The 288,358-nt window shown below is 38.0% G+C and overlaps 2 protein-coding genes and 1 pseudogene across 2 annotated transcripts; 1 reads left to right on the top strand and 2 right to left on the bottom strand.

The window, feature by feature from the left end:
* Positions 1 to 62,947: 62,947 nt before the first annotated feature.
* On the bottom strand, positions 62,948 to 63,502 carry LOC103219583 (small ribosomal subunit protein uS10-like). The gene has a single exon (XM_073022169.1). It carries the CDS (start codon positions 63,500 to 63,502, stop codon positions 63,149 to 63,151), a length of 354 nt encoding a protein of 117 aa, XP_072878270.1. The 3' UTR covers positions 62,948 to 63,148.
* On the top strand, positions 63,501 to 247,652 carry TMC1 (transmembrane channel like 1). The gene is made up of 22 exons (XM_073022220.1): positions 63,501 to 63,554; positions 69,627 to 69,736; positions 98,688 to 98,752; positions 99,778 to 99,825; positions 105,633 to 105,804; positions 111,608 to 111,736; positions 148,179 to 148,269; positions 150,479 to 150,560; positions 159,614 to 159,720; positions 162,547 to 162,645; positions 180,817 to 180,959; positions 196,818 to 196,962; positions 197,713 to 197,907; positions 200,464 to 200,643; positions 200,768 to 200,929; positions 217,258 to 217,386; positions 226,276 to 226,343; positions 230,960 to 231,199; positions 236,894 to 237,019; positions 240,494 to 240,572; positions 240,675 to 240,726; positions 247,530 to 247,652. Exons 1-22 carry the CDS (start codon positions 63,501 to 63,503, stop codon positions 247,550 to 247,552), a joined length of 2,499 nt encoding a protein of 832 aa, XP_072878321.1. The 3' UTR covers positions 247,553 to 247,652.
* LOC119624345 (ubiquitin-ribosomal protein eS31 fusion protein-like) lies at positions 149,222 to 149,806 on the bottom strand (annotated as a pseudogene).
* Positions 247,653 to 288,358: the final 40,706 nt, after the last annotated feature.

Raw genomic sequence — 288,358 nt, 5'->3', positions numbered from 1 at the left:
GGGAAGATCATTACAGATATAAACTTGGGGATATTAAAGCCAGGGACTTATCAATGGCATCAATCAATTCTCTTTTCTTTTACTCTTATCTTTGGTGTCAAAGCTCTGGCCTCTTTTTCTTGGTCCTACTCAGGTGCTGTGATCCTCCAGCCTCAGCACCTTGCTGCCAGCTCTCCTTGGGAGGCTGCCTCTCCCTCCTCCTTCAGAATTTACCTACTACTTCTCCTTTGGGTCCCACCTCTCAGGCTTGGTCACGTGCGGCATTAGCAAGCAGGTGCGTGTGTTTCCTTCTGAAGCACAAATCAAAGCTGTGGTTTTGTATCTGTGGGATTATTTGCTAAATGGCCATCTCTTCTACTAGATTCTAAGTTGCCTGCAGTGACTGGAGAACATCCCCAGGGATCAGATGCTCAGTGTCTTACACTTACGGAACCGTCAAAAACAGTTGTTAAATGTCCAGTGGGTCAGTTAGGGAGATGGTGGTTGTTAAAACTGTGATGAGTTCTCAGGAAGAGGGAGAAGCAGTTACCTTTGTGAAGCAGTTGTTGGTATTTATTTAGTCATGAGATTAAATTTCCTAGGACAGTGGGTGTGTGAACCAGCAATAGCGCCATCTGGTGGAAATAAGTGATACAACAACTATTATCTTGAGGACTAGGCTCAGGGCTGTTAAAACAGTATTGCTCTGGGAGAAAAGATTCATTTTTTTTTAAGGTTAAAAATATGAGTAAAATTCTTTGAAGGGAAGATAGAATTTCTTTTGAAACACTTGGTTGGAAAAATTGGATAATTATTGAAAATAGTGTTCAGTTTTCAAAGAGGAGAGAAACCTTCAAGTCACTGTAATTAAGAGGAGTTTATTCAAAGAACACATGGAATAAGGAAGTTAGAGATCTCCATCCAAAACCAGCATCTCAGAAAACAGAAACAGGCAAAAATCTGGCGGAGTGTGGTGGTTCATGCCTGCAGTCCCAGCACTTTGGGAGGCCACGGTGGAAGGATCGCTTGAAGCCAGGAGTTTAAGAATAGCCTGGGCAACATAGTAAGATCCCCATTTCTTTTTTCTTTTCTTTTCTTTTTCCTTTCCTTTCCTTTCCTTTCCTCTCCTCTCCTCTCCTCTGCTCTCCTTTCCTTTCCTTTCCTTTCCTTTCCTTTCCTTTCCTTTCCTTTCCTTTCCTTTCCTTTCCTTTCCTTTCCCTTTCCCTTTCCCTTTCCCTTTCCTTCCCTTTCCTTTCCTTTTTCCTTTTCTTTTCTTTCTTTCTTTTTTTTTGACGGTTTCACTCCTGTTGCCCATACTGGAGTGCAATGGCGTGATCTCAGCTCACCGCAACCTCCCAGGTTCAAGCGATTCTCCTGCCTCGGCCTCCCAAGTAGCTGGGATTAAAGGCATGCACCACCACACCTGGCTAGTTTTGTATTTTTAGTAGAGACGGGGTTTCTCCATGTTGGTCAGGCTGATCTTGAACTCCTGACTTCAGGTGATCCGCCTGCCTCGGCCTCCCAAAGTGCTGGGATTACAGGTGTGAGCCACTGCGCCCGGCCCCAAGACCCCCATTCGTATTTTTTTTTTTTTTAAAAAAGGAGAAGAAAAGAAAAATGGAAACAGGCAAAAACCTAGGATTCTCAGAGACTGAAGGGTATTTTGGAACTGACTGAATATTGCTCATCTCTGGCTGGTTGTGTTACAGCCTCGTTGGTGGCAACTGCAGACCGTCAGTCAGCCACTTTCTCCTTTGTTGTTGCTGTTCCATCAAAGGGCCCACTTCTCCTGCCCAGGTGTGTTGTTACTAAGACGGTGATGGTAGGGGCAAGGGCTGCATCTATGATGGGTGGAGGTATGAGAGTATACACATCATTCTGTTGTTGTCTTTATTAGTTTGTTTCTAATTTCTATTGTTGGGGAGAAAGAGAAATTCTTCCCTACCCTCTTGGGATAGTCACCTGGGTCTAAGAATTAAATCACTATAAGACAGGTTAACAGGAGAAAAATATATGAGTTTTATTGATTTTTACATACATGTGGAGACCCTCATGAGACAGCAGAAGACCTGAAGAAATGGACAAAGCAGAAAGCTTTAATACCTTTTAGACAAAGAAACCATAAATTCATGAAGAGCTGACAAGACAAAGGGGTTCAGGCCAGTGGCAGTAAATTGTGGAAATTCACTAGGGAAGTGTAAAGATAGAGGAAGATAAGGGATAGTTTGGAAAGTTTATTTGTACAGCTCCACTGCAGCATCAATTTCCAGTCAATGGTGATAAGAGTTATTTTCTTATACTGGTACAGGGAGGGCACCTTTCTCAAAGAAATCTTTATGGCTTACGACAGGTGGAAGAGGGCGGATCACACAGCCCTTTCCTGCATCTGCTGTTTCTCAGGCGACTGTAGCTCAAAATAATCGACATGCCACATCAGCAAATTTTGGGGTGACATGGCCTGTTTCTCTATAATGGGAAAGAAATTGGACTTTTTAACTCTGAATTAGAAAACACAAACTTTGACTATGTCCCACAATTTATGTGACTGATTTCATATTCTATCACATCTATTTTATATTCTCTCATATTTTCCTCATGAATTTTCCCCTGGAATGTTGGAATTTTGAAATGACTTGGGGGACATGCTACAATCGGAAAAGGAGACAGACATACTCTCCAATTCTCTCCCCACCTACCTCACAATGTGCAGCTCTCCTCTGCTGCTGCTGCTTTTTTTTTTTTTTTTTTTTTGAGACAGAGTCTCACCCTGTCACCCAGACTTGAGCGCAGTGGCACAATCTTGGCTCACTGCAACCTCCGTCTCCCGGGTTCAAGTGATTCTCCTGCCTCAGCCTCCCGAGTAGCTGGGACTGGAGGTGTGTGCCACCACGCCCAGCTAATTTTTGTATTTTTAGTAGAGTCGGGGTTTCTTTATGTTGACCAGGCTAGTCTCAAACTCCTGACCTCAGGTGATCTGCCCACTTCGGGCTCCCAAAGTGCTGCGATTACAGGTGTGAGCCACTGCGCCCGGCCTCCTCTGCCTCTGATTCAACTGCTGCTACTGATAGACTTACTGAAGGATTTGAAGCCAAATGGTATTAATTTTGGTCAGTTACTTCCCTGTATCTAGTGTCCCCACTAGACAAAACTTCTGTGTCTGGCTACTTCATAGACCCTGACCAGCCTAAGTATTGTTTGTCTAAGATCTAGTGCCCTCTATTATTTCATTCAGATATAGCCATTGTTGGTGGGGAAGTCACATAATACAGAACATAATCACTGCACCAGTTCAGGTACTCTTGATTCAAATGGATTTAATTATGAGGAAATTTATTCCTTACATAATTACTAAGTCTAGCATTAGAATGGCCTGCAGTTGAGGGTTAATCCAGTGATGGTGGCCAGAACACTGTTTATTTTTTCCCTTCTGCTATCTATGGGGTGGGCTTCATCCTGAGGTTGTCTTCCTTTCTGTCATAGGTTTTATATCAATGGGGTAAACTAGTTTACATTATGGTAACAAGCAACTCTCAACTCTTTTTTTTTCTTTTTTTTTTTTTTTGAGACTGAATCTTGCTCTGTTGCCCAGGCTGGAGTGCAGTGGTGCAATCTCAGCTCACTGCAACTTCCGCCTCTGGGCTCAAGTGATTCTCTCGTTTGAGCTTCCTGAGTAGCTGGGATTACAGGCATGCACCACCACGCTGGCTAATTTTTGTATTTTTAGTAGAGATGGGGTTTTTTTCTTTCTTTGTTTTTTGAGACAGAATCTCGCTCTGTCACCCAGGCTGCAGTGCAGTGGTGTGATCTCGGCTCACTGCAACCTCTGCCTCCTGGGTTCAAGCTATTCTTCTGCCTCAGTCTCCCGAATAGCTGGGACTACAGGCACATGCTTCCATGCCTGGCTAATTTTTATATTTTTAATAGAGACAGGATTTCACCATATTGGTCAGGCTGGTCTTGAACTCCTGACCTCGTGACCCGCCCACCTCGGCCTCCCGAAGTGCTGGGATTACAGGCGTGAGCCACTGCGCCCGGCCAACTCTCAACTCTTAGTAGCTTAAGACAACAAAGATTTATTTCTTGCTCTTACTATCTGCCCATCTGTATCACCTCCTCTGCAGGACCCAGTTTAATGGAGCATACACAGAAAAAGGTGCTTGTTACTAGGGCCAAGGGAACAATGGCTCTGGAAGGTTTTTCTTGAACAATTCAGTGTTCCAGTCTTGGAGCAATACATCTTATTTCTACTGTTAAATCCATGGCCAGAACTAATCATGTTGTCCCACTCACCACAAAGCCATATGCAACCCCAACATGTACTCAGGAAAGAGGAATGGGAAGCATTTGGTGAACAGAAATAATGACTTCAACAATTGGGACTACCAGATCACTGTTTCAATTGTTAAACAAAAAAAAAAAAAAAAAAAGAGAGAGAGAGAGAGAAATAGAAAAAGAACAATTGAAAGTACTTGCTTTCTCATCCAAGAAAACAGTTGGCCAAAGCCTCTTAGTGTAAGTCTACAAAAAAGTCTACAGCAAAGAATGCCTGATAAGGAATTGTACATACTGTTCTTCGTGAAAACCAAGAGTACTGTGTATTTAACATGGTTGCTTTGGGCTTCTTATAGCAGTTAAGAGTGTATCAGCAGGCTTCCATGGTATTTGAATGTTAACAGCTTTCATTCCCCCTGGAAGAAAACACATAGCTAACTAAAGAAATAAAAAAGAAGAGGAAAAGAACAAAGAAAAATAACCACTAGAGTGTCTGAAAAGAGGTTGTGAGATACTTGGCTGTCTGCGCCTTCTAAGTATGTACCATGAACCCTCAGATTCCTACCTCATTTTGTGATGGTGGGGAAGGCACACTGGCCACCAGCAACCCTTGTAAATATTTGCAGATTTGAATTTCACAAATAGGAACCCAGACTGCTGAGGGCTTTGCTGCTAACGTCAAAGAGCTGGGGCAGCTACCACAAAACCACACTTGGGAGACTTTTTAGATGAGAAGATAGGAAATTCCTAATAAGAAAAGTTTTTTTGTAAAAGATTTTCTAATGCTGGCTCTTTAGAGAAGCACATTTTATACGGCAGTGGTGCAAAGTCCTCGCCACTAAGATTTCTTCACTCACAGAAACAAGGAATGATGCAGGTGCTGTTCACATGCGGTGGGAACCAGGCCCTTGCCAAGTGGCCCGGCGGGGCACAGGGGCTGCGCTCCTCATGATAGTGCAGATTGGCTCCGAGGAACTCAATTCTGTGAAGTCACAGCGCCCTCCGACAGATTTCAGTTTCTGGAAAAGGAAGGGCTCCCTTCAGGGTACCTGCTGTTCACCTTCCACTAGATTAAGGTTGAAGAGCCAGTGGCCATTTGTAGGTACTGGTATGAGGTGTTCCTAGCTACCAGTATGTCAGCCCCAGGAAACGGCAGCAGTTCCCACGCTTCTTACCCTGGGTCCTGAGTAGGAATAAAAGTTAGTGATCTTAGGAGTGCTGGCAATGATACCTCTCACAAATCCCTCCCCCAGAGATAAGGGGTCCCCCATGTCTTTGATGTATTTGGGAGCTGTGCTGTGTGTGTTCTCTTTGGCTCCCCAGTGGAGAGTAATAACAACGACAACAGCATACTAATACAACCCAGATGTCAGCGCAGACCCTCTGTTCTCTGTCTTCCCTGAGATATCTGCATCTTCTCGGGGATTACTGTCGGTTCAGGCCTGGCTGCTGCTTTCAGCTTGTGGGAAAACTCACTCCATCTTCATTCCATAATCTCACATCTCCTATGCCAGTTCCTTCTCTGTGCGCCATGCTGAACCAAATGCCACACTCATCCCCTTTGCTTTGAATTATATTGGGGGGAAAAAAAAAACCTTCAAGGGGCCTTTCTGTGTAACAGTCTTCACTGCACATTTGAGAACACAGATGGGGGTTTATATCCTAGCAGAGCAGATATTGTCAATGGAAAATGGAAACAAAACAAAACACAAAAGACAATCTTCAGTATCACTGTGTAGCTTGGCTATCATCTTTTGCTGTCTCCTTTACTTCTGGAGTCCCCTCATGTACCCCCAGGAATGGAAATAGACTCTACATCAATCTCTGCTCTGGGAAATCTGCTCACAAATCTAAAGGCAAACTAACAAGTTCTTGCTCTGACAACCCATCGACTTCGGGTCTCATCCCTCCCTACCTACCAGCCTCTGTGACTGAAAGGGGCCCATACAGAGACTTATTTTCCCAGGGATGTGAATGATGTCCTTCTCCTGTTCCTTGACCTTGGGAGGCAGACTTGATTATGGTCAGCTTTGATTCAAAGTAAGTTTTTTTTTTTTTTTTTTCCCCTCCCTTAGGAGAATGTTGTGAGGTGCTGATTGTTCTCTGCTTCATAATCATATCACTTATTACTGATATCTTTTTCTGCCCCCAGAGGTTGCTGAAGAATGTAGCATATACTGTGGACACAGATCCCTGATAATATAATTACTAAATTCTCCAAGGTTGAGGGCCTGGTCTTAGGTCATGAGATTCCTGATCCTTGCCTTCTGCCTGCTAGGAAGGCCCAACTAATTTCACAATCTGTATCAGTGAACCATAGTAAAGGGGGGCCAGAAGAGAAGAAGATGATGTCTTTTGGGAAAATACCAAAATCATATTGTGAAAATCCTTCCTACTATTCTTCTCATGGGAGGGGAAGGACTTTGGACTTCTTTCTCTCCATTTTCTGTATGCTTGGGGATGTCAGAACCGTCTGTTCCCTCATCTTCACGTGGTTAGATGCTGACAATGATCTCGTCTCTTAAAATTGCTTACTATTAGACCAGCAGAGTGTTTGGTATTAATTGATCAAGGAGGAATTCGTAGGAAAGGCTTGGCTTAACTAGGAGAGGGAATGCCAGGGAGAAATCTGCATTTCCCACTGTTTTTTTTTTTCTTTTTTTGAGACACAGTTTCACTCTGTCACCCAGGCTGCAGTACGATGGCGCAATCTCAGCTCACTGCAACTTCTGCCTCCTGGGTTCAAGCGATTCTCATGCCTCAGCCTCCCGAGTAGCTGGTATTATAGGCGCATGCCACCATGCCCAGCCAATTTTTGTATTATTAGTAGAGATGGGGTTTTATCATGTTGGCCAGGCCGGTCTCAAACTCCTGGCCTCAGATGATCTGCCCACCTTGGCCTCCCAAAATGCTGGGGTTATAGGCATGAGCCACCACACCTGGCCATTTCCTACTATTTTGTTGATAAAGACGTTTGGATTTCCTTGCATTAGGCAGATGTAGAAGAAGATGGAAGGAGTGAAAGCCTTCTTGCCAAAATCTCCCAAAAGACCTTGCCAGTGGGTGAGCGGATCTCAGTTACAAAAAGCCTATAGGTTGAATTTTCTAAGAAAAGGCCTGGGGAGGAGGTACCAGGAAGCCAGTTGAAGTTGGATTCTCATATCACAGATTTTCATATCTTCCTCTCTCTCCCTTTTTTTTTTTTTTTTTTGGTGAGACAGAGTTCAAGACCAGCCTGATCAACATGGTGAAACCACGTCTCTACTAAAAATACAAAAAGTTAGCCGGGTGTGGAGGCAGGTGCCTGTCATCCCAGCTACTTGGGATGCTGAGGCAGGAGAATCACTTGAACCCAGGAGATGGAGGTTGCAGTGAGCCGAGATCTCGCCATTGCACTCCAGCCTGGGCGACAAGAGCCAAACTCTATTTCAAGAAAAAAAAAAGGAGAAAGAAAAAGAAGAAAGAAAAAAGAAAATGAAGAAAATGCACTTTTTGCTGTCAGTAAAAGTTAAGCAAAAGTCTTGTTGAGAGACTGATATTTAAATAACTATTATAATGCAAAGTAAAAAATACTACAAGAGGTATGAACACAGTGCTTAGGAAGCTTAGAGGAAGGAGAAACCAACTCCTTAGTGATGGGAGGGGGACTGTCAAGGAAGGCTTCGTGGAGGTCGTGTAATTGTAGGATGAGGGCCATGTAGTAGGTCGACGGGGCCCTCATATGCCAGATGGAAGGAAGCCATTTAAGTCTTTTAAGCTGTGTGGTGGCATGATTACAAGTGCACTTTAGAAAAATCTCTATGGCAGCAATGTGGAGGATGAAGTAACAAAAATACACACTTTGGTTCATTTTGATCTAAATGGCAACTTTACCTTTAACTGTATACACAGCTTAGTGACTATAGTCAAGCAACAAAATGTACACTGGGAAATTCTGTGTCACGTGCCTATACTAGCTTTGTCTCTGATTCACCGTATACCCTTCCTCCTGGGTGATAGGATTGTGTATGGAAACAGGTAAGACTGATGAATACTAGGCTATGTTCAAGTGTACGGTCTCATGATTACCACCAATACTGTGGGCTTTCCCTCTTTAAGATGAGTTTTTCTACCATATCTTTGGCTTTACAAAATATATTAACACAATTTCATAATAGACCTCTTGGAATATGATTGTTTGGTGTTAAGCATTCTATCTGGCAAAACGAAAAGTAAGATGGTAAGAGTTATCCTGATGTTCTCAAGCTACTGCTGAGATTCTTTTTCTAGTAACTTAGAAAAAAAGTCCCCATTTTCTTGCAGAAATAAGTCAATTAAAAAAATTAAAATAAAAAAAGTTCTTAATGCTCAATTATATTAAAATTTATTTCCTGTTTTACCCTATATCCTATGACCGTCGTTCTCAAACCTCATTCAGTGTGTACCAGAATCACCGTGTGCACTTGTTAAACAGAGGCCAGGGTTCCATCCCCAGAATTTCTGATTCAGTTCATGCAATCTGAGAATTGGCATTTCTGACAAGTTCCCAGGAGATGCTGAGGCTGCTAGTCCAGGGACCACACACTGAGAATTATTGTTCTGAAATAGTAACAGCTAATTTTTGTTGGGCAGTTTCTGTGTTCCAAATATAGGTTGAGTATCCCTTATCCAAAATGCTTGGGGCAAGCTGGGTGCAGTGGCTTATTTCTGTAATCTCAGCACTCTGGGAGGCTGAGGCAGGAGGATTGCTTGAGACCAGGAGATTGGGACCAGCCTAGGTAACATAGCAAGACCCTGTTTCTACACACACACACACACAAATTGCCAGGCATGGCAGCATAGCCCTATAGTCCCAGCTACCTGGGAGGCTGAGGGAGGAAGATCAGTTGAAACCAGGAGTTTGAGACTATCCTGGGCAACATAGTGAGACCCTGTCTCTACAAAAAGTTTTGAAAAATTGGCCAGGCATGGTAGCTTATGCCTGTAGTCCCAGCACTTTGGGAGGCTGAGGCAGGTGGATCATTTGGAGTCAGGAGTTCAAGACCAGCCTGGCCAACATGGTGAAACCCCATCTCTACTAAAAATACAAAAATTAGCTGGGCAGTAGTGGTGGGCGCTTGTAATCCCAGCTACTCGGGAGGCTGAGGCCAGAGAATCGCTTGAATCCAGGAGGTGGAGGCTGTAGTGAGCTGAGATTGTGCTCCTGCACTCCAGTCTGGGTGACAGTGAGACACTGTCTCAAAAAAACAAAACAAAACAAAAACAAAAAACAGAAAAAAAAAAACTGAAAAAAAAATAGCTTGGCATGGTGGTGCATTCCTGTAGTTTAATATAGTTGGGAGGCGGAGGCAGAAGAATTGCTCCAGCCTGGGCCTTCAAGGTTAGAATGAAGTATGATCTCACTACTGCACTCCAGTGTGGGCCACAGAGCAGGATTCTTAAATGCAAACAAAACCAAAACCAAAATTCTTGGGACCAGAAGTATTTCAGATTTCAGATTATTTTGGATTTCGAAATATTGGCATGTATATAATGAGACATCTCAGGGATAGTACCCAAGCCTAAAAACAAAATTATTTTGTGTTTCATATACACCTTGTATGCATAGCCTGAAGGTAATTTTATATAATATTTTAAATAATTTTGTCCACCTGTCACATGAGGTCACGTGTGGAATTTTCTATTGTGGTATCAGGTCAATGCTCAAAAATTGTAGATTTTGGAGAATTTCAGATTTCAGATGTTTGATTAAAGGTGCTCAGCTTGGACCTTACTTGTAGTAGCTTGTTTAATCCTCACGGCAATGCTAGGACACAGGTGTTTTCAGTATCATTTTATTACAAATGAAGAGTCTGAGACTTGAGAAAGTAAGACAACACACTCCAGGTTACTCAGCCAATTAGTGGTGAGCAAGAATTGAACCCAGATTTGATACGCAAATGGCTTGCTGTGATTCTCCTATTGGTGAATTTTTTTTTTTTTTTTTTTTGAGACAGGATCTTGCTCTGTTACCCAGGCTGGAGTGCAGTGGCACGATCTCAGCTCACTGCAGCCTCTGCCTTCCAGGTTCAAGCGATTCTCCTGCCTCAGCCTCCTGAGTAGCTGGGGCTACAGGTGTGTGCCATCATGCTCAGCTAATTTTTGTATTGTTAGTAGAGGTGGGGTTTCACCATGTTGGCCAGATTGGTCTCGAACTCCTGACGTCAGGTGATCCACTCGCCTAGGCCTCCCAAAGTGTTGGGATTACTGGTGTGAAACACTGCACCTGGCCCCTTATAGGTGAATTTTTATTTCCGAAGTATGACACCTATTCATAACCTGTTTGGAACCCTGAGAACATTTTGTTGGTGTGTTTTGTGACTAATATTGCCTTTTTCTGAGATGAATGTTGTTCTTTGAAAAAACATTTGTATTTTTAGATAGAAATGTACTTCATTCCCAGTGAATATTTCTGACTTTACAGAAATTGCCAAACCTGCTGACTCATAACAAAAATAAAGAGCATCTACTATTCAGTTTATGGCTTTTAGTTTTGGGAGGTGGTAGGAGGAAGGATAGATTACTACCCACTATAGATCATTTTCTTTTCACTTTATTTTAATGCCATTTACCAGTACTGTGTATGGAGGTGGTCTTGAGAGCTTTGTGGAGATTATTTTTTCAATAGTACAGATGGCTCTGATAAATATTTAAGGCATCTTGAGAAACAAGAATACAATCCTGACTCAGGGGAAATTGGTCATGTAAATCACTTTGTTTCAATTGCTTTGGCCTCTGAGCATCTCAAATGGACACATACTTTATTGGCTTATTAACTCATTGCTGGAGTCACTGAAGGCCTAAACTACAACTTCATGCCCGACCACACACCAAGGCTTTTTTTATTGCTTAGTTGTCTGGCTCTTTGCCTATTCTGCTCTCCCTACCCATAACCATGTGAGTATCATGTCCAGCAAACTAACTTACTCCTTCTCTCTCCCCACTACACACACACACACACACACACACTCCACACTCACACATACACAGAGCATTTTGCATGGGTATGTTAAGTCAGACAGATTTCTCTGTTCTGAAGGCTCATCTCCTTAGAGAACCTTACCATGTCAATGTTGTATTTAGTTTAGTTTAGTGTGTGTGTTTTTGTTGTTGTTGTTGTTGTTCTTGAATCTTGCTCTGTTGCCCACAGTGGCACCATTTCGGCTCACTGCAACCTCTGCCTCTCGGGTTCAAGCAATTCTCCTGCCTCAGCCTCCTGAGTAGCTAGGATTACAGGCGCCCGCCACCATGCCCAGCTAGTTTTTGTATTTTTAGTAGAGAGGGGGTTTCACCATGTTGCTCAGGCAGGTCTTGACTTCCTGATCTCGTGATCCACCCGGCTTGGCTTCCCAAAGTGTTGGGATTACAGGTGTGAGCCGCTATGACCAGCTGTTTTATTGTTTTGTTTTGTTTTTGAGATGGAATTTTGCTCTTGTTGCCCAGGCTGGAGTGCAATGGCACGATCTTGGCTCATTGCAACTTCTGCCTCCTGGGTTCAAGCGATTCTCTTGCCTCAGTGTCCCAGGTAGCTGAGATTACAGGTGCCCACCACCATGCCCGGCTAATTCTTGTGTTTTAGTAGAGATGGGGTTTCACCATGTTGTTGTTGTATTTAGTTTTAACGCTGTTATCTTCTCAGATTATAATGAGAGAACGGGCTATCATCATTTGGTGATAAAATTTCCTGTAATTATAATCTCATTATCAAAGATAAAACATTGATACCTAATATGCTTTTAACTTTAATGCCAGTTTATCACAATGGAAGACATTTCAAATAAATACTGTTTTTCTGTTCATAAGCTCTTAAAAATCTTGAACATAACTGCAAAAAAGAATTACATGTTAAAACAAATCATAAAATTAGTTACGAAATGAGCCAAACTGAAAGAAGATTATATTCCTATGCCCTTGAATCTTTATAAAATTTAGTAAAAACTATTAATATAGAATTATTTACAAGAGACTTCTCTATTTACCAGCCCAATATCTTCATATTTCTACAATCTAAGGGGAGTTGATTGTGACCAGAAAAGTTTCTGGGCTCTGGCATTGCAGTTTTCCTGCACTTACCACCATCCGGCATGTTATATATTTTACTTATTTTTCTTGTTTATTGCTGTCTCTTTCCAGAAGTTCCATAAACAGAAACAGTTTTTCTGTGTTGTTTACGGCTATAGTCTCAATGTCTGTAAGAGTGTTTAACACAGTGTAGTCATTAAAGAAACGCTGGTTGGGTGAATTCAGAAATAAATTAGTAAATAGATGAAGCATGTTAGTTTAATATTCATCATCAGAACTTAAAAAGAGTTTAGAGAACCTCGACTGAGTTTTATACAAAAAGTAGTGATAAGATGGGACAGAGGTAATTTCTTCGTATCTCTGAGGCTTTCCATCTCATGAGGAACATAGAATAATATGTGTTTGAAAATGCTGTGTTCAATATCTGAAGAGTATATATCATCAGTATAGAAAATAGGCAACACATGTTAAAGGGAAATGTTGTAAAAATTCTAGATAATTTTTAAGGTATGTGTGGTTTAATAGATTGTTTATATGCTATTTTCTTCTCTTAAAATGAAATAGTGAGAATGAAAAAATAAACTTTATGGGTAGTTTCTGGGAAATTCGGACAACAAAATTGTCTATAACATATGCCAAAAACAATATAGCATTGAATCATGACGTGGATTCTGAAAGTCAAATCACTGTTCATTATATCACAAGGAATCCAAACAACTGAGGGGTTATCATTTATCTATAGCTGCATAACAAATTACCCTAAAATTTAGCAGCTTAAAATAATAATGATTTATTATTTCATTACATTTCTGGGGATGAGGAATCCATAAGCAGATTCACTGGGTGGTTCTGACTCAGAGTGTGTGTATTTGTTTGCTAGGGCTGCTGTCACAGAATACAACAGTGCAGGTGCCTTAAATAACAGAAGCATGCGTTCTGGAGGCCAGAAGTCCAAGACTAAGGTGTTCTCTGAGGTCTCTGTCCTTGGATTGCAGTTGCTTGTCCTCTTGCTCCCTCTTCACATGGTTGTCCCTCTGTGCACATGCACTCCTGTGTCTCTTTTTGAGTGAAAATTTATAAGCATTCCAGTCCGGTTAATTTTTTTTTTCCTTTTTCTGAGATAGAGTCTCACTCTGTCACCCAGGCTGGAGTGCAGTGGTGCAATCTTGGCTCACTGCAGCCTCCACCTCCCTGGCTCAAGTTATTCTCCTGCCTCAGCCTCCCAAGTAGCTAGGATTACGCGTGTACACCACTATGCCTGGCTAATTTTTGTACTTTTAGTAGAGACAGGGTTTTGTCATGTTGCCCAGGCTGGTCTTGAACTCCTGGCCTCAAGTGATCCAGCTGCCTTGTCCTCCCAAAATGTTGGGATTACAGGTGTGAGCCATTGCACTCGGCCCCAGTCAGATAAAATTTTCATCTCACTTTAACTTAATCACCTCTTTGAAGGCCCTATCTCCAAATATAGTCACATGAATTAGGGCCAAGCTGTATGGCTTCATTTAACCTTAATTACTTCTTTAGAGGCTCTATCTGCAAATGCCTCCACATTCTGAGGTGGTGGTGGGGGGTTAGGATGTCAACATATGAATTTGAAGGGGCACAATTTAGCTCGTAGCAGCCTGTCATGAGGTTGTAGTCAGCTGTCAGTTGGGGCTGCAATCTCATCTGATGGATTAACTGGGGAAGGATGGGCTTCCCAGCTCACTCATATAGTTTTTGGCAGGCCTCAGTTTCTTCTCACTGGAGACTTCAGTTCCTGCCATGGGCTTCTCCACGGGTTGTCCAGATTACCTCATGACAGCAGTTGGCTTCCCCAAAAGCATGGGATGGGAGTTGGGAATGGGATAAGAGAGAGAGAACCCAAGACAGAATGCACAGTCTTCTTATAACTTAGGTTTAGAAATAAAATATCAGTACCTCTGCCACCTTCTGATGGTCACACACACTAACCCTGGTAAAACGTGGGAGTGAACCATACAGGGGGAACTGGGGTCATTGGTGGTCATCTGTGAGGCTGGCCATGGTAATTAGGCAAAAATAAAAATTCAGGCTGCAGAAACTTATGTAATTATGTTACTTAAAATATTTTAACCAATTAGCAAAAAATGACTTTGAAGTATTTTTATAATGCTGTATTATACTGTACTGTATTGTATTACTGTATTGTAATAATTGAGTAGGAATTATTTTTTCTTGGATTGAGTTATATTTACTATAAAGATACTTAATTTTTTTTGTCAAACACATTCATAAATGCTGCAAATATTAGTGACCGATGGTCTATTCCTCTAAATAAATAGCACCAGGAGTTAGTATAGTAGTTGACTGGTGCTAGACTGCCTGGGTTTGAATATTTACTTTTGCATTTACAAGTTATAACAACTTGAACAATTTGTTCAGTCTCTCTGTTCCCTAGTTTTCTCATATGTCAAATGGGAGAAACAAATAACATCTGCTTCATATGGCTGTTATGAAGGCTAAGTAGGTTTATATATATGTATGTATGTGTATGTGTGTGTGTGTGTGTGTGTGTGTGTGTGTATATATATATATATATAGAGAGAGAGAGAGAGAGAGAGAGAGCTTAGAATAGGACCTGGCACAGAGGATATGATAAAAGAATATTGTTTGTTTCCTCTTCTCATCATCCAGAACATGGCACAATGCCCAATACATTGTAGGTACTCAATAAAGTTTTTGTATGATCCCTAAATATTGTCCATAAGGAATTTACAATGGGGTTTATAATAAAAGGTGGTAGATGGTAGGTACCATGGAAGCATTACAAACAAATGACCATGTGAATTTGAAAGAAGCGCAGATTGATTTCTTCATCATAAAACGTGGTTGTATTTGAGCTAAAGCTTAGAACTAATGAAGAGTATCAATATATCAAAATCATTATTTTAGGCCAGGCATGGTGGTTCACATGTGTAATCCCAGCACTTTGGGAGGCTGAGATGAGAGATCACTTGAGCGCAAGAGTTCAAGACCAGCCTGGGCAAGATGGTGAGACCCTGTCTCTACAAAGAAAAAAAAAAAAAAAAAAGATTGTTATCCCAAAAATAGGAAATAACATAAGCAACAGTCCCCTATTTCCCCCACAATGGAGCTGGATCATGGTGTATGAGAAGGAGAGCCAGAGGGAGCAAGAATGAAGGGGTTGGGTTGCTACCAGGTAATGAAATCATTTTAACATAAGACTACATGGCTTGGACTTCATTGTGTAGTCATTGCAGAGCATTTTAACAACAAAATAATGTTTTAGGAAGATTAACTTGGTCCAATTGTAAAGTAAATTGCGATTCAGGCTTCAGACTTGGCTTGATTCAGGTTTCAAATAAAATCACCAAGAATCCATATTTCAGATCTGCTTTCTTTGTGTGGCTCTGCCTGTGGCTCCATAAGAAGCACAGAAAAAAGAGAAATGGTCTATTAAACAGAAAAAGCGGAAAAGATTCATTCCCAGAAAATATCTTCTTGCATCTCATTGGCCTGAGTTCAGTCATGTTCCTATTCTTCAACAAATTGTCATGTCCAGGATATGAAATGGCTGCTTGGATTCAGGCACACTGATAGCGCTGATACCACACCTAGAAAAAGAAACAAATGAATTTCATTCAAATTCTATTCTAATACTTTAGGGTTTCATGTCTAGATGGCTGGAGAGTAAGTGTTGCAGGCCAGGCATGGTGTCTCACACCTGTAATCCCAGCACTTTGGGAGGCCGAGGCAGACAGCTCACTTGAGGACAGGAGTTTGAGACCAGCCTGGCCAACATGATGAGAAACCCCATCTCTACTAAAAATACAAAAAATAGGCAGGTTTGGTGGTGCGTGCCTGTAATCCCAGCTACTCGGGAGGCTGAGGCAGGAGAATCACTTGAATCCGGGAAGTGGAGGTTGCAGTGAGCCGAGATGGCACCACTGCAGTCCAGTCTGGGTGACAGAGACTTCATCTCAAAAAAAAAAAAAGTTTTGCAATTAGAAGACCATAATGTTTATTTAGTGCCTACAATATTTGTTTAGTGGTGATACGTATGGTTTAGTCCTTTAATTATACTGTGGTTTAAATGCAAATTTAAAGTAACTCAAATACAGCTATTTTTTTCTCACCTCGTAGGGAGAATATAAAGTCCCTCAGTAATCATTCTTTAAATAGATATTTTTCTTCTTCTTTCATCTACTGCCTTCACCACTTCTGTAGTGCTTTCTCTAACAGTTTTTTCTCCAAATGAAACCAAAACCACCACTACCACCACCACCACCACCACCAAAAATCTCAAGTACCTGCTAGCTCTGATCTTTCTCGTCTGCTAATATTCTCTTCCTCCCTTACTCCCCTCCTCTTTTCTTCCTTTCCTCCTTCCCTGTCTCTCTATCTCACACGTCCCTCTCTTCCTACCTCCCTTTCTTTCTACCTTTTCCCCTTCCTTCCTTCCTTCCTTCCTTCCTTCCTTCCTTCCTTCCTTCCTTCCTTCCTTCCTTCCTTCTTTCCTTCCCTCCTTCTTTCCTTCCTTTTTTTTTTTTTTGGCTATTAAAAATTCCTCAAACTGGCTGGACATGGTGGCTTATGCCTGTAATCTCAGCACTTTGGGAGGCCGAGGTGGGTGGATCACTTGAGGTCAGGAGTTCGAGACCAGCCTGGCCAACATGGTGAAAATCCATCTCTACTAAAAATACAAAAATTAGCCGTGCATGGTGGCACCACACCTGTGGTCCCAGCTACTCGGAAGACTGAGGTGGGCGAATCACTTGAACCTGGGAGGCAGAGGTTGCAGTGAGCCAAGATCGTTCCACTGCATTCCAACCTGGGTGACAGAGTGAGACTCTGTCTCAAAACAATGACAACGACAACAAAAACAAACTGGCAATGTAGGACTTCCTTGAAAGACAGAGGAAAGGAAAAGACTAAGAGCAGTTATACCAAAACTCTTTTTAATAGGTAGGCAGGGGAAAAATTGGGAACCTTTATACATCAATAATTTTATTCTCATAGTACTTGGAAATCATGACCAGCTCTTGCTCTTCTTCAACATCTATTATCATTTCCACATCTGATTCAAGTGCTTCCTTTGTACATGTCTTTTTTTCTTTGCCTGAAATATTACTTCCTTCCATCAAATTAACTTTTCTGCCCACCTGGTGACCTTCTCTTCTTCAAGCCTTACTCATCAAGAAGCCTTCCCTAGCAACAGGGAAGACTCTGCTACCAACCCCACCTTTATGCTCTCTGGACCACCACTTTGTCTTGTACATTTCTATTAAATTGTAACTTTTCATTTTTGTTATGTGTCTATTGACTCTACTGCTCAGTGAACTATTTGAGACCAGGATGCCATTTTGCATACCTAGCAGAACACCTACCACATAGTAGACATTTCATAAATTCTTATTGATTGAATAAGTCAATGGTGAATAAAATTTTTATAAATTTCTTTTTGTATTTGAGTTGAAGCTCCAAGGAGTACACCCTGTTGGAGATTTTAAACTTGATTTTGAAAATATTGGACTAGAGCTTAAAAGAAGACTATATCAGTCAGGGTTCTCAAGAGAAACAGACTCAATAAAGATATATACATTGACTATATAATTCATTATAATAAATTGGTTCACATGATTGTGGAGACTGACAAGTCTCAAGACCTACAGTCAGCAAGCTAGAGACCCAGGAGAGCCAATGGTGTAGTCCAGGCTCAGTCCAAAGGCCTCAGAACCAGGTGAGTCAATGGTGTAGTTCTAGTGTGAAAACCTGCAGGCTCTAGACACAGGAAGAAGCCAATGTTTCAGTTGAAGTCCGAGGGCAGGAAACACCAAGGTCCCAGCTCAAACATAGTCAGACAGAAGGAATTATCTCTCACACAGCCTTTTGTTCTATTCAGGCTTTCAACAGCTTGGATAAGGCCCACCCACAATCTGCTTTACCCAGTCTACTGATTTAGATGTTAATCTCTTCCAGAAACACCCTCACAGACACACCTAGAATAATGTTTGACCAAATGTCTGGGCACCCTGTTACCCAGTCAAGTGGATGCATAAAATTAAACACCTAAAGCCAGACTAAAGCCTGTAGATGAGTATCTGGTAGCACCTCACAGAGGAGAGAGCTAAAGCTGTAATAATGTCTCTGAAGCCAAGAGAGAAAGGCTAGAAAAAGCAAGATCTGGGATATTTCCTTAGAATCCTTGCCTGAAGGCCAAGAAGATGAGGAAGTTAATTTTCTCATCCAGTGGTGGCATTGAGCTAGATAATTTTGAAGATCTTTCTAGTTCTAAAACATCTGTTACCTCCTTACCTTGGGGTTTCAAGACCGGGTAAATGGAAATACTAAGAGAAGTGGATGATGTAAGAAGACTTTGTACGGAACAATGTCTTGTTATGTACCAGTTGTATGGAAACTACTTATTTATAAGATTTAAAATTCCACGTACATTCCTTCAGAAAATGTTATCGGCTTTCTACAAGATGCAGCTTTAATTGTATTATTGGGAACCGTCATTTATTATGAGGTTCTTTGGAGAAATTTCTTTCCTTCAATTAGAAGCGCCCATGAAGGATATGAAGAAGAGTGGGTCAAAGAACTGTAAGAAGATCATAAAATGTACTACACTATAGAAGCCAAAAGAAGAGGTAAATCAAGAGGCAAGAAATGATGGAAAAGTATTTTGCTACAGAGAGGTAAAGGTTGATAAGACTTGGGAAAAAGGACATCGGATTTGGTGATTAGGATATTAAGGACAAGTTTCAGCCAAGTCATGAGAAACTGAGCATCAGTTAGGTCCCTGTTGTTTGATATGAGCACAATGTGGTGGACTTAGTAATTAGAGTCTTTTAAAATTGTCTGTTAGTGCTTTGCAGCTTGGGGACATGAGCAGAGAAGGTAAGGGGTAGGAGGAATGAGGAGCATGTCTGTGGCTGAGAGTTGAAGGCTTGAATGGTAAAAATAGGCTTGAGGATTGTGGCTTGTTAGAAAAGACAGCATTAAAATATCTGAACATGGGATTTTGTTTTAGAAAGGATACAAATGAAGTTAAAAGCCAGAAGAGGGTCTAGGGTGGGATTTTCAAGCTGCATTCGTTGGAGTCTTGAATCATGGATTAGAGTAGAGACCACCCAATGCTGATCTCAGTATCTTCTCCTGTTAAACATCACAGCACATATGCTTTGACCAGTTTTGTATATTAAGGCTTTATGTGGCTATCTTCTGTCCTGCTCTGTCTCCCAATGCCACTCTCCTTCCTTCTCGATGCTGCTCTATGACCGGGGAAGTTGACCTATACGGACCGTATCAGTGGGCTGCTTTGCCCTCCTGCTTCTGTTTGGATTTTGCCCTTGGGGAGCACTAGCATGAGATTGCAGGGAGGGAGACTGGGAGGGAAGGTATAATCTGTGACCTACAGGGTCATCACGGTCCTTTCCCCTTCAGGCCTAGAGTTGGTAATAATGCCCAGCTTTTTTAGGCCCTTGAAATTTCTCTATACCCTGCTATACCTGTGCAGTTGCCGACATAACTTAACCAGCGTATGCTTTCTTGCCTCAAATGACCCAAGTTGAATATTCCACCTGCACCCTGTCTCACACAAGTTTTATGTAATCTTTTATTATAAAGAATTGTCAACACCAAAAAAAAAAAAAAAAGTAAATAAATATTTGAAACCAGTGAACTGGGACAGAGGTTGTCAAACTTTTTTTTCTTTTTTTTTTGACAGAGTCTCACTCTGTCATCCTGGCTGGAGTACAGTGGCCTGATTACCTGATTACTACTCACTGCAGCCTTGATCTCCCTGGCTTAGGTGATCCTCCCACCTCAGCCTCTTGAGTAGCTGGGACTACAGGTGTGCATCACCGTGCCTGGTTAATTTTTTCTATTTTTTTTTTATAGAGACAGGGTCTCACCATTTTGCCCAGGCTGGTCTTGAACTCCTGGGCTCAAGCAGTCCTCCCACCTTGGCCCCCCAAAATGCTGAGATTATAGACATAGACATGAGCCACCGCTCCTGGCCCAAACTTTTTTTTTTTTTTTTTTAAAGCCAGGCAGTAAATATTTTTGATTTGTGAGTTATACAGTCTGTGTTACCACCATTCAACTCTGCTATCTCAGTGAGAAAACAGCCATAGATGTTAAGTAAATGAATGAATGTAGCTGTGTTTCAATAAAACTTTATTTACAAAAACAGGCAGTGAGCTTTGCTTTTGGCCCATGGGCTGTAATTGAAAGACCCATGATCTAGGACGAGAAGTTTTCCCTTTACTCTATGATAGTGGTTCTCAGCCTGGGATAATTTAGGTCCCTAAGGGACATTTGGTAATGTAAGACATTTTCGGTTGTTACAACTGGAGGAGGAGTGCTACCGGCATCTAGTGGATAAAATCCAGGGATACTGCTAAACATACCGCAATGCACAAGACAGCCCCCACAACAAAGATTACCCTGCCCAAAATATCAATAGTGCTGAGGCTGAGAAATGCTGGTCTTGAAGATGTTAAAAAGATTGTCAGTTTGTTGATCATATCGCTGTGGCTTGGCAAAAAGAATCACAGAGTTAATTTTATAACTATGAAGGATTGTTAGGAGCTGAGTTTTTTCTAGTTCTTATTTTTAAATTATTTTATGATACTTTTTATAAAAAGTGTTATAAGTTGTGTTTATTCAGAAATGTGATTTTTTTTTTTTTTTTTTTTTTTTTTTTTTGACAGAGTTTTGCTGTTTCCTAGGCTGGAGTGCCATGGCGCAATCTTGGCTCACTGCAACCTCCACCTCCTGGGTTCAAGCGATTCTCCTGCCTCAGCCTCCTGAGTAGTTGGGACTACAGGTCACCATTCCTGGCTAATTTCTGTATTTTTAGTAGAGACAGGGTTTCATCATGTTGGCCAAGCTGGTCTTGAAATCCTGAACTCAGATGATCCACCTGCCTTGGCCTTCCAAAGTACTGGGATTACAGGCATGAGCCACTGCTCCTGGCCCAGAAATGTGATGGTTTCTTCAGCAATTTTGTCACCCCTCAAGTCATATTAATCCTCCATAACTTAGTCTTTTTGCCCCCTGATTATCTTTTGGGTGGGCAGTGAAAGTATTCATACCTCTTGTAGCAAAAAACTGTCTCTTCTTGGATTTCCTTTGCTTGCTGATTAAGAGGAAGGACTATCTGTGAAAGAGTCAGATGTGGCTCATGTGAGTCTTTCACGTGAATGTGAGAATGGTATGAGTGTAGGTGGTGGGTGCTGTGGGGGTCAGGGATGAGTGGCTGAACTGCCCAAAAATAAGAGTACTGAAAAGTATGTTTTCTTGTGTGTGTGTGTGTGTGCGTGTGTGTGTGTGTGTGTGTTGGGGGAGGAGTGGAACTGATGTGGCTAGACAGGATTAACGAAAGTCTCAGGAGTTGAGAGAGACTGGGGACATTTTACCAATGGCGAGAAGGAGGAAGGATGACAGCTGGGAAAATTAGTGATTGGAAAACGTAGGCTGGGCAGTGTGCCCATGAGCAAGTCCTTTTCATTATACTCTTCTGGGGCTCTATGTTTAAAACTGGATACTTTCATATTTCAGAATGAGAAAGAGAGGAATGGATGGTAACTGATAGGGGCCATTGTACTATGAGTTTTAAAAGAGCCTGTATATTATCCTAAAACTACTGAACCTGGCAGAACTGCAACGTTAGTATTCTTGAACTGAACTGATATTTCCTTTGACTAATGTCCTTGTTCGATGATCAGAGACCATGACACTCCCCACCTCCACCCCCACACATTGTTCATTTGTGTCCAGTATGAAGAACAATGACACATGGAGGTCTGTGTTTGGATGATGTCATAATTTCGATCAGCTAGAAAGCCTGGCAGTGGCCTTGAAGAGATGCTTAACTTTTGGAAATCACTTCTTTATTGCAACCAAAGCTCTTAAGTTTAAAGGTCCATAAAGATGAGGTAAACAGTCATAACAGCCTTTTGAAATTCATACACAGTGTGTTAAATGGATTTAATTGCTGTTAGTTAAATGTGGTGATGTTAAAACAATGTCTGGCAAAACAATACACTGGCGAAAATCACATTATCAACTGCTTAATGAGGGACAAAATTCTTGAGAAAGACAGTGGAAGAAATGCTGCTTATATGTAATTTGTGATTAATTTTTGCAAGGTTTTCAAGGGAATAACTTGGCTTTAAAATATTACAGTGAAAAACAGCTTTATACTTGGGTCCAATCTTCTTAAAAATACAGTTCATTTTTGCTATTAGACACCTTTTATTACAGGATAACTTCTTTTTTCCCCCCATTGGAGACAGAGTCTTGTTCTGTTGCCCAGGCTAGAATGCAGTGGCATGATTTCGGTTCACTGCCACCAATGCCTCCCAGGTTCAAGCAATTCTTGTGTCTCAGCCTCCCGAGTAGCTGGGATTACAGTGCCTGCCACCACGCCTAGCTAATTTTTTGTATTTTAGTAGAGACAGGGTTTCATCATGTTACCCAGGCTGGTCTCAAACTCCTGAGCTCAGGCAATCCACCTGCCTTGGCCTCCCAATGTGCTAGGATTACAGATATGAGCCACTGCGCCCAGCCAATTATCAGATAACTTCTAAACTTACAATCCTTGAAAGATCATTTTAGAATAATTCTGATCCTGCATACCAGTGAAATAAGTATAATTGAAACATTAAACCAAATTTGGTTTTAATATTAAACCAAAATTAAACCAAATTAAGCCAGTATGTTAAATTGGGGTGTTAAATTAGAATTAAGATTAAATAGCTTAATCTTAATTCTAGTTAATCTTAATTCTAGTTAATATTTTTCATTTCCTATGTGTCAGGCAATATACTAAACAACTTACATGAATTACTGTTTTAATTTTCCTGGTAAACTGGAGGGGTGTGCAATTATTGTCATCTCCATTTTACAGAGGAAGAAAACTGAGTCATAAAGAGGTTATGTACTTGGCTCAAAGTCACACAGTCAGTGATACTGTTGGAATTTGCACCCAGACAATTTAATTTTGGAGCCTATTTTCAACCACTCTCTGAGACTGCTTTCCTTTTCTGTACTTTTGATGATAAATATAAGAAGATAATTTTGAGGGTATTATGGTATGTTGGATCTTAAAAACCCAGGTAATAAGTCCCATCTATAGTACAAATAAGCTGTGTGATCTTAGAGAAATCACATAACTGCTTCTGTAAAATGAGAGATTATATGAAGTGATTTCCAAAATGTCTTTTCTACTTCAATGTGGTGATTCCATAGTAATGTATAGGTTTTTAAAAAAACATACCCTTCAACCGAATGATCATCTTTTAGCATTAAATTGTTTGGAATAGATACTTCCCAAATTCACAGAATAATTTTCCAGCCTCTCTTTTTGCTTTGACACCTTTCTTTTTTTTTTTTTCTTTGAGATAGGGTCTCACTTAGTCACTCAGACTGGAGTTCAATGGTGCAATCTTGGCTCACTGCAACCTCTGCCTCCCGGGTTTAAGCAATTCTTGTGCCTCAGCCTCCTGAGTCGCTGGGATTACAGGCACCCGTCACTACACTCAGCTAATTTTTAAAATAGAGACAGGGTTTCACCATGTTGGCCAGGCTGGTCTTGAACTCTTGACCTCAGGTGATTCCTCTGCCTCAGTCTCCCAAAGTTCTGGGATTACAGGCATGAGCCACCGTGCCCGGCTATTGACCCCATTTGTTGATGCTTAGGGGTGAAACTGGAAACTCCACTACTAAAAGGGAGAATATTACTTGAGTCATTCCTCCATCATATATGGGATGTTTGCCAGTATAGAACATTCACAGAAATTATAACTGCCAAGGCCCTAAGCAATGTTTTAACGTGATCTCTTCATATTACAGTTGAGGAAGCTCAAACTGTGACAGGGTCAGGGACAGGTAAAACTTACAAAGTTGGTTTACAGCAGAACTGTACTACAGTTATCTGGATTCAGATCCAAGGCCCCTCCACATGAATCACAACCGCTTCTACCTTTATAATTCCAGGCCATGAAAGATCATTGTTTTAGTCTGGGTGGTGTAGTGGAACAGAAGGACCTCGGTTTGAATCTCAGCTCTACTGTTTACTAGACGTGAAATGAGGAACTCTAAAATGAATATGTATACACAGAAACACACATTACATACATATATGTAATGTTCAGGATCATTAGACTGAATTTTAGAGCTTAGTACTAATGTACAATCGAGGTTGTGTTAGTACTGAGCAGTATATCTTTTATTGTTGAAGTCCAATAAGAACAGAGCAGATATCAACCTAATTTGTAAGTGATGCATTTTCCTAAACTAAATGCCCAATAATGGAATGGGCTAGAATATTGCAGAACAGGGCTGTGAATGGAAGAAAGTAGTTGGAAAATCAATCCTTATAAGGGCACAAAAGGATGAATGAACCACATTCCCAAGAACCTGCTCCCACCCACTGCTGTTGCCACCCCCGCTGTAGTTGGTAGCATGTTCACAAGGAAGGAGTTGGCTAGCTTTCATGGGAGCCACATCGTCCATCAAATCACATGAGTGTTGATTTGAATGTTGTTTCCTTTGTAGGTCTGTTTGCTTTGACTTTGTAAAATTGTTTAGTCTTGCTATTATTATATAAGGACTACAATCATAAGGCATTTATATCTTATTGTGTATTATGTATTTAAGCAAAATTAAGTTAAACATCAGAGAGAGATATAGAGAATGATTTTTCCTTCAAGAGTTATTCATTTATTTCCTTTTGGATATGAAAAACGCTTATGCAGTCCTGTATGTGGTCTCTCTCTCTCTCTCTTTTTTTTTTTTTTTGAGACAGAGTCTCACTCTGTTGCCCAAGCTGGAGTGCAGGGGCGCAATCTCAGCTCACTGAAACCTCTGCCTCCTGGGTTTAAGTGATTATCCTGCTTCGACCTCCCGAGTAGCTTGGATTACAGGTGCCCACCACCATGTCTGGCTAATTTTTTTGTATTTTTAGTAGAGATGGGGTTTCACCATGTTGGCCAGGCTGGTCTTGAGCTTCTGATCTCAAGTGATCCGCTTGCTTCGGCCTCCCAAAGTGCTGGGATTACAGGCGTGAACCATTGCACCTGGCCTGTGGTCTCTTTTTAAATGTTTGAGGTTTTCTCTGACCATCACATGATGGCAGCTGCAAGCTGTAAATATATTAAATGAGATAATACCAAATGGCCTAAGACCACTGTGAATTTAGTGATGTTCCAAAATAACTTGTATTTTATTCATCACACAGGCATTTATGTAAATTAAAAAGCAATAGCACCTGAAAACATGAAAATAATTGTACTCAAAGCTATTTACTGATTTTTAAGAGAAAAGACTGGAAACAACCCAAATGTCCACTAATCGAGACTGCTTGAACCCAAGACGTTATAGCTACATCACACAGCTGAGAGAAGGAATAAGGTCTATTTCTGCTCACTGCCAGTGGTAATCTCCAGGAAGCATTGTTAAGTGAAAGAGCAAAATAGAGAAAATGTGAATAGTGTTACCATTTACCCAAGAAGTGTGTGTGTGTGTGTGTATGTGTGTGTTTGTGTGTGTGATCTCCAGAGGGACAGAGCAAAAAGGATGGTGAAGACAAGGAGAGAAGCGAGACTTCTCTGGGTGTATCTTTTTTTTTTTTTTTTTTTTTTTGAGACAAAGTCTCATTTTGTCTCCCAGGCTGGAGTGCAGTGGCTTGATCTCAGCTTACTGCAACCTCTGCCTCCCGGGTTCAAGTGACTCTCTTGCCTCAGCCTCCCGAGTTGCTGGGATTACAGGTGCCCGCCACCACACCCAGCTAATTTTTGTATTTTTCGTAGTGTCTGGGTTTCACCACTTTGGCCAGGCTGATCTCCTGACCTTAAGTGATCCACGCACCTCAGCCTCCCAAAGTGCTTGGATTACAGGTGTGAGTCACCGCACCCAGCCTCCTGGATCTCTTTTTAGTACATTTGACTTTGAAACCAAGTTAGTATTTTCCATAATTAAGAAAAAAATAGAACAAAAAACCAACAATTTCTAAAAACGAAGTCAAAAGAAACACATTAACCTGTGAGTTGAGTTGGTAGCGTAATCACACAGACAGAAATTATTTCAAGTGACTTTAACACATACTGATGTGACAGTGCATCCCAAGGGAGATGGAAATAAAGGCAAATGTAAATAAAGGTAAAAATAAGCAAGATATACATAAAGGTAAAAAGAAGTGCAACCATCTTGAATAGTTTTCAATAATTATATCATAAGTAGTAATTTTGGTATTGTTACTTTAAAACTATCATATTTACAGTACATATGTTAACATAATCATGTTTATGCTTATCATAACATATGGATGTATAGCTATTAGGATAATGTATAGACATGATTGTGTTAATGCCATCAGGGACCAAGATTTCAGAGAAAAAGAAAGAAAAATATAAAATTAAAGAAGCTAGTAAAAATGTTATCTTAAATTTAAACTGGAAACCTCAGTGTAAACTCATAATGTGTTTTCTTTTAAAACAATTATTTTCAAATTCAGTCTCCTGAATAGAACTCACAACAATTACCAAGCCAGTAGCAATGGCAATAAACAGCCCTAGTGCCCAGATGGTGCTCTCTAAATACCATTTTCCACTAAAAGGAATGAGGGCTCCTTGGAGAACTGGATGTTTTCAGATACAGAGCAGAACACATACAGAAAAGTGCCTGGAACATTTGTCATACTGAAAAGCAAATACACTATGAAAGACTATAGTAATTTTATCAAAAGAACTCAGGAGCCACCATGAAGAGGCCCCCAGTGTCCAGAAATGGAATAATGTGAGCATTAAGAATAATGAATCTTAATTTGTCATGATATAAATTTAATCGTATCATAAATATTCAAGGCAGCATTATTGAAAATAATGAAATATTAGAAGCAACTTAAATATTCAAAACTAGCAGTATGCCCTCATATATAGAAATGTCATTTAAACCTTGTAGAAAAGAAGTTTGTGATTCAGGAAGATGTTTACAATATGCTGTAAAATACACACAACAAGTCATAAAATATTATGCATGCAGTATGTTCCAGTTTGTTTAAAATGATCTAGGTATAAATATCCATAACAAGAAAACTGAATGAATAAATGGTGCAATGTGAATAGTTGCTAGATCTGTGTGGCAGGATTACAGGTGGTTGTACTCTAGTTTCTCTTTATGTTCCAATCTTCTACAGTTAGCATGTATAATTTTATATTTTTAATACAAAATATGGTATTTAACTAGTATTTATTAAACAAAACATTAAAAATTCAAATGTTTTGTAAAAACAAAAGCATATGAATAGAAAAGTACATTATTTTTTAGGTTATAGACAATGCTTGTACCTGTGTTTAGGGATTTGATCCTCCAGGTAGGGAACTACAGATCTAATTTAATTAATTAATTAATTAATTTATTTATTTATTTTGAGACAGAGTCTTGCTCTGTCAACAGGCTGGAGTGCAGTGGTGCAATCTCAGCTCACAGCAACCTCCACCTCCTAGGTTCAAGTGATTCTCCTGCCTCAGCCTCCTGAGTAGCTGGGACTACAGGCACATGCCACCATGCCCAGCTAATGTTTGTATTTTTAGTAGAGATGGGGTTTTACCATGTTGACCAGGATGGTCTCGATCTCTTGATCTTGGAATCTACCCACCTCACCCTCCCATTGTGCTGGGATTACAGGCGGGAGCCACTGTGCCTGGCCTAACTTTAAAATTTTTTAAGTCACCAAAAAGCAAAGTGACATGCTCAAGGCCATTATTGCCAAGCAAAGAAAAAAATGTCAAAAGTACAAAATGTGGTTATATTTAAAAAATTAGATTATTATTATTAAGATAGGATCTGGCTGTGTTGCCCAGACTGGAGTGCAGTGGTGCACTCATGGCTCACTGAAGCCTCCACTTCTTGAGCTCAAATGATCCTTTCACCTTAGCCTCCCAAGTAGCTGGGACTATAGGCAGGCACCACCATGCCTGGCTAATTAAAAAGAGAATTTTTTTTTGTAGCAATGAAGTCTCACTATGTTGTCCAGGCTAATCTTGAACTCCCGGACTCAAGTGATCCTCCCACCTCAGCCTCTCAAAGTGCTGGCATTACAGTCATGAGCCAACATGCCCAGCCATATTTCTATTATTTTGACAAGGTCCTGGATACTTCATCTATGTGTGCAAAATTTTGTACTTATCTCTTAAATCTGGAGAAAAATGGCCAAATTTGGTACAGATGAATTTATCATGGGGTGATTAATAAGTGATTAAAGATTGACCCTCAAGGATCTGAAGATCTGACCAGTGTAGATTTATAGTATTATAGTAATTACATTGAACCTCCAGGTATTTTCTATACATTGCTATAGTTAGCTATGAAAGGATGTAAAGAATTAGGGCAATTGGCTATTTTAAAGAAATTAACCTCAGAAAGAGATTCTTCACCTAAATGCCCCTGCAAATACTATTGCTTTGTGCTTTGAGTTACTTGAAAATGAGTTTACCATGCCTGGTGTAAACTCTTGCACTACCCCCCTGTGCCAAAGAACTTTTCACTAACTGCATCGGGACTGATTGACGTCAGTCAAGTGACTTGATTGACTTGGCAACCAAGTGAGCCACTTAGAAGAAGGATCCCCTTATGAGGTTAACTTCTTTAAAATAGTGAATTACCTTTATTCCTTATGTCCTTTCATAACTGTGATTACACAAATGTATAGAAAATACCTCTTGAGGTACAAGACGATCTGTAACTACTTATCAGGGAAAAACACTTTATTGTAACACACATTTAGCTTGGCCATAAAGGGCATATTTACATCCACATTGAAAACAACTTTAATAAAATGAAAAACATATATCCTTGGATTCTTAGCAATTTAACAGCAGTGCTCTCAGGGGATCAAGCTACTATTTATTGACTCCCCCCGTGTGCCTTACACATTATTACTGATCCTCACAACATTCCTGGGAGTTAGTGTCTTACAGGAGACCTTTGACTTTTGTGATCGGACATTGTGAGTATTTTCCAAGTCCTCAATCCAGAAGTGTGGACATAGCTGTTGGTTTTCCTGAATTGTATTTCTTTCAAGAATCAAATGTTGCTTGTGAATATTCTCATGTCAGATTTAAAAAACATAACTTTTCCTGACTCTTAGAACTTTAGTTTTATCTCTGCTTTGAGAGCCACTTTAATAAGCAAACTAACTAAAATCACTCTACAGAAAGACTGTACAGGAAATGAGTAGAGAACAGAAGTTGGTTAAACTGGGCAGTCAGCTAAGATCACTCAGTGTCTGAGAATTTGTTCCAGCAAATCACCCTCCGAGAATCATGCAGATTGTGCTTAGGCTTCCTTCATATATTCATACTCTCCTGGGGTGAATACAAGTCGGCACATTTATAAAGAAATTTTATTATTATATTCCGGAATATTTTAAAATATATATATAGTTTGTCTTTTTAAGTCTACCTCTTGGAATCTAGCCTAAGGAAAATAATCATAAGGTATCTGCAAAAAATTATGTGAATGTTGATAATAATTTTATTTATAACAGTAAAAATTTGCAAAGTGGCAGATATCAGTTTACGTCTCCGAGCTCCAAATCCACCCTTGTTTGTCTTGCTTTGTGTGACTGGAGCTGGACCCTGTGGACCTTTCTCTTTTGCAAATTTGGGGGATATTCAACTTTGTCAGTTGAGGGCACTGGAGAGACCCTGCAGTGGAATAGAGGCTCCAGGTGCACCCACAGGCCATCTTTCCCTACCAGCAGCGATTTCAGAGCAACTTCAGCCTGTCCATACCCTCCAGCAATGGTGGGTTGCTTCTATAGATGAACTCTGGCCCGCCCACAGCACCAAGCAAAGGAAGGTCATTCCTGAAGACCAGCTTCCAACCACCCTCATCCACCAGTGATGATAGATTGCTTTTATGGATCAGTGCCAGCCTTTGCACTCAGTCATTTCTTTCTTCCTGCAGGCTGCCTGTGGTAGTTATTATCTCTCCGAAGAGGTCTGACTCTCAGCCTTGGAGCAAGGATGGCTTCTCCTAGTCCTTAGTGCCTTTACTGTTCTTCTTCCTCAGCCTAGAAATAATAGCTGCTTTTAAAATTTTTGATGCCTGGACCCCTTAGAGTCCTCCTTTATATATCTTTTAGTAGTTAATTTTTAGAACATTAAATTTTCCCTGTTCAAATAATTGTCGTAGTTTTTGTCTTCCACTTGGGCCTTGAATGATACAGAATTTAAAGACTCAACAATAATGGACTTGATAAATAAATAGGGAGGTATCCACACAGTGGCATAAAATTGTTTGGATTATCTATTGTTCTCTTGGTGTGGTGACCCAGACCCTTATTTGAAAGGGTTTTATTGGCTGGGCATGGTGGTTCATGCCTGTAATCCCAGCACTTTGGGAGGCCAAGGTGGGCAGATCACCTGAGGTCAGGAGTTGAAGACCAGCCTGGCCAATGTGGTGAAACCCCATCTCTACTAAAAGTACAAAAATTAGCTGGGCGTGGTGGTGGGCACCTCTAATCCCAGCTACTTGGGAGACTGAAGCAGGAGAATCACTTGAACCCGGGCATTGGAGGTTGCAGTGAGCCGAGATTGCACCACTGCATTCCAGCCTGGGTGACAGAGCAAGAATCCATCTCAAACAAACAAACAAACAAACAAAAGAAAAACAACAACAAAAAAGAAAACAAAAATGAAAGAAAAGGTTTTATTTGTCTTCTCTCTCTCTCTCTCTTTTTTTTTTTTTTTGGCTCATATTTGCTGTAATTGCTCATTTGCTAGGGTCATTGGACACAGAGATACTAAGATGCCTCCAGAAATCATGAATATTCCCCAAGTCCTCTATCAAAAAGTGTGGACAGAGCTGTCGGTTTTCCTGGCGTTTAGACATGTTCTTTCTTGCTTCTGTTGTGTAGTAACCCTAGCTCCTCAAAGGAATCGTGGTCTATGGATTCTACCAAACAGTAATTCCTTTCTTTGCTTGCTGGCTCGTTGACTTGAGGAACTCAAAGTAATCCTTTGGTAATTTCAGCTTCTAGGTCAGTGGGGACATTAATATGTTTCTTGGTAGAAATGTCACTCTACTCCAAGAAATAAGATCTTTAATCCAGAAAACCTGAGTTTTCAGGGACAGAATGCACAAACTTTTGTGGTCATTCACTGGGAGTTCTAATGAGCGGATTCAATCATATTTCTATTCTTTAGTTCCTCAACCCATGCAGTTTAGCTACTGGGCAGAGAACCACATATCAGCAGTAAGTGTTATGTGTATTCCACATCATGAAGTTAATTTCCCAGGCCCACAAGGTTTTCTTCCCATGCTGGTGCCGTAACTGAGCCTTTATCAGGCTAGTCCATCATTTTAAGTGTTTCTGGGGTAAAGAGTAAATGGTAAGACCAGTGACTCCCATGATAAATGTGCACCATGGTGCACTTCCTTTGCTGTAAGATGTCATCTTGGTCCTAGTCTATATTGTAAGGGGTACCATACTGATATATCAGGTACTGTTGAGCCCTTGGATGGTGGTACTGGTAGAGGAACTGCAGGAAGAAAAGGTAAATCCATACTCAGAATATGTGTTGATTCTGGTAAGGACAAATTGCTTTTCCCTCCAAGACAGATGGTTCTGATAGATGGTTGTGTAGCCACCCTCCCTGGGGAACGGTACTATGTCAAGGTCTTGGCATCAGATTCCGTGGCTTACAGGTTGGAAATTTAGCATTGGCAGTAGCTGAATTATCTTTTGTAAGTGGGAGCTCAAATATGACAATGCATAGCACCATAGTGACTGCAGCACTAGAGACACTATTTATGGGCTTTCCTGCACAAGAACTGGGGTGGCTAGAGACAGCCTGGCTAAAAGGCAGGATGGATCATCCTGAGCACATGGCTGTTGAGAGTCTCCTTTGCAGTGGGGCAGTAGTGTGAGATCTGCTTTGTTTATTCCTGTAGGGTTGTCCACATACTTTTTTCCCACACCTTTTCTCTGAGCTTCAAATCTTTTTTTCCTGTCCTGTCCAAATGGCCAAGTCATTCACTACTGCTTAGAAGCCAGTGCATACTTAAGGATCTAGTCTTTTCTTCCATATGAAGTGAATAACCAAGTGAGGTGCTCATAGTTTTCCCCACTGGGAGGATTTCCCTTTACCTCTCTTCTTTGGGGCCACCTCAAGTGAGGATGAAATGCAACAGCAGACTATCTTTGGCTAGAGGCAATAATCATGCTAGCCCAATTATGCACCAGACCTGAGCTGTTTCCTCTACCACTGATTGTTTGTAGGTAGCAGTTGTGGGAGCTTCCTGTGGACCACATGAACAGATTCAGGTGGTGCAGCTGCTCAAACTCAGAACTCACCTGCAGAGTGTTCTGAAAATATGTGGCTTAAGTGCCTCTACCCTAAAAGACCAACTTGGTGAGTGATGCAATGAGTGGGAAGTAGTGAGGATGGTCTGGATTTTCCATTGAGGAAGTGGCCAAGTCCTGGGGACAAATTGTACCTACGAAAAGGTACAAAAACAGGAGAATGGATCATGCATTCAGTATTGGAACTGATGACTATTAAGTGGCTGTAGGCATCTGATTATAGATGTCATGATGGTTTTAAAACATGTCTGAAAATTCTTTGACACTGTTTCCATCAAGAAATGATGTCTTTGTCTCCTCCTCTTGAATCTAAGTGGGCCTTTGTGACAGATCTGATGAATAGAAGGTAGCAGTGTGATGTCCAAGGCTAGTTTAGAAAAGACCATGTTGATTTCTCTGGTGACACTTGCTCTGGGAGCTATCAGTGTCCTTCAACCAAAGCCCCCCAGGAACATACCTGCAGCTAAACAAATTGGATTTATTGCTCATTGTAGCAAGGGAAACATACACCAAGGAGAACCATAGATATCTCAGTAAGAGGGTGTTAGAAAGAACCTATTATAAGATTTAGGCTTTGGTTGGGTGATTTGGGGGAAGGTTTAAGGAATCAGGGGTTTGGTCTAGATTGAATGCTCTCAAAAATGGGAGCAATTCTAGGGTTGGATATTTTGTAGGTGGCATAGTGACCTTCTTTTGTCTGTCCTTACACAAACGATGAAGTAGGCTTGTTTTGTTTCATTTTATCTTGGTCGCAGAGTAACTTTGTCTGAGGTTGGTATTCTATAAGATTGTTTATGTCCAACAAGAGAATGACATGGCTTAGCTGTGAATATCAGATCATTTCTGGACATGAGGGGCTGATATTTTCCTTTTGAGCTTTCAGTTGTCATGTAAGAAGTGTGGCTACTATGAGGCCACTGCAGAAAGTGATTGTATACCTATATATAAGAGAGATGGTTTGGAGTTCAAGCCCCCAGCTAGTCAAGTCTTCCCAGCCCAAGAGACAGACGTTCAAATGAAGGAGACAGGTAATTTCAGCCCCAGTCACTGTCTGACCACAACTGCATTAGAGACCCTGAGGGAGAACTGCTTTGCTAAACCCAGTCAACTTCCAGATTTGTTAAGTAAAATAAATAATTATCATTGATTGAAGTCACTGTTCTAGGGGTAGTTTTTCCTACAGTAATAAGTCATTGATACAGGTGTCTGGCAGGCAGTTGGCTCTAGAGGTCTGGAGCTAAGGAGAAAGATCTGGCTTGGAGATATGGATCAGGAAGTCCTTTTACAAGAAGAAAAGCACTTGAAGTCATTTGAATGGTTGACATCACTTGAAAGATAATATACATTGAGAAAGAAAAAAATAGAGACCCGACAATAGCACCCTTAGTAACAACACCGAAGAGACCAGGAAGAAATAAGCATTTGCAAAGAGACAAAGGAGTGAATAAGGTGATCAAATGGCATCCATCCAAGAGATGATGTCCAGGAAGCCAAGAATGAGAGTATTTCAGAAAGAAGAGTGTTGTCCACAGAGTTAAATGCTGTGGAGAGAGATGGAGTAAGATAAGATTGATTTAGCACTAATGAGCTTTCATTGTTGACAAATGCAGTTTGAGGGAAATTGGGGGCTAGGTAGTGATGGGGCAGGAACCGGAATTCAGTGGGGTAAGGAGGGGTAAGAAGAAGAGAAGAATGCCAAATCCATGCTGTTTGACACATCATGGGCCCTCTCTCCATACTGTTTATGTTTGTATAATTTTTTCCTACAATTTAATAATGCATAAAACCATCTCATCACATCACATTACATCACAAACCCTACAATTCCACAATAGCATGGGTAGATCACACCCTGGTATATTTTTAATGTTATACTTTAACCTGTAGTTTTGAGTCATAAATGTACTACTGTGTTGTTGGTTTTATTTTATTTTATTTTGGTCTGTCATTATAGTAATCACTTTAAATCTCTTATTGTTTATTTCTCTTGCAGTTAAAATAGTTCATCATTTAAAATAATACCTAGTGTTCCGTGTCCATTGGTGCCTTGTAATTACTTCAGAAAAACAGTCTCAGTTTAAAAGTTATAAACTCTTAATGCCTCTCTGCAGGAGGAATAGCTTCCTTTTGCCAGAGCCATCTGGGGAGCGTTATTCTAGTCATACCCTGCTAATTCATTGGCTTGATTGTCAGGGCTCCTGGTCTAGTTCACCCTCCTGGGAGGCTGGTGTGGGACCCTGCTTATCCCAGTGGGGGTCAAGGCCTCCTTGACGACAGTGAATGAGTTGCTAGGAGGCTGCGGAAAGAAATTCCTCTAGTTCCATCCACAAGTAGATCCCACTGCAGTGGCCTCATTTGGCTCCTCTAATCCTCTCTTTCCCACTTTTCTTCAGGGCAAGTCTTACCCTATTTTCTTCATTACTTGCTTGTGGTTTCCTTGCCGGAGATGCCTGGAGGCAAGCATTATGACAAGGATGGGAGCAGGTGGGAGTAAGGCCTTTAAATGAAGAGTTTACATCTCAAAGAACTTGAAATGTATATTTCAAATGTCACTTCCAAATGAGGTTGTACACACAGACAGAAATGCAATTTACAGATTTGGAAGAGGCCACGTAGCATGCAGTTGAAAGTCCTGTTGCATTCCTTGGTTACTCTTGTCTGTGGCATCTTTTTAACAAATCCTGTAGTTACGTTGTAAATACCATCATAGAATATATTGTATTTAAAACATATTCTTTACTTAGATGTAAAAGTTGAAAAGGTACTATTATTTTTAAAAATCTGTGTTGGATTTTTTTTTTCTTCATATTTTAGGATGCTAGAAGCCTCTAAAATGGAAAACCCCCCAGTGCTTCTCCGCATCTGAGAATCTGCTTGGGGCAGCAACTTTGAGCCTGTGGGGAAGGAACTGTCCATGTGGAGTGGTCTGGTGAACGCTCAAGGAGCGGGGGAAGGGAAGGTAATAAGGAGACAGTTACATATTGAGCATGGTTTGGTGCTTAGCACTGTACTGGCCTTTCACATGCTACGTTTAATCACACAGGATTGTCTGGAATGAGGCCTGGGTTTGCGAAATCCTGGGGGAGATTGTCTGAGCTGTCATTTGAAGGGAAAACTGTAGCGTGTGGGACTTGCAAACAGCTTGGGATGGAGTTTGAGGTATGGGAAGAGGGTAAAAGATCTTGGCAGATACATTCTGAACAAATACTTGTGTCATCCTCAATTGTGTAGTCTTTATGACGTTTCCTGTGTTCATCTGGTTGGCAGATGGATGCAAAATGCCTCTTAGCTTCATAGAAGGCACACATGAATCATGGCTATGTGATAAGTAGAAGAAGCCATGTTTCAGAGGGTTTCGGGGTGTGTGTGTGTGCACTTGCCTGTGTGTGGGTACACCCTTGTGCCAAATGGACCACCAGTTTAAATCACTTTTCAACAGGGCAGATTTCACATGCTTCTTTAGTGTAGCCCAAGTCAATCTATTTTTAGAAGGGAAAAGTAGAGCGTGTTCCAAAAGTTCTTTTCTTCTGCCATCAGGGATTGTGGTACTTTTTATTTATAGTAATTTCAAGGTCCCTAAATACTTCCAGCAAAATTAAAGAGGCAAACAAAAAAAATTAGGTACCAGATAATTGGATCATGTGTTATTTTACAGAGAACTTTATTTCTCTTGCCTTTGGAAAATATAATTTGTATTTTTCAAAATTGTGATTAGATCTAATTCTTTTCCAAGATTTACTTAAAAGAAATATTTCTGCCTAGGAACAAGAATGTGTATAGTACAACTGGCTTTTTCTTAATGACTTGATGATGCAAAGAAAAATATATAAGAATCAGTTTTTTAAAAATGTGTTAATGTTTGTTATAATGGAAATAGTCTTACTAATTAGCAATAACTAGAAAAATGTCTACTATTTATTGAACCACTGCTATGTGCTATATTCTTTACCTGTGTTCATTTTCTCTTCTATATTGAAAATAATCCTATAGGGTATGCTTTATGATCACCATTTGTTCCAATAGGGTCTCAAAGATATTAGGTAATTATTCCTATAACATTGAGCCTGTGAATGGCAGAGCTGGGAGTTTGAACCTAAGTCTGATGACTCTGAAGCTTATAGTCTTTCCACTCAAACAAGCTGTCCCCAAAGTCACGGCAATAACTGAGAATAGCACTCAGTTTTACAGCTAGGAAGGTAGTTGTAGTTGTGTTTATTGTTCAGTACTGTCCATATTCAAAGAACTATTCAATGAGTTTCTATTTCACTCCAGTCACGGTGATAAATAATGCAGAATCTAGAGATCAAAGATAAAATGGCCTTGCCCTCAAGGAACCCATGGTCTAGTAGGGAAGACTAATAGGAATATTAATGACTATAATGCAGAATGTTAGGTGCAATGAGAGAGGTAACAAGGTACTACTGGGGCCTGACAAAGGATACAGGTTCTCTGTGTGTGTGTGTGTGTCTGTGTGTGTGTGTCTCTGTGTGTGTGTGTGTGTGTGTTTGAGAGATGGTAAAAGACACTTGAGATAAAGGGAACAACATGGACAAAGTCAAGGGCTTGAGAGCATATAACTTATATGAGACAGAGCAAATTGTTTGCTTTAACTAGAAAATAGTGGTTACATGCAGCAGACTATGAGAAATGAGAATGCAAGTCCTTGAGAATGGTAACATCAGAAATTCTACTTTTTGGAATGATCTCAACCTTTTAAAATTGTCTCAATATGGTAGATATTTTCCTTCTGTTGGGGGGCATCTGTCTTTTATTTTTATTTTTTATTTTATTTTATTTTATCTGATGTGGAGTCTCACTCTGTCACCCAGGCTGGAGTGGGATCTTGGCTCACTGAAACCTTCACCTCCTGGGTTCAAGCGATTCTCCTGCCTCAGCCTCCTGAGTAGCTGGGATTACAGGCGCCTGCCACCATGCCTGGCTATTTTTTGTATTTTTAGTAGAGATGGGGTTTCTCCATGTTGGTCAGGCTGGTGTCAAACTCCTGACCTCAGGTTATCCACCCACCTCAGCCTCCCGAAGTGCTGGGATTACAGGCATGAGCCACTGTACCTGGCCTGGGGTGTCCATCTTTTAAAGACACACTGTAAGAGTCATAATATTTTCCCAAATAAGAAATGTAATTAGTACACAAATGTATGTTAAAGCTGGGTGTTATTGGTAATCAAAATTTAAAAAAAATTAACCCTACTAAAGAATAGAACTAATGAAAATATTTAATATTGATAAGAACAAGATGTGATATGTATATTTGTGTTTTGCTGATTGGTCTATAAAGTGGTTCAAAACTTTTGTAAACTATACATGAGCTATTTTAAATGTTTATGCCCTTTGATTCAATAGCACTAGGTTTGGTACTTTACAATAGGAAAGTTATTAGAAATATTTATTGCAGGGTTTCTTTAATGATGAGTCATAAGAATCAGCCTCAGTAACTATGGTACATCACTTTGATGCAACTTAATGTGTCATTAAAAGTCATGTTTATGAATAACATTTCAGATGCATTTAATACAATTCTAGCTGAAAAAAGATACTGAAACTTTTTTTTATATATGTCTGTGTATATATCCATATATATCCCTCTCCCTGTCGATCTATAAATTAAAAACTATACATTATAAACTGCAAATTAACACTATATACTAAAGAAAGAAACTGGAAAGAAATCCACAGAATGTTAATAATCATGGTCACTGTGTTTGAGTGGCAGGACTATGGATAATTTTTTCTTTCTATTTATACATTTTTCTTTTTTTCTTTTTTTAAAATTTGAGACAGAGTCTCACTCTGTCACTCAGGCTGGAGTGCAGTGGCATGATCTTGGCTTACTGCAGCCTCTGCCTCCCGGGTTCAATCAATTATTCTACCTTGACCTCCAGAGTAGCTGGAATCACCTGTGCACACCATCACCCCTGGCTAATTTTTGTATTTTTGGTAGAGACAGGGTTTCACTATGTTGGTCAGGCTAGTCTCAAAGTCCTCCCAAAGTGCTGGGTCTCCCAAAATACTGGGATTTGGCCTCCCAAAGTGCTGGGATTACAGGTGTGAGCCATCACACCCAGCCCATTTTTCACATTTTTAATGACGTTTTTAACTTTAAAAGTAAAAATTTGTAATTTAAATTTTTTTAAACTTTTACAAATAAAAATTACAAATGAAAATTAAAATTACTATATATTTTTGTTACTGAACAAGAAAAGATGCATTATAGAGTCCAGTTTTATTTTGTTTTCTGATAAATCTATGGCTGGGCAGCAGATTGGTAATTCTTTTTTAAAAATCTGTGTTAACTAGATTTCTCTTGGGATAGCTCTGCTGAACTGGAATGAGATCTTCTCCCCCAGAGCCACTTGGTGTTTTGATTTTCTGGAAAGAGAGGAATTATAGAAAGCTACAATCTACAAATTGCTGTGTTCTACAGTCTAATAAATAGTATAATATTTATTTTGCAAACGATATCTCTCAGAGTACAAGGCTCCACAGCTAGTCTTGCACCAAATATACGATGTTCTTGAATAGACATTTTCTCAAAGTTCCTGTCTCTTTACAAAGCAAGTTCATGGGGGAAGCAGAGAGAGCACTCTGGTGCTTCCAAAAGCATCAGCCATCCACACTCTGCCTATTGAAAACACCAAATCTGTTATTGTCCAGGGATAAACAATCACAAAAAGACATCAATGAAGCCTATAAAAATAAGAGTTCATGCAAGAAGATGTGATTTTTATTAAACAGGAGCACAAAGCTACTAAGAGAGAGCAAGCCTAAAGGAAAAGTCACCAGGGTGAGATGGAAATAGATATAGGAGGAACAGTGAACAGTGGCAAGGAAGTAAAGGAATACAAAAGTAATAAAATATCCATTGCATTAGTCTGTCCTTGCATTGCTATAAAGAAATAACTGAGACTGGATAATTTATAAAGAAAAGAGGTTTATTTGGTTTTTGGTTCTGCAAGCTGTATGAGAAGCATGGTGCCAGCATCTGCTCCTGGTGAGGCCTTGGGCAGCTTCTGTTCATGGAGGAAAGTGAAGGGGGAGCTAGCATATCACATGGTGAGAGATGGAGTGAGAGAGAGAGAGAAAGAGAGAGAGGAGATGCCATTCTTTTAAATAACCAGATCTTATGTGAACTCAGAGAGAGAACTCACTTATTATGAGGACAGCATCAAGATATTCGTGAGGAATCTGCCCCCACGACCTAAACACCTCCCACTAGGCCCACCTCCAACATGGGCAGTCACATTTCAACAAGACTTGGAGGTGACAAAACATCCAAACCATATTGAGGGAGCAAGGAGCAGACTCCATACTGTAGAACACATGTGGGGAACAAACTTGATAAGTTTCCCCAGGGAATAGGGTAAGAGGAGAAGGGGTTGGAAAAAGAAAGGTAATGGTTATAGAGGACACAGAATGGAGTTAGAAGCTACATCTAAGAACTTTACATATTCCTAAGAAACCAACAAAGATAAAACAGAACAAGTATGAAAGATGTAATAGAAAAAAATGACCCTGCATTGAAAATGATCAAAGTATACAGATTGGAAAGGCTCACAAATTCCAATAAAAAGAATTGAAAACAAAAAATGCTGCAATAACATTCTTTAAACTATATTAATTACAAGATTTTAACAAAAATAAATACCCAGGCAGTAGTAAAAAGTTTGCCAATGAAGAAACCAAATTAAACTGTAACTTTTCTTATGTAATACCAAATTCCAGAAGAACTTGGAAACATATCTGCATGCTTTACCAGGGACCAGATTATGAGGCAGGTATTTATGATTAGAAAAGTTCTCTTTCATTGGTAAAGGCAACAGAAAGATGTATTTTAGAAGCAGAAGCTCTCTAACATAGGCACTATTCTGCAAAAAAAAAAAAAAAAAAATAATAATAATAATAATAATAATAAGATAAATGTAACAAAATAAAATGAGCTTCAAAGTGTATTTTGGTCACTGAGAGATGATTCAAAAGAAGACTTTTAATAATGAGAATGTTAACATTTAAAAGATAGGTGGAGTTTTTCCTTACTCAGTTTGTTCAATAAAATCTTGGGTCTACTATAACCTGATATGTCTTGTTAGTTAAAGGGAAAGCTTGGCCCTTTAAGTAACCCTTAAAGCCCTTTTCTGCTTTCTTCTCTTTTCATGGTATAAAAAATATATATTTGTTAACCAATTATTTACTTCTCACTTGAGGTACACTTTGTTGCCATGTTGGATGGCTGTTTTGTTAGGTCAAACAGTTTTTTTGCCACATGCCTAGGTGATTTTAAATAATGTAGCCTTCACCCTCAGCTTCTGCCATAGGGACCACAAGCTTTGTGGTAACCAGGTGCTGCCAAAATTGGATGACAGCAGGCTCCTGACCCATGCCTGTCAAGTCATAAGTGGTTAAGGGCATGGGAGTTGGAGTCAGACTGTCTGGTTCCAAATCCAAGGTCTGCCAGTTGACTTTGACCTTAATTTTCTTACTCTGTAAAATGAGTTTATTGATTGTTCCTACTCAATTTGCTTGAGATGAAGATAAAATGAGTTAATACATATAACTTTTTGACTGGCACAAGACACAATCCTATTACATGTTCTGAAAAAAAAAATTACACCAACTAAGGAAACGAATTCTATTTCCTCCACTACTACTACAACTCAATCCTTCTAGTCACCAAATGTGTGGGGGTTTCTACATCAGTTTGTAAGACACCTACTAGGTGTCCTATAATTCAGTTTAGTTCTGACACCATCTACATGGAATCAGCATCCAATTCCATGGACTAACAGCTCAGTCTCATAAGACTGTCTGTAATGATCCAAGTGGGTTCTTCTTGCCTGCTGCACAGAAAAACCAATACATGGAGACAGTGGTGTTGCAGTAGAGAAAGCATTTGATAATCACAAGGCCAGCCAAGTGGGAGGATGGGAGATAATTCTTAAATCCGCCTCCCCAAGAGCTCAGGGGTTAGGGTTTTTAAGGATAATTTGGCAGACAGGGGGCTAGGGACTGAGTGCTGCTGATGAGTTGTGGATGAAATCATAGGAGTATCCAAACTGTCTTCGCACGCTGAGTCAGTTTCTGGGTGGAAGTTTCTGTGTGAGAGTCAATTCCTTGGCATGAGTCACAGGTCCGGGTAGAGTCAGTTAGTTGCCAGAATGCAAAAGTTTAAAAATATCTCAGAGACCAATCTTAGATTTTGACAATGGTGATGTTATCTATAGGAGCAAGTGGGGAAGTTAAAAATCTTGTGACCTCTAGTTACAGGATTCTTGAGCAGGAAGCTATTATAGAAAGGCAAGCTAGGGAACAATGGTTGGTTATCGTTTACACCTACATCTTAGCAGAATTCAGGTTATTCTCATAATCCCAAACTTGTGGACTTTCATTAGTTTTACAAAGGCAGTTTCAGTCCCCCACCAAGAAGGGGATTAGTTTCAGGAAGGGACTGTTATCATCTTTGTTTTAAAGTTAACAAAGGCACTTAGCTTGTGATGTTAGAAGAAAGAGGAGTCAGCTATATCAGATTTCTCTCACTATCATCATTTTTGCAAAGGCGGTTTCATGACCCCACTTGAAATGAGAATGGGAAGTCCTTTCGCCTGGGCTTTGGACTGGGTGGAGATAAATTAGAGGTTCACAGGACCTCCTCCTCAGTTTTGACCATTTGCTAGAATGGTTCACAGAACTCAGAAAAACAGTTTACTTATTTGACTACCAGTTTACTTCAAAAGGAAATTACAACTCAGGAAGAGCCAGATGGAAGAGATGCATAGGGCAAAGTATGTGGGAAGGGGCATGAAGCTTCCATGCATTCTTAGGCACATCACCCTCTATGTGTTCAGCAACCTGGACACTCTTTGAAAAATTTTCTTAAGCCAGGTGTGGTGTCTCATGCCTACAATCCCAGCAAGTTGGGAAGCCAAGGTGGGTGGATCACCTGAGGTCAGCAGTTCAAGACCAGCCTGGCCAACATGGCAAAACTGCGTCTTTACTTAAAAAAAAAAAAAAAAAAAAAAAAAAAAAAAATATATATATATATATATATATATATATATATATGTATTAGCCAGGTGTGGCAGTGCATGCCTATAATCCTAGTTACTTGGGAGACTGAGGTAGGAGAATTGCTTGAACTTGGGAGGCAGAGGTTGCAGTAAGCCAAGATTGTGTCACTCTACTCTGGCCTGGATGATAGAGCAGGACTCCATCTCAAAAAAAAAAAGGAAAAGAAAAGTGTTCCTTCAGATTTTTATGAGGGCTTCATTGCATATACATGCCCCTCCCTGGAGGTGGGTCTGGAGGTTGGGCTGGAGGTTGGTCTGGAGGTTGGTCTGGAGTTTGGTCTGGAGGTTGGGCTGGAGGTTAGTCTGGAGGTTGGGCTGAAAGTTCCAAGTCTAACCACATGGTTTATTTCCCTGGCAACAGCCCCTCTTATCATTAGGGACTTTCCAAAAGTCACCTCATTAACAAAAACTCTGGTGTGACTGAAAAACAAAAGATGCTCCTGTTACCTTTATTACTCTTAGAAAATTCCAAGGGTTTTAGGGGCTTTGTGGCAAAAACAAACACTATATATATATATATATCTTATTATAAATCACACTATCACACATTATTATTATTTAAAATGATAAGTTGGTCAAGCTCTCTTGAGAATTTGATTTGGAAAACTTCAAGAATGAGGCAAGGAGCAGTGGAAATAGGAGTTTAAAGTAAGCATAGAAAGAAGCTAGGGAATACATTAGGGTTGCAAAAAGGGATGACAAATTGAGATTAGGAAATAGTGGAGGCTGTGATTAAGCAGAGCCTGTCACTAGGCATTTCTGATATAAACCCAGATGCTGTCATATCACCGCCATGAATGCTTGCCCTGAAACACTTGTTTTAGCACAGATAAATTCACCACCTAAGGATGGCTTATCCTTTCTATGGCCATTGAACCTATGAGCTCCACTAAATAGGATAACTCCCTTTATGTCAGGAAATCTACCAAAATTACCTGTGTCAGAAGGTTAAGAAAAGAGAATCCAGGATCCAGAATGGGATTGAAGTGATCTCCCATTCTTTTTGTGATATTTAGACTGCCTTCTGCCTCTCCAATTGACAGAATAAAGACCAAACTTCTACCCGGGGTGGGTAAGGCCTATCCTGAGGATGGAGACTTTCTAAGTATAGATGGTCAAGAAACTGGTGCACATTTCAGTTAGATGCATCTCTAAATTGTCTGGGCTTGGACTATTCTAAGAATGAATAATTATGAAAATTGAGGCAGCTCAGAGACTCATTTTCTAAGATTTCAATATATGATTAGCAAAGTGCTATAGAAAAAATAAAATGGCACAGTTTGGGAGTTGGCGTCTTGTATCTTTTTGTCCCAGGTCTTTCTTGTGCTTGTAATTCTTTCATTGATAAAGAACTCAGCTATCTGTCCAGGCATGATGGCTCATGACTGTAATCCCAGCACTTTGGGAGGCTGAGGCGGGAGGATCACTTGAGGTCAGGAGTTCGAGACCAGTCTGGCCAACATGGTGAAACCCACAGGGTGAAACATCTCTACTAAAAATACAAAAGTTAGCTAGGTGTGGTGGTGGGCACCTGTAGTCCCAGCTACTGAAGAGGCTGAGACAGGAGAATTGTTTGAACCTGGGAGTTGGAGGTTGCAGTGAGCTGAAATCGTGCCATAGCACTCTAGCCTGGGTGACAGAACAAGACTCCATCTCAAAAAAAAAAAGAAAAAAAAAGGAAAAAAAAAAAGAGAATTCAGCAATGTGTGGTTCTTTTGAATCTATGGTATGTAGTAGCACATCACGCCAGAGCAGAGGTTCTCAACAATGGATTTTATTCCCCAGGGGACATTTGGCAATGTCTGGAGACAATTCTGGAACTTAGAGGCTGACGCTATTGGTATTGTGGGCAGATGCCAAGAGAGACTGCAAATGTTCTCCAATTCAGAAGACAGCCTTCACAAAAAGAATTATTCAGTCCGAAGTGTTAATAGTGCTGTTACTGAGAAACCCTGCCCTAGAGAAGCAGCCTAGAACTTTGATTTTTTCCTTTTTTTTTTTTTTAATCAACTAATGAGAATGAATGTGGGGGAGACAGGCAAAAATGTCAGCAGCCCCCGACGGGTTTCAAAATCATTTCAGATATTTGCTATTTACCAGTGTCAGCCAATGTGTATATTTTTGAAAGGTCGGGAATTTCATAGGGCCAGATTACTAAAATTCTTATTATTATTTTTTGTTTTCAAGAGTTTATGTTAGTTATCTAGTATAGAGAAGCCTACCATAGAGATCCCTTTGTTCTGAGTACTGGACCTTTTTCACTTACCCAAAACTCTCCTACTCTATACGTTCTTCACCCTGATAATCCAAAAAGTCTGAATCCTCCCCATGGCTCTGCCCTGTTTCCATCCCAGTCAGTGGGTTTCCCCCAGGTCTCCAGTGTGCTTTGGAAGTAGGACCTCCTAACAGATTCGCAGTTTGAACATGGTAGTCCTCTGAGCTGTTCAGGATTTTAAATCTCTCTGCAGTTAGTTATAATCCTTCAACTCTTTTAGTCATTCTTCTAATATCAGTGTAGATAACTAAATTATTAGAGTATTAGAAGACCTATTTCCCAGAGACCACTAAGACAATCTCGTGGATATCCCACTGTAGTAAATAGAGTCTGTTTTCTATCCAGCATCTGGTAGAGTAATTCAGACATGTGTTTTGACAGTTTGCCTGAAAGTAACTTGACGGATAATTTTACTAAAAAATCCTAGAAAGTCAATGGCAACATTTTGGTCATTCTAAGTTGTTCAAGCCACATCCTTATATGTGGTTGCTTCAAATTTCTTCAGAACTGGAAAAGTACAAGAGAATTAGTATTCCAGTAATAAGGAATCTTGGATTGTGTTGGTCCTTTTAAAACATAAACTAGTTTAGCACACAAGTGGAAGCCTAGTACATTTTAAAGGGGAGTCCGAGGGAAATTTCTTGAATTGCTGTAGTTCTCATGGTGTTCTCCTGAAGCCTTGTAGGTATTGATCATGCTGCCTCCCACCACTATCCCCTTCATTCCAGATCAGCTCAAAGACAGCTTAGAAGGTCCTATACTGGTCTCCTGTCTGAAACATACTTTCTCTCCTCCCGCCCCCAGCCTGCTGCCCATACTATCCCAATCCTTCTCTACCCTATTACTCCTCTGTTTTATTTTCTATATAAAAATTTTATCTATTTCTTTATACGTTAATCATCTATCACTCCCCACACACTACAACGTCTGCATTCATTCCCTGAGTAACTGAAACCTAGAGGCCCTTGAGTTATTTTTGAAACTTCCTTTCCTTGGCTTTCTCCTCCAACTGCTCTTCCAATTCATCTGCTGGGCTTGACTATTCAAATTCCAAATCTGTCTGGAACTTGTCTACCTCTCACAGTGTCCACTGCTGCTGTTCTGGTCTGGGGCACGATCGATCGACACTCATGCTTACCGAATTGCAGCAGCCCCCTGCCTGCTGCTTATTTTAACCACACCTTTTTGTGAACCTATTCTGTACAGACGAGCTCGAAAGAGTCAATAAAAATACAGAGCATAGCGTTCATTGCCTTGCTTGGACAGGACCTGTCATGTGTGTCTTCTCTATAGTATTGGCTGAATGCATAAACAGCGAGAAATAAATGTGTAGAGAGTAAATCGACAGAAAGCTGCCCTCAGTCATCTCCCATGGAGAGGGCTAGTGGTGATTGGCAAAGGTCACAGAGCTACTATGTGTTAGAGTTTGAACTAAAGTCCAATTTTTCTGAGAACGGTCAAGAGTTTATTTATAGAAAACATGCGGCTCTATCTTTTTATTCCTTCTCACTCCCTGCAAATTAGTGGCATTTTAGTTTATTTTAATGCACAATTATTTTTAATTTTGATTGAAAAGTTAACACTCATTTACTTCTGAAAACTATTGCTTTACTGAGGAGCATAGAGAAATAGGGACTAATTTATCAACCTACCATAGGTGGAATGTTTACTTTCATCTTTATACTTTCTTCCTCATTATTACTTTTTTAAAAACATAAGTATGCATTTATTTTTATAATCAAGAAATATGTGAAGTTACATAAATGTGTAATGAATTTCATTACTGGGAACTAACTGCTGGTGATATTTTATACTTGGTCTTAGCCAAAAGGCCGAGAAGCGATGCTGGTGATATTTTAATGCACTATAACTTATTCTAATATTTCATGGGATTTATTTGCAATTTGTGTGATACAAATTTCCATAATGTATGGGAAAGATATATTAGAAGATGCTAACCATGGGCTTAAGAAAGTAGATTTCATAATTTGAAACACGGCCCACACAATTAATAAATATAAGACATTTGGCACTCTACTTCTAATCTCTCGATTTTTTAGAGGAACTGTCTTTAAAAACTGCAACATATTCATGGATTTTTTAGAAACTTAATTATTTCTTGGAAAAATCCTTTGAAATAGGAAAATTATATTTGACAGTTTTCTAAAGATTTTCTCTGCAGAAGTTTTATCTGGATATACGTATAAAGCCCTATATATTTTGTCACTGGTCTTCAGATACATTGGCAGAGTCACTTGTGAAATATATGGTTGAAATTAATGTAATTACTCTGACCTTTGTTATTTTAATAAGCCTTCTTAGCTAATACATAAAGGAACAAATGAAAGAAACTCTAACACAAAAATTATCCTTTCTTAATTAAATAAGAAGGACTGCAATTATTTAAAAAGTGTATGTCAAATCCAAGTTCCCTTCAAATGTAATTTAATTTTCTGTTATTTACATTTTAAAATGGGCATAGTTTTTTCATTGTTCGTCTTTCTTAATTCTTTAGGCACCACTTACGCCCCAACTCCAACAACCAAAATTAATCCTAATTTGCATCACAGTAATTTAAGATAGATCAAAGAACCAATTTCATAGCCTGATTCAAAAGCATCGTGCTACCAATATATAGTATTAATAAAGCATATTTCTGGTTTTGCAGATCCAATTTTTTTTTTTTTTTAAATTAAGTGCTTAACAGAGTGCTCGGCACAGAAAAAGCACTTAATACATGTTTGGTAAAGTCTTTGTGACTGTCGTTTTTACTGATGTTGGATATTGGTACTACTAAAGGCTAATGGGATGACTGCATTATGGTTTGGTAATACAGTTAGGATGACCACTCGTCATAGCTGGCCTGTGAGAATCCTGTTTAATATCTATTGTTCCAGTTTTCTCCAACTTAACATTTTAGCACTCAAAAGTATGTGATGTGGAGGATACATTTTAGGGTCACCAATCCTTTATTATAAAGAATCGTGATGGAAAGGCTCCAGTGTAGTCATCACTCATCTTTTGATTTAGGCATCTAAGCCATTCAGGCATCATCATGGGGGTGAGCAGCCTGAATGACAGTAAGCTTTTCAAGTATGGGGACATGCACTTAAGATAGGTATAGTTAGTCCAATGCCAATCTCCTTTTACCTGCTGTAGGTCAAGAATCAGGCAATATTTAGGAAATGGAACCACAAGTCTTGATCTCTTTCTTTACCCTTTATCTCAAAATGGTTTTTACTTGGGATTTTTTTTTTTTTTTTAAATTTTGAGACAGAGTCTTGCTGTGTCACCCAGGCTGGAGTGCAGTGGCGCCATCTCAGCCTCCCGGGTTCACACTATTCTTCTGCCTCAGCCTCTCGAGTAGCTGGGACTACAGGTGCCTGCCACCATGCCCGGCTAATTTTTGGTATTTTTGGTACAGACGGGGGTTTCACCATGTTAGCCAGGATGGTCTCAATCTCCTGACCTCGTGATCCGCCTGCCTTGGCCTTCCAAGGCGCTGGGATTACAGGCGTGAGCCACCGCGCCCGGCCCCAGATCTTAGATTTTGTTAAGGCCCTCACGAGGTAGATGAAATAGCACCCAGAATTTGGCTAGATTATTTTCTCCTTAAGATGCTCAATTGTGATTTTCTGTGTATCAGTCTCAAGCTGCAAATTCTCTATTCCAGGTTCTTATGATCTGTGTCCTAACTAGGACCCCAGTGGTCCCTATGCCTCTGGTTCTATTGTCATCATACACTTTTCCTGTTTCATTCCTATAGACAAATTTATTCATGGCTAGGGAACAGATTATGTTAGTAAAGGTGTTAGCTAACATGAGTTTAAGGCAAGAGCTTAAACATAAATATCCCTAGGGATTGGGCAAGCAATATGCCTTAAATAGTAAAGCCATCAGGTATGGCTTGACTGCATGCCTGCAGAGGAAACAGCTGCCTATTTAAAATAGCCACAGAAGATTATTGCCATCTAAAAATGTGGGTATGCTTTGTCAAATATTTTTAAAGAAAAGTCAGAAATCCAAAAATTTGTATGAAATTTTTAAATTTTTTATGTTGTCAATTAATTCAATTTTTGAAAAGACTAATCATAGGCAGAGAAAAATAACTACAGCCCAAGGTTAAGCCAAGAAGTATCGGTTTTCTACTTTTCCTTTGTAGTCAGATTTGTTCAGATATAATTCAGATGTAATAAATTCACCCTTTAAGTGTACAGTTCTGAGTTTTGACAAACACCTGTACATTAGTGTGACAATCACTGTAGACAAGATATAGAATAATTCTCGTATCTCCCCTCTTCCAAAATTCTCTAAAGCCTCTTTGTGGTTAATTCTTCTAGCTCCTGACAATCACTAAAAAATTTTCTGTCTACAGCTTTGCCTTTTCAAAAATGTCAAATAAATGAAACACTACTCTATGTAGTCTTTTGAGACAGGCTTCTTTCACTGAACACAAATAATTTGACTTATTCGTGTTGTTATATGTATTTAGGTTGTTCCTACCTAATTTTCAAAGGTTTTTTTCCTTACTTCTCCTTTCCTCCTTCCTTCCTTCCTTTCTCTTTTCCTTCCTTATTACACTCCTTCCTCCTTTTATTCTGCCTTTTTTCTCTCCTTCCTATTTTCCCACTTTTTTAGATATGAGGTGTACAGAAGTAGATTAATCTTGATATTTATTTCATAACATACTCTCATTTGGGCCCATGCATGGCTTGTATTTCAGTATTCTATTGAGATAAAACTCATATACATTCACATGGAGAAACAGCCCTGTGGAGGGAAAGAAATTGATATGCAGTAAACTACACATACTCATTTACAACTTGAAAAGTTTGCCATATGTATACACAATGAAACCATCAACACATTCAAGGTAATAACATATCTCAGTTTCCTTGTGTCTTTATGTTATTCTTCCTTCCTTCCATCTGATCTGCTTTCTGTCACTGCATTTTCTAGAATTTTATGGAAATTAAATCATATAGCATGTGCTCTTTTTTTGTTTGGCTTCTTTCATGCAGCATAATTATTTTGCCATTCATATCAGTTTTTGTGTGTATCAATAGTTCATTCTGTATTATTACAAATTAGCATTCAATTACACGAATACATTGCAATTTATTCATTTGTGAATGGACATTGCATTATTTCCAGTTTTGGCTATGACAAAGATTCATGTGGAAGTCTGTATAGGGACATATGCTTTCATTTCTCTTGGGTAAATGTCTTAGAGTAGAATGGCTAAGTCATATGGTAGATGTATGTTTAACTTTTAAAGACATTGCCAAATTGTTGTCCAAAGTGTGTACCATTTTACATTCCTGGCAGCAGTGTCTGAGAGTTTTAGTTCTTCACCATCCCCCTTCCAACACTTGGTATAGTCAGTCTTGCAATTTTAGCCATTTTAATAAATGTGTAGTGGTATCTCACTGTGGTTTTAATTTGCATTTCCCTAGTGCCTAGTTATGTTGTGTCTTTACTTTTGTTTATTTACCATCATTATCTTCCTTGATCAAATATCTGTTTAATAATTCATACTTTTTTTTTATTGGACTGTTTGTTTTCTTATTAGTAACTTTGGAGAGTGCTATATATATTCTGGATACAAATCCTTTAACAAATGTATGATTTGCAAATATTTTCTCCCAGTCTGTGATTGTCTTTTCATTCTCCTAGTTGTCGTTTGAAGAGCAGATGCTCTTAATTTTATAAAGTTCACTTTATGGTTTTTTTTCTTTTATGGATTGGACATTTGGTGTTATAGCTAAAAAAAATCTGCCTAACCCATAGCCTTATGTGTTTTCTTCTAGAAGTTTTATAGTTTTAGGTTTTACATTTGGGTCTATGGTCCATTTTGAGTTAATTTTTGTATATGGTATAAGATGCAGATTGAAGATTTTTTTTAATATGTGGAAAACTGATTGTTCAGCACTATTTATTGAAAAGACTAATTTCTCTACTAAATTGTCTTTCTACCTTTGTTGTGAATCATTTGACTATGTATGTGTGAGTCTATTTCTGAATTCTCTTTTCTGTTCCAGTGATTCATCTATGTTGATGCCAATGCTACACTGTCCTGATAACTGTTTTCTACTTTTTCTTTGTAGTCAGATTTGTTCAGATATAATTCAGATGTAATAAATTCGCCCTTTAAGTGTACAGTTCTATGAGTTTTGACAGACACCTGTGCATTAGTGTGACAATCACTGTAGACAAGATATAGAATAATTCTATATCGTGGTAACTGATAGTTATCCTGATAACTGTAGTTAATAAAGTCTTAAAGTTAGGTAATAAAAGTCTGCTATCTTTTTCCTTTTCAAGGTTGCATTTTCCTATTCCAAGTAATTTGCATTAATCAAAAACTACATGGAAAATGTGTATTATGAAAAAAAGGTATGGAATTTAAAAATTTTCAAAATTCTTTTGCATCAAAGTAAATGTGTACTAACTTGTTATAATATGTGTGAACAGGAGCTAGTTTGAGGCACTGAAAAGGATAAATCATCAATTTAAAAACAGCCCCCATTAGAAAACACGAATTCTGATAAAATTGAAGGAAGAACAAATATCAAATTTATTGTGAAGCGTGAGTGAAAAAAGGGTAAAATCACAGATGCTTTATGAAAAATTTATAAGGAAAATGTCACATTATCAAATGGATAACTTATTTTAAGAACAGATGATTTGATGTTGAAGTCGAAGCCCACAGCAGCAGGCCATTCACATTAATTGATAGGAAAAAAATTCATCTTGTTTGTGTGTTAATTGAAGAGCACTGATGATTAACAGCACAAATAATAGCCACCACCATATACATCTCAACTGGCTCAGCTTACACAATTCTGACTGAAAAATTAAAATTGACTGAGGTTTCCACTCTATGGGTGCCAAAACCATTGTGCCCAGATCAGCTCCAGACAAGAGTAGAGCTTCTGACGGAAATTTTAAACAAGTGGGATCAAGGCCCAGAAAGATTTCTCAAAAGAACAGTAATAGGAGATGAAACATGGCTTATCAGTATGACCCTGAAGCCAAAGCACAATCAAAACAATGGTACCAAGAGGTGGAAGTGGCCCAGTCAAAGTAAGAGCAGACCAGTCAAGAGCAAAGATCATGGCAACAGGTTTTTGGATGTTCAAGGCACTTTTCTTGACTTTCTGGAGGGTCAAAGAACAATAATATCTTTTATTATAGGAGTGTTTTGAGAAAGTCAAAGCGTTAGCAGAAAAAGGTCTGGAAAAGTCTCACCACAGAGTCCTTCTCCACCGTGACAATGTTCCTGTTCATTGTCACGAAACAAGCTCTCACCAAAGAAGCTCAATTTTGCAAGAGTTTCAATGGGAAATCATTAGACATCCACCTTACAGTCTTGATTTGGTTCCTTCTGACTTTTTGTTTTCTAATCTTAAAATAATCTTTAAAGGGCACCCATTTTTCCTTAGTTAATAATGGAAAAAAGCCTCCATAGTTCAATTCCCAGGATCTTCATTTCTTAAGGAATGTACTATTTGGCTGGTATCATTGCTTACAAAAGTGTCTTAAACTCGATGGAGCTTATATTGAGAAATAAAGTTTATATTTTTCATTTTAATCGTCTAATTATATTTTTCCACAAAATTTTTGAAGTCCTCTCATATATATAGGCTTTGGAATCAGCTTATCAAGTTATTTACATTTACTGCTATATCACACTCTGTTTTATGAATATTCTAAAATTATAGTCTATGATTTATATGTTTGTGACTATTGCATGATTTACATATCTATATACCAATGATCATATTTTGCAAAGTTTTTGTTATTGTTATTCTATTACGAACAGTGCTACTAATATAAATCATATGTGCCACCTCGTACACAGGTGCAAGTTTATTGTAATAATCTTAGTATTAAATATTCTGAGTCATAGTTTAGCAAAAGCTCTACTTTTTACAGGATATTGCTGGATCGTTTTCCAAAGTGGCTAAGTTATACTCCTATTAGCCATATACGAGAGATTCTAATCATCTTCATTCTTCAACATTTGCTATTTTCAGACTTACTAATTTTGCCAGAAAAAAATGCATGAAAATGCATGCCCATACCTGTAGTGGTCTTGATTTCCATTTACTCCGAAGAGATTGGACCTTTTTTCTTATGTTTATGGGCTATATTTTTCCTTCTTTTATGATATTACTGTTCATGTTTTTGATCATCTTTTATTGGGTTACAGGCTTATTTTATTTTATTTTATTTTATTTTATTTTATTTTATTTTATTTTATTGTTTTTGAGGTGGAGTCTCACCCTGTCCTACAGGCTGGAGTGCAGTGGCACCATCTCGGCTCACTGCAACCTCCGATGGGCCATTTTATATCCTAACACATGAAGTGTCTGTTCAAAACTTTTGCCATTTTTTTCCTGTAGGTGTGCTTGTCCTTTCCTTGTTATAATGTAGCAATTCTTTATTTTTGATATTAATCTTTTAGAAAGTGTTCTGTCGGGCTGGGCATGGTGGTTAATGCCTGTAATCCCAGCACTTTGGGAGGCTGAGGCGGGTGAATTACATGAGGTCAGGAGTTCGAGACCAAACTGGCCAACATGGTGAAACTCCGTCTTTACTGAAAATACAAAAATTAGCCAGATATGGTGGCAGGTACCTGTAATTCCAGCTTCTCTGGAGGCTGAGGCAGGAGAATTGCTTGAACCTAGGAGGTGGAGGTTGCAGTGAGCTGAGATCGCGCCACTGCACTCTAGCCTGGGTGACAGAGCGAGACTCTATCTCAAAAAAAAAAAAAAAAAAAAAGGAGAAAAGAAAGTGCTCTGTCAGTGGCAAATATCTCTTACCATGTTTTTTAGTTTTCTTTGAAACCTCTTTTAATGAATAGATTTTTTTATTTTAATGTAATTTAATACATCTATTCCTCTTTTATAATTGTCTTCAGTTTCTTTAGTATTGTTTTCATAATCTTCTGAATATGAGTCTTGCAAAACATCTTTTGTTAATTTTCTCATGGTTTTTGTTATAATAGTATTTAGAGTTATTTTGTATGTTTATAGTTAATATAAATCAAATTACATGTTGTTCTTGCTCTAAATTACAGATTCAATAATTTGCGACAAAACTTTATCTCTTTGTAAGTCCCCAAGTTAATTAAGTACTCTGGATATCTTACATGTAAATACTTGTATCAACTGTCTTCTGTCTTACTATTTCAGTTAAAATCCAGTATCTAGAATAGGGAAAAACCAGGTGAACATCACCCTTACAGAGATTTATTTTGAGACATAATTTAGGGTGTGCTCCATACTGTCTTGGCTATGGGCTAGTCTGTATATTCTAGAAGGGTCAGATATGTGCACACATTGATTTGTGTAGTCAAAAGCTGCTCCAATATAAATGTGCCACCAGGATCCATTTCAAAACATTGCTTCCTCTTGCCTAGGTTAGTGCAGCTATGCTTGCTATCACCCAAGTAACCAGAGAATGCCAGCGTGCTTACTCTCAAAAAGGCAGCCTTTTCTGCACCATTACAATTTGTGCTTTTTGTCCCTTTCTTTTCACTGATGGAAATCTTTTTTTTATCATTCCAAATCAAAGATTACTACCTTCCTATAAGAAGTTTCAATAGAAAGAAAAAAAATGTTATACTTCCTCAGAAAAATAGCACTTTCTTCATATTGCAAGTTTTACTTTCAGAAAAGTGGAAAAAATAAATACCATGTCCCCAAGTTTCCCCTCACTGGAAATTGATTGCTATGTTGAATGTGCTATAGCTTTGCTGCTTAAACCCCAATGCCAAGTGCAGGAGTATCTTCTTTACTAACCCATTTAATTTACCAAGCACACTTAGTGGCTGGTGTTTCTCACCTTTCTAAGAGTGCACTCACTTACAGTGGCCTCAATATATGTAATTAGGATAAAACCATAGAATGGAAGGCATTAAAAAGGAGGCAGGAAAGCACAGGCAGATGGGATGAAGCCAGCTTTGCTCCGAACAGGACTTATATGATCACTTTAGTTTTATTCCAAACATGAGCCCCAAATACAACCCCTTTGACCTGAGTACTCCATCCCTTAAATGGCAAACTAAACATTCGTGAAAATTTAATGGTGAGGAAATTAGTACCTTCTTAAGTTTCAGACGGTGAAATGGCACCAGGGGAGCACTTTCAGTGGCAGGCAGAACTGTGTGGATGTGCTAGATCAAACCTGAAATATTTGTCCCTTCATCCTGCAATCCCTCTCCAAACCAGCCAGCCACTGAGACCTTCTGACAGGACACCCCCAGGATGCCACCCAAAAAAGGTATTTACAAAATCAAGACTGTCTGTAGGACACTATGTCTTTCTGAGAGGTATAAAGGTATTTGAAAACTTTGAGAAGTTTGTTTTACAATTTTTGTTCCCTCTTTTGGGGCTTTCCCTCTTTCATTTTTTCTTTTTTTTTTTCCTGTGGGTAGTTTCCCTTTGTTTTCTGAGAAATTGAGAAGGGTTTACTATCTCTCCACCTTCTTCTCTTTTATGGATGAATGATTTCACCAACTGGTAAGTGCTAAAATTGACCTTGCTTTCATTCAGGAAGACAATGGAGGAAAGGAAAATGCACTGAGATTTCAGCATAGCAACTCAAATGCGGGCTTTATTCCACAGCAGTGACTTATTGTCAGATTGGTATGTGAGACAGCTTTTGAAAGGGGACTTGTTCTACTTCCGTTTATGAATTAAGCAAAGTTCTAAATTAAGTAAAGTTGAGAAGAAGAGGAAGCAGGTAAAGGCAGGGATAGCAGAGAAAGGAGACATCAAGCCCCATTGTTGTAGGATATTTATGTGAAGGAACGAGCAATGTGATAAAACACATTTTTGCTTGCTGTGACTTGCCATAGGGTGCATTTTCAGTACTACATGGATAATGTGTGGCATGTTCATTCATCAGTCATTCTGTGACATTTATGTAGCGTACACTTGGATCTATTTTCAACAACATTTCAGTTTCCTGAAGACAAACTGGCAGAATTTTCAAATAGGAAAAACCTGAACACACACATTTGCTTTTCTGTATAGACTGTCTAGTCCAGATAATCTCACTATCAGTCATTTTGTTAGCTTGCTTATTTAATCTTAGAATGGAAAGTGGAAACAGAGACCTCATTTAGAGATAATCTAGTAAAGCCATCCAGCTTCAGACCCGTATCTTGGGAATCTGAGTAGTATCCTATTTAATATGCTCATTTTATTAACTTTAAACACCTGGAGAACATCATTATTGAGAAAGCCATTGCTTTTGAAAAAACACAAACAAAACAACCACTTCGTATGAGGCTCTACACATCTTTCCAAAGAAGCTATTGGAAATGACCCAAAGTTTCATATTAGCTCTTAATAGGGTGGGGTGGTTTTTCATTAGTAAGAACAGGATTCAAATCTTATGGAAGATGGTAGATTTCAAGACCTTAGCATTTTCCTCAACCCTGGGATCTTCAAGTTCCTCAGGCTATTTTAGGTAGTTATAGTGTTGGCAAACTTTTTAAGTGCCCAATAATTTTTACAAAAACTTGTAATAAATCTGCTCAGGCTATCTTAAATGCCAACCATCTCATTAAGCAAGTCAAATTAGAATGGATTATTCCTGCTGTTTATTAGTGCTGCATATTATTTATCATTTATTAACCTTATTGCACTCACATAGCAGGTATTTTCAAGTTTAATAGTTTGATTTTAATTATGAATGTAATATATCTTGTTGCGGAAAATATGTAAACTTTAGAGAAAATATACGAAATGCTGCACTGATGGAAATACAGAATCCCACCACAAAAATATCATTATCAACATTTGGGTATTCTCTTCCAAACTTTTTATATGAGAGTTATATTTGGTTTCTACATAATAAAATGGATAAAAATCAATAAATACAAAGCAAATGAAGATTTTAAGACAATACTTGGGCTTCATAAGAATGGAAAAAAATGATAGACTTGCCTGGTATGGTTTACATAATGTCACAGTATCATAACAATAGCTCCATTATTGAGTGTCCATTATGTGCCAGGTTCTGTACAATGTTCAGTGATGAGTCACCGTGATGACTAGAGGTAAAGGAAGGACAAGTGATGCCTTACTATGATGGCTTTCGACAAGCTATGAAGGGACAGAATAAGTTATTCAAAAAATAACTTTTTTGAAACTTTTATTTTAGGCTTGGGAGTACATATGAAGGTTTGTTACATAGGTAAACATGTGTCATGGGGGTTTGTTTTGCATATTATTTCATCACCCAGGTATGTATGCCCAGAACCCAATAGTGTAGGTATCTTTTCTCCTCTCCTCCGTCATCCTATCCTCCCCGCTCACATAGACCCCAGTGTCTGTTGTTTCCTTCTTTGTGTTCAAAAGTGCTTATCATTATCGTACTTATAAATGAAAACGTCGTATTTGGTTGTCTGTTTCTGCATTAGTTGGCTAAGGATAATGTCCTCCAGCTCCATCCATGTTCCCACATAAGACGTAATCTCATTCTTTTTTTATGGCTGCATGGTATTTCATGGTATATATGTGTGTGTGTGTGTGTGTGTGTGTGTGTGTATCACATTTTCTTTATCCAGTTGGGACAGAACAAGTCCATTGCTCAGATTGTTGAAATACTCTGCACAGAACACAAGGAAATCTGTGGACTTGGAGGTAGCCCATGAAGAGATGAAGCAAGGCAAATTTATCTGCCTGGATAACCTCCTGTATGCTGTTTTCACTCCATGGAGAGTCAACACAACACACTTTTTAGTTGTGTTATCAAGTTCCTTCAACATGGCATTGCTGTAAGATCCTAGATTCCACACTCCATGGTGCGATGTTTTAGCCAAATCTGGAAGTGGCACAGGCCCTAAAATCTCTGTGATTGCAGGTTGTCCACTCTGCTGCAGGCTTGCCACTTCAAGGGAAAGTGTTTGGTTGGGGCTGGGATTTGGGTGGAGCCATAGAAAGGAAGGGAACATTCAAGGGAATTTGATGATGTACATGGTGTCTCTGTCTGATACAGAAAGAAAAAACTCTAAATAAACATTTGATACGTAGAAATGCTAGTATTTGGTGAGATTGAATGTGAGAAGATGAGGGATAAGAAGGTATTAAGAATGACTCCCAAGTTTCTAACTTGGTCAGTCGAGTAGAAGGGAAATTATTTTTATTTTTATTTTTAAAATTTCAGTAAGTTTTTGGGGAACAGGTGGTGTTTGGTTACATGAATAAGTTCTTTAGTGGTGATTTCGGAGATTTTGGTGCACCCATCACCTGAGCAGTGTACTCTATACCCAATGTTAGTCTCTTATCCCTCACCCCCTTCCCACCCTTTTGCTTGACTCTCCAAAGTCCATTGTACCATTCTTACGCCTTTGGGTCCTCATAATTTAGCTCCCAATTATGAGTGAGAACATATGATGTTTGGTTTTCCATTTCTGAGCTGCATCACTTAGAATAATAGTCTCCAATTCTATTCAGGTTGCTGTGAATGCCATTATTTTATTACTTTTTTATGGCTAAGTACTATTCCATGGTACATATATATGTCCTACATTTTCTTTATCTACTTGTTGATAGATGGGCATTTGGGCTGGTTCCATATTTTTGCAATTGCAAATTGTGCTGCTATAAACATGTGTGTGCAAGTATTTTTTTCACATAATGACTCCTTTTCCTCTGGGTAGCTACCCAGTGGGATTGCTGGATCAAATGGTAGATCTACTTTTAGTTCTTTAAGGAATCTCCACAGTTTTCCATAGTGATTGTACTAGTTTTACATTCCCACCAACAGTGTAAAAGTGTTCTCTTTTCATCATATTCACGACAACATTTTTCTTTTTTTTGATTATGACCATTGTTGCAGGAGTGAGGTGGTATCCCACTGTGGTTTTGATTTGCGTTTCCCTGATAAGTAGTGATGCTGAACATTTTTCCATAGGCTTGTTGGGCCATTTGTATATCTGAGTAGAAGGAAATGATAATAAATAAAACAGGAAGGCAGCAGAAAAGGTGTGTTTGGGATATGGCTTGATTATTTGCAAGATGTTTGCTGTAGCATAGGAGAGAGGTGGATGTTGGTGATACTGATTTTGTCATTATCTGTGAGTTAAAGTTTCTAAAATCATGTGGCTTCCTAGGGAAAGCATATAGAATAACAAGGGAAGATAGCTAGTAATGGCACCCTGAATAACTTCAGCATTTAGAGGTGGGTGGAGGAGGATAAACCCATGGAAGAAACAAAAGGATGGGCCAGTGAGATGAGAGGAGAAGCTAAGGGAGTAGAGAGTTACCAGAGGGAGGGCGGGATCAGTTAAGAACCTTAGTGTGTTGCAAAGAAATAACCTGCAATGCGGACCAACCACGGGAACATTTGTACAAATGATGACAATTCTGAATTGTAATTTAAAATTTAATTGTATTGAGAGCTCTCTCTGTCTTTGTCTCATCATAATTTGAAGCAGGTTAACTACATATTAGCTAGAAAAAGCCCTTTGAAATTTTCCTTCAATGTATCAATAGATTCTGTAATTTTTTTTTTTTTTTTTTTAAGTAGAAACTGCCTATTGGTAAAATAGCACTTAATTGGGATAATGCTTGTGAAAGCCATTTCTAAACTTGGAATTGACATACAAAATAAAGGTGGCAATCATTACCATGTTGCTATACTCTCTTTGGCCATATAAATTTTTTTTTTCAACAATATAAAGATAAGCCTTATACAAATTCTTCAAAGTTATACATTTGTGGTACTTGAATAATGTTTTACTATATATAAAGATTAATAGATAGCATTTCCTACAATAAATAAATAGTTTATATATCAATGTGTTGGGATTACAAATTCTCATAGAAATTCACTTTATTAACTCATTTATTCATCTGATCACAGCTCATTCAGCAAACAATTTGTTTTTTCCTTCCTTTTTTTTTTTTTTGAGATGGAGTTTCACTCTTGTTGCCCAGGCTGGAGTGCAATGGCATAATCTTGGCTCACTGCAACCTCCGCCTCCTGGGTTCAAGCGATTCTCCTGCCTCAGCCTCCTGAGTAGCTGGGATTACAGGCATGTGCCACCACGGCTGGCTAATTTTGTATTTTTAGTAGAGATGGGGTTTCTCCATGTAGGTCAGGCTGGTCTCGAACTCCCGACCTCAGGTGATCTGTGAGTCTCAGCGTCCCAAAGTGCTGGGATTATAGGCATGAGCCACTGCACTCAGCCTTGTTTTGTTCTTTTTAAGTGCTCTGGGAAGAAGGTGATGTGACAGAGTCCCTTCTCTCAAAGCGTTTATAGATTAATGTGTTTGGGGGAAGTACAGAACAATTATTGAAACAAAACCAGAGTCAGGCACATTGCTATGCAAGCTATAGAGAGCCTATGAAAATTAGGAACATTGACACATTTGTTCCTAACCTGGTTTGTGCTTTCAGGATTCCTCTGAAGTGGCAGCACTCCTTGGGTTTGAAATGTTCGTCAGTAATGACTGATGAACATCAACAGGTGAATAGACAGGCACAAAAAACCTGGGAAACTTACATACCATAGGATGCTATTCAACAACAAAAAGAAACAAATTATTGATACATCTAACAATGTGGATGAATCTCAAAAGCATTATGCTATTCCTTTGACTGATAAAATGTTGACACTACTTTATTTCCCTTTCTTTCATCCCACTTTAAAAATCAGCCTTAGTATACTTTAGGCACAATATACTATGTACATTTAAAATGACAATTTGACAAGTTTTGACAAATGTATATGCATTATAAAAATCATGATAAAGATTTCCGCCACCTCAAAATGTTTCCTCACGCCTTCTTGGAATAAATCCACACATTCCCTCCGTCTCTACACCCCACCACCCATATACTCTACCTCTAGATCCAAGCAATTGCTTGTCTGCTTTTTGTCAGTGTAGATTAGTTTGCATATTCTAGAATTTCATTTTAATGGAAACGTACAGTAAGAACTGTTTCGTGCCTGGCTTCTTACATTTAGTATGGTGCTTTTAAGATTCATCCACAAGAAAATGTGGCACATATACACCATGGAATACTATGCAGCCATAAAAAAGGATGAGTTTGTGTCCTTTGTAAGGACATGGATGCAGCTGGAAACCATCATTCTCAGCAAACTATCACAAGAACAGAAAACCAAACACTGCATGTTCTCACTCATAGGTGGGAACTGAACAATGAGATCACTTGGACTCGGGAAGGGGAACATCACACACCAGGGCCTATTATAGGGAGGGGAGGGATTGCACTGGGAGTCATACCTGATGTAAATGATGAATTGATGGGTGCTGACGAGTTGATGGGTGTAGCACACCAACATGGCACAAGTATACATATGTAACAAACCTGTATGTTATGCACATGTACCCTAGAACTTAAAGTATAATAATAAAAAAATAAATAAAATAAAATAAAAAGAATGCTTAACAGGAATGTATGAAATGAGAAAAAAAAGATTCATCCACATTGCTGGGTGTATCAATAATTTGTTTCTTTTTATTGCTGAGTAGTATTCTATTGTATACATGGTTCACAGTTTATCCATTTGTCTGTGAATGGACATTCCAGTTGTTTTATATTTGGGGCTGTTACGAATAAAGCTGCTATGAACATTTGAATAGAATCTGTGTGAATGTTTGGATTGGAATTGCTGGGTTGTATGGTAAGTGTTTGATTAACTTCATAAGAAACTGCCAAATGATTTTCCAAAGTAGCAATATATAATTTTGCATTTTCATCAGCAGCGTATGAGATTTCCAGTTGATCCTCATCCTCATCAAAACCTGGAATTAAGAGTGAATCTTTTAGATTTTAGCCTTTTGAGAAGATGTGTAGTGGTACTTCATTGTGGTTTTAGTTTGCATTTCTCTAATGACTAATGATGTTTAACATGTTTTTATATCTTCTTTTGTCTCCATCTATTCTTCGTTCTTCATTCTCTTTTCTTCCTTTAGATTAAGTATTTTTTATTTTATTCTATCTTCACTACTGGGATATTATCTATAAATTTTTTGTTGTTCCATTTTAGTGGGTTTACAATATAAATCTTTAACTTATCACAGTCTATCATCAAATAATGGTATACCCCTTACATATGTTTTAGAAACCTTACAGTGGTAAAAATATCAGTTCCCCATCCTGTACTTGGTGCTATTGTTTTCATGCATTTTATTCCATATATACTAGAAACTCTACAATCTATCATTATTACTTTTGGTTTAAATATTAAATTATCTTAAAAAGAGATTTTTAAAAATAAGAAAAAAATCTTTCATATTTTTTCATGTATTTGCCATTTTTATTGTTTTTTTCTTCCATATTTCAGTTCCAAATTTCTATCTGGTATAATTTTCCTTCTGCCTGAGTAACTACCTTTAGTATTTTTTTGTAGCACAGATCTGTTGGCAATGGTTCTCTGAACTTTTGTATGTCTGAAAAAGCCTTTAGTTAATTTTTGAAAGAAGTTTTTTGATGGACATATGATATGGTTTGGTTCCGTGTCTCCATCCAAATCTCACTTTGAATTGTAATCCCCATGATCCCCATGTCATGGGGACATGATCCCCCTGTCAAGGTGGGGGACCAAATGGAGGTAATTGGATCATGAGGACTATTCCTCTTGTGCTGTTCTCCTAATAATGAGTGAGTCTCATGAGATCCGATGGTTTTATAAGCATCTGGCATTTCACCTGCTTGCACTTCTCCTTTCTGCCACCTTGTGAAGAAGGTGCCTGTTTCCCCTTCACCTTCTGCCATGATTGTAAGTTTCCTGAGGTCTCCCCAGCCATGCTGAACTGTGAGTCAATTAAACCTCTTTCCTTTATAAATTACCCAGTCTCATGTATTTCTTCATAGCAGCATGAGAATGGACTAATACAGTACGTACAATTACAGGTTGCTAGTCCCTTTTCAGTGCTTTAAGAATTTCTGTCTTCCATAGTTTCTGATGAGTACTTTGTGACCATTCTTATCTTTGTGCCATATTTTCTCATTTTTTTCTGACCCTCCCTTCTGAGACTCCAATTACAAATATCCTAGACTTCTTAATATCATTCAAAAGATTACTGATGCTTGTTTCATTTTTTTTTTAAGTTTCCAACTGGTAATTAATTTATTAAAATAGTTGACTTAAACGTCTACAATGGTGACTTCCATCTCAACTCCTGGCTCAATACTGATGGAAGTAATCTGCTTAACAATCTCAGAAGGGCTGTACAAGTCAATGAGTCTCTTGTGGATTCTCATCTGGAAACGATCCCATAACTTAGAACCTTCACCACATGGGCGTTTTTTTTTTTTGTAGTGATTAGTAAGCATTCGAACTGGTCTTTTCACTTTGAGATTCTTTTCCTTTGCTCCTCTGATCAAGTCAGCACCCACCTTCTCCAGGGATTTTACGTTGCAGCTTGTTAGAGTGATTCGAATTCGGTGAATTGCCAACTCCTGCTCCATGGTTGTTTTTCCGGTATCCTTAAAAGCCATGGCTGTTGCGCGGCTTCCTGACCGACTTCTTCGGCAACGAGCGCTAACAGCGGTGAGTCAGGAGCAGGTGTGGGCGGATCGGAGCTCCGCACCACCTACGACCACGTCTTCCTCAAAGAGGTGTTTCATGTTTTAAAATCTTAATTTCCTTCTGTTTCACTTTGGGTAAAATCTGTCTTCAAGTTTGGTGGTCTTTTTTTGGGCCAATATCTAATCTAAAGTTTATCCTATCCAGTATGTGTCTCATTTCAAATGTTGTATTTTCTAGCTGCAGAGTTTGATTTGTATTTGAAAACGTTTTTTGTTTTTCTCATCGTCTTAAACATTTGGGGTATACTTATAACAATTGTTTTACTGTTGTTATCTGCTAATTCTATCTGTGAAATTACTAGATCTATTTCTATTGATTGATTTGATTACTATTCTGGTTGGAAGGCAATATTTTCCCTACTTTGCTTACTTGGTATTTTTTTTTATCAAAATAAATTTATAAAAGTAAACTTCATTTACAATTGGACATGATGAATTTTACATTTTTGTGTCCTGGATTTTTCTGTATTCCTTTAAATATTGTGGGATTTCTTTTTTTTTCCCCCGTGGGATGCAGATAAGTTTCTTGGAATTAGCTGGATGGCTTTTGAGTTTTGCTTTTAAGATTCGTTAGGGTGAGTTCAGAGCAGGGCTACTTTGATCTAGGAAACAGCCCTCTGAAGGGTCTCATGTTCTGTGAGATAGGAGGTCTTTCTCCTCTGACTGGTTGACAGCCTAAGCTATTCCTGATTCTTGTAAGGTCTGGACACTGTTCTGCGTACTCCTTTCTGATAGTTCTTTCCCTGGCCTTAGTAGTTACCACACATCTATGCATACAGCAGTGTTCAGCCAAAGTTTGAAAGGATTCAAAGATCTCCAGAGCTCTCTGTGTGTCACTCGTTTCTGTTATTCTATCCCACAAATTCTAAGTGTGTGAAACTCCCTGAAATCAGCACTATGTCTCCTCAACTCAGTGAGACCACAAGCCACTGTTTGGGTTTCCCCTGCCTATGTTGCAGCCTAGAAACTCTTCTCAGGCAAAAAGATCAGGCAACATCAGGGGTCATCTCATTTCCTTCCCTTTCAGAGATCACTGTCTCAGGTTGTCTATTGAACAATGTCTGAAGAAAGATGTTTCATATATTTTGTCTGACTTTCTAGTTGCTTAAGGTAAGAAGGTAAATGCATTCCTAGTTACTGGATTGTGGCTGGGAGCAGAATTCCAATACTGTTTTTTAATGAGATGTTTTTACTTAATTATTTGAGGATTCCCTTTAGTTATCATAATTTTACACGATGTAAACAGGTAAATGAGAATATCTTCAAAACATATTTTTCAGTTTTGGGGTGGTTCTCCCAGTTCTGGTTTTTGCCAAAGATAATAGATTTTTAGTATCTGAGTTCCATATGATAATATTTGTAAGTCTTGGGTGTATCCATATGGTATGTTATAATGGGAAAAGAAAGATGAAATTCTGCTTTTGTCTGATGTCTTTATAGGTCTTGGAAAGACTTGAAGAAGGGTTGTAAAGTCCATAACTTTACAATAAGACAAAATTAAAAGAATCCAAACCAAAATTGTCCTAGACAATGAAAAGTAGCACTAGGCAGAAGCTGAATCTCTTAAGCTCCCCTGCCAAGTCGGCCATGACACAGTCCATAGTTTAACAGTTGTTTCAATTTGGAAATTAATTTTTACTACTAATTTAAATATTTCATATTAGTATATGAGAATTCTTCCTCCTGTTCAGGCTGTGGTATGGGGAAAAGTCAGTTCCCATCAATACAGATTCATATCTACAAGCACAGTGATGAAATTATCCTCATAGCCCCTTGTGTTTGAACAAGCTATGTACTTTTAATTTTAATGAGTTTAACACAATATTCAATATATGTTGATTACTGAATACAACAAAAGGTGTAATAGACACTCCTTAAGAAGCTCATAATGTATTTGGGCAGATGGAAAAAATACTTAGAAAAATTAAAAGGTAGTATAGGACCACAGTAAGAAAAATATTTGGGTGCAGGATACAAAGTATCAGTTGAATTGTAGAGGCAATATATACTATGTACTTTTTGCCTGGGTGACAGGGTGAGACTCTGTCTCAATAAAAAACAAAAAACAAAAAACAAAAAAAACTATGGTTGTTCACTATAACTAAATATCTCTTTTTTTTTTTTTTTTTTTGAGACGGAGTCTCGCTCTGTCACCCAGGCTGGAGTGCAGTGGCGAGATCTAGGCTCACTGCAAGCTCCGCCTCCCAGGTTCACGCCATTCTCCTGTCTCAGCCTCCCTAGTTGCTGGGACTACAGGCGCCTGCCACCATGCCCGGGTAGTTTTTCTGTATTTTTAGTAAGGACGGGGTTTCACCATTTTAGCCAGGATGGTCTCGATCTCCTGACCTCGTGATCCATCCGTCTCTGCCTCCCGAAGTGCTGGGATTACAGGCGTGAGCCACCGCGCCCGGCCACGTTTCATCTCTTTTAGTCTAACTTACTCATCTACAAAATGGAGATAATACCTGTTTTGCAGTGCAGGCCCTGACATACAGGTAGAGTGGCATAAATTAGCTTCTATTCCTTAACTCTTTTCTTCCTTCCTTCTTTCTAGCTAATTTTTAACTCTATCCTAGAAAACTTTTACTAAACGTGTATAACATGTAGTACCTATGCATAGAAATATGTTTTTATAGAACAGAATTATTGAAAACAGCTTCTTACATTTTTGTTATTTTCCAAAGGCAAGAATTCATATATTCTTTCTGAGCCAAGGACATGCAATAAAAAGTAAGAGAGATTCAGAAACTCTGATGATTACTCTCCCAAGAAGGGTGCTTGCTAGGGTGAGTGTCTTGCAGACACAGAAGGAGCTGATGGGGTGAACTGTTGGGGTGTTACAAAAGGCCTTCAGGAAAGTACGTAATCTAAGGCAAGAAATCAGAGTGAAGATTCCCTCAGGGAAAAAGGGAGTGGTTCTGAAGAATTTAGAAGTTTTTCCAGGCAATAGCCACAGATGCTAGCACAAGGACATGGTGGCCACATAGTGGCTTAACTTTTTGCTCTTCTTCTAATATTTACTCTACTAACCCAGACAACATGAGTTCCAGAAGCCTCATGGTGAGTGGAGAAAGAAGAAAAAGTGGTCAAAAAGATGCCTATGTTCACTTCCGCCCTTAGGTCTCCAAGCCTCAGTTCCTGGCATGAGGAGGTAGAGGAGAGAAGCTTGGAATAGGATGTGAGATTACAGTTTTAATATAGACTGGACTGGATATTTGAACACCTGAAAATGAATCTAAATTCTCAAAAGGAGGTGGTTCCTACAACTGAAAATAACAAGAAAGCTACAAGATCTCCTGCTATGTTATCCAGGGTTGGAAAAGTGAAATTCAATGGAGCCAGATTAAAAGATGGACTTTGGGACGGGAGCAGTGGTTCATGCCTATAATCCTAGAACTTTGGGAGGCCAAGGTGGGCAGATTATTTGAGGCCAGGAGTTCAAGACCAGCCTGGCCAACATGGTGAAACCCCATCTCTACTAAAAATAAAAAATTAGTCAGATGTGGTGGCATGTGCCTGTAGTCCCAGCTACTGGGGTGGGTGAAGCATGAGAATCACTTGAACCTGGGAGGCGGAGGTTGTGGTGAGTCAAAATTGCGCCCCTGCACTCCAGCCTGGGCAACGGAGCAAGACCCTGTGTGACCCTGTGTCCAAAAACAGACAAAAAACAAACAAAAGCCATGTGGAGTTTGTTTACTCTTTAAACAAATATCCTTCACGTATTGAACTGAACTATAATTAACTCCTCTTTCACTTGCCATTTCCTGTGCTTCCTTTTCCAACCACTATATCTCCTTTGACACATTTTCTTTTTTCTTTCTCTTTTTTTTCTTTTTCTTTTTTTTTTTTTTTTTTTTGAAATATAGTCTCTATAATTAGAGTTAGTAGGGCACATAGCAGGTTTTATTAAGATATCTAGTTCCTCCTCTTAAGGTAACTCATGAGAACCTTTAAGCAAAAGAACTGAAGAATTTCTAATGGGGCAGCTAATCTACTCTTTTGTGCACTCTGTTCTGCTCATGATCTGATGTTAGTTGGGGTTTCTATTTGTGATTCCTGGGCCTTAACTGCTGACGACAGAGTTTGAAATCATTGCTTTCTAACTCTGAGAATGACTGCATAATACGACATCATTTTCTACCACTGACTGAGTGTTAATGGTCTATCTTATTCCTCCTGCCTGTCCTTCTCCTTGAGGAGGAAGATCATCAATGCACTGTGTGGACTGAAGTGGCTTCATACCCCCTTGATGTTAATGTTCTCGTTTGCTTAAAGTCTGAACTGAATATGGATCCTTCATTTATGAAGCACCATGACACTTCCTGGGTAGTGAACAATTAAACAGGCTTCCCAGCAACAGTGGCTATTTTTTTTTTCACTTCATGGACAATATTGTATGCAAGTTAAATTTGCAACTAGCTTGAGGCTTCACACATGGTGATTTTGAGAAGTTGAATTCTGTACCTCAAGTATATTTCCTTTTCCTTGAACTTTACATTCAGGTCAGCTGTCCAGTTCTTAAACAATGGGTTTTTGAGAGGCAATGAGCAATACAATAGTATTTTTTCCTTCAGTTCTATCTGCCTTTGAAAAAAAATAACCTTTTATTTTTGATTCAAGGAAGAGAGGAGTTTTCTTGTCTTTCTACATCTGTTCCAACTCCTCCAAATGCACAAAAATTTTTTCAGAGCATTCCAGAGTTTCTCAGACTGCACATATAAGATTTTGCATAAAGATACATCTTGGCCATAATAACCTTCTACCGAATTAGTAGAAAATAGATGTATTCTAGATTTTCATATCTTTATGGCAATATGAATAGACAAGGTTCTTCTTGCAAAAATCTCTCCTGAACTGTGCAGGAGATGCTTGGAAGACCCAGTCAAAATTATGAAGTATCCCAAGTTCGTATCCTCCTGTGGCTTCCCATATTACAATAATGCCTTTCTTATCCAGGTTCCAGTACTCTCAAGCCCTTGTCCTTCACTTTTCATTTTAGTTTGCATTCATCCAAGTATTTGGATGGAAATTATCAATACCTTATATAAGAATGTATGGGAGGCTGAAGTGGGCGGATCACGAGGTCAGGAGATCGAGACTATCCTGGCTAACACAGTTAAACCCCGTCTCTACTAGAAAAATACAAAAAATTAGCCATGCATGGTGGCAAGTACCTGTAGTCCCATCTACTTGGGAGGCTGAGGCAGGAGAATTGCTTGAACCTGGGAGGCCGAGGTTGCAGTGAGCCAAGTTTGTGCCACTGCACTCCAGCCTGGGCGACAGAGCACGACTCCATCTCAAAAACAAACAAACAAACAAACAAAAAGAATGTCAATGGAGTTAAAAGTATGTTTTTCAGTTTTCAGCCATGGATCATATTTTGTAGCCTTGCCTAATTCCTAGAGTCTCACTCCATGACGTTTCCTCCTTATTATGAAGGTTAGATGGTTTTGCATTGCTGCCATGTGACATTTATACTTCGCAAGCTGCTGTGTCATCTTCTTCTACCATTTAAACTTAGTTTTACTTTAAGTCCACATCTAACCTGTGTGTCTGCATGCCCAGCACATTTTCCACCTTCTACATTTTATTTGACTGGAGAAATCACCTCAGCCTCTCTAGGTCTCTGCTTATCATCACTCTGCTCATTCTTCAAGCCTCACTTGATTACTGCTTCCTCTGTGATGCTTTCCTGGATTTCCTTAGTAAGACATAATTTCTCCTTTTCATACTTCTGTGGTATTAAGTATGCACCAGTTACATGTGACTCATCTCCAAGTGCTTTGGCGTGGAGATGTTATTTATGTTCCTTATATGACTACTGATCACTTTTTTCCAGACTAAATATTGAAACACTTGGCCAGATAATTTTTTCTCAATTTTGAGTTTCCTTTAATAAGTTTTAAAACAAATTTTTGAAATTAAATTACATTTTGTTAGGTTGCAAATCTGACAAAGTCCAACGATGAGGTGAGTTTGTTGTGGTCAGTTGGCTAGTTGCTAAACTCGCAGCTGGTTTGTGTCTGCTGACTAGCAAATTACTGGCCTACAGAAAGTCTACATGGGGGAACCAGATTATGATGCAAATGTTGCTTGGAGAGCCCTTGATCAAGAGCAAAACAGGTTGGCAGACTCGAGGGATAGGTTCGGCTAGGTCTGATAGAACATTCCAGTTTTGCCAATAGAAGCAAAAACATTGGAAGGACATCCCCAGGATCTGGATCTCTTGCCACTGGGTAACATTTAATAAGCACTAACATGGTATCCTCTTTCACTTGCCATTTCCTGTGCTTCCCTTTCCAACCACTACATCTCCTTTGACACATTTTCTTTTTCTTTCTTTCTTTTCTTTCTTTCTTTTCTTTCTTTCTTTCTTTCTTTCTTTCTTTCTTTCTTTCTTTCTTTCTTTCTTTCTTTCTTTCTTTCTTTCTTTCTTTCTCTTTCTCTCTTTCTCTCTCTCTTTCTCTCTTTCTCTCTTTCTTTCTCTTTCTTTCTCTCTTTCTTTCTCTCTCTCTTTCTCCCTTTCTCCCTTCCTTCCTTTCTTTCTTCCTTCCTTCCTTCCTTCCTTCCTTCCTTCCTTCCTTCCTTCCTTCCTTCCTTGTTTTCTTCCTTTCTTTCTTTCTTTCTTTCTTTCTTTCTTTCTTTTTTTGAGATAGAGTCTTGCTCTGTCACCCAGGCTGAAGTACTCACTGCAACTTCCACCTCCCTGGTCCCAGCGATTCTTCTGCCTCAACCTCCTGAGTAGCTAGGATCAGAGATGTGTGCCACCACACTCAGCTATTTATTTATTTATTTATTTATTTTGCATTTTTAGTAGAGACAGGGTTTCACCATGTTGGCCAGGCTGGTCTTGAACTCCTGACCTCAGGTGGTCCACTGGCCTCGGCCTCCCAGAGTACTGGGATTATAGGTGTGAGCCACTGCGCCTGGTCTCTTTTTCCTTAAGTGTATCAATACCATCATTTTGGCTACTTATTCTGTCCTGGGAGCCGTTCTGTCTCTTTAGGAAGTTTTTGCATCTATCAGATCTCATCTTTTATGTTTTGATGTTTAATAGCATTTAAAGCTTTTTGTTTTGTGTTTTTCAAATGATTTGAAAAAAGTGTGCTCATTAATTAATAAGCAATTAATTCAAACTTTTGTTGCTTTTTTAAGAAAAAAATGAAAAATTCTGTAACAATGTATCTTAGCCATAAAACACTTGTAATCAGCACTCCTCCAGAAATTTCAGGATGTAAGTTATCTCAATGATAATACTAGAAAATCTTGGGAAGCAAGGATATGGCTAACTTTTTATATCATAGATCCCTACTGCCACAACAAGAGTTAAGACTTAGTAAATTCAGTCATGCATTGCTTAACAACTGGGATATGTTCTTGTAACCACCCAACGGGTTCATTTTGCCTGCTGCCTGGATAGAGCCAATTTATCAAGAACCAGGAATTGCAGTAGAGAAAGAGTTTAATTCATACAGAGCCAGCTGAATGGGAGACTGGAGTTTTATTACTCAAATCAGTCTCCCTGAAAATTCGGAAGGTAGTGTTTTTCAAGGATAGTTTGAAGGGCCAGGGAATGGTGCTGCTGACTGGTTGGAGATACAATCATAGGGGTGTGGAAAATGGTCCTCGTGCATTTCTCAAGTCCACTCCTTTTCTTACTTCCTGCTTAGTGGAGGTGTTAGAATCTGCTTCCTGGTGGGGCCACAGGACTGGTTGGTGGGTCCAGGTGGGGCCACCAATTATCAGAAATGCAAAAACCTGAAAAGACATCTCAAAAGACCAATCTTAGGTTCTATAATAGTGATGTTATTTGCAGGAGTAATTGGGGAAGTTGCAGATCTCGTGGCTAATTTTTAGTCCTACAAGGTCTAGTCCCCAGGAAAGAAGGGGGTTTATTTAAGGAAAGGGCTGTTATCATCTTTGTTTCAAAGTTAAACTATAAACTAAGTTCCTCCCAAAGTTAGTTGAACCTATCCCCAGGAATGGACAAGGGCAGCTTGGAGGTTAGAATCAAGATGGAATTTGTTAGGTCAGATCTCTTTCACTGTCATAATTTTGTCCCTGTTATAATGTTTGCAAAGGTGGTTTCAGTGTAGACTTTATAAACACCATATACTTAGAGTATACTAAGTTTATTAAAATATTTTTCTCTTTTTGATAACAAATTAACCTTAGCTTACTATAAATTTTTTACTTTTTAAAGTTTGTAATTTTTTTGAACTTTTAACTCTTTTATAACAGCATAAAACATACTTTGTACAACTGTACAAACATATTTTCTTTATATACTTATTCTATAAGTGCTTTCTATTTTTATTTTTTCCCCTTAAACTTTTTAATTTAAATGAAGACACAAACGCATTACCCTAGGCTTACACAGGGTCTGGATCATCAGTATCACTATCTTCCACCTCCACATCTTGTCCCACTGGAAGATCTTCATGGACAACAACATGAAGCTCTCATCTCCTGTGATAACAATGCCTTCTTCTGGAATACCTCCTGAAGGACCTGCCTGAGGCTGTTTTATAGTTAATTTCCTTTTTTACAACTAGAAGGAGTACACTCTAAAATAATGATTAAGATATCGTACAGTAAATACATACACCAGTAACAGAGTCTGTTATTATCATTATCAAGTTTTATGTACTGTACCTAATTGTGCTACATTTTTGTATGCCTGGCAGTGCAGTAGGTGTGTTTCACCAAGACCACCACAAACATGTGAGTAATGTGTTGAGCTATGACGTTACCAGAGCTACCATGCTGGTATAGACAGGAGACAGGGAAATATTGGGTAGAAGAGGGCAGTTCCCTGGTAAAAGCCTTACTCCCAAGCCTGGAAACCTGCAGCCCTAAATGGGAATAGATATTCCTGTTTGTGCACCCAAATGTTACCTTTCGGCCTGCCATGCCACTCTGTGCTGTACCCATATAAACCCCAAGTCCTAGGCTTGATGAGCAGATGAGCAGATAAGCAGAGAAGCAGAAGAGTGGTGCTGCAGAGAAGGAGAGAAGAGAAGGAGCATCTGAATGTCAAGAGGAGTTTGGAGGGAGATGGTCAGAGAGGAGATCAGTTGCAGGACAGCCAAACTCCAGGGGAAGATCATCTTCCACTCCAATCCCTTTCCAGCTCCCCATCCATCCTGCTGAGAGCCACCTCCATCACCCAGTAAAATCCCCACATTCACCATCCTTTAAGTTCATGTGTGACTTGATTCTTCCTGGACACTGGAAAAGAACCCAGGTGCCAAGAGGGCACTGAGCTGGTTAACATTTAAGCCATCTGCCGATGGCGGAGCTAAAAAAGCACTGTAGCACACCCACTGGGACTTTGAGAGTCACAGGCACACACCCCTAGATGCCACCATGGGGCGGGAACCCAAAAGTGCTCGCCCTGGCTCTTGCACCTGTCTGTCTACATGCTCCCTCTCCTATAACAGGCTTGCGCAGCAGTGGCTGCCCAGCAGATGAGCCACGCCCCTTCCACATGTCCTGCAAGGGGGATCAGGGAACGCTCCCCCTTCAGTGTCGGTAGCTGATAGGAATATTTTAACTCCATTATAATCTTATGACACCACCTTTGTGTATGTGATCTGTCATTGACTGAAGTGTCGTTATGTGGTACATTACTGTGTTTATTGAGTGGATGGTCAACTGTATGAGGTGCTTGAATAATGGGTGATGTGAACCTTGGGTTTATGACATCTTCTGAGAGCTGCTTTCAGGTGAGTATAAGAAGAGATATTTCTAGTCTAGGTCCCCACTCCTTTTCTTAGTTCCTGCTTAGTGGAGGTGTTAGAAAAAAAGGTTGGACTCTGGTACTATTTTCCTCCATTGGTTATATGGACTCAAAGCCATAACTTAGGAAGAATGTCTATTTTTAGATTTGGTGACTGATTTAGATAGGTTGCTACAGAAAGTGGTACAAAGATATTTCACACATAGAATATCAAATCCAGGGTGCTTTAGCACTACATTCCAATGGCCTGAGATGGATGGGTGGAAGCCCTGGCAAGCTGAAATAAACCAGGGCAAGCTCCTCTTTGGAATTCACAAGTCTGACAACTGGTGACTCAAGCTCTAGTCAGGAGACCTGAATGTTATGTCTGGCACCACGATACCTTAGTTTACAGAGATTAATCTAACAGGCCTTCAGTTAGTTTGCTTTATTTTAAAATTCTGCTTAGCTTTTTGTTGCCTACCGAATTTCTCCTGATCTATATTTAGATGTAGGTGGAGGCTCTAGATGTGTGCGCTACCAACACCAGCTCCTGGGAGGGAACATTTTCTCACTCACAAGCAAGTGAACTTTGCTTTCTCCATGAAGAAGAATGACCTGCATGATGGCTTTCAGAAGTGGAGAACACGGCTCATGGTTCCCTCCATAGTTCCTCCATGGCCTTTGGTTACATCTTCTCTGAATGGAGGAGCTTGGGTTATGTGAAAAGCAGAGCGACCAGACGACACAAATGCTGTAGTGAGAAGGCAGCAAATTAAAATATCAGAAATTTCAAAAGGAAAGGTTTATAATAGTTAGATTTAAAACATGCTCTGAGGCCAGGCATAGTGGCTCACGCCTGTAATCCCAGCACTTTGGGAGGCCAAGGCAAGAGGATTGCTTGAGGGCAGGAGTTCAAGACTAGCCTGTACTACATAACAAGACCCTGTCCTGTCTCTATATTTAAAAAAAAAAAAAAAAAGAAACAAAGGAAAAGGAAGAAAAGTGCTTTAATATTCAGAGGCATGAGAGATGCAATGAGTAATATAGGACCTTCTCTAGGGACACTGGGGAAGCACTCTACGGAGGTGGTTCTAATCTAGCCTGGAAAATCTCTCTTCCCTTCATGCCTTGTACTTCCTTCTTCTTTGTGACTTTGCTAATGTTTTTCCTTCCTCTTGGAAAAATTTCCTATACTAATCAAAAGGCCCCAAGACACAGGGGGAAATGTGGTAAATCTGAGACTGGAAGGAAATTACCATCTAATATCGCTCTTATACAGTATAACTATGGTTAATATTATTGCTTGGGTCACTCATTTATTCATATCACAAACACTGACTGAGTGCTTATTATTTGCCAAGCATGGGCAATAAAGAGTTGAAGACCAACAAAGCCCCTGCCTTCCCAGAAGCTTATTTGCTTGTGGGGAAAATAAACAGTGGATCAATTAACAAATAAATAGATAACGTAATGGCACAGCCAGGCGTGGTGGCCTCATGCCTGTAATCCCAGCACTTTGGAAGGCTGAGTTGGGAGGATCGCTTAGGCCCAGGAGTTTGAGACCACCAGCCTGGGCAACATAGGGAAATCCCAGCTCTACCAAAACAAAACAAAACAAAACAAACAACAAATGAAACACATGGTGACGTGTGCCTATAGTCCCAGCTACTCAGGAAGCTGAGGTGGGAGGATCACTTGAGCCCAGGAAGCAGAGATTGCAGTGTGCCAAGATCTCCCCACTGCACTCCAACCTGGGTGACAGGGTGAGACCCTGTCTCAAAATAAACAAACAAACAAAACAACCAAAAACCAAAAAAACATAATGTCAGATGGTGACAGTGTTTTGAAGAAAATAAAGCAGGGTAGGGGAACTAGTGATAACTGGTGATTTGGGTTTCTCCATCTCCAGCTGCTTTCGCATCCTCTGTAAGGTGAAAGTGGCAAAGGAAATTCTAGGTTGACTTTTGGGTTCAGTGAGTTTTCTACCCTGTGTCTCTTCACTGCCCTTTCCCTCCCCAGAACCTCTAAGATCTGATCCTTAGATTCTGCAATGTAAGTCAGCTTCCTTCTTCTTGGTTGCCAGCTCACTACATTCTTATTCCTGGATAAACCAAAAATCTCTTCCTTGTTTTCCCATTTTCAAAAAGATGTCGAAATCTCTCACCTGCTCATGTTCCTTCCTTTTTGTCTCATGGGTATATATACCTTTTACAATTTTTTCCCTACCAAATGTAGTTGAATATTGGGATGTAGTCATAACAAACACATAAATACAATCCACCGTATTTAAATGGACTTATTCATTTAGTCTGCTTAAAATCGAGATAGTAACACAGGCACTAGTGGGTTTCTCTGCAAACTCTGGGCATTTTTAATCCTGGCAATTTTTAAATTGCTTAGCAGTAAAATGGTGAGGCAACAGCACCTATTGTTATGAATCCCTGCCCCTTCTTACCTCAATGAGGCTATCATTTCTCTCTATCAATTCTGCTGACAGAATTAAGAAGAGCCATTGACTTCCAGTTTGTTCAGTGTTTTTATTCTTAGGATGGGAGTGATGACTTGTAACCTCTTTCCATCTAGAGACTCAATTTAAGTCTACCTCTTTCATTCAGCCTTCTCTTACCATTTTCAGCTGCCTGGAATGCCTTCTTTCTCTAAGTTCCCATTTATGACATTAAAAATCAGGGTACTTAGTTATATTGTACCTCACACCAATCGTTTTACTTGTTAAATCTTTTTTCCTAGTTAGATTGTGACATTTTGGAATAAAAGAAAAAATATCTTTTTTAACTTTACAGCTTCCCAGATTTCATTAGATTAGTATAGATTTGAGTGCCTTTTATACATCAGGCAATGCCTAGTGTATAATATTTTTACTTATGGGTTTTAGCATTTAACTTATCTAATGATCACAACATTCCTATGATGTCATTTGTTTTCATGATTTGTTGAAAGTTGATGGTCACAAAGGTTAAAAAGTTGTCTGTGGTCATAATTTTTGAGGAGGTGGAGCTAAGTTTTGAACTCAGGCCTGTTTGATTCTGAGAACAATCCTGTGCTCCTTCAGCTGAACCACACAGCCCCTTTTAGAGCTTTGTCTCCATAGACACTAAGTGTATTCTTGTTGATTGAGTGAATTAATGGATGAATTATCTGGAGTTCCTTCTGCTTCTCTTTTCTTCTCTGTAAAACGAGGATCATTGCAGGAACCTGAACTAATAATAGAATAGTCCAACTGAGTTGCCTTAATTTGGTAACCAAGAGAAAGTAGAGTTAATTAACTAGAACCCTTTGCCATGACTGCTGTCTAAACTTTTCATGCTTTTCTCTGAAAGTCCAGTTCTGAGCTCTATTACAAGATAGAACATTTTAGCCACGATTGAAGAGAGCACTATTAACATTTTATGGCATTGGTTCCTTTTTTCCTAATACTGTGGGATTAAAACAATGTTCACCAAATTCTGGATGTTTTATTCCTGTTTTTTTCATGATGTTTTATAATCCAGGCCTTCTTCATAGAGACACAGGGCTATGTTTTATAACTGCCAGGGTCAAGAAAAGAATAGCTTGTGTGAGATCCTTAAAGAAATAGCTAAGCAGTAACTTCAGACCTTCTGTATGTTTTCCTCAACATTTCCTCTCACTTTTTGTCTCCCTACAACTCATTTTTAGAAAACAAAAACACAACACAATTTTGCCTTTTTAAAAGATAGTACGGCTGGGTGCAGTGGTTCACGCTTGTAATCCCAGCACTTTGGGAGGCTGTGGGGGGCAGATCACCTGAGGTCAGGAGTGTAAGACCAGCCTGGCCAATATGGTGAAACACTGTCTCTACTAAAAATACAAAAATTAGCAGGGTGTGGTGGCAGGCCCCTGTAATCCCAGCTACTTGGGAAGCTGAGGCAGGAGAATCACTCAAACCCGGGAGGCGGAGGTTGCAGTGAGCCGAGATCACGCCACTGCACTCCAGCCTGGGTGAAAAAGTAAGACTCTGTCTCAAAAAAAAAAAAAAAAAAAAAGTAATATACGGGTACTATAATACTTTACAAAGTACTGAAAATATCTAAAGAAAAAGAAATAACATCTCACAACCTCATCATCTAGATATGACTTTTAATATTTTGACGTATTTCATTTCAGCTTTTGATTAATTTTTGCAGAAGACATTTATTTCAGATATTGTAACTTTATAATCTATAGAATTTTAATGATATTTTTGTATGACATCTATCATAAACATTTCTGCATGTCATTGAAATATTTATAAATATTATTTTTATTTAAAGGATGCGTAGTTAATTGATATAACCCCTCTTTTAAAATTGGTAATTTTACATACCTGGAGATGAGCAGATGTGAAACAAACAAGAAAGAGTAAGAGATAGCTAGTCTCTTGACTTATATATATATATATTTTCAGTATGACTTGAAAAAAAGAACTTAACTTAGAGACCTCTAGAATAGTTAGCACAAATAGATTTCTCAGTGTGGTTAAGATGAAGTACAGATACTAAATTTACTCTTTTATGTGAAATAAATAAAAACTGGATAAGATATATACAGCAACAGTTTTCAAGACATTATACCTCAGACAACAAAGGATAATGACCTGTGAGAGAGGGAAAACAAATTAGGTGAGCCTATGATTGCCCCAGTTTACTGCCTGGAGAGAGATTCCAGGCCTAGGTGCAGAGAGAAGGGCTGCAAATGGAAACTATTGCTTTTTCTGAGTTGAGGAGAGAGACCTGAGAGTCTGCAGGTACTAAGATAGCTGCAATTCATGAGGAAGAGTTCCAGAGAAAAGAAAACTGAACAGAGAGTGAGCTCTGGATTTCTGTAGTGTTCCTGCTGACTCTTCTGCTGAATCATGATCAGTGCATGTGTGTGGCTGGAGAAAGAGCCTCTGAAAAGGTTTAGAGGGACAAATCCTTGGTATCACATAGGTCTAGGAATAGCTCCTCTTTCCACCAGAAAGAGTATAAAAACCACGTAATTCACGGGATATCAGGTAGCGTACTCAGAAGGGTTTTGCTTCAGCAGTGAGAAAAAATTAGACCTAGACTAAATGTTGCTCTGATCCTAACAAAACTTAAAAAATGAGACCCTAAAGGATAAAACTGTTTCCAGGTAACTTAGATATATACCAGAACAAAGCCGAAGAATATGAGAATATGAAAATATCTAGCAGTCAGTAACGTAAAATTCATAATATCTATCATGCAACCAAATATTACCATGAATATAAAGAAGCATGAAAATAAATACCCATAATTCCAAGAAAAATCAATTACACATAATTGCCCCGTCAATGACACCGATGATGTAATTAGTAAACAAAGAGCTAATTATAACTCTGCCAACTCTAGCCATTACACATGTTCAAGAGGCTAGAGGAAAGATTAAATCAGGACACAGAAGAAATAAAAAGACAAAATAAAATATCTACAGATGAAAATTACAATATCTGAGATGAAGCATAAGCAAGATGGGATTCGCAGCAGATTATGTGTAGAAGAAGGATTAATGAACATCAAAGCATATATGACAACAGTAGCATAAAGTCTGTAAGAAAAGAAATGGAAACATACTGGTATAAGGTTTTACACTATGTATGAAATGGTGTAGTATCACTTGAAGAGAGACTGTGACTAAAGACCACTGTACCCTCTTAGGGGAAGAAAAATATCTTTTTTTCCTACCTATCCTGGGTTCACAGCTGAGGCCACTATAACAAAAAACAGATTAACAACACAGAAGCCTACACATTTACTTGGTGTAAGTGTTACGTGACTCAGGAGCCGTCATAAGGAAAGAAGACTCAAAGAAACAGACCTGAGTATTTTTATAGTAGGTTTGATGAAGAATGGATAGTCATGGAGAAATATAATAGACAATGGGTGTATGATCTAAAGGTAGTAAACTGGGGGAAATTTAGCAGGGTTTGCTTGTTCAGATTTTTCTCCTTGACGTTTTGTCATGAGAGACAAATATGTTTCTTTCCTCTGGGTATAGGGAGGGCATCTCTCACATGAGGGACGTAGGATCTGCTTCAGAGAAGTGCCGGGGAAGAACAGTGACCTTCCTGCTTCTGCAGTTTTCTTAAATTCATATAGCTTAAAATATTTAATATGCTAAGGTGTTACATTTGGGGGTAGTAGATCTTGATACCCATCACCTGAAACCAACCAGTTTATAATAGTAACACAAAGAGTTGTAGATAATATGCCATAAAGGTGGTAAAATGGAATCATTGGAAAAGTCAATTCATCCAAAAGAAGGCTGAAAGAGGAAAACAAAAACAAAGAAGAGATGGGAGAAATAAAAAGCAAATCACAGGGACATGAGCATCCCTTAATTTTGGTGTACAGGAGGGGTTTGAGGGGTGCCATCGGATACCAAAGGATGACTGTATATTTTTTAAATTAAGAGACTTTCATTCTTTAAATATTCTTAGACTTAAAGTTTTTTAAAAAGAAAACAAATCAAAGCATACTATAGTTGCTAAAACAAATCATTTTAGTAGTATATTCAGTGGCTGAAATGATAGGGAGCATCAATCATTATTTCTTGAATATCAAGTTATCCTTACTGAAAAAATAAGATATAATGGAAATACTGGATCCCTTACACATTCACTTAATTTCTTAAAAGAATAAAGATAAAACACATGTAACAACAGAAACAAATAAACCATTTACTGTAACATTCCAGGAATCATAGGCTCCTTTTCTTCGCCAGTTTATTTATTTGCTTATCTTTATCACCTAGTGGTAGTTTGTTTCCTTTGATAGAATATATGGCAGTCCCACATTGGTGACAACTGGTGCTCCCTTTATCCAACTGGATCATTTTGAGATTCAGTTTTACTTCTTTTTAGTATTTTCTTTGTGTTCCTATATCAGTTATGATGAGCCACTGAAAATATTTTGTTCTAAAATAATACATATTACTTAGTACATTTTTTTCAGTGTCTTGCTGACTTTTAAAATTTGAATGATGTACAGACTTTGTTTTTTTAATGAAGTATAAATATTTGCTCATGGTTTCTAAATTCCTTATAAAATAAAATTAATTCAATCTGCAAAAAAATTAAATGGTAAGAGAGTAAACTCATCACTTAGATATTCATATTAAACGTAAATGGCCTAAACACCCCAACTAAAAGTTAAAAATGGTCTAATTGAATAAAATACCAATATCCAACTATATCTTGCCTATAAGAAAATATTGCCACTTTCAGTATAAAAATACAAATAGGTAAAAGATAAAAGGATGGAAAAAGACATACTATTTTAAACTAATCAAAAGAGAGTGGAGTGGCCATATTGAGTAAATTAGACTTCAAAGCAAATAATATTAATACTACCAGGGATGAAGAACATTATTTCATAATAATAGATGTAAATTGATAAAAAGGAAGTAACAAATTTAAACATTTGTTCACTTAATATTAGAACTCCAAAATACATAAAGAAAATGCTGATATAACTTCAAATAGAAATAGATAAATCCACTGTTATAGTCAGATTTCAGGACCTTTTTCTCAACTGACAGAAAAAACAGACAAAAATATCAGTAAGGATATAGAAAAGCTCCAAAATATTATCAATCAACTTGAATTAATTAATATTTATGGGACCAGGCTTGATGCTTATGCCTGTAATTCCAGCACTTTGGCAGGCCTTGAGCTCAGGAATTCGAGACCAGCCTGGGCAACACACACACACATACACACACAAACACACATACACATATATATACGTATATATACACACACACACACACGCAACACAGCTAGCAGCAGAATACACATTTTCTTCAAGAGCACACAGAATAATTAGCATGATATGCTATATTCTAGGCCGTAAATAACTCTCGACAGACTTAAAATAATTCAACCAATACAAAATATATTCTGTAACTACAATGGAATTAAATTTGAAATCAATAGCAAAAGATATCTGGCAAATCCCCAAATATTTGGTAACTAATATCATACTTCTAAATGAACCAGGGTCAAATAAGAAATCAAAATAGAAATTAGAAAGTGTTTGACTAAATTAAATACACATTTCAAAATTTTGAGATGCAACAACAGCAGTATTTAGAGGAAAATTTACAATAGTATAGACCTTTATTAGAAAAGAAGATCTCAAACCAGTGATCTCAGTTCCTACCTGAAGAAACTAGAAAAGGAAGAGCAAATAAATCCAAAATAAGCAGAAGAAAGTAAGTAATAAAGACCAGAGCTGAAATCAATAAAGTAGAAAACAGAAAAACAAAACCAAAAAAATCTAATAACACCCCAAACTTGTTATTATGCAGATCAGTAAGATTGATAAACCACTGGCCAGACTGCTTAGGAATTTATCAAGAAGAAACAAACAATTTTCTTTTTTTGATACCTTATATGTAGCACCCAAAAATACATAACTTTGATATAACATTTATTCATCTAATAACAGAAGACAGAAATGAGAAAGGTGACATCATTATACATTCCACAGATAGTAAAAGGATAATAAGATAATATGATGAAAAACTCAGGCCAATAAATTTGACAACTTAGATAAACAGAACAAATTACTTATATGACACGATCTACCAAAGTTCATTCAGGAAGAAATTGATAATCTTAGTAGCTGTATATCTATTAAAGAAATTAAGTTGACAGTTAAAAGTTATCCTGCAAAATGTATTTCAAGCTCTGATTGCTTCCCTGGAGAATCGTACCCAATATTTAAGGAGAAAGTAATTCTAATTCTGCGTAAACTTTTCCAGGAAATTGAAGAGGAAGAAATATTTTCCAACTCTCCCTGAGACCAATTCTACTCTATCCAAAACCAGACAAAGACATTCCAAGAAAACAAAACTACAGACCACTGTATGCAAGCAGCAATGGGAAATTAAAAGTTATAAAATATCATTTATAATATCAGAAAAAGTAATTATGAAGTACTTAGGAACAAACCTGACAAAAGTGGCTCAAGATTTGAACTCTGAAAACTATAAAACATTGCTGTAAGAAATTAAAGAGGGCAGAAATAGAGGGAAACCTCATTTGTGAATTGGATAAATTTAACATTGTGAAGATATAAATTTTCCTTAAATTGGTCTGTAATTCAACAGAATCTCAATCAATACCTCAATAGGCTTTTAAAAATGCTTGCAAAATTTGACAAACTAATCCTAAAATGTATATGAAAATGCAAAGGACCTACAAGAGGCAAACTATCTTTGAAAAAGAAGGGTAAGTTTGAAAGACATATATTTGCCCTCAGGGCTCATTATAAAGCTACGATAATCAAGACAGTGTGAGACTGGCATAAAGATAGACAAAGAAAGACAATTTCTAGGTCATGAGAGCTATGTTTCCTAAAGGAAGGCAGCAAGTACTTATCAACTTTCCCCGTGTCCTCAGGATGCCTTAAGCAGTGGTTGCCGAACCACTAGCAGCTTCAGCACCAACTGGAAGCTTTTTAGAAAAGCTAATTACCGGGCCCATCCCAGACCTACTGAACCAGAATCTCTGTGGGCAAAGCCCAGGAATCTGTGTTTTGACAAGCTCTCCAGGTGATAATGATGTCTATTAAAGTTTGAGATTCATTGCCTTGGGCTTTCCCTGTTGGAAATCCACCAGGATTTGGGAGACAGGGGAAGAGGTCTGGAGAGAGTGGCAGAATTCAGCACCACAGAATGAAGAGGAAAACTGATGGCCTTTGTCCATGGAATCCATTAAAATATACTCTCATTGCTGCCAGACTGAGTTCATGAATAAAAAAAAAGCTAATCTCATATCAAGCCATCAGGCTATTGATGATAATTGTGTTTCAGGGTGAGCAAACAGCTTTACCAAGCTCACACAGTTGAGACAATTTGTTGTTTGGAACTATCTTACTGTAAGTGGATGCTTAAGAAGAATGCAGAAGTTATGAAAATCAATCCGGGATTCTTGATCTTTAAAATTCTCTCTCTCTCTCATGCACACACACACATGCACACATACACATATAGTAAGATTTCATGACACATGAGACAGGCTGTGAAGCTGAACAGTTCTGATGAATGCCTGAGTGGTAAAATCACCTTGAAGAACCGGAAGTGAAGGTCTATTCTAGCTGGGTATGAGCTACAAACTCGTTTCTTGGGGGAACACATGAATACACTGGGGAGGCTAAGTAGCTTCTGAGGCTACTAACAGAATTTTAGTCATTTCTCCTGTCATCTGAAAAATATATGATATTGAATTTTTAAAAATGGGTTTAGTGTAGTCTAGTCTCACTGTCTGAAACTAGGATGTGGTTTGTTCCAATAACCAAAGTGATTCCATCCCATGTGAGGGAAAAAAGGGATAATGGTGAATTAAAAGCACCTGCATGTATTTGTTGCCCCTTTAGAGGGAGTGTCTCTTCATCAGCATTAACTTTCTTTCCTACTTTTGAGCTGGCTGCTAAAAGTCTAGGTTTAGATCTTAATTCATTGTCCTTCCCTGCCTAATGTAATGCTTACAATTACAGTCTCAACCCTCTGGCATTTAATGAAGATAAAATTGATTACTTTTGACTGAAGACAAAAAAATCACTTACAATCAGGATACTGAATATATTAGTAAGTACAAGGTCCCAGCTTCTAGTGGGCCTGGCAGACTGTCAAGCTCTTACTAAGTGACCCAACCCCATGCCTTTTTGTCCTTTCTGTTGCCACACAATCACGATAATTTGTTCTCTGAATGCCAGAGTACTGCCAAGGAAAGGAATTCTGAAGCTGGCTGAGAGAGATCATGTAAATCTCCCAATGTAGACTCCATTGACTCTTGTCTCTTTTTTTGTATGGAACTGATTTTATAATTTCTGTGGCAATGAAAGATTCATACCCAAAATGACTGCTAGTCCTTTGTTTATTGATCAGTCTGAGCATGGACTAGAATTCATCCTCTAATTGGTAACAAGAAAAACTTGGATGCGGAAGCACATCATTGGTTAAGGCAGCACAGCAAGTTTGAATTTGGCTGCCTCTACTTTCAATATTGGTTGACGTCAAGAGCAGACATTGGCGTTGGAGTTAAGAGTATCAAGAGAGTTAGTAAGTATGAATTTAGGGTCATATTTTATGCCTGGTCCTTATCTTTTGGTGAAATGATTTCTAGTATCATCTCAGACTAAATGATATGGGATATTTCTACCTGCAGATTCTAAGGTATTAAGATAAAGCTCAAAGTAGATGTGTTTTCCTTATCTTCCTAAAATTTTAGATTAAAGATGCCAAAAATTTGTGTGTGTATGTGTCAAAGCATTTGAACAGCCCTTGTACACTATTACAACCTTTGTTCTGTACCAGTCACTGTATTATTATTTTTTTAATTAATTAATTTTTTATTATACTTTAAGTTCTAGGGTACATGTGCACAACGTGCAGGTTTGTTACATATGTATACATGTGCCATGTTGGTGTGCTGCACCCATTAACTCGCCATTGATATTAGGTATATCTCCTAATGCTATCCCTCCCCCGACCCCACAACAGGCCCAGCGTGTGATGTTCCCCTTCCTGTGTCCAAGTGTTCTCCTTGTTCAATTTCCACCTATGAGTGAGAACATGCAGTGTTTGGTTTTCTGTTCTTGCAATAGTTTGCTGAGAATGATGGTTTCTAGCTGCATCCATGTCCCTATAAAGGACACGAACTCATCCTTTTTTTATGGCTGCATAGTACTCCATGGTGTATATGTGCCACATTTTCTTAATCCAGTCTGTCATTGATAGACATTTGGGTTGGTTCCAAGTCTTTGCTATTGTGAATAGTGCCGCAATAAACGTATATGTGCAGGTGTCTTTATAGCAGCATGATTTATAATCCGTTGGGTACATACCCAGTAATGGGATGGCTGGGTCAAATGGTATTTCTAGTTCTAGATCCTTGAGGAATCGCCACACTGTTTTTCACAATGGTTGAACTAATTTGCAGTCCCACCAACAGTGTAAAAGTATTCCTATTTCTCCACATCCTTTCCGGCACCTGTTGTTTCCTGAGTTTTTAATGATCGCCATTCTAACTGGTGTAAGATGGCATCTCATTGTGGTTTTGATTTGCATTTCTCTGATGGCGAGTGATGATGAGCATTTTTTTCATGTGTCTGTTGGCTGCATAAATGTCTTCTTTTGAGAAGTGTCTGTTCATATCCTTTGCCCACTGTTTGATGGGGTTGTTTGTTTTTTTCTTGTAAATTTGTTTGAGTTCTTTGTAGGTTCTGGATATTAGCCCTTTGTCAGATGAGTAGATTGCAAAAATTTTCTCCCATTCTGTAGGTTGCCTGTTCACTCTGATGGTAGTTTCTTTTGCTGTGCAGAAGTTCTTTAGTTTAATTAGATCCCATTTGTCAATTTTGGCTTTTGTTGCCATTGCTTTTGGTGTTTTGGACATGAAGTCCTTGCCCATGCCCATGTCCTGAATGGTATTGCCTAGGTTTTCTTCTAGGGTTTTTATGGTTTTAGGTCTAACCTTTAAGTCTCTAATCCATCTTGAATTAATTTTCGAATAAGGTGTAAGGAAGGAATCCAGTTTCAGCTTTCTACATATGGCTAGCCAGTTTTCCCAGCACCATTTATTAAATAGGGAATCCTTTCTCCATTTCTTGTTTTTGTCAGGTTTGTCAAATATCAGATGGTTGTAGATGTGTGGTAGTATTTCTGAGGGCTCTGTTCTGTTCCATTGGTCTATATCTCTGTTTTGGTACCAGTACCATGCTGTTTTGGTTACTGTAGCCTTGTAGTATAGTTTGAAGTCAGGTAGTGTGATGCCTCCAGCTTTGTTCTTTTTGCTTAGGATTGTCTTGGCAATGTGGGCTCTTTTTTGGTTCCATATGAACTTTAAAGCAGTTTTTTCCAATTCTGTGAAGAAAGTCATTGGTAGCTTGATGGGAATGCCATTGAATCTATAAATTACCTTGGGCAGTATGGCCTTTTTCATGATATTTATTCTTCTTATCTATGAGCATGGAATATTCTTTCATTTGTTTGTGTCCTCTTTTATTTCATTGAGCAGTGGTTTGTAGTTCTCCTTGAAAAGGTCCTTCACATCCCTTGTAAGTTGGATTCCTAGGTATTTTATTCTATTTGAAGCAATTGTGAATGGGAGTTCACTCATGATTTGGCTCTCTGTTTGTTTGTTATTGGTGTATAAGAATGCTTGTCCCCGTCTCTACTAAAAAATACAAAAAACTAGCCAGGCAAGGTGGCGGGCGCCTGTAGTCCCAGCTACTCAGGAGGCTGAGGCAGGAGAATGGCGTAAACCCAGGAGGCGGAGCTTGCAGTGAGCTGAGATCCGGCCACTGCACTCCAGCCTGGGCGACAGAGCAAGACTCTGCCTCAAAAAAAAAAAAAAAAAAAAAGAATGCTTGTGATTTTTGCACATTGATTTTGTATCCTGAGACTTTGCTGAAGTTCCTTATCAGCTTAAGGAGATTTTGGGCTGAGATGATGGGGTTTTCTAAATATACAATCATGTCATCTGCAAACAGGGACAACTTGACTTCCTCTTTTCCTAATTGAATACCCTTTATTTCTTTCTCCTGCCTGATTGCCCTGGCCGGCACTTCCAACACTATGTTGAATAAGTGAGAGAGGGCATCCCTGTCTTGTGCCAGTTTTCAAAGGGAATGCTTCCAGTTTTTGCCCATTTGGTATGATATTGGCTGTGGGTTTGTCATAAATAGCTCTTATTACTTTGAGATACGTTCCATCAATACCAAACTTATTGAGAGTTTTTAGCATGAAGGGCTGTTGAATTTTGTCAAAGCCAGGCACGGTATTATGTATATTGCATGTATTTATTATTTTATTTAGTTCTCACAGCAACCCTATACAATAATTACAATTCCTTCCTTTCACTAAGGCATAGGGAGTTTAAATAAATTAGCCACTGTACAGGATGGCATAAAATTGTAGCAGAGCCAAAACTCAAACATCTCTCTGTCTGACTCAAAAACATAGTCTCATTCTCTAAGAGCCAGGCAACAACCTGAAAGCTGTGAGTTGACTTTTCTTGTTTTGTGGATGAATGCAATCATCTCAGGACCCAGATAAACAGAAGTCCTTCTTTCTTATTCGTATTTCTCAGTACTAGGCCAGTCAGGACAAACTCTGGTCTCCATGGCCACGATCTTGAAGAAATTGAGATTCATCCAAAGGAAATCAGGTATTGAAACATGTGTTTATGTATATTGATTAATCTTCTGCCTGTTCTAGAAACATTTGAAGAAATGTAACAAAAACCAAATATCCTGAAACTCCCTAATGAACCTGATCTCTCTCTCTCTGTCTTTCTTTTTCTCTCTCATAGGTCTTTTGCCCGTATTTCTCTGGTGGAATTTACTAAATAATTATATAATGTGTCTTTTTATTGTACTTGACTGTTTTCATCAAGGTAATCTTGAGGGCAGAGACTTCTTTTGTTAGCCAGGGCACTCTAGTTGAACAGAAATTACACACACACACACACACACACACACACACACAGAGAAACTGGCTCATAGTGGCTAAAAAGTCTCAAAATCTGCAGGCCAAAGGCATGAGAACCAGGAGTCCTGATGGTGTAAGTTCCACTCAGAGTCTGAAGGGAGGAGAAGACAGATGTCCCAGCTCAGAGACCTTTAGGCAGAGAGAAAATTCTGTCTTGCTCAGCCTTCGGTTCTTTTCAGGCCTCCAGTGGATTAGATGAGGCTCACCGACACTGGGGAAGGCATCTGCTTTCCTCAGTCTACCAATGCATAGGTTAATCTCATTCAGCAACATCCTCACAGACACACCCAGAAAAATCTTTCACCAAATATCTAGACACTTTGGCCCAGCCAAATCGACACATAAAATTCACTTCCACACTTTCTTACTAATCCATGCATTCTCTCCAATATGGGGCACTGGGCCTTGCAAGGAGTAAGTGCTCCATACATATTTACTAAATGACAAGCAATGAGATTATCCTTAGCCTATGACTTAGATATAGACCATCAATTATTAATACCCTATCATTTTTCCCCACTCTGAGAATCCAAACTGAAAAATGTTGGGATTACCTCTTTTCACAATATGATATTCTCTGAATGCATACTCAAGTTTTGACCTTCCCTGTCTGTTCCTGTTTAGTATTCATGCTGGCTTAACTCATTGATTGATCAAGTAACCATTGAGCATATGCTGTGTTAACACTCTGAACAAGATCCTGTGAGAGATGCTAATATGAATGGTGCTTAGCCTGATAAATAAAGTGTGGCAAACCTGTGGCTTCTGTGCATTTATTTTTATTGATTTATTTTTTAACCAACCTTTGCTATGTAAAGAATAACATCGATGATCGATGACAGGAACTTGAATTTGGATCTGTGTACATGTTCCATTTCAGACTCACCATGAAATGAAGTGCTTGCATTTGTCATTGTTGATTTTATAATACACTTTTGCACCTTTTGGGTAAAATTTTGCAACCAATGTAACCGAGGTATGAAAGCAACCCTGGTATGAAAGCAAGCCTGGTATGAAAGCAACCCTGGAGGTGGAAATAGAAGACTAGAATTTAAATCTTGGTTATGCCACCTATTGGTTTTATGATTTTTGTCATTTGACCTGTGTCTATTCAGAGTTTCTTTGCTAGAATGAGGGAGTTGACTAGAATTTATTGATCTCAGTAGTCAGTCTCCTCAGGCACAGATAAATTTTGGATATGTATCCTGAGACAGTTTTCCCATTTCCACATTGAAGACAACGTTCTATTTTAGAGCAATAATGAATTATATTATTTAAGGATATGAGTTTCAGAGTTCAGACTCATGCCTATGGGTTTGAATTCTAGTTCTATCACTTTCTTACTGTGCAGACTTTAGCAAGTCAGTTATTGTTTGTGAGCCTCAGTTTTCTCACCGGTAAAGTAGTGTGAGTAATAACTGTCATATTATATCATTACAAGCATAAAATGAAATAAGAGTACTTGGCACAAAGAAGGATCTTAATTTTTAGCTTTTAAAAAACTATATATGTTTATATGCAATATGTACATATATTCTCAATTCTATTATAGACTATATTTATTATGTTTTTCATAGTCATTAGTTTCACTTAGGAATTGGTTGACCCTTGTGAGATACATGGTTTGACCACTTTTGACCTTGATATTCTTCAGAAAATAAGACAATTAGAAATCTCTGATTGTAATTTTGATGTAAAATATTTTATAATCACGGCTAAAATGATCCCAGGAGTGGAATCATACACATAAATTCTTTTCTTTATTCTAATAATATTACTGTTAGTGTCTATGCTGAGCAAGTATGTTATGTGTTGAGACAAAAAATTCTTTGTATGTTTGTTTATAACATTCCCAGCTCTTATTCCACTGAAGTCTATATTTACCTAGTTTCTTTCTTTTGTTTTCCTCTAACATTCATGCTATTTTAATCAATGTTCTTTCATTTGCAAGCCCCCAATCAGTTTGACCCCAAAGACTTTCAGTTTGCCCTTGCTACTCATAAGCATACTTACGACAATGCATGCCTCCCATTCTTTTCTTATATTTACAACAATCTTCTTATTGAGACAAATGCGTTCACTTTTTTCATGCTTGTGTTTAAGATCTCACTGAGTTCAGCAAAAGATATTAAACATAATTATCTGCTTTCTCTTTTTCCCTCAAGACTTTCTTTTTCTCTAGACCTTTATTTCCTAACTCCAGAGTATTTGCCCAGGTATGTAGGCCCCTCTCTCTTTTGCTTTCTTACCACTCCATCCACTTTCTTCTGTTTCCTATTGCCCGACTGGCTTCACTTACACAAAAACATTTGTTATTTGTACAAAGTGCAACATATAATTGTCCTACTGTGTTTGGTTGCTATAACAAAATACCATAGACTAGATTGCTTATAAACAACAGATATTTATTTCTCATAGTTCTGGAGGTGGGAAAGTTCAATATCCAGGCATTACTGGCAGATTTGGCATCTGGTGAGAGCCTACATTCTGGTTCATAGACAGCATTCCATTTGTTGCGTCTCCATATGGCAGAATGAATAAAGTTTCTGGAGTCTTCTTTATAATGGCACTAATCCATTCATGAAAGTTTCATCCCATGACCTAACAATACTCTTGTATTGGGGGTTATCTTGCAACATATGAATTTTGGGGAACATAAACTTGCAACATATGAATTTTGGGGAACATATGAATTTTTGGGGAACATAGGCAGTGAAGCAGGAAATTTTCCCTGACCCCTTCATGGGCAGGAACTGGAGAGTGCCTATTTCACAGAGGTCTTATCAGATAATAAAATTCTCCATTAAATGGCAAGACAAATAACTATTTGGGATTCCTGGGTCTGTGGTGCCTACTCTTCCAAAATGAGATTATTAAGGCTAATATATTCTCTGACTCTGTGTATACAAAGACAGGGGGCAGAAATAATATTGCTAGCCAGTCCACATACCTCAATCACATTTAATTTCACAAAATTTACTTCTAATAAGCATTGTTCCAACTAACAAACCATCTGGTGCTCGTCTAGAGATGGCTGAAGTGTACCTGATTCCAGTATTTTAGGTGTTAAATCTCTGTTCTAACATTGTGAATCCTTAACTGGAGTATTCAAATATTAACTAGCTTCCTCTAGGATATAAATTAATATGTGTGCCACAGTCTATGTGAATTATTTTAATTATATTACAGGCCATACACAAATTATATATAGGTTTAGTCTTTCTGAGTATTGCAAGTTGAATCTGTGAGAGAAAAAGTTACGATGAATTGAGAATAACTAGAATTCAGAATTATTTTTCATTAAGTGATGACTGTTAACTCATATTCCTGGCTAGGTAGCAAGTCCTATGAAGTGTGATTTTCTCCTAACAGCTAAAGAGCAGAAAAAAAAAAAAAGATTTATTCTAGTTAATGACTTGCTTTTACTATTTTTATTAAAAAAATGAAGTAAATTGTTTCATTTTTCTTGGTGCTATTACTATTTTGTCAGGAAGATAGATCTTCCAAATTTTAGGAAACTCTGAATCTAAATCCTATATTGCTCTCACTTCCTTTTTCTCTTTGTCTCTCTTCTGTCGTAGCCCTTCCCTCACGGCTAAGCCTTCATCCTGACTCTACCCTGCCCCCACTGCCTTTTGTTCTTCAGAAGACACTCATTAACATTTGCTAATGTATGCTAATGATCAATAATTAGCATCTCTAATGTGAACAAAAGCAGTGCTACAAAGGAAGGGTAAAGACGTGTACAGAGTTCAGCCAGCCTTTTATGCTTCTTTATGCCTTAGGAACAATCCTATTCTTTCAGTTCTTTCACAATTCTTTAGTGTTTTTTGTTTGTTTCATTTTGTTTGCTTGTCCGTGAACCCTGACAACCATTCTTCTTCTTGAGTTGGAATATTGCAAAAATGCTGTGGAGGACAGAAATATTCCTTTTTGTCTTAAATAATCCAAGGATATAAGCCTAGCTGCTAAGAGGTTATAATGCACATTTGTATCTTCATCTGGTTGTTATTTTGGTATCCTATTACTAGCAAAGATTTTTAACCAGAAAGCCTCACACAAGATAATGTATTTCATTTTACAACACTTATTTACAGTGGTTGCCCTTTACGGTGGTAATTGCAATCTGAAAGCATACACTCTGAATATATATTATGACAGCATGGTTAAATAAGAAATGTTCCCTCCCTCAAACAATCTAAATGCAAAGAAAATGCAAGACTCACCACTTACTTTTTCATAACCACAGAGGGCTCTAAATGTCTTTGTAAATAGCTATTTATTTATTGAATATGTATAGTTTTTTTTTTTTGAAAAGGTCAACCCTCCAAACCACATAGAGTAAGAGCTGTTTTTGTTCTTTCTGTAGACTGATGGTGTCGTGAAATACCTAACTGCAGTTTCTCACAAATACTCCAGCATGTAATTTGCCATTTGCAGAACCAGGCTTCACGTTTCGTATTTGCTCTTCCAGCTCAGGGGTGGTAGAATCTGGAAACATACCAGCAACCCACTTCACTCAGCCTGTGTTTAATTATAATTTCACGTACAATAAAAGCAGAAGGAAAACGTGCAAAAAAATTGGTGTGCATCCCTTTCCCCTCCTTCTTACGTATATAAAAAAGATTTATTTCCATTGTAAAAGGATAGAATGGGGATCTTTATTTTGAGTAGATTTTCTATTTTTATTCTTTCTGTTTGCCTCAGAGTTAGTGTCCTCTCTCTGTGACCTCGGAGTAAAATGTGTTTCTCCGTAGGCTTCATCCTATTCTATTTATCAACTATATTGTATTTATCAACTATTTTATATTGTGTTTTTAATAAAGCAGACATCAGCAGCTATTTATTTTCTGCCTCTGAGGGCCCAAAGAGTCTCAAAAAATGAATGTAATCTAGAAGGAAAAACATTGAAGAGTGACAGCTATTATAACAGTTGCAATTTTTGCCTGCCTCCCTCTTTTGGATTGGTGAGTCCTACCAAAAACCAAAACTATTATTCTCTTTGTAATTTTGAAACCACAGAGATTGAAAATAACTATTTAGTATCTCCAAGATATTATAATGTTTGAAAATATGACCAGTTTTGGGGGCATTTGTTACACAAGTTTCCAGTAGGGTGTTTTTGAATGTCTGTGCCCTCTGGTTTTCACAAAACTGATCTTAAGGAAGATAAGATACTGGTACACACAGAAGAAATATCAGCCTAGGTCTGTTTCATTAAATCTTGTCCCCAGAGACTTTGATGATATTTAAGTGTGATGATCTCATTCTGTGTTTCTCACTCCTGATAAGTTTTTAAATGTCTTATAGCTTACAGGTTTATTAAGGTATTTGATTTATATAGGAACTAAATATTCTGTTCATTCAATGGCTTTTGAGATATGTTTAATTCCATCATTTGAAGGACTTGGGATTGTTATAAACAAACAGCATGAGCTTCTTTTTGTCTTGACCTAGAAGTAGCAAAAATAAAGGGAGCTGCTTTGTTAACCTGAGCGAGATTTAATAATCTTGGGTATATTTTATTCTAGAGTAAGAAGAATTACATCCCTTTATTTTTATTCAGTTTTGTAGACAGTAGCTTCTGTTCCCTACTTCACAACCACCAATAGTGTTGCCATAAATTCAGAGAGTTGGGCAGTATTAGTCCATTTTTGCAGTGCTATAAAGAACTACCTGAGACAGGGTAACCTGTAAAGAAACTAGGTTTAATTGGCTCATGGTTCTGCAGCCTGTACAGAAAGCATGGCTGCTTTCTGCTATCCAGCCCCCTCATGGCGGCCTGGGGAAACTTACAATCATGGCAGAAGGCAAAGTTGAGGAAGGAGGCACCTCCTACATGGCCGGAGCAGGAGGAAGAGAGAAGGGGAAGGTGCTATACACTTAAACAACAAGATCTTGTAAGAACTCACTATTCCAAGCACAGCAAAGGGAAAGTCTGTGCCCATGATCCAGTCATCTCCCATCAGGCACCTCTTCCAACACTGGAGATTACAATTAGACATGAGATTTTGGCAGGGACACAAATTTGAACCATATAATGGGCCATTCTCTTTATGGAGATGATGCCTGAATATGATTCCGTGACCCAATCTGGCATCCAAGTGGCTCATTGTTGGGCAATTCTTTAGTCTTCTTTAGGGCTAACTTTACCCATTCCTTTTAAAATTTGGATTGATTTACTTTTTGTTTGGTTTTAAGAAAAGCAAAATATCTACGTGCTGTTCTTGGCCTACCTTATATACATATACATGTATAATTTTCTTCATATCAAAATATGCATCCCCATCATTCTTATTGCTCTAATCAGAAATTAGTAATTTGAGGGGCAACTGAATGACCTTATACCTAGAATTTTCAGAGTATAATATTACACATTGTGTATTCATAAGAATGCTGCCTTTTAAAGAGATTTTTTAATATCATAGCTTATTTCTTATAGTTTCACTGGTCTCTTTTCCCTCTTCTCTCTTTTTTTTCCCCCTGAGAAGAGAGATTTCATGTTTTTGTTAAGGGGCTCATAATTTCCTTATAGAATATGACAAATTTCAGTTTGGAATACAGTATCTTAAAAAAATTATTTTGTTCACATTTTCTATCTTTTCACCTTCAAATTCTTGTTAAAGCAAAGTATTAATAGTACAGATAGCTGAAGGTGGTCTGACTTTAGTTAACGTGAGGTTACACATAATATGTACATATGTTAAAAATATTTATCATATGTAGCAAGACAAAAATGCAAAATTTTGCTTTATATTTATTCTTTTCCATTATCATTTACTGTAATTCTCACCCCATATTTATTCTTTTACTTCTCTTTCTGTTTCTCTCCTTTCTCCTCTCATTCTTTTTCTTTCTTGTCTTCTGCCTACCCCATCTTTTTTTTTTATTAATAAATGTATATTTTTTATTATACTTTAAGTTCTAGGGTACATATGCACAATGTGCAGGTTTGTTACATATGTATACATGTGCCATGTTGGTGTGTTGCACCCATTAACTCATTATTTACATTAGGAATGTCTCCTAATGCTATTCCTCCCCACTCCCCTGACCCCACAACAGGCCCACATGTGTGATGTTCCTCTTCCTTTGTCCAAGTGTTCTCATTGTTCAATTCCCATCTATGAGTGAGAACATGCGGTGTTTGGTTTTCTGTCCTTGGGATAATTTGCTGAGAATGATGGTTTCCAGCTTCATCCATGTCCCTACAAAGGATATGAACTCATCCTTTTTTATGGCTGCATAGTATTCCATGGTGTATATGTGCCACATTTTCTTTTCTTTTCTTTTTTTTATTATTATACTTTAAGTTCTAGGGTACATGTGCATAACGTGCAGGTTTGTTACATATGTATACTTGTGCCATGTTGGCGTGCTGCACCCATCAACTCGTCAGCACCCATCAACTCGTCATTTACATCAGGTATAACTCCCAATGCAATCCCTCCCCTACCCCATCTTTTAGTTCCATACTTTTGAATTCCTATAGTGGACTCAAATATAAGCAAGAGGTGGTATATTAGTAAGTTGTTCAGTCTTTTAACAATGTATCAGTCAGAGAATCACAGCCCAGGGATAAACCAAAAGCAGAAATAAAACTGAGGAATTAATAATCTAATTCATGTTGTTTGCTTTACATTATAGCTGGTTCATTTCATAGCCTACATCTTCAATTTCTCAATTCTCATTAGGTCTTTCTTATCAGCATATAAGAACATTCTATCCAGCGAAAATAGCTGTATCCTCTTACTCATTGCCCATCAGCTCATAAAGCCACTTGAATTCAGTTTTTTGCCCACACAACTGCAGTAAACCTATGCCTGGAAGATGAAGATCATCAATATCTCTACATTGTCAGATCCAGTGGTCCATTTTCAGTCCTCAATGTACTTAGCAACTTATGATACATCTCTGATGCACATCTTCCGCCATCCGCAATCTCCGACTTTCCTTCTACTTAAGAGCTGATTGTTCATTTTTCGTCTCTTCAGTTTGTTCTTCTCCTATTCCTCACCATTTTGAGTCTCCTTTTTCTGTTTTGTTTACACTCATTTTCTTTGTTATCTCATCTGGTCTTATGGCTTTAAATACAATGTATATGTTGATGATTCCCTGATTCGTATTTCCAGTCCAGACCTTTCTTCTGAACTCCAGGCTCAAATATTCAACTGTCTACTTAATGTCATGCTTGGATGTCTAGATGGCACCTGAAATCCAGTGGGTCTGATTAAACTCCTGAACTTCAACAGCTCCTACCTAAGCTATTCTCCCTACAGTCTTCCATCTTCTTTTCCTGCAGTTCCACTCTTCAGGTGCTCAAGCAAAGTGCCCGTGGTTATCCTTGATTTCTCTATTTCTCTCACATCCCACAGGGATGACATGGGTTCATTTATGCCTGTCACGTCATTGATTAACGTCCCTGTCAAGAAAGTTTAGTCTGAGGTAAAAGACCTGCAATTTTTATGAGAAAGGTCAATGTTGACATTTCTCATACACAAAAAATAATCCTGAGAAGAAACACAAAAAAGCTAAATAATACATTGCTGTTGTAGCTCAAGTAGACTGAATAAGATACCCATACCTAATCTTGAAACTTGTTATAAAGTCTTTTTTTTTTTTTAAGAAGGAGTCTCACTCTGTGGCCCAGGCTGGAGTGCAGTGGCATAATCTCAGCTCACTGCAACCTCTGCCTCCTGGGTTCAAGTGATTCTCCTGACTCAGCCTCCTGAGTAGCTGCTATTGTAGGCACCCACCACCACGCCCAGCTAATTTTTGTATTTGTAGTAGAGGCAGGGTTTCACCTAGTTGTCCAGGCTGGTCTTGAACTCCTGACCTCAAGTGATCTGCCCACTTCGGCCTCCCAAAGTGCTGAGATTACAGGCATGAGCCACTGTGCCTGGCCTATAAAGTCATTCTTTTGCATCAAATAGTAAGACTCATTAAAGGCAGTGGTATTTTCTTTTACTGTCTACAAACCCCTATCCAAGAGCATTTTCTCTGTATTCCTTTGTGATCACACAATAAACGGTAATTCAATAAGTGAATTTTCAGTTTCCAAAATAATAACTTGGAGCTATAAACATTGCTTCAAGAGGTAAATGTGGGTCAGAGAAAAAGGCAATACCATTCAACTTTTCTGGCCACGTGGTCACTGTGTTATCCTGAAGAAACATAGACTACTTTCAGTTTTATAGATTAAAAAAGAAGCCCCAGAACAATATCCACTTTTCTGAACGACTCCTATGCCTCTGAAATGTGACATTTTGCTGTTGTTTCTTTTTACTGTTTTTAATTACTGAGTCTATCTGCATGAAATGAGGATCTGGGTTGCCTAGGAGTTCATCTGCTCCTATTGCATATTCCTCTTTTAACTACACATACTTCAATGCAGTTTTGCTTGCTGCCTCCAACATTTTGACAGACTTCCCCTCCTCTTCCTTCACTATCCTTCCATCACTCTCTAGGAGAGAAGGTTATTTTTAAAGTGCATGATCAATAGGCATTGGGGAACAACTAAGGCATGAAGAGATCACATGATTGGGAATAAGGTACTAGGGACTGCTGGGAGAAGCAATGGCAACAGGCCACCTCAGAGATTGTCTGAGAAAGGAAAGATGGTTTGTAGCTCCCATTCAAGAATTTTGAGTTATCTCTTTGCACAGGTTTTTGTCCTGGAGGGGGTTCTTAACATGGTTCTTTAGCATTGCTTTAGGTTGAAGGAGATATAGGCCAGTGCTGATAGTTACTTTTCAGGCCAAATAATGTTCCATTAAAATCGAGCTTGGTCTCAGGATCTTGATAGTGTCTTAAATCTCCTGGTCATAGTGCTTCTATTTAGTTCTTAATGCTGATGACGCCTTTGCTGAGGGTTTGAATCAAGAACAAAACAAGAATTATCACAATGACTATAAAAAAATGACTGTTCCATAATCAGACAAAGGAATGCTGTTAAGCAAAGAAGGCACCTAAGGAGAACGTGGAGACGATCAGGCACAGACCAGAATCACTATTGGAAAACCAACTCAGGAGGAGGGAATGGGTCATTTCTGCAGCTTTCTTCATTGCATCACTGGGAAATCATAGCTGTGTTTTAGTTCTCTACTTGCCATTACAGGGAATGTCTTCCCTTATGGACTTTTAAGTTTTATTTAATGGTTATTTATAACTATTCTTTCTGTGCCAGAGAAGATGATTCATGATTCTAGTCCTGCTTTTTCTCTCCCTTGGTTATTAGAGGAAATTGAGTTGTTGCTTATCTCTTCAGCTTGGGATACCTTATTCTGCTCTTTTTATTTAATATATAATCCTTCCTAAAGATTTGCTTATATTTTTGTTCATTTAGTAGATTTTTCTATTTTATTTAATTGACTTTATATTATCACATTCTAGTGAAATAATCATTAGAAATCAGCCTAATACATTGTGCAAATGTTTTAAAAATTTGCTTTGGCTATGCATATTGCAAAGTAGGCTGTGGGTCAGCATTTGCTATTTGTCCTCAGCTATTTCTTCTTTATATATAGCTGATAAGACCCTGCTCCAATGCTAATCTTATATCATTAAAATTCTTTCCTACAGAATCCTTCTTTGACTGAAGAAGCTTAATGGTGACATTAATTGCAAATAAAAGACCATGACCTATTGTAGAATGTGGAATATCTCCTTAGAAGTGTCTGCCTTCATTATTGCAAACTCTCAGTAGTGACATAAAGATCTTTGTACTGTGTAGATTCAGTTGCAGCCAGCAACAGAAGGCATATGTTCACTCTGAACAAAAGAACATTTATTTTCACATTCTGTGGCTGATGTTGAGTGATAACATTTTTGCATATCCTAAATTTTTTTACCCAGATGCTGTTTAAAGGCAAAAAGTGCTTTTACAATAATCTTCTTTGTGAATGGAATTTACACTCTTGGTATGTGTTGCCTTTTCAATATGCCTGTCAAGTTCTGAATAATAACCTTTGACAGTGAGTGAACAGAAACAAAACCAGAGGTTGTTTCATCTGTTCACAGCAACATTGTTTGTCATCTTTGCTTTTTTGGACAAATGCCATTCCACCTTAAATAAAAATATGATAAAATTCATGTTTTATAAGCAAATTAATAGACTTTGGTTTTTAACAAATATTCTAATTTTTCTAAGGCAAGAAACCTGTGGTGAATGAACATTAAGTTGACAAGAAAAAAAAAATTGCCAATAAACATATTTTTCATATTACTGTAGCATTAAAAATTTTGTAAAACTTTTATATGTCTTTATAAAAATGAAGCAAAGCTAAAAACAAGATGCTATATGGGGTGAGGAATAAACAGAAAAAGTGTCCTTTGTCTTGGAAAGAACTGTAAAATCACCTATCTCCATATTGCCAAAGGGAATCACATATTGGGAAATTTAGGCTATATTAATATAATACTTATAAAAATAATTGAAACAGAAAAGATCTGGCTTTAAGCATTTTTCTAAAGACTTTTTCATACTTGGTAAAAGTGGTTGAAATAAATTATTCTCTAGTTTTATGTAGTTAATTTGGTTATTAACCTAATTGGTATGGGCATGTGGATATAGCTTTATTAACAATTCAATTTCTTGTGAAATAAAATAACCCAACAAACCCCAACTCTACCTATTACAATACAGAATTCATTTTGGTTGAAGTTATTTTGAATTGAGCTGATAACTTATAACTTTGAATGGAGCTTATAACAGTTATGTTTTGCAAATCCCTGAAGATTATGAAATAGAAAAATCTTTGCATGGCATTGTATAAGATGCTGTAGCTGTATATCTTTAATAAATCGTGCTCATTTTCACAAGTTTATGGAAAAATTGTATTAACTGCACAAAAATGTTATGATAAAAACAATAAAAGTAAAAACTACTTACTAACAATTGTACAGGCATTTAAATAATTGCTGTACTGTTTTCTTTCCTCAACAGTACAAATCAAAGTGGAGGAAAAAGAAGACGAGACAGAGGAAAGCTCAAGTAAGTGGTGATGGGCCCACTTGGGATACGTTTCCTATGGAATACCTGTAAATTCAAGGAATTTATCTTCTTATCTTGTGGACTTGAGCTACCACATATAAGCAGAAGTGTGTGTGGATAACTTTTGATGGTCTCACAGGAGGAATCAAGTTCAGCAAACAGAATCCCCACCCTAGATTCCATCCAGTTGGCATTGTAGGGGCCAAGACTGTGGTCCCTTGAATGTTTGCTGAAAAATCAACAAGCAAAAGGCATATTAATAGGAGAAAAGGCATATAATGTCTTGGAACATGTATTCATTAAAGCCTTAGGATGAAGACCCAAAGATAGAGAAAATTGTTCATTTTAATGCTTAGGTTCAACAAAGTATGGACAGCAGTATAGAAATATGATTGGACAAAAAGGGTATAATCTAATGTTTACACACTGAGTGAGGAAATGCAACAAGGCCTGTCTGCCTAGATTCTTCTTGGCCTCTCTAAGCATGCATTTCTTTCTTCTGGGTGTGGGACAGGACCCTCTTTGGAATGAGGGTCTTATGATCTACACTCAAACAAGGTAGGGCGAATGATTTCTTGATGACCAATTTTTACACAGACAGGGCAGAGGGAATGTTAGAGTAGTATTTTTAGGTTTTATGCATTTGAGGAGAATGTTTATTCTGCTGCTATTTGGTAGAATGTTCTGTGTATGTCTGCTAAGTCTATTTGATCTATCATGTTGTTCATGTCCGCTGTTTCCTTATTGATTTTCTGTCTAGATGTTCTATCCATTATGGAATGTAATGTAGGGTATTGAAGTTTTCTACTACAGTTATATTGCTGTATGTTTTCTCTCCTGAGTTTGGTTAATGTTTGCTTTATATATTTAGGTGCTTTTGATGTTGGATGCATATATATTTATAATTGTGATATCTTCCTGGTAAACTGACCCTTTTATTACTATATAATGCCCTTATTTGTTGCTTATGGCAGATTTATACTAAAAATATATTTTGCCCAGTATAAGTATAGCCACCCCTGTTCTTTTTTAGCTACCATTTTCCATTCCTTCACTTTCACCCTGTGCATGTCCTTAAATCTAAAGTGAGTCTTTTGTAGTTAGCATATAGTTGGACCTTGTTTCTTTTCTTTGGTTTGTTTTTTAATTCATTCAGCCACTTTATGTCTTTTGATTGGGAAGTTCAATCCACTTAAATTTAAAGTTATTACTGACAGAGCAAGACTTACTTTTGCCTTTTTGTTCATTGTTTTCTGTTTTAAAGCTCTTTTGTCCCTTTTTTATCTCGTGCTATTCTCTTTTATATTTTATTGATTTTTATTACAGTGATACACTTTGATTCCTTTCTCTTTTTCTTTTGTGTATCTTCTATAGAAATTTTATTGTGGTTGCCATGGGACTTAAGTTCAATATCTTATAATTATAAAAGTCCTATTTTAGACAGAAAACAATTTAATCTCAATTGCATACTAAAACTCTACACTTTTCTTTCCCTGACAATGTTATTGATGTTTTGATTTATATATTTTTATATTATGCATTCATTAACATCTTTTTATAGCTACTTTTAATACTTTTGAACTTTTATAATAAAATTAAAAGTTATCAATACACTGTCATTAAAGTATTATAGTATCCTGTATTTGTCTATATATTTACCTTTACCGGAGAGTTTTATATTTTCATGTGATTTTGTCTTGCTCTTTAGTGTCCTCTCATTTCAACTTGAAGAACTTCCTTTAGCATTACTTGTAAGAAAATTCTAGGGGTGATTAACTTAGGTTTTGTTTGTTTGAGAGTCTTTATTTATCCTTCATTTATAAAGGACAGACTTGCTGAGCATAGTATTCTTTGTTGGCAGGTTTTTTTCTTGTCAGCACTTTGAAAATATCATCCTACTTTCTTCTGGCCTGCATAGTTTCTGCTAAGAAATCACTGATAGTCTTACGAAGGTTAACTTGTACATGACAAGTTGCTTTTCTGTTTCTTTCAAAATTCTGTCTTTATCTTTGACTTCTTGCAATTTAAGTAGAATATGTCTTGATGTGGATTTATTTGGGTTCATATAATGTAGGATCTGTGGGCTTCCTGAATCTGAAGGTCCATTTCTTTCCCCAGATTTGGGAAGATTTTGTCTATTATTTTCTTTGAATAGTCTTTGTGTCCTTTTCTTTCTTTTATTGTCCTTCAGAACTCCCATAGTGTATATATTATTGGTCTGCTTGTTGAAACCTCATAAAACTTTCTTCACTTTTTTTAATTCTTTTTATGGTTTTGCTCTGCTAACTATTTCAAACATCCTATTTTTCAGTTTGGTAATTCTTTCTTTTGCTTGATTGAGTCTGCTGTTGGACCTCTGTAGTGAATTTTTGTTACTGTATTCTTCAGTTATTGTGTTCAGTTATTGTCTTCTATTCTTCAATATTTATCTCTGGTTATTTTTATATTTTTATTTCTATGTTGAAATTCTCACTTTGTTCGTGCATTTTTCTTCTGAATTTGTTGAGCATCTTTATGAGTTATTTTTAATAGTCTGTTAAGTAATTAATATATCTCCATTATATTAGGGCTTGTTTCTGGAGCTTTATCTTCTTCTCTTGTTTGGGGCATGTTTTCCTGTTTCTTTATTTTTCTTGATTATTTTTGTTTGTTTGTTTTGGCATCCATATATTAGAAAAAACAGATTCCTTTCCCAGCCTTCAGGAGAAGGACCAGCCTTGTACAGGAGAAGACTTTCACCAATGAGGCAGGCCAGAGATTCTTGGGCCTCTCATACATTTCCTGTGTATGCATCCTCTCTGGACTTGTGTGTCCAGAGAGGACACACAAAATCCCTCTTATTGAGTTGACCTTTTTCTTTTTAAGAATTTATAATATCTTGTTCCCTCCAGTGTTCTTCTGTCATAACATGTGTCTTCTGGGGAAGCAGCATGTCCTGAGTTCTTTTATTTGTTTCCGGTGGCCCCCAGGCATCAACAGTATGCTGGGTCCTGTTCATGCTCTGAGACTGGCCATCCCCTTAGGCAGCCTCCTGAAAAGTCTGAACATTGGGTATATATTTCAGTCTTTTCTTTCCCATTTCAGGGGCAAGTCAAGGACTGGAATTCTTGCCAATTATGTTATGCTGAACTGGGTGGGGAAAGGAGCTCTGGTGAATGAGTACAAACTGGTTCAAAACTTCACCTTTGTTCTCCGTGGCCCCGGGCCATCTAGAACATAATGGGTCCTATTAGTGCTCTAGGAGACAAGTGGGACAGAAGCCAGTCCAGTCATCCTTTCCAAAAGTTGGAGGGAGTGTTGGTTACACTACCCAACTGTTTCTCCCCAGAGAGGTGCAGATTTGGTGTTTATCATCTGGTTACTCTGTGCTAAGTTGGGGGAGGGGCTACTGTGAGTGAGGCATACTATTCAAATGGCTATCTTTGCTCTCATTGGTTCCCAACCAGAGGTCTTTTCCTGTCAGTACTCAGATTCTGACAAGACAAAAACCAGTCCTTTGGGAACCCCCAGAAAAATCGGAATGTTGGACACATGGTTCTGTTGTTTTCTCCCCTCCCCAGAGAGAAACTGGGAGATGGTGGGTTCCTCCCGATTGTATGGTGTTGTGTTAGCAGAGAGGGACTGTGGTATGAGGGTGTGTCAGATTTTTCTACCAGCTACTTAGCTGATTTTGTGTTCATCTAGGGTGCAGGTACCTTTCAACTAGTTTCCGAATTTCTCACGAAGGGAGCTTATCTCCACATTGTGGTTGAACTTTTACGTCTGTGGAGGAAAGGAGAGTCCAGGGCTTCCTATTCTCTCATCTTGTTGATGTCATCCCAGTAGTTTAGTTTTAATACAACAAACACTAAAATTCAGAGCACCTAGTAGCTGCTTGGGTTTGTGAGTTGTTTGTGGGTGAATTGTTTCTCACCTCCTGTCAAGTTTTTGTCCTTTCTTTAATTAGTGACCAATGTGGCTAATAAAAGCTGGGTAAATATTCAGAATGCCACGATGGGGTTCAAATAACATACATTTGCCACAAAATTAAACAAACAGAAACTCATTCTTGATTCGGATGACAGAATATATACAGTTTTCCAAGCCCAGTTAGAAAAGTTATTACAGGCCAGGCGTGGTATCTCAAGCCTGTAATCCCAGCACTTCGGGAGGCCAAGGCAAGTGAATGACTTGAGGCAAGGAATTCAAGACCATCCTGGCGAACATGGTGAAACCCCATCTCTACTAAAAATACAAAAAATTAGCTGGGCTTGATGGCTTGCACCTGTAGTCCTAGCTACTCAGGAGGCTGACACAGGATAATTGTTTGAACTCTGGAGCTGGAGGTTGCAGTGAGCTGAGATTGTGCTATTGCACTCCAGCCTGGGTGACAGAGCAAAATTGTGTCTCAAAAAAAAAAAAGAAAAAAAAAAAGAAAAGTTACTCTGTTTCTCTCTCTGCTACCTGACATTTAGTAATATAGGTAATATTTAAGTTTTATACCTGAAATACCAATAAAAGAGTTTTAACAAGTGGTAATTAAAGATAATTTTGGAAAAAAAAGGATGACTCACACGTATGTGAAAAGAACATATTTATCTAATAAAACAACTTGTGAGATGCTATAATCAGTTCAAAGGAAAGTCCAAAGAATAGATACATTTATAGATAATAAATATTGAAATGATTGTACAAATGAAGGCAAAGTTGTTTTTTGAAAGGGGGCTTGTCTCTCCATTGGAAAGAGTTCATTTGTATGTCTACAGATAAAAAGTGTTTTGTATTGCTTTATATGGTTATGTATAATTTTCAAAGTTGTCATATAGTTCTCATAAAATCAGAATCAGACAACACAGAAAGGCATACTGTAGATAATTCATAGTTTTCATTGAAATATAATTTTTTCTCCATGGTAGCCTCTATTTAAGAGAATAATGATAACTGTAATATTTAATTTTTTACAATAGTTTATGCTAAATGTTAGAAGAAGTTAGGAGCAATAGAAATGAAACTGAAGTAGTAATATTATGTTATAAACTTTGTGAAGGAAATTTTATCTTTTATTGTAATTATCTCTCTATTCATTACCTGGAAGCATCCTAAAAAGTTATGAACACATGAGTCTTTCATTGTTAATTGAGGATAAAACAAAATAATGCTGTCATTATTCTCAATTTTACATTAAATTTATAAGTTAGCTATTTCTATTCATAAGAAATAAATGATCAAGCAAATGTGTATACTACTATTTTTTTAAAGAAAAGAACAAAACTATTTACAAAAAAGAAAAATATTTAGAATCAATAATGAAGAAAATTTAAATTGGGAGGAACCTCAAGGGTTGAATGAATTTCTCCAAAATTATTCTAGTTTGTAGCACCTCTTTAACGTTCCTCTTCTTTGTTCTAAGATAGAAATAGTAATAAATATGAACTGGATAATCACTCAACAATTGCATAATGGAATGGTAATCTCTAAACTTGGACTTATTTGAATGGTCTTAGAGGTCATGGTATGATATTAACCACCAAGCTATTTAGTTACTCAAGTAAATGAAGACTAGAACTTCTTCAAAAACTTATTAAAATTTGGGAATCCACATTCACCTATTTGAGTCGATGAACCACAATGGAAATGGAAATCTAGATACATTTATTTAAATGACGAGCTGTGAAGTATGTATGCCACGATGCATCTCTTCATGATGTGGAGAATTGCTAGATTATGGTGTCAGATGTGTAATAATAGTTATTAAAATCTAAGAATAAGCTTGGTAGTGGGAGGAAGCACTTTCTGACATTACTCATTGAATCAACTGCTATGTTTAGGTGAAGAGGAAGAGGAGGAGGAAGGTAAACTACCTCGAAGGGAGAGCTTGAGACCAAAGAGGAAACGGACCAGAGATGTTATCAATGAGGATGACCCAGAACCTGAACCAGAGGATGAAGAAACAAGGAAGGCAAGAGAAAAAGAGAGGAGGAGGAGGCTAAAGAGAGGAGCGTAAGTTAGTTCTGATATCCTTTCAAAAGCTCCAGTGCTAAAGAAGATCGCTCCTTTTAGATACTCTTTGACCTTAAAATTGGTAATTAAAACTACTTTTCGAAAGACAGCCTTAATCTGATGATGCTATTTTATTCAACTCAATTAAATGTATTTTAATAGTTAAAATATAATTTTAGAATGAATGTATATTAAAAATGGACCATAAGAAATTCTCTTATGAAGGATCTGAATTATCATAGGTCATTGACATATTACAGTTAATTTAAAGATTTTAAAATTATCCCACTAATTGTATGCATTGTTATCTAGGTTAAGTAGAAACTCCTAAATAGTGAGCACACATCACTTTATCTTATAGAGCAGGGTTTGGAAAATTATGGCTAAATCCAGCCCAAGAGCTAAGAGTGGTTTTTACAGCTTTAAAGGGTCATTAATAAAAAGCAAAGATGAATATGGGACAGAGTTGTATATCTTACTCAAGGCTTAAAATATTAACTATTTGGCCCTTTACAGAAAGAAAGTGTGCTGGCCCCTATTACAGAGGATTTGGGTTGTCATTTTATTTTTAATACAACTCAGTTATCTTTCAGTTCCACCAGGAAAACATTTTAGTGAATGCCGACTTTGTGTAGAATAATACATTAAATGCTGTTTAGGAAAAATCCAAGAAAATACTTTTCTTGTCTTTGCTTTTTGGAAATTTGCAGATAGCAGGCAGGTAGGAAAAGTGTGCATGTAAAACACCTCTAATAAGAGAAAACCTCGAATGCAAGAGAACAGTCAACCTGTTCCGCAACTCACAGGTAACAGGGCCATGTGAATCACCATCGGGTGGTAGAATCTCCTCCAAACACTCTTAAGACTTTAAAGCAAGAGGAAATTTCTAAGGTGTCCTTCCAAGATGACACACTTTTGTACTCAATAGCTCTAACTATTGTATTATTCTTTATAAATGATCGTCATTAAAAACAACTGTATGAAAAGTTTGTCAAGTAGAGAAACTGAGCATTAACAGACGATGGTTCCTTTTAGAATAAGAATAACCTCATCTACTTCACGTCTTAGTTTTCCTCCTCTTCTTCCCCATCTTCTCCTTTCTCCCTTCTGAATACCAAGACAAAACTTGCTTTTAAATTTTGACTCTAGTATTTTTTATTTATATCTGCTTTTAAAGTTTCTTCACGCTTCATTCCTTTCAAAAATAAAATGCAACACAATTTTAAGTCCCACGTATTACTACGATTGTTAGTTCCAATATTATGTAGTAATAGTTCCTATTTAGCAAAGCTTATGCTTTCCAACAGCGGTATTTCATTGAGAAAACATCACTAATTGATGTATGCGTGATATAGGTTGTGTTCCAAAATTTGCTTTTCTTCTTTGTTTGTGCCTCAAAAAAATCCTTTTAAAAAGATGAGTTGGGCAGGAATTCCTCTGCTGTCTTGGTCTGCTGACAGCCCTCATGGCAACTGCTCAATCTCTAGGAAATGGGGCCATGTGAAGCAACTGGATCCTGTGGCTATGACAGTGTCTCTCCCTAGCTGGTCTCACTTTCATTTTGATCTTGAGAATCAAGATCCCTTACCTCCCACTCTTCCACATAACCAAACTGTTTCCATAGGTTTTGCAAATTGTATTTTTACTGTGACAATTTGCGCATCTATTATAAATAGTATCAGAAATTAGTTGTGATTATTGATAGTTCTGTTCTCTGTTTTAGAGTCTATTTTTTATTGTTCATTTTGAAGATAAACATCTTTTTTTTTAAAAAAGAAAATCTTAGGTAATATTTTTGAGAAAGATTAGTAGGCAAATCAGGGCACATTTATTTGGGTTAATTAATTCAAGGCCTTTTTAATTTAAATATTCAAGTAATGCCTCAGGGAATTTCCCTTGCATTGACACAACATTTGAAACCAACTAAAACCAAGGTTGTAATGCTAACTATCTTTGGAGGCAGTTAAAAAAACACTGCCTTGTTAGACATTTTGGAGTATTTCCAGTAATATTACAGGCTTTTCCTGACCTAGTTTTAAGTGAATAAGTAATATATTCATAGCAGTGAGAAATTCAGCATATTATGCCTTCTTCTTCCTAACAACTGTTGTTTAAATATATCAAACTTAAGATAGAAAACCATTCTTGCACAGATCAGCCTGAAAATTTAGATGAGGCATGCCTATGCCTTTTAATATGATTAGCCCTTTCTTTGAGAGATTCTAGAAAAGTAGGTTTCCTGTAATGCTGGTTAGAAAAGTATTTTAATTACCTTCATATTTGAGGGTATCTTATGTGTCAGCAACTGTACACATAAGCATGATCCTCCTGGTGAAACAAACAATTAACAACAGAGATGTAAAAGATATACCAATCTGGGATCTGTTAGTACCAAAATAACCGTCTTTCTATACCATAATAATCTCAGAGGTCGTTGTTCTATTTTAGTGTACTTTGAGCACTGAGTTTATGATGATAACCCTGAACTATCCAGAAAAGTTTTGTACACATATGTTTATTCAATAAATTATTTACCCAGATCTACTTTTGTGCGGCATAATTTGCTAATATCTTTGGGATAATTGGATATGAGCATGTAATTGCCCGCAATCTTGCAATCTTCAAAAGTCCACAATATAGTAAGGGACAGGCCACTTAGATACAAATTATTATGACATATGACACTATATGTGTCCCGGAGAAATACAAACAAAGTAGCTTGGAGTCTCAGAGAAGCGAAAACTGTTCCCATAGACATAATTAGAAAAGGGATTATTAAAGACATTTCATATGATTTTTAAAGGACTTGAAATTTGGACAAGCTGAACTTATAAACTGATTAGTGTTAGAAGTGTTTCTATTAAAGGGTTTCCGAAAGTTGGCATGCAGATTTAGTTACCTGGCGAATCCACACATCAAATAGATAATTCTTTCATTCTTTGATGATGTTGGATTAGAGATGCTGTTTTACAGGTGATTCCTAATGGAAGTTCAGTAATGTAAAACTTTAAGGTAACTATATGTAAATATGAATTATTTTGAAATGGTTGGCAAGTTAAAGGCTTAACATATCAAGCAATTAAATTATTAATCATAAAGATTTTTTCTAATTGACTTTATTACTGATAATTTCTTGCCATCTATTTTATTTTATTTTTGCTAGTTTCTGAAAATATTTCAGTAAAACTGCTATCTCTGTAATTTAGAGTTATTTCTATGTTTGCATGGAAACAATTATAATCATTTTAATTAAAACACATCTTTACCTCCTAAGACAAACTAACCCACATATCATTCTAACTGACAAATAAAAAAAAAAACTGTGGATATAGATGCAGTAAAAAAAAAATCCTGAAATATTTTATGCCGTGGCTGCACAGCATCATAGGCTTTTATATGATAAACACCAAATAATTAAATAGAAACAACCCAATGCTTATCAGAGATGTATCTTAGAAGAGTGTATTTCCCTGGTTCTCTTGAACCATGATGATTCTTCTAAGTAAAATGTTTGGATTGTCCAAAAGACAAACTGTCTATAGGAAGTGTTATTTTAAAGGGTTAATATGAATTTTTGTTTCAGTACTCATAGCACGATTAAAAACTGTAGATTGGTGGCAAAGAAAGGAGATTGAAAGTCATTTTGTAGGGTAAACTATACAACTGTGGATATGTCCTGTTCCTCAGCTAGAACTTTAAGAAACAGCTTTTGCCTTATTTCTACTGTGTCTAGTCATGAGCTTAGTGAAAAATAAATTGTTTTTCTGAGTAATACTAAACTGGATTATAATTTTTGTTATTGGTCCGTATCTAGTGAGGGGAGAAACTTCAACAGTTAATTGAACAGAGAGAATTTCATAAGTGAATTGTTAGGACGTATAAATAATGTTAATTAGACTACAGAAAAGGTAAAAAGATAAAGTATCATGGTGATGGTAACTACTGGAAGCAGCTACCATCCCAAGGGCTGGAGGAACAATGGAAAGGGTTAAAATGAAAACACTGTAGCCTGGGTGTTTTATTTCACTTGTAGTGGCTGCTATCAGGTGCTAAAACCCAGGAGCTAAAACTCAGCCTCTGCAGAGGGGCTGATGCTCTGTAGTGCTGGTTTCTATGGGAGAGGTGATGAAGCTGGTTCTGCTAGCTTGGTAGCAGATTGGTAATAGGGATTCACTTGCAGTACGGCAAGGATGCTCAGCTCCAGGAGTGAAGAAGTGATGCTAAGGAGGAAGTGTCACCCCTCAAAGCAAATAGGAAGCAGAGAGGAAGCCACAGGAAAGATGGAGATCCTCTTCAGTATCCCCTGTTGTCAGAGTCTATATTGACCCCGCTAACAAAGCAGAAATATGACTCACAAAATACCAGCCCCAGCACCACAACGTTAATGTGTAGGAGGGTGTGTTTGAAGTTGGGACAATAGCTTAACAACTGAAATAATCTATTGCCAAAAAAACTGATCTCTATGATATGGTATTGCATGCCTCGATTTAAAATTATGTTGCTCTTGTTTAGATTTTGTTTTGAGTTCTGGACCCTATAGTGTTTTTGTAATACTAGGAACACAGAAAAGAAAAGCTACGTCTCCTGCTCAGTAGGAACTAAATCACTTCCACCAAATATATTTCAAGGTGAATTTTACCAACTGAAGTTATAAGTTTAATTAACAGATAACAGATTAAGTTACCTTTGAGAAATGGATTTTTATTTTTCCCGATTTCAATTTTTCTTTCTTTCTTTCTCTTGAGACAGGGCTAACAAAATGTTTAAGGGCAAAGACATCTTCACCCTTAATTTATTATCCTTATTGAAAAACAAAATATTTAAATGAAGTGTAGAATTGAGGGAAGGTATACAAGGGAACAAAGAAGAGAGGGAAATATCTTGATATATCTTTCCACAGATTTTCTAGTTCAGAGAGTTTGAGGCTCTAGACATAAAATAATTGCTTAGGCTGGGTGTGGTGGCTCATGCCTGTAATCCCAGCACTTTGGGAGGCCAGGGCGGGTGGATCCCCTGAGGTCAGGAGTTTGAGACCAGCCTGGCCAACATAGTGAAACCCCGTCTCTAATAAAAATACAAAAATATACAAAAATTACCTGGGCAAGATGACAGGTGCTTGTAATCCCAGCTACTGGGAAGGCTGAGGCAGCAGAATTGCTGGAACCTGAGAGGCGGAGGTTGCAGTGAGCCGAGATTGTCCCACTGCACTCCAGCCTGGGCAACAGAAGGAGACTCTGTCTCAACAAACAAACAAACAAACAAACAAACAAACAAAAAACCCAGCTCATGCCTATAATCCCAGTACTTTGGGAGGCCAAGGCAGGCGGATCACCTGAGGTTGGGAGTTCGAGACCAGCCTGGCCAAGATGGTGAAACCGATCTCTATTAAAAATATAAAAATTAGCCGGGTGAGGTGGTGGGTGCCTGTAATCCCAGCTACTTAAGAGGCTGAGGCAGACTGCTTGAACCCAGGAGGCAGAGGTTGCAGTGAGCCAAGATCGCGCCGTTGCACTCCAGCCTTGGTGGCAAGAGCGAAACTCCATCTCAAAAAAAAAAAAAGAAAAAAGAAAAAAAAAAGAACAACTTAGATTCAGGAAGGCAAACACTACTGCTTAAAGTTATAATAGTTCCAGTAATCCTGCATCAGTGTTCAGATTTGAGTTCTCACGCTTATGGGTCCTAATGTTGACTGTATATGGTCACATTTTAAAAAATGGGCTAAATATCTGATACCTGCCTTCCTTAAGTTCCAAAGTCAAGCAAAGCTTAACTTTACTAAGGTGTTTCTTTTTTACTTTTAAAGAGAAGAAGAAGAAGAAATTGATGAAGAGGAATTGGAAAGACTGAAGGCAGAGTTAGATGAGAAAAGACAAATGATTGCTACTGTCAAATGCAAGCCATGGAAAATGGAGAAGAAAATTGAAGTTCTCAAGTATGGTGCCACTTTTTATGAGTAGAAACACTTTCCCCGACATTGATTTTCTAAATCCTCTGAATATTTCCTATATATATATACACGCACACATACACACATACACTGTATATATAGTATATGTAATATTATATATAATGGTCACCGACATAAACATGTATATCATATATCTGCATATATATGCAAATATATGTATATTCACATATATCTGTTTCTTATCACTAGAGAGACTGGGCTAATGATTATAAATTGGAAGCAACTCTGAGAAATTGTTTAGAGTCTTTTAAATTCTCTGGTCATCTTTAATCATTTGTTCCTTAAACTGGAGTTTCATTAGCTTAATACATTTGTTGCCATCTCTTTGAAAGAGACAATATATTTGAATTTTACAAGTTTGTGTGGATTGCACACTCTTGTTTCTCTTCAGGGCCCTGGTCTCAAATGATCTTTTCATGTGACAGCTCACATTAAAGCACAGAGAAGATGCTAGGCCAACAGAACAGTAAATAGGATTCCAATTAAATGTTATGCTAATAGCTATTCCCCGAACATGTCAGTGACCCAATTTCAGTCTTATGTTGATGCTAATGTGGATGCAAACGCAGTCAGAGTACACAGATTTATAAACTCTTCATATGAAAAGTCAAATGATTATCCTATTCTGGGGGATGGGAAGATTCACCTCTGAGGATCACACTATATTTCCCTGCCCTGGTGGTTGGGGCAGGAGGAAAGGGCAGGTAAAAGGGAAACTGTTGTTTGTGATAACAGCCATGTTTGCATCTTCGAGTTTTGTCAAACATTGCATTCTTCCGTAAATCATTTTTATAAGTAGTAGTAAGTTTTAAAAACTATCCCCTCACAAGCCTATTTAACTAGAAATGCTGTAAAAACGATAGTATAGTATTATTGTCTCTCATGATGAAAACAAGAACTGAAATAGCTATCAGGATAATTCACTTCTACTCTTGGTTCTGCAAGAGCTTGTGTGCTATTTAAAGGCATCGCTTAATCTCCTGAAGCCTTAGTTGCCTCATATCCAAAATAAAGAACTATATTCTATATCTTCTCTGTCTGCTTGAAGCATAGCCATCATTTATAGTATTTTTGTTTTGTTTTATAGAGTAAGGTTTTCCAAGTTCCAAACAATGGTTTTCCCAGAAAACTTTTGCAACACCACAAAATTGTAGTCTGGGAACTCCCTTTGCATGCTCATGTGCACATCCATCATAAATGAAAGCAAAGGCAAGCAGCATCCCTCGTTCCACAGAGCTACAAATTTTGTGTGTGCATGCACATGCATCTGCACATTAAAATAATTTTCATTTAGTGAAGTGATAATGATGCTAAATTATAGGTTTTAAAAATATTCTTACCTGGCAAAATAGAAGTTTGGCAACCCTACGTGGGCCCCCTCAAACATATTTGAAATATTAATGGTCCATAAAATCCCCAAACCTGGGAACCACAGTTAACTATATATAGAATGTTTAAAATTGGAGCGATATTGTGAACTTCCAAAATATATGGTTGAATAAAAATTCCAGGGACTACCTTTCCTTTCCAACTGCATGGAGGTGTAGAAATAACCCCTGGTCTTTGCCTGTGTCTCTCGTGCAGGATAATGGAGGAGACAACAGCTTCAGATTTGAGTTAGGATCTTAGATCTCCCATTTAATAGCTGTGTACATTTGATCGAGTTGTGTAGTCTCTCTATACAACTCAGATTCCTTATGAAATTGTACATTATTGACAGAGTTTCTGGAATTATAAAGTGAGATAATTTGTGTAAAACATGGTGCCAGAACATGGCACATAGATGGGAAACCTAAGCTGTAGTTATTACTTCATCTCAGAACAGACTTGAAGCCTCATTCTTGAAGGGTGACAGGAGAGATGGAGAGAATTTGGGACCCAGCAAGTCTAGGCGGGAGCAGACCTAGCCACAATCAGACCCCAGAAGCCTTGTGGGATGGTGACACATTGGTACTAGTTTGGATAAACAGTAAGATTTTGAGGATGCAACAGAAGGAAGTAAGGCGTTTGACAATTTAGCAAAATCCAGGACCAGACCATTCTCAGATCTTCTAAAACATAGCCATAGTCCTGTGGCAGATTTCAAGGTCTCAGGCCTTGGTCTGGAGTCCAAGAGTTAAGCAAATTTTAGCAATGAGGAGGGATAGGCATTAGCATTGGAAAGAAGGACAATACAAGCCCTTAGTACGAAAGTAGACGCTGACAATGAGGAGACAGCACCTGAATCTAATCTAGACTATAGTTTTTTTTATTTGGCCCACATGTTTTTTGTTTCTTTTTCTTTTATTTTTTTAATCGTGGCAACATATACAATACAAAATTCACCATTTTAATCATGAAATGTATTTTCTTTATCACAATTTTTTTTTCAATATTTTTAAAAATTTAGGTTGTTATTATTATTATATTTTTGCCCATGCTGGAGTGCAGTGGTGCAATCTTAGCTCACTGCAGCCTCAAACTCCTGGGCGCAAGGGATCCTTCTGCCTCAGGCTACCAAGTACCTGGGACTATATGTGCACACTACCATGTTTGGCTAATTTTTTCTTTTTGTGTAGAGATGGGGTCTTACTATGTCGCCCAGGTTGATCTTGAACTCCTGGCCTCAAGCCATCTTCCTACCTCAGCCTCCCAAAGTGCTGAGATTATAGGTATGAGCCACTGCACCCAGCCTCAATCTTTTAAAAGTGGCAGTAAAATATTCAGATGTTCAGCTTTTCATGAACAAGTGGAAAATTTGGTCCTACATTCTTCCATCACAGTGACAGCTAGGACTAAGCACCTGGCCTCTATTAATGAGGCATTCCTTTTTCAATTTGCACCATTCTCAAACAATCCATATTACTAGTTTATGCTACTTGGCTGGACCTTGTAGACATTCAGATTTGCTGCCTCCTACCAGTGCAGCTGGGGGACAAGCTAGGCATGTTACCAAGACGGTGATTCAGATCTTCAACGCCAAAGTCAGCTCACAGAATGAAAGCACAAATTTAGGCCCAGAGAAGAAACAACTGTGGCTTCTCACTTGTCAGCAAGACCTACAGTCTGGTGATGATTTTCCATGGCCAGAAGTGGTTTCTGCCTTGTGGTTGCACCTGTGGATTCCAGCTGGTGCCATGACCGGGGCCAGCCTAATTCTTTTGGTTTCAGCCTCTGTGATGAAGTTGTTGGTATTTAAGTGCCTGACTTATCTCTCTTTGAATGCTCTATTGAGCTTTTTTTGAATGCCCTGTTGAGTTTCTCCCTACCAGATGCCAACTACATTATTAGAACAAGTGGTCAGTACTTCACAGAACAGGCAGGTAAATGTTTCTCTACCCCAGTGCTATCAATGCATGGGAGTGGGGCAGCTTTCCCTCCACCCTTTATTCCTTTCAGAGACATCTAACTTTGAGAGTGTGTTTCTAAGGATTATGTTATTAATATTACCCAAATTAGCCTGCATCATCGCTCCTGGCTAAATCTATGAAACCCAAGATACTAGGCTTAGTGTAACTGGAATAGATGTTTTGATCAAAGGTTTGGATCTGTGCCTGGGTTCGAAGCCTTCTTGTTCTGGACTTGGAGAAAGTTTTGAAACTTCTAAAAGATATTTTAGACATGGGCGGGGTTTTAAGATGTATTTTAGAGTGAGCCTCAGGAATGGCGACTTCTGGTTCTGAGGGTGTTATAGGAGACTCAGAGATAGTTCCCACATTTTTAAAGAGCATCTACCGTTAGGAACACGAGCACGCTCAGGGCGTAGGGTCAAAAGATGGTTAATATGAGTGGTTGCTACATAGCCAGACAGCTCTAGGAATTGGTTGTGAATCCGTATTAACCCTCAAACATGGCTCAGGAACTAGAGTTCAGCATCTTCAAGACAGTGGAATTGGCTCTATACAGCTGAAAGGAAGCCATCTCCTTTCCATCATCACTGTGGAAATTGTGATTTTCATTCTATGTTTTATTGTACATTAATACAATTTCACACATTCCTGTAGCCTTAAACCTATTGAATGATAATCTCTTGGTGGAAAGGCAGGTGTATCTGGCCTAGACCAGAAATGTATATTTTTATTTTTTGATCTAAAAATTACTGATATGTAGTCAGAATGGAAGCTGCTGTTCTCAATTCTGACAGAAAGCTCCGCTAAACAGAACATTCAGTTCTACAGATGATTTATACAATGAGGAAGAGTGTGTGTGGGGAGTTGGAGGGGGGAAAGGGAAACCGTGCCATATTTTCCAATTATTTGAAAGTCAATTTCTATATTTTATTAATCACTTCATTTAAAAATATCCATTAATGAGAATACAAAGTATTTTAAACTGTTCATGAGTTTAACTCAGAGGTTGGATGACTAGATCTTTCCTACCTGTAAGAGGTCGCAGCACTTACTTGATAGCAGCCAGCACAAGTGAAATAAAATACCCAGGTAGAAAGTAACAGGTCTACTTATTACTCATCTTGAAACCTAAGACTTTTAACTATATCAGAACATTACATGTGGTAGATTAAAAGTGCTCATGACTAAACCTAAATAAGCAACCACCTTATTTTGTTACAGTAGAATAGGTTTTAGACTGAAAATTGAGACTTGGACTTTGGGCTAAGTGCTTCCTATGACTTCTCCTCTTTGAACCTCAGTTTATTCAATTATAAAACAGATAAATTGGATTGTGGACCATGGTCTTCAAACTGCTGCCCTCCAAAATCACGCAGTTTGGTGAAATCAAATCAGGGCAAAGGAGGCAGAGGTCACAGGGAGAGCTACTGGGCCACAATGCTGGCTTCAAGAACAGACCTATGGTTTCTCTCCTCTACACAGTGTACTTCCATATAAAGCACTGGTTGGAAGAAAGAATGCTTCTGTGGCTATTAAAATAAAAATAAAAAAAACAGTTTTAAAAACCCACTTAGCTGGATATTTAAAGAAACTTATTTTGGAGAGGGGACAGTTCTAACATTTCATGAGTCTACAAATTAGGATACAGAAACACTCCAAGTATACTTCTGCAGGGAATTGGCTCTTGGATAGACACCATTAAAATGATTTATTTTGATAACAAAAATGTTTATTTAGCTATTATACTGACTACTTTAATTTCTGAGCTTCGTAGCACCCTGACCCAATGTTTCTGGGAGTTGTCCATTGGCTGGCTAGGCCTGGTAATTTATTAATGAGACACCCAGTAAAGCCAGGAAAGTTATCCTCAGATTTCATTCACACTTAAACAGGTGCTTCAAGCTGTCAGCTGGCCATTAAGGTAACATTCCTCCTTATTCAATCTCCCTTGATCTTTTCACACTTCTTTTCATTTGTTTGTTTGTTTGTTTTTTTAAATTTGTTTTCTTTTTAGTTGGGAGAATGAATACATTTCTAGGAAAGTGAAAACAGACCGTGGTTGATTTCCTGTAATGGAGCTATTGGGAAAACTTTGGGAAAACTATCTAGCTTCCATCCTCATGCTTTCTCTCCTGTTTTCTCGGAGCTTAAGATTTTCACAGACAAGAATCATAGTGTATACTTTAATTCACAAAGGTTTTTCTCTCATCTGTCATCGTGAAAGAATAAAAGATGCTATACAAGAGGACATTTAAGCATGTGAACACACCCACCAACATACCCTCAAAACATTCTGGATTATTTTCTTTTTAAATTTTTATATTTCCATAAGTTTTGGGGGAACAGGTGGTATTTGGTTACGTGAGTAAGTTCTTCTGTGGTGATTTGTTAGATTTTGGTGCACCCATCACCTGAGCAGTATACACTGAACCCAATCTGTAGTCTTTTATCCCTCATCCCAATCCCACCTTTTCCCCAGAGTTCCCAAAGTTCACTGTATCATTCTTATGCATTTCCATCCTCATAGCTTAGCTCCCACTTACGAATGAGAACATATGATGTTTGGTTTTCCATTCCTGAATTACTTCACTTAGAATAATAGTCTCAGTTTTATCCAGGTTGCTGTGAATGCACAATATTTCTTTCTTTTCTTTTCTTTTCTTTTTTTTTTTTGAGATGGGATCTTGCTCTGTTACCCAGGTTGGAGTGCAGTGGCATGATCTTGGCTCACTGCAACCTTCACTTCCTGGGTTCAAGCGATTCTCCTGCCTCAGTCTCCCAAGTGGCTGGGATTACAGGCATGTGCCACTGCACCCAGCTAATTTTTGTATTTTTAGTAGAGACAGGGTTTTGCCATGTTGGCCAGGCTGGTCTTGAACTCCTGACCTTGGGTGATTATGCCCACCTTGGACTCCCAAAGTACTGGGATTACAGGCGTGAGCCACCATGCCAGGCCTGAATGCCAATATTTCTCTCCTTTTTATGGCTGAGTAGTATTCCATCATGTATGTATACCACAATTTCTTCATCCATTCATTGACTGATGGACATTTGATCTGGATTCATATTTTTGCCATTGTGAATTCTGCTGCTATAAACATGCATGTATAAATATCCTTTTTGTATAATGACTTCTTTTCCTCTGGGTAGATACCCTGTAGCAGGATTGCTGTATCAAATGGTAGTTCTACTTTTAGTTCTTTAAGGAATCTCCACCCTGTTTTCCATATTGGTTGTACTAGTTTACATTCCCACCAGCAGTGTAGAAGTGTTCCCTTTTCACCACATCCATGCCAACATCTATTATTTTTTGATGTTTTGATTATGGCCATTCTTGCAGGTGTAAGGTGGTATTGTATTGTGGTTTTGATTTCCATTTTCCTCATCATTAGTGATGTTGAGCATTTTTTCATATGTTTGTTGGCCATTTGTATATCTTCATTGGAAATATTTGTATATCTTCTTTTGAAAATTGTCTATTCATGACCTCAGCCCGTTTTTTGATAGGATTGTTTGTATTTTTCTTGCTAATTTGTTTGAGTTCCTTGTAGATTCTGGATATTAGTCTTTGTCGGATGTATAGATTGTGAAGATTTTCTCCCTGTCTGTGGGTTGTCTGTTTACTCTGCTGACTATTCCCTTTGCTGTGCAGAAGCTCTTTAGTTTAATTAAGTCCCACTTGTTTATCTTTGTTTTTGTTGCATTTGCTTTGGGGTTCTTCATCAATAAGGTCTTTGCCTAAGCCAATGTCTGGAAGGGGTTTTCCGATGTTGTCTTCTAGAATTTTTATAGTTTCAAGTCTCAGATTTAAGTCCTTGACCCATCTTGAGTTGATTTTTGTATAAGGTGAGAAATGAAAATCCAGTTTTATTCTCCTGCATGTGGCTAGCCAATTATCCCAGCAACATTCGTTGAATGAATAGAGTGTCTTTTCCCCACATTATGTTTTTGTTTGCTTTGCCAAAGATCAGTTAGCTGTAAGTATTTGGATTTATTTCTTGGTTCTCTATTCTATTCCATTGATCTATGTGCCTATTTTTATACCAGTACCATGCTGTTTTGGTGACCATAGGCTTATAGTATAGTTTGAAGGAAGGTAATGGGGTGCTTCCAGATTTGTTCTTTTTGCTTAGTCTTGATTTGGCTATGTGGCCTCTTTTTTGGTTCCATGAATTTTAGAATTTTTTTTTTCTAGTTCTGTGAAGATTGATGGTGGTATTTTGATGAGAATTGCATTGAATTTGCAGATTGCTTTAGGTAGTAAGGTCATTTTCACAATATTGATTCTACCCATCCACAGGAGCATGGGATGTATTTCCATTTGTTTGTGTCATCTGTGATTTAATTCAGCCATGTTTTGTAGGTTTCCTTGTAGAAGTATTTCACCTCCTTGGTTAGGTATAGTCCTAAGTACTTTTTTTTTTTTTTTTCCCCTGTGGCTATTGTAAAAGGGGTTGAATACTTGATTTGATTCTCAGCTTGGTCACTGTTGGTGAACAGCAGAGCTACTGATTTGTGTACATTAATTTTGTATACTGAAACTTTGCTGAATTCATTTATTAGTTCTAGGAGCTTTTTGGAGGAGTCTTTAGGGTTTTCGGGAGTGGGCATCCTCATCTTGTTCCATTTCTCAGAGGGAATGGTTTCAATTTTTCCCTGTTCAGTATTATGTTGGCTGTGGGTTTGTCATAGATGGCTTTTATTACATTGAATTACGCCCCTTGTATGCTGATTTTGCTGAGAGTTTTAATCATAGTGGGATGCTGGGTTTTGTCAAACACTTTTTCTGTGTCTATTTTTTTGGGGGCGCTGTTTAAGAGGAGAAAGTTTAATAGGCAAAAGAAAGAAGAGAAAAGCACCCCCATGCAGAGGTGGGGGTTTCTGAATGGATCCTCTCTTTCGGCATCTATTGAGATGATCATGTCATTTTTGTTTTAATTCTATGTAGTATGTCACATTTATTGGCATGTGTATGTCAAACTATCCCTGCATCCATGGTATGAAATTCACTTCATCCTGGTGGATTATCTTTTTGATATGGTGTTGGATTTGGTTAGCTAGTATTTTGTTAAGGATTTTGACATCTATGTTCATCAGGGATATTGGTCTGTAGTTTTCTTTTTTTGTTTTGTCCTTTCCTGGTTTTGGTATTAGGGTGATACTGGTTTCATAGAATGATTTAGCGAGTATTCCCTCTTTCTCTATCTTGTGGAATAGTGTCAATAGGATTGAATGTCTGGTAGAATTCAGCTGTGAATCTGTCTGGTCCTGGACTTTTTTTGTTGGTAATTTTTAAATTACCATTTCAATTTCATTGCCTGTTATTGATCTGTTCAGGGTTTCTAATTCTTCCTGATTTAAGCTAGGAGGGTTGTATCTTTCCAGGAATTTATTCATCTCTTCTAGGTTTTCTAGTTTATGTGCATAAAGGTGTTCATAGTAGCCTTGAGTGATCTTTTGTATTTCTGTGGTGTTGGCTCTAATATCTCCTATTTCATTTCTAATAGAGCTTATTTGGATCTTCTCTCTTCTTTTCTTGGTTAATCTTGCTAATGGTCTATCAGTTTTATTTATCTTTCCAAAGAACTAGCTTTTCCTTTAATTTATCTTTTGTGTTTTTGTTGTTGTTTCAATTTCATTTAGTTCTGCTCTGATCTTTGTTATTTCTTTTCTTCTGCTGTTTGGGTTTGGTTTGTTCTTGTTTCTCTAGTTCCTTGAGGTGTTACCTTAGGTTGTCTATTTGTGCTCTTTCAGACTTTTTGATGTAGGTATTTAATGCTATGAACTTTTCTCTTAGCACCACCATTGATGTATCCCAGTAGGTTTGATAGGTTGTGTCACTATTATTGTTCAGTTCAAAAAATTTTCTCCTTTCCATCTTGATTTCATTGTTGACCCAACAATCATTCAGTAGCATGTAGTTTAATTTCCATGTATTTGCATGGGTTGGAGGATTTCTTTTGATTTCCAATTTTATTCCACTGTGGTCTGAAAGAGTACTTGATATAATTCCAGTTTTCTTAAATTTATTGAGACTTGTTTTCTGGCCTGTCATATGGTTTACCTTGGAGAAAGTTTGATGCACTGATGAATGGAATGTATATTCTGTGGTTGTTGGGTAGAATATTCTGTAAATATCTGTTGGGTCCATTTGTTCTAGGGTATAGTTTGAATCCATTGTTTCTTTGTTGACTTTCTGTCTTGATGACCTGTCTGGTGCTCTCAGTGGAGTATTGAAGTCCCCCACTCTTATTGTGTTGCTGTCTCTCTCATTTATGACGTCTAGGAATAATTGTTTTATAAATTTGGGAGCTCCAGTGTTAGATGCATATTTATTTAGGATTACGGTGTTTTCCTGTTGGACAAAGCCTTTTATCATTATTTAGTGTCCCTCTTTGTATTTTTTAACTGCTGTTGCTTTAAAGTTTGTTTTGTCTGATATAAGAATAGCTACTCCTGGTCACTTTTGGTGTCCATTTGCATGGAATGTCATTTTCAACCCTTTTACCTTAAGTTTATGTGAGTCCTTATGTGTTAGTTGAGTCTCTTGAAGACAGCAGATACTTAGTTGGTAAATATATATATATTTTTAAATTATACTTTATGTTCTGTGGTACATGTGCAGAATGTGCAGATTTGTTACATAGGTACACACATGCCATGGTGGTTTGTTGCAACCATCAACCCATCATCCACATTAGGTATTTCTCCTAATGCTATCCCTCCCCTAGCCCCCCATCCCCCAGCAGGCCCCAGTGTGTGTATATGTGTTCTCATTGTTCAGCTCCCACTTATGAGTGAGAACATGTGGTGTTTGGTTTTCTGTTCTTGTGTTAGTTTGCTGAGAATGATGGTTTTCAGCTTCATCCACGTCCCTGCAAAAGACATGAACTCACCTTTTTTATGGCTGCGTAGTATTCCATGGTGTATATGTGCCACGTTCTTTATCCAGTTTATCATTAATGGGCATTTGGGTTGGTTCCAAGTCTTTGCTATTGTGAATAGTGCTGCAATAAACATACGTGTGCATGTGTCTTTATAGCAGCATGATTTATAATCCTTTGGATATATACAGTAAGGGGATGGCTGGGTCAAATGGTATTTCTAGTTCTAGATCCTTGAGGAATCACCACAGTCTTCCACAATGGTTGAACTAATTTACACTCCCACCAACAGTGTAAAATCTTTCCTGCTTCTCCACATCCTCTCCAGCATCTGTTGTTTCCTGATTTTTTAATGATTGCCGTTCTAACTGGCGTGAGATGGTATGTCATTTTGGTTTTGATTTGCATTTCTCTAATGACCAGTGATCATAAGCCTTTTTTTCATATGTTGGCTGGCTGCATAAATGTCTTCTTTTGAGAAGTGTCTGTTCATATGCTTTGCCCACTTTTTGATGGGGTTGTTTGATATTTCTTGTAAATTTTTTTAAGTTCTTTGTAGATTCTGGATATTAGCCCTTTGTCAGATGGATAGATTGCAAAATTTCTCTCCCATTCTGTAGGTTGCCTGTTCACTCTGATAGTAGTTTCTTTTGCTGTGCAGAAGCTCTTTAGTTTAATTAGATCCGATTTGTCAATTTTGGCTTTTGTTGCCATTGCTTTCAGTGTTTTAGTCATGAAGTCTTTGGCCGTGGCTATGATCTGAATGGTATTGCCTAGGTTTTCTTCTAGGGTTTTTATGGTTTTAGGTTTAAGTCTTTAATACATCTTGAGTTAACTTTTGTATAAGGTGTAATAAAGGAATCCAATTTTAGCTTTCTGCATATGACTAGCCAGTTTTCCCAACACCATTTATTAAATAGGGAATCCTTTCCCCATTTCTTGTTTTTGTCAGGTTTGTCAAAGACCAGATGGTTGTAGATGTATGGCATTATTTCTGAGGCCTCTGTTCTGGTCCATTGGTCTATATATCTGTTTTGGTACCAGTACCATGCTGTTTTGGTTACTGTAGCCTTGTAGTATAGCTTGAAATCAGGTAGCGTGATGCCTCCAGCTTTGTTCTTTTTGCTTAGGATTGTCTTGGCTATGGGATCTTTTTTGGTTCCATATGAACTTTAAAGTAGTTTTTTCCAATTCTGTGAAGAAAGTCATTGGTAGCTTGATGGGGATAGCATTGAACCTACAAATTACTTTGAGCAGTATAGCCATTTTCATGATATTGATTCTTCCTATCCACGAACATGGAATGTTTTTCCATGTTTGTGTCCTCTCTTATATGGTTTGTAGTTCTCCTTGAAGAGGTCCTTCACATCCCTTGTAAGGTGTATTCCTGGGTATTTTATTCACTTTGTGGCAATTGTGAATGGGAGTTCACTCATGATTTGGCTCTCTGTTTGACTGTTTTTGATGTATAGGAATGCTTGTGATTTTTGCACATTGATTTTGTATCCTGAGACTTTGCTGAAGTTGCTAATCAGCTTAAGGAGATTTTGGGCTGAGACAATGGGGTTTTCTAAATATACAATCAAGTCATCTGCAAAAAGAGACAATTTGACTTCCTCTTTTCCTAACTGAATACCCTTTATTCCTTTCTCTTGCCTGGTTGCCCTGGCCAGAACTTCCAATACTATGTTAAATTGGGGTGATGAGAGAGGGCATCCTTATCTTGTGCTGGTTTTCAAAGGGAATGCTTCCAGTTTTTGCCCATTCAGTATGATATTGGCTGTGGGTTTGTCATAAATAGCTCTTATTATTTTGAGATACATTCCTTCAATACCTAGTTTATTGAGAGTTTTTAGCATGAAGGGCTGTTGAATTTTGTCGAATGCCTTTTCTGCATCTATTGAGATATCATGTGGTTTTGGTGATTGGTTCTGTTTATGTGATGGATTACGTTTATTGATTTGCGTATGTTGAACCAGCCTTGCATCCTCAGGATGAAGCTGACTTGATCATGGTGGATAAGCTTTTTGATATGCTGCTGGATTTGGTTTGCCAGTATTTTATTGAGGATCTTTGCATTAATGTTCATCAGGGATATTGGCCTGAAATTTTCTTTTTTTGTTGTGTCTCTGCCAGGTTTTGCTATTAGGATAATGCTGGCCTCATAAAATGAGTTCGGGAGGATTCCCTCTTTTTCTATTGTTTGGAGTAGTTTCAGAAGGAATGGTACCAGATCCTCTTTGTACCTCTGGTAGAATTCAGCTGTGAATTCGACTGTCCTAGACTTTTTTTGGTTGGTAGGCTATTTATTGCTATCTCAATTTCAGATCTTATTATTGGTCTATTTAGGGATTCAACTTCTTCCTGGTTTAGTCTTAGGAGGGTATATGTGTCCAGGAACTTATCCATTTCTTCTAGATTTTCTAGTTTGTTTGTGTAGAGGTGTTTATAGTATTCTCTGATGGTAGTTGTACTTCTGTGGGATCGGCAGTGATATTCCCTTTATCATTTTTTTATTGCATCTATTTGATTCTTCTATCTTTTCTTCTTTGTTAGTCTGGCTAGTGGTCTATTTTGTTGATCTTTCAAAAAACCCAGCTCCTGGATTCATTGATTTTTTTTTTTTTTTTTTGAAGGGCTTTTCCTATCTTTATCTCCTTCAGTTCTGCTCTGATCTTAGTTATTTCTTGCCTTCTGTTAGCTTTTAAATTTGTTTGCTCTGCTTCTCTAGTTCTTTTAATTGTGATGTTAGGGTGTCAGTTTTAAATCTTTCTTGCTTTCACTTTTGAGCATTATTGCTATAAATTTCTCTCTACACACTGCTTTAAATGTGTCCCAGAGGTTCTGGGTCATTGTTTCTTTGTTCTCATTGACTTCAAAGAACGTCTTTATTTCTGCCTTAATTTCATTATTTACCCAGCAGTCATTCAGGAACACATTGTTCGGTTTCCATGTAGCTGTGCAGTTTTGAGTGAGTTTCTTAATCCTGAGTTCTAATTTGATTGCACTGTGGTCTGAGAGACTGTTATGATTTTCATTCTTTTGCATTTGTTGAGGAGTGTTTTACTTCCAATTATGTGGTCAATTTTAGAATAAGTGTGATGTGGTCCTGAGAAGAATGTATATTCTGTTTATTTGGGGTAGAGAATTGTTTAGATGTCTATTAGGTCTGCTTGGTCCAGAGTTGAGTTTAAGTCCTGGATATTCTTGTTAATTTTCTATCTCATTGATCTGTCTAATATTGATAGTGGGGTGTTAAAGTGTCCTGCTATTATTGTGTGAGGATCTAAGCCTCTTTGTAGGTCTCTAAGAACTTGCTTTATGAATCTGGGTGTTCCTGTATTGGGTGCATATATATTTAGGATAGTTAGCTCTTCTTGTTGCATTGATCCCTTTACCATTATGTAATGCCCTTCTTTGTCTTTTTTTGATCTTTGTTGGTTTAAAGTCTCTTTTTTCAGAGACTAGGATTAGAATCTCTGCCTTTTTTTTTTTTTTTTTTTTTTTTTTTTTTTTTGCTATCCATTTGCTTGGTAAATATTCCTCCATCCCTTTATTTTGAGCCTATGTGTGTCTTTGCACATCAGATGGGTCTCCTGAATACAGCACACCAATGGGTCTTGACTTTTTATCCAATTTGCCGGTCTGTGTCTTTTAATTGGGGCATTTGGCCCATTTGCATTTAAGGTTAATATTGTTATGTGTGAATTTGACCCTGCCATTATGATGCTGGCTGATTATTTTGCTCATTAGTTGATGTGGTTTCTTCATAGCATTGATGATCTTTACAATTTAGTATGTTTTTGCAGTGGCTGGTACCAGTTATTCCTTTCCATGATTAGTGCTTCCTTCATGAGCTCTTGTAAGGCAGGCCTGGTGGTGACGAAATCTCTCAGCATTTCTTTGTAAAGGATTTGATTTCTCCTTCACTTATGAAGCTTAGTTTGGCTGGATATGAAATTCTGGGTTGAAAATTATTTTCTTCAAGAATGTTGAATTTTGGCACTGTCTTCTGGCTTGTTGGGTTTCTGCAGAGAGATCTGCTGTTAGTCTGATGGGCCTCCCCTTGTGGGTAACCCGACCATTCTCTCTGGCTGCCCTTAATATTTTTTCCTTCATTTCAACCTTGGTGAATCCGACGGTTATGTTTATTGGGGTTGTGCTTCTTGAGGAGTATCTTTGTGGTGTTCTCTGTATTTCCTGAATATGAATGTTGTCCTGCCTTGCTAGGTTGGGGAAGTTCTCCTGGATAATATCCTGAAGAGTGTTTCTCAACTTGGTTCCATTCTCCCCATCACCTCCAGGTACACCAATCAAATGTATATTTGGTCTTTTCACATCATCTCATATTTCCTGGAGGCTTTGTTCATTTTTTTTTACTCTTTTTTCTCTAATCTTGTCTTCTTGTTTTATTTCATTGAGTTGATCTTCAATCTCTGATAGCCTTTCTTCTTCTTGATGGATTTGGCTATTGATACTTGTGTATGCTTCACCAAGTTCTCGTGCCATGTTTTTCAGTTCTGTCAGGTCATTTATGTCCTCTAAATTGGTTATTTCAGTTAGCAATTTGTCTAACCTTTTTTCAAGGTTCTTAGCTTCCTTTCATTGGGTTAGAACATGCTCCTTTAGCTCGGAGGAGTTTGTTATTACCCACCTCTAAAGCCTAATTCTGTCATTCATCAAACTCATTCTCCGTCCAGTTTTGTTCCCTTGCTGGTAAGGAGTTGTGATCCTTTGAAGGAGAAGAGACATTCTGGTTTTTGAAATTTTCAGCCTTTTTGTGCTGGTTTCGTCCCATCTTTGTGGATTTATCTACCTTTGGTCTTTGAAGTCAGTGACCTTCAGCTGGGGTCTCTGAGTGGACGTCCTTTTTGCTGATGTTGATACTATTCCTTTCTGTTTGTTAGTTTTCCTTCTAACCATCAGGCCCCTCTGCTGCAGGTCTGCTGGAGTTTGCTGGAGGTCCACTCCAGACCCTGTTCACCTGGGTATCACTGGCAGAGGCTGCAGAACAGCAAAGATTGCTGCCTGTTCCCTCCTCTGAAAGCTTTTTCCCAGAGGGACACTCACCAGATACCAGCCAGAGCTCTCCTGTATGATATGTCTGTCAGCCCCTACTGGGAGGTGTTTCCCAGTCATTATACCTGGGGGTGAGGGACCCACCTGAGGAGTCAGCATGTCCCTTATCGCAGCTGGAACCTGGTGCTGGGAAATCCGCTGTTGTCTTCAGAGCTGCCACACTGGGCCATTTAAGTCTGCTGAGGTTGCACCCACAACCTCCCCTTCCCCCAGGTGCTCTGTCCCAGAGAGGTGGAGGTTTTACCTATGAGTCCCTGACTGGGACTGCTGGCTTTTTTTCAGAGATGTCCTGGCCACAGAAGAGGGAATGTAGTGAGGCAGTTTGGGTGCAGTGACCTTGCTGAGTTGTGGTGAGCTTTGTCCAGTTCGAACTTTCTAGCAGCTTTGTGTACACTGTGAGGGTAAAACCCCCTACTCAAGCCTCAGCAGTGGCAGATGCCCCTCCCCCCACCAAGCTCAAGTGTCCCAGGTTGAGCTCAGATTGCTGTGCTGGCAGCGAGAATTTCAAGCCAGTGGATCTTAGCTTACTGAACTCCATGGGCATGGGACCCACCGAGCCAGACCACTTGCATCCCTGGCTTCAGCCCCCTTTCCAGGAGTGTGAGTGGTTCTATCTCGCTGGCATTCCAGGTACCACTGGGGTATGGAAAAACAACTCCTGCAGCTAGCTCTGCATCTTCCCAAATGGCAGCCCAGTTTTGTGTTGGAAACCCAGCACCAGGGACCTGGTGGCGTGGGTACTGGAGGGAATCTCCTGGTCTGCAGGTTGCGAAGACCATGGGAAAAGTGCAGTATCTGGGCCAGAGTACACGTTACAGTCCATAGTGTCTTCCCTTGGCTAGGAGAGGGAGTTCCCCGATCCCTTGCACTTCCCAGGTGAGGCGAGGCCCCGCCCTGCTTCGGCTCACCCTCCTTGGGCTGCACCCACTGTCCAACCAGTCCCAATGAAATGAACTGGGTACCTCAGTTGGAAACGCAGAAATCACCCGTCTTCTGGGTCGATCTTGCCGAGAGCTGCAGACCAGAGCTGTTCCTGTTTGGCCATCTTTCCAGCAAATTGGTGAATTCTTATGTATTCTGCAATTCTGTATCTTTTAAGTGGAACATTTAGGCCATTTACATTCAACGTTAGTATTGAGATGTGAGGTACTATTCTAGTCATCATACTATTTGTTGCCTGAATACCTTGTTTTTTTTATTTATTCACTTATTTATTGTATTTTTGTTTTAATGGGTCTTGTAAGAGTCAGGCTTTAAAGAGATTCTGTTCTGATGTGTTTCCAGGGTTTGTTTCAAGACTTAGAGTTCATTTCAGCAGTTCTTATAGTGCTCCTTGGTAGAGGCAAATTCTCTCGGCCTTTGTTTGTCTGAAAAAGACTGTATCTTTCCTTCATTTATGAAGCTTAGTTTCTCTGGATACAAAATTGTTGGCTGATAATTGTTTTGTTTAAGGAGGCTAAAAATAGGACTCCAATCCCCTCTAGCTTATAGGATTTCTGCTGAAAAATCTGCTGTTACTCTGATAGATTTTCCTTTATAGGCTACCTGGTGCTTTTACCTGGCAGCTCTTAAGATTCTTTCCTCTGTCTCAACTTCAGATAACCTGATAACTATATGTTTAGGTGATGATCTTTTTGCAATGAATGTCTCAGGTGTTCTTGGAACTTCTTGTATTTAGATGTCTAGATCTCTAGCAAGGCCAATGAAGTTTGCCTCTATTATTCCCCCAAATATGTTTTCCAAACTTAGATTTCTCTTTTTCCTCAGGGACACCACTTATTCTGAGGTTTGGTCATTTAACATAATCCCAAACTTCTTGGAGGCTTTATTCATTTTTTAAAATTCTTTTATTTTCCAGTACATTTTACATTTCTCTAAGTGTGTCTTTTATTTCCTGAAGTGTTGTTTTATATTTATGCTATCTATTTTACTGAAGATTTCTCCCCTCATATCTTGTATCATTTTTTTTTATTTCCTTAAGTTGGACTTCACCTTTTTCTTGTGCCTCCTTGATTAGCTTACTACTCGACCTTCTGATTTTTTTTTTCTGGCACTTCAGGGATTTCATATTGGTTTGGATCCATTGCTGGTGAGCTAGTGTGATTTTTTTAGTGGTGTTAAAGAACATTGTTTTATCAAATTACCAGAATTGTGTTTCTGGCTCCTTCTTATTTGGGTAGGCTGTTTCAGAGGAATGATCTGAAGCTCAAGGCTGCTGTTCAGATTCTTTTGTCCCACAGAGTGTTCCCTTGATGTAGTACTCTCCCCCTTTTCTTAGGGATGTGGCTTCCTGAGAACCAAACTATAGTGATTATTATTTTTCTTTTGGATCTAGCCACCCAGTGGAGCTACTGGTCTCTGGGCTGGCACTGGGGGATGCCTGCACAGAGTCCTGTGATGTGAACCATCTTTAGGTCTCTTAGCTGTGGATACCAGCACCTGGTCCAGTGGAGGTGGCAGGGGAGTAAAATAGACTCTGTGAGGTACCTTAGTTGTAGTTGTTTAATGCACTAGTTTTGTGCTAGTTGGCTTCCTGCCAGGAGGTGGCACTTTCAAGAGTGCATCAGCTGTGGTAGTATAGGGGTGGATCAGGTGGTGGGTGGGGCCCTAGCACTCCCAAGAGAATATGAACTTTTTCTTTAGCTACCAGGGTGGGTAGGGAAGGACCATCAGGTGGGAGAGGGGTTAGGTTCAAATGACCTCAGACTCTCCTTGTGTGGGGCTTGCTGTGGCTGCTGTGGGGATGGGGGTGTGGTTCTCAGGTCAATGGAGTTATGTTGCCGGGAGGATTATGGCTGCCTCTGCTGTGTCATGCAGGTTGTCAGGAAAGTGGACAAAGCTGGTAGCTACAAGTCTCACCTAGCTCCCATGCAACCCAAAAGGCTGGTCTCATTACTGTGCCCCCCAACAACACTGAGTTTTCTGGCCTTTGGAAGCCTACAACTGTTTTCCTCTTTATCGTGTCACTTCTCTGCAATATATTGATCTTGTTGAAAATTTTATATTAGCTGGGATTCTAAGCCACACTGCCTTGAGTTACTTTTCACCTGCATGATGTTCATATATTAATAGACTTGTTTGTTTTTCTCTGGTTAATCTGTCATTTTTTACAGGAGACTGTCTCAATTAAAAACTTATGAGGGTTCAGAAAAATTGTAATTTCTTCCCAATCACGACAATAGCAGAGCATAAAACTAAGCACAGGGCCCATCTGAGTATGGGGCCCTGTGTGACAGTGCAGGTCACAGGCCTATGAAATTGTCCCTACGTATGAATTTCACCTGAATATTCCAAGCCAAGAGCTACTTATTTTCTATGTTGAACATTTCTAATGATTTCCATCTTTTCCAATAGCAGAATTCAGTGGTCTCAAATAATTTAGCCAACTCACATTATAGAACTCAAGTCTATGTAACTCCAAGTCACTGTTCATGCACTATAGCCATGGAGTTCTTTTTAAATACCATTTTGAACATGTCATTCCCATGTTTAAACCCTTCAATGTCTCCCTAGTAATTAACAAAATTTAGTCAATTTTGCTTAAAAAAATCAGTGAGCTCCACAATCTGAATTCCAACTCCCTTTCCAAAGAAACCTCTCATTAATTACTGATGATGACCATGAGGTTTTGGAGAGGGACAAAACCATCTCCAAATGTTTTTGAGTATCTACTATATATCGTGTCCTGTACTAGAAGATGTTTTACACATTAACTCTTTTAATCCTCATGAGAACATTGAAAACAAAGTTATCCCCATTTTACAGATGAGAAAATTGAGATTGACAGAGGTAAGGTAACCATACATAGTTATTAACTGTGAGAGTGAATTAAAATCCAGATTTCTCTGTCTCTAAAACCTCAGGCTTTTTCTACTGTGCCACACTCCTTCTAATTTGAACCATATTTTACAGTGAAATGAGATTAATTTTCTCCTCTAGATATGCCAGGTACATGTTATCCTCTCCATTTTTTGGCATCCTATGTTTCTTCCATGTCTGACTTTATCTCCCGTTTGAGCTTCTTTCTCTGCCAACACCCATAGAAATAAAATTCACATGAATTCTCTTGATTATTCATTTGGCTCTTGTGTTATGCAGCATTGTGTGTCATTTTTAAAAATTGTATGTAAATCTCCTTCCTTTCAGAAGAGATTTTGAGTTCCTCAGGGCACAAAATGTATCACATAGCTCTTTATTGTCTCAAGGACTAGCATAGTGCCTTGTACACAATATTTAATTAATGTCTTCTCTGTGGGTGAAAATGTTAATGTCTTTTTTTGTTGGACATTCATTTCCAAAGCAGAAGAACAATTAATATGACTGAGATGTTTAAAGGGTCTGGATCGATAGGTGAGTAAAGGACAGAAATATGCTGGTAAAAAGCCCTGATCTATAGTGTTTGCCAATTTCCATGGTGTAAATACTTCCACTATAGCCAATTTCAAGCTACCAACAGTTAGAGCCAGCTCACAAAATTCTTGAAAATTTCATAATCAGTGGTTTTGTGTGAGCCAGCATAAGTCAACTTTGGTATCTCCTTGGGGGTTTTAATAATGAACTCAACTTAGGTAAAACTAATCTGGAACAACTAAAAGCAGAGGTTAAAGTAAAATAACTCTGTTATTTAATCTATAATCAACTATGAAATGCTTGAATTAGAATTGCCTGTGAGAAGGAAAAACAATGATTCCATAATGAGAAGACTGCAAACAAAGGCTGAAAGTGCACCAATGACTTCTTATCCTAGTTTTTATAAACTAAAAAAACTGCTAAATCATTTTTGTTTTATATCTTAGAATTTCCTCCCACATCTGTTAGCATGCATAGAGTGTTTCAGTTTTTCTTTCATCTTCTTTGCTTCTGCTCATTTCTCTCTTTCTAAATTTTATCTTAAAGTGGAACACTTTTTATTCAGGAGAAATCAATTCTTGATTGAGATCAGAAATCTCTTGCCATTCACATTAGAGTTTATCTACCACAACTGCCTGCTTCATCATTTTTATTCTATTGGAATAAGTATTTACAGCCATAAACTATCCTGCATCTTACATATTTCTATTAAACAAGAACAATGTCCCTGACAGTTTTCTGTCTCAGGATTTATCTTATTAATATTTGTTGTATTGTTACGGGTGCTTAGCAAATTATTGTGGTTAACTTTACCAATATGTTTCAAATAATATTTTGAAATTTTCCCTGGAAGGACATTGAGAAAAGCCAAATGTAAAAATTATTGTTTTTTTCCTTGGGATTTGCATGTTTTGAAAATGTTCTCAATTGTTAAGGAAGTCAGCTGTAAAACATAGGCTAAATATACTTTTGTCTACCAAGAATTCCCTTTACTTGTCTGTTTCATGATTTGTTTAATCTTTCTTAGTTATGCATGTACCATTTTACCATAGTTACCTGGATATATTCTTGTCTCTGCCTTAGTTTGGCAGACTTTTCAAGTGGCTCACTGAGCTCCTGTTTCTATTTCTTTTAGAAAGTTGTGGAGGCATTTATTACTCCCATAACTGCCTCAAAATCTCAAGCACATGGCCTAGTTAAATCATCTTGAGGTTGTGCCCATATGGTTGCAGGAGGATATTAGTCATTGGGAAAAATGGGTCTAAAATGATAATATTCAAAGATGTTTTCCAATATTCTTGGCAATCTTATTCACTAATTTCCACAAACATTTAATTATCAAGAATTTAAACAACTTTGTGTTAGTTTCCTGCTGCTATAATAGAATACCACAGACTGGGTAATATATAAAGAAGGAAATTTATTGGGCATCTGGCTCTGGAGGCTGGGAAGTCCAAGAGGCATGACACTGGCACCTGGCAAGGGTCATCCAATGGTGGAAGGCATCACATGGTGAGCAAGGATGAGAGACAGAGAGAAATGGGGCTATATTTATCTGTTTATCAGGATCTTACTCTGTGATACTAGCCCACTCTCATGGTAACCACATTAATCCATTCATGAGAATAGAGTCCTCATGGCCTAATTGTCTCTTAAAGGTCCCTTCTCTTACTACTGTTACAATGGCAATCAAGTTTCTAACACATGAACTTTAGGAGACATAGTCAAACCATAGCAAATATTAAACTTCAAATAAACAAGGATTTTTTTTAGTAGCACAGTATAAAATGATAATAAATATCAGACATAAAAAAGTTCTGAAGTTCTTTTCAGATAGATAAATCATGGTCACTATTATCTTCTTAATTACATTTCATTGTACCCTATTTTCTGTGGTATTAGCAGTCAACATATTATATATAGTAAGATGCATTAAATTTTCTGAGCTTGCCAGGGCATCCTGTCCCCTAATGATTTTTGATAATGATTTATCAAGTGTGTACTCTTTAGAATTTTAGCTGTCAGTAACAGTTGATTTTCACAACTTTTATTAGACTATCCATTATGTTTTTTGGAAAGGTTGTTAAAAGGATAAATACATTAATTATTGTGAAATTATCTAGGAATGCTTTTAAATACATTTGACATAATACATTAACAGTAAAAGGGAAGAAGATGTGCACCTAATAAGCACAAAACAAGATTAATCAGAGAAATATGTCCTTGCTGTTTTGGGGAAGAGTTATCCAGATCTCAGGTAAGGTACTTTTTGTGAAGATAACCTTTGGTTTTATGAAGCTTGTGACAAGATAACAATCAAGGCATTTTTGTGGCCATCTTTATGTATATGACCAAGCAATGGCAAGTGAGATACTATTTTGGGGGCTTAAATAAAATAAAATAGTTAAGCTTTATTAAAATGCACATATTAAAATAAATTTTGAATAACATTATATTTGAATATTATATTAGTCAGGGTTCTCTTAGACAGAACTCATAGGATACACACATAAACATTATATATATATAAAATATATATAATATATAAAATATTTTATATATGAGGTCCCACGACAGGCTGTCTGCAAGCTGAGGAGCAAGGAGAGCCAGTCCCAAAACTCAAAACTGAAGAACTTGGTGTCCAATATTTGAGGACATGAAGCATCCAGCACAGGAGAAAGATGTAGGCTGGGAGGCTAGGCCAGTCTCTCATTTTCACGTTTTTCTGCTTGGTTTATAGTCATTGGCAGCTGATTAGATTTTGCCCACCAGATTAAGGGTGCATCTGCCTTCCCCAGCCCACTGACTCAAATGTTAATCTTTTTTGGCAGCACCCTCAGACATGCCCAGGATTAATTCTTTCTATCCCTCAGTCCAATCAAGTTGACACTTAGTATTAACCATCACAAATATCATAACAAATTGTGTGAAAGGAAGAAAGGGGAATAGTTTTACATTTCAAATATAAGGGGTCCAAGATTCCCTTTTATAGTTATAAAAATTAGAAATTTTTAAATAGTATGAATCACTTATTTCAAATAGTTGTGTTTATGATGCTTTCATAATATATATGCCTAAGTTTACATATATTTATAAGTGTGCATGTATATATAATGTATATATACACAAAGGCAGTCATATCTACATAAAGATACATGGTTCTTTGGATGAATTAACTTTTACATTTTATGCATACACTCTTATTGTGTTTCTTGACCAGTACTTGGTCACAAGGATCAGAACAGGTTAGAAGGGAGGCTATGGAAGGACACTGAAAATACTACCACAACTTAATTCTGCAGAAAGCCCAGTTCACATAGGAACATGGTGTCCTTTGAGGGTGCCCTTACCTGAGCTGTGTTCCCCAATTGCTTAGGACAGTCTTCCATGTCTAAGTTTGTCATGTGGCAAACGATCAAATTTACCAGGTAGTCCCAGTGATTTGCAGAGCTCATTGAACTGCCATCATTTAAAAGCATCATTTTAAATTTATTGTCCACTGATAGATCAAAAGATAGAATACACTGTTCCAACAGAAAACTAAGGACTTTTTTTAGAAAAATTTAGACTGAGCACTTCTAAATATCACTACACAACATTTTGAAAAAGGTTTTGAAAAAACAGTTAAAATGCTTAGAAATATTTAGAAGAATATAAACACACAGGTATTGTGTTGAAACATGCTACCCACACTTTCAATGCAGGATGCTTCTTCTCACTATGGGGCAGCACTTTGTGAATTTTTCTGTTTCACAGTATTCAGAATTCATTAGAATGCATTTGGTTAGAATGCACATGAGGCAAGCAAAATTAACACAGTCTGTCTACCAAGCCACGTAGATGGCCTTGCAAAGAGCTGAATGCTAGTATATCTAAGAATATGAGATTATGTGTATGATTCATGGTGGAAATGTCTCCTTTGTTAGAGAAATTCCTGCAAACCAGTGCCTAGAATGCCCTCTCTGCCTACTCGAATTCTATTAGCCTTTTAGCATCCATTTGAATTCTTATCTCATCTATAATATCTTCAGCAACTCTCAAGCCTCGATTGTCCTCTCCCTTTTCACTTCAAGGCTGTCTTTCTTCGTTATGTAACTATTTCATGGGCCTAGATCTCATTTTTCTTAATATAGTTTAAGTTATAGAAAGGAATCCATATATTTCTTTTATTTCTTTTAAACACTTAACACATTAAGAACATAAAACATACCCAGTAATTACTTTGAAAAAACAAAAAAAGACTAAGTAAAAGGGAGAATGAAAGAATAATAGAAATAAAATGAATTTGTTTATCAGCCAGAATTTTGGGTGGATCCTCCTCATAGCTATGTACAGCAATCTATAATTTCAGTGCCATTTCTACCTACTTCTAATAAAAATATTCCCACAGTAAAGGGGTAAGGTGATATTCCACCATTTTGCAACATTTTGGTGATTAGAATTGTTGAGGTACAGTTTTAGATAGAGTTTCCTTCTTATTCTTGGGCTGGTGATTTTAAGATTTATTTGTGGGTTTTAGGTCACGTTCTCCCCAAATCTCATTTCTGCTCAACACAAGAACAGTAAGTGTAGGCTGGGATGCCTTAGAGATATGGCCTGGAACTCTGCAGCCCACATAATACTATCCCTGCCTTCAGGTATTAGTGTTGCTAATAACATGCTCAACTGATTCATTAAAACAAAAGGCAAAAAATAAACAAACATAAAATCATTTTCGTAGAGCTTAAAGAGACTATCCAGAGAGACATTTATAAAGTTACCATTATAAAATGCTTCACACTAAGAAAGAATTCATTACACTAATTTGGTTGTAAATTGTGTAAAGATTCTTTTTCCCTCCATCAATTTTAGATTTATTGGCTGGAGCCTTGTAAGCCAGACTGACAAAAGACAAATTAACAAGAGGAAAACAAGCAGAAGTTTACTACCATGTATATCCTTCTTACTCATGGGACCACACAGGGATGAGTAACTGAAAGAGGAGGTTAGAACTTGAGTTTACATAGCATCTTAACAAAAGAACAATACATTTTTAGAGAAGTGACAAGACAAGAAGGACTTTGAGTTTCTAGGATGGCAAATGATGGGAAAGCAAATATATGGGGGAACTAATGGAAAATAAGGACTATTTAGTAAAGCTTGTTGTGCAGCTTCCTCTGGTGCCCTCTCTTGACTGATAGGTCTGGAATAGTCTTCAGTGATTAACTTCTGTCCTTCCCGGTAAGAGGGGAACGAAAATAATGCCTTTATATATTTATCTCCTGCTTTTAGACAAAGGGGGAGAGCAGAGAGCTTTTCTTCTGTATGCTTCTTCTTGATTGCTTTCAGCTCAAAATAATCTTTATACCATATTTTTGGCATATTTTGGCATAATATGGCACATAAACCTGATACAGCCTATTTTGGGGTGCCATATTCTGCTACCCTCCACATTGTCTCTACCTTTCTATGATCTTAGCAGATAATAGTACAACCTTCCAAAATGTTGGTTTCTTTCTATGAAGAAAACACAGTTTGTGCTGTGACCAGTATTGTAGCTCCTGGGGAAACCTGTATGTTCTCCTCTCTCTTCTCCCCTGCTGCTGTAATACTAACAAAAAGATTGTTTAAACCATAAATCGACTCTTAAAGCAATCAGGTACAAATCAGAGTTAAGCCAGCAATGAAAATTAGCATTGTTTTAGAGCTCCAGGGAGCAAAGAAGTCATCCCGAGTCTGAAGAGTTTCTGTGGCAGTAACTTGGAATTTCATACAAATTTGACCTGTCCAGGACTTGCTTTAATTATTCACCAACACCAGCGTCTGACTTTAACACATCTCCATGAGTATCATCAGAACTAGAGAAAAAAAAAATTCCCTTAAGAAATCTTTGTACATAGGACACGCTCATGTTTGTTGCTGGTAAAAATTTTGAGGTCTTAGTAATTTAAAAAATATGTATTTTACCTGTGAAGTGGTACTATCCAAAAGGAACTGTACCAAAATACATCAGACAAAAAAGTTAAGAGGTTATAAAAATGCACATGCAATTCTTTTTTTGCTTGTTCTTAGTTTATTTACTGCTTGTTTTCAGATAGTCAGTCAGGTAGTTACTCTTTAGAGACGTGAGATAAAGTATGGACATGAAAAGCAGTTATTTACCAAAGGCAATTATTGAGTATCCAAACATGTAGAGTACTTACTGCCAGTTCAGGGAGATGACAAAACAATTATATATAATATAGTAGCTTTTTAGCCCAATCTTCCAATAATTGCTTGACCAACATGCTAAATTTAAGAGTTCTTTACCTCTTAAATTTGGTAGTCGCAGTAAACAAAATTTGGTTAGTTCTGCAGGGGCAGAAAGATGTGATATTTTGTACCCATCATAAGGTCACAGACAATACTTCTGTAATGAAAGAGGTTTGACAAGAGAAAAACATAACACATTTATTTAACCAAAGTTTTATATGACATGGAAGCCTTCAGAATGTAGATTTGAAGTCCCCAGGGAAACTGTCCATTTTTATGCTTAGATTCAATAAAGAGTGAACAGTCATGTAGAAGTGTTATTAGACAAACAAGGAATTATGGAATAGTAATGATGAGTGGGGAAACCCAGCAATACTTGTTCAGATTCTTCTTGTCCTCACTGCTGTAACATCTCTTCTCCCTCCTGGCTTATTTTGGTGTAGTTCCTTTTAGATAGTACTACTCTACAGATAAAATATATATTTTTTGATTATGAAGACTACATTTTTTGTCAGCAACAAATAGCAGAGTGTTTCTTCCTCCCTTGACCTACTGTTGACCAAGAGTGGGTCATAGAATTTCTTTATGGTCACCTTCTAGATAGAAAGGTAGAGAAGGTTAGAGTAATAATTCTTGTTTTTATGGCCAGCTTTGGGGAAAAGGGGATTTTAGTTTCTAAGGCCTGCCCTGGGGAAGGGGAACTCTGAATTCTATGGCTGGTTTTGGGGAAGAATGAGGGGTGAGAGGCAGGAGAGCAGGAGAAGGTCAGAGAGACCCTGGCTCTGACGCTGCTTCTGAGGCCTTCCAGTGTCCTTTAGTTCAAGGTGCCTGGCATGCCAAAGCAGCACATTCAGGATATCATTTTCTGAGCCCAACAGTTCCGTATTCTGCCCCCAACTTGCACGTTGGAATCGTTTGTGGACTTAAAAAAATATTGATGCCATATCCCAGTCCTAGAGATTGTGACTTAATTTAGCTGTCCCCAACCTTTTTGACACCAGGGACCAGTTTCATGGATGACAATTTTTTCCATGTACTGGGGCTGGATGAGGAGATAGTTTCAGGATGATTCAAGTGTATTACATTTATTCTGCACATTGTAATATATAATGAAATAATTACACAACTCACCATAATGTAGAATCAGTGGGAGCCCTGAGCTTGTTTTCCTGCAACTATATGGTCCCATCTGGGGGTGATGGGAGACACTGACAGATCATCAGGAATTAGATTCTCATAAGGAGTTCACAACCTAGATCTCTCGCATGTGCAGTTCACAATAGGGTTTGCACTCCTATGAAAATCTAATGCTACCGCTGATCTGACAGGAGGAGGAGCTCAGGTGGTAATACGAGTTAGCAACGGGGAGTGGCTGTAAAGCAGATGAAGCTTCACTCACTCGCCCACCACTTGCCTGCTGTGCGACCCAGTTCCTGACAATCATCTGGTCTTCTCACTGGTATTTATTCATTCAATTAGCATTTGTTGAAATTCACATCTATGCCAGGTGCTAAATTCACATCTGTGCCAATGGCCACGACCTGGCGGTCATCTGGTCTTCTCACTGATATTCATTCATTCAATTAGCATTTATTGAAATTCACATCTATGCCAGGTGCTATATTAAGTACTGGGAAATTAGTACAAAAAATATAGACCTTTGAGATTCCAGTGCAATGGACTAGAAAGCAACACTTGGGATAACTACTGCAGCAAGTGCAGCAGTTAAGTCACAGTACCTAGGGGGTGGAGGAGATTGTTGGAAAGAAAGAAAGGATCAGGAAAGGTTTTGTGGAGGAGCTGTAGTGTTGGCCTAACTCTAGAACTGAAGATAAAGAAAATGAAGACAACAGGTGTAGGAGAAGAGAAAGGGCATCTTAGAGAAAGGAAACAGCACATATAAAAGCCTTGATGCATTATAAATCAAGTTGCAGTCAGCCTCTCATCTTATGTTTTCTCTAACTTACCCTGTATATCATTGTTGAAACATTTTTCTCACAGCACTGTATTACACACATCAATTTCCTGCTCGAAAATACTCTGGATCCTTATTAATAACAGAATGAATTCTGCACTGCTGAAGCTGACATTAGGGCTTGCCAGCTCCTCCTCTAAAGCATTTAAAATGTCCTCTTCGTTGTCTATCTGAAACCCCCAGGTACGTTTTCATCTCTTCACTTTTGCTTATATCATTCCCCTGCACCAAAATGTCCTTCCTACTCCTTTGACCATGTAACTGAATCCTCCCTTTGTTCAGGGTTCCTTGATACCACTCCATCTCTCATCTCAATCTTGTAGCATTTATGTTTACTTTTACTATTCTTGTTTGTTAGTAATTAGATGGTGCCCTAAATATTTATCTATGTCTTTGCTTTTTAATGGGATTGTAAATTCCTTGCAGAAAAGCATAGGACCACATTATTTTATTTCTCTTTCTGCATATGGCACAGTGCCTTAAACAAAATTTGTATTTTATTACTGATAACAAAACTGAATGACAATAATATAATGAGTTTGGAAAATGGAGAAACCAAGCATTTGCATAATTGCCTAGTCTTTGATCATTGATGCACACTACTTTTATGTAATTATAATGAGTATACAAATTGTTCTGTATTCTAAAATTTTACTTGACATTGTATCATCAACATTTCCTATGAAAAATAATAAATATCAGCTGGGCACGGTGGCTGACACCTGTAATCCTAGTATTTTGGGAGGCCGAGGCAGGTGGATCACTTGAGGTCAGGAGTTCGAGAACAGCCTAGTCAGAAAGGTGAAACCTTGTCTCTACTAAAAATATAAAAAAATTAAGTTGGGTATAGTGGCATAAGCCTATAGTCTCAGCTACTCAGGAGGCTGAGATATGAGAACTGCTTGAACCCAGAAGGCAGAGGTTGCAGTGAGCCAAGATTTGTACCACTGTGATCCAGCCTGGGCAGACAGAGTCAGTCTCTGTCTCAAAAAAAAAAAAAAAAAAAAAAAAAAAAAAGATAAATATCTTTGGATAATAACTAAAAGCATCATTTACCCATGGCGTGCCAGGTACTGCTTTGCTTACACTGTTTCAACTTTTGTACATATGTCCTTATTCCAATCCCATGAAGTAAACACTGGTGTTATCCTGGGGAAACTGGGAACACTGAGCTCAAAAAGAGTAGAGCTGTGCCACTTACTAGGTGACCTTGGATACTTATTTTACTTAGAGAATCCTCAGTTTCCTTATCTCTGAGATGGGGATAATAATAGTTCCCACTTTTCAGGATTTTGAAGGGCTGAAGTGAGATGATGGACATGAATAGTGCCTGGCAGATGGCCAACACTCAGTGTGCTTCAGCTCTTGGGTGACTGTTGCTGATCCCATTTTACAAGTGAGGAAGCTGGATCAAAGACATTTAGTAACGCTCCCCAAATCACACACCTGGTGTGTGACAGAGCCAAGATTCAAACCCCTGTCCCAATTATGACCTGAGATAGGGATCACAGAATTTAATACAATGTTGTCCAAGTGTAACATTTTATAATTCAGTGCTACAGAGAACATGCGCAGTTTTGAGGGAAAACACAGTTAGATATCTTCAGATTATCTTCTGCTTGGAGAGAAAGAGAAATTGAGAGAGCGAGAGAAAGAGAGAGAGAGATTCCCACGGGCCCGAGCTCTCTGCAGCAGCATAGCATGGCTGGAGCAGGGCTCAGGCTAGAATTCCTGACTGCTTCCTCCCAGGTGGTGTCATAACTGGGGCTTCTGAAACCCAACACCTGGGCCCTCTCCTTGGGTCTCAATTGGAGGGTTGAATCCTCTCCTGCTTGCTTACTAACAAGAACAGTTCCCACTTTCAATGGGGTAACAGTCTGAGGGGAAATGGGCTGGGGTTTTGCCTGGAAGTATCTAGTTATTTCTCAACTTCGTAGTTTGGAAACTCAGCATAAAAACTGAAGTCAGCCCCATTAGTACTATTGCTGCTAATTCAGCCATCCCCCCTTATCAGAGGGGAATACCTTCCAAGACTCCCCGTGGATTCCTAAAACCAAGGATACTACTGAACTTGATTGTTGTCAATAAAAACATATTCCTGTTTATGTCTTTCACCCACACATTTAATGCCTTTTCTATCTTAACTAAGCACTTATCACACACTATGGCCATAACTTCTGCAGTTTGAAGTACAACAGAAAAACTAGCAGGAATTTCTTTTCCTTTCTTCACAATTTCAGGAAGAGAAGACGTCTTACCATAGATCTCAGCAACCTCAGCATACATTTTTTTTTCTGTCTTTATTAGGTTGAGAACTTTCCCTTTTTGACTTAAAGGAAGTACTTTGTGGCTTCTCTTTGGCATATCCGAATTGCCAGCATCACTAAGCTTATGCTTTGGGGGCATTATTAGGTAGAATAAGGGTTACTGGAACATAAGCGTTGTGATACTGTGAGAATCAATCTGAGAACCCAGAGGGCTACTGACTAACAGGAGGAGAGTGCAGACTGTGTGGATTTGCTGAACAAAAGGAAGATTCACTTCCTGACTGGACAGCACAGGATGACATGAGATTTCATCATGCTACTCAGGACAGCACACGATTTAAAACTTATGAATTGTTTATTTCTGGAATTTTCCATTAAATATTTTTGGACTGCAGTTGACTACTTGTAACAAACTGTGGAAAGTAAAACTGCAGATGAGGGGGAACTACTGTAATAGTTACTGCTTATACTGCTCTTGCTATTTGCCATGGATTAAGCTAAACACATTATATACATTATTTTCTATAATGGATGCAACAATCCTACAGAGTAGCTACTATTATCTCCATTTTGTGGAGGAAGCAGCTGGGCATCTTAACCATTCCAGCTACCGCCATCAGCATTTACCTTAGGAAAAAGATGTGCTTTGAATAATCACTTCCAGTATTGAGATAATTTTCAATAATTCTACCAGCCTAACTATGAAGTTGTATTATCTAGGAGGCCTCTAGTTCTTATTTTTAATCCTTGTACCTTCGAGTAGCTTCTTACCTCTGTAACTCACTCCCACAGTAATATTTCAGGAGAAGCCAGATTCTCTGGACTATTGGTTAAGTTCTTTTAAATGGCAGTGTTTGTTATGAAAAGACTTTTCATTCTTCTGGTCCCCTCACTGGAAACTGCTCAAGAGTACAAGTTTTGATTACAGTTGCCTAAACACTAGCTCTGAATTGTCTTTCATTTACTTGAGCAATCAATTGGTTGCTCAATCATACTATCAAACTGAAAACAAGAGGAAAGGAAAGTCAACTGAACCTAACCCAAAAGAGGAACGTTTCCTGGGATGAGAATGTGTCAAAGGCAGCATAGCATGACCTAACTCTTCTGTGTAATCATGGTTGTATCATGTGTTATGGATAAATTATCTATTTTGTAAGTTAGTCCAGTGTGTGCTTCTTCAACTAACTGTGAAAGCATTCTTGAAAGACCATGAAACCTAATTATTCTAATTACCAGCACAACGGATTGATAAATGAATGATGAGGTCAGGTATCATTGTCATTAAATAGACCTCGCTCAATTATTTATCACTAGGTCTGGGGTTACAGCTCAGAGAGCTGTGCATATTGCAGCACAGTTTGCTTGAGCTCTGAGACCTGAAGACCAGATTACAATCTTGGCAGGTGGCTTTTGTTGAATGCAATTCAAGGGGGTGGTACACATTTGTTTCAGTCAGATATTTGGATGTTTTGAGGCCAATAGATATTCAAAGTTTATCTACAAATGCCTATTTCATTTCAACCATGTAGAAAAATTTCTTTAAATTATACAGATAAATACAAATGAGTAGAAGAATCGATTAGCTGTAGAAAGATATATATGTAAAGATGTTTTCTTGCATCTTAGTGTTTTAAAGACTGTTCTTTATTTTCTTAGATTCTGCTATCTGTCATGGATACTTTAGTGCTCTGTATTGATCAATGTTTATCTTCATATTGGGTTTGTTTTTGTACCTTGTTTCTAATTGTACAATGAAATACGTTTTCTGGTTAAGAAATGTGTTATTGAGGAGGATAGAATTGGGTGATACTTGTTTTTTATCATCCTGAAATCATGCCAACTCATTGCAAAGATCAGTCCTCAAACTGGTGTTAAGGCATGCCCTCTCATTGAGTCTCTGATATCTTGCAGCCCAGTGTCCCTTCTTGAAGGCCTGTAACCTGCGAAAGTACTTTCTTACATCCTATGAGCATTAGATATGGGGGATAAAGAATCCCTTCTTGCTAAACAATTATTCTTGGCCCACCCTCTGCCCCTTGGCTTTATTTTAAACCCATCCCCAACATATCTGATTAGTTGAGTCTAGTAATTCTGGCTTGGGTGGGCTATGGGGAGCACGGATTAGCTAGAATTGCTGTTCAGGGACCTCTTTGGTGTAAAACTGGGGGAGGTGGGGATCTCTCAGAGAATGAAGGAGAGGGTAGAGCACTAGGGAAGAGAAGAAATTCATACCTGAGATTATGTAATAGATAATAGAGTCTGGACTTTTGTTTGAAAGCCAGAATCAAGGTATATATGTTGAGGGTAGGGAGGGGTAGTAATTGAAAGATAAATATGAAACTATACCTAGCATCAAGGAAAACTAATAGTAATTGAAGAGACAAAAATAAAACGTGTTTATGTTGTTCAAAGGAAAATTATATTTATAACATATGACAAAAACTTCATTAATGCCATGTAGATAGGGTTCCAGATTATTAACCGAGTTTATAATTAATTTTGTAGTGGTTTTAATTTGGTTGTTACCCTGACTTCCTTCTCTGTCTCTTAAGTTTTGCTAGTTTAATGTTCACAAGCTCACAAAATTAAAAATCTTGGTAGAAATATGGAGTAGCTATTTCTTTACACTTCTGTTTAGAACAAAGTTGTGCTTTTGAATTGACCACTTATCTGGAAAGTGATACAAATCTAATAAGCAAAACTGGGTGTATTTTAAATTATCTGTTAAATACCTAGAGCAGTGGAGATGTCCTGAAAGTGAGTACTTTATTACATTTGAAAAACAAACTTTAATTTTACTACTAAGAAGGATTTCCATTTCTCTATTTATATGTGTTCTTTATACTAGAGATTAATATGATAGCTCCTCTGTATACTTAGTTTTATGAATTTCAAAATTCTTGATGCCAAATAACTGAAGTATCGTCAATTCTGCCATAACATGATGTATGGGTTCCTAAAAATCCACACACTATGCAAAATTGGGCAATAAAAACACATTTTACAAAAAAAAAATGGAGATAGGCACACAATACATAGAAACATCACTAGTGGCACGTTACAAAAAAATATGGGAATTTAGTAACAATGACAGCAATATTTTACTCATATTAATGGTTAAGAAATTTACAATAAATATGGCAGTTTACTTTGAAAAAGACCTAACGTACCCTTGTGGAAGCTGGCCTTCGAAAGGGTTGCAGTTTGTGAGTTTTTGAGAAGTGTTGGGGGGAGAGTCATTGTTGTCCCAGTTGTGAGCAGGTGTGGCTTTTCTACCTGTGTGGGGAAGTGCTGATGGATGAGGTGTATGGATTTTGTGTATTCCTACGCTGCTTGGTTTAGCTGGGTGCAGTCTTCTGCATCTACCTGGTGTTTCTTGTGGATAGAATCACACATAAGCAAACCCCAAACTTGTGTTATGATCAAATTGTTCTGTAATATATCAATTATGTTAGAACAAGGTCATGGTTTCAAAACCAGCATTGCCGTAGAATTGACTGTGTAATAATCCCTTCCACACTTTCACATCTATGATCCCACCTTATTCTTGCCACCATCTTAGCAAGCAGGGGTGCGATTGCCTGAGCATTTGTTTTCTGGGAAATCTTGACCTATTAAAAGTCACACAGTAACTGAGGGAACCTGTGTCAGAGCTTGCCTAGGTCTGTGTGAGTCTAAGGCAGGCGTGCTTTCCTCTGAAAAGCCAGACACTCGTGTATGTGGGACAAAGAGCATCAGAAACATGGGCAAGGTCATAGAGACAGATCCCAGAGACAGGATTAGAAGCCAACTTGCCTGATTTTCTGCTTAGAGGCTTCAGTTCACCATTTTAGAAAGTGCCTGCTGGCTGCCACCCTCCCTCCTGTCTTATCACCTCTAAAACACATTGTTAATGCTTAGATAGGATGTATTTTCTTCACTGCATGAATCTAAAAACCCAGCCATGAGAACTCAGCTTCTAATTTTTGCCATTGCTTTATTGGATATTTTAGAACGTGCAGAAGGTTTTAGAAATTGTTTTTCAACTAATTTTTACCAGCACAGAGGTCATGTCAAGTGTTAGGGTGTTTGACAACAAGCCCAGTCTAGTCTATTAATTGAGTTTCAGAGAAGGTTAATGATAAAGGGTGCAATCCCGAAGTCTGGGAATGACTTTGCTTTCAAGCATTAATTATTGTGGAAAATAAAATTATTAAATACTCCCTTGTCTACATCTACCCCAAACTATGTCAATCAGCTCTGTTTCTAGAAGGTTTACATTTATTAAACACTCCCTGTGGTCAATGCAATTGTCAATGCGATGGAAGCTACAATAAGACAAGGTATTGTATCTGCTATCAGGAAACTGATTTGGGAGTTCTGTTTGGCGACCAAAGAGAATCTTTACCACTGTGCCTACATTTTTATGCCAGAATATGGGTGGGTGCACATGTACAGGTGAGTAATGAGGCCCCACTCCCTAGTATTAGTTAAGTCAGCAGGTGTATGCTGTTTTTTTGGTCACTGTGTATTGTAAAATTCTGAGTTTGGCACTGATACTAGGGAACATCTTACAAAAAAAATTCCTCACTGACCCCTTTTTTTTTTTTTTTTTTTTTTTTTTGAGACAGAGTTTCACTCTGTTGCCCCAGGCTGGGGCGCAGTGGCACAATCACAGCTCACTGCAACCTCCGCCTCCCAGGTTCAAGTGATACCCCTACCTCAGCCTCCCCAGTAGCTGGGATGACAGGTGCACACCATCATACCTGGTCAATTTTTGTATTTTTAGTAGAGGCGGGGTTTCACTATGTTGGCCAGGGTGGTCTTGAACTCCTGACCTCAAGTGATCTGCCCACCTTGGCTTCCCAAAGTGTTGGGATTACAGGTATGAGTCACTGCGCCTAGCCAGACCCTTCATTTTTAAAAGTTGACTTTATATGTTAATAGGAGTTTAATTATAGTCATATGTTGAAGGGTCTTGTCTGTAAAACCACATATTCCAGGGGCCATCCAACTGAGGATAGCATTGCACTTGTGGAACCACAATCCAGGCTTTGGTTATCTGTTTCTACTGTGACAGAGGCTACTCCATCACTTAAACTATATGTTCTGCAGCCCCTGAGAGGTGAAGAGAAGCCTGGGTTGCCTCTATTTGTAATTTTCTTTTTTGTAATTTTTTTTGGTAAATTGTTTTTCAAACAAACAACAAATATGACTGTCCCAGTCAGTTCAAGCTGATAGAACAAATGACCATAGACCGGGTGGCTTAAACGACAGGCATTTATTTCTCGCAGTGCTACAGGCTGAAAGTCTAACATCGAAGTGCCAGCATGGTCGGGCTCTGGCAAGGGCCATCTCCCAGGTTGCAGATGGCTGGCTCCTTCTGTCTTCACGTAGTGGAAGCAGGGCTAGCTAGCTCTCTGGCCACTACTTATAAGGACACTAATTCCATCCGTGAGGGTTCTACCCCCATGGTCCAATTACCTCCTAAAGACCCCACCTCCAAATACCATCACATTGGAGATTAGATTTCAACATACAGATTTCGATAGGGACAAAAACATTCAGTCTATAACAATGATCAAACAAGGTTACAAAAATTGTAGGGTATGTAGCATGCTTGCATTATGTTTTGATGAATTAATGTTTTTTATTATGTATACCAAAGAAACCAATGTAACTGCTGTAAATGTATAACTATTTGGGAGTAATGTTAAAGTTTACATTTAAAGCCCTTTCTGAATGTGAGGCTGAAAGTATTCCTTTTCTCTCTTTTTCTCTTCTCAACCCCATTTATTTTACAGAATGATTTTTCTGTTTTAGGTCATAATTGCTTTTTTTTTTTTTAACAGGATTAAGTACCAGGTCATTAAATGTGTTCTATGTCAGTTTGACCTAACTTCTCTGCCCTTTTCTTTTTTTCTAAAGGAATTCTTTAAAAAGAAGAAAGGGAAGTATTTTAAAATAAACATTTGACTGCCAGAATCTGATGTAAACTTCAGACTCAATTTTACATGTGATAGAAATGAAAAGAACTAAGGTTCTCTATTACGACATTTAGCATCAATTCCTTTTCAATGATTCCAGTTGATTAATAAGTGAGCTAAAATATCTTACTCTTCCTGGTCAGCATTTAAAAATTTAAACATGAATTGAAAATCTCTAGGTTATAAAACACAGTCTAGGTTCACTTGTGAGGGATCTAGAACAAATAAGACTGCAGGCCCGGTATAATCAACTGTCCACTACTTCTATATTCTAGTCATTGAAACTCACCTCCCTTTATCCCTTATGTTATTTTTATTTTCTCAGGGAAGCAAAAAAATTTGTGAGTGAAAATGAAGGGGCTCTTGGGAAAGGAAAAGGAAAACGGTGGTTTGCATTTAAGATGATGATGGCCAAGGTAGGTATTTTTGTAGTTGTCTGGTTTATGGCATATTGCCTCTAAGAAGAACATTGATTCTTTTCTAAAGGGGTGAAAAAAAATCTTACGTTTTGTATCTATAAAACACAAATACTCATACAGTATATACACAGTATATCTGTGGTATTGAAATTTACAGGGGAGATTTAAAAAATTATTCTTAGAGGAGTTAAAATGAAAAATAAGTCAAGAAATAGAGATTTATGGCAAAAGACTTACTTGTGTGACTTTAGCACTTCCAAATATAAAAGATTGCGTCCTTCTTCATTTTCATTCTCTGGAAGTGAAGGGGTTCTGGTCAAGTTGTTTTCCTCAAAGTGTCTATATAGCTTTTTTCTACCAGGAACATCAACTATACAGTGGACAGAAAATAAGAAAAAAAAATGATATACTGATACAAATATAGATTTTGGGGGAAAGACAGAAAGGCAATAACATTTATTTAACACTTACTATGTGCCAAGCACTGAATTGAATTATTTTATAAAGTTATATTTAATTCTTACAGTAAAGCAGGAACATAGATATTATTATCTCCTCTTTACAAATGTTATACCAACTGTAAGCTAAATGTACTCCATAAAGTTTTGTGAATAAGTCATACATCTTAACTTTCATACACACACACACACACACACACACACACACACAATAGATTAATTTTGTCTGTTTTTCTACAGTTTAAATAAATGGAATCATATGGTATCTATGCATTTGTTTTTGGCTTCTTTGATGCAATGTTATGTTCACAAGATATATCCACATTGTTGTGGGAGTTATAGTTCATTTTTATTCATGTGTGGTATTCTATTGTATAAAGATGCCATGACAATTTATTTACCCATTCTATTGTAGATTGGACATTTGGGCTGTTTCTAGTTATGAGTGATCTTTTTTTGTTTGTTTGTTTTTAAAATTAACTCATACACAATTACTTGTCTTCTGGTTTGTTGAAACAATAATCCAGACCTTTGCTACAATAATGTCTGTTAAAATGGCTGGCCATGAAATCTCCAGCAATACATTCATCTGAAGGGCATTCTTGACGAAGGCAACTAATTTTGCCATTTTCATCCACCCTGTAGTGTTTCAGGACAGTAAGCTTAACCTTCCTTTTCTTATGCTTATTCTTCTTTGCAGTGGTGTAAGATTTCTTCCTTTTCTTAGCACCACTATGAAGTCTCAACACAAGATGAAGAGTAGACTCCTTTTGAATGTTGTATCCAGACAAAGCACATCCACCTTCCAGTTTCTTCTCAACACAGATCAGTCTTTGCTGATCAGTAGAAATTCCTGTTTTATCCTAGATCTTGGACTTTGCATTTTCTGTTGTATCCAAGAGTTCAAACTCAAGAGTGATGGTGTTTCCCATAAGGGTTTTTAAAGAAAATCTGTGTTTTCGTGGTGGTTCCACTGCAGAAGACAGACGGAAAAAAAAAGCGTGGGCAATCTTTTGAACTTCAGACTGTCTCATGCTATTATTTAGACAATAGTGCCTGTCCAGCTTCCACTTCATCCCTGCATAATGTGCACACATGCAAAATTCTCTGCCACATTCTCATTCTTCCCGGTGGTCCTCTTGACCATGGATGACCCAACACTAGAGTTAAAGAGAAAGAAGGCCTTTTGCAAAAAGAATTTGTGACTTGTTTTCTTCTGTTTCCATTAAGCTGACTATTCTGCCTCTACCAGATTGAAGTGTCTCCTGTCATAGAACTTACCATCTTGTATTGAACTCACCTATTTGTACACAAACTACCCTGGTAGATCAGAAGGCTTTCAAAACAGGACCTGGAAATAAAAGACAGAAAATAAAATTTATTCATATTGAGTCCTCCATACAATGAAAACTAATTAAACACACACTCTGTTCCAATCACCCTATTATATGCTAATTCCCTGCTTTCTTATTGTTTTATACAATAAATAGCTCTTTCTGAGAGGCCAGCATATTTTCCACAAAACAGGGGGTTGATAAACAGTTTTTTGTTGAATTAAATTGGTCTAGGGTTAGTGGAGAACAGGGAAACAAGTGAAACCTACTGTTTCCCCCTTTGACTAGAAAGTAGTATTTGCTGCCAGAGAGACATTTCCAAGCTCATTGCATTGTCGTGTTTTGAGGTAGGGGATAAACATCTTGACAAATCAAGAGGTTGGACTTTACTGTTGTATTTGACTTTCTTTTCAGAAATGGGTAAAATTCCTCCGTGATTTTGAGAACTTCAAAGCTGCGTGTGTCCCATGGGAAAATAAAATCAAGGCTATTGAAAGTAAGTGCTCATCAGATCTCAGATGGAGAAGGTTGTCTTAGAGAAATAGCTCGTAAGCTTATCAGACGCCTTTCTCAGTTTCTGGACTTTTGGAAAGACTGAAAACAAATGAACAAAAACAATCAAATAAACAAAAACGTTGTTTATGCCTGCTTTCATCACTGTGAAGATTTGCTAGCACAATACTGGGGACCCCACTCTCATGTTCTACCTTAGTCCAAAACATTACCATTCTAACCTGGTTTTCTTTCCTATACAGGGAAGTCACTATTGTGCACAATGACATTGAGTCATCTTATTTGGAAGGCAGAGATTTTATTTTGGCAATGAACATGACATCGAGAATATATACTCTCATGAATGTTAGACAGTAATCAAAATGAACAATGTTTAAAAAGTGAAGAAGTCTTGGTCTGGGAGCAGTGGCTCATGGCTGTAATCCCAGCACTTTGGGAGGCTGAGGTGGGCGGATCACTTGAGGTCAGGAGTTCGACACCAGCCCAGCCAACATGGTGAATCCCCATCTCTACTAAAAGTACAAAAAGTTAGCCAGGCCTGGTGCAAGAGCCTGTAGCCTCAGCTACTTGGGAGGCTGATGCAAGAGAATCACTGGAACCCGGGAGGTAGAGGTTGCAGTGAGTTGAGATTGCACTATTGCGCTCCAACCTGGGTGACACAGTGAGACTCTGTTTTGAAAGAAAGAAAGAAAGACAGAAAGAGAAAGAAAGAAAAAGAAAGGAAGGAAGGAAGGAAGGAAAGAAGGAAGGAAGGAAGGAAGGAAGGAAGGAAGGAAGGAAGGAAGGAAGGAAGGAAGGAAGGAAGGAAGGAAAAGAGAAGTCTTAAAACCTCATTTTCAAATCTCTGAAGTAGAATAAGCAATAGTCATCCAGGAGCTTGCTATCTGAATATTCACATTGTGCATTTATTTTGTGGAATATTCATAGGAAGGAAGGAAGGAGAATATAGCCAATCAAAAACCTATTTATCAGTACTTTAGGCTTAGAATAAGGCAAATAAAAATTTTAAAATATTGTAAATAAAAATAGTAAATAGTTTTTTAAAATAATAATCTAAAAAAAGGGATAACATTTGAAAAAATTTTGAGCATAATCTTACCATATTCTGGTTTCTAATGGTTTCAACTAGGATCTGATTTTTATCCATTCCTCTCTAGATTGGAGGCAGGTTTTCCTGCTGGTTAAGTGTGGTGTTGTATAATTAAAATGGAGGCTCCATAGGGAGATAACACAGCTGATGGATAGCTTGCTGACATGATTGGGCATGTTTTAGGAGTGGCTAACCCTCAGTTCCCTGTCTCTCAATATTGGATGGCAATTATTAAGTGGCAATGAATTAAAATACATCAGCTCATTAATTGTACCCCCTTTCACACACTCCCGGTGCCATTTCTTTCTTGCTTTAATTTCCTCCTTAACACTTACCACTATCTGAAATACTATATCTTTAATTTTTTGATGCAATCTTAATTCATTTTATTTCATGTTCATTTCTCCCAATAGATGGGAAATTTAGTTTTGTTCACTCCTGCATTCCACTTGGCACTTAATAAATCTGTATTAAATAAAATTACAGACAAACTCGCTAAATGTCTAACATTCTAGGAAAAAAGAAAGGAATTCAGATACATCAAAAAAGAGCAGGCATCATGGATTTCTTAGGTTTCAACTGTACAACTCAAATGTGGTAGGTTGAGAGGCATTGAAAAACAGAAGGCCATTTGGAGCATTAAGATCCTGATACAATATATATGGTAAGAACTCTGAATTTGGTCTTTGCTTTGCTGCAGATTAGCTGTTTGACTTCGAGCCAGTCATTTAACCCCTCTGGATCTCAGTCTACTAATTTATAAAATTATAGGGCTGAGTCTTGATCAGTTGTTAGATAAATCCCAAGAAATTTGTAATTAGTGATAGGTAAATACATACATTTGAAAATTATTTTTAAAGCACACTAGAGCAGGTTCTAGCCTATCCTAATAGTAATATCATGCTCATTTGGGTTCCAATAGGCTATAGCCCATGAAACAAAAACAGACAGAATTATTTCTATTGCCAGAAATTACATGCAGCAAGAGTTACACATATGACTACCATCCATCATAAGTGTCACAGTAGAAAAGACAGATTGAGAGCTATCCAATAATAACCTTCAGTTATCTCCTCTCTTCTTCTCCTCTTCTAGTAAATTTGGAAAGCCAAGCTGGAAAATTCAGGCAAATGTAGATTATTTTTCTTTCCATATATAATTTATGATTTGATTAGTTTGTCATGACTTCTTCACTGTTAATGGTGCTGTGTCTCAACAGTGAAGAATTGAGCTTTATTTTTTATTCTATCAATACTCACCACACCTCTGTTTATTGAGTACCACCATGAGCCAGATGCTCTACGAACATTATTTCATTTAATCTTCCTACATGTGCACATTAACCTTCCTATTTTACAGTTGTGGTTAAATAACTGTCCCAGAATTAGTAGCAGAGCTGAGATATAAGGCAAAATCTGTCTGGGTTCAAAACGTATGCTTTTCCATGTGTTATGCTGCTTTCTCCTTTAGGGAAGGTTTTACATACTTTTTCTTTTTAAACATGTTTTGCACCAGTTCCTAAAAAAGTGTTCTACGAGGCCAATGGCAGGATGAGCAGTTATAGATTTTCTTGATCGTTATCAAGGAATTATTTTTCATTTTCTCATGTATTTACTTTTTAGTGAGTGATTTATTTAATTACATGTTTTGTATCCTGTAAGATGCTTAATGTACTGATTTTAATGATAACCATGAGATTTTGGGCTATAGTATTAGTTGAAAAGAATATGAAACCTATGTAAGAATATATTATTAGAGCATTGGATTGGACTATCTTATAAAAAGTACCCTACTAAATATAGGTAAAACATGTATCTGTGATGGCCTTTGAAACTGAACTTAATGAAAAACGGAAAGAAATACGACATGTAATTGATTTTCTAAGAGTTGAGGACTTTTTGACCCCCACCACCTCTATAGTTCAGACAATCTATTTAAATCTCTGGTCCTCTGTTTCCACATTTGGGGCTTCTACAATATCTACCACATCTTGGGTTTAACTAGTCACTGTACAAGATCATTTCCAGCTCAACATTCTATGATGTATAAGTTACAGTCAGGTTTACATGTGTATGTGGGCATGTGAAATTCATTAATTTATACTTTTGATTGATAAATCCTGAAAAATTTAAATGCAAAGCAGATTTATACTAAGAGAGGACTATATAATTGCCTTCTGAAATTGTTTTCAAAATAAAGTTGGTTAAGTGTATACCCTACTTACAGAATATATATTTAATTTTAAAACTAATATAAATGCTTTTCTCTAAAATAAATGGCCATTTAATCTTACAAAAGGTTCGGAAGTATCATTACATTCCATTTCAACATCAGAATCATCTAATATATATCTTGTTTAATCCTCAGAATAAGCCTGACATTATTGATTAACTGAGCAAATACTGGATGCCTAACATGTCTCCTTAGGTATGTTTCTAGACACTGTTGCTACTGAAAAAGACAGCAAAGACTCTACCCTCATTGATCTTACATTCAAATGTGTTAATGTATGTATGCTTGGATGGGGAAGACAGATTATAATATAAGCAAATAAATAATGAAGGTAATTGTGGATTATAGTAAATGGCATGGTCAAAAGAGGAGCTGTTGCCTTCCATTCCCAGCAACCTTTCTAATCCACTTTGTCCTTCTCTCTGCTCAGTATCTAAATAATACTGAACAAGTATTTTTTAAATGTGCTTTTAAAGGAGTCCAAAATTAACAGCCTTCACTGGGTTTTCCCAAAGTTCTGTCCAATAATTTGCAGAATCAAGAGTGGGACCCAAATTAGAGTGTAAAATTCATACTGTTTCCATCTTGATTCTAGTAAGACCTAGATCTCTTTATTAGTGTGAAGTGGATTCTCACCTGATGACTCCCAACTCTTTTTCACTTAAAAAATAGATTTGATAATTTCTGCCACAGAGGATACTGTGACGTTATGCATCACGTGGGAATACTGTGGGGTTTTACTGTCACATCAGCCCTAAGGGGATCATGCCTAAAACTCGAGGGTTACTCTTGTGGACACATCTCATTCATCTCATTGAATTGCGTATTTTTCTGAAGCAACTGCATATTTATACCTCCAGGAAATATAATCTATACCCATTGTGATGCCAACATTATTATTAAGACTATAAATTAAATAATTGAATGTATTTCTAGCTGGTAATTACAAATTTTTCTCAGGATCAAAATCTGCTTTTTCCTAATAATAGATTACATCATCAAAATTATGGTGTCAGAAACCTATTTTTTTTCCAGACTGGAACTAGCTTTGGATAGGTAACCCAAGCACAGGGCTTAAACCTTATGTTTCCTTGCTGCCCTAAGAACTCTAGAAAATACAAATCAATTTTGTCACTTTTAATTCCCTACCCCTAAATAGTTTGAAAAAATTGTGCTTCCTATCCTGCTTAACATGATGGTGTTTATATCGTAGTCACACAGCAGGTCATTTAATTGGTCTTTTCCCATTTAGAAATGCTCATATTTATCTGCTTGTTTTATTACCCATCTGTTCAAAAGGAAATGCTGTGTTATGACATTGTTTTACAAATTACTTTGCCTTAATAATAAGCAACCAGAAAGAGAGTTGAAATTTTAACTTTAATTTGAAAGAAACAAGAATATCTAGTACCAAGAATATGCTTAAGCATAAAGCCTCAGTTTAATACATATTAGAGACTCTGTTTTGTTTTGTTTTGAGACAGAGTCTTGCTCTGTTGCCCAGGCTGGAGTGTAGTGGTGCGATCTTGACTCACTGTAACCCTCCGCCTCCTGGGTTCAAGTGATTCTCCTGCCTCAGCCTCCTGAGTAGCTGGGATTACAGGCTCCTGCCACCATGCCCAACTAATTTTTCTATTTTTAGTAGAGATGGGGTTTTGCCATGTTGGCCAGGCAGGTCTTGAACTCCTGACCTCGTGATCTGCCCGGCTCAGCCTCCAAAAGTGCTGGGATTACAGGAGTGAGCCCCCAAGTCTGGCCAAGACTCTGTTTTTATACGTTAATAATTTACTCTGGAAGCAGCATTTATCAGTCTGATTAAAGAAAAAAGAATTGGTCATTATGGGCCTCAAATTTGTGAATTTGACTGGCTTTAGCTGATAGATGGATATTATCTATGCCTATTGTTTCAGAAACACATATTCATTGCATATTTATTGTATATATCATAGTTTTAAGAAAAGTAATTGAACTATGTTTTACTTAAGGGGCCATATGGCAGTGTGGTTAAGAGACATCTAGATTTGGAGTCAAACACCTGTAGCTCAAGACTGCCTGGTTTAGAAGCCTGGCTTCCTCGTTTACTAGCTATGTAACCTATAGATCTAAGTCTCTGTAAAATGAGAAAACAATAGTTCCCATCTTGTAAGGATTTGATGATCATTAAATAAGTTAATACATACAGATCAAATTGGTGTTTGAAACAAAGATTCATTAAATGTTACCTATTAGTAATCAACTTTTGAGTCAGTCAACTACTGTGTTCAAGTTTTTGTTTCCTGATTCATGGTGGGACTAATAATACTTAACCTGATTAAATTCTAGTGGCAGCATAATGCATTGATGCTGATAAAGTTCTTGGAACACATAACTGACCATCGAGATATGCTAGCTCTTATTATTATTATTACTACTCATTTTGCTTCGTTACACTGAGAGACTAAGTATGTAAAAATTGCTATTCTTTTCATTTATACTCTTTTAGACACACTAATGAGGCATTTCTTTTTAGTGAACATCAGTTTTAGTCAACAACATCCGGTAGGATAGAACCACTAGATAAAAGGGATAAAGAGGGAAGATTTCTTCTTTTTTATTTTTGTGTAGAGACAGGAAAAACTGGAGTTTTTATGACAACCTGTTGTTTCATTTTCTCTCCTTTAAGATCTTCGTTTATTTTGTTACTGTGTTTTCTCCTCTGCCATTGATAGGTCTAGTGTAGAAGACACTTTGTCTTCTGGATTTCTTAGTCTCTTCTACCTGTGTCTGGGTCTTTCTACAGTCATTCTAATTTTAATGAAATCTGTTGGCTTGCAATTCATTTTCTTTACACTTAGGATTCTGTAAAGACTCAACCTCCAAATAAAATAGTTGTGAAGCCACTGTCAAATCTGAGAACTGGAGTTTGGAAGTTTTGAACTCTAAAGTATATTTCATTATAATGCATGTGCATGTTGGAGGAAGGGATACTTCCTGAAACATCTTAATCACTTCTCTCTTTTACATTTAGGTATATTTGTACTCCACACACAAGGAACTCATTTGCCAGGGATTGTGTTTAGGGGGTGAGAGGATGGGCTGTGGCAATAATTAGAAGAGCAAAACCATAAGAAGGAAGGAAGGAAGGAAGGAAGGAAGGAAGGAAGGAAGGAAGGAAGGAAGGAAGGAAGGGTGGGTTAGTATCCTATATGTGGAACTTCATACTGGAGGATCCACATGTGACTCCAGGGAAAAACCTACCTTGATTCCTAGTGACCAAGGCTTTCCTCCGGTAAATGAGTAACCGTAATGAGTAACAAACTGGAAGTCCACTGCCTTCAATAAAACATGATGAATGAACCTGGCTGAGCAGCCCTCAGGTAGCCGTTACCAGAGAACGTAGATAACAGCCATGAAATGGTATGAAGTCACAGGGAGCCAAGAGGGTGATCAGATGTCCTAGGAGAAGCAGACCAGTGCACCTGGTGACAGCACTGGGCTGGGGTGGGGTGGGGTTGTGTATCAAAACCACACACCCTTAGAAATGTTATAGAACTCTGTACTCCTTGGCAATGTGAAATCATTCAAATTCCCTTGTGAGTATAAAGAAAAATACTCAGACTTCAAAATCGTTGATTTCTTCCAAAATATCCATTTAAAGGTTGACTTCTTAAGTTTCTAAAAAAACCTGCCACTGTGTTGTGGGAATAAGAAAGATGGTAAGTAAAGAATAGACAAAGGGGCTGGGCATGGTGGCTCACTCCTGTGATCTCAGCACTTTGGGAGGCTGAGGCAGGTGGATCACAAGGTCAGGAGATAGAGACCAGCCTGGCCAACATGGTGAAACCCCGTCTCTACTAAAAATACAAAAATTAGCCAGGTGTGGTGGTGGGTGCCTGTAATCCCAGCTACTCAGGAGGCTGAGGGAGGAGAATCGCTTGAAACTGGAAAGCAGAGGTTACAGTGAGCCAAGATTGCACCATTGCACTCCAGCCTGGGTGACAAGGGCAAAACTTCTCAAAACAAAACAAAAAAATAATAGACAAAGGTTCAGAAATAGAGGTGTTACTGTCCTGTGAGGCAGGCCTCATCTAAGTAAGTAGAGGCTGGAATTTGCTACCCATGAGCCTTCCTTTTCCATTGATAATGCTTCCCCACTGATAATGTTTCAAAGCCGGAAGGCTCCAGAAAATCATTGGTCAATAGAGATGTTTAGCTGAATGTTAGCTGAATGGGACAGAACACATGGGCTGATGCAGCCGGGGACTGAAGCCGTTTGTTGTTTTTTCTTGGGCAACTGACAATGATAATTTGGAAGATTGGGAAAGTTAGCAACTTGGTGCTGAATCTTAAATGACCATCAAAGAAACTTTTGCTTTTGTAAATCTATGAAATTTTGAAATTTGAACCTAAGACTAAAATTCTTCATTTTTCTTCTTCCACTCTCTGCTTTAAGAAGGTGCTTTTTTTTTTTTTTTTTTTTTTTTTTTTTTTTCCGGTCAACAAGAATTAACCAATCACTTTACTTTTCACTTCTGGGGGCAGGGATGAGTTGACTGAACATTCTTGCCTATTGCCTATTCATTCCCCAAAGCTGAAGTGGTTTTTTAAAAGTCATGCTCACCACCCCTTCCTCTGGTCCTAATGCTTAACACCTGTCAGTGTGTGGTTTGACCTCTCCATCCTTATCTGTTACCACTTTCCCTCATTCATGCACTCCAACTGCACAGGCCTGAGTTTTGTTCCTCAATTGTCCCAAGCCCTTGCCCCTTAGGATCTTTGTTCTGGCTTTTTCTTCTGCTTGAGCTGCTCTTCCCCAGCTCAGCGTGTTGCTATCTCTTCCTCAAACTTCAGATCTCTGCTTAGATGACATCTCTGATATTCTTTCCTTGACAAATCTTTCTAAAGCAACCCCTCTCAATACTTCCCCTTCCCTCCTGTAGTACCTGCTATTATCTCTATCTCTATCTCCTGTCATCTCTATCTATATGTATCTATATCTATAGCTAATATCTATGTCTGTATCTCTAGCTTTATATCTTTCTATATATGTTACATATTTGCTGTATCCATACCTCACTAAAATGTAAGTTCTATTATAGCAGTCCCCCTATCTATGACATTGTGCTTCACATCTAAGATAATTTCTGGCATAAGATGTGTGGAGCGAATGAATGAATTTCAGCTTTTATACTGTCCCCGTAAAATTCCAGTAATGGGGGAAACAGCACAGGACTGCTGGTAAGATAACTATCTGTAAAAGATGTGATAAACTCTGTTTGAGAACATTGTTTGCCTGAGAAAAGGGGGAGAAAAATAGCAGTAATTATAATTATAGTGGTAGCTAATTACTAGCTGGGCACCGTAGTTACCTTTACATATATTTGCTCACTTATCAGTATTAACTCAAGGAATAAAATGCACTCTGCAGGTGGCAATCATGGCTGCTCAGCAAAAGGCAGCTTTCCCTTGGATGGACTCTGATGGGGTAGGTCACATGCAGTCTGCACAACTGCATTCTACGTACCTTCTACATTCCACATGACAGGGAATGCTTCCAGCATGATTAACATTTTCTCTTCCTGAAGAGAGAGAAAAGAATGCTATAGCCTGTAAATATAAAAAGCACTAATGCCTCACAATAGATTTGTTTTGAAGGTGACTAAGACAAAGCTCTTTTTGTTTGTTTGTTTGTTTGCTTTGATCTCTCTTCAAACTTTTTATTTTCTTTGTAATAGGTCAGTTTGGCTCCTCAGTGGCCTCATACTTCCTCTTCTTGAGATGGATGTATGGCGTCAATATGGTTCTCTTTATCCTGACATTTAGCCTCATCATGTTGCCAGAGGTGAGATCTGACTTCTAGTTTACAAAACATGCTGAAAAAATGTTTCTCCCAGAAAAGTGTTTGTCTCTTCTTTAAGGGTGGAATAATTAATTGGCTATTTTCACATCTTGGAGTCATAGGATTTGTAATGAGATAAACCTTCAAAATGGTGCCCATGGGCCCAAGGTCCCAATTCTTCCACTAAAGAGTGTGTGAGCCTCTTGAAATTATATAACTTATGTATAATTTCCCATGTATGTTTAAAAGTACATTTTTATGTGGAAAGTTTCATGGCTTCTTTCAGTTTCCCAAGGGGGTCCCTGTTCCTAAATGTTAAAAATTATTGTTCAAGAGGGAGACTCTGACACTCTGTGAGTTGTATTTATTTATTTTGCCAAGTTAGCTTTGAAAGAAATGCTTCTTTAATGCAACTCTAAGCCTCCAGACTTTCTATACTGAAGAAACACAAAATGAACATTTTCCCCCTAGAACACAAAGTAAGATAATGCCCACAACACGCACACACACACACACACAAATAGTGGGATGGGATGAGAGTGGGAGTGGGGTCTTTTAGGTCCAAAGTCAGAAACTAAAACAGACAGAGGGTCCAAATCAAGGAAGACACAGCCCTGAGCTGATGTGGGGAAAGGGTCAGCTGAGGCCAAAAAGCTAGACTGAGGTCAGAGCCTTCACCCATATGAAGTTAAATGATTCTGACACCTTTGAATGCTTACCTTACAAAAGTTGGGCTAGGTTTTATTTAACCTACAAAGGACCTTTTAGGACCAGTATTTCAAAGCCAATGTGGTTCATACAGCATTGACAGTGACCAAAATTTGGTGTTCTGGGTGACTTTTTATCTTGATAACTTCAAATCAGTGCCACTTTCTATACTAAGCCTCCCATTAACATAATAATAATAATAATAATAATGCTTTACATTCATAAAGAGATGTGAGCCTTTCATAGTACAAAGCTCTTTCACTTCTTTTACTTACTGTGCCTCACAACAAATTTATGATGTAGAAGGTGGAAGATGTTTTCTTCAACCATGTAAAACATGTAAACGGAGTCGCATAATGTTGATGTGACTTAGCTAACATCTTGGAGTAAATTTTTTTATTAAGCTGATCTAGGACTAGAACCCGTGATTTAATCCCTTTCTCCAAGATTTTGCACTTTAATCCACTAGTTTTATAATCCTTGAGATAATTCCAGGGCTTCTAAAGTTGTCTGGCTCATAGAAGACAGTGACCAAAGATCAGAGGTTCTTTATAGTTTATTTCCCAAGTGCACACTTTCAGATAATGCAGCTGAATGTGTGTATTTTATCTATATCAAATTAACCCCAGCTTTTTTTTTTTTTTCTTACCTCTCTAAGGAAATCAGAAACTCCTCCATTCCATCACTGGCTACTATGACATTACTTAGTGTCAGATGCAGATATAAATGGAGTTTTATCAGCAACATTTACTCTTTCCCCCCACACCATGCTGCCTCCATGTGGAGAAAATAAAAGACTGTTGCTGATTTATTTGAATGATATGAAATTACAGAATATCCGCTATGTAGTGGATGGAGTGCCTATGTGTTAGGTTGGATGTATTCTAAGAGCTAGGAAGCATGCTGGCTTTGGATACCCTTTTGTAGGTTGTATTAGATCCTGAGGCGCATCTTGTTTTCTGGGCAATGATTACCAACTCCAGCAAAAGAACAAGAAAATGGACACCCTGCATGCTGACTTTGCAGAGCCACCAGAGGCCAGGGCAGTCATCTCCTGGCAGCAAACCTGTATTTTTCAGCTGCCTCTACCCTACAGGCTCACTCAGTGTTCCTCCAAGGCACATGCCCTTTTGTCCCAAGGTCCTGTGTCCCTGGGCAAGCCTTAGACCTTAATCTCCTTTGTCCTCTGTGCTCCCTAACTTTGGGGTGAGACAGCATGTGTGGAACCCACCTTCTATTCTGTTCGGACCAGGAAGCCAGATGGGCCAAAGGCCTACTTTGGGAAGTTGTGTAGCTTGTGCACAGGGAGTGAGCAGAGATGGATATCCAGCCCTTTGCTCAGTCAAGCTCTGCACCTGGGCTTCAAGCCACATTCATCTTCTGTTCCCAGCTTTAGGAGGGAAGTTTCCATCTCACAGAAGAAGCAACATCTGCTTGGTTAGCTACGGGGCTAGAAAGGTGCTCTTTCCAGTTCTCACCAAGGCACCTTCCTATGACCCTATTCTTGCCCTCTCACTGACCCACTCTTCCCAGTACTATTCTCCCTACTGTGCTTCTCTTCCAGTCTGGTAGCATGAATTTGAGGCAGCAGCCCTGAATTAGTGATGAAGCAGACACCACAATCAGGGTGCAAGTGTTCTCACTTTGCAAGCACCCACAAATTACATGATTGGTTTTCCTTGAGTTCTTTCTCTTGACATGAAGGACAGAATCTTCCTCCACCCCCACCCCTAAGGGTTATTTTCATATGAAGGTGTGGGTAAGATGGTTTTGTTGAGTCCTTTGTGACTCGAAAGGCTACCTCCCTCCTTTCTAGTCTTCTAAATCAGAAGAGTTTGGTGGTAGTGGTGGCAGGGGGATCCTCAGAAAGCCCTCTGGGGAATGTGGTTGACCTGACAGCTGGTAGTCTCCTGAACTCGGAATGCAGGGTCCTTTGCACTCCCTTTGTTCTTACCTCTGGATGTAGTAGTTGATTCCCAGAAAATGGGACCCCATATGGAGACCCAAAGATTCCCCAGGAAAATGTTTCAGAAGGGCTTTTAAGCAAAACCATTTGTGATCACATGTGTGGCTCAGACTTTGTTTCTAACTGTTCACTACTTTCTTTGCTTCTCCATACAGTACCTCTGGGGTTTGCCGTATGGCAGTTTACCTAGGAAAACAGTTCCCAGGGCTGAAGAGGCATCGGCAGCAAACTTTGGTGTGTTGTACGACTTCAATGTAAGTGTCTCCACACAACTGTATTGGTGGGAGGATGGATTTCTACTTAGTTTATTTTACTCTGAAACCCATGGCCTCCTCTCCTGGGTCAGGCTGAATGTCTTAATAAAGATGTCCCTGCTCCCTTTAAAAAGAAAGAAGGAAAGAAATAAAGAAAGAGAAAGAAAGAAAGAAAGAAAGAAAGAGAGAAAAAGAAAGAAAGAAAGAAAGAAAGAAAGAAAGAAAGAAAGAAAGAAAGAAAGAAAGAAAGAAAGAAAGAAAAAGAAAAAGAAAGAGAAAGAAAAAGAAAGAAAGAAGTTTCTGTATATAAATGTGACTATGATTTAGGACAATGGTAATATGATACGGGAATATAGACTACTGAATAAAGGTGAGCTCAGAGTTCAAAGACTTGAAGCAAATATTCTTATCACTGGCTTTGGGAAAGAATAAAGGAAGAGTTTGTAAATGTGCTTTTTGGAAAATCTTGTTGGATTCCTAGGGAGTTAAAACTTTTGCACTTCCTATTAACCTCTTCCTAAACAAACCTCCTATTTAGTATAACTCATTAGTTAATACTAAATAAAGCTAAATATTGAACACTAAGAAATACTAAATTCTAACTTCTAAGTAATACTAAAATTAGTATTATTCCATTGTAGTATTCAAATGAGTGTTACTCTTTGAGCTCCCCTAGGTAGAGATTATTACTATGGAAAGGAGTTCTGTGGAAGAACTGGGTACTTTCCCATTTTCATGGGGACTCTTTGGGTCTCCATGTGGGGTCCCATTTTCTGGGAATTGACTATTAAATCCAGAGGTAAGAACAAAGGGAGTGCAAAGGACCCTGCATTCCGAGTTCATTCTATGGAAGAACTCCTTTCCATAGAAAAACCATTTTGGACTACATGTATGAGTCAGGTCTTTGACAACAACAATGTAATTCCACATATTCTTTTTTTAGTAGTGACTAGGTTAGAAATGTTTGGAAGCATACGGGTGGGAAAGTACCCAGGTAGAAATTGAGGAATTGATAATTCAAGTAATTTTTGGAGGCTAGACAATGAGAATACAATTTTATACAGACTGCAGAATGAAGGAGGGAAAAAACAGACTTCCTGTTTATAGTGTTAATATGTATATCTTACAAACATTTTGATTTCTACTTTTAGTCTCCTTAAATTGTGAGTTTCCCAAAGAATGAATCAGGTCTGCTACATCTTTTCAGCCCGTAACCTAGTCCTCATCCAGTAGAGGTTAAATGATCTCGTTGACTGACAATCCTGAGTGAGGGGGATGATTTGTAGAGCCTTGAAGTAAGAACCACAGGACCAGTTTATGTGAGGAGTACCAGAGCATGCAAACCTTAAGAAGGGTTTCCCATCTCTGAGTGAACAAAGCAAGCTATCAAATTAGCATAAGGCACAATGATAGGGACAAATATGTGGCATTTGTAATCTTCAGTCACCCCTGTCAGTTGGACTTTCCATTTCAATTCAGCATTTTTTAAACTCAATTATAAACATACATAGGTTTTACAAAGATGAATGTGACATGATTCTTGACCTCAGGGTACTCGTGATATTAGAAGGAAGACATGTAGGCAACCAGTATACAAGATGCTGTGCACAAAGTTAGCAAAATTTTAAAAAAGGAAAAAAGATTCTGGGAAACCCTGAGTAAGTGGTTCTTATTTCTTCTTAGGTGGGTCTGGCTTTTACAGAAGAGATGGCCTCTGAGTTGGATTTTTACCTCTTCCCTTTTATTTCTCTTTTCTATCACTCCTAATTTCTTCCATCTCTTCCTCCTCCCCTCCCTTTATCCCTCCCTTTATTTATCTCTCTCACTTTCAAATTGCAAACAATGCATTACTATGTCACCTTACCACTGTTTTCATTTTTCATTCTCTTCCTCTGATTAGCAAAATGACAAACTTCCAATCTGCTTAATAAGAACAAGGACTGCGATCACTGACTTTTTCTGCTTTTTAAGGCATACCAGAGAAAGGAAGGACTAAAAATATGAACAAAAGGTCTTTTCATTTTTATGTATAGATTTCTGAAGTATAAATACTTCTGAATTTCCCAATGAACTGAAATGGAAAATTTTGGGCAGAAAAGTCCATTTGGGGTTTGAAAGCTAGTGACTCAGTTGAGGAAGACAAACAGAAAAGTTGCTGTAAGAGAGTTACTAATGAGTGGACAAGAGGGTCTGAGAGGCAAATTCAGGGGAAAGTAGAGGGAAAGAGTTTGGATGATGAGTGTGCTACCAAGATTGTATCACTGCCCTTGACAGCTCTCTCATGTCCAGTTTGGTGAAATACGGTTTATAGATCGGCAGAGGATACAGAAACCAGAGTGTTCTATGATATTTATTTCTAGGCCTGCCTGAAAACAATCCTAAGGCAATGAGAGAATTTTTAAAGGTCAAGAAAGTAACAGAAAGCCATTACGCTGATTTTATTCACTTACAGGCTTACTGCGTGCTGGTATCAGTCGTTAATTTGGCATGCATCATTGCTGGGGTTAGTAGTGATTTTAATAGCTCTATTTCTCCAATGTCTGCATCATGCAGTGAACTGTGATTGGTAAGTAAGGTGCCTCACTTCACAACCCTCTTCATGGTGGGTATTTATATCTGAGACTAAGCTCAGGAATGTTCTTATATGTGAAATGGAGAAAATAATAGTATCCACCACAAAGAGCATTAAGTGAGATAATGCATGAAGCAACAGATAGCTCACACAGTACAGGCTGAGTATTCCTTATCCAAAATGCTTGAGACCAGAAGTGTCTTATACTTCAATTTTTTTCAGATTTTGGAATATTTCCATATACATAATGAGATATCTTGAAAATGACACTCAAGTCTAAACACAACATTCATTTAGTTTCATGTACACCGTGTACACATAGCCTGAAAGTAATGTTATCCAATATTTTAAGTAGCTTTGTTCATGAAACCAAGATTTGATGGTGTTCTAACTGTGACTTGTCACATGAGGTCAGATGTGGAATTTTTCACTTGTGGGATCATGTCGGTTCTCAAAACAGTTCAGATTTTGGAGCATTTAAGAGATCAGATTTTTTAAATTAGGAATGCTTAATCTCTAAATATTTCTTATTAAGAGAACCATAACTTGACCAATGGCAAACAGTTATAAGGAGACCAATTCGGGATTCAGGGCTGGTGGTATTACATGAGGCCGTATATGTGGATAGTGACAAGCTAGTAAAAGGACTTTTATTATAACAAAGAATAAATATGTAAGTAAATAAAATAAATATGTAAGTAAATAAAAGTATTCTGACATTAACGAGGAGTTATTGAAAGATTCAGGGAAAGGAAGCAATAGGATTATATAGTCGTTGTCAAATTGTTCACTGAATAACGTTATTATTTAAAAGAAAATATTACTGTTTTAAGGAATTTTATATGATATACAAGTTTTTACGACTTTGGAAGTTTGAAAGATTTGTCTTTTTTGGGGGGCAATGATTATATTCTAAATTTGGCAGGGAAAGATAGGTTGATTCACGTTAAGGAACATTTTGCTTTTACATTTTTGTAGGAAAAAGGAATTCAGCCCATCCTACAATAAGCTGATAATTGAGCACATTCTCTATACTGGGATCAAAATAATTTCACAAGTACATCAACAAGAGAGAGGGCAGGACCTTTAATTATAAAACTGAAGATAGCAACAAGAAAAAAATGTACAAAACTTAATTTAAAATATAGGAGATTTGGTTTCACAGTAAGAATCCAAAAGAATAAAGCCAAGTAGTCACTAGTAATAAGACATTATAGATTCAGATGAGATGCTGTCTTGGTCAGGATGTGGTGTCCTCTATGGCAGAGGGGAAGAGGCTGCCAGAGCACAGATTGTCTTGAGTATCTTGCATAGATGGGAGAGATCAGATGCCACAGACAGCTGTGGGCTGTCCCTTTAAGAACTCCCATGGAATGGGCAGAGACGTCCTCCTTAGCACATTAGAATTGGACGATAAGAAAAGAATACAAGGAAGGAAAAATAAAATCTAGTCAAGCTCAAGAACCTGTGTATGTTACATCAGGTTAACCAGACCTTTCTCAGAAAAGAGAATCTAAATTTCCAGTTATATTGCTTTTATTTATGTTATCATTTTTGTTAATAATATCAAAATTAATGTAGACTAAGTACCTATATGGGTAGGCACTGTGCTTAGTGCTGTGATATTTCTATTTATTTATGAATATTATACTCATATATTTGTAGTTATTTATACTACTTGTTTCAGTATGCGTCAAGAAAATGGAAGGCACAGATATCTCAACAGAGACAATTTAATATAAAAAATTAGTTAAACATGTATTGGGGCACTAAAAAGGAAAAAGGGACATTGAGGTAACATGGAAACGGTAACAGGTAACACAGAGCAGTTTTTACCGCTACTACTAGGAGAACAAAAGAAGTGGAGTTATTAGAATCTAGGAGCTTGGAGGAAGGGCCCTGCATGGCCCCAGGGAGTGTGTGAGACTGGTTTTGGGTGTGCTCGAACAGGCTGGAAATGGAACCAAATACTGTTACTAGAGTGAAGAGGCATTGCTGGAGCCATGCATTCAGGAAAGAGCAAATCCCTTCTCCTGACTTCTGTGTCTAAGTACCTCCTATTGGAAAAATCTGCAAGGAATCCGATCTCAAAGGATAAAAGTAACTCTCCAAGTCCCGTCTCCAGCATCACAAAGCAGCGTATACAAGGATGGGTCTGAAGCTGAAACAGTTTACTAACTGGCACATTGTTCTGTTTATATTATAACGTATTCCTCATCCTAGTCTAGTAAGGTAGACATGACCATTCCTAATTTACAGATGGAGAGACTGAGTTTCAGTAGGATTTGATGTTTTCCTCCAAGTTCCATAGATGGGAAGTGGTGAGGCTGGGATGCTTCTCTGGTCTGTCTGACATCTCTGTCTGACTCTGAAGCCTAGAACAAGCTGCCTCTACATATGCTACTAGGAGTCACTGAGATGGCTACAGTTTTTATACTGGAAATTCACAAAAATGAGAGAATTTTAGAAATAGAGGTGCTCTTCAATATCTTCCGTCCTACACCTTACCTTATAAAGTTACAGAAATTTTTAGTTCCTGAAGCATGTTCAGGGTCTTATAGCTGATAAGAGGCTCCTAATCTAGTATTCTCTTCATGCCCTGTATTCCGTCCGTAATCTTCCTGTTGTAATTTCCAGCAGCATTCTCACTGACTGTTTCTGGAACGTCATGAACGTTGTTTCATGCTATATCTATTTCACAAGGGGAGGAGCAGTTGAAGCAATTGAGTCCCATTTTCATCTTTCATAATAATCTTGTAATTCCCAAATCAGCTTCTCAAGTAGAATGAGAGCTTCCATGTTTCTTTTTCCCTGAATTATTTTTGTATCATTTAAATACTACTTATGCTTTATTAAAATATTCATAACAGAAAATCGTACTTTGAAATTGTTATTATTAATTTTGCTTTGGTTGGTTACCAGAATTCTATTTTTAGTTTCACAAATTAATTTATTTTTGAAATAGACAATAAAAATTGTATATTTGCATGGTTCTTTGCTTGATCCTATGACTAATGACTTCATAGATGTGCCCACACTGTACTGTCAGACGATCTAAGTAAACAACCCAGTATTCCATCTACCATGGCACCGTGGAGGAAACCATTGACAAAATGTTTTTAAACCCCTTAAAAACTCACAATTCTGACTTTCGCAAGTCATTATTTAAGCTTTTGAAAAATGCCATTATTTAAGCTAGAGTCATTATCTAGGCTATCATTATCCAGGTAGAGCTTGGGATATGTGTGACCTCAATATGAAAACATTTGGATCCACTCTCTTGGATCCAAAGAGGTGGCATCTGGAGCCTGTCTCTCAAAGGAGAGCTGAATAGCACACCCAGCTACAGGATCAGTTGACCTTGAACAGACTATATAGAGCTAAGTTATTCCATATAGAGGCAGGTGAACAGAAGCAGAAATAGATTAAAGGTCTGCATTTACAGAATAATGTCAGATAAACACAAGCACGATCTCCTATGGTACAGGAGCCTATTGGATGGGAAAGATCAGAAAATCTTTAGGGTAAGGGTGTGAGGAATTACCAATCTGTAGAGCTTCATCTGGGAAACTTGGACCCTCCTCTCCATACCCATGAAAGCTCAGTGTTCTGTGACTTAGAAGCATGTATTACAACTCATCCAAATTCTCTTCAGTTATTAGTAGACAAATGCCATACAAAATGTGCATGATCAGCTAGTCTTATGGCTTTTCAAAGTCAGAATTTACCATTTTGAATCACCGTATTTTTTTTTAATCTTCTTATTGAGTGCGTAATGATGCATCTTGCTGATTGTGTAGGAAATCTGTTTATTAAAACAGCAAGAAACAGGGAGGTTATTATGTATGCTATGAATCAATTAAGCAGAAATTGTATCATGTAAATTAATAAAAGTAGAAGAATGAGTTTAAGTCAGTAGGAAGAGGATGTCTTTGTTGGCAAGATACTTGGAGGCACAAGGGTGATATAGAAATGATAAAGAGGAAGAAGCTGTATGGTTTTGATATTCTTGTGAGGAGAACGAAGGAGGAACTAAAGTGGAATTTGGAAGGAGCTTCAGCTGATATCAGACAGTGAGATCATATGGGTAAAGATTTAAGTTGTGAGTAAAGGGAAATGCATTCTGCTTTTCACCTTGAGAGTGCCTGCCTTGTACATTGCTGATGGATAAATGGTATGTCTACTTCGCCTCCCGTTTTCTGCTAATCATTATAGATGTGGGAGATTGAAGATATCCTACAAGGGGCAGGAGAGGAGACTTAACATCTATTATGTCTTAAGTAGGTGCATACATTAAATTTTATCCTCATAACAACCCTCTAAGATGGAATATATCATCCCCGATTATTTCTTCTGCCCTGACTGCCTCACATCCCATCTTGGAGGTCTGTCCTTAAAGAAGACAGGTTAGTGACATTTTGAATATTAATAAAAATGAGTTCAGTTCCCTAATCAACATTGACAACTCTTTTAAATAAAAATCTTCCAAAGTAAGGGTGTCTCCTCTGAAACATACCTCAGTTCTCTTAAATTCCTTTATCTCTTTTTGCACTGGACACATGTAGAGGAGATATTTTGTGATTCACATATGGAATAGCACATCTTTTGTTTTAGAAATATTTCAGGAGCTCAAATGCATCTTTATTTGAAAAGGTGAATCATTTTAGGTTTCCTGAGGTGTAGACATCAAGACAATGTTATATGCAAGAGATATTGGCGGAGGGAGGCATGTGAAGGATAAAGGAGAGAGGGAGCCAGAGTAGGTGGGAAGAGCCTTTAGATGGTAATGCTGACCCTATACCTGTGAAAGGAGAGAGAGAAGGAAGGATTTAGGAAGAGTCTCAGATTGCAGTACAGTTCTGAAAGAGTCTTGGCTAGGCTAATGGTGAGTCTCTAAACAAAGTATGCCCATTAGAGAAATTCCATATTGGTTAGCAATAACCCAGCTCCAGTATTTCCCATCATGCTCGGTCATTATCTAGGTAGAAATAGGGGTGTGTGTGACCTCAATATGAAAACAGTTTGGTCCACTCTGGTGGATCCAAGGAGGTGGCATCTGGAGGCTGTCTCTCAAAGGAGAGCTGAGCAGCACACCCAACTGCTACCTTGAAAATGTGACTGGGCTCCTCCACTTTAGATCATAGCTGTTCATACTGCTGTTGTTGCTGTTATTTAGTTTCAACAAGTTTCAAATGCAGCCAGAATGACCTGTTTACCACAACCATTGTCTGGACCTACCTCAGTGCTAGGGCAGCAGAGATTGAACTCCTAGATCATCAATAATTCTTTGGTGGGATGACCCCAAGCAAGACTGCTAAGCCTCTTGTGGACAAATTCAGATGTATGAATTTTCAAATCCACCTAGAGATACATCTCTTTCCTTAGGAGCAGAGATCATAACATTGGAGAGGGTGAGGACCCTCTCATCTGTGGATGTAGTGAGATTCCTTCAGCGGCTTTGCTGAGCAGGGCGGGGTGCTGCTCAGGCATGTGATGCTGGGACTGGCAGTATGTAAGGGCTCTCTATCCCTTATTTACTTCACTTCCTCGGTGACCAGTGCAGGTCTCTTTGGTTCAACAGGCTCATTAAGTTTGATTAAAAGAAGAGGCGTTTCATATTCTATTCTAGGTCCTAGATTGTTTCTTTTACTTTGTAAACTTGTTAATTTGCTACTCCTGGGTGACTTTATGACACAGCTCTAGCTTGTGACGAGATTAATTCCTGGGTCTGCTTTTAGCTTTCTTGATATTTTCAACTTGGGGACTGATTTCTTAAGGTCCTAGCGATGCTTTGTTTGTTTGTTTGTTTTGTTTTTTTTTGCTTAGCAACAAATTTTAGTTGTCATCACCTCCCTCAGGCTACACTTGGCCAAACCAAAGGTGAGCTTTTCTTTTGCAAATATTCGGGATTCATATGATCCTAATGCTATACTTACAATATGAAAACAGCATTCCTTCTTTGGATGTGACCACAGAAATAAGCCTTCTTTTCATTAACATAGTAAACATTTGTTGAGCATTTGCCAGGTGCCAGGCATTAAGCAAAGGTGAGCAAAACCCAAGGTCTCCGTGCTTGGGAACATAAAGTTCAGAGGAGTAGTCAAATAATTACAAAAATAAATCCAATTGTAATTGTGCCAAATGCTATGAAGGAAAGCTATATAGTGTTAAGAGAACTTACGGAAGGCAACCTGATGTAGTTTAGGAGCTAAAGGAAGGAGGCAGATAAAAGAAAATGTTTTTATCTGAGAAAGTAATGCTCAAATTGGGCTCTAAGGAGTCAGGACAACCTCTGAATTTGAAAGAAGGGAGAGGCATTCTCAGCAGTAGAACATCGAGTACAGAGATCCTGTGATGACAAGAGGTGGCCTTATTTGAGGGACAGTAAAACTCAGAATGTGAGTAGAGCTAAGTAGAGCTCAGAATGTGAAGGGACATCAGAACTCAAGGCATTGGAGAGACAGAAGGGAACCAAAGCACGTAGGATCCTCTAAAATCTAGACTGCACTAATTATCTTTTTTTCTCAGAACAATTAAAAGTAATTTAAGTGGGGGTAGGTGGGTAGTGACATATCAGACTTGGATTTTGAGGTAATCAACAGATTGTAGAAGCGCAAGATGAACGTGAGGAGATCAAGGAAGAGTCTTTCGATATGACTAAGTCAGAAACTAAGATTGGAAGAGCTAAATTTACCTGGAAGAAGTTTTCTATATCTAAATATTGGCTGCCGAGCTAATAAATTAAAGGATGAGTCATTGAATTAGGTTAGAACTTCACAATGCATTAAATTATAGTCAATAATTTAAACACATAGCACTAAATCATAAATCTAATACATCTACTGTGACAAGTAGAGATGGTAAATCTATTCATTTTTTCCAAGTAGTTGCAATATATTCTTTACATTTTAAATTATTTTATTTGTTCAAAAACTCCTTTTTAAATATATCATACTAAGGTATCTCCCAGTATAGGCTGTGTCCAGATGACCACACACGTCTTGTTTCATGTATGAATTCATAAAGCTTCACTCTGAGTAGTTTAAAGAACGAGGGGCAAATTTATAACTCCAGAAGTCAACCGGCCAACAAAACCCTCAAATATGCTTTTAATCTCCTCCTTGCAAAATGAAAGAAAACAACTTTTTTTTTCTTTGTGGAAAGAAATTATACATAAAAGCTCATTTTATAGCACTGAGATTATCTCATTTTGTAAGAGTTTTATGCAATTAGACAGTAGGAAAAATTAAAGAGTTTTTCTAGCTTCAATGTCTCTCAGATACTTCTTTGGTGTTTTGATTCATTAAATCCCAATATAAGATTATTATTGTCATGTTACTGTCTTGGATGATTTACTCTATTTTATTAAAACAGGTAGCAGAAAGCAGAAGAATAAAAAAAGTTGGTGTACATGACAATTTAAAGGAGCTTATTCTAACTGAGGATTCCTAATGATTACCAGAAGCAATTTTTATTTTGTTCATTCAATCACTCCACAAATATAAATTGAATGTCAGATGTTGGGAATACAAAGACAACTAACATATATTCCCTGCCCACAGGGGCATTATGATCTAATTGGATATGCAAACAAATAATTGCCATGCAAAATGACAATCTGAGACTGGTGGACATATGTCTTAGGCACTTGGGAACATAATGGAATAAGGGTTGAGTGTCGGGGTTTACTGGAGTTCAGATACTAGACTCTTGAGAGAGCCCAGTAAAGAGAACCTCTATTTCCCATGTGAATTCTGAATAATTTGTTTAAAAAGAAGAGGCAGATGGGCAAAAAAATTTCCACATTCATTATTAATAGAAATCGAATTGGAGGAACAATCCAGAATTCTGAGCCAAATGGTCTTGCTGATTTGGAACCCCAAATTAGCCAGTTTACCTCGAGGGCAACTTATTTCCTAGAGGAAGAAAGATATGTTTGGGCTGGGCCTGCCCAGTTAATTTGTTCCCAGTTTATTAAGATAAATCACTACACCTCTCCTGGGGTGGAGTGAGTGTAGGGACAGAGAAAGGCTGAGGCGTACTGCACTGAGTGAAGCTCCGTGCCTCTGAAGGAAATGCTGAGAGAAAGGAAGGGGCAACTGGCTGTGGTCGAGAGCTCAACGAAGGCTTTACAGGTATCTTAAACCAGTTTTAAAGAAAGGGCGGGAATAGAGCAGGCTCTAGAATGGGGCAGGCAATTGGGAAACGAATTCCAAGCAGAGAAATCAGCATGCACAAAGGCATGGAGGCATGAGATGGTGCTATGCTCTCAACAACCAAGAGTGATTCAGCCAAGTTCATATTTAGGGAGAGAGGAGAGTGGCAAGAAGTGAGCCTGTCATACTAAAAAAATAAATTCAAAAAAGGGCCTAATCAGGGAGAACAATTTCATTATGTTCAAGTCAGACTTTATCCTACAGGCAGTGGAGCGCACCTGGAATAGGAGAAAGGAGTGGGTTTGGGAAACTTTCTTGAATGCGCTATGTTCAGGCTTCCTATGAGACATGCAAGTGGAGTGAGATGTGTAATGGCGTTGGACATAGGGTCTAGAATTTCCACTGTTAGTATCAGGCATGGGCCATGGCCCAAAAGGCAAATGGAACTACTTTCTTTAGAAGCCAGAAGAGTTAAAAACACAGTGTAGCATAATGACAAAAACTAGACATGAGATTCCAACAAACTTGGGTTTGAATCCTGCCACATACGACCCGTGAGATATTAGACAATCATCCTGAACCTTGTAGTTGCCATGTATAAAATACCATTTATACAAGCCTAGCTACCGGGCTTGTATAAAAAATACATGAGATTATGTGTGTAAAGTATTAGCACATCTCGGCTGGGCGCGGTGGCTCACACCTGTAATCCCAGCACTTTGGGAGGCCAAGGCAGGCAGATTACAAGGTCAGGAGATTGAGACCATCCTGGCTAACATGGTGAAACCCCGTCCTACTAAAAATACAAAAAATTAGCTAGACATGGTGGTGGGTGCCTGTAGTCCCAGCTACTCGGGAGGCTGAGGCAGGAGATTGCGTGAACCTAGGCGGCGGAGCTTGCAGTGAGCCGAGATCACGCCACTGCACTCCAGCCTGGGTGACAGAGCGAGACTCTGTCTCAAAAAAAAAAAAAAAAAAAAAAAAAAAGAAGTATTAGCACGTCTCCGGTACATAGTAGATGCCTCTTTAAATGCCTCTTCAGGATACTTAGCTCATGAAAATTCCCATTTGTTGGAGGGACAAGGAAACAGAAGGAAGGAACTTGTATCCACAGCAAGAAAGTGGAAGTGGGGCAGCAGCCATGTCCCCTGTCTAGGCAGGAGGCAGGGGGACGAGGCTACCAACACAAGGATGGAAGGATGGGCACCCAAAGGAACTGCCTCCTTCACAGCTGCTTGAGGGGCAGAGATCACTGTCTATTGTCCTTAACACAACTTGATTCCCTCTGCTGAAAATTAGATCTGCCTAGGCTCGGCTCAGCTTCCTCTTTGTAATCTACACTATCCCCGTTAAGAACCATAGAACACCGGCCGGGCGCGGTGGCTCACGCCTGTAATCCCAGCACTTTGGGAGGCCGAGACGGGCGGATCACAAGGTCAGGAGATCGAGACCATCCTGGCTAACACGGTGAAACCCCGTCTCTACTAAAAATACAAAAAAAAAAAAAAAAAATTAGCCGGGCGTGGTGGTGGGCGCCTGTAGTCCCAATTACACAGGAGGCTGAGGCAGGAGAATGGTGTGAACCCGGGGGGTGGAGCTTGCAGTGAGCCACATCGAGCCACTGCACTCCAGCCTGGGCGACTGAGCGAGACTCCGTCTCAAAAAAAAAAAAAAAAAAAAAAAAAAAAAAGAACCGTAGAACACCTGTTTCAGTTTCATGTCTGTGAATCTGGGTTGGAGAAAAACGAAAAGAAAAAACTCAGAGATGAGCACAGTATTAGGCGAGCACAGTATTAGGCAGAAGCCTAATGGGTCTGCCTGGAGAGGAGGAGTGTGGCCATGCACTGCTCTCAGCATGCAGCCCATGAGGGCAGGGATGGCTGCTGTTCTTGTGAGATCAGTTGAGGTTTGTTCTGGGTGTAATTAGCCTTTTCACTCCTTGTTTCTCTCATATGTTGTGTCCTACTCTATGAAATGTTGAGTGTCAGTCCTTGTCTTTCATCCACACTTGAAACCTTCGTTCATGCTAAGGTGTAAATAACCAGCAACAACTCAGAGAAAAGTAGAAATACACCCAGACTTGAATCTTGCAGTGTCACCTCCCCTCACATACCCTCAGCAGATATGCTTCAAAAATTATACCTTCTTTTCATACCAGTTTTACCTTATACATGCTTTCAAAATAATGGTATGACAGCTATTACAAATTAAAAAGAGTTACTAAGAATGAAGATATTCACTGATCATCCTACTGATAGAATGTTATCTTTCATGGTGAACATTTATTCGTAATCATGAGATACACCAAAGGGATGCAGTTCTAATATAATTTCAGACAACAAATAATTATGAAGGAGATGTTTTGCATGCAGAGCCTTTTGGGGGCCTCTGTAATCCTGTCTCCTAATCCATCTATGTATATTGGGCAAATAGTAAGTTCTCAATAAGTGTTAGTTAGGAAAGTAAATGTGTGAATCGAGCCCTGGTAACCATAATAAAAACAGTCTTTCTTGTGGAAATGTGTCGGTGATTATGGACTGGACCAGCTGCAGCATTCAAACAGAAATTAGAGTCTTAATAGACAACACACGAGCATGGCACCCCAGAGTTGGACAGAAATTTTCTGTGCTCACTGGGAACTTGGCTCTGACTCTGGTTTCTCTGTCACAGATTTTGGGGTGGCAGAGTGCTCCCATGGGGAAAGCAGCACGTGCTGACATCAAAATTGAATAGAAACTTGGCTGGGCTAGGAGTCATTGCTATTTTAGTCACTTCCAGATGTCTGCTGCTGTAGTTTCAAGGGACAGGGAAAGATGAGTGGAGTGTGGCATGCCACTGGGTAGAAGATGAGGAGCATTCTCCTTCTAAGCCTTTCAAGTTGTATTTAAAGCCATCCCTCCCTCAACATGCTACAAAGATGGATTGGATAAAGCCTTTAAAAACTGTGCTCTTCTGTTCACAATAGCAAAGACTTGGAACCAACCCAAATGTCCATCAGTGATAGACTGAATAAAGAAAATATGGCACATATACACCATGGAATACTATGTAGCCATAAAAATGAATGAGTTCACGTCCTTTGCAGGGACATGGATGACGCTGGAAGCCATCATTCTCAGCAAACTAACATAAGAATAGAAAACCAAACGCTGCATGCTCTCACTCATAAGTGGGAGTTGAACAATGAGAACACTTGGACACAGGGAGGGGAACATCACACACTGGGGCCTGTCAGGGGGTTGGGGGCTAGGGGAGGGATCGCATTAGAAGAAATACATAATGTAGATGATGGGTTGATGGGTGCAGCAAACCACCTTGACACGTGTATACCTATGTAACAAACTTGCACATTCTGCACATGTATCCCAGAACTTAAAGTATAATAGAAAATTAGTTAATTAATTAAAAATAAATAAATAAACAAAAACTGTGCTTTTTAACAATATTCATTTATAGATTTGACTTCATATATATCAAATAGGCAAACTGCAGAAACCTTTGCGAGCTCATCATGACTCTGCCTGCCCCCAGTCAGAAAAACAAAACCAAACCAGAACTATTCTCGGGCTTTGGTTATGATCTAATATTTATGAAGTGCCAGCCATTGAACATATGTTGAATGGTACATATGCCAGATGAGCTGGCTGCCCCTACTAGCTATTGTGCTAACCTAACAAGCTCACCAGATGCTTGTTCTATATCTACTTTCTCCTTTTATGATATTTTCAGTGTGTCTTTTAATCCCAATATTGTCATTATGAATTAGATAAAAGATATCAGGTGGGGGTGACCCCCTCTGAAATATTCTCAAAAGGGATGCCTGGGGTTCTTTCCAAGAGGCCCTGGCACCACCAGGGACCAGTCTAGGGGTGTAGATCAAAGTCCGTAATAGGTTCATAGAATTTCTTGTTTCTTTCTTTCACCGAAAAGGTATGGCACTAGCATGATATAACTCTTGCTAGATAAAGAAAGCACAGGAGAAGCAGTATAGTACAGTGGTTAAGCATATAGGATTTGAATTAGACTCTGTTCAAGTTCAGACACTGTCACTCATTAGTCATGTGAACTTGGACAAATTACTTAACCTCTCTAAGGCTCAGTTTCTTCATCTGTAAAATAGGTATAGTGATAGTAGCTATTGAATTTTTGTGTGTACTGGAGAGGGGAAAATTATGGTAAATAATAATTCCTCCCTTGTCCAACAAGATTGTGAGCTAACCAGAAATATAACAAAGGGTAAGACCAGTGGAGGTCAACATGCCCCCTTTATTATTGTCCAAGCTGACATAAAAGAATGTAGTGTCTTTATGGACAAGTGAACTTCACAGCCAGACCTCTCTGCCACGACAGGCCTCTCCTTGGAGGGGCAGAGCACAGCATGTGCCCTCTCAAGAGGAGGAAGAGATGTCCGCATTTCTCCATCCATGCTCTACTGTCAAATCAGTCGCTTTTCCCCCAGGCTAGAGTGAGGCAGTGGAGGGTGGCCGGGAGTGTTAAGTTAATGGGTCTTCACATGGAAGAAAACATCAAGAGTGGAGGATACGATCACCCTAGTAGCAGCAACTTCAGAGTGTTCCCTTAAGGATTCTGTGAGATAAAATAAGGTGTTTGGCAAGTGCTAAATGTTCACGAAATGTATACGGTGATATTACGTATCACAGCAAACATTGTCACTGAGTGTCACGTTTGTGGTTTGTGGCAAGGAGATAGGGCAATGAAAAACAGAGACATTTGGAAATTGTTGTGTTGTCCCATGAGGGTTAAATAAACAGGTCAGGATATAATCTTTAAACCAAACAAGAGACTAAGTGTTTATACTTAGCATGTTCTGTTATTGTCACCCTGGGACAGAAGAACCAGCATAAAGGTTTAAGACACAATAGAAGGAGATTGGATTTAACACAAGTGGGAAGAAGCAGAGATCTTAACTAGATAAATGTGAAACAAGAAGATGTCATGCACCTGGGAGCTGGGAAATCCTCCCAAGCATATTCTCCTGGGATGAAGATTTCTGGGTCTTGGGCAGTTGGTCAATCCATGTCTTACCTTAGATGTGAGATTAGCTCACCCACTCCCTCTGCTTGAGGTTTCTACTGGTTGTTTATCCCTAAATGTTCTTTTGGGTTGCAATCCTAGTCAGGGTTCTCCAGAGAAATGTAACCAGTAGAAGATATGTATACACACAGACACACTCATATATAAAATTTATTATATAAATCTAGTATTTATATAATAAATTTATTTGGATTTATCATTATTACTTAAATTGATTATATAAATCTTTATATATATATATATATAAATTTGTTGGGTTTTTGTTTTTTTGAGACAGGGTCTCACTTTGTCACTTTGTCACCTAGGCTTTAGTGCAGTGGTGTGATCTCGGATCACTGCAACCTGCACCTCCTGGGTTCAAACAATTCTTCTGCCTCAGCCTCCTGAGAACTGGGATTACAGGCGTGTGCCACCATACCTAGCAAATTTTTGTGTTTTTAGTAGAGCCAGGGTTTCGCCATGTTGGCCAGGCTGGTCCTGAACTCCTGACCTCAAGTGATCTGCCTGCCTTGGCCTCCCAAAGTGCGGGAATTACAGGTGTGAGCCCCCGTGTCTGGCAGATATATGTAATTTATAAGTTAATGTAAATAATAGATTTATTACAGATATAAGAGATTCATTTTGAGGAAGTGACTCACACAATCATGGAGGCTGAGAAATCTGCTAACCTGCCATGTGCAAGCTGGAGACCCAGAGAAACCAGTGCTGTAATTCAGTCTGAATCTGAAAGCCTGAGAACCAGAGGAGCCAATGGTCTGAATCCCACTCTGAGGGCAGGAGGAGATGAGATGAGATGTCCCAGCTCAAGCAGTGAGTGAGGCAGGAGAAAAAGGAGCAAATCGCTCCTTCCTCCTTTTGTTCTTCGTCTTTTTGTCCTCAGTGGATAAAATGATGTCCAACCATATTGGGGAGGGCAATCTACTTTACTGAGTCCACCTATTTAACTGCTCATCATATCCAGGGACACCCTCCCAGGCAAACCCAGAAAGAGTGTTTAATATGGACACCCCATGGCCCACTCAAGTTGACACATACAATTAAACATCACAAGTTGGCTTTATTTTTTCTTGAACTGAAAAATGCAGATACAGGCCTGCGTGGCCCAGGGAAGCCCAGACCTTTGGTGTTTATGTATGATTCATTCCATGCAGTCCCAAGTTAAGCCCCCAAGTTCCTCTGAGATTATTTGGAGATTTTATTTTGTTTTAGTTCTTATAGAGTATAGTATTTAAGAAAATTTGCCCCATATTGTGAAAGCAATAGTTTTTTCAGGTCTCTGTTGGCCTCCGATTTGAGTTAGCCATGATCTTTGTTAAAGGCAATTTTCTAAATTACTTCTCTTAATTCTTCCTCTAGGAATTAGCATCCACGACATTTCTTCTTCTTTTCCATACCTCCACTCTCCCTGACTTCACTTCCCTTCTTTGACTGTGAGTGTCAAAGTCCCTGGGTTGGTATAAATGATGTTAAAGACAACCAACTGGGTTTTCTAAGATTCAGGGTTGATTCACCTGATCTCAAGAGGAAGCCATATATTGAAAAGTGATTATCTTCTCATTTCACAAAGCATAGTTATTGTCACAGAGAAGTAAGAGGGGCACTGGGGAGTGGATAGCTGTAGTGATACAGTAACAATGCTTCAATGCTGAGAGTGAAAAACAGTGAATGTGAGGAAGGAAAAAGGTGCATATTATAAAGGAAGCAGCATCAGAATATGCCAATGTTCTGAGGATAAAGAGGGAGTTATTCAGGTGACTTTGGGAGAGGATGATTTCAACCCTGGCAGGTAATTTTTAGGAACGAGAATCTAATGCACAAGTAAACATGCTTGTTATAAGGGAATGCTGTGATAGTCTTGATGAACGGGAAGTGTGCAGATGAGTTCTAATGTCATCTCACCTGCTCTTTGATTTTTGTGAAGTGAGAGCTGAGACACAACCTCTGTGGTTTAAGAAGAACTGATCTAATTATGGTCAGGTGATTGGAAATGGAAATCTGCCACTGCACTTTGAGGAAGCATTTTTCAGATCCCCATCCCCCAGTATTAAACAAGCTCTTAAAATTGTAAATCTAATGATACCATGAAGTGTGTTTTGATGTTTAAATCAAAGGGCATTTCACGGTAATGGCTCCACAGCTGAGCAAGCTTATATTTGCTTAAAAATTTTATCTATTTAGAAGTCACTGGTTTTCAAATAAACCAAAAAGCTGCCAGTCAACATGGCAGCTGAAACATTCACTTCATGGAGCAAAACAATAGGGCTCATGTCAGAGCTGTGACCCAAGTTTGAAAATTAACGTCATTTTGTTATTTCTCTTAAGAGTTGATCTTTTCCTTTGAGTTGCTCTTCATGACATTTGCTAAGTGGCTTTGTTGTTGGATTTCAGGGTTTGGCACAATATTCTGTTCTCTTTTATGGCTATTATGACAATAAACGAACAATTGGATGGATGAATTTCAGGTTGCCGCTCTCCTATTTTCTAGTGGGGATTATGTGCATTGGATACAGCTTTCTGGTTGTCCTCAAAGCGTAAGTTTGATTTGTCTTTTGGGAAGCAAATAATGATTTCTGGAATCAAATGGAGGGATTAATTTGGGGATTGGATATAATTTTGTTGCTATTTTATGTCTAAAGGAAACAGAGTCTGTAAGAGATGAAATGTAGTTTTAATACCAACACTAATGTTAGACTATTACATCTTCAAAAGAATTGAACATAAACACAGGCCTTTGAGTCATCTCATGGGGTCAGACTAATGCTTGCATGTCTATCTTGTGTTTAAACATATTTTTAAAATGTGCATTTTTGTACTTGAAGGTACGAATTAACGTTGCCAGCAAGACAGGGAAACAGCTGCTGGCCCCTCTTTTGCGTGCAGAGAGGTTTTAACTTGCAGAATCAGCTCAATAGGCAGAATCTATTGTTCTCTACTCATTTAAAAAAAAAAAAAAAAAAAAAACCGGAATAATCACTCATCCAAAAAATTTTAGCTGTGTAAGACAGAAAAAATGAATGGTCCCCAATGAAACCGTCACAATCAACTGTATAATCATGGTTTGTCTTGGGAAAAGATGTATTGGAGTATGGGGAGGAATTTCACTGGAGAACTGATATTACTGCAGTTCATTTTTCCACCTGCCTAAAATATATTTATAATACTCTACTTAAAGACTGCAGAAGCCTAGCAGAGTTATTTGGGTTTATATATAAGAAAAATGACCCTTTAGCCAATTTTTTTTTTGAACCAGTTTAAGAGAAGAGTTTAAACATCTCAAGTAAGGTTGCCATTCTTTTATCTGACTATGCTCAAGGTGAATGAGTTTTCCCCTCATTGTAGGAGCCCCTCTGCCGGAGGGTCTAAGAGGGAAAAAGTGCAGAGTCACCCTAAGCAGGAGCTCTCTGAAACAGTCTGTGGCACACTTTGTGTCCTAAACCTGCCTCACTTACAGTTTCCTCCAGAGAAAACTGCCATATTTCATTTTTAAGCTCTTTTGGGACTTAAAACCTTGGGGAAATCCTATATGTAAGACATTTATCAACCTGTTCAAGTGTAGTCAGAGACCTCAAATATAAGAGACTGTCCATCAGATAAACTACTATCACGTTCCAAAAATCAAAGCTATTTTCTAGTCTTTTGACTATATTGCTCTGGTTGGGCTGAAGTCAGAGGTATCATTTACATTACTGAGGCCTCATGAGTATCATTTCTGTGTTGCTCCTTTAGTTTCTATGGTCAGTGGAGAAGAATATTTTCTCATGTCCGATTACTCAGCTTTTTTCGGTAACTGTGCAGGTTGTGTACCCCACAGTCATTCTGCCTAGGTTCAAATCCCAGCTCTACCTTGTATGTATTTATACAATCATTAGCAGATGGCTCAACTGCTCTGTTCTCCTGTTTCCCCTTGGTAATAGCTTGGTCATAGAGGTGTAATGGATGTGAGGACTAAATGAATTAATACAAAGCACTTAGAATATGCCTGGATGAGAAAATTATTGAACAAATGTTAAATATTTTATTAGGATTATAATTCATAGGCTTATTGAAGAGAAAAGGCCAGCATGGTAGGAGTTGAGGCCACTTTATAGCTCCCCAAAACAGGACAGTCATGTATGGTTATGCAGTTGTACATCAGTAGATTTGTATGTTTATTTTTTTTGTAAAATTATTTTATTTGTAAAATTATTTTATTTGTAAAATTATTTTATTTGTAAAATTATTTTCTGGCAGATGAATTTAAAGTATCTAGAGCAGCACTATGCCAGGCAAGTCACTTATATAAGTTTAAAACTTCTAGTAGTCATATTAAATAAATAGATAGGGTACATTTAATTTTAATAATAAATATATTTGATTTAACTCAATATATCCAAAGTATTACCATTTTAACAAGCAATATAAAATTATTGTTGAGATATTCTCTGCCTTTCAGAAGGTATCAAGTCTTTGAAATCTGGTGTGTATTTTATACCAGTCACATTTCAAATGTTCAGTAGCCAGATGTTGGTGGAACACTCTATTGGGTAGAGTGGCTCTAGAGGAAGTAGTGGCTTTTTCAAAGTTGCTCAAAGATGCCATTTGGGATAGCTGCAGGGCATGAAATCCATTTTCCCCCTCAAAGTCATTCATGTTCTGTCAACCAAACCAGTGTGGCCTTGAACCTTCCCTCTGGCATGGACCTTTGGTTGCTCCTTACCTGATTAGCAAGTAGTTAAACTCATTGCCCAAACAGCAAGACAACTTGAAAACAACACATGACTCTCACCCCACCACCAGCCCATGGGACAATACTCAGTAGAAAAAGAATTGATGAGATATAAATCTTTGTACAGAATCACTAATCATCTCTTCCTACTCCTATCCCAGTCAAATACTCTCTTGGAATAAGTTTGAGTGGATTTATGACATACGTTACTCAAACGGAATAGAAGGGAACCTAAGTTCTGAAATCGACTAGGCTACATCAAGATTTTTTCATTGTGCTCATTCTGTTAGCTTCTGCATATTCATTCACAAAATGGGAGCAAATATCTATTTTTAGTTATTTAATAGCAAAATCAGAAAATAAAAAGATAGAAACCCAAGAAAAGAGTGTGAAGTTTTAAGATAAGATGACTAACTTTGTTGACCCAGGACTCTCCTGGTTTTAGAACTGAAAGTCTTGCGTTTGGGAACCTTTCAGTCCCCAACAAACAAGGATGGTTGATCACCTTAGTTTTAAGTCCTTCCCTTTTCTTCTTCCTCCCTTCATTCGTCTCTTTTATCCTTCTCTTTTTCCTTTTCTTTCCAGGTCAGTGTACATTTTCAATCACATCATATGCTTAGAAATCTTCATGATAAATATAAACATAAGTATTAAAAGCAAAGTAAAACAGCATAACGTAAAGTTACACAACATAGAAACCATCAGCTCCTTTAAATATTGTCCTCATTAGTTTAAAGTTTTATGTCACAAAGTAAAAGTGGCTTGACATCAGGACCCAACTGCTCCCATTAAAAATAATTCTCTAAGCTAAAAATCTGGGGTTTTACTGGTCTGTTTTACAGCAGTTAAACTACTGGAAACAGTTGAATCATTTTGGGAATACATGTCTTAATAAGAAACTCATAGCTATTTTATCCTTATAGGCTTCTTTCAAGACTTTTTCCTGTTTGTAGGTTGTTTTAGTCCATTTTGTGTTGCTATAAAGGAATACCTGAGGCTGGGTAATTTATAAAGAAAAGAGGTTTATTTGGCTGACAGTCTACAGACTGTACAAGAAGCATGGAGTCAGCATCTGCATCAAGTGAGTGATTCAGCCTGTTTCCACTCATGGTGGAAGGCAAAGGGGAACCAGCATGTTCAGGGATCACGATGGTGAGATAGGAGGCAAAAGAGAGATGGGAAGGTGCTGGGCTCTTTTAAACAGCCAGCTCTCATGGGAACTAATAGAGTAAGAACTCACTCACTATCCCCTGCAAAGGAAGGCATTAATCTATTCATAAAAAAATCTTCCCCTATGACCCAAACACCTCTCATTAGGTACCTCCAGCATTGAGATCAAATTTCTACATGACATTTGGGGAGACCAACAGTCAAATCTTAGCACAGGGCTCCCTGGGATTAAATATAATTTTTCTGTTTATGATCCTGTCTATAACAATACTCATAGAATGGACTAACAAATATTCTTGGATACATAAATCATGTGCTATACATAACCCTTAAATGGTGTTAAAATTTTTGTCTACATAGACTATCAAACATATTATATATATGAGATACATATTATAAACTACATATATCAATAACCAGCCTCAACACATGCAGATAAATATTTTTAAATTTGGCAAAATGACAGTATGTTCATCCATATTTCTGGAGCTGCAACAGTAATTATTATTTTTACTTGAAATAATAACAGTTAACATCTGTTGAGCATCTGTCATGAATCAGTTTAAATTACATTACTTCTAATCCCTAAACATTGCAAAGTAGCTATTAGTTTTATAATTTTACAGATAATGAAATAAAACTCAGAGATCCTAAATGAACTGCGCAAGGTCATTTGACTATAAGACCGCTTCGAATTTAGATTTTTCTAGTTCAAAAGATATCTTCTACCCCCTACACCTTGCCACCTCTCTGTACTGTGCTTCTCCTTACATAGGCCAATGTGTTCCTCCCACCAATCTTATATACTGTGTTGAGTACACATTAGTTATTCCTGTTGGATGGATGGAGAAATTAAGGCTCAGCAGAGTTTGAGGATTTGACTAAGTTCGAATACCCAGTAATTTGCAGAACTGAGCTTTGAACACCTTGCTTTAATTCCAGGACGTCGCTTTTCTAATTTCCAATGTGGATTCATTTATATTGATGATAACAATCATCAGTATAGAGTGATGTCTCTGTCTTATCCTGGGTAGCCTTTTTTTTTTTTTTTTTTTTTTTTTTAAATTCTATATTAAAATAGTTTCTTGTCTGTTGTTAAATTCCCTTAGAGTTTTATGGCCTTGATATGACTCAAGTGACCAAATGTTTTGTTAAAAAACAATTAAACCTATCAAAACCAAGTCCTTCTTCTACAAGATTCTTGCATATTCCAGGATAAATCATGGCCAGCTTCACACACACCATTTCTAAATCAATGAGACTCTATTTTCTCCCTTCTACTTAGATGTCAGTGCCTTTGTCCATTTTCTTTACACTTCTTTGGTAAGTGTTTACCCAGACAGTCATGACCTACCTGATACTCTACCTAAATATCTTCCATGTCTCTTGACATCTTTAATTTCTTAACATTGAAATTGTTTTCTTTTTCCTCCCCACATTCTCACCCCCAATTAATTTTTTTCTTTGTCAAAGGAATTTCTCCTTATCTATTTAGCAGAAAGCAGTCAGAGTGCCTCATAGAATCCCGTCTAATATTTTACTTCTCAGAGATATTTTCATTGGAGAGCATAATGTTTGATGTATGTAATGATGAATTTCAGACCCTAGAGAAGGTTATGGAAGGGTAAGTGGACCTGGCCTAAAGGACATGATATTCTGGCAAATCCCATAAAACATATGATTATCTCATCTTCCTCAAACTATAGTTGACCTTGTTTCAAAAATGCTTGGAGCAGAAAAGCAATGAGGTATGAAAGACATAAAGTCACCACCTTCCATTTTATATTACTGCTCTATGAACTGCATCTAGATGATAAAAATCAACATAAAAAGCTGTCCTCTTGCAAGAATGGACTAATAAGGATGGCAGTAGTTCACAATGGATGGCAGCTATTTACAAAGTGAGGTGATGTTGTCAAAACCTGTCATAATGACAAAGACAGAACTGAACAGCAATAGCATAACAAGCATATGTCGTATGCATTTATTATATGTATTGTGCTATGCAAAAATGCAATTTATGCTATATGTATTTACTTGGTGAGGCTCTTTCCAGTGCTAAGTTTACTTCTAGTATGACAATTCATGTTTTCATTCATTTAATTACTATTTGTGGAGCACCTAGAATGGATAATCTAAGAGAACTATCCAGTACCTGGATCTTTCTTGGTGAGCAAAATAAAGTCCTTGCCCCTGTGGTACTCAGTTGGGGAAATATTGTAAACAAAGAAATGACCAGTGGTTTTGGCCAATGTAGTATAATTTTATGTTGTTGTTATCCTCTGCAGTCAAATATTTGCTACAGCTTCTCCATCCTCAAGAATTTTAAATAGTTGAGAAGAGTGAAGATGGCTAACAAGATGCAGCCAGGAAGTGCTTCTCCCAATGAGAAACCAGGGTATTAAGAAGACTGGCACACTCCAAGTAGATCTTCAGAAGAGAGGCATCGAGAGTGGATGGAGGCAGGATGTAGAATTGGAGGAATTCTACAATTGCTAGAATTGGAGGAAGCTCAGAATGCTATGCTCAGGAATGAGTTCTAGGACTCATTCCTGGCCCCGAGTTGCTCCTGAGGAAGGGAGAGTTAAATAGGTGTGGAGTAGCCTACTCTCACCATGGATCTCCATAATTCCAGTTGCAGGAGACTCCATGACCCCCATGCATATTTGAACTGATAAGGAGAGCTGCTTGAAGAGTTGGCAGGGACAGGACTCCAGACCATGTGGAGTTCAGAATATTTGGCAAAGGAAAGACTGCAGTAGAGCACAGCCAAGGGCACCCATCCCTGAAGGCTCACCATGCCCCTGTAGGCTTTGGCCTTTGTTGACTGTCAGACCAATACAGAGCAGGGTTGTCTGGCCCATGGAATGAGGCCATTCTTATCTGAGTGCCTCCCTTGTCTGCCAGCCTTTCCTGAGGTTCATGTCTGGCTGTGCCCACTTGCAGCAAAAGCTTGGATGTCCAACTTGGGCACTTCTTAAAGGCCATCACCATAGCTTCTTTGCTGGCAGACCCCACCCAACTGTTGGAGAGCTTCTGAAGACAAGCCTGCATCCACACACACCCGCCTGCAGCCTCCTCCCTCTGCTTTGCCAACATGCAGACATGCACGGACCCTGCTGCTCTGCTGTCACCTACACGAGCTTACACCCCACTGCCACTGCCCCGACAAAGCACTTTTGCCAGCAACCCTCATTGGAGCATTGTTGTTAACAGACTGGAAACACCTCATCTCCTTCAGCACATCAGGTGTTTAACCTTGAGAGGCCAGAGAACAAAACTGTGTGCCTGGTCCTATACCATCGGGTTACAGCGCACAGCCCAGGAGTGTTGAGCTGAGCCCAGGTCCCCTGAAATCAGCCAGAAATGAAGCCAGTTGACTAGACCCAACTTGCATCACAGTAAAACCCTCAAAGGCATCAAAGAATATAAAAGCAAAAAGCCCCATCCAAAGAATTGCAACTTGAAAGATTAAAGAAACATCAGCTCACACAGATGAGAAAGAACCAGCAAAAGAACTGGGGCAACTCAAAAAGTCAGAGTGTGTTCTTACCTCCAAATGACCATGCTAGCTCCCCAGCAATGGTTCTTAATCAGACTGAGATGGTTGAAATGATAGATACAGAATTCAGAGTCTGGATGGCAATGAAGATTGCTGAGATATAGTAGGAAGTTAAAACCCAATACAATGAACGTAAGAATCCAGTAAAACAATACAAGAGCTGAAAGACAAAGTAGTCATTTTAAGAAAGAACCAAGCTGATCTGATAGAACTGAAAACCCCATTACAATAATTTCATAATACAATTGGAAGTATCAGTAGCAGAACAGCCTAAGCTGAGGAAAGAATCTCAGAGCTCAAAAGTGGTTCTTCAAATTGACTCAGTCTGACAAAAATAAAAAAGAAAGAATAAAAAAGAATGAACAAAGACTCCAAGAAATATATAATTATGTAAAAAGACCAAACCTATGACTCACTGACATACCTGAAAAAGAGGGGGAGAGAGAAAGTAAGTTAGACAACATATTTGAGGGTACTGCCTATGACAATTTCCCCATCCTCACTAGAGAGGTCAACATTCAAATTCAGAAAATTCAGAGAACCCCTGCAAGATCCTATACAAGAGGACCATCCCCAAGATACATAGCCCTCAGATTCTTCAAGGTCAATGCAAAATAAAAAATATTAAAGGTAGCTGGGGAGAAGGGAAAGGCCACCTACAGAAAGAATCCATCACACTAATGGCAGACCTTTCAGCAGAAGCTGTACAACCAAGAAGAGATTGGGGCCTATATTCAGCATCCTAAAAGAAAAGAAATTTCAACCAAGAATTTCATATCCAGCCAAACTAAGCTTCATAAGCAAAGGAGAAATAAAATCCTTTTCAGACAATCAAATGCTAAGGGAATTCATTACTACCACACTTGCCTTACAAGAGGTCCTTAAGGAAGTGCTAACATGGATATAAAAAACTGTTACCAACTACCACAAAAACACACATAAGTACATAGACCATTGACACTATAAAGCAACTACACAAACAAGTCCACATAACAACCAACTAACACCACCATGACAGGATCAAATCTTCACACATGGATATTAACCTTAAATGTAAATGGGCTAAATGCCACATTCAAAAGGCACAGAATGGCAAATTGGATCAAGAAGCAAGACCCAACTGTATGTTGTCTTCAAGGGACCCATCTCACATGCAGTGACACCCACAGGCTCAAAATAGATTGATAAAAATCTATCAAGCCATAAGGAGATTGATAAAAATCTATCAAGCCATAAAGAGATTGATAAAAATCTATCAAGCAAACAGAAAACAAAAAGAGAAGAGCTTGCTATTCTTATTTAAAGCCAAACAGACTTTAACCTAACAATAATCAAAAAGGACAAAGAAGGGGATTACATAACGATAAAATAGTCAATTCAGCAAGAAGACTTAACTGTCCTAAATGTGTATGTACCCAACACTGGAACACCCAGGTTCATAAAATAAGTTCTTGACCTACAAAAAGACTTAGATAACTACACAATAATAGTGAGAGACTTCTGCAGCTTACTGACAGTATTAGACAGATTATCGAGGAAGAAAACCAACAAAGGTATTTGGGACCTAAACTTGACACATGACCAAATGGACCTAACAGACATCTACAGAACACTCCACTCAACAACAACAGAATATCCATTCTTCTCATCTGCAAATGGCACATACTATAAAATCAACCACATGCTCACTCATAAAGCAATCCTCAACAAATTAAGAAAAACTGAAATCATACCAATGACATTCTTGGATCACAGCACAGTAAAAATAGAAATCAATACCAAGAGAATCTCTAAAAATCACGTGATTACATGGAAATTGAATAGCCTGCTCCTGAATGACTTTTGGGTAAACAATGAAATTAAGGCAAAAATCAAGAAATTTTTCATAACTAGTGAGAACAAAGACATGACATACCAGAATCTTTGAGACCCAGTTAAAGCAGTTTAAAAGGGAAGTTATAGCACTAACACCCACATCAAAAAGTTAGAAAGATCTCAAATTAACAACTTAACATCACACGTAGAGAAACTAGAGAAACAAGAGCACACCAACTCCAAAGCTAACAGAAGATAAGAAATAACCATAATCAGACCTGAACTGAATGAAATTGAGACACAAAAAGCCATGCAAAAGATAAATAAATCCAAAAGTTGCCTATCTGAAGTATAAATAAGATTGATAGACCACCAACTAGATTAATAAAGAAAAAAGAAGATTCAAATAAACACAATCAGAAATGACAAAAGGGACATTACCATCAACTCCAAAGAAACACAAAAAACCCTCAGAGATGATTACAAATATCTCTATGCACACAAACTAGAACACTTAGAAGAAATGGATACATTCCTGAAAACATAAAACCTCCCAAGACTGAACCAGGAAGAAATTTAAACCCTGAACAGACCAATAACAAATTGTAGAATTGAATCAGTAATAAAAAGCCTATCAACCAGAAAAAGTCCCGGATCAGACAAATTCACAGCCAAATTCTACCAGATGTATAAAGAAGAGTTGGTGCCAATCCTACTGAAACTATTTCAAAAACTTGAGGAGGAGGGATGCCTCTTTAACTCATTCCATGAGACCAGCATCATTTTGATACCAAATCCTGTTAGAGACACAATGAGAAAATGAAACTTGAGGCCAATATCCTTTATAAACGTAGATGCAAAACTCCTCGATAAAATACTAGCAAACCAAATCCACCAGCACTCTTAAAGTAATTTACCATGATGAAGTAAGCTTTATTCCTGGGATGCAAGTTTGGTTCAACATACACAAATAAATAAACGTGATTTATCACACAAACAGAATGAAAAACAAAACTACATGATCATCTCAATAGTTGCAGAAAAGGCTTTGGATAAAATTCAACATCCTTTCATGTTAAAAACTCTGAACTAACTAGGCATTGAAGGAACATACCTCAGAATAATGAATCATCTATGTCAAACTCACAGCCAACATCATACTGAACAGGCAAAAGCTGGAAGCATTACCCTTGAGAACTGGAACAAGACAAGGGTACCCACCCTCACTATTCTTATTCAACATAGTATGAGAAGTCCTAGCCAGATCAATTAGGCAGGAGAAAGAAATAAAAAGCATACAGATAGGAAGAGAGGAAGCCAAATTATCTCTCTTTGTGGACAATATAATTCTATACCTAGAAAACCCCATAGTCTCTGCCCAAAGGCTCCTAGATCTGATAAACAACTTCTGCAAAGTTTCAGAATACAAAACCAATGTACATTTCTACATACCAGAATTTTCCAAGCTGAAAGCCAAATCAGGAATGCAATTTCATTCACAATAGCCACAAAAAGAATACAATATCTAGGAATATAACTAACCAGGGAGATCTCTACAATGAGAATGACAAAACATAGCTTAAAGAAATCAGGAATGACACAAACAAATGGAAAAATTCCATGCTAATAGATGGGAAGAATCAATATTATTAAAATGGCCATTACTGCCCCAAACACTTTGCAGATTCAATGCTATTCCTATCAAAATACAAATGACTTTTTTTTACAGATTAGAAGAAACCATTTAACATTCATATGGAACCCAAACACCCTAATATCCAAAGGTATCACAAGCCAAAAAAAAAAAAAAAAAAAAAAAAAAAAACCACAGCTAGAGGCATCAGAATCACACTACCTGACTTCCAGCTATGCTACAAGGCGACAGTAACTGAAACTGCATGATACTGATAGAAAAACAGGCACATAGATTGTATTAGTCAGGGCTCTCTAGAGGGACAGAACTAATAGGATATGTGTATATACGAAAGGGAACTTTATTAGGGAGAAAGGCTCACATGATCAGCAAGGTGAAGTTTCATGGTAGGCCATCTGCAAGCTGAGGAAGGAAGAAGCCAAGAGTGGCTCAGTCTGAGTCCAAAAGCCTCAAAAACAGGGAAGCTGACAGTGTACCCTTCAGTCTGTGGCTGAAGGCCCGAGAGCCCCTGGCAAACCACTGGTGTAAGTCCCAGAGTCCAAATGCTAAAGAACCTGGAGTCTGATGTCCAAGGGCAGGAGGATGGAAGGAAGCATCCACCAGAGCAGAAAGATGAAAGCCAGAAGATTCAACAAGCCAGCTTACCCCATTTTCTTCCCCTTCTTTGTTTTAGCCACTGTGGCAGCTGATTAGATGGTGCCCACTCACATTGAGGGTGGGTCTTCCTCTCCCAGTCCACTGACTCAACTGTCAATCTCCTCTGGCAGCACCTTCACAGACACACCCAGAAACAACACTTTACCAGCTATCTGGGCATCCTTCAATCCAGTCAAGTTGACACCTAATATTAACCACCACATAGACCAATGGAATAGGTTAGAGAATCTAGAAATAAAGCTGCACACCTACAAGCATCTGATTTTTGACACAGTTAACAAAAATAAACAATGGAGAAAGGACTCCCTGGGTAATAAATAGCGTTGGAATAACTGGATAGTCCTATGAGGAACATCAAAGCTAGACTCTTTCCTTTCACCATATACAAAAATCAACTCGAGGTAGATTAAAGACTTACATGTAAAATCTAAAACTATAAATTTTTGGTTTTTAAAACTAATCTATAAAAACCCTTGAAGAAAACCTAGGAAATAGTATTCTGGCTATCAGCCCTGGCAAATACTTCAGTAAGAAGACTCCCAAAGCAATTGCAATAAAAATCAAAATTGATAGGTGGGACCTAATTAAACTAAATAACTTCTGCACAGCAAAAGAAATTATCAACAGACTAAACAGACAGCCTACAGAATGGGAGAAAATATTTGCAAACTATGCATCCAAGAAAAGTCTAATATCCAGAGTCTGTAAGTCTATAAGGACCTTAAACTAACCAGCAAAAGCAAAACACAAAAACCCTAAAAAACCATTAAAATGGGCAAAAGACATCAACAGACACTTCTCAAAAGAAGACACACACGGCCATTAAGCATACAAATAATTACTCAACATTACTAATCATTAGAGAAATGCAAAGTAAAGCCACAATGAGATGCTATCTTACACCAGTCTAAATGACTATTGTTACAAAAAAAACCCCAGAAAAACAAAAAACAGATGGTGGCAAGACTGTGCAGAAAAGGGAACACTTAGATGCTATTGGTGGGAATGTAAATTAGTTCAGCCACTGTGGCAAGCAGTTTGAAAATTTCTCAAAGAACTTAAAACAGAACTACCATTTAGCCAAGCTATCCCATTACTGGGCAAATACCAAAGGAATAGAAATCATTCTACTGTAAAGACACATGCACATGTACTCATATTCACCACAGCACTATTCAAAACAGCAAAGACATGGCATCAACCTAGATGTCCATCAACAGTGTACTGGATGAAGAAAATGTAGTACATATACACCATGAAATGCTATGCAGCCATAAAAAAGAATTAAGAATTAAATTATGTCTTTGTAGCAACATTGATGAAGCTGGAAACCATTATCCTAAGAGAATTAATGCAGGAACAGAAAACCAAATACTTCATTTTCTCATGTGTAAACGGGAACTAAACATTGAGTACACATGGACACAAGGAAAAGAACAGTAGACAACAGGGCCTATGTGAGGGTGGAGGGTGGAAGCAAGGTGAGGATTGAAAAACTACCTATTGGGTCCTATGCTCATCATCTGAGTGATGAAATAATTGGTACACCAAACCCCCAGAGCGTGCAATTTACCCGTGTAAGCAACCTGCACATGCACTCCCTGAACCCAAAATAAAAATTGGAAAGAAAAAAATAATAATTAAAACAATTATCTGGGGAAAAATAATTTAAATTAGTAGCACCCTTTTGCCTTCAGGGGATATGTTCTAAAACCCCCAGTGGATGCCTAAAACTATGGATAGCAAATTCTATTGCTGTCAGTTGGAACATGTTTCTTTTCATGTCTTCTACCCACAAATTTAATGACTTTTCCGCTTTAACTAAATTTTAATCACACACTGTGACCATCACTTTTGCAGTTTGAGGTACAACAGCAAAACTAACATTAATTTCTTTTTCCTTCTTTACAATTTCATGGATAGAATATTTGTTCTTACTATAGATCTTAGCAACCTCAGTGTATGATTTTCTTTTCCTTCCTTATTAGATAAAAAACTTTTGCCTTTTCACTTAAAGGAAGCATTTTATGTCTTATCTGTGACATAACTGAATTGCCAGCATCACTGCTCTTGCACTTTGAGACCATTACATGAAATAAGGGTTACTTGAACCCAAGCATTTCCCTACTGTAATAGTGAGTCTGATAACTGAGACGACTACGAGCAACATGGATACACTATTGTATCCACAGGATGCATCCACACTAAACAAAGGGAGAATTCACATCCTGGGCAGGGTGAAGTGGGAAGGTGAGGAATTTCATCACAGTGCTCAAAACATCATAAAACTTAAAACATGAATTGTTTATTTCTGGAGTTTTCCATTTAATATTTTTGGAACCATGAATTGATCACAAGTAACTAAAACCATGGAAAAGAGAGAACGAGTCCACATGTTGTTTAGTATCACTTTTCCAGTAATTTTCTTTTTCTTGTGTGGTCTTATCCTGTGGGCTTCTAGAAAATTGTTTCCTACCTGTCTCTCAATCCCCTTCCTCTTCTCAACTTTCATTTTAGCAGAGGCTACATTACAGTGACCCTGTTGGTTTAGGATTTAAAGAGGCATTTATTTGATTTGTTAAAAACCTCCACATGCACCCATGAAATAACCAAATGACCTCAGGGTATAAATGGAGTTGCAAACTTGTGGTCCAAGTCAAGAAATTCAGTATAAAAACCTTAGGCAACAACATATATGCTAGAATTGCCTTTGCTACCTCCCCTGGCAAGGTAAATGATGTATTAAGATTGCTTCTCAGATAAGGTAGTTGAAAATGAGAGCAGTCTTAAAAAATGAGCAGTTTTCATAAATTTGTTGGTATTTTGCTCTATAGACAAAGAGTAAAGCTTATAGCTCTCATGGCCATATCTCAATAAAAATGTGTTGCAAGCAGGTTTGTCTTGGGCATCCTTCCTTATTCCTTTCAGTATTCCACTTCTTTTCACACCATTTCCCACATGTTAGATATTCCCAGTCTGCTCATCCAGTTCAGGCTCCCTTCCCTGGGAGGCTGTCTTCAGGTCAAAACTTTGCCAGTGATAAAACTCCATTCAAAACTTATCTGCCAAGTAGCCATTTTTACTTGAAGCCCTTCCCTTGGCTCAATGACAGTGCAAAAATTGGACAGTGGCATTTTAATCAAAGGAGTGGTTTTCTTCCTAAACCATAGGGAATGTCTGCTTTCAACTCTTTTTGACCTGAAAAAAAAAAAAAAGGCATTTTGTATGGCTTTTCATATGTCATGGTGTCCTAGCTTGAGCACTGGAGCAAAGTCAGAAAATCTGAGCCCTTGACTTATCTCTGTGGTTCACTGCTAGATAATGTCCAGAAAATTGTTTCATGCCTTTGAGCTTCAGCTTCCTCATCTGTAAAAAGGAGAGTAACTACCTTGACTTTTTGCTGAGATTTTAAAGAGAATAAATGTGAAAGCACACACAATCACCATTTGCAAAGGGTAAAGTGGTAGATGGATGAAAGGAATAATGATCTGTAGTTATTTTTCCTTACATGCTAGCCTATTTAAAATGTATAATCCTCCATGATAAGTGTGGCTGATAGTGGGGGAATGTAGATAATCTAGAGACACCTGTCAACCTACAATGTCAGCTTTATGTCATTGTGCCCTTTTCTTCTTTGGGGTTTATATGACTATAATATTTTAAAAACCAAAACCTTATGGGACCATTTTATAATTTGTGTCATATGAAATTTTAATTTTGCTATTTGTAGTGAAAGGGAAAAAAGGAAGTGGAGTAAATAGGACATAGATCTCTAACCACTAAAATAAACCTGTGAGTAAATGCATTTTAAGCTCTTCAAGCAAATACACACACACACACACACACACACACACGTAATCACTGATTTAAAAATATATAGAATCACATATATATATACATATAAAACCACTTGGCATTAAGGTTGTATAAAAATGTTGATTTTTGTTCAAGAATTTTAGAGTAGATGGAAATTTAATGTACTCAATGTAATCTCTATTTGGGAGGAGATTCTAGGGGGAATTAAAATTTACATAGGAGTTTATTCGCCTGATTTAGTCCATCCAGAGGCTTCAGATGGTCTGGGAGCCAACTAAAGTTGTGTGGAGCAGTGTAAAAGTCAGTACATGTGTTTCTTTTCCCCTGGGGAGGGACTCAATCATTTTCATCATATTCTTAAAGAAATTCTTATCTTACCAAAGGTTAAGAAATAATGATCTCAGTTTAACAAAACACATAAAAATATGTTTTTGTGTACATGTTGAATTATTCAAATCTTCAGTGCTTAGTACTTTATTAATCTTGAAGTCCTAGAAAGTAAATAATTTGGCTGGGCATGGTGGCTCACGCCTGTAATCCCAGCACTTTGGGAGGCCAAGGCAGGCGGATCTGGAGGTCAGGAGATCGAGACCATCTTGGCTAACACGGTGAAACCCCGTCTCTACTAAAAAATACAAAAAACTAGCCCGGCGTAGTGGCAGGTGCCTGTAGCGCCAGCTACTGGGGAGGCTGAGGCAGGAGAATGGCGTGAACCCGGGAGGCGGAGCTTGCAGTGAGCCAAGATCGCACCACTGCACTCCAGCCTGGGCGACAGAGTGAGACTCCGTCTCAAAAAAAAAAAAAAAAAAAAAAGAAAAAAAGTGAATGATTTAAACACTTGAACAAAAATAAAATTTAAAAAGAAATGATTTTCTGAACAAACTTGTTATAAAATATATGTCTTTTCGCTATTGCTTCTCCACTTCAACACTCATGATCATGTTTTGTTGCTCTCTATTCCCCCTATCTCATTTTTTCTGGCTGCTGGGTTAAACTTCCTGTTTTTACAGAATGACCAAAAACATTGGTGATGATGGAGGTGGAGATGACAACACTTTCAATTTCAGCTGGAAGGTCTTTACTAGCTGGGACTACCTGATTGGCAATCCTGAGACGGCAGACAACAAATTTAATTCTATCACAATGAACTTTAAGGTAGATGTACCAACTTCAAAAGCCTGCTATTTGTATTTCTAAGAGTAAAATTGGAGGCGTTCCATCTGGTCCAGCTAGTGCAGTATCTTGACAATTTACATGAAAGATTAACTCATGATTTCTGCCTACCAGGATCTTGCCATGGTTCTGATTATAACTGGAAAATCTTCCATGACCCACAACAGCACTATTATCCCTTAAAGACTTCTCTTCTCTAAATCTGGTAATAAAATGATGTTACTGGATTGAAACAGGACCCATGAGTAATAGAATAAGATATTTTAAAAACTAGAACAATGTTCACTAATTATTTACAGGAATAAGCATAATATTTAAGTGACCCTAAAACATTATTTTGTAGTACTTTTTTAAAAAATTCACTGGAGGGCAACTCGCTTGGGTCCCCTTCCACGCTGTCAAAGATTTGTTCTTTTGCACTTCGGAATAAATATTGCTGCTGCTCACTCTTTGGGAAAAAAAAATTCACTGGAATGAAGATTTTTAGAATGAAGACTACCCTAATATCAGATCAATCACAGTTTGTTTGCAAGAATTTTTCCTTCTGTGTCTTACCATCATTTGTTGGCAGTATTCACCGGTTTGTAGAATCTCAGGTTTAGTTTACATTGTCATTCCTCACATTCTGATGATTGTAAAAATAGCTTTTGAGGTTTTGATACTTTTAAAATGTAGCTAAGATATTCTATTTTGGGTTTTTGTTTGTTTGTTTGTTTGTTTGCATGGATACAGGAAGCTATCACAGAAGAAAAAGCAGCCCAAGTAGAAGAAAACGTCCACTTGATCAGATTCCTGAGGTTTCTGGCTAACTTCTTCGTGTTTCTAACACTTGGAGGGAGTGGATACCTCATCTTTTGGGCTGTGAAGCGATCCCAGGAATTTGCACAGCAAGATCCTGACACCCTTGGGTGGTGGGAAAAAAATGAAGTTCGTCTCTGCATGCTTTTTATGTGCTTAGAACCTGACATTTGTTTCTTTTGTGGGTTATGCTTCTTTGAGGGAACATTTAAAAAGGCCATACTTTACCTTTCACCTATTCTGCCCTTACAGTTAACCAACTCTGTTGCTCATTTCCATTCTATTCTAGTCTTATTTCTAAATCTGGACTGTCTGTTTTTCATTTTGTGACATGATGGAAAGTTAGAGTCAGAAAAGATATTAAAAAACACATAGGCCAATCATTATATTTTATAGATGGGAATGATGATTCTCAAGAGACTGCATTATATGTTTATGGTCACAGAGTTAGGAGAAGAGTCAGGGTGAGAACCTAGGAGTCTTGACTTCGAGTCCAAGGCTCTTGTTGCTTTCTCTGCAAATCCTTCATCTGTCATTAAAAGATCAAATTGTTGCCTGAATTTTTTGAAGCAGCCATGATAAAGCCACTGATTCCTATGTTGAATCTTACTGGAAACACTCAGATTGCTTCTCCACCTTTGGGCATGTCTGGGCTTCCCTCTGTTTTCATTAGAAGCCTAACTGCAACATCTCCATCTCCATTTCCTCCTGCCCTGTACCTTACTTCCTCTCTCTCTAAATGCTGTCCAAATGAAGAAGGCCAGCTCTTTTCCAGGAATTAAACATTATGACGACAATTTGCCTTTAGAGTATCTGCCCATTTAGTGGCTCAGAGAAAGGAGGTTAGACATAGATCATTTAGAATCAGAAAATCATTGGTCATGAGTTGTTGCTAAAGTCTGTTCCCGTTCATAAAATGTTTGTGTGTATGATGTGACGTCATTTTGAACTTGGGAATTTTCAAAGTATGTGCAGATTTAGGCTGTGGGAAGTATAGACTTCCCACACTGAAACTTTTGCAGAACAGTATAGATCAAAAGAATTAAAATATGTCTTCATAAGCACAGAATTTTCTAAAAAATCTTGGACAGCAAATGATATAATCTACTTACAGAAAAAGATTCCAAATAACATTCTAAGTATTTCAGAAGAGGTACCAATAGAGATGGGACTAGATATTTTAAAGACTTTCATATACAATCATGTCATAAAAACTTGTAAAATGTAAGTCATTTAGTAGAGGGATTTTATTTATTTAAAATGAAAAATGGAGGAACACCTCAAAGCATTTACTAAGTTTGCTTTCAAAATGGTCTCATAATTGTAATAGTACATGGAGGCAACATTATCATGCAGCTTTGGTCCATTATTTATATTGGTTATGTTTTTGTGAAAATAAACCATACTAAAGGATGGGTAGTTGATTATCAATAAAATAACTATTCTTTGTAAGAATCTCTTTAACATCTATTTTAGGGACCCTCTGAGTCCTAGGGGCCAATGAAGGTAATAATGGAGATTTGTGATTAACTTTACAAATTTGATGAAGTCAAATTTAAATTTGCCTTGTATAAGCTTGCACAGGATCTGCCAAATTTTCTTACATTAGTCTAAAATTATAGCATGCTGATTTTGTATTATGGCATGCTGAGATTTGGATCCTGTCGGTCATACTTATATAATGTTTTAATAAAAATGACAAAAATCTCATAGCAATTGTTTTCTAAATATAACCTGGTAGTTATTATAATTATTCACACCACGAAGTCCACAGGAGAAAATAGGAAATGTTTAGTGGTGACAGTTTGATTCAGGTGTTTGGGAAAGGAGATAGTCACCAGAGTTACCTAAAATTGGTATTTCCCCATTAGAAAATTAATACGTGTTTTGGATTCTTTTTATTGACTTCCTTTAGCCAAATAATGTCATCATAAGGTTGCCAAACATCCAGGAAATAAGAAGCACATATTTCCTACTTTTCATGTTTCTATTCCGTCTTCTCCCTCTCTCCCTCCTCTTCCCACCCCTGCATTATTCTCTTGTCTCTGAAATTATAGTCCATTCTTTCACTTTTGAAAGTTTTCTATGTTGGCTTCCATAACATTATGTCATGTGTTCTCCATTTGTTTCTCTGAGTGTCTTTTGTTTCCTTTAATAAAACTCTTTTTTTTTTTTTGGCCTTAAAAGTTTACGTTTGTCAAAATTCAATATTTAGGCATAGGTCCATCTCAGGGAATTCATTCATTCTAACTGATTAAACTAGCCCATATGCTGATGATTGTCAGATTAGAATTTTCAGTTTGAACCTCCTCCTCAAGCTGATCATTTTCCATTTCTTTTGGAAATCTTGTTGTGAAGTGCGTCACTATATCAGAATCAGTTACCACATAAAACAATATGTGTTCTCTGTGTAGAGACTGATGTAAATTGCCACCTTCACTATACCAGGAAACAGACTGTTACTACTGGCACATACACACACTCAGTCACATGCCTATCTTGAGAATGTGAGTTAAATATTGTCCTTGTCATTTTGAGATCAAATTCTAAACATGCTTAAAATAATCATTTTTGATCTTAAAAAAGATCAAAGAATCCTAGCTCAGAATCTTCCAAAATTCTGGCAAAAAGCAATAATAACTTTAAACACCATTAACTTAGTTTCTCCCTTGTGCCTCCTTGTAGATGAACATGGTTATGTCCCTCCTAGGGATGTTCTGTCCAACATTGTTTGACTTATTTGCTGAATTAGAAGACTACCATCCTCTCATCGCTTTGAAATGGCTACTGGGACGCATTTTTGCTCTTCTTTTAGGCAATTTGTATGTATTTATTCTTGCATTAATGGATGAGATTAACAACAAGGTAAGCCTCGTTTCTGGATTGTCCTTGCCATAAGAGTGTTGTTCAATTCCTAGTCTCACGTTTGCCAAAATGCCTTTGAAATCTCTATTGTCTTCATTTTCGTTTCTATCTTTTTGCTTTCTAGATTGAAGAGGAGAAGCTAGTAAAGGCCAATATTACCCTTTGGGAAGCCAATATGATCAAGGCCTACAATGCATCATTCTCTGAAAATAGCACTGGACCACCCTTTTTTGTTCACCCTGCAGATGTACCTCGAGGACCTTGCTGGGAAACAATGGTGGGACAGGTAATGCCCCCAACAGAAGTGTATGGCAATTAGTAGATTAAAAAAAGAGAGTCAATATCTCTTCCATAAGACTGTCTTTTTAAAAATTGCTTATTAGTAAAAATAGTTAAGATTTGTTGAATGTTGGCTGTGTGCTGGCTCTGAATTTCATGTATATTATCTCATGCTGTTTGCAAATCTATCCTTTGAGGTAAATACTATTTGTATGCCCCCTTTACAGTTGCATATAAAGGAAGGACAGTTGAAAATGGTGCAAAGAGATGTTTACTATCTGTGTTATACTAAAGCACTCGATTTAGATACAGGCCAAAGCAAATATTTAAATGAAACTCTATTTAGTGTTACTTGTTTGCTATAAAACAAAACAAAACAAACAAAAATAGAGTCTTGGGGGTGGCCAAGACAGTCGAATAGAAGCAGCTGAAGTGCTTGGCTCTCATGGAGAGGAATAGAAGGGGTGAGTAAATATAGCACCTTTAACTGAAACATCCAGGTACATGCATTGGATCTAATCAAGGAAACAACTTGACTCACGGAGAGCAGAGAAAAGCAAGGCAGGGTGACACCCCACCTGGTAGTGACATGAAGCCAAGGGATCGTCCTCTGCCCAGGGAAGTTGTGAGTGAATGCACAACCTTGGGAACCCATGCTTCTCCCGTGGATCTTTGGAACCTTGTGTCAGGAGATCCCCTCAGGAACCCACTCCACCTGGGCCTTCAGTCTGACACACAGAGCTATGTGGAGTCTCAGCAGAGCAGCCACTTAAGCACATGCAGAGACCCGGGAGCTTTAGATACCTGGGCTTTCCCTTTTCAGGCTTCCTGTCAAAAGTAGCTACACCTCCGGCAAAACAAGAGGTTAGAACCCCCCAACCACACCCCTTAGAAAAGGGGCTGAATCCAGTGACAGTCTGCAGGCCCCACTTCACAGCACCTCACAGAATGAAACCCACTGGCTTACAACTCCAGCCAGTCACTGGTAGAAGTGTTACACCTCCCTGAGACAGAGCTCCTGGGGGAAAGTGTGGGCCATCATCTTTGCTGTTTGGTTGACTTAGCCATTCCATCCTTCAGGCTTCAGAGACTCCAAGCCAGTCAGCGGCTGAAGCAGACCGTGAGCACAGCATAGCTGCTCTATGAAAACGTGGCCAGACTGCTTTTTCAAGTGGGTCTCTGATCCCATTCCTCCTCACTGGGTAGGACCTCCTAACGGGGGTCTCCAACCACCTCCTACAGGTGTGTTTGGGCCAGCAATGGGTCTGTACATTTCTGGGATGGAGCTCCCAGAGGGAGGGGCAGGCTGCCATCTTTGCTGTTTCATAGCCTTCATTGTTGCTACCTCCAGATAATAAAACATCTGAAGTGACTAGGGACTGATGTGGGGTCCCAATATACTGCAGCAACCCTATGAAAAAGTGACCAGACTTTTACATGGGTGCCCATTCCCATATCTCCTCACCAGACAGGTCCTCCAGGCCTCCAGCTACACTCTGCCAGAGTTATCGATCAAGTAGCAGTTTTCTAACTCCCTGGACAGGATCCCCAGGGGCAACTGAAAGCCTCTCTGCCATTACCTCTGCAAGGCAGAGGCAGTAGAGCTGTTAGAACCCTTGGACTAACAAAGGAACAAAGACCCTAAGTGCCTCATCCATACCTCCAACAAGCTGCAGTTGACTCCAGGAGAGAAGGCCAGTTTGTCTCTCACAGGTCCTACCTACCCCCACCTTCTGCTTGTCACCAGATAGGGAACCCTGAGCTTGGACCTACAACATAGACTATCCATCCTGGGATAATTGCAAAGAGTAATTGCTGACCTGCATCTCAATGGGGTATAGCCCCCAGGAGACAAGCAAAAGACCCTTGGCCATAACCATGCTAAGGTATCTTCTGCAGCCGCCAAGTTGAAGAAGAAACATAACACTGAGATTGCCCCAGAGCTGAAGGGGCAGTCCAGGAGTTCTGAGTCATAATCTATAGCCAGCTCTCAACAGGGAAAGAAATCTACACTTTCAGAGCATTGAGAAGGAACATGCCTACAACAATGAGGAAACAGGGGAGCCACACAACCAAGCAAGAGTCTCCCAACTGACCAATATGCCTAAGTGCCACCTACCGGATCACCTTCCCCAAAGCTTCAATGCCAAAAATACCTCACTAACATACCCCCCTCTGAAACCAAAGACAAGTTGTCAGCTTCAAATGAAGACCTTGCGCAAAGTCTTGGCCCTATGAAAACTTCCAGGAAAGATGTCTATTGACTGTATTCAATCTACATTGCAGTCAAAGGAACACCTACACACAAAGATGAGAAAGAACCAATGCAAGAACTCTGGTAACTCAAATGACCAGAGTGTTGTATGTCCTCCAAACAACCACACCAGTTCTCCAACAAGAGTTCTTAACGAGTCTGAGCTAGCTGAAATGACAGAAATAGAATTCTGACTATGGAGAGGAATGAAGATCATTGAGATTCAGAAGAATGGCAAAACCCAATCCAAGGAAACTAAGAATCACAATGACACAATACTGGAGCTTAAAGACAAAGTAGCTGGTTTAAAAAAAGAAGCTAATAGGTCTCATAAGGCTGAATAAAACAATACCAGAATTTCACAATGTAATCACAAGTATTAACAGTAGAATAAACCAAGCTAAGGAAAGAATCTTAGAACTTGAAGACTGGCTCTCTGAAATAAGACAGTCAGATAAAAATAAAGGAAAAAGAATAAAACGGGAAGAACAAAACCTGCAAGAAGTATGGGATTATGTAAAGGCCATATCTATGAATCACTGGCATCCCAGAAAGGGAGGGGGAGAAAGCAAACAACTTGGAAAACATATTTCAGGATATTGTCCATGAAAACTTCCCCAACCTTGCTAGAGAGGCAAATTTGCTACCAGTCCTTGCTAACAGTCAAATTTAGGAAATACAGAGACTTTCTGCCAGATTCTACGCAGGAAGATCATCCCCAAAACACGTACTTGTCTGATTTTTTCAGGTCAAAATGAAAAAACGTTACAGGCAGCCAGAGAGAAAGGGTAGGCCAACTACAAAGAGAACTCCATTAGGCTAACAACAGATGTCTGAGCTGAAACCCTACAAGTCAAAAGTGATCAGGGGCCTATATTCAATATTCTTAAAGAAAAAAAAACCTTCAGCGAAGAATTTCATATCCAGCCAAACTAAGCTTCCTAAGCAAAGGAGAAATAAGATACTTTTTGGGCAAGCAAATGTTGAGGGAGTTTGTTACTCCCAGACCTGCCTTACAAGACATCTTGAAAGGAGCACTCAGTAGAGTAAGGAAAGACTACTACCAGCTAATACAAAAGCACACTTAATTACACAGACCAGTGACACTGTAAAGCAACCATACAAACAAGCCAGCATAATAATCAGTGAACAACAGGATGACAAGATTAAATCTACACGTCAATACTAATCTTGAATGTAAATGGGCTAACTGCTCCATTTAAAAGGCACAGAGTGGCAAGCTGGATAAAAAAGCAAGACCCAATCGTATGCTCTCTTCAAGAGACCCATCTCATGCTTAATAACATTCATATGCTAAAAATAAAGGGATGGAAGAAAATCTGCCAACCAAGAGAAAACAGAAAACAACAGGGGTTACTTTCCCAATTTCAAGAAAACCCTCAAAAAACAAAAAACAAAACACACACACACACACACAACAAAAACAGACTTCAAACCAACAAATTCAAAAAAGGCAAAGAAGGGCATTACATAATGGTAAAGGGTTCAAGGAAACAAGAAGACCTAACTATCCTAAATGTATATGCACTCAATACAAGAGTACCCAGATTCATAAAGCAAGTTCTTAGAGACCTACAAAGAGACATAGGCTACCACCACCCAGTAATAGCCCAGGCCCTCATGAATTCACAGCTAAATTCTACCAGATGTACAAAGAAGAACTGGCAATATTCCTACTGAAGCTATTTCACAAAATTGAGGAGGAGGAGGAACTTCTCCCTAACTCATCCTATGAGGCCAGTATCATTCTGCTACCAAAACCTGGTGGAGACACAACAAAAAAAGAAATATTCAGGCCAATATCATGAGGACTATCAATTCAAAAATCTTTTCAACAAAATACTTGCAAACCAAATCCAGTAGCACATCAAATGGCTAATCCACCACAATCAGGTAGGCATCATCCTTGGGATGGAAGGTTGGTTCAACATACTCAAAATAATAAATGTGATTCATCACATAAGCAGAAATAAAGACAAAAACCACATGCTTATCTCCATAGATGCAGAAAAAGCTTTCAATAAAATTCAACACCCCTTCAAGTTAAAAACTCCCAATAAACTAGGTATTGAAGGAACACATCTCAAAATAATAAGAGCCATCTATGACAATCCACAGCCAAAATCATAATGAATGGACAAAGCTGAAAGCATTCCCCCTTGAAAACCAGCACAAGACAAGGATGCCCTCTCTCACCACTCCTATTCAACATAGTATTTGAAGTTCTGGCCAGGGCAATCAGGCAAGAGAAATAAATGAAGGATATTAAAATAGGAAAAGAGGGAGTCAAATTATCTTTGTTTGCAGATGACATGATCCAATATCTAGAAAACCGCATTGCCTCAGCCCAAAAGCTTCTTAAGCAGATAAACAACTTCATCAGTCTCAGGATACAATATCAATGTGAAAAATTGCTAGCATTCCTATACACCAACAACAGGCAAGCAGAGAGCCAAATCATGCATAAACTCACATTCACAATTGCTACAAAGAGAATAAAATACTTAGGAATACAGCTAACAAGGGAAGTGAAGGACTTCTTCAAGGAGAACTACAAACCACTGCTCAAGGAAATCAAAGAGGACACACACAAATGGGAAAACATTCCATGCTCATGGATAGGAAGAATCAATTTTGTTAAAATGGCCATACTGCCCAAAGTAATTTGTAGATTCAGTGGTATTCCCATTAAACCAAGATTGAAATTCTTCACAGAATTAGAAAAAAACTATCTTAAAATTCATGTGGAACCAAAAAAGAACTCGTATAGCCAAGACAATCCAAAGAAAAAAGAATAAAACTGGAGGAATCACTCTACTTGACTTCAAACTATACTACAGGGCCACAGTAATCAAAACAGCATGGTACTGGTACAAGAACAGACACATAGACCAATGGAACAGAATAGATAACTCAGAAATAAAACCACACACCTACAACAATCTGATCTTTGACAAACCTGACAAAAACAAGCAATGGGGAAAATATTCTCTATTTAATAAATGTTGCTGGGAGAACTGGCTAGCCATATGCAGAAAATTGAAACTAGACCCCTTCTTTACACCATATACAAAAATTAACTCAAGATAGGATTAAAGGCTTAAATGTAAAACCCGAAACTATAAAAACCCTAGAAGAAAATCTAGGCAATATCATTCAGGACATAGGCACAAGCAAAGATTTCATGACAAAAATGCCAAAAGCAATTGCAACAAAAGTGAAAATTAACAAATGGGATCTAACTAAACTAAAGAACTCCAGTAAAGCAAAAGAAACTATCATCAGAGTGAACAGACCACCTACAGAATGGGAGAACATTTTTGCAATCTATCCATCTGACAAAGGTCTAATATCCAGAGTCTACAAGGAACTTAAACAAATTTACAAGAAAAAAACCTGAATCCCATTAAAAAGTGGGCAAAGGACATGAACAGACACTTCTCAAAAGAAGACATACATGCGGCAAACAAGCATATGAAATAAAGCTCCATATCACTGATCATTAGAGAAATGCAAATCAAAACCACAATGGGATACCATATCACACCAGTCAGAATGATTAGTAATAAACAGTGAAAAAATAATATGCTGGCAAGGTTGCAAAGAAAGAGGAATGTTTATACACTGTTAGTGGGAATGTAAATTAGTTCCACCATTGTGGAAAGCAATATAGCAATTCCTCAAAGAGCTAAAAGCAGATCATTCAACCCAGCCATTCCATTAGTGGGTATATACCCAGAGGACTATAAATCATAAAGACACAGGCATGCGAATGTTCACTGCAGCACTATTCACAATAGCAAATACATGGAATCAACCTAAATGCCCATCAATGACAGATAGGATAGGAAAAATGTGGTGTATATATATATATATATATATATATATATATATATATATACACACACACACCATGGAATACTATGCAACCATAAAAAAGAATGAGATCACGTCTGTTGCAGAAAAATTGATCTATTATCCTTAGCAAACTCATGTAGGAAAACCAAATACAGCATGTTCTCACTTATATGGGAGCTAAATTATGATAACTCAAAGAAGGAAACAACAGACACTGGGGTCTACTTGAGGGTGGAAGGTGAGAGGAGGGAGAGGAGCAGAAAAGATAACTATTGGGTCCTGGGTTTAATAATAATCTGTACAACAAACTCCCATGACACAAATTTACCTATGTAACAAAGTTTCACATGTACTACTAAACCTAAAATAAAAGTTTTTTTTTTTAAATAGATAGATTATTTGGGGAGTACACATTAAGAAATTTTAATAATGTCAATTTTTGTTAGATAATTTTCCCTTAAGAGAAATAAAATACTATTTTAAATCATCTGTTTTCGCAATGATTTTGTAAATAACCCCAGCCCAGAACTAGCCATACTTTACCAGAGAAAAGAAATAATGTTTCATATGGCTTTCTATCCCTTAAGGGAAACCAAGACAAATAAAACCAAACAAAACCCAAGAAAAAAATCTACTTCTGATCTCTTATTTTTATACAAATCCAATTTATATTTTGAAAAGCTTTTATGATCTTGTGTAGTTAGAATTGATATTCCTAATGTGCAGCCCATAAAGTGATTTTGGGGTTTCAGATAAGCATTGAGAACAGCCTTTTTCATAAAGCTTCTATGTATTAGACAACAGTTCTGTTTAGTACTGAATGTAGTCTTTGTGAAAAATCATTTGAATAATTTTTTCCTGCATTTTTTGGTAAGATAACATAAAAAATGAAGGACTAGCATTAGTTTTATAAAATTCATATAATTTAAACAAATATGTAAATCTTATCTTCAGCCTCAATCAGATGCTCATCAAACTTAAGCCAGTCAAGATTTCAGCTGTGAAAGAAAAAAAATAAGGGAAGTGCGTATAATGTTAGACATAGATCATTAATGACTGAGTACAAAAATTATGGTATAATTGGGAATTCTATTTTACTTTATTTGTTAAGCTTTCAGGAACTAGGTTTTTTTTTAAACCTGTCTGTAGTGATTTTCCTTGCTTCATCATCTTTTCTTACTGCCGTTTGTAGTTGGATTTCCCCCTTATCTTTCACCTTCCTTTCTCCATGGAAGCATTAAGCTCTAGTGGGAAAGTCTGCATAAGTGGGCCAAGGGAAAAGGGGTTGTGGTTCTGACTGGAATGGTGATTAGGCAGATGGAATCTCTGGGAGCAAAAAGAACATATAGGACCTACCAAATCTGAATGTGGCAAGGTCTGGCCTTTAAGAGATCAATATCTGTATCCATGCATCCAAAATTTCTATTCTTTAATTGCTTAAAAAATATGCCTACAAAAATAGTAAAGGCAGCTGCTTTGCATGTGATGTTAGATATGCACCCTAATTTATTGTTCTGTGAGAGTATTGCAGATGTTTCCTCTTCTCCTCCATGGATACCCTCTGCTTTGATTCTCTCCAAGGATGCTATGAGACTAAAAGCACTTATTGTTTTGAATATAGGATAATGTGATTGCTCCTTTACTTCTGCAGATTCCCAAGCAGTCATTCAGTTTCATCCCCACTGGATTTGATAGGTGGGCAGCAGAGCCATTCCTCTTTAAAGCTATATCCTGAGGTCTCCACTTTGGGGAAGGGGAGAAAACAACAGCTGAAGATAACCACAACAATGGCTAATGTGCCAAGTATTTCCTCCTCAAATTTTTACGTTTCACTCTGAGATATGTTATATTATTATTCCCATTTTATGCATGAGAAGACTAAGACTTAGGTAATTTGCCCAAGATCTCTGAGAAAGTCAATGACAGGAGCCTCAATTTAGCCTACAAAATCTGCTTACAGAGTTTGTGTCTTTGTTCACAGTGCTAAATTGTCCCATATTTAGCATCAGCACACACTCCCCAAACTCCTGCCTGCAATGTCTATATTTGGTGATCCTTTATGATGTTCCTTGCCTATTGTTTTCCCTTCACCTATTAATAAATTATTCCTTTAGCTTTATTGATCAAAGCTGCATTGTAACTAATGTCATGTGTGCAAAGGTTTTAGGTGCAGAGTGTGGGGTTTAGCAGGAGGCCTGTGTGGGGGCTGTGCTCCCCATCCTGACAAGCATACAAGGAACTAGGATGATATCCTTGAGATTGGCTGGGCTACCATTTTTTGGATTCCCTTTCTTTTAAAATGTATTTTTCCTATGGTATATGAATAAACATTTAAAATTTTTAATACAATGTATCAGAGGAACCCACCCCTGATAGTTAATGTGGGTTCTTTTCTATTTCTCTAAGTGTCAGCTGGTTTGAGAAATAAAGGGAAAGAGTATAAAAGAGAGAAATTTTAAAGCTGGGTGTCCGGGAGAGACATCACATGTTGGCAGGTTCCATGATGCTCCCTGACCCGTAAAACCAGCAAGATTTTATTCGCGATTTTCAAAAGGGGAGGGAGTGCACGAATAGGGTATGGATCACAGAGATCACATGCTTCACAAGGTAATAGAATATCACAAAGCAAATGGAGGCAGGGCGAGATCACAAGACCACAGGACTGGGCAAAATTAAAATTGCTAATGAAGTTTCGGGCACGCAATTTCATTGATAACATCTTATTAGGAGACAGGGTTTGAGAGCAGACAACTTGTCCGATCAAAATTTATTAGGTGGGAATTTCCTTGTCCTAATAAGCCTGGGAGTGATACAGGAGACTGGGGCTTATTTCATCCCTTCGGCTTCGACCGTAAAAGACAGCCACCTCCTCAGGGGCCACTCATAGGCCTACCCTCAGTGGTGCATTCTCTTTCTCAGGGATGTTTCTTGCTGAGAAAAAGAATTCAGTGATAGTTCTATTTGCTTTTGAAAGAAGAGAAATATGGCTCTGTTCTGCCCAGCTCACCGGAAGTCAGAGTCCAAGGCCATCTTCCTTGTTCCCTGAACATTGCTGTTATCCTGTTCCTTTTTCAAGGTGCCCAGATTTCATATTGTTCAAGCACACATGCTCTACAAACAATCTGTGCAGTTAACACAATCATCACAGGGTCCTGAGGCGACATACATCCTCCTCAGCTTACGAAGATGATGGGATTAAGAGATTAAAGTAAAGACAGGCATAGGAAATCACAAGGGTATTGATTGGGGAAGTGATAAGTGTCCATGAAATCTTCACAATTTATATTCAGAGATTACAGTAAAGACAGGCATAAGAAATTATAAAAGTATTAATATGGGGAACTAATAAATGTCCATGAAATCTTCACAACTTATGTTCTTCTGCCATGGCTTCAGCCAGTCCCTCCATTTGGGGTCCCTGACTTCCTGCAACAACAGTGTTTGAATCCTCTTCAGATATTTTATGTGAAAGTTAGGTCACTGCTTGGGAAAGAATAGAATTTCAACCTTTGGGATGAGGATGCTTAAGAGGATGTGGAAGACTTCCAAACCACTCTGAAATGTTTTCTTACCTGAGGAAGTCTTCTAGACCTGGCAGTAGAAACCTAAAAATATCCCTCATAGCCTTCCTCTAATTGATGCTAGTTATTCGAATCTGAGCTCAACATTGCCTGGAAAGGGTGGGCATGGAGGCATGTATCTGTAGTCCCAGCTACTCAGGTGGCTGAGACAGGAGGATTGCTTGAGTCCAGGAGTTCCAGGTCAGCCTAGGCAACATAGTAAGACCCCTGTCTCTAAATAAATACATACATACAAATAACTGCCTCAGGAAAGGAAAGGAGAAAAAGAGTAGGAAGGAGAAAATATTGTGTCCAAAAATAATCACAGGAATACTATCAATCATTCATTCATTTTGTATTTATTGAGTGCATGGTAATTGCTGGGCATTGTGTTAGATACTAGAGATACACTGGGGAACAAATATGGGTCAAAAATTGTAAATTTACAATGGTAACAAGCACTACAGGGATGAAATGCATAGACCTTTGAAACTTTTTATAGGGAGTTTACCCTTGTCAGGGAGTTGAGAGAGACTGCTAAATTAGTGATGTTGTAGGGATGAATAGTTGCTGGCATAAACTGAGTCAAGAAACAGGTGTAGCAAGAGTGATTGAGTAGAGTAAAACCAAATACAAAGGCCCTGTGGCCTGGAGGAGTGTGAAGTTTGAGGGTCTAAAAGGCGGCCAGTGAGGCTGGACCAGAGAAGACAAATATAAACACAGAAAAGAGAAGAGAAATGCAAAAAAGAATATGGATAGTTAGACAGGGGTCAGATTACGCAGAAACTTTCAGATTATGCAGAAACATTTCACTCTCTTTCTCCACTTTTCTACTCCGGTTGTTGCAGCAAATAACTGCCTGTAGCTGTTACCTGATGGCATCTAGACTGTTCTGCACACATATTCTCACCTTTACCCCAGCATTCTCTGCAGTCACCACGTGGAGCATTAATACTCTATGGGGCCATCCTTAACTAATGGGAAATGAGAGCTGGTGGATAAATATGCCCCTCTTCTGTCTCTTGAGTGGGCAATTCTGAGACTTATTCTATATGTCTACTAAGTGGGTCCCCAGAAGGATTAAGACCCACTTACCTTAATAGTGATAGCTTGTAACACACCTTGGTGGAGAGACTTTCTCTCCTTTGCTGTTTTATTCTTCCCATTCCCCTCTCCTGTTCTCTGATATTACATCCCAAAAAGTGCTACTGCTTAAAAGCCATTGTCCCAGGGGAAAGGGGGAACCAAAGCTGAGGCTGTCTCCTATGTTTACATACTTAAGTTTCAATTAAGCTTTTGTTTGCATTGTATTTACTTGTAGCTAACATATTTATGGCAGATGATATGTCCATCTTCCATTTATAATAGTAACAATATCTTATAAAAATAAACTATATTAAAGTTAAGGGAAATATCAGATAAGTAATATTTCACATGGTACTTGGATATGGCGGGTTTGTTAAGATTGTACATGACAGCATGGAATTTAGGAAACACTGTTCTGAGGTGTGAAGCTAGAACTCAACCTAACAACTCCTAGTTAAATAATTCTTTACCTTAAGAGATAATTCTTATTCACTAGTTACTTTAGAGGGAAGTCTATATAGGTAGCTGAAAATAAAAACCAAAAGATTTCTCATATCATGGAATAGCACTAGTACTTCTGGTAAAATATATCCTGTTAGATGTTCAATGTCTTCAGCTGTAGGGCATGAATTACTGAGAAGGAACAGAAAGGGAAGTGCAAACATGAGCTATCATGAAAATGTATAATTGTACATCTATTTTTATGTTTATTGCCTGTTGCCATATGGGAAAATAGTGAACTTCCTTCTAATCCATAGCACACACACTTTGCACTTTGCACATAAATTTAAACCCACCTGAATTTGAATCCAACTGAGATAACCAGTTTCTAATTTTCCAGATTTTTTCTTTTCATATACATGTTATGAAATACATACACATAATATGTATATATACATAGGGTCTCTGTTAACAAATGAGTTCATACCACATATACTGTTTTGGAACTTTTTAAAAAACATATTTCCTATTACAGCATAGCATTGTTTGTACCTTTAAAACAACTTTGTTGAGCTACAATTTACACATAATATAGTTCACCCATTTAAAATACACGATTTGAAAATTAACAAAGTTATTGAGGACATGAACTTAGCTCTGGATCAAGTGAGCTTAATAGATATCTATAGAACTCTCCACCCAAAAACAACAGAATATATAGTCTTCTTGGCACTACGTTGGACTTGCTCTAAAATTGATTATATGATTGGAGGTAAAACACTCCTCAGCAAATGCAAAATAACTGAAATCATAACACAGTATCTCAGACAACACAGCAGTTAGATTAGAAATCAAAATTAAGAAACTCACTCAAAACCACACAACTACATGAAAATTGAACAATTTGCTCCTTAATGACTCCTGAGTAAATAATGGAATGAAGGCAGAAATCAAGATGTTCCTTGAAACTAATGAGAATAAAGACATAATGTACCACAATCTCTGGGACACAAAGCAGTGTTAAGAGGGAAATTTTTAGCACTAAATGTCCACATCAAAAAGCTAGAAAGATCTGAAATTAACATCCTAACATCACAACTAAAAGAACTAGAGAACCAAAAGCAAACAAACCCCAAAACTAGCAGAAGATAAGAAATAACCAAGATCAGAGCAGAACTGAAGGAGATAGAGACACAAAAAACCCACCCTTAAAAAATTCAACAAATCCTGGAGCTTTTTTTTTTTTTTTTTTTTTTTTGGAAAAAATTAGTAAAATAGATAGACCACTAGCTAGATTAATGAAGAAAAAAGGAGAAGAATCAAATAAACACAATAGAAAATGACAAAGGGGATATCACCACTGATCCCACAGAAATACAAACAACCAACAGAGAATACTATAAACACCCCTATGCAAATAAACTAGAAAGCCCATAAGAAATGAATAAATTCCTGGAAACATACACCCTCCCAAAACTGAACCAGGGAGAACTTAAATCCCTGAATAGACCAGTAATGAGTTCTAAAATTGAGGCATTACTAAATAGCCTACCAACCAAAAAAAGCCCAGGACCAGATGGATTTACAGCTGAATTCTACCAAAGGTACAAAGAGGAGCTGGTACATTTCTTCTAAAACTATTCCAAACAATTGAAAAGAAGGAACTCCTCCCTAATTCATTTTATGAGGCCAGCATCATCCTGATACCAAAACCTAGCAGAGATAAAATGAAAAAAGAAAACTTCAGGCCCAGTGAACATCAATGTGAAAATTCTCAATAAAATATCAGCAAACCAAATCCAGCAGCAAATCAAAAAGCTTATCTACGATGATCAAGTTGGCTTTATCTGTGGAATGCAAGGCTGGTTCAACATACACAGATCAATAAACATGATCTATCACATGAACAGAACTAAAGACAAAAACCACATGATTATCTCAATAGATGCAGAAAAGGCCTTTGATAAAATTCAACGTGACTTCACGTTAAAAACTCTCAATAAACTAGGTATAGATGGAACATACTTCAAAATAATGAGAACCATCTATGACAAACCTACAGCTAATATTATACTGAATGGGCCAACCTGGAAGTGTTCCCCTTGAAAACTGTCACAAGACAAGGATGCTGTCTTACACCACTCCTATTCAACATACTATTGGAAGTTCTGTCCAGGGCAATCAGGCAAGATAAAGAAATAAAGTGCATTCAAATAGGAAGAGAGGAAGTTAAATTGTCTTTGTTTGCAGATGACATTATCCTGTATTTAGAAAACCCCATCATCTCAGCCTGAAAGCTTCTTAAGCTGATAAGCAACTTCAACAAAATCTTAGAATACAAAATCAATGTGCAAAAATCACAAGCATTCCTATACACCAACAACAGACAAGCAGAGAACCAAATCATGAATAAGCTCCCATTCACAATTGTTACAAAAAGAATAAAATACCTAGGAATACAGATAGGAACTCTTCAAGGAGAACTACAAACCACTGCTCAATGAAATCCGAGAGGACACAAACATATGGGAAAACATTCCATGCTCATGGATAAGAAAAATCAATATTTTGAAAATGGCCATACTGCCCAAAATAATTTATAGAGTCAATGCTATTTCCATTAAAGCACCATTGACATTCTTCCCAGAATTAGAAAAAATATTTTTAAATTCATATGGAACCAAAAAAGAGTCCTTATAACTGAGAAAATCCAAAGCAAATAGAACAAAACAGGAGGTGTCACACTACCTGACTTCAAACCATACTACAAGGCTATAGTAACAAAAACAGGCAGACAGACCAATGGAACAGAATAGAGCACACAGAAATAAGATCGTACACCTGATCTTTGACAAACTTGACAAAAACAAGCAATGGGGAAAGGATTCGCTGTTTAATAAATGATGCTAAGAAAACCGGCTAGCCTATGCAGAAAATTGAAATGGGACCCTGTCTATACACCTTATACAAAAATTAACTCTGGATGGATTAAAGGCTTAAATACAAAACCCAAAACTATAAAAACCATAGAAAAAAATCTAGGCAATACCATTTAGGACATAGGCATAGGCAAAGATTTCAAGGTGAAAACATCAAAAGCAATTGCTACAAAAGCAAAAATTGACAAATGGGAATTAATTAAACTAAAGAGCTTCTGCACAGCAAAAGAAACTATCATCAGAGTGAACAGACAACCTACAGAATAGGAGAAAATTTTTGCAATCTATCCATCTGACAAAGATCTAATGCCCACAGTTGACAAAGAACTTAAACAAATTTACAAGAAAAAACATAAAACCCCATTAAAAAGTGGGTGAAGGACATGAACAGACGCTTCTCAAAGAAGAGATTCACGCGGCCAACAACCATATGAAAAAACACTCAACATCACTGATCATTAGAGAAATGCAAATCAAAACCACAATGAGATACCATCAGTTAAAATGGTGATTATTAAAAAGTCAGGAAACAACAGATGCTGGTGAGGCTGCAGAAAGATAGGAAGGCTTTTACACAGTTGGTGGGAATGTAAATTAATTCAACCATTGTGGAAGACAGTGTGGCAATTCCTTAAAGACCTAGAACCAGAAATAGCATTTGACCCAGCAATCCCATTACTGGGTACATACCCAAAGGAAAAGAAATTATTCTGTTATAAAGATACATGCCCACGTGTGTTCATTGCAGCACTATTCACAATAGCAGAGACATGAAATCAACCCAAATGCCTATCAATGATAGACTGGATAAAGAAAATGTGCTATATGTACACCAAAGAATACTATGCAGCCATAAAAAGGAATGAGATCATGTCCTTTGCAGAGACATGGATGGAGGTGAAAGCCATTATCCTCAGCACACTAACACAGGAACAGAAAACCAAACGCCATGTGTTCTCACTCATAAGTGAGAGCTGAACAATGAGAACACATGGACACAGGGAGGGCAACAACACACACTGGGGCCTGGTGGTGGGCAAGGGAGAAGTGAGAACATCAGGAAAAACAGCTAATGCATGCAGGACTTAATACTTAGGTGATGGGTTGATAGGTGCAGCAAACCATCATGGCACATGTTTACCTATGTAACCAACTTGCACATGTACCCCAGAACTTAAAATAAAAAAAAGACATAAAAAATTTTAAAAATTACACAATTCAATGGGTTTCTAATATATCCACAGTTATGTATCCAGCATCGCAATAGCATTTTGTTTTAAGAGCTTACAATATACCATTGCACAGACATTTAATTTCTTTTATTTAATTAGTCTCCCAGGCATATTTGAATTTTTCCATTTTTAATCTGGAAGAAGCAGTACTTTCATGATTGTATGTATAGATTTGTGCACGTGTGCGTATATTGCTGTCATAGGCATTTCTAAAAGTGGATTTTCTTGGTCAAGCTCCAAACACTTTAAAATGTGATGGATCTTAACAAATTTCTTCACAACGTTGTGCCCAGTTTAACTTCCCCATCAGTTTATGCTCGTGCTAGTTCACCATACTCACCAATATGAAGAAGCATGGATTTTGTATTTATCACTCTGTGAGGCAACAACTCATTGCTTTCATTTGCATTTTTATTATGTGGGGTTTAGGTATTTTTCAGTTTTAATGGACTGTTTGCATATATTCTTCTGTGAATTTTTAATTTGTGACTTTTGCTGGTTTATTTATTGGATTGCCCACCTATATTCATACTGATTTGTAAAAGCTTTTAATGTGTTAGCAATACTCACCCTCTATCATATATGTTGCAAGCACTTTTTCCACATTTGTCTTTCAAGTCTGTAAATAGTGCTATTCACCACATAAAATTTTAAACTGCTGTGTGACCAATATTTTCCTGTTTTTGGTTCTTGTATTATGCTCATAACATTTCTCAGTAAGAAGAAAACTTTTGATTTAGTAAATGGGAAATAATTATTTTTAAAGTAATGAAGTCGGGGTGAAATATTTTTTATTTACTTGATATGACTAGTTGTTTTCTTCTTTTGCCATTAATTGCAGTCTTCAAGCCAATGCTTCTTTAGAAACATGACAGATTTAATACCAACACTAGGACCATTTGAAGACAGAGCTGTGTGTTTTAATAGAGATAATATCTCAACAGGAGTTTGTGCGGCTGACAGTCTCTGATGTTCTGACCACCTACGTCACAATCCTCATTGGGGACTTTCTAAGGGCATGTTTTGTGAGGTTTTGCAATTATTGCTGGTGCTGGGACTTGGAGTACGGATATGTAAGTATGATGTTAATTTTGCTCTTGTAAGGTTTTTCCTTTGTAATTCATCATTTACACACACTATACAGGAGAAAGGCATCATAGAGTTTAGTGGATGGGATCACCTTTTTAGGTGCCAATAAATGTCGACCAATGAGTACATTTATAATGCAGAGAAGGTCAGACTTGAGTATCATGGTTTACAATATTCTAGTAAAATTAGCACAAAATAGCAAAAGCAATGGACCTCAACTTGTTAGTTGAAATGTTGAACTCAGTAAATCTTGGCCCTGTAGCCCACCCTCTCCCTATAAAATTACTAGCATTTCTAGAAGCAGGGAAAGGTGGCTAATATCAACGCATATTCTATTATGCCTTTGAATTCTACTAAACTCCTGGATACTATTGTGTGCCAGTCACTGTGCAGTAGATGGGGGGGATAAAAGGATTTGATAAATATGGTACTTGCTTCACAAAGTTCACAGTCTAATAAGAGCTTGACAGACACACACGCAAGAGACTGCAGAAGGCTCAAGGAAGGCCTAGTTTGCTGTCATGCATCTGGCCAGTGGTGGAGCTGAATTCTGGCAGGGGCGGCTTCTTTTCCTGAAACAATGGCTGGGGTTTCTCAGAACCACACTGGTGCTGACTCCATCACTGGCTTTGCCTCTATGCTCAACCGCAGGTCCCCCAACAAAGTCTGAGGGCAACAGCACAGTCATCACTCAGTGACTAGCACGTTGCCTGGTTTCCACTGTCCTCCTTTGCAGTCAAACTGGCTTCAGTCATCCCGGAAAATATGACCTGGGGGGTTGGTAATACTCATTTGCTTAAAATCTTCCAGTGACTTCTCAAGTACTTAGAATGATTTCCAAATCCCTTTCTAGGCCTTCAGTACCCTGGATGATCTGCTTCTTTTCTTTCTTTCTCAAGTCATTTGCTACCACTTTTGCTCTTGCTTTGTAAAGTTCACAAACATGGGCTGCTTTTTAGGCTCAAACGCAAGATGGTCCTTGCATTTGTAATTGCTGTTTCTCTCGCAAGGGGGGCTGTTGCCCTAGAACTAGGAATGGCTGGTTTCTTCTTGTCATTAAAGACTCAGCTATTATGTTACCTCCTTAGAGCTCTTCTCTGACCACCTATTCTAACGTAGCTAATCAGGCACTGTTAATATCAACACACTGTTCTGTTTTCTTCATAAGATGTGCATCTATTTGACATTACTCTTGTAAAATGTACTCATGGTCTATCTCCCTTTGTTAGAATGGATGCTCTATGAAAACAGAGGCCCTGACCTCTGTTATGTGAACTGTGTGAGTCACGTAGCAGGCATCATGTCTTGGCTGGCTGTTTGAATGTTGAACCTTCTCATTTTTGCACCATCAAGGCAGCACTGTCTACTGCCAGAACTCTGCCTCCTTCGAAGCATGTGCCCATGGAGTCTCAGTGTAATGTTTTTGAGTTATTGAGCCAGTAATGCTTCTCTCCTCACCAGTGAGGGAATATCCTTTATAGCTGATCTTATATCTCTTTTATCTCCTGCCCTCTAGTCTCTGGATAAGTCCTACAGTTAGGACTGTTTTCAAGATTTCAGACTAGGTCTGTCTGGCTGTCTGACTTTGAGATGGTACCTTTTATGAGGTCATCTCCATCACCCTCATTGAAAGTGCCTCCTCGGACTGGCCAAAAGCAGTTAGGTAATGCTCTTTGGTGAACGACAGTGAGGTAATGGCTATAGATACAGGATGCTCTTGTGTTGCTTTCCCATTCTTTGCTATGAGGTATTCAGCTGGCTTGGTTTCATTTCTATTTTCCTTGCCTGATTCAGCTTCTCTGAGGCAGACATAAAAATTGCCATTTCTTCCTTAGACCATTGCTTGGCTTGTGCTTACCTTTTATCCCTTGGCTGCTTTCTTCTTAAGTGGCAGAAAACCTGACTGCAAATAGGAAGTCAATATTACATGACCTGGATGCATAAAAGCTGTAATTAAATGACTGTAATTTATTATTTATTGACTGCTGACAGTGTTCCTGGGTTAGTACAAAGTACAGGAAAAAAGATAAGTTCCCGTTTTAGGTCACAGAGAAGGAATTTTCTCCCACGTTACCTTTGGAAGGCTCAAAAAAGCTCTGTCAAAATCAAAACAAGTTTTAAAACATTAATGATGGATGATGAATCTTTGATGTAGATCCCATTGTCATTGACTTACCAAATGGATAGCTTACATGGGTGAGGGCCTACTGGGTGCAAGCCATTATGAACAAACTCTGTGCTAGGTGATAAAGGAATACAGAGATATAGAAGATGTAGACTTACGTAGAGGTTGCAAATGTGGCCTGCAGGGTGGATTCAGCTAATGGTTATTTTTGTGTGGTATGCCCAGTGGTGGTGTTTGTTTTTGTTTCATTTTTTATGAGCTAATATTTTAAAATGAGAGTTTTTACATAAAAACCCATGGATTTCTTGTTTTTCTTGAAAGGCTGGCAAAATTAAGTCTGTATTCCCACTGGGGAGAAATTGGCTAGAGTTGAGAAACCACCACCATCTGCAGTTGGGATATTCATTCTCCAGTTCCTCATACTCTTCACCACTCTTTTCTCTTGCAAACTCCCAATATCAATAGAGAAATCAATTATATGGCCCTTTGGAAGAGAAAGTGTGTGCGTGTGTGTGTGTGTGAGAGAGACAGGTGTGCATCAGTAGAAATGCAGACACGGAGGAGGAGACATTTGAACTAAGTCTTAAAGGATGATCAGGATTTCAAGAGATGAAAGGATGAGTTCCTGGTGGAGGGACAAGTATAAGAAAGGGTCCCAGAGCTAGACAGTATGGACAATCCAGGTAAAAACTAAAATGAGGCTGTTTTAGAGCAGAAAAGGCTGATAAGAATGTCTCTCTGCTATTCTCCTAGACCTGCTAATCAACAATATGGTTTCAGAAAGTACCTGTCATGAAGGGAAGGACAACCTGACATGGGCAGAGGAGATACTTGAGAATTCTGTCAGAAATAAAATATAAAAACGTGATCCTTTCTGATACACACATGCACACACACGTACACACACACACAAAGCACATTTTTTTCTTCTGAATTCCAAAAATAATGCCAGTTTATTGTAGAAAATTTGGAAACTATAACGAAGCTAATATGAAAATAAAAATCATAGGTAATCTCTGCCACTAATGAGATTAATTATTTGGATTGTTGAATCAAATAGTATTAGATAACAAGCACTACATATTTATATATAGTAACATAGATTTTTATAAATATACACATATATACATTTGTATATGTATATATGTATGTGTTTAAACAGATAGATAGTAGACTGATTACCTGCTTTTATTTGTTTTACCTAACAGTGATCATTTCCCAGTACTATTAACTGTTGTTTTGTCACATACCTTTTCAATGGTTGTATAATATTCTGTATGTGGGTGTAGTGTAATTAATCTAATTAGTTTTAATTTACTTTAAGTTGAACTGTCTAATTATTCTTATGATAATAAGTGTGATGACATTTCATTATATCTGTAAATAAGTATCTTCATAGATAAATGATAGTGGATGCATAAATTATTTTCTTATGATAAATTTCTCTGAATTGAATTGCTCAGTCACAGAAGAGGGCTTTAAAAAAGTCTATTCATTTTTATTACAACAGCCTCTGTAGCAACTCTGCAGATTTCAGCATTAGATTCAGAGATCTGTAGAATGCTAAAGTTAGGTGGATTTTGACACAAGCAATTGTAATGCTTGTATTTAACATATGAAAAATTGCATCTGTGAATTGAAATGAGGTTCCTAAGTTTATGTAGCCAGAGAATAATAAGGACAATGAAGTACACTTCTGGACAAAAATGTTATGTTAAATGTACTGATTTATATACTGGCTCTATCTGAGTAAGTTGGGGTAAAAGGGATTGTGAATATTTTTCAAGACATAAATTTATGGTCATAGTGTTATCACAACAAACCTATGGAGATTAACTAAGGTGGGAATATTTCTGGCTTGGAGCAGATTGCTACCCCAATGTAAGTTAATGTAATGTAAGTTAATATCTCCCAAGGCTTCTCTGAGCACAGTTGTCAGTGTTTCAGAAGAGTTCATGGGGAGTAGAATAGTTTGTCCCTAGGAAGGATTTTAACTGCTCTAATTTAATACAAAGTGTGGCCTCTTGTAAACTCTGGGTTTTCTGTAACAGTTCAATGCAGAATATCTTTATCTTTACTTCAGTTTTCGTTGACACCATTCTTACTATTTACCAACAAAGCAAGTAAAGAATATTCAGGAAGAAATAGAATTAGATTCAGGGCATGATGAGGTAAGGGAGTGTTCAAGCAACTCAGCATGGTGTTCATAGTTGCATTTTTCAGGTGATCACTGCTCACTTGTGAGAACGGAACAGCGATGGGAGACTGCTTTAAAGTCTCATGAAGGGTGCTCAAGATTATCCATAAATAAGAGGCATATAATTGACTGACTACCTGAGTGGATTCCCAATCATATTACATTGTATTATGTTACATCTCAATGTACTGCTTATTTACTGCAATGTATCAGAAACTCTACAATGTACTTTGCATATATTATTCCATGTGATCGTACATATACAATAAGCAATGTACTGCTTATTTACAGCTATGTATCAGAAACTCTACAAAATACTTCACATATATTATTCCATGTGATCGCACCAGCAATGCTGTGAGGTGGTATTATTGTTCCTACTTTACAGTAAATGGAGGTTTAGAGGATGTTAAATAATTGCTCAAAGACACATTGCTAGTTAGTGGTAGAGATAGGCCTGAATTTCGAGTCTCATCTCCTTCAAAGCCATCAACCAAATTTCCATCATGTTGAATTTACACTGTAATGCTTGACTCTAGAAATTTTAAAAATTCTGCCAAAACTTGAATAATTAATGCACTAAGCCTATGGCTTTTAGAACTCAAAGTGTTCCTAGGCTTAGGCAGGCTACCTGTGGTAGAATGGAGTTAGCAAATGAACTGGGATACAGAATTAGAAGATCAACGGTTCTCTAGCTGGGAACGTGGAGATATTATATATCAGTTCGGGAAGGTAGCATGATAAAGAGTCAGGAAGAAATCATTGGCATCCCATAAGGGGTTGAGAACATGGGAACAGGAACAATGCAGACTGCGTTTTAAGTGTTCCTTGAATATGTGGACAGGATCTGTCTGCAGTTAACAGGATCCTACTCTCAACTAGGGTTGAAGTACAAAGCCTCAAGTGTTCAATCATCCTAGCAGACGAGGCTAGAGTTTGTCCTAGATCAGTGCTTCTGAAATTTGAGCATACGTCAGAATCCCCTGAGGACCTGTGAAAACAGCATTTCTGATTCAGTAGATCTGGGCAAGGCCCGAGAATGTGCTTTTCTAATAAGTTCCCAGGTAATGCTGCTGATTCTCGTCTGAGGACCACACTCAAGAGCCACTGCTCTGGAGCCACAGCCCAGACCAGCATGCAGCTCTAAGCAGAGTGATTCCAGCTGTGAGAAATGGGATTTATGTGGAGAAGGTCAGGCAACTCATGCCAAGACAGAATTAATTCTCTCTGAGATCCCGAATTGCATTTCATGTTATCCACAGGTTGGCAATCTGCCTCAAATAATGAAACTTGCAGAGAGAGAAGGGATATTCCCAGGCTTTTTCTTTGTCCAGTGAGCACCACATGTCTTCCCTCTAGGTGGGTGACTGACCTAACACATCACAAGCAAGGGTCCAAAAATTAAACAACATCATTTCCAATCCGTCGACTATGATAGACTTTAGCCCAAATCCACATGGGCTTTTCTGGTGCTGGCCCCCAACAATCTTACCAGGAATGAGCAGTCATTAGTGAATTTATTACACTTATCTCATTCAAATAATTTTATGATCTCAAAGTTCAAGAGAATCTGTTTTTTTCTTTTTCCCTAACCATCTTTTACCTTTGAGTTTTTTCTATTTTAGAGACAGACAAAATATATTGCAAATTGATTTATATTTATTAAAGTATTGCTTTAAAAATTAAAAATGTAATATAACCTAATGTTTAAAAAAGCCTACCTCTAAAACAATGGGCACTGACTTTTATACTACATCTGTGTAGTTTTTTGCCTTCTCATATGTTTTAGTTTTAAAATGAGAGCTTCTGTGTTTATTGCATAAGTTAAATTGCATTTCTAAGGTGTTTACAGAGAAGCAATTCTTTCACAACTGGGTCTGATTTTCAACCAGTAACATATTTTTAGACTAGAAAGGTATCTTAGAAATGAACTAGTTCAGAGGTTGGCAAACTTTCACTGTAAAGGGCTAGATAGTAAATATTTTAGCTTTTGCAAGCCATAGTGTCTCTATTATAATTGCTAAACTCTGTTGTTTTAGTACTAGTCATAGATAATATTTAAATGAATGAATATAGCTGTATTCCAACAAAAATTTATTTGTTAGAACAGGTGGCAGTCTAGATTTGGCACATGGGCCTTAGTGTGCTGACCCTTGGTCTAGTTCATTTTTATTGATTTATGTGTCAGGAAACTAAGCCTAATGAGGTAAGTGACGTGCCCAGCTCACCTAGCTAAGAAATGGTAGAGTGACGTCTAAAATTCAGGTTTGAATCCCAGTCAAATGTCTATTCTACAAATCCACTTGTTCCAGTATGGCCACCCTATGTCCTTTCTCTGCATCAGACCAATTTATAGATCAAGGAGGTTGTTCCTCCAGCTGTCTCTGCTGCAAACACGGCAGAAAGCTAGGGACCCTAGGATGTCCTTTATGCTTTTCTAGTCAACTAGTTATAAAATATTTCATCTCCAATGACCTTCTGGAGGTTTATGTGCTCGTGAGAGAGTGAAGAAAATAGACATTTAAAACATTGAGCTTTTTTCCACGTTCAGTAGTTTGGTGGGCTACCTCATGACATCGTTCTAAGGAGGCAAAGGTTTAAGGTTTGATTTTTAAACTGACATAGAGAAAGGCTGTTCCAAGGCCACAGGTGGGCACAGACCACCCAAATGAGCGTTTTTCAGATGTGTTCTGTGATCACACAGGGCTCCAGGGGAAAAGTACTGAAGATCATCCAGAGCAGGGCACTCCCCCAGAAGGAAAAAGACTCAGAGTTAATGTTCTCCAGATAAGAAACAATTCATTTTTCTCCATGAAGGTCACATTTTTTTTTCGTTGCTGATTTCAGAACAAAAATTGTCAACCAAACCTTTTTGTCTCTTGTGAACATTGCCCTTCTAGAAAATCTGTAAACTAGCAAAACACTTTGTAGCTGTCCTTCAACAGTATCTAGAATGATACTGCAGTTATCCAGGTCATCTTTGTTCTGTTTAATACACAGGACTCTTTGTTATTTCATTATGTATCATCCTATGATTTTACCTTGAGGGTTAACCATTCCTGTTATGCCATACTTGCTGTTTTTTCCCTGAATCTGTTACAAGGCAGATTGTCACTATGTTCAGTCAAATAGGAGAGTAATACTGCCTTTTAGGAAAGTGATGAAGTTGAGGCCTGGATTCATGAGACTCTTGAGGCCAAGCATTTGAAAGTTGGGGATGGTTTTGTTGGAGTTCCAAATCAGGAACCAATTCTATCTTCTTACAAATATATTTTTGAGATCTTGGGTTTGGGAGGAACAGAGGCTCTCTTGAGTCATCTTTGTGTGTGTGTGTGTGTGTGTGTGTGTGTGTGTTGTGGAGGGAGTTGTTATAGGGATATGTGTGGTCTGAAGCACACCTGGAGATAACAGAATCTGGGCAGGGCTAGGAACCTGCGAGTGTCTTGGTCTCTTTTTCATGGTCTTCTTGGCCCTCTCATTTCATATTTGCTGCTCTCTTATTCCCTTATGACCGATTGGTCAGTCTCCTCTGATTCTCTATCCCAAATTAAATAAAAGCCAGTTTTATTGCCTTTGCTAGTTAGCATTAACTCCATTGTTAGAACCTCTTGTTAGGATGCCTAATGCATCACCAGGAAACCTTTGGATGGGCCACCCTATCACAGTTTCCCACCTCCATCCTATTGTTTTTTTGTGGCTCCTCTGCACAAAAAACAGCCTAGTGTTGCTGCCCTGAGCATGAAGGTTATTATCCAAGACATGGAGACTGGACATTCAACTGAATAACTTCTTAAGCTTTTGTTATATATATTTTTTGCTATATTTATTTTATGTTACAGTTAATTCACAATTTTGTTGAAAAAAGTTTTAATATGCAAAACTTAAAAAAGAAAAGGAAAGCTATAGTCCATCACCCACATATAAGGTATTATCTTGCTGATTCTTTTCCACTCTTGGTGTGTCGTTTCATATAGTTGATTAATGTGTGACTTTATATTTTTTGTTTAACGTTAGAGCACAGTTTTTGCTCATGTATGTAAATATTCTTTCAAAATGATTGTAATTTGTTGCAATATATCATCGTATAAATATACTGTATATACGTGACTAATGTTCAACACTTACATGTTTCATCATTGCCTGTTAAAGTTTATCATCACATCAGATAATTTTATTAAGACAGATTCTAGAAGTTTTCTTACAGAGTCAAAAAGAATAAGATTTTTAAAGCTTTTAATATGCATTGTCAAATTGTTTTTCTGAAAGTTTGCTACAGTTTTTACTTTAACCAGCAGTGTGTAAGACAGCCTATCTTGCTATACTTTCAAAGCATTGAATGACAGCCTTTAAAAATGAGTCTCACTATGTTTAAAAAAAATAAAAAGGTGCTTTCTTTGTTTTATTTATCTCTGGTTACTTATCCTAGTGATTATTCTGCTATTGTTGCTGAAGGGAAGTAGTTGAAACCCTAGCCATGCCTATGCAGAACCACTTGCCTTTCAGTTTTGACCATGTGAGATGCTAACCCAATGAACATTTTGTCTCCTCTAGCCTTCATACACCGAATTCGACATCAGTGGCAACGTCCTCGCTCTGATCTTCAACCAAGGCATGATCTGGTAGGCCAGCTGTTGGACAGCTTATCACTTACAGAAAAGCCTCCCAGGTTATTTTTGCATAAAGCATTGAATCCTGGTGTTAGAGGAGAACACAATCGGTGTCTAACTCCATATTTACTTTCGCGAAGTGGATGCCTGTACATAGTTTCCTTTTTTTTTCGTATCTTAAATGTCAGTCATCAAAGGTGTCTTTCTGTTTTGCAAGGCACTCCTTCATCAAGTAATGGGAGTCTGTGTTCTGGTTGGCAGATTTATTTGAAGACTATATTTTTATATTTTGTGACACCAGGATCTAATATTAAAACATTAATAATTATATTATGACATGTTAAATACAAAATAAATTAACATAAGGCCTTTCTGAGAGACCGAGTTTATTTTCTTATCACTACTAAATATATTTAAAATGTAACTTATAGCTACTTTTAAAAATAATACCTTATCAAATCCAATAGTTTATAGAGATGAAACACGTGTATTAGGAAGGTCAAGTTAAAATATGATCTTCGTTTTGTAACTTCTTTAATCGGGCCATTGGCACATCAGAATTACTATTTTTTTTTTGATGTGTGAAGGGTTGTCATATCTTTTATCAAATAAAAGCATTCTCACTATAAACTTGACAGGTTAAGATGAGTCGATACAGTAGAAATCATTTTTGAGTTTAAGAGCTGAATCACGGACCACGTGTCTTGAAAATCTGTCACTTCAGATTTCCAGCCTATAAGCAGTTACAATAAGGCTACTTTATCCTGGGTATATGTGCCTAAGACAATATTATGCTACCAACCATACCATTGTCCTATTCACAAGTACAAGTATAGACTCAGTTTTTGAACAAGTTTCATATATTGTACAAATAGAGCTGTCCTGAATTATTAAACCTTTGGGTGCTGACAGACACTGGACCCGTCTGCAAATGCTAAAACTGTCTTGCTTCTGTCACACAAAGACCACCCTCAAGGGCTCCATCATCTTGCCATGGGGACTGTTAAATTCCTGTGCCTGACTAGGTAAATCAGTATGGAAAAGATGTTATACAAATATCGTTTCCTCCTTTGCCAGGTAGGTTTAAAAATCTAATTTTTATCCCCTTTCCAAAGTTTCCAAGTATGACTCACATGTCCAGACTCACTAAGGAAGGAAACGTATCTTTCATTTTCCAAGCAGGGAGGAAAGTTGAGGTGGCCCGAGGAATGTCTACTGACACGGAAGTAAAGGGAGCAGCTTCTGTGGGTTCTGAGTTTTCATTTCCTGGAGTTCAATTGGCTGTCATGGCAGAAAATGGCTATATGGCTATGGGAGTAAGGAGAAGCCACTGTTCTATCAGTGGCGTTTACATAAAGTGTCATAAATCCCTCAGCCTTGTGGTTACCATTCACACAGACATATGCTGCACGTCGATTGTGTTCTTTCAGAGTTAAGACAACAGATTGGCCTAGAAATTTGTTTTTATTGTCAGAAAACCTGTTACAATGGCTGTCTTGATTGGTTTCACTTGTGATTTTGCAACTATTTTAGTCCACTACTGTTCGTATTGAAATTCTTAAATATCTAACATGTTTTTCCAGTTCTCTCATGGGCAGATCCGTTATCAAAATCTCTGCACTGTCATTTTCTGTCTATTAATTCTTCAGACAGTGGTCAAGCTTGCTTCTGGCTAGTTTGAAGAGAATATTAGAACGGGATTGCATTTTTTGAGTATACAGAGATATTCACACACTTTCCAAAGTTCCAGAAGCAAACTGACCATTATTCTATTATTCACCTTCACGTCAATGCTTGGCACAAATACTCTTTTCCTAACCCTAGGAGGGTGATGAGGGAGGGGTATGCCATGTAGAGGGAGGTGTGGGGCAGGTGTAATGTAAAATTAGTAGGCTTACTCTGCACAAAGGTCCTCACACACAATTGTTCCATTATTTTGTGAAGCATGAGGATATAATGCCGGAGCTTAACCATTTTCTACAGAAACAATTAAAAAGGTACAGGGATTTTGTATTCAATTCCATTGGACTGTGACTGGAGACATTGAATTACTGCTTTAGGAATTGCTGAGTAGTGGAGGTTACTTACGCAGATGTTATTAACATCAACATTTATAGATAAAATCCATTTTGCTATGATTTGGTTGAATGCTCAGTAACCTTTATTTACACACTTACTGTATGAAATACACGTGATGGTTTCTGTGCTAATATTTTTAAATGATGAAAGCACATAATATCTTGATCATAGCAGGATATTGAGAAATGGCACAGAACATACAGTGAGAGAGAAAATGAGTTTTGGACATTGCTCCAACACTGCTTCATTGGGTACCCTCTGGCCAGGTTTATCACCTTTTTCTTCTCACCTTCTCAGTTGATCGGATGTGAATAATTTACCTGACATGTACATGTCACTGAAGTAATAAAGAGAGTTAAATAAAAGAAGCTTTCATTTTCTTTGATCTTCCTGGAAGAAAAGCATTTTATAATGCTAAAGTATTACAATGATTTTTACTGACAGATGACGGGATCAAGCCTGGGTAAGGGACTTAGTGGGCCGAGCTGATTAGTGATTCATGAGCAAAGATAGGATGAGCATTAAGATTCAGATATTATTATGCCAGGACTTATTTTTCTAGGTTATGGCTCTTGAGTTATTTGTTCAAAATGTCTTTGTGATATTTATTTTGAAATTTTGAAATTTATTTATAGATGCATGCGCAAATAATAAGCATATACCTACAAACAATGTGCATGTATATAGGTACAAATATATGTGGTTTTAGGCAAGTCTCGATTTTGAATTATGTGCAAAATTATGTTTTAGAATTGATTAGGTTATGCAGCAATGAAACAACCTCAAAATCTTAGCAGCTCATAAAAAGAACATGTTCAATGTGGGGTGAAAGAAGAGTTTTGCTCTTAGAACTTACCTTCACTTTAGAGACCCGGACTGATGGAATAGGATCCATCTGAAACATTGCTATCACACTAGCAGAGAATGAAGAGAAGGAAAAACCACACAGGGCTTTTAAGGCTTCTACCCAGCAGTAAGGACCTAATTTCTTTTCATACTTTATTGGCCAAAACAAGTGATGTTGCCACCTGATTTTTAGAAAGACTCAAAGTGTATTACATCAATAAGTATTGGTATTGGGGGATATAATCCAGTGCTTTGCAATTCTAACCCATTAGCTGGGACTATCACTTGCTTACTTGCTCACTTTTTTGGCATTCCCTCTCTCTTGCTGTCCTGTAACAAAAGTATACTGTATTGTTTTAAAATCTATCCTCCCATTAGAAAAAAATAGTTTACCTTCCTACAAAGTCTTTGTTCAATTCATTATAGTAAAATATCATTCAGATCTATTGCCTGAAATCTTGTCAACAAGACAACCCAAATTGTGACAGTATTCCACTTTTCAAAGAAATGAGTTAACTGGGTTGGCAAAAGTTCAATTATAGCAGAAACTAATTTCTTCATTTAAATTAAAAATGTCTCTATAATGAACCAAATTTACATTGGATTGGCTAAACAGCTATTCAGGGAGAACAAAATGCTAAACCTAGTTGGAAATATTGCGGGCTTCATTATAGATAGAACAGTTTAAAAGACAGGGCTCCCCTTACATTTTTAAAATAAGTGCACATGTATCTTCTTTTGATTTTGAAATAACAATGCTATTTGTATTGATTTATGGTGCTAATGAATTTTCTCATCCAAGAAGAGTAAAACTTATTTTGTTGAAGCAATCAACTAAGCCATCAAGTAAAAGTGACCACACCAAAGTGGTTCCTACCTAAAAGTAGTATTTTAAAATACTTATAAAAATTCAGATGCACAAAGCAGAGAATTCCCAAGACAAGCTACAGAAAGAAAGTAAACAGATAAACTAAATTTAAATAAATGTGTGGAATTTTCATCTCAAAAACCTATAATTTAGTTATGCATTTTCAATAAAACCCTATTTTAGGAGGCATAAATACATCATTGCAATTGACTTTAAAATACCATATCACCTACAAAGAGAAAATGATCAACATCAGAAAGAGAAAATTTATTTTAATTTTTTTTCTTTCATTAAGCAAAAATTTTTCTCAGTTGTACAGTCATGGCCTACTGCAACCTTGACCTCCTGTCATTAAGCAAAAACTAATTATTCATTACAAAAGTGATTAATTCAAATGTACAGTTTATTTGAGTAGAAGAAGTGACTTTAAGGGTTATTTTTAACAAGTTATATTTATAGATATATTAGTCAATGGTATAAGTGTTGGGGAAAGTTTATTTTAGAATTAGAAGAAAGAAGTAAAACAATTGTAAATATTGTTTACCCTGTTGTAGTTTAAATTCACTAATGACAGTAGGTTTAGTTAGTTAACAACATCCTTTCTATGAAATAATTATGATATGCAATTCCTACAATAATGGGGAAAGTGGCAAAATGTGTTTAGAAGTTGGAAATAGATAAGTGCAGTTTATTTATGAAAAGGGTTTGTGTGGTTGAAAGTGGCAGTGTATTTTCTGCCTTTGGAAAGGAAGCCTGATGTCAAATAAACAGGAGCAGTGTGACTTTGCTATGGAGTAAAGACTCAAAACTGAGCAGAGTTCTGTTTTCTTTCTAGGATGGGCTCCTTCTTTGCTCCCAGCCTCCCAGGCATCAATATCCTTCGACTCCACACATCCATGTACTTCCAGTGCTGGGCCGTTATGTGCTGCAATGTTCCTGAGGCCAGGGTCTTCAAAGCTTCCAGATCGAATAACTTCTACCTGGGCATGCTACTGCTCATCCTCTTCCTGTCCACCATGCCTGTCTTGTACATGATCGTGTCCCTCCCGCCATCTTTTGATTGTGGTCCCTTCAGGTCTCTTTTTGAAATTTGACTCAGGCATGATGTTCTTTCAGGGATGGAGGTGGAAATGGCCATTCATTGTATAAGCTATTTTTTTTCCCCACACAATGGAATTTTTGGTTGGTAGAAATGAGATCCTGGCTGGGCGCAGTGGCTCACGTCTATAATCCCAGCACTTTGGGAGGCTGAGGCAGGTGGATCACCTGAGGTCAGGAGTTCGAGACAAGTCTGGCCAACACAGTGAAACCCCATCTCTAACAAAAATATATAAATTAGCCAGGCGAGATGGCGGGTGCCTGTAATCCCACCTACTTGAGAGGCTGAGGCAGGAGAATCGCTTGAGCCCAGGAGGCGGAGGTTGCAGTGAGCTGAGATGGTGCCACTGCACTCCAGCCTGGGGGACAAGAGCAAAATTCTGTCAAAAAAAAAAAAAAAGAAAGAAAGAAAGGAAAGGAAAGGAAGGAAGGAAGGAAGGAGGAAAGAAAGAAAGAAAGAAAGAAAGAAAGAAAGAAAGAAAGAAAGAAAGAAAGAAAGAAAGAAAGAAAGAAAGAAAGAAAGAAAGAGAAAGAGAAAGAAAGAAAGAAAGAAAGAAAGAAAGAAAGAAAGAAAGAAAGAAAGAAAGAAAGAAAGAAAGAAAGAGGAAGGAAGGAAAGAAAGAAAAGGAAAAAAAAAGAAATGAGATCCTTTGGGTATTCAGATTCAATAGGTGACGTGGAGATTCTTTGGCAAGTTCTATCTACTTCCTCATTTGGGAATCATAAAAGAGTAAATACTTTATACTTTTCCAGGCTCTGCCTGGGTGAATCTGAGCTGTTTCCACCTTAGGGAATAGCTAAGAGCAAGGTCTGATGACACTGGTCTGGATGTGAGTTTGCCTGACTCTGGGCCGTCACATCCAGACATGGTCAGCTCTCACTACTTCTCTTGTGCATCACTACCTTACAGAGAGAGAGAGAGAGAGAGAGAGAGAGAGAGAGAGAGAGAGAGAATACCCCACATTTTACCTAGGAAAGAGAATTATTACTAAATACTAATGAGCATAAAGAGTGCCACCCAATTTATTATCCAAAATGCCACATTCTAGTGCAAAAAATTAAGGCTGTTTCACATATATATTCTCTCCCAATTATCATTCAAGTCAGGAATCAAGAGTCATAATGGGTCCATGATCCAATTTAGAGATATACATTTCTACAGTTCTCTATGACAGAGCTCTCTTCTCTCTATGACACATATCAGAAAACTAAGTCCCTGGCATCTGGAGGATGAGGTTTCTTTCCCTAAAGGGCCTTAGAAATTAATCTACCACCAGTTCTCCCAAGAATCTCTGCATGTTGAGTCACTGGCCAGCATGCACTTGAACTATTTCTCCTTTTCAGTGAAGGAAATGATACTGTAAAAAGCCATGTGAATGATATGCATGATGCTGTAATGCCCACATATAATTCCCCCTTTAGGTTGTCAGACCCAAGTTATTTAATTAAAGTCAAAAGTTTCATTGCCGATAGACTAAGTATATAAGAGACATTTTCACTCTAACAGTAGTCTGAGTTATTGCTTTGCCAGAAAACAAGAAAATGTTAAGCCAGCTGATTGAGTTAAACTAGCTGGAGCTCTATCTACTCAGAAAACAGATGTTGAGAAGCTCTGTTAATTCCACTGTGTGTGTGTGTGTGTGTGTGTGTGTGTGTGTGTGTATGTGTTTCCAAGTGGACTGAAATAAATAATGCAGACAGTGACATCTGGAGACTAAATATGAAATTACAGTCTTGATGGAGACATTCATCTCAACAAATCCCTAACCAAACTCAGAGTACAAAATTCAAGAAATATGCCATTCAAAGGCTTTAGTTAATTTCAAATTATTCACACAACTGGGAAGAGGTATCTCTGTGCTATTTAGATTTTTTTTTCATGTCAGTTTCCTCACTTTGGAGCCAAAGGATGTTTACATTGTTTATTTGTCTGGACTTAAAAGTTTGAAAGGATTGTCCTGCTGTAGAAATGAGGTGAGAATGCTTGTATTAGTGGGTGCCTCATAGCATGTCATCTTTATGAACCCTGAGTTTTAGGTGATTTGCTTAACCTTCCTGGCGAAAGTTGTCTGACTCTATCTGGATCCTGGGCAAACAGCAATTTAGGAAATATAAATTTAAACCAAGTTACTGGAGGTAACACAGTGATGGCTAGTTGCTTTCCAGTGTAGGGAAGTTTTCAGGTAAGATGGCTATAGTGCATTTATCTATTCAGTAAAGCATTGTGATGAGATATTCTAGTTTGTCTGGTTTTATAAGACCTGGCTAGAGAGGGTAAATTTTCCAAGAAATTATTCCAATAGGCTAGTAAGTGGATTTATCTTAAATAGTTGACAATTTAAAAACCATTTATATGATGTCCACATGAAGGCAATTCTAACTGTTGCGTAGCATTTCCTGACATTTGATGTTTCCTCCCCTCTATGTCAATAATTCTGAACAATTCATAGTTCTCTAGGTTTTTATACACATCCCTGCTTACATTATGACAATTTTATTTTTTCATGTGTTTTCATCTTACTGCAAAGATATTATGTGTTTATGGTAGAAAACCTAAACATTGTAGAAATATTTTTACACGAAAAGAAGCACGGTCCATAATCTTGAAAATCTGAAATAACAACGCTTTAGCATTTCATATTCTGGTTTGCCTTTTATACATAATTTTTCATAACTGAGCTTGTACTGACACAAGATGTTTCTCAGCCCCTTTGCTGGACTCACAGAGGGTGCCCTGTCTACTCGGCTTGCTGTGCTTAACCCCTTGTGGGAGGAAGCATGTGGGCAAGAGAGTGTGGGATCTGGCCAGACACACTGGGCACTGACACAGGAGCAAGCTCCATGTGGGGCCTGTGGCCAGACCAGGTGTGTCGCCTTGAGGAGAATGCAACGGTGCCCAAGTGAGGGTGCCTATGACCCCGAAGCCCCAGAGGCAGTGTTACAATGCTTCCTGAGTCCCACCATCCTCAGCCTGATGGATGGCAGTGTGTTAGCAGCTCAGTTGGCTCCTTGCCTCGTCACGTGGGGCAGCTGCCCTCCACCATAGAAGGCAAAGGGCCAGTGTGACAACCTTTCCTGGGTACCCACATTCGGTGGGCCCCAAGCTCTTGTCCAGCATCCAAGAAGAATGAGGTCACATGGATTATTGAACGATGGTGAAGGCGGAGAATTTTATTGAATAATGAAATTGGCTTTCAGCAGAGAGGGGAGTTGTAGAGGGGCCAGGAAGGGCAGGTCCTCTTCCCCAAAATCAGGTTGTCTCTTCCCTAAAGTCAGGCTGTCTCTACCCTCTACCAACCAACTGAGTCTGTGGTCTTTATAGGCACAAGATGGACAGTGTGTGCTGATTGGTTTGTGAGTATGCAAAAAAGGTTAAAGTGAAGATATCACTCAAAGGTAGACATGACAGTGTAGAAAACCAATTAGGAAAGGGTAGGTATATGTAACATAGGTGAAGGGTGGGGATGAATCAGAGGAAAGTGCACCAAACAGGAAGACAAGTTCTCCATCCGGTCTGAGGATTTAACTTGGAGTTTGGCTTTCAGGCTTTAAACTGTCTTTGGCTTGGAGGTGGCATTTCACCAGGTACCTGCCCCTATCTGTCTAGGCATTTGACTGCCTTGTGTTGCTATCAGTATACTAGGTGCAGGTTTTTAGTATTAAAAGTTAAAATTATATTGTGACACTGCTATTATATTGCTCATTTGCAATCATGCTTTATGCATCTATTTTTCTTAGTAGTTTAGCTGACTTCTAGAGATTGGGGATAGAGCATTTCCATCTCTGTGGGTCTAGATACAGTAAAGTGCTGGTCAATAATTTGAATGAATGAATGAATAATGACTGCTTATTGTGCACTAAGCACTAGAGGAGATGCAGGGGTAAGTCCATGCACTAAGCATTGATTCTGGTCCTGTGGCACTTACCACCCAGCTGGGAAAAAAGACCTCTTCATAAGCTGTTCTAATCTAGAGTGGTGCTATGCCTACAGCAGGACTATGGATAGACACAGACAACTGGAAAAATAATTCTGAGAATATTGTGTAATAGCACACTTTGGCTAACCTGGCAGGAGAAGGCATTGCCAGGGATTTGTAGATGCTTCCATAATTTGTATGTAATTAAGATATCTGGACTCGTTTCTTTGGTAAAAAGCCTGACCTGAAAAAGGTACACAAGAATCCCCAGGGACCTAGTAACTTTGTTTTGGGTCACACTGAATGCTGAGAAGGCCTTTGTGGGTAGGGATAATTTCATAAAATTGGAATCCCCCACTCTAATCTCATTCATCAGCTATGACCTGAGATGCTGGAGAAGGGAGGATAGATGGTCTTATCTTTTTTGGTACTTTTAATTTATCTGCTTATCCTGTATTCCATCTGACTGGGGCTGTTGAGGGGTATGAACAATTAGAATGGAATGGTGAAAAATAAAACTTTTTGGAATAGGGAGTTATAATCTTATATTGCTTGTAAGCTTCATTCCCCCTAATGTATCGTAAGTGTTGAAAATTAGTGTGTAGATCTTTAATTTGTGAAGCAAACCTTGTACCTCTGTAGTGCAATGACTACTGACAAAATACTTGGAGTCACTCTGTCTGCTGGAAGATAGTATTGGTTAGGCCAGGAGAAAAAACCCATAATCTGGGACTTGTGTGTCGTTGTTATTTAGTAGTTGAATATGCTTAAAGATTAAAATACAAAAGCAAAACTAAACATTGTATTAAATGTTGCACCAACATTTATTCTGATGATGCGTACAATTTGGTGAAACCCAACCCAAATCTCTTCTGAAAATTACATCTTTTCGTAGTAAAATCAGTATGCATATACAGAGAAAATAATGGTTTAATGAATATCATGAATATTATGGTACAATTCTAGCTATTCCTTAGTAAGTCAAGACATCCTGTTCTCGTTTTTCTAGTTTATAGGAGCTGATACTGGCCTTCATGGATCTGAGCAGTAGAGCTAAGCTGGTATTCATTAGGGCCTATCCAGAAGAAACTGAGAGGGAAATAACCCATGATTCGGTGTGGTTATCTTACCTATGAACATATCTGATGAAGGAAGTCTGGTGGAAAATAAGATGGAAGCTATTGCATGGAAAGAGATATTGGACTATGTGTGGATTTTATTCCACCGGGCTATTCCTTGTTCTCATTTCCAAGGCTAATTAAAAATCGAGTGCACTGTTTACTTAGCTCAAAGGGAGTGTTCTCCTACAAGAGCAGCTGACTGAGAGGCAGACTTATAAGCGATTTACAAAATATATTTCAATCAAAATCTTAGAAATACAGTTTTTAAAAAATCTTCTCCCAAAAAGATGAAATGTGGGTAGGGATAATTTCATAAAATTTGAATCCCCCGCTCTAACCGCATTCATCAGCTATGACTTGAGATGCTGGAGAAGGGAGGATAGATGGTCTTATCTTTTTTTTTTTCCCCTAACTGCTTTGACTATATGTTTATATTGGGATCATATTTATCGTATCTTACCCATATATTGACTACATGAGGTCAAAGTGTCAGCAGTTGTAGCTAAACATCAGATTCCTAATCTGAAAGAGGACCTAAGCAGTAATTGAGAAAGATTTCCAGTTTTCTTGCTTTAACCATGGTTTTTCCATACCTTCTTGATAAACTTCTCTCCCCCTTTTTAATTCCCCCAGTGGCAAAAATAGAATGTTTGAAGTCATTGGAGAGACGCTGGAGCATGATTTCCCAAGCTGGATGGCGAAGATCTTGAGACAGCTTTCGAACCCTGGGCTGGTTATTGCTGTCATTTTGGTGATGGCGTATGTGCTTTCCCTCCTCATAGAAAGAGCCTTTGTGATGTTCTTCCTGGCTGCTTTTACATTTCAGCTTTTTCAGCTCTCTCACTCTCCCTAAGGGTTGTGCTGTAACCTATCCAAATGCAACACTGATTACATGGTGGTGAGAGGCTAAAATTCATGAGCCATATTCTGATCCTATTGGATGTAATTCACAACCATCTGCATCTGTCTTTGCTTCCCCAGGATTATAAGATTTGTTCCCAAGTAACCACAATAATTATCCGTAAACAGCTAAAGCAAGGAAAACATCAATGCTAAATGCTAAATCTAATCGGTATGTTGAGCTTCCCCCCAACAGCCCGGCCTCCACCTCTTGTTCCATAAAGCAGATGGCTGTGAATATACAGAAATAATGAGCCTCTAAGTTAATATTCCCCTTGGGGGCCCTATAAACTATATTTTAGGGTCAAGGGCTTAAAGGATCTTAAAAATTTCCCTCTCCTTGTTGTTAGAGGGCCGTCAATAATAGTATGTTCACGATAATAGAATCAGAGGACCAGAGCATCTTGGGAAGTTTTTGTAGTCTATGCCTTAAAAGTCAGAAGTGATTTCCAAAGGGGAACTTGTCAGATGACTTTTGTTTTCATATAACTTTCATTGGCTTCTGACTCTTGGCCACCACAGATAAACTTACATTCTAAGTAAAAGTATAGACTTGCTGTGGAAGAGCCAAAAGCAGCGTCCATCTCTTCCTTTCAGTCCCTGAGTGCCTCCTACATAGAATGCCTGGAGCTGCCACCACTCAGTCAGGGGGTAAATATTAAACAACCCCAGGAACACATTAAGAACAAAGTTGATGCAAAGGATTTGGTTCATTTAAATAAAGGTAAAATGAGGAAATCTCAGGGAGAAAACTCCCAGTGGTTTGTAGTAAATGAACAGGGATTCTGACCCAGTTATTGTCATGATCACAAGCCACATAAAGTAGTGAGGGCAGGTTTATATTCTTCAATTTTATAACCTAAGAACTTGATTTACAGAAGGAAAGCAATTTTCTCTAGGCAAGAGAGAGAGAGAGTAAAATGGTCACAGAAGGACCTAAAGCAGATCCTTTGACAGTAAATCCAGTGCTCACTTCTTTATACCACGAGGCTTTCTGTGAGGGAGAGCTAATAACCTGTGGGGATAATTAAACAGTAAATCAGATTACCATTATATATTACATAACCTTGATAATGGAGTGCCATTAAGAATCTGATAGTAAATCTCTGGCACAGATGCATTAGAAAATGACCTACTGAATGCAGCATGTTTCACCAGATGGCCTTTGAAACGATTTTTTTTTCTCTACATGTCCATGATACAGTGGCTTCTGAGAGCATGTTAATCAGTATCCTGTGGCCTTTGAGAGTCAAGGCCTTTTAGCGGTATGAGTGAGGTGTTGTTTAAAACACACACACACAGGCACACACACACACAATGTAAATGTCAGATTTTGTTACCGTATTCTTAATTTATTAAGAGACATGTTTATTTTTAAGTGAAGGAGTGACATTGTTTCAAATGCCTTAATCCAAAGATCTAGTAATCGGTCCTAAGAGTGTTTAAAAGGAATTAACACTGCCTTTGTTTCAGGTACTATTTACACACTGACTCGTTTAATTCCCATAACAGCCTTGAGAAGTTGGCTTCATTAATCATACTGTCAATAACACATTGAAGTTCTGCCCCAAGTCAAGTGACTAATAAGGGGAATTTAAACTTGTGTCTTCTCCTTCACGCTAATTTCCTACACTCACTTGCAGCACCAAACAGGGATCAGAATCAGTGGGAATTTCAGATGGGCTGAAAGCCACTTGTCTGAGATGGTATAGACCCAGGGTCAGCACACTTTTCCTAATTAGAGAGCCAGAGGCAAATTAGGCCAAGAGGCAAAATTGAGGATATTGATTAAGTAATTACTCATATAACCATTAAAAAAACTGGAAAAACCATTCTTAATTCATGGGCCATACGAAGCAGTCTGGCGGTCATCTTCAGCCTGCAGGACCTAGTTTGCTTTGATCTGGACAGCCTGGAGGAACGCTGGCCCTATGCACGTGTCAAATAGGTATACTGAAAGGTTGATTGTGGCTCTGAGGTTCTGATTTAAAACCCAGATTTTAGCTTATTACTGATTAGATTTTTTTCAAATTCTGAGATCTCCTCTTCTACTTGATGAGGCCCATACAATTGGCTTAGCTTTTTATTACCTTTAATTAGAGAACTGTACTAGTGTTTTGAATTTCCCCCAATGGATTTTATTAAATCAACCTGGATGACTTTTGGGTATCTAAGCAGAATTCAGGTTAGTTCTCTGCAGGCAGCTTCAGTCCTTTGGAGACCAGAAAAAGATTTGTGAGGAATACTTATTTAATGTGCATTACAAGGCAGAAAATCATGGTGGATAAATAGAGAATTCCAGAACTTGAAAGGACTTGTGAAATCTTTGAGTTCATCCTCTGAATCCAGGAACTTTTCTGAGAAAATCCTTATAATACACCACACACACACACACACACACACTTTTATTGAGTACCTATTTCATGCCAGATATTGCCCTGCATGCATTTATGTATGTAATTTTAGTTAAACTCCCATCACTCATGTAAAAGACAAACAAACTCAGCCAAACCATATCAATAATTGTGCTGCTAGCACCAGATGGCTCATAAAGGATATTGTCTTTCATTTTGGGAAGTAAAGGAAATGTGTTCAATATCCAGTTATTTGCAGCAAAGAGTGATATAAGTTACCTTTTTTACTGCATTTTTTCTTTGTTTGTTTGTTCGTTTTGCCTTAAGTGAAGATAAGCATATTTATTTTTAACAGAATTGTCTGGCTAGAATTTGCCCTTTCTAGAATGTAAATGTCATTTAAAATCCAAGAATATTCCTTTATACAACATTTTCTTTTTGAGGGAGAAAGAAATGCAAACAATACATTCTACCGAAAAAAATTCCATGTTCATTATCTATGCCTATGAGGATTATATTCTTAGCTGCAAAGGCCAAAGGACGAAATTTAAGGCAGAAAGTCGTTTTCCTTTTTGTTCGACATATTCCCTAAGCTACAGTAGGTTTTCCATTCTCTGGAATGTCATTGCCATCCATTTAAAATACTACTTTCAATTACGATTTAAACTGGTGTTAATACATTTCCAGGAAAAAGCTAATATTAGGCAGTGTGAGATAGCAGACAGAGCAGGCTGTGGATCAGGAGCCGTGGGCCCCAACTTGCCAACTTCACCCTAGCTTCATCCCTGTGTCATCCTGAGTGTATCTCTTTACCTCTCTGAACCTCAGCTTTTATCTGTAAGACAAGAGATTTAGAGTAGAAAATAGCTTAATGTTCATTCCCATGCTGATATTTCATAATTTACTTAATGTAAATTTAAGAAGTATCTTGGGGAACTGAAATATACCCTAAATTGTATTTTTTTTCTTTTTAATTTAGTTTGACCATCTATTATCTCAATGCTACTGCCAAGGGCCAGAAGGCAGCAAATCTGGATCTAAAAAAGAAGATGAAAATGGTAAGATGCAATTTATTTCATAGAAATATTATCTTTATTAATGTCAAGTAGTGGAAAACACTGAGAAATCTAATTTTTTTTCCCTTATATTTTATCGTGTAGCAAGCTTTGGAGAACAAAATGCGAAACAAGAAAATGGCAGCTGCACGAGCAGGTTGGAGATATGTTTACATTTGTAATTTTTCTTTTTCTTTTTCTTTTCTTTTTGGCTTTTTCTCCATTGGATGGTGAGTGGCATTATTGCCATGAGCAAGTCATTCCACAATCCTTACCTTCCACCTTTTTAGCCCTTCTCAGGCATCACATTCAGGGGATTTGGTTGCTTTCTGTTGGGAGGGAAAAAAGAGAAATGAAAATGTGGGTGTGTAAACTTGGCAGTAGTGATTTTTAAAAGTGACCTTGAAAATGCACAGAAAATGAAGAAATCCCCCATAGAGTCATAAACAAACAGCAGACACAAATGCAGATGCTCTCCTGCCCATGTTGACTATTTTCATACATGGAAGGATATGGCGAGAAGATCCCAAGAGAGTCCTCTGGGCTTTCCACCACTGATTGCCAGAAGCTCTTTCTAATCCATTAAACTTTCTTTTTTGAAAAACCTCTTTAATTTTTAAAATACTAGAGTAAAGCCAACTTCTAGTTGCCAAAATTAATAATATACTTTGAGTTCCCCATGGAAAGGTGATACCTAAGAACTTTAGTGAAAACTTTTTCCAACTTTTTCCTCAGTCCTAACTTTAAAACTCTTTTTATTAGTAGGACTGTGTCCCCACTCTAAGTAATAAAACACTCAAATTGGTTTAATTAAGAAATAGCAATTTATTTGACCATACAAATATAGGGAAATGGTTTTTTTTTTTTTTTTTTTTTTTTTTTTTGAGACCTGGTCTGGCTCTGTGGCCCAGGCTTGAGGGCAGTGGTATGTTCTCAGCTCACTGCAGCTCCAACTTCCCAGGCTGAAGGGATCCTTCCTTCTCAGTCTCCTGAGTAGTGGGGACTACAGGTGCACACCACCATGGCTGGCTAATTTCTCATTTTTTTGTAGAAGTGAGGTCTTGCTAAGTTACCCAGGCTGCTCTCAAACTCTTGGGCTCAAGTGATCTTCTCTTTTTGGCCTCCCAAAGTGTTAGGATTACAGGCATGAGCCACCGTGGCCAGCCTTCAGTATTGTGGGATCTGGCCAGTAGCCCACAATGCAGCAGGACTCTCTCTTTGTTCCCAGACAGATCAGCAGGTTGAGAAATAATAGACACACACGAGATAGTGAAAGCTGGGTCCAGGGGGGTCACCACCTTCTGGTCCCGCAGTGCCAACAATGCACTGGATATACCAGCATTTATTATTAAGTTTAGTGAGGGCAGGGGTAGGTTAGTGAGGGATTTAGGGTCATTTGATTATGAGGTGAGATGGTCACATGGGGATGAAGTAATTGTTTAACATAACATCTGTATGCAGAAGTACAGTATACAGAGGTAAGAATTTATAATATAGTGTGTGCATCAGTAATTTCTAACAGAGCCTTAAAACGGAAACACAGTCTTTCCATAACCTATGATTAGCAAGATATTAATCAGCAGTAACAGTTGCAGCAAGAGCTGGTTACAAACAATCCATAGAAACAGGATGTGAAGCTAGACAACTGGTTAGACCAGAAATTCTCAGAAGGGAGTATACCTTAACCCTAAAGAGGCCTAGAAGAGCCGTGGCAAGATGAGGGCATTCATAGCCCTATCTTATCCATATCGACAAGCGCCCCCCTGCATGTGTCCATTTATAGGCTCTCCACAAGGGTCACATTCCATTCCCAGAGCTATGAACATCTGCTTTTCTGGGATAGGAATCTTGGTGGTGTGAAACCTCCCTGACTGCACATCCATTCATAGGCTCTCTGCAACGGGAAAGACACCATGTGCTGTTGGCTCATACTGGCAGTCCAACCTGGCACTGTCTTTACACAATCCTGCATGCAATTTTGTATTTACAATAATCAGGAGTGTTTCATCTTTTATTCCATAGCAATAGTTTCAAGGGGTCTCCCTACATCTCCCCCTTTTCTCTGATTTAAATGAACCATAGCAATCATAGCTTGGCACTGATTGTGATTGGATTGAAGAATATTTTCCAATTTTACACATGAACAATAAACCAATGGCACAAATTATACACAGAACAAAATTAATGATAGTGGATCCTCCCAAAGATTTTACCCATTGAATGGGGTTGAGATGAGATAACCCCTCAGAGACACCGTCTAAAACTTCAGCACCGGGTAAAGCAGTTAAGTGTGTTTGAGAGGCCTCAAAAATCTGTTCTTTTAGCTTGCTTATGTCTAAACTTAGATTATCTTCACTTCCTCGTAAATGGTGTTTTATTGATTCCCAATTGTGAACAGACTCATTATATTGAAACAGAATTATACAAAAATCAGAAGTATTCCAATCACATTGCATTTGTAATCTGTGTTCTAAACTCATAATTCTGTCTCCCATCCATGTAACACTTTGTCTTAGTTCATTAATTTGATTGGCCAATTTTTGATCAATACTTGACTGAGAATTTCACATCTGAGTGGAATTGTTTTTTGCCATTTATCCACAAAATGAGCAGTTTGAATAGATTGATGTAACTACATTATAGTTAATAATTTTAATAGATAATTAACTATATATTAACTACAATGTAGTTACATCAATGTAACTCCAGCAGTAGCAGCAGTCACAGTAACAGCAATCAAGCCCATTAGTACTGCAATTAATGTAAAAATAAATCATTTACTCCTTTTAAGAATTTTCTGTAGAATGTTATTAATAACTTGGATAGAAGGGGAAGATTCCCAAGGCCTATGTAAGGCTATGGGGAGCCAAATACCTTCTCTGGCTCTGACATAGTAATATCTACTATGATATTGATTAAAGGATGAGTCAATACAAGTATACAAGTAACAATTAACACAGGTAATTATGTTGGTTTTTGAACTAATATGCATCTTTCCTACTCATAACATATATGGTGGTTTAACACAACTTTTAAGTGGTATAGTTTTGTTGGATTCCATATAGACAGTATATATATTTTGGGATGATATTCTTTTTTGTGAATGTGGGGTGGGGGGCATAGGTTGTATGAGAGGTGGTGGGGGGACATTAACAGCAGGAGGGTATAAGTCCTCATAATCTTTACTATCCCATCTTTGAATTGACTTTTTGATGATTGCCATTGTGATATTTTTGGCTGTGTGGAAATAGTAGTATAAATCAATCTGTCGTCTTAGTTTTTGAGGTGACGAGGTGGATTTACTTATAACACTTTCTCCAGCCCAAACTCTCACACCAGTCATAGCTATGGTTAACCTCCATAATTCTGAATGTTCAGGTCCTAAGTGGGGAACAATGAGGCTTGGATTTGGAGGGGCAACCCCTACCCCTTTCCACTTAAAAGGAAAAAAGGAGTTAAACCCCCCATATAATAGGGGAGGGTTGTCACTACTTTTTTGATAAGTGATATCATAGAGAAAATGTTGCCAATCTCGGTGACCCTGGTCATATCATTAGTAATATGACCTTTAGAAGCCCAATCAACAATGGTGTAGAGAGAAGAATTAGATAACACAGTTCCTTCTGAACTAATGCAATCCTTCCATATTAATGTGTCAGCATTTGAAGACAAGTTGAGAGGACACGCAGGTCCTAAAGGCTTATATTGGGATGTGTGAATATAATCAGTGATTCCTGTTTTGATCTGCCTTAGAGGTTTTAACGAGAGCCCTGATTCCAAGTGTCCTAAAGGAGGGACAGAGTGACCAGATGGTAGTGTGACCACCCAAGTTTGAATATCTAATGAGAGACATCCATTAGTGGATCCCAGGCACAAAGGTGGACACCTAAAACCTAAAGTGATATTGAAAGGGGTTCTTTCTTCTGAAGGTTGGGCAGGACAATGATCATCTACAGAACCAGCATCCAAATACTATTTTTTTAGTTGATTTTTACATATTTATCTCCAAATTACCTGATTTTGTTGTAATTTCTTGACTTTTTAGTTTTAAGTATTATCTATTAAAATTATTAACTACAATGGATATAATAATTTTAATAGATAATACTTAAACTTTTTTTATACTCTTGCCTCTATATATTCTCTTTATGTATTCTACCTATGTAGTTATATTATTATTTTCGTTAGGCCAGTATACATGATTATGGTCACACAGTCTTCACAGCTGAGCCAAGTAGTAAACTATGATACTTGTGCATACTTTAAAATTTTCTTAGGATTCATAAGTCATCATTTCCCTTTTTAAACATTTTCTTATTTTTTATATATTTGTCGGTGATTCATTTAATTTCCAAATCTCTGCTATTTATTGAATTATACTCTCAATATATTCAGACATATTGGGTTATCTATCCATTTCATTTCCTTGGAGAAATCTTTCCCAGAATCTTCTGAACTTCTCCAATTTCAACTAGTGTGTGTCTGGGGTATAGCTATTATCCTTTCATTTTTCTTCACTGTCATTCAGCAGGATGAATGTCACTTTATCCTGTTTTGGATATCGTGTTTTCCATTTTCTCCAACTTCCTCTCTTTTGGTTTGCTCACATTTTGCAGGTAAGAAAGGGTATGTGAGAGGCAAATTTTCTGAGATCATGCATATCTGAAATTGCTCTTCTCTTGCTCTCTCTTTTGACTGATAGTGTCGGTGTCAAAAATACTCATCTAATTATATTAGAAATAATATCCTTTCAAAATAATATTTTTTCAGAGGTTTCCCATTGCCTTTTAGATTCCACAATTGCTCTTGAGAAGTTTAAAGTCATTGTGATTCTTAGTCTTTCTTGAACAACTTGTATTCTTGATTATCTGTTTGGTTTTCCAATCTGAAAAGTTCTAGGGTCTCCTTATCTGCATGTTCATAATTTCATGATGGTGTGTCTTGCACGGATCTATTTTTATTCCTTGTGTACTCATCAATGGATTATTTTGCTCTTTGGTTGAAGGGAATTTTCTAGAATTGTTTACCAATTCTTTCCATCCATTTTCTGGTTTTTTTTTTCTGCATGTGGAATTTCTAGTTTATTTTTCATCCTTAAATTCCCTTTGTCCCTTTGTTTTACCCATTAACATTTCCTTATCTTTAAATTTTAACATTTCTCTCGGCCTTTTCGCTTTTGCTATCATAATTTTAGTTTCCACAAGCTATTTTGTTCTTTAATTCTTCTTTTTTAAACAGCATGCTGTTCTTATTTAATGACTGTAATGGCTTGTTTTGTCTTTATGAGAATATTAATAACTCTTTTTGATATTTCTTTGCCTTTGATAGTCTGTTCTCTAAGCTGTTTTGTCCTTTCTTTTTCCCCTGCTTTGTGACCCTCAGCTCATATTTCAGGGTAGGATGCAAAGGTGGGTTTTGAAGCTCTAAGCACATGGATGGAGCTTGTGGGCAGATCCTCATTGGAAGACTCTGCCTGGGCTGCTGCTGAACCCCAATGTCAGTATTTTTAGGCTTTTTCTCTTAGGCTGATTAGATTCCTCAGAAAAATTACTTCCGAACTCCTGCCCGGAGAGTAAAGATTTGCTTGGCAAACCTGTAGCACCTGAGTGGGAAAGACGACACCAGTGGGGCTCAGCTTTCAGCCTACAAATGCTCACTTTGCCCTCTATTTTTACTGTGGCACTCCTGGTCTTCTAGCCCAGAAACATCTCTGTTTTACTCTTTTTAGAAAAAATTATTCCTGTCTTCTGCCAGATGAAAGGCGGTGGGGAGTGGGGAGCAATTATTCATTTGTACCAAGTGAAGCCCATCTCAGGCTCTAACTGCTGCTGCTTCATTTTTTAATAACCCTCACCCCTTTGCCCCACCAAGCTTGACTGCTTCCTAAATAGACAGCTAAAACGTCCTCTTTGTGTTGGTTCCTTACTTCCAGAGGTACCTGTTGCTGCAAGTTACTGAACATTTTCGAGATTTTATGTGTAAATTATGTTGCTTACTATCTTTTTCCTCCCCTGGCTTAGCTTTTCAGTTTGTTAGAATTGATAAGTCATTATCATTAATGTGTCTGCTTTCCAGCTTTTAAAATTTCATCATTGTTGTCTCTTCCCCTATTCTCCCCCTCCTTGTAGGTTTATGCAACCTTCTCCATCCTCCTCCCCAACCCCCCAGAAATTTCTTGACTGTCTTGTTTGTGAAAGAGTGAAAGTTCAATTCAATGTATTTACCTCCGCAGTTTAGGCAAACCTTTGTATTTCCTACTGGGAGAGCAATGGTTTTATCTCCATCTTCATTCTGTTCATCCCACAGTGCTTACCTGGGGTATCGTTTTGAAATAGAGTCTGGGATGGAGTCTACCTTAGTGAGAATTGATTAGAATTGTCTAGTCTTTGCAGAAGATGAGGTGGTTGAAGCACATACATCACATATACCAGCAGTGCTTTTGTATAATTTAATATTATCAAATTAGTGCTTAAGAATGGAAAATTCTGACTTGTAAGATCTAAATTCTAATTAAAGCTTATTGTTATCTTTATTATTTTAAATGATAATATAATGCTATAGCATACTATTCATCTGATATTTTTCCATAACGTGTATGGCCACCCAGTAAACAACTACTGAATATCTACTGAAAAATGAGGAACTCTTTTATTGGAAAAATATAAAAGGAATGCATTTATCTATTCATCACATAAGCAATAATGTATAAATGTTACAAAAAAAAGTAGTACATTCATTCTCACTTGTTTAGAATTTATAAAGCCTTTGCAAACTAAGAAACATGGAAAAATTTTGAACATTAAAATGCTAAATATTATGGGAAAATGAGCACATTTGGACAATACAGATTTCTGGCCACCTCTTTCAGAACCATTAAGCACACTGAAAGCTACATTTTTACTTGTCTTCTCTTCATCTTCTCTCTCTCTCTCTCCCCCTGTTTTTCTTTTTTGTGAATAGCTGCAGCTGCTGGTGGCCAGTAATAAGTATCCTGAGAGTCCAGAAAAGGTACACTTTGCCTTGCTGTTTAAAAGTAATGCAATATGTGAAGGCCCAGAGAACAAGCACTGTGGAGCTGCTATTTTCCTGTTCTACCCCTGATGGATTTTCAAGGTCATGCTGGCCAATCAAGGTATCATCAATCCTACCTGAGCAACAAGAATCTTCACCTTATTCCAAGTGAGGAACTGTTTCTGCGCAGCCACTCTCTCCCCTGCTTCATTTCGTGACTTTATTTAAAAAAAAAAAAAAAAAAAAAAAAAACGAATTGTGTTTAGAAGTGGGTGTAATCCAGCAATACAGTTTACTGGCTTAGTTGGTGGGTTAATTTAAAAAATTTGCTCATATGAACTTTCATTTTATATATTTCTTTTGCCTTAGTTTCCTTAAACTGAGAGCAGAAATATTTTACCCTTTTTCCTGTAAGTTCAGAAGTATCTGCAAAAAGTACTGATTGTAATCATTCATTGACTCACTTTTTGAAACCAATACCTTATTTTCTCTTTTTTTCTACCCGTCTCCCCAACCATGCCCCCCACAAATATATACCTAAAACCTTTTTATGTGGTGCTGGATTCAGTATGAAGAGAAATCAGCTTTTTAGAAGAAAAAAAAAATCCTATGTGAATTGGGACCTGAATAGCACTGAGTTGAAGATCTCTTACTTTGAAAAGGTACATGAGTCTTATACAGCCTAGCTTTTTATGAATTAAAATTAAAAAAAAGGAAAGACATCATAAATGATTGTTTTTCTGTCACAGTCTGCTCATTTGTCTTCCAATGACCATGTTATCAGAGGTGAATCCATACAGGTCTGCATCAAACTCCATACGATTCTTGCCTCCTTGGAGGGAAGAATTCAGCTGAGGGGCAGAAGTAGGTTTAAGGCAGAAGGAGAGACTGAGGCAAGTTTTAGAGCAGGAGTGAAGGTTTATTAAAAGGTTTTAGAGCAGGAACAAAAGGAAATAAAGTATACTTGGAAGAGGGCCAAGAGGGCAACTTGAGAGTTCCAAGTGCCCTGTTCAGCCTTTGACCTGGGGTTTTACATGTTGGCATGATTCTGGGGTTTGCATCTCTACCCCCTTGGTTTTTCAGGGGGCTGGGCTGTCTATGTGGATGGTGGCCTGCCAGCAGTTGGAATGAACTATGTGTACAATGTGTTACCGAAGTTGTGTGCATGCTCACTTGTGACGTTTGCCCTTACCATTCCAGCGTTCCTAGAGGAAGGTCATATACCAGTTGAACTCTGCCATTTTGCTTAGTGGGCATGCTTGAGCCCACTCGCCCAACTTCTAAGATGTGCAGCTCAGGTGTTTCCTATCTATTGGGAGACTGCCTTTCACTGGCACTGGTTGCCACCAATTATTATTTTAGAGAGAGAGTTTAACAACCACCTGACCATCACCTAATGGTCACCTGACATTCCTGTGGGATGGGTGGCGAGGGGGGATGCCCTCTCTTGCCCTGCTTATGATTTTATGTTTGCCTAACTACCTACTCTAACAATCATATCCTGTAAGCTTAGATTCTAATATTCTATAATTTTTTCTTTGCTTTTTTGTTCAGGTTAGGAAAACACACTTCTATTGGAGGCCTTAATTTATAGATATGTTTAAACATTATTATGGATTTACAGTTTGAATTGACTTTAAGTAGTAACACTCAATGCCCTCACTAGCTTTGTTGTGTGACTTTAATTGCATGTCCCAACTCAGTGTGCCTTTCTAAAGCTAAGCCAATTTGCCTGCCGTTCCCTGCAGTTGACTTGCTGATTTTTATTATCCTGTCTTTGAGTTTCTCCTTCTTTTCGATCATCAAAACGTTGCCATAGAATAATTGCACTGTTTCCCTGCCAATTCTGAACTTTATTCCTCTGGTTATCTTTTTCAGATTAACTTCCATTCTCAATCTTATCACTCCTTTTTAATGATTCCTTGGGCTCTTATGTCTTTAATTCAGAGTCTATTATTTATATTGATTTTCATGTGATTTATAATGGTTCCTTATTATTTTTTGAATGCATGGATTATCTTTCTTGTCCTGATCGTAAATTCTCTGTGAGTAGGGGTTATATCTTCTAACTCTTTTGTATGCCTAGTATAGTGCTGTGCACAAGTAGGCACTGAATAAATGCTTATTAATTAAATTGAATCAATTTAACTTACAGCAATTGTGTTATGAGACAAAATCTTCTGTTATCTGCATGAAAAATGTTACTATGATGTAAGAAATGGATTATCTGTTGATAGGCTGAGTTTATTATTTAATTAGGTTATAACGCAGATGAGTAAATAAAGCTAGTGTTTACTTGGATTATTTCTGCATTGTGTAATAGTAAGATTAGCAAATTGATTTATTGTTTTGTCACATTTACAATGTGGATTACACTTCCTTCTTTTGATCCGCATCATAAGGATGATGCCAGATGACAAACTGTTCCCCAAAGACATTCATCTCCTAAAGGCAATGTACTTTTAGGACGAATGTTCATGTTATAGACATTCAGACATGATATGCCGAGTTTCAATATTTCCATAAATTAAAAAATATGTTGGATTTTTATAGCACCTAAATACTCATCTGATTTAGTTAAGCAGCTTTAGAAAATTGAATCCTTTCAGTCTCCAGAGAATTGTTGAAAATATTTTCATATTAGTATAGGGACAAGAATCTGAAACAGTGAAGACCACTTCCAAAGCCAAAGCCGTTTTATGGCTATTCAGAAAATAGCCTTCCACTAGGATAATCTGATAGCTATTATTTATTTTTGTATCTTCATTTGCATATCTAATAATCAAAGCTATTGGAGAAATTTAGAAGGCAAAGAAGCAAACAAAAATCTAAACTTCACGTTTTATTCTTTCTGAGAAAAATAAAAAAGCTCTGAGAAATATGTGCAAAAACTAGATTTGCTTATCTAAAGAACTTTGCTGTTCACTTGAAAAACTAAGAAGCTGCATTTCAACACAGTCTTTGAATTATTTATTTAGGCATCTCAGAGGAACACATAGTTTAAGCTTTATCAAGGGATTTATACTAACAAAACTTTGACCTGAGCTGTGTTTGCCTATCTTGATGGATCTCTATAAGTATGAGAGCCAGAAATATAACCAAAAGAATAAGTAAGCAGGGTTTCAAAAACAAGAGACTCAAGAATGAGATTGGCATGTGTTCTGAGCTCTCAACGTACATATGCCCGTGCATTCTTGGAGGAGACTTTGAGACCTAACCTTGATGTTAAAAAACAAACAAACAAACAAAAAAAAACATAAAACTGTAGTCCTAGCCTTTATTCCCGTATAACTCCTGTAAGAAGGAAATGCCATTACATGATGACATCAGGAGTTCTCAAGCCCCTTCATGAGATATCTTTTTCTCGAAGTTCTTTTGTAACAGATCACTTTAGCTATTTGGCCTCCAATGGTCCAGCTGCCTTTTCCAGGACTGATTTTGATGACTCAGCAGTTACAAATAATGAAAAAATGTGTACATACAATACTTGTCCTCTTCTGACAAGTTGGTTGTTGTATTACACACATTTTCTTACCACAAAGAAGTTTCCATACAAATCCTATGGGTATTTAAAAATTTATAAAAAGTTATATATTAATGACAGCACGTTTGGAAAATGTTAATAAAATAAAAATGTAGAAGTCCCACAATTCTACCACTCAAAATAACTTCTGCTAACGTTTTTTTTTTTTTCAGATTCACAATTATATATGCACAGACTCAATAAAAAAGTATGGATCATAAGATATATCTAGTTTTATCCCACTTTTTAATTAAACATTTTCCTATGTCACAAAAATTACTTTAGGACATCTTAATAGGTATAAAATATTCCTCTACATTAATATAGCATAATTTGTTTAACGATTCTACTTTGTACACTTAGATAATTTAAAGATTACATTATAAAGGTTAACTTTATATTAAAATAGAAAGATTAACTTTAAATTTGACTCCTTTTGTAACACATTTTTGTGCTAAGACATTCATTGTCAATATAGACTTTTAAATCAATATATACACATTTCAACACAGCTCTGGTCAACATATGGATCAATTATATTACTTACTACCACTTAATAGGTTTTCTATTTCATAGCAATGAGCCTTAGAAGTCACTAAATTTTTCTCTTTGTACTATTTTATTTGTGGTTACATAAACTCTCTATAGGAATTATCTCTTTTTCTTTTAAAGCCGTTTTAAGTTTAAGGAAAATATTTAAAACCAATAAATAAAATATTTATTTGGAAGCCAAATCTCACATGCTGCATAAAATCAAGTTTCATCTACATCTGATAACCAACCCAAAGTGCCACCTGTGAAATTAACTTTTTTTCTGTTTGATTTAGAAAACTTTAGTATCAGTTACATTTATGTTTTGATTTTATTAAAAATAACTGGTCCAAAATTATTCACTCACTCAATGAAAATAGAGAGAGTCCCTGATATTTTATTGTGATTTGAATTTTTTATTGTCACTTTCATAAGGTTATGTTTCTCAGGTTACAATCATGGTTCAAAAATACAGCCCAGGGGCAATAGGGAAAAATGGCAGGACTAACTTGCAGGTCCCACTCAGACAAACAGAACAGCGTGTGGAGATTCACATTGTGAACTTTTGCTCCAAGAAATAAATAAATACTGCAGGAACATACCAGGAAAGCCAAGAAGATCCACAGACTCTTTAGAGGAAGCAACTTGCCTCTGCAGGCTCTGTGAGACAGCCAAAAAACGGAGTGTGCAAAATATGAGGGGTAACATCTGCTCCCAATCACACATACTCACTGGAGAACCTGAAGGTCCAGATCACTGGAGAAGGATTAGCCTTACTTGGAGATGAGATAAATTTAGAGAATCAAGCAAAATAAATGGGTAGAGGAAGCAGTGGAAAGAGCCCTGTGGGCACTCTTGGTCCCAAAGGAAGCCATTTCCGACTTTGTCTTGCAGGGGCCCTTGGGGAGGACTGCCAGTAAAATTGAGGAAAGACCACAGGGAGAAGGAACTTTCCAGCTGCACTTTGTAACAATTTTGACTGAACACAAAGTTCCTCAGACATAATCTGAGGGAGGGGGCGAACTGGAGTGCGGGTACCAGTAAAGTTACAGCAGGTAGGGAGGTGTGAAACCTGAAAGCTCTGCTTGCTTTCTCACCAGGGAGGCTTGTGTCCTAGGGCAAGTTCTCACAGCTACCTGGAAATAAACTCGGTGCTGTTGGTGGGGCACAGTGGGAGAGAGATTGGCTTTTCAGACTGCATGAGATCTGGATGAGACCTGTCACTGCTGTCCTTCCCCCACTTCCCTGGTGACCCATATGATGCAGCAGAGGCAGCTATAATCCCCCTGAAAACATAACTTCATTGGCCTGGGAACCACACCTCCATCCCCCACAGCAGCCACAGCAAGCCTCACCCAAGGAGAGTCTGGGCTCAGGCATACCTAATCCTGTCTCTATCTGAGGGTCTTCCTCTACCCACTCTGGTAGCCAAAGACAATGGATATCATCCATTGGGAACTCTACAGTCCCACCCATGGCCTGAGAAACCCAAATACTTAGCCAGGCCACCTTAGGGCAAACTTGTATTCTCCCTATACTACCACAGCTGTTGCTCTCTTGAAAATGCCACCTCCTGGCCAGAGGCCAACTAACACAAAATCAGCATGATAAACAAAACCACAACTAAGGACCCTCACAGAATCCACTTCACTCCCCTGCTGCCTCCACTAGAGCAGTTGCTGATATCCATGGCTGAGAAACCTGAAGATGAATCACATCACAGGACTTTGTAGACACCCCCCAGTACCAGCCTAGAGCCCAGCAGTTCTGCTAGGTGGCTAGACCCAGAAGAGAAATAACAATCACTGCAGTTTGGCTCTCAGTAAGCCCATCCCTAGGGAAAGTGGGAGAGCATCACATCAAGGGAGCACCCTGTAGTACAAAAGAATCAGACCAGCAGCCCATGAGCCCCAGATCTTCCCTCTGAAATAATCTCCTCAAATGAGAAGAAACAGAAAAACAATTCTGATAATATGACAAAACAAGGTTCTTTAACACCCCCCAAAGAGCACACTAGCTCATCAGCAATGGATCCAAACCAAGAAGAAATCTCTGAATTGCCAGAAACAGAATTCAGAGGTCTCTTATTAAGCTAATTAAGGAGGCACCTTAATTAGCTTAATAAGTTGAAGTTCAACTTAAAGACATTAAAAAAAATAAGATAAAGGATATGATTGTATCTTATTGATACAATCAATAAGATACAATATCCTTGATGAACATAGATGTAGAAATCTTTAACAAAATACTGGCTAACAGAATCCAATACATGATTGGAAAAATCTCCAGTGAAATAGATGGCATAAATAAAAAACAGTCACAACTTCTGGAAATGAAAAACACACTTAGAGAAATGTAAAATGCACTGGAAAACCTCAGCAATAGAATTAAACAAGTAGAAGAAAGAACGTCAGAGTTCAAAGACCAGGCTTTTTAATTAACCCAATGTGACAAAGATGAAGAAAAAGGATTAAAAATGAACAAAGCCTCCAAGAAGTTTGGGATTATGTTAAATGACCAAACCTAAGAATAAGGGGTGTGCCCAATGAAGAAGAGAAATCTAAAACTTTGGAAAGCATATTTGAGAAAATAATCCAGGAAAATTTCCCTGGCCTTGCTAGAGATCTAGATATCCAAACACAAGAAGCTCATAAAACACCCAGGAAATTCATCGTGTAAAGATTATTGCCTAGGCACATAGTCATCAGGTTATCTACAGTCAAGATAAAGGAAACAATCTTAAGAGCTGTGTAGCAAAAGCATCAGTTAACTTATAAAGGAAAACCTATTGGATTAACAGCAGATTTCTCAGCAGAAACCCTATAAGCTAGAAGGGTTTCCTACAAGTTACAAGAAGGGATCACTTATAATCTAGACAGGGACCTACCTTCAGCCTCCTTAAATAAAACATTTAGCAGACAAGAATTTTGTGTCCAGCAAAAACGAAGCTTCACAAATGAAGAAAAGATATAGTGTTTTTCAGATAAACAAATGCTAAGAGAATTCAACACTGCTAAGCCAATACTAGAAGAACTGCTAAAAATAGCTCTAAATCTTGAAAAAAAAATCCTGGATATACACCAAAACAGAACTTTCTTAAAGCATAAATCTCACAGGATCTATAAAACCATAACATAATGAAAAAACAAAACAAAACAAACAAACAAAAAGATATTCAGGCAACAACTAGCATGACAAATAGAGTAGTACCTCACATCTCAATACTAACATTGAATGTAAATGGCTTAAATGCTCCACTTACAAGACACAGAATGGCAGAGGAGATAAGAATTCACCAACCAAGTGTTTGCTGTTTTCAAGAGTCTCACCTAACACAGAAGGACTCACATAAACTTAAGGTAAAGGGTAGAAAAAGATATTTCATGCAATTGAACACCGAAAGTGAGCAGGAGTAGCTATTCTTATATCAAACAAAACAGATTTTAAAGCAACAACAGTTAAAAAAGACAAAGAGGGATTTTACAATGATAAAAGGGCTAGCCAAACAGGAAAATGTCAGAATCCTAAATATATACGCACCTAACACAGAACTCCGAAATTTATGAAGCAATTACTACTAGACCTAAGAAATGAAACAGATGGCAACACAATAACTGTGGGGGACTTTAATACTCCACTGATAGCACTGGACAGGTCATCAAGACAGAAAATCAACAAAATAACAATGGACTTAAAACTATATCTAGAACAAATGGACTTAACAGATATATTCAGAATGTTCTATCTGACAACTGCAGAATATACATTCTACACATCAGCATGTGGAATATTTTCTAAGATAGACCATATGAAAAACCACAAAATGAGCTTCAATAAATTTAAGAAAATCAAAATTATACTAAGTATTCTTAGAATACTTGGTATAAAGGAATAAAATTGGAAACAGTGGAATAAAATTGGAAATCAACTCCAAAAGGAACTCTCAAAACCAAGCAAATACATGGGAATTATACAACATGCTCCTGACTGATTGTGGGATCAACAATAAAATCAAGATGGAAATGAAAAAATTCTTTGAACTGAACAATAATAGTGACACGACCTATCAAAACCTCTGGGATACAGCAAAAGTGGTGCTAATAGGAAAGTTCATAGCATTAAATGCCTATGTCAAAAAGTCTAAAAGAGCATAAATAGACAATCTATGGTCACACCTCAAGAAACCAGAGAAACAAGAACAAACCAAACCCAAATCCAGCAAAAGAGAAGAAATAACAAAGATCAGAGCAAACTAAGGGAATCTAAAACAAAAAAAAAAATAGAAGATAAATAAAACAAAAAGCTGGTCCTGTGAAGAGATAAACAAAACTGATAGACCTTTAGCAAGATTAACCAAGAAAAGAAGAGATAAGATGCAAACAAGCTCAATTAGAAATGAAATGAGAGATATTACAACTAATAGCACAGAAATACAAAAGATTATTCAAGGTTACTATGAACACTTTTATGCACACCAACTAGAAAATCTAAAGGAGATGGATAAATTCCTGGAAATATACAACCCTCCTAGATTAAACCAGGAAGAAATAGAAACCCTGAACAGACCAATAACAAGCAGTGAGATTGAAATGTTAATTTAAAAAATTACAACAAAACAATGTCCAGGACCAGAGGGATTCACACGTGAATTCTATCAGACATTCAAAGAAGAATTGGTACAAATCCTATTGACACTATTTCACAAGATAGAGAAAGAGAATCTTCTCTAAATAAATCTATGAAGCCAATATCACCCTAATATCAAAACCAGGAAAGGGCATCACAAAGAAAGAAAACTACAGACCAATATCCTTGATGAACATAGATGTAGAAATCTTTAACAAAATGCTGGCTAACAGAATCCAACAGCATATCAAAAAGATAATCCACCATGATCAAGGTGGTTTCATACTAGGGATGCAGGGATGCAGGGATGCAGGGATGGTTTAGTAATGTCAGTCAATAAATGTGACACATCACATAAATAGAATTAAAAACAAAAGTCATGTGATCATCTCAATAGATGCAGAAAAAGCATTTGTCAAAATCCAGCATCTCTTTATGATTAAAACACTCAGCAAATTCAGCATATAATTTTATTACCTTCAACTAATAAATTATTACCTTCAAGTAATGAAAGTCATCTATGACAAACTCAAAGCCAACATTATACTGAATGGGGAAAAATTGAAAGCATTCCCTTTGAGAACTGGAACAAGACAAGGATGCCCACTTTCATCACTTTTATTCAACATAGTACTGGAAGTCCTAGCCAGAGCATTCAGGCAAGAGAAAGAAATAAAGGGCATTCAGATTGATAAAGAGGAAGTCAAACTGTGGCAAAGTTTCCGGATATAAAATTAATGTACACAAATCAGTAGCACTGCTATATATCATCAGAAACCAAGCTGAGATTTAAATCAAGAACTGAAACTCTTTTACAATAGCCACAAAAATTATAAAATACTTAGGAATATACCAAACCACGGAGATGAAATACCTCTACAAGGAAAACTACAAAATGCTGCTGAAAGAAATAATAGACAACACTAACAAATGAAAACACATCCCATGGTCATCGATGGGTAGAATCAATATTGTGAAAATGACCATACTGCCAAAACCAATCTACCAATTCAATGCAATTCCCATCAAAATACCACTATCATTCTTCAGAGAACAACAACAACAACAACAACAAATCCAAAATTGCATATGGAACCAAAAAAGAGCCCACATAGCCAAGGCAAGACTAAGCAAAACAAACAAACAAAAAATCACAAGCAAAAACTGCATCTGGAGGCATCACATTTCTCCACTTCTAAGTATAGTATAAGGCTATAGTCACCAAAACAACACGTCACTAGTATAAAAATAGGCACAGAAACCAATGGAATAGAATAGAGAACACAGAAATAAATCCAAATACTTACAGCCAATTAATCTTCAACAAAGCAAACAAAAACATAAAGTGGGGAAAGGGCACCTTATTCAGCAAATGGTGCTGGGATAATTGACAAGCCACATGTAGAAAAATGAAACTGGATTCTCATCTCTCACTTTATACAAAAATCGACTCAAGATGGATGAAAGACTTAAATCTAACACCCGAAACAATAAAAATTCTAGAGGATAACATTGAGAAAACCCTTCTTGAAATTGGCTTAGGCAAAGAATTTATGACCAAGAACCCAAAAGCAAATGCAACAAAAACAAGAATAAATTGTTTTTAAGGTGGGACTTAAACTAAAGAGCTTCTGCACAGCAAGGAAATAATCATCAGAATAAACAGACAACTCACACAGTGGGAGAAAATCTTTGCAAAATATGCATCTGACAAAGGACTAATATCCAGAATCTATGGGGAACGCAAACAAATCAGCCAGAAAAAAGCAAACATTCCCATCAAAAAGTGAGCTAAGGACATGAACAGATAATTCTCAAAAGAAAATATACAAATGGCCAACAAACATGAAAAAATGTTCAACATCACTAATTATCAGGGAAATACAAATCGATATCACCTTACTCCTGCAAGAATGACCTAAATGAAAATAAAAAAAATAATAATAAATGTTGGCAGGGATGTGGTGAAAGGGAACACTTCTACACTGCTGGTGGGAATATAAACTACTACAACCACTATGGAAAACAATGTGGAGATTCCTTAAAGAACTGAAAGTAGATCTACCATTTGATTCAGCAATTTCACTGGTGGGTATCTACTCAGAAGGAAAGAAGTCATACAAAAAAGATACCTGCACATGCATGTCTATAGCAGCACAATTTGCAACTGCAAAATTATGGAACTAGCACAAATGCCCATCAATCAACAAGTGGATAAATAAAATTAGGTGTATATACACCATGGAATACTACTCAGCCATAAAAAGAAATGAAATATGGCATTCACAACAACCTGGATGTAATTGGAGACCAATAATGGTCTTATTTGAATACCATTATTCTAACTCAGGAATGGAAAACCAAACATCATATATTCTCACTCATAAGTGGGAGCAAAGCTTGAGGACACAAAGTCATAAAAATGATACAATGGACTTCAGGGACTCAAGGGAAAGGGTGGGAGGCGGTTGAGGGATAAAGGACTATACATTGGGTACAGTGTACACTGCTTGAGTGATGGGTGCACCAAAATCTCAGAAGTCACCACTAAAGAAATTATCCTTGTAACCAAACTCCACCTGTTCCTCAAAATCTATTGAAATAAAGAATAATAATGTATATATTTTTAAAGTAAAGCCCAGGATGTGTGACCTTGGCATCTTTTCTATCACCAGTAAGATAACAGTCCATTCTTTTCTGGATCATTCACTTTGCATCATATATGAACTAATAGAAACCTAAATTCAAATACAGCCATAGAATTATCCATAATGTATCAAATTAGTAATTGGTAATGTCAAGTGGATCATGACATATTCAATATATCCAACTTGAATTCATAAGGTGATTTAGCTACTGAAAACCTTAACTGACCATCTTTAGATTTTGCCAACATTAAGGGAATTTTAAGGGAAAAATAACATCATAAAAGCAGATTAGAATATCCATGTTCCCTGAAAACTCTAAAATTGTAACTCTTCATAAATCAGCTGAGAATAACTGATCAGGTTCAATTATTTCCTTATCACCAAAACCATTACTGAGAGAATATTTAACAGTAGTGAATGAAAAGGTCTAGACAGTGTAAGATCACGTTATTATAGTCCATCTTCTGAGTTGACTTTCCTTTAGGTACATCAAAATATTCTGTAACAGCCAACACATTATGTCTAAGGAGTGATGACGATAAACTGGAAAGAGAATTAAGTGATTGTTTAGTGCTCCAGACAAGAAAACATTTTCTCCAATTTGCCAGATAATTATTGGTAGCTATTTTAGATGGATCATCTCTAAAGACAAAACAAGTTCTAAATTTATGATCTCCATTAAGATAGAATATAATTGTGCTTATTTTATGCAGAAAGAAATGGAAGCAGGTGCAAATGGATGAGAGTTTGAAGGATCCTAGAGTTACTTTTCAGCTCAGAACCTGGAGAGGAGGATAATGTTGTACTCAACAGAACACTAGCTCAAAAGTTAGAACTTCCTAGCTTTATTATCTGTGTGGTATTGTTTCTATTGAAAATAGGAATAAAATATTTGCAACTAAAAAAGAAATAGGCCAACACAACTGCTGGGGTCTCTGAAAACCTCTGGGTCTTTTGGAGCTAGATGCAGTATAAACTTATCCAGCTCATTCTCATGTAGTATAGGTTCATACCAGCATATCTGATTGGCTCAGCTGGGCTTGGGGCTCAGCGCTAGCCTGCAATATTAGTGGACAATGTGTTCAAATGGAGCTACAGAAGTTATCTACTGTTTTCTTCAATAATGCAGCTTAGAAGTCACCAGAATATTATTCATTTTGTTATTCGTTCCCTCTTTCTTGTGTTGAGTATGCTTGGATTTTTTGTATGCTTGGATTGTTTGGTTTATATATTAGCCAGTCACATCCTCCAAAATGGGAATGTTCATTATCGTTTAAAGCAGGCAAAAATTGACATGTGGCTTTAAGAAAATTATTCAACCTTTCAAAATCTCGTGTTTCTTACCTCTAAACATGGGGATAATAACAGTCCTACCTCATGAAGTTTTCATTTGGGATTAAATGAGATAATGCATGCAAAGTACATAGTACTATGCTTGACACATAGTACTCAATAATAGTTAAGATTGTCATCCTTGTTTTCATGGAGTTCTAAATATTTGCATTGTGATGTAATTAATTTCTCTGCTTGGTCATACATATAAACTCTGCGAAGCATTTGAAAACACCATTGAAATGAGAGTGAAGCAAAGCCTGATCATGATTTTTACAGGACTGAACACTGCAAATATCATGGTACTCTCCAACATCTAATTTAAAACAAAACATATTAGCAAGCTGGGTGCAGTGACTCATGCCTATAATCCCAGCTCTTTGGGAGGTCAAGGAGCAAAGATCACTTGAGGCCAGGAGTTTGAGACCAGCATGGTCAATAGAGCCAGACCCCATTTCTATTTTTTTAAAAGCCTAACAACACTAAACGTACATGCATACTGAAGTCAGATGTTTCTTTCTGGAAAAACAAAAACAAAAACAAAAACAAAACTGCTTTGTTGATTCTCTAAACGACTGCTTACTTCTCCTATTATGTAATCCAGCCATGGAATTAACAACTTGTAGTGATTATGTTCTCATAAATTAGAGTGTACTGTTCTATAGGCATGGTTAGTATCTTGCAGTAATTACATACATGGGCTAAATGCATAAGAACTCTGAGTCAACAGTGTCATTGAAGTAAGTTCTAAAATCCTAAATCTCTTTTTTTTTGTTTCTTTTGGAATCAAACCTTTTTTCCAATATTGATATAGGTCAGATTTAATAGCAGAAGTAAATGGGGAAAATTAATTTGGTATAAATTTTTAGGAATAAATCTATGTGTTAAGGCAGGTCTAACTGTATATTCATTAAGAAAAATTTGATGTGATGTCACATTGCTGTGCATGGTGTGAGGATAACCCTGAAAAATAGAGTAACAGGTCTGAAGGGCTAGGTGACCATGGAATTAATAAATATATTTGTAGTGGAATTCAATATTGCATAAATGACCAGGGAATAGCCCCTCAGCAGATGACAAATGAGACTATTGCAAAAGGAACCATGGGCTGGAATTACTACTGGTCTTGACAAAACATGCGATGAGTTGATTCCATGGACGATGTTTGTCGCTAGTGGAATAATAGATAAGACTGAGTGAAAATACTCAGAGTATTGCATTTGTGTCACAGAAAAGGCTCCATGTACCTCAGCTTAATAGACTACAAGGTAATTGTGGTGGCTAAGTGGTGAGGGAAGGAGCCCTGGCTTGAGAGTCACTGCCAAGGTACGAGTATGGGTTCTGTTCCTGACTACAAGTGTCACTTGCTAGCCATGTGATATTTGTATTACCACTATTATCCTTTTGACATGGGCTAATTGCACTCACTAAGCTTTAATGACCTCATCATGGGCTATAATCATCTCCACTGCGGTTTCTGAAGGGATTACATGAGATGATGCTGAAAACCACTGACCAGTGCACTTAGCACATATTTAAGGGCTGGATACACATTACCCACAATTTCACTTTTTTGTCAATCAAATATTTTTATTTGAAAAAATTTTGTCACATTCTAGTTAAAAATTTAGAATTATTTTAATTGATCTGGCCAGACGCGGTGGCTCACACATGTAATCCCAGCAGTTTGGGAGGCCAAGGCGGGCGGATCATCTGAGGTCAGGAGTTCGAGACCAGCCTGGCCAACATGATGAAACCTCATCTCTACTAAAACTACCAAAAAGAAGTAGCCGGGCATGGTGGCGGGTGCCTATAGTCCCAGCTACTTGGGAGGCTGAGGCAGGCGAATTGCTTGAACCTGGGAGACGAAGATTGCAGTGAGCCCAGATCGTGCCACTACATCATTACACTCCAGCCTGGGCGACAGAACAAGATTCTGTCTCCAAAAAAAAAAAAAAAGAATTACTTTAATTGATCTAATTCAGGGAGTTATTAATGAAAAATTATTTTAATTATTTTTAAAGAAGGTTTCCCTCAACTGGAAAAACCTCATCATTTACATATCCAATAAAAACAACTGTCTGGATTATTTTGGTACATTCTTAGTTATTTCTAGACGGTAACGTCTTAATAGTAGACTGGCTTAGCAAATTTAAGATAAGCAGCATTAAATGAATAGAAATGCATGTGATTGAGCATTAACGGCCCAGTGTTTCAGGCCTGTCTCTGCTACTGATTAGTTGTTTGACCTCTTGGAAATTATGTAACCTCTCCAAGTCTCAATTATTTGCAAGACAAGGAGGTTTCATAACATGATTCTAAAATTTCTTCCTATGCTGTAAACCTGAGCTGTCCAATATGGCAGCCACTAGCCATATGTGACTATTGAGCACACGCAACATGGCAGGAAATTAAGATGTAAAATATACACTGGATTTGGAAGACTCCATAGGAAAAAGCTAATGTAAGATGTATCATTAATATCTTTTCTTTTTGCTTACATGTTGAAAAAAATACTATTTTGAATATATTTGGCTAAGTAAAATATATTAGTAATATTAATTTCACCTGTTTCTTTTTTATGCGGTCACTAGGAAAGTTAAGATGCCATGTGGCTTACATTTGTGGTGGGCACTTCATCTCTATTGGACAGTGTTGTTCTAAGAATTCTCTGAGTTTATGAAATAAGTTTTAGTGAGGGTTCCAATTAAATCATACCCAGAGCTAGAATTCAGATCTTCTGGGAAATTTCTGATAAGTAGATAGTGTTGGTGGTTCTTCCTCCATCTGACGGCAGCAGGTGATTTGCATGGATATGCAGAGATGTAGCCTTTGAGGAAGTAGGAGAAGGGAAGGGGAATGGATGAGATTAGAGTCCAGTGGAGACAGAGACTGCAGCCGGAATCCAATGGAGCTGTTCATGGCGTGGAGAGTCTGCGACGGTGAAGTAAATGTAATGCACTTTTGGTTCTCGGGAAATAAAGCTCTGCAAGTCCACCTGTGAATGAGGTAGGAAATCACTGTGATACTACCATCAGCTGGCTGTTTGGGTAGCACTGCTGACAGCCCACTTCAAAGGAGTGTGGGAGTCTGCTATCCTCACGACAGGCACAGCAGGCACTTCTCAGGTATTGGCCTGAAGGAGTGAAGTAAGAGAACAGAGCAGGCCACACAGTGAGAGAACCTGATAGATCAATTTATAAACTCTGGACTCTCAGACATAATCAGGTGAGATTTTGCATAGTACCAATGTCTAGGACTAAAAATGTGGGATCTTAATGTTGGTAAATACCTTCTCTGTACCAAAGGCCGGTGAGATCAAGGCAAGTTTTTATTTTATTTTTTTTAGCAAAGCAACATAAAAGTCTTTAAACATAAAAGTTGTTCGAGAGCAATGGCACACCAGGTTTTCTGTGTTGTTTCAACCAGCAGGCAGCGTGCTCATGGTGTCTTGCCTAGGTCGTCCGGGTGAGGGTATGGGGCACAGTGAAGATGGACAAGTATTGACAGACATGCATGTTGCCACTTCTTTGTTGCCTCCTCTGTTGGTTTATAGCCAATAAAATGTAGACAACATTCACTATTTTTAGGGGGCATCAAATGCTCAGTTCTAGCTAATTATTGCAGACACAGGGCTCCCAGATCTTCTGGTGTCTAAGGAGAAGCTGGAAACCTTGATTTTTATGTCACGTACTATAATATTTAAATGTTAGTAATTAGCACAAATTAATACACACACACACACACACACACACAATCTGTTGGCAGGATGCTGTCCAAGGGCCATCAGTGTACACTGTGCGATTTCTAATAGTAGAAACCCTATAAATAAGCAGCCTTTATCTGCACATTCTGAAACAATTTTTTCAAAGCTTTCCTAGTCTTTTTCTTCTTTAAATAACGCAGGGTTTTTTTGTGAGCTCACTAAGACATGCTTTTCCTGCACAAAGAACCTGGAACTTGAGCTTGGCTCAGATATGCTACCACAAGGTGGAGCTCAAACAGTTTTCTTTTTTGTCAAGTTTTACATGAAATTAGTGCTGATTAATGCAATAACTGAAACTATGATTCTATGACAGCTTAGTTTATCTCCTGCTGAGATTGCTTATGTGCTTTGGTTTTGTTCAGAATTACTAGCTGCAAAAACAAACAGCAAACCATTTTATTTTATTTTTATTGTGTAGATTTAGGTTAATTTACTTTTTCCCATGACATATGCTGAAGGCAGAGTTAAAGGTGTAAGAAAAATATAGAGTTTGGAACTCTTGGGATCCTATAGGCTTACAATTCAAATTTTAAATGTAAAATAGAAAATAAACCCAAAAGAAAACATGGTTCTCTAAGACAAGAAACATGTTTCCGTTTAGGTAAAAGGAAAACCAATGATTTGTCCCTGTGGGCTGAGGTACTTAAAGAATCTCTCTCTGCTTTAGGGTCCTTTCTTAGGTTTCCAGCTTTATTTCCTTCCATTCACTTGGAATTTCCCTGAACCTCACTCTCCAAGTATATCAGTCCACACAACATGCCCTGTTCTGAGACGTGGCTTTGCCTTGTTTGTTTGTTGTTTTATTTCCCAGTTGCTTCTGTTGTCTGGAAGATGCTTTGTTGGCTGCACCCAGACTATTGGAGTTTTTCTTTCTTGTTTCTGTTTTAAAATAACAACTGTTGTTTCAAGGCTCAGCTGAAATCTAAAGCCCCCTTTAAGAAGTCTTTCCAGTTCTTCTGAGTTGGCTTCAATAATCTACTCTTCCGCCATCATGATAGTACTGACTTAGGCTTTCTGGGCTACAGGACTGCTCTGAATATCTGACACGCCCATTCTCTGAATTCCCATGAAGAACATCCTCGTTTTACAGCCAAGACTCCTGAAGAGCAGGGAGAGTGATGCAGCCGAGCCTCTGGAGCTGGCACTGGAGCGAGATTCATGTCAGTCCTGAGTCTGTGCTCTTATCTGCTAGGTTATGGCATCTCCCTGAATCATTACAGTACATGCCTCATGGTCTTATCTTACCATTTTTAACTGTTTATTATTATGATTATCATCACAGTGGCTTATTTGTCTATTTACTCTATTAGAGTTTGAGCTGTTCAAGGCCAGAGGGTAAGTCTTGTCACTGTGACTCAGCAGTACTGGCTCCGGGGCTGTCCATGCAGGAGGGGAGGGGTTACGGTTCAATGACTCTGGAGGCCGAGGTCCAAGTGACCTCGCTTTGCCACGTGTTAGCCATGGGGCCTGGAAAAGATGCATGTCCCTGAGACTTAGTGTCCTCCCCTGTAAAATATGGAAAGCAACTGGACTTCTTCCACAAGGTTTTGTGAAAAGTGGTTGAGTTAAAATCTGTGAAGAGCTTGAGATGCAGAGTCTGGCTCATAGAACTCCCTACGTGCTAGGGATTACTACAGCAGACATTTGGCACTTTGAATCGACAGTCCGGGCATTCACACTGATGTATCACAGTTTTCAAGGCAGCTCTTAAAGCTTTAAACACATTGTCCAGCTAACTTGTTAATGTTTTACTCCCAATTATTTTTAGAATAAAAGAAGTTTAAGGATTAGTTGGTGACCAGCAGTGATAAGGCAGGCCTTGACTTAGATGTGTGATCTACACGTGTAAACTTGGTAAATACTCTGCTGAGTAACGCACACAAAACACACTGATTTGGAATAACTGGATCCCAATTTTATACACAGTAAGATGAGCAGGCAACTTTACAATGAGAAAATAAGACTTTAATCTGTGTTTCTTATATTTAAATTCTAGGAGGTATTCTTATGCTTCTGAGTCTCCTACTGACTTCTGCTGAGATTATTCTCACGATATCGCTGAAGAAATTTGAAATTTCCCATTAAAGCAGATGCTTCACTCTCCAATTCATTGAAGCTAAAAAAGACACAACCCTTTAAAACTTTACAGAAGGTTGCATGGATATCAAGGTTATGATAAAGAATCTAATCTTCAATCACAATATTTTCTTTATGGAAAATTTGATTGGATTTGCATAATTTTGACTTACAGGAAACTGGCCAGTCCCAAGTAAAAGGATTCTCTCTTCCTCTGTGAATTGCATTATCCAGTAATTAGTTTAACACATTGTATTAGTCCTTCTTGTATTGCTATAAAGAAATACCTGACACTGGGTAGTTTATAAAGAGAAGAGGTTTAATTGGTTCATGGATCTGCAGGCTGTAGAACAGGCATGGTTCTGGCATCTGCTTCATTTCCGGGGAGGCCTCAGGAAACACACAATAACAGTGAAAGGTGAAGGGAAAGCCGGTATATATTACATGGCCAGAGCAGGTGCCAGACAGAGAGAAGGGAGGTGCTACAAGCTTTTAAACAATCAGGTCTCATGAAAACTCTACCATGAGAACAGCACCAAAGGCAGAAACCTGCCCCCATGATCCAAACACCTTCCTCCAGGCCCGACCTCCAACATTGGCAATTACAATTCGACATGAGATTTGGGCAGGGACTCAGATCAACCCATATCACACATGTTTACTGAGTGCTTGCTACATACCAGTCACTGTTCTAGTGACTGGCGTGCTTTCCTCTTTGAAAATAACATGGCTATAATACTTATATTTTCTTGATGACTAATCAAAGTCAAGTGAAAAGCTGAATATTTAGAATAGGTAAATTCAAGCAGTTGAAAATTCAACCGCCTTAATAGTTTACAAGGAAACTAAGGAGGATTGACCAAAGTGGGGCCAAGTGTGGGTTTTCCCACGTTCTCTTCTTTTCCTTTCTCTAAATGAAGGTCTCATCCTCACTGCTGCTCCCTTCGACCACCCCAGGCACTGCCACCTGGCCAGGAGAGGAAGGTGCCACACAAGAGTGACCCTTCCACCACCTCCTTTGGGCTCTGTCTGCCTCCTGGTTTTCACTGTCACTGGGTTTAGATTATTATAGGGTTTCCAAATTCCCAACAGATAGTAATCTTTGAAATTTCAGAACAAATAATCAGAATTCCTGAAATGATATTATTCTCTATTTTTAAAAATACATAATTATGTTTTTAATTAGTAACAAGTGATAATATTAAACTATGAATCATTTTTCTACTATAAGATTTTACAGAAAGTTTATTTAAAATTATTATTATAAATCAATCTATTGGGACAAAATGATATGTTTTAAAATAACATGTTAAAATGATCTTTAACTGACATGACATTTTATAATAGAAAACATTGAAAGAAGGGGGTGTAAAAACAAAACAATTGCTGAGTAAAAATAATTTTAAAATGTAAACATTATATTATGTATATTTAATGTTTAAAAGTTAACTTTTTATTTTTAAAAATTTTAATAGTTTTGGGGGTACAGGTGGTTTTTGGTTACATGGATGAGTTCTTCAGTGGTGAATTCTGAGATTTTAGTGCACCTGTCCCTCAACCAGTGTACACTGTGCCCACTCAATATTTGTCTTTTATCCTCACCCCACTCCCAGCTTCCTACCCTGCAGTCATCAAAGTCCGTTATATCACTTTGTACGTGTATGTGTCCTCAAAGCTTAGCTCCCAGTGATAAGTGAGAACATGCTGCATTTGGTTCTTTATTCCTGAGTTACTTCATTTAGAATAATGGCCTCCAGTTCCATCCAAGTTGCTGCAAAAGAAATTATTTCGTTCTTTTTTATGGCTGAGTAGTATTCGATGGCGTATATATACACATTTTCTTTATCCAGTCATTGGTTGACGGGCATTTAGGCCAGTTCCATATCTTTGCAACTGCGAATTGTGCTGCTGTAAACATGCATGTACATGTGTCTTTTTCATGTAATGACTTCTTTTCCTTTGGGTAGATACCCAGCAGTGAGATTGCTAGATCAAATGGTAGATCTACTTTTAGTTCTTTAAGGAATCATCATACTGTTTTTCATAGAGGTTGTACTAATTTACATTCACACCAGCAGTGTATAAGTGTTCCCTTTTCACCACATTCATGCCAACATCTATTGTTTTAACTTTTAAATTATAGCCATTCTTGCAGGAGTTAGGTGGTATCTCATTGTGGTTTGAGTTTGTATTTCACTGATGTTGAACATTTTTCATATGTTTGTTGGCTGTTTGTATATCTTCTTTTGAAAAGTGGGCAAAAAGTCTTTTGCCCACTTTTTGATGGAATTATTTGTCATTTTCTTGCTGATTTGTTTGAGTTTCTTGTAGATTCTGGATACTAGTCCTTTGTTGGATGCATACTTTGTGAATATTTTCTTCCACTCTGTGGGTTGTCTGTTTAATGTGCTGATTATTTCTTTTGCTTTGCAGAAGCTTTTTAGTTGAATTAGGTCTAATTTATTCAATTTATTTATTTTTGTCTTTGTTGCATTTGCTTTTGGGGTCTTTGTCATGAATTTGCCTAAGTCAATGTCCAGAAGAGTTTTTCCAATGTTATCTTTTAAAGGCCGGGAGCTGTGGCTCATGCCTGTAATCCCAGCACTTGAGGTCAGGAGTTCAAAACCAGCCTGGCCAACATGGCCAAACCCCATCTCTACTAAAAATACAAAAATTAGCTGGGTGTGGTGGCAGGTGCCTGTAATCCCAGCCAATCAGGAGGCTGAGGCAGGAGAATCACTTGAACCCAGGAGGTGGAGGTTGCAGTGACCCGAGATCATGCCATTGCACTCCAGCTTGGGTGACAGTGCAAACTCCGTTTCCAAAAAAAAAAAAAAAAAAAAAAAAACCAGAAGAAGAAAATAGGAAACAAGCAATGTTATCTTTTAGAATTTTTAAAGTTTTGGGTCTTAGATTTAAGTCTTTGATTCATCTTGAGTTGGTTTTTGTATAAGGAGAGAGATGAGGATCCAATTTCATTCTTCTACATGTGACTTGCCAGCTTTTCCAGCACCATTTGTTGAATAGAGTGTCCTTTCCCCAATTTATGTTCTTGTATACTTTGTCAAAGATAAGCTGGCTATAAGTATTTGGCTTTATTTCTGAATTTTCTACTGAATTTTAAAACACAAAGCACTAGCCATCTTATCCAACAATCTCAATCTTTGTTTTGTGACAAAAACTGCTGCTTTTATTTCACATTGATGTTTGTTCATTTTTTAAGAATGCATCCAAAACTATATTCAAGCTGGGCATTAGGATACATGTAGCTTCATGTAAGCTCATTTCCTTTTTTAATAATTTTAGTTTTTTTCTATTGAAATCAATATTGCTTTTACTAATTCAGATTTTAGAAGAGTTTTTGATTTCCCAAGGGAGACGTCTTCGATTAATATTCACATCTTCTTCTTTTCATTTCGTCTCTTCACGTATTTGTAAAGAATTGTAACCTACAGCAAATAATCAGACCTGAAAAATGCCAGAAAATATTCCTGGGCAATATTCAAATATCATAATTCCGCCCAGCGTGGTGGCTCACGCCTGTAATCCCAGCACTTTGGGAGGCCGAGGTGGGCGGATCACTTGAGGTCAGGAATTTGACACCAGCCTGGCCGACATGGTGAAACCCTGTCTCTACTAAAAATACAAAAAAATTAGCTGGACATGGTGGATGGCGCCTGTATCCCCAGCTACTCAGGAGGCTGAGGCAGGATAATCGCTTGAACCCGGGAGGTGGAGGTTCCAGTGAGCTGAGATGGTGCCACTGCACTCTAGCCTGGGCAACAAACAAACAAATATATATATACACATATATACACATATACACACACACACACACACATATATATATAGTAATATTAGAATCTGCTAACAAGGTTAACAATACTGCACAGAATCATCAGTTGAAGTTGTTAATTAAAGGACTTATTTTGCTTTCCAAACTTGTTATTTCTGGGCACATCAGTCATATGATTTGTTTAAAGTACACTATACAAATAAACTTGTTGGCCGGGCACGGTGGCTCAAGCCTGTAATCCCAGCACTTTGGGAGGCCGAAACGGGCGGATCACGAGGTCAGGAGATCGAGACCATCCTGGCTAACACAGGTGAAACCCCGTCTCTACTAAAAAATACAAAAAACTAGCCGGGCGAGGTGGCGGCGCCTGTAGTCCCAGCTACTCGGGAGGCTGAGGCAGGAGAATGGCGTGAACCCGGGAGGCGGAGCTTGCAGTGAGCTGAGATCCGGCCACTGCACTCCAGCCTGGGTGACAGAGCCAGACTCCGTCTCAAAAAAACAAAACAAAACAAAACAAATAAACTTGCTAGTATTTATTTTATTTGCAAGAACAACTTACCAGTAGCAGCAGACAGGGCCAAGAGCAGCATTTCATAACAACACAACAACCATAGCAAGACTGACTGATGAAACGGTTCTTGCTTTTCTCCTTTGTGTCCTGTTTAGGTTTCTGGAAATGTTGGCCTTAATTCAGCCACCAAATGTCTTGCTTTCAGCTACACATCAGTGAACTCCTTCTAACCAGTAATGCCTCCATGTTGATTGTTAGTCTTTAATAATTATGGGAGCAGTAAACAGTTTTTCTTTTCTTCTTAGTTTCTCAACTTGGTTTCTTGATTTTTCTTAAGATTCTGAAAAACAAATTTCCCAAGAAATACCAGGAAAGAATTTTCACATTGAAATACTCACGTGGAAAACCCTTGTGGCTGCTGCCATCTTCTCTGCTGGAACTTTCTCACACTTATCTTGAGCTCTGAGTTTCCTCATAAATCCGATCTGTTGGCCTCTTGTGTTTCCAGCATTTCTCCCAGTTTATTATCTAGGTTCTCCTTTTCATCTTTCAGCATGGCTGAATGTCTCTTAAAATATGTTTTCTGTTATTGTTAGGGTTTTGGTATGAGAGGAAAAGATCATGTCCTTTATGCTATCTTGAAATGAAAGTTTAGCATTTCCATTTTAAAACTCCATTACTGCAATAAGGAGATAAGAAGAAGCCCTTTATCAATACAGTGTTGGAAAGAAGGAGCCTCAGGATTCTCACCTGCTTTGTAGATAAACGGTGTTATATTCAGCTGTTCCTTTAGTCTGTGCCAGGGGGATAAGCAATTTGATAAGCAATGGTTTGATTTTTCATCTTTTTAATCTGTATATAAATGAACCATTCTTATTGCAATAATGGCTTTAATATATTAATCAGTGCTTTCTGATTAAATGCTACATTTCATTGTACTGTGCTATTGAAATGACAGTCTGTGTGATTAGAGACAAATGTCCTATGATAAGCAAATCTTACTTCGAATCTGTCAACTGCTTATACCTGATCTGGACTCCTCCAATTAACAGGTAATTGTTAGAATATTCAACTTAGGCTTCAATCCTAATGCTCTTATGATACCTACTTCTTTGTTATTATGTTTGTATTTGTGCAATGAAGGCTTTACAGGAAAAGGAACAGAATTAGTGAGAGAGAAGAATCTCCCTCCATGCCCCTCCTCCATCCCCAACAGCAGTTTCCATTAGCCTTGGTTTACAGCAGCTATAAATTAACTTCCCCATGAGAAAGGGGAGGGGACTCCAGAAGTCCTTGACTTTAGTATGTTCATACTGGAATTTGTTAATGGAAAAACCAAGCCCTGCAAAACATATAAAGAGGTTTATACTGAGCCAATTATGAGTAACCATGGCCCTGGGGAACAGTCTCTACAGGTCCTGAGAAAGTTTGCCTGAGGCAGTCAGGCTACATTTTGGTTTTATACATTTGGTTTTATACATTTTTAGAGAGTCAGGAATTATAGGTAAAATAATAAATCAACACATGGAAGATGTACATTGGTTCAGCCTAAAGAGGTGAGACGTCTTGAAGCAGGGGGCTTACAGGTCGTAGCTATTTTCAAAGATTTTCTGGTGGCTCTTGCCTGTAATCCCAGCACTTAGGGAGGCCATGGTGGGAGAATTGCTTGAGCCCAGGAGTTTGAGACCAGCCTGGGCAACATGGTGAAACCCTATCTATACTAAAAATTCAAAAATTAGCCAGGTGTGGCAGTGCATGCCTTTAATTCCAGCTACTTGGGAGACTGAGGCAGAAGAATTGCTTGAACCTGGGAGGTGGTTGCAACGAGCAGAGATTGCACCACTGTACTCGAACCTGGATGACAGAGCAAGACTCTGTTTCCAAAAAAAAAAAAAAAAATTAAATGAATAAAAAACAATACGTTGATGATAATAAGCAAGAAAATATTTCTTAAGAACAATACAAGAACAAATATCGATGAAACTGACTACATTTAAAGATTTCTGTTATCAAAAGATATTTGGAACAAAGTTAAAAGACAAGCTAACAATGAGAGATGCATGCAAGTTACATACTCATCAAGTATTACTTTCCAGAATTTATAAGCATTTCTGTAAATTACATCACTGAAAAATACATTTATCTCTTCTTATGCCAGTGGCAGAAAAATTTTACATTGAAATTTGTTAGCAATCATATAAAATGTTACAGTAATAAGTTGATCATTTCACTGATCCTTTCAAGACAAATTTTTTATTATGGCAAAATATTCATAAAAAATTAACCATTTTAACCATTTTCAAGTGTCTTCAAGGTTCAACCATTTTGTAGGATGTGTCAGAATGTCTTTCCTTTTTAAGGCTAAATAATACTATACATATATCTGTTTGTTTGTTTATCTACTCTTCCATGAAGGGACACAGATCACAGATTGCTTTCACATTTTGGCTGTTGCAAATAACGCTGCTACAAAAATGAGTATACAAATGTATATTACAATCTCTGCTTTCAACTCTTTTGGCTGTATACCCAGGAGTGGAGTTGCTAGATCATATGGCACTTTATGTTTAAGTTTTGAAGAACCACCATACAGTTTTTCCCTAGTGACTGCACCATTTTCATTTCTTTACATTTCCACAGCAGCGCACAAGGGTGGAAATTTCTCTATATCTCCACAGACCATTATTTTCTATTTCATTTTTGTCTTTTTAAATAATAGCTACACTAATGGGTGAGAAGCAGTTTCTCATTGTGGGTTTGATTTTCATTTCCCTAATAATTAGTAATGTTGAATGTCATTGCATGTGCTTTTCAGAAATTTATATCTCTTTTTATGGAGAAATGTCTATTCAAGTGCTTTGACTATTAGGTTGTGGTTGAGTGTAGGAGTTCTTTGTATATTCTGAGTATTAAATGCTTATCAGATATATGGTTTGTGCTATTTTCTCCCATTTTGTGGGAGAAAATTTTCATTCTGTTAGTAGTGTGTTTTGATGCACAATAGTTTTTCATGTTGATGTTGTCCAACTTCTTTTTTGTTGTTATCTGAGCTTTTGATGTCATACCCAACAAATCATTATCAAATCTAATATTAGATTAACCAACATTAATGTAATCTTAGATGAGATTTCCCTATATTTCTTTCTAAAAGTTTTATCATTTTGGCTCTTACATTTAGGTTTTTGGTCCATTTTTTATTGATACGTAATATGTATACATATTTGTGGGTTACCTGTGATATTTTATTACTTGCATAGACTGTGTAATGATTGAGTCAGGGTATTTAGGGTATCCATCACCACAAGTATTTATCATTTCTATGTATTGAGAACATTTCAAGTCCTGTCTATTAGCTATTTTGAAATATACAATACATTGCTGTTAACTTAGTCCATTCTGAGTTAACTTTTATATATGGTAAAAGATGAGGATCCAAATCCATTCATTTGCATGTGAATAACCATCTTCCTAACAGTATTTTGTTTACAAAGACCACCTTTTTCTCACTGAATGGTCTTGGTACCCTTGTAGAAATTCATTTGACCATACATGTGATGGTTTATGTCTGGAGTCTCTATTCTATTCCACTGCTCTGTATGTCTGTCTTTATGCCAGTACTATACAGTTTTGGTTACTGTAGCTTTGTAGTAAGTTTTAAAACAAAAATATACCTCCAAATTTGTTCTTCTTTTTCAGGACTGTTTTGGCTTTTCTGGGGTCCCTTTAGATACCATATAAATTTTAGGATTTATTCTTCTGTTTCTGCAAAAATAGTCATTGAGATTTTGATAGGGATTGCATTAAATCTGTAAATTGGTTTTGGTAGTAGTAATATCTTAACAATACTAAGGGTTCCAATCCATGAACATGGGACATATTTCTATTTATTTGTTCCTTATTTAGTTTCTTTTGGCAATATTGTGTAGTTTTCAGGGCACAGTTTTTTCCCTCCTCGATTAAGTTAATTTCTAACTATTTTATTCTTTTTGATGCTATGGTAAATGGAATTGTCTTCTTAATTTTCTTTTTGGATTATTAATTGTTAGTGTATAGAAATACAACTGATATTTGCATGTTGATTTTGCATGCTGCAACTTTGCTGAATTTATTTATTAATTCTGATGGTTTTTTTTTTTTTTTTGGTGGAATCTTCAGGTTTTCTACATACAAGGTCAAGTAGTCTGTGAACAGAGATAATTTCACTTCTTCCTTTCCAACTTTGATGCCTTCTATTTCTTCCTCTTCCTTTGATATGGTTTGGCTCTGTGACACTACCCAAATCTCATGTTGAATTATGATTCTCAGTGTTGGAGGAGAGGCCTGGTGGAAGGTGATTGGACCGTGGGGGTGGATCTTCCCCTTGCTGTTCTTATGATATAGTAAGTGGTTTGTCATGAGATCTAGTTGTTTAAAAGTGTGTAACACTTCCCCCTTCATGCTCTCTCCTGCTCTACCATGTGAAGAAGGTCTTGCTTCCCCTTCAGGCTTCTGCCATGATTGTAAGTTTTCTGAGGCCTCCCAACCATGCTTCCTGTACAGCCTGTGGAACTGTGAGTTAAACTTTTTTTTTTTTTTGTAAATTACCCAGTCTCAGGTAGTTCTTCATAGCACTGTGAGAACAGACTAATCCTCTTCCCCATACTCTTCCCTATTGCAGGATCTGGCCAGCAGCCTGCAATGCAATGGGGCTCTCTTTGTTCCCAGGTGGATTAGCAGGTCGAGAAATAATAGACACACACAAGATGGTGAAAGCTGGGTCCAGGGGGGTCACCGCCTTCTGGTCCTGTAGTGCCAACAATGCACTGGATATGCCAGCATTTATTATTAAGTTTAGTGAGGGCCGGGGTAGGTTAGTGAGGGATTTAGGGTCATTTGATTATGAGGTGAGATGGTCACATGTGGATGAAGTAATTGTTTAACATAACATCTGTATGCAGAAGTACAGTATACAGAGGTAAGAATTTACAATATAGTGTGTGCATCAGCAATTTCTAACAGAGCCTTAAAACGGAAACACAGCCTTTCCATAACCTATGATTAGCAAGATATTAATCAGCAGTAACAGTTGTAGCAAGAGATGGTTACAAACAATCCATAGTAACAGGATATGAAGCTAGACAACCGGTTAGACCAGAAATTCTCAGAAGGGAGTGTGCCTTAACCCTAAAGAGGCCTAGAAGAGCCATGGCAAGATGAGGGCATTTATAGCCCTATCTTATCCCTATGGACAGGTGCCCCCTATAGGCTCTCCACAAGGGTCGCATTCCATTCCCAGAGCTATGAATATCTGCTTTTCTGGGATCGGAATCTTGGTTATGTGAAACCTCCCTGACTGCACATCCGTTCATAGGCTCTCTGCAGCAGGGAGCACATCACGTGCTGTTGGCTCATTCTGGCAGTCCAACCTGGCATTGTCTTTACACAATCCTGCATGCAATTTTGTATTTACAATAATCAGGAGCATTTCATCTTTCATTCCGTAGCAGTAGTTTCAGGAGGTCTCCCTACACTTCCCCTTCCCGTTCTCCTTTCCTTTCCCTTTCAGTTTCCTTTTTCCTTTCCTTTCCTTTTTTCTTTTCTTTCTTTTCTCTCCCCAAATTGCTTTGGCTAGAACTTCTACTACTGTGTCAATAGCAGGAGGCATCTTTGCCTTGTTCCTGAGCATAGAGAAAGACTTTCAGTTTGTTATCATTCAGTATGATGTTAGCTGTGGATTTTTCATATATGGCCTTTATTATGTTGGGGTAGTTTCCTTTTATTCCTAACTTGTTTAGTACTTTTATAATGAAAAGAAATTTAATTTTGTCAGATGCTTTTTCTGCACCAATTAAGAAAATCATATTTTTTTCTCCTTCATTCTGTTAATGTGGTGTTTTGTGTTAATTGATTTTTATATGTTGGACCTTCCTTGCATTTCATTAATAAATTCCACTTGGCGTAGCATGTGATGCATTTAACATGCTGTTGGAGTTAGTTTGCTAGTATTTTGTTCAAGATTTTTGCATCAATATTCATCAGTGATACTGGTCTGCTTTTTTTTTTTTTTTTTCTTGTAGTGTCTTTGTCTAATTTTGGTATTGGGTAATGTTAGCTTCACAGAATGATTTAAAAATGTTTCTTCCTCTTAATTTTTTTTTGAAAGAGTTTGAGGAGGATTGGTGTTAATTTTTCTTTAAATGTTTGATAGAATTCACCAGTGAAGCCATCAAGTTCTGGGCTTTCATCTTTTGGGGGGTTTTTGACTACTGACTCAGTTACTAGTTATAATTCTATTCGGAATTTATATTTCTTCCTGATTCAGTCTTGGCAGATTGTGTGTTTCTAGAAATGTGCCCATTTTGTCTACGTTATTCAATTTGTCAGAGCACAATTGTTCATAATGCTCTTATAATCCTTTTGTTTATGTAAATAGGTAATGTCACACTTCTGATTTTAGTTATTTGAGACTTTTCTCTCTTTTTATCAATCTAGTTAAAGATTTGTCATTTAAAAATATTTTCAATAAATCAATTTTTGTTTTCATTAATTTTCTCTATTCTCTATTTTGTTTATTTAGAATATTGTTTTATTTCTAAAGGATTTACCATAATTTCCTTTATTTTTTAAAAAACTTTTTATTTTATAATTTCAATGAGATTTAGGGATTCAAATGATCCCATCATCCAGGTAGTGAACGTAGTACCAAATAGCTTGTTTTTCAGCTCTAATCCCCACCCTCTCTCCTCTTTCTAGTAGTCCCCAGTGTCTACTGTTCCCATCTCTATGTCCATGTTTACTTACTGCTTAACTCACACTTATAAGTGAGAACATGTTGTATTTGGTTTTCTATTTCTGTGTCAACTCACTTAGGATAATAGCCTTTAGCTTCACCCATGTTGCTGCAAAGAACGTGATTAGAATATTGTTTTTAAAATTGCTATAACTGGCCAGGTGTGGTGACTCACGCCTGTAATCCCAGCACTTTGGGAGGCTGAGGTGGGCGGATCATTTGAGGTCAGGAGTTCAAGACCAGCTTGGCCAACATGGTGAAACCCTGTCTCTACTGAAAATACAGAAAAAAAAAAAAATGAGCTGAGTGTGATGGTGCATGCCTGTAATCCCAGCTACTTTGGAGGCTGAGGCATGAGAACTGCTTGAACCCAGGAAGCAGAGGTTGCAGTGAGCCAAGATCATGCCACTGCACTCCAGCCTGGGTGACAGAGTGAGACCCTGTCTCAAAAAAAAAAAAAAAAAAAAAAAAAAAAGCTATAATTTTATAAGACCAAGATTGTCAGAAAAGCGTCCCTAGAAGAAGAAATTAAGCTGCATCCAAGAGAGCAAAGAGTTAGCAGACACCTCACTGCCCTTTTAATATACATTTCTGTGGATAATTATAAATTAATTAGTTTTAAAAATCTCTTTGTTGACTCATAATTCAAAGAGCATAGTGACAGCATTTAATTTGCTCCTTAGAAATGTAACTTTGACAATACGCAGAAATACTTTGGAAAAAAAAGAGAATCAAAGCAGAGAGAGCAGTTTGGAGGGTTTTGCTGTAATGCAATTGATAAATGCTCAAACTAAGACGACGACTACCAATATTTTTCCAGTCTGAAATCTTCTGCTGTATTGTTACATTTTTTCTTTAGATTAAAAATTTTTCAAAGGCTTCAATATTCATGTAGGTAAACTTGTCACTCTTTTACCATAATTTATTATAACTTATAAAGTTAAAAGAGTGTGTGTGTGTGTGTGTGTGTGATTTCCAGTTGCTTTTTTGTCTCCTATGGTTTTCTAAAAGCTATTTAATCTTTTTTATTCACGAAGTTATTTTTTTTTCCATTTTCTGAAATTCATCTGAATCAGAATATTCAGGCCTTGAGACAGAAGTGGATCAGAAATCACTCAAGGTTTTTCAAACAAGGGAATATAATACAGGAATTTGGTTAACTTAGGTAACTCTATGCTAAACGGCTGCTGGGAACAGCAACAGTCCTTCTGGATGAAGGAGTATGTGGAAGTGATGATATAACCAGAGCCCAGAATCATGGAGAAGATAACTACCTGGCCCAGTCCTGAAACCACAAATGAAACACCACCTAAAATAGATGCTAGGATTACGGAAGGGCTACTACTAAGCAGGTGAAGGGACTCCTTGCTGTGGGTGCTAGAAATGCTAAAAGAGGATGATGAAATGCCCGGTATTCCTTGCTGCTGGAAAATGCCAACAGAAGCTAAAATAAAAAAGGTACCATCTCTTCACTCCTACCTTTCAAACTTCTGCCAGTATTTCTTATTGGTAGAAACTAACCAGAAGCCAATTGACAAGTATTTAGTCCATTTTCAGTCGCTTATAACAGAATACCTGAAACTGGAAAAGTTACAAAGTACTTGATTTCTTACTGTTATGGAAGCCAAGAAGTCCAAGGTCAAGGGGCCACATCAGGGAAGTGGCTTCTTGCTGATGAGACTCTGCAGAGTCCCACAGTGGCACGGGACCTCACGTGGTGAAGAGGGTGACTGTGCTAGCTCAGTTCTCTCTTCCTCTTCTTATAAAGGCACCAGTCCCACTCCTATGATCACTCATTAATCCATTAATTCATTAGCCCATTATTCCCTTAATCCATGAATGGATTAATCCACTCATGAGAACAGAGCTCTCATGACCCAATCACCTCTGAAAAGCCCCACCTCTCAATACTGCCATGTTTGGGATTAAATTTCAACATGAGTTTGGGAGGGGGACAAATATTCAAATCTTAGCAGCAAGTAATTAGGAAAACAGAATATGCAGGACACCTGGACACTCACAATGCCCAACACGACCTAGAAAGACAGAAATAAAGACTGAGAGCAACAGTCAAATGATCAACTCAAACTATTTTTTCTTCGGGGCTTCTGAGTGCCTATAACACACCCCAGAAGGTCATCTATTTGAATTTTGGGATATGTGCTTTTTCTTTTTGAGACATGAAAGAGATCTTAGGACTTTAAAATTTTCATTTCGAATTGGTTTATTTTCACAGATTTATGTATCTCCACCAGGTGGAGTCAGAGGCCAGTTTACTAAAGGGTTAAACTTTGGAAATAAATTTGGTTACCGGTTTTAGTTTCAGGATAAATGAAGGAAAGATAAACAATACTGAGGCACTGCTTCTTTCTTCAGATGTTCTTGCTGGAATGTTACCTTGTTATTATCATATCCGCTTTATGTTTTGTCAATGTGCCCCCATCCTCTGGCTGTAACTTAGGACACTTCTGTTGCAAGGAACAGAGACTCATTCCAGCTGGCTCAAGAAAAAAAGAATGTTATTATAAATATACAACAAGGACTATAACAGACATTTTTGGAAAAGAAAGAAAATACAGCCAGAGCTTACTAGGAACAGGAGCTGCTCTTTGCTTCTCTTAAGGAACATATGGTCACTCTTATTTCTCTTGCTGATGTATTCATTATTCCTTCATTAAGTATACATACTGAGTCTCTATTGTGGTGCTAGGGCTTGGATATACAGGGGTAGAAAAGATATTAAATGAGAAGACAGGCGTTAAAGAAATAAGCACGCACAAAAAAATTATAAATTGCTACAAATGCTAGGAATAAAATGTGCAAATTTGAAGAGGGAATGTACACGGGAACTTAGTTACAATTAGGAGGTTAGGGAATAAACCATTATCAAAGTGACATTTAAGTATAAACCTAAAAAGATGAGTAGGAGATAGCCAGATTGACAGTGGGGTAGGACATCTGATTGCTTATAAAGGATCTGAACCAGAAAGAATTGAACCATTTCCTATGCATACAGGAACACAAGGCTTATTATTTAAATAGCTTATTATTTTAATATAGGGCAAACATATTTGTGATGAATGGGGGACATTCTACCAGAATTCGTGAAAACAGTTGTGGAAATATGTGAAATATCTATAGTTTGATTACATTCAGATTGGCTCTTTACTTCATATTTGCTTCATGTAGTAATTGAAGATATCAGTTGTAAAGTTTTTATCAGCCCAGTGTTTCCCAACACTTATTCATAATGTAATTTACAAGTGCATGAAAATAACTTCCTTGCATTTTAAGTTGGCCAGTCTCCCTTCTTCTTGTGGGAGGTTTATTACACTAACTAGCAGATCTGGCTCTCCTTTGTTTCCACTTAAATGGTACAAGGGCACATTTGAACCAGGCATATAAACAATGTCCAACCTACAAGGGATTCTTCCTTCAAATCAAGTATGTGAGACCACAACACATGACCTGACATCATCTGACATGGTTGCGTACACTGATACATACCTGTCAGAGGTCAGACATACAGTCCTGTTCTTTTTGATCCTTCATATGTACCAGGCTAATTATGGATTAGTATTTTGACCTCTCTCAGTCTGAATGTTGCTGGTAGCGTTTTTCTCTCCCAGGTCCTGACTTCACAGATAACAATCCACAATTAAACTCATTTATTGAATAAAGCTTCAGTGACAGTAAAGCTTCCTAGGTTGATGTTTACTTACAGGATTTGGGTAATAAACCAATAGACAGTAGATACAAAAAACGGAGTCACAAGGAGCATATCCTAATCGTCTGCTAAAGTAAAAGATCGAATATCAAATAATAACTATTCTATCCAAGCTATCTAAGCCTAGACAATGAAATATTTAAAAACTCTGCCTAGAAAGCAAATATTCCACTTAGAATTTTTTGAAAAATACCTAGAAAAGTTATTTGAGGGCAGTTTACTTGCATTGCTTGAATGATACAATTGGCAATTTCAACAAAAACTTTCTACCGACCTTTGAGGTCTCTTGAAGTTTTTTTTGTTTGTTTATTTGGTTTTGTTTTTAACTTAAGAAAGAAGAGGCATCCAGCTCTGCCTTTTTCCCTCATTAAGACATACCAACAGAAATAACTGGCTGCATTTGGTCTTGGCCAAATATCATATGATTATTTTTAGGGATTTTTTTGGCCCCCACACAGTGCATGGTTGAACTGCCAAAATATAAATCAAGATATGAAACATTACATTCTTCAGAATTCATAAATATTTTCCCTGGTTTAAGCAAGACTCCCATAACCAAATCATCCAAAATAAATTAGATTAATTAGGTCTAGAATGGATAAGATAGAATATTCACAAAGGATAACCCTGTGTGCAATTATAAATATTCATTCCTTTATGTTGCTAGTTTCAGATTAGGTCAGCCTGTGGATGTATTTGTCTGTTCTCACACTGATATAAACAAATACCTGAGATTGGGTAATTTGTGAAGAAAAGAGGTTTGACTCACAGTTCCACAGGCTGTACAGGAGGCATGGCTGGGGAAGCCTCAGGAAACTTACAATCATGGCAGAAGGGTTAAGGGGAAGCAAGCATATCTTCATATGGTGGTCACAGAGAGAAAGAGTGAAGGGGGTAAGTGCCACACACTTTTAAACCATTGGATCTCATAAGAACTTACTCACTAGCATGAGAACAGCAAGAGGGAAATCCATCTCCATGATCCAAACACTTCCCACCAGGTCCCTCCTCCAACATGTGGGGATTGCATTTCGACATGAGATTTGGGTGGGGACACAAAGCCAAACCATATCAGTGGACATGTAATGAAAATGAAAGAGCCTAGCACACTTTAAAAATGCTTTTCAAATCTCAGTGCACTGACTAAGATGGCAGGCCAGGATTCAAATGCCAGCTCCATCAGTCACTATTGTGCAGCTAGGCATCCACTAAACTGTTTGTGCCTCAGTGCCCTAACCTATAAAACAGGCATCATTCCAGCTTGTAGACACCATAGGTTTTGATGAGGATGGGTTGAGATCAGGTTTCTAAGGTACTTGGTGTGTAAATAAGCTCTTAATTGAAAAATCATATAGTATTATTAATGGCCAGTGATTTTGTTTCATTGCTTTTCTCTACCAGAATGTAACTGGGGGGCAGTGATTCTCACTCCCCCTACCTTGGGAGACATTTGGCAATGTCCAGAGACATCTTTGGTTGTGGGGGTGCTACTGGTATCTACTGAGTAGAATTCAGAGATGCTGCTAATACCCCATAATGCACAGGCAGCCCCCACAACAAGACTCAGATAGCCCCAAATGCAATAGTGCTGAGGTTGTGAAACCTTGCTGTAGGGGTTAGTGGGCCTCCTTTTTACTGAGTGTATTTATACAAGTGTGTGACTTTGTGTGTTGTGCTCTCTCATTTACTTTCTGCTCCTTTCCCCAATGCTCCCAGACTGTGAACTCCTTGGGGGCAAGTTCTGAGTCATCGTTACTGTGGCCATGCCTGCAATGTCCAGCCCAAGGCCTGGCCTAGATGAGGCCTTGGTAAATGCTTGCTGAAGGATATTTTAAAACTGCTTTTCAGAAACTCTATTGTAAAACACTAAATCTACCAATGGGGACTATGCATTGATTATTTAGTTCTGAAACTATGATAGTTTCAGTACGTTTGTTCTGACAAGGTACGAGAAAGTTTATGGTACAGTCATCAGAGCACATGTTTTGGAGTTGGAAAGACCTCATTTTGAATTCTACCCTCAATTTACCACTTAACCTTTTGTAAGTTATAAAAATGTTGACAATAATGCATTTATTCCAGGGATGCTGTGAGAGACTTTATAAGATGGTCAGTGTGAAGTGCCTACTTTAGAAAATAGTTCCTAGCAGCTAGGATGTGCTATGACTCCAGGCAAGTTCTCAATGCCCACCTCCCCAGCCACAGCCTTCTCTGCAAAGGGGAGATAATAACTTCCTTCTATAATGCTAAAAGGATTGAATCAGGCCATGATGTGCTTAGCAGACTTTAATAAATGGTGACTATTATTATCATAATCTTTTCATTTCAGTGGCAAAAATAATGAAAAAAAATATTTCTCTGTCTTGTGTTTTTCACTTATCCCATCTCCTTTATTAATACTCCCCAAGAGCAGCAGGAAGGAAACAAAACAAGAGAGGCCAAGAAATGCATTTTAAAATATTTTTCTCATATTCTAAAATAGCGAGATGAATTCAAAGCTTTCTTCAAAAGAAGCATTGGACACCCTTGTTCTTGTAGCCTCATTGGCTGGAAGAGGCACTGATAGCCATTACTTGTGCTTCTGGGTCACCCTTCAAAGTATTACATTATTTCACAAAGATTTATTTCTTTTCATGTGACAAGAAAAAATAAATTGTGATGATTACTGTCACCTCCTGCCCCTTCTTTTTTTTTTTTTTTTCCAAAAAAATCATAGGTGAAGCTGCCAAAACCTTGAAAAGTTGTGTATATCAAACATGCAGCAGTGTAAGGGAGAGGAAATAGTATGGGAACTTTGGAGCCTATACTTCCATATATATATGGAATATATATATAGAATATATACGTGTGTGTGTATATATATATATAGGCCGGGTGTGGTGGCTCACATCTGTAATCCCAGCACTTTGGGAGGCCGAGGTGGGCAAATCACGAGGTCAGGAGTTTGAGACCAGCCTTGCCAATATGGTAAAACCCTGTCTCTACTAAAAAAACAAAAAATTAGCTGGACGTGGTGGCTGGCACCTGTAATCCCAGCTACTCAGGAAGCTGAGGCAGGAGAATCTCTTGAATCCAGGAAGCAGAGGTTGCAGTGAGCTGAGATCACGCCACTGCACTCTAGCCCGGGTGATATTGTGAGACTCTGTCTCAAAAAAATCCGATATATATATATATATATATATATATATATATAATGTTATATTATACAAAATAAATATATATTTATAGAATATAAATTATAGAAATATATAAATAGAAAAATATATAATATATAATATACTTATATATTATATACTTATATTATATATAATATGTAATATACTTATATATTATATACTTATATCATATATAATATGTAATATACTTATATATTATATACTTATATTATATATAATATGTAATATACTTATATATTATATATGCATAATGATGTATATTACATAAAATAAAAATATATAAAATATATAATATAATATAAAATATATAATATAAAATGAAATATATAAAATAAGGGAATTTTCCTATTTGAGTGTGTCTGTGCAGTTGGGGAGGGAGGAGAATTAGGATTTTTTTGGTGTGTCTGAGGGTCAGAGACACAGAAGCAAACTTTATTTGCTCACTGAATCATGCCTTAGGATGGACTCTATGCTGGACTGAATTCTGTGTCCAAACCTAGGAAAAACATTTGAGTAAGAAGGATGGGCAATTGTTTTTCTCCAAGCAAGACACTGGAGTTCACCTTTGTGTCCAGAGAGTTGTATACTATGATTACAGGCCCCACAGGAAGAGGTTCCCCCAAATCATATCCTTCTAAATTTTTTCTTTTTCTTTCTTCTGCAATCATCTGATGGGTTCTTCCTGTGTACTGCACAGCCAAAATTAATTCACTGAGAATTGAATTGGTTCAATTTCAGTGGTATTGCAGTAAAGAAAGAGTTTAATAGACATGAGACTGGCCATGTAGGAGATGGAGTTATTACTCAAACCAATCTCCCCAAAGACTCAGAGGCTAGGACTTTTCAAGGATAGTTTGGTGGGCAGGGGGATAGGGAATGGGGAATGATGATTGGTTGGGAATGCAACCTTAGAGGTGTGGAAAATGTTCACTGAGTCAGCCTCTGGGCCACAGGACCGGTTAAGTCACGAGTTGTGGATTTGGGTGGAGTTAGCCAGTCCTCAGAAAGGAAAAAGTCTGAAAAGACACCTCAAAAAGTTAATCTCTGGTTCTATAGTCATGTTATCTACAGGAGTCATTGCGGAAGTTACAAATCTAGTGACCTCCAGAACAATGGCTGGTTATCATTTAACAACACCAACATCTTAGCAGAATTCAGGCCCCTCCCATAATCCTAACCCTGTGGGATAAGTCTGAATTAGGCACCCCTCCTCCATGGTTCATATTGCCCTCTTTCACAGAAGTTATAATTACAGAACTACAATAGTCAGTTTACCCATCTGCTGTGGATTAAATTGTGTGTCCCCTATATCACAAGATAGATATCACAATTAGGAAGGAACCCTCCCTAATTCATTCTATGAAGCCAGCATCACCCTAATACCAAAACCAGGAAAAGACACAACCAAGAAAGAAAACTACAGACCGATATCCTTGATGAACATAGATGCTAAAATCCTTAACAAAATACTAGCAAACAGAATCCAACAACATATCAAAAAGATAATCCACCAAGATCAAGTGGATTTCATGCAGGGATTGTTTAACATACACAAGTCAATAAAGTCAATAAATGTGAGACACCACGTAAACAGAATTAAAAACAAAAATCACATGATCATCTTGATAGATACAGGAAAAGCATTCAACCAAATCCAGCATCCCTTCATAATTAAAACCCTTAGCAAAATTGGCATACAAGGGACATACTTTAATGTAATAAAAGCCATCTATGACAAACCCACAGCCAACATAACACTGAATGAGAAAAAGCTGAAAGGATTCCCTCTGAGAACAGGAACAAGACAACGATGCCCACACTCACCACTCCTCTTCAACATAGTACTGAAAGTCCTAGCCAGAGCAATCAGACAAGAGAAAGAAATAAAGGGCATTCAAATCAGTAAAGAGGAAGTCAAACCATCCCTATTTGCTAACGATATGATTGTTTACCTTGAAAACCCTAAGGACTCGTCCAGAAAGCTCCTAGAACTGATAAAAGAATTCAGCAAAATTTCCAGATACAAGATTAGTGTACACAAAATTATTAGCTCTTCTATACACCAACAGCAACCAAGTGGGGAATCAAATAAAGAACTCAACTCCTTTTTACAATTGCTGCAAAACAACAACAACAACAGCAAACTTAGGAATATACCTCACCAAAGAGTCAAAAGACCTCTACAAGGAAAACTACAAAACACTGCTGAAAGAAATCATAGATGACATAAACAAATGGAAACACATCCCATGCTCATAGATGGGTAGAATCAATATTGTGAAAATGATCATACTGCCAAAAGCAATCTACAAATTCTTCACAATCCTCATCAAAATACTACCATAATTCTTCACAGAGTTAGAAAAAACAATTCTAAAACTCATATGGAACCAAGAAAGAGCCCACAAGGCCAAAGCAAGACTAAGCAAAACGAATAAATCTGGAAGCATCACACTATCTGATTTCAAACTATACTATAAGGCCATAGTCACCAAAACAGCATGGTAGTGGTATAAAATAGGCATAATGAAACAGAATAGAGCACCCAGAAATAAACCCAAATACTTAGCAGCCAACTGATCTTCAGCAAAGCAAATAAAAACATAAAGTGGGGAAAGGACATCCTTTTCAACACATGGTGCTGGGAATAATTGGCTAGACACATGTAGGAGAATGAAACTGGATCCTCATCTCTTACCTTATACAAAAATCAACTCAAGATGGATTAATGACTTAAACCTAAGACCTGAAACTATAAAAATTCTAGAAGATAGCATTGGAAAAACCCTTCTGGGCATTGGCTTAGGCAAGGATTTCATGACCAAGAACCCAAAAGCAAATGCAATAAAAACAAAGATAAATAGCTGGGACCTAATTAAACTAAAGAACTTTTGCATGGCAAAAGGAACAGTCAGCAGAGTAAACAGACAACCCATAGAATGGGAGAAAATCTTCACAATCTATACACTGACAAAGGACTAATATCCAGAATCTACAACAAACTCAAACAAGTCGGTAAGAAAAAAACAAACAATCCCATCAAAAAGTGGGCTAAGGACATGAATAGACAATTCTCAAAAGAAAATATACAAATGGCCAACAAACATATGAAAAAATGCTCAACATCACTAATGATCAGGGAAATGCAAATCAAAACCACAATGTGATACTACCTTACTTCTGCAAGAATCATAATAAAACAACTGAAAAACAGTAGATGTTGTCATGGATGCAGTGATCCACCGCTATCTACACCGCTATATTCCTATCTACACCGCTGATAGGAATGTAAACTAGTACAGCCACTATGGAAAACAGTGTGGAGAATCCTTAAAGAACTAAGAGTAGAACTACCATTTGATCCAGCAATCCCACTACTGGCTATCTACCCAGAGGAAAAGAAGTCATTAGTAGAAAAAGATACTTGCACATGCATGTTTATAGCAGCACAACTCATAATTGCATTGCGGAACCAATCCAAAGGCCCAACAATCAATAAGTGGATAAAGAAACTGTGATATATATATATACACAATGGACTACCACTCAGCCATAAAAAGGAATGAATTAACAGCATTTGTAGTGACCTGGATGAGATTAGAGGCTATTATTCTAGGTGAAGCAACTCAGGAATGGAAAACAAAAGATCATATGTTCTCACTGACATGTGAGAGCTAAGCTATGAGGACACAAAGGCATAAGAATGATACAATGGACTTTGAGGACTTGAGGGGAAGAGTGAGAGGGGGTGATGGATAAAGGACTACAAATATGATTCAGTGTATACTGCTTGGGTGATGGGTGCACCAAAATCTCACAAATCACCACTAAAGAACTTACTCATGTAACCAAATACTACCTGTACCCCAATAACTTATGGAAAAACAAAATAAAATTAAAAATTAAACATAAATAAATAAATTGTGCATCCCCTTCCAAAATCATATGCTGAATTCTTATACCCTAGCACCTCAGAATGTGACCATATTTGGAAACAGGACCATTGCAGATGATATTAGTTAAGATTAGATGAAGTCATTAGGGTAGGCCCCAATCCAATATGACTGTGGCCTTAGAAGAAGGCAAAGATTGGGGTGATGCTTCCACAAGCCAAGGAACACAAAAGCTTGCCAGTGAACCACCAGAAGCTAGGAGGGGTCCTGGAACCAATTCTCCCTCACAGCTCTGTGGAGGAACTAACCCTGTCAACACCTTGATCTTGAACTTCCAGCCTTCAGGACTGAGAGACAATAAATTTCTGTTTGAGCCATCCAATTTGTGGCAATTTGTTACTGCG

The sequence above is a fragment of the Chlorocebus sabaeus genome, chromosome 12 (assembly GCF_047675955.1).
Source record: "Chlorocebus sabaeus isolate Y175 chromosome 12, mChlSab1.0.hap1, whole genome shotgun sequence".
Classification (NCBI taxonomy): Eukaryota; Metazoa; Chordata; class Mammalia; order Primates; family Cercopithecidae; genus Chlorocebus; species Chlorocebus sabaeus.
This window is presented reverse-complemented; position numbering and strand designations above follow the sequence as displayed.

What these genes read in the sequence shown, in the direction of transcription:
- TMC1 (XM_073022220.1), top strand. Translation starts at nt 63,501, where the DNA reads ATGGCTGTTGCGCGGCTTCCTGACCGACTTCTTCGGCAACGAGCGCTA. An exon ending in TAAAATCAAGGCTATTGAAA is followed by an intron (nt 150,561 to 159,613) that starts GTAAGTGCTCAT and finishes TCTTTGTAATAG; the next exon opens with GTCAGTTTGGCTCCTCAGTG. An exon ending in GGTGGTGGGAAAAAAATGAA is followed by an intron (nt 197,908 to 200,463) that starts GTTCGTCTCTGC and finishes GCCTCCTTGTAG; the next exon opens with ATGAACATGGTTATGTCCCT.
- LOC103219583 (XM_073022169.1), bottom strand. Translation starts at nt 63,502, where the DNA reads ATGGCTTTTAAGGATACCGGAAAAACAACCATGGAGCAGGAGTTGGCA.